Source organism: Hemitrygon akajei, chromosome 2 (genome assembly GCF_048418815.1).
Source record: "Hemitrygon akajei chromosome 2, sHemAka1.3, whole genome shotgun sequence".
Taxonomy (NCBI): Eukaryota; Metazoa; Chordata; class Chondrichthyes; order Myliobatiformes; family Dasyatidae; genus Hemitrygon; species Hemitrygon akajei.
In genome coordinates, this window is record NC_133125.1 from 8585511 (window position 1) to 8873868 (window position 288358).

Here is a 288358-nt window from a genome sequence, read left to right on the forward strand (position 1 = left end):
TACTCAGCATGGCTTTTTCAAAGGCAGGTTGTGCCTTACGAGCCTGATTGAATTTTTTGAGGATGAGGTACCAAGGCTTATTGAGAAAGTAAGGAGGCATGGGATCCAAGGGGGCATTGGTTTGTGGATCCAGAACTGGCTTGCCCACAGAAGGCAAAGAGTGGTTGTAGATGAGTCATATTCTGCATGGAGGCCGGTGACCAATGGAGTGCCTCAGGGATCTGTTCTGGGACCCCCTACTCCTTGTGGTTTTCATAAATGGCCTTGGTTGAGGAAGTGGAGGAATGGGTTAGTAAATTTGCCGATGGCACAAAGGTTGGGTGTGTTGTGGATAGTGTGGAGGGCTGTCAGAGGTTACAACGGGACATTGATAGGATGCAAAACTGGGCTGAGAAGTGGCAGATAGAGTCCAACCCAGATAAGAGTGAGGTGGTTCATTTTGGTAGGTCAAATATGATGGCAGAATATAGTATTAATGGTAAGACTTTTGGCAGTGTGGAGGATCAGAGGGATCTTGGGATCCGAGTCCATAGGACACTCAAAGCTGCTGCGCAGGTTGACACTATAGTTAAGAAGGCATATAGTGCATTAGCCTTCATCAATCCTGGGATTGAGTTTAAGAGCCGAGAGATAATGTTGCAGCTATAAGTTTAAGGATAAAGGGTAAGCCTTTTAGGACCGAGATGAGGAAAAACTTCTTCACACAGAGAGTGGTGAATCTGTGGAATTCTCTGCCACAGGAAACAGTTGAGGCCGGTTCATTGGCTATATTTAAGAGGAAGTTAGATATGGCCCTTGTGGCTAAAGGGATCAGGGGGTATGGAGAGAAAGCAGGTACAGGGTTCTGAGTTGGATGATCAGCCATGATCATACTGAATGGCGGTGCAGGTTCGAAGGGCCGAATGGCCTATTCCTGCACCTATTTTCTATGTCTATGTTTCTATGTATATAGGACCCTTGTCAGATCCCACTTGGAATACTGTGCTCAATTCTGGTCGCCTCACTATCGGAAGGATGTGGGAACCATAGAAAGGGTGCAGAGGAGATTTACAAGTATGTTGCCTGGATTGGGGAGCATGCCTTATGAGAATAGGTTGAGTGAACTCGGCCTTTTCTCCTTAGAGCGACGGAGGTGACTTAATAGTGGTGTATAAACCCATCAGCACCTTTACTTCCTGAGAAAGCTGAAGAAATTTGGCCTGTCCCCTGAAACCCTCGCTAATTTTTATAGATGAACAGTAGAAAGCATTCTTCTAGGGTGCATCACAACCTGGTATGGAAGTTGTCCTGTCCAAGACCGGGAGAAGCTGCAGAAGATCGTGAATATAGCCCAGCACATCACACAAGCCAATCTTCCATCCTTGGACTCACTTTACACCGCACGCTGTTGGAGCAGTGCTGCCAGGATAATCAAGGACTTGACCCACCCAGCCAACACGCTTTTTGTCCCTCTTCCCTCTGGGAGAAGGTTCAGGAGCACGAAGACTCGTACGGCCAGATTTGGGAACAGCTTCTTTCCAACTGTGATAAGACTGCTGAACGGATCCTGACCCGGTTCTGGGCCGTACCTTCCAAATATCCGGACCTGACTTGCACTACCTTACTTTCCCTTTTCTATTTTCTAATTATGATTTATAATTTAAATTTTTATTATATTTACTTTGATTTGTACTTCAGGGAGCGCGAAACACAGAATCAAATATCGCTGTGATGATTGTACGCTCTAGTATCAATTGTTTGATGACAATAAAGTAAAGTAAGATAATGAGAGGCATTGATCATGTGGATAGTCAGAGGCTTTTTCTCAGGGCTGAAATGGTTGGCCCGAGAGGACATAGTTTTAAGGTGCTTGGAAGTAGGTACAGAGGGGATGCCAGGGGTACGTTTTTTACACAGAGAGCGGTGCGTTCGTGGAATGGGCTGCCAGGGGCGGTGGTGGAGGCAGAAATGATAGGGTCTTTTAAGAGACTCCTGGATGGCTACGTGGAGCTTAGAAGAATAGAGGGTTATGGGTAAAGCCTAGATAGTTCTAAGATAGGGATATGTTCGGCACAGATTCCTGGGCCGAAAGACTTGTATTGTGCTGAATGTTTTCTATGTTTCTATGTTTTTAGGAGATGATTTTTAGAGCAGTTTGTTGTTGAGTCTACCAGGGGATCAGCTGTACTAGATTGGGTGGTATGTAATGAACAAGAGGTGATTAGGGAGCTTAAGGTAAAATAACTATTAGGAGGCAATGATCACAATATAATTGAGTTTAACTTCAAATTTGATAGGGAGAAAGTAAAGTCTGATGTAGCAGTGTTTCAGTGGAGTAAAGGAAACTAAATTGTATGAGAGAGGAGTTGGCCAAAATGAATTGGAAGGAGCTACTGGCAGTGATGACAGCAGAGCAGCAATGGCTTGACTTCCCGGGAAGAATGAGAAAGGTGCAGGATAGCTATGTTCCAAAAATGAAGAAATGCTCAAATGGCAAAATAGTATAACTATGGCTGACAAGGGAAGTCAAAGCTAATATAAAAGCAAAAGGGAGCGCATACAACAACACAAAAAGTAGTGGTAAGACAGAGGATTGGGAAGCTTTTAAAAACCTACAGAGAGCAACTAAAAGAATCATGAGCAGGGAAAAGATGAAATAAGAAAGCAAGCTAGCAAACAATATCACAGTATGTTACTCTGGATTGCCAGCACCTGCAGAATCTCTTGTGCTGGGAAATAGAAACCAAAGGGATGCATTACACAAATCATTACAGTTGATAGGGCTGAAAATATAAGAAATATAGAACCTTTGAGACCATTATAACTCATCACTTCAATCCTACTTGGTGTATTGTTCCCTATTCTTAGGGAATTGCTGTTGAAGTGGCAGAGAGGAGAATTACACTAGCAAATACTAATCTCATATATTTAGAGACAAAATAGCTGTATTGTTATCTCAAATGAGGAGTTAAAAAGAGGTGCTCAAAATTGTGATGAATTTTAAGTAAAGATGAAATAAGAAAGCAAGCTAGCAAACAATATCAAAGTAGATAGTAAAAGCATTTTCAAGTTTGCAAAAAATACAAGGGAGATAAGAGTGGATATAGGACCATTAGAAAATGAGGCTAGAGAAATAATAGAGGAGGACAAGAAGATGGCAGATGAACTAAATTAATATTTTGCATTAGTCTTCACTGTGGAAGGCTCTAGAAGTGTGTCAGGTGTTGAGGGATGTGAGGGAAGAGAAATGAGTGCAGTTACTATTACAAGTGAGAAGGTGCTCAAAAAGCTGAAAGACCCAAGGGTACATAAGTCACCCTGACCAGATAAATCGCACCCTAGGGTTCTGAAAGAGGTAGCGGTAGAGATTGTGGAGGCATTAGTAATGATCTTTCAAAACTCATTGGACCCTGGCATGGTGCCAGAGGACTGGAAAATTGCAAATGTCACTCCACTCCTTAAGAAAGGAGGAAGACAGCAAAGGAAATTATAGACCAGTTAGCCTGACCTCAGTGGCTGGGAAGATGTTGGAGTCAGTTGTTAAGGATGAGGTTATGGAGTACCTAACCTCCAAGAGGATACAGTGGATGTTGTATATTTGGACTTTGAGAAGGCCTTTGACAAGGTGCCACACATGAGGCTGCTTTCCAAGTTAAGAGCCCATGGTATTACAGGAAAGCTATTGGTTAGAACAATAGCTGATGGTAGAAGGCAGTGTGTGGGAATAAAAGGACCCCTTTCTGGTTGGCTGCCAGTGACTAGTGGTGTTCCGCAGGGTGTCGGTGTGGGACCGCTTCTTTTTATGCTGTTTATCAATGATTTAGATGATGGAATCGATGGCTTTGTTGCCAAGTTTGCAGATGATATGAAGATTGGTGGAGGGGAAGGGAGTGTTGAAGAAACATGTTGGCTGCAGAAGGACTTAGATAGATTAGGAGAATGGGGAAGTAAGTGGCAAATGAAATACAATGTTGGAAAATGCATGGTTGTGCACTTTGCTAGAAGAAATAAATGTGCAGACTATATTCTAAATAGGTTTCAATAGGCACATTTAATGTCAGAGAAATGTATACAATATACATCCTGAAATTCTTTTTTTTTTTGCAAACATCCATGAAAACAGAGGAGTGCCCCAAAGAATAAATGACAGTTAAATGTTAGAACCCCAAAACTCCCCCAACTCCCCCCTCCCACGCACAAGCAGCAGCAAGACAATCATCCTCCCACCCCCCCCCACCCCACCGAGCACTCAAGTACACAGCAAAGCGTCAATAAAGACACAGACTTGCAGTACCCCAAAGACGACTCGTTCACCCGGCAATTCCACGTACCACAGGCTCTCTCTCTCCCTAATAAGGGAAAAAGAGGTGTCCCCATTTCACAATGAGAAGGGAGACATTTCAAAACAACTCACTGATTTATCGTGTTGAAAGTCTGTTGCATCACTTTTTCTGAGCTCCGTGCCCAAAGAACTCGGGTCTCCGGGCACACACACGAGCACCAGCTCGCTGCTTACAATCTTCCGTCTCCCACGACGCATCAGGCGGCACTGACCTCCAGTCTGCCTGCCTCCAGAGCCGTGAAAATCTAGTACCCTGAAGGTGCACTAGTCCTCCAGGCTGCGTCCTTGGCATATTGAAAAGCAGCTGGTCATGAGACCCTGAGAGAGGGTTCCATTTCCACAAAGAACCAGGTTAGGGTCTTCAAAAGAACCCTGAGAAGAGAAAAAAGAGATATTAAAGATAGAAATAGAGCTGTTTCCCAAGATGCAAGCAAAGGAGTCGCCATTAGGCGCCATCATCCTCCTAAACTCTGCCCTATTGCAGGTAGAGTCGGTGGTGAGGAAGGCAAATGCAATGTTAGCATTCATTTCAAGATGTCTCGAATACAAGAGCAGGGATGTGATGCTGAGACTTTATAAGGCACTGGTGAGGTCTCACCTCGAGTATTGTGAACAGTTTTGGGCTTCTCATCTAAGAAAAGATGTGCTGGCATTGGAGTGGGTTCAGAGGAAGTTCACAAGGATGATTCTCAGAATAAAAAGGTTATCATACGAGGAACATTTGATGGCTTTGTGTCTGTCCTCGCTGGAATTTATTAGGATGAAGTGGGATCTCATTGAAACCTTTCAAAAGTTGAAAGACCAGGACAGAGGAAATGTGAAAAGGATGTTTCCCATGGTGGGGGAGTCTAGGATAGGAGGGCACAGCCTTACGATAGAGGGGTGTCCATCTAAAACAGAGATGCAGAGGAATTGCTTTAGCCAGAGGGTGTCGGGGCTGGAGGCAAAGGCCGGGCCGGTGTTCAACTCACTGCTCCAGGAGGTGTACTCGTCTCTGTACAGAACTCAAACGCTGCGGTTGAGGGCAGCGTTGATGGTGGAGGAAGATAAGCCCCTTTCTTTGAAGAAGCAGGGCACCTCCTTCATTTTGGAATGAAAAGCCTCATCCTAAGAGCAGATCTGGTGGAGCTGGAGGAATTAAGAGAAGGGGATGGTATTTTTACAGGTAACAGGGTGGGAGGAGGTATAGTCTAAATAACTGTGAGAGCCCCTGGGTTTTTAATAGATGTCAGTAGATAAGCTGTCTCCAGAGTCAGAGAGAAAGGGGAGGGAGGTGTCGGAAATGGACCAGGTAAATTTGAGGGCAGGGTGGAAGTTGGAGGCAAAGTGGATGAAGTTGATTAGTTCCACATCGGTGCAGGAAGCAGCACCAATACAGTCATCGATGTAGCAAAGGAAAAATGGGGGGGGGGGGGCTGCGGCCACCAGTGTAGGCTTGGAACATGGACTGTTCTACGTGGCCGACAAATGGGCAGGTATAGCTGGGACCCATATGAGTGCCCGTGGCTACACCTTTTGTTTGGAGGGAGTGGGAGGAGACAAAAGAGAAATTATTATGAGTGAGGACCTTGGTAAACGTCTATAGATGTGTGGTAGAAAGTGTGATGACTGGTTGCATTACAGCCTGTATGGGCAATGCCTTTGAGTGGAAAAACCTACAAAAGGAGGTGGATTTGGCTCAGTACATCACAGGTAAAGCCTTCCCAAACATTGAGCACATCCACATGAAATGTTGTCGTAGAAAAGCAGCATCCATCATCAAAGATCCTCACCACCCAGGCTACGCGCTTTTCTCACTGCTGCCCCCAGGTAGAAGGTACAGGAGCTTCAGGACTCGCACCACAGGTTCAAGAACAGTTATTACCCTTCAACCATCAGGCTCTTGAACAAAAGGGGATAGTTACACTCATTAAAGGACTCTTATATTGTTATTTCAGGCATGTTATTTATTGCTATTTATTTATATCTGCATTTTCATGGTTTACAGTTCCTATGTTTACATTTCACAGTTACTGTTCCATAGATTTGCTAAGTATGCCCACAGGAAAAAGAATCTCAGGGTTGTATCTGGTGACATGTATGTACTCTGATATAAACTTGACTTTGACTTTGACCTGATTTTCCCAATCTACCTGCATATTGAAATTCCTCATGATTATCGCAGCATGGGCATTTTGACATGCCTTTTCTATCTCCCAATGTCACTTGTAGCCCACATCCTGGCAACTGTTCTGAGGCCTGTATATAACTCCTATCAGGCTCTTTTTACCCTTGTAGTTACTTAACTCTACTCACAAGGATACTACATCTTCTGATCCTATGTCACCTTTTTCTAAGGATTTGATTTAATTTTTTATCAAAAGAGCTACTCACCCATTCTGTCTACTTGCCTTTCCTTTCAATACAATGTGTATCCTTGGATGTTAATCTTCCAATTATGATCTTCTTTCAGCCATGACTTAGTGATGTCCAAAATGTCATACCTACCAATTTCTAAATGTGTGACAAGATCATCTACCTTATTCTGTATATTACGCGCAATCAAACATAACACCTTCAGTCCTGTATTCATCACCCTTTTCGATTTTGGCCCCCTGTTACACTTTAACCTATCCCACTGACAGTTTTGTGCGGTGTCATGAATAGGATAGGATCGTTGAGCACTCTAAATTGTGTTGACAGGACAAACAGCGAAAGAAAAACAAGTTTACATTTGTTAGATTACTGAAAGAGACATTTGCAACCTCAGCGAACACTGAATTCTGCCCTCGGAATTTTCTACATGAACTGATTTTTGACGGCTAACAATCATGATAAAAATATCTGCTGAATCGTTTATGAAATTTTAAAGTAAATTTATTATCAAAGTATATTTATGTAACCATGTATGTACAACCCCGAGATTCATTTCCTTGCAGGCATTAACAGTAAATGCAAGTAACACAATAGAACCAACAGAACAGGCAAATAACTAATGTGCAAAAGAAAACACTGTTCAAATACAAAAAGAAAGGAAAAAATAATAAATAAATAAATAAATAGATAGATAGATAAACAAATAAATAAATAGTTAGAAAGATAGATAAATACATTGAAGAGCCTGGTAAAAGAAGACTAAGATTATAAAAAACAGCGTCCTGTGATGTAGTCCAGTCCCAGACCATTAAGAGATTTAAATACGAGTAAGAAAACTTTACAATTAATCCTAAAAGATACAGGAAGCCAATGCAGAGTAGTTATGATGGGAGTGATATGTTCCCTCATCCTGGTTTTTGGTTAAAAGTCTAGCAGTTGTGTTCTGAATGTGTTGCAGTTTGTCAATAGATTACTTTGGATCTCTTCCTGAGATTCCTATGTGATACAATAAAATGAGAGGCAGTTTTCTCTGTCACTCCTCTAATAGCTTGATTGAAGTCCTCTGTGGTTTAGAGATTGCTGGGTTTCTACTGTAGACTGTGCACTGCATCAGCACAGGGAACACTTCAGCACTGAGACACAAGACAGTATAAAGTGCAATGGTGAAAAACTGAAGTGTTTGGATTCAGATCCTTGTTTTAATTTCCCCTCCCCTGGCTCTTCCTTGCTGAGCACTTGCTCTGGACCTGTGAGACCCTGAACAGCCATGACTACGGTGTCTTATTGACTGTTACACATTCAGTGTAGCAGTCAAATCCTCATGCGTACACTAAAAGTTTTGTCTAATGCTCCAAGCAGTTGGCTGTTTATTCCATATTGCAAGGGACTGCCAGGCGCAAGCTTGGGGTGAATTTTGTTTTCCTTTCTGCAAACACAAAATTAATTAATTTATTCTTTCTATGACATAGGAGCAGAATTAGGCCATTTCGCCCATCAAGTCAGCTCTGCCATTCCATCCTAGCTGATTTGTTATCCCTCGGGAATGAGATAGGTGTTGAAAAGGTGAGGAGAGGGGAAAGAGTTATAAGAGAACCAGAATGGGGAATTGGAAAATGAGAAAATGGAGAAGGGGAGAAATAATCAGAAGTTAGAAAGATCAGTGTTGATGCCATCAGGTTGGAGGCTTCTTCTCATTTGAGCTAAAGAGCTCCCAGTGGAGCATAGGCCATTGTTAAACTCTTGTCTCCATCCTCCAGGTTAGAGGCTACCCAGGTGAAGTATGTGTTCCCTCTCCAACCTGAAAGTGGCCTCATCATGGCAGCAGAAGAGGCCATGAGTTATTTTATTTACTTTCTTATTTATGGAGAGGAACAGGTCCTCTGGCCCTTCAAGCTACGTCTCTCAGCAATCCCCCTAATTTAATCCGAGCCTAATTATGGGACAATTTACAATGATAAATTAATATACTAACCAGTACGTCTTTGGAATATGGAAGGAAACTGGAGCACTCAGAAAAAACTTACGTGGGTCTCGGGCAGGACGTACAAACTCCTTACAGGTAGCGGTGGGAATTGAACCTGGGTCATTGGTACTGTAAAGTGTCGCGCTAATCACTACACTACCATGTTGCTCCTTGATTTATGCATCAAGGTTATGAATGATGTATGAGTTAGGTATCAGGGATAATGTGAAGGTAATTTTATTGTGTTCAATTCTGGTCACCTCATTATAGGAAGGATGTGGAAGCTATGGAGAGGGTGCAGAGGAGATTTACCAGGATGTTGCCTGGTTTGGAGAACAAGTCATATGAAGCAAGGTTAGCAGAGCTGGGACTTCTCTCTTTGGAGCGTAGAAGAATGAGCGGGGACTTGATAGAGGTCTACAAGATTATGAGAGGCATAGATAGGGTGGATAGTCAGTACCTGTTTCCCAGGGCACAAATAGCAAACACCAGAGGGCATATGTACAAAATTAAGGGAGGGAAGATTAGGGGAGACATCAGGGGTAAGTTTTTTACACAGAGGGTTGTGAATGCCTGGAATGACTTGCCAGGGATGGTGGTAGAGGCTAAAACATTAGGGGTATTTAAGAACCTCTTGGACAGGCACATGGATAAAAGAAAAATAGAGGGTTATGGGGTAGTGTGGGTTTAGTACTTTTTTCTTAAGGATTCTCTGGGTCGGCACAACATGGAGGGCTGAAGGGCCTGTACTGTGCTGTAGTGTTCTATGGTTTTATGGTACCGAGTTTATGCTTTGGTGAAGGTTTGCAAAGCATGCTCAGAATAATTAAACCTCTAAGTCAACTGAGGGCAACTTACTTAACTTCCTGCCTGTTACACCATTGGCATTTAGGGCAACAATGAAGGTCCTCCATCACTACAGATGTAGAAGGATTCTTCATTGCTATTTCTGTAACAATTTTTTTACCATAAGACCATAACACGAAGAAGCAGAATTAGGCCATTTGGTCAATTGAATCTGCTCCACCATTCAGTCATGGCTGATCTTTTTTTCCCTCTGCCCCACTCACTGGCCTTCTCCCGGTAATCTTTGACGCCGTGTCCAATCAAGAACCTATCAATCTCTGCCTTAAATACACCCAACGACCTGGCTTCCACAGCTGCACGTGGTAATAAATTCCACTAATTCAACACACTCTGGCTAAAGAAATTTCTCAGCATCTCTGTTTTAAATGGATGCGCCTCTATCCTCAGGCTGTGCCCTCTTGTCCTAGAAACCTCCCCCCCCCCCCCCCCCCACCGGCCCACCATGGGAAACATCCTTTTCACATCTACGCTGCCTAGGCTTTTCAACATTCAAAAGGTTTCAATGAGATCCCACCTCAACCTTCCAAATTCCAGTGAGTACAGACCCAGAGCCATCAAACATTCCTCATATGATAACCCTTTCATTCCCAGAATCATGCTTCCTTGTAAACCTCCTCTGAACCTTCACCAATGACAGCACATCTTTTCTTAGATGAGGAGCCCAGAACTGTTCACAATACTCAAGGTGAGGCCTCACCAATAGCTTGTAAAGCTTCAGCATCATATCCCTGCTCTTTTACTCTAGACCTCTTGAAGTGAATGCTAACATTGCATTTGCCTTCCTCACCATGACTCAACCTGCAAGTTAACTTTTAGGGTGCTCTGTACAAGGCCTCCCAATCTTCGTATCATCTATGGCAACAAAGCCATCTATTTCATCATCTAATTCATTGATATACAGTAAAAAAAAGAAGTGGTCCCTACAGAACATCACTAGTCACTGGCAGCCAACCAGAGAAGGATCATTTTATTCAAACTCACTGCCTCCTACCTCGTTAACTCGACACACAAGGTTTCAACATCTTCTGATCCTATGTCACAACTTTCTACTGATTTGATGCCGTTCTTTACCAGCAGAGCCACGCCATCTCCTCTGCCTTGCCTTCCTTACCCTCCAATACAACGTGTAACTTTGGACTTTCAGCTCCCAACTACAACCATCCTTCAGTCACGATTCAGTGATGGCCACATCATACCTGACCATCTGTAATAGTGCAATAAGACCTTATTTCTTCCGTGCATTGACATATAACGCTCTGAGTACTGTATTTCTGATTCTGCATCCCTAATGCACCGATACTAAACCTAGAGACTGTAATTTTGTCCCATCATCTGCCCCCCTCCTTCCTGACAGGCAGACTGCAAGCTATCTTTGCCTTTTTACCATCTGTCTTATCCTGAATGCCTTCACTCCAGTTCCCACCCTCCCCCTACCCCACCCCCAACACCTCAAACAAACCTGCTCACGAGAATATTGGTCCCCCTCGGGTTCAAGTGTAACCCATCACTTTTGTACAGGTCATACCTTCCCCAGAAGAGATCCTGATGATCCAGGAACCTGAAGCCCTCTCCCCTTCTCAGCCTGTGTCTGCCCTCACTGGCACAGGAAACAAACCAGAAATTATGGTCCAGGAGGTCCTGCTTCTCTGCTTTCTGCCTAGCTCTCTAAATTCTCTCTTCAGCACCTCTTTGCTTTTCCTTCCTATATCATTGGTACCAATATGTACCAAGACATCTGGCTACTCTTCTTCCCCCTCCAAAATGCTGTGGACATGATCCCAGATGTCCCTGACCCTGGCACCTGGGAGGTAACATACCTTCCGGGTGTCCCATTCACATCCACAGAATCTCCCATGTGTTCCTTTGACTAGTGAGTCCCATATCACCACCCCTCCCCTCTTCTCCCTCTTTACCTTCTGCACTATGGATCCACATTCAGTTCCACTCCACTGGGAGGTCATCCCCCACAAAAGTATCCAAAATGCTTTACTTATTATTGAAGGGAATGGCCACAGGGTGGTCTGCGCTAACTGCCTATTCACATTTCCATTTCTCCTGACAGTCAGCTAGTTACTCACCTCCAGCTACTTAAGGATGACTTCTTCCCTGTAACTCTGATTGATTATCTCTTCACACTCCCGTCCAAGTCGAAGGTCATCCAGCTGCTGCTCCAGATCCCTCACACGGTCTTCAAGGAGCTGCAGCTGGATGCACTTCATGCAAATGTAGTTCTCTGGGCGATTCTTGCTCTCCCAGGACTCCAACATCTGGCATGAAGAACACACAATGGCCATTTACAACACTAGATACAGTAAAAGAAAAAGAAAGGGAATCTTAGCAGAAAGTTACCCAGAGCCAACACCTCTTTCAAGCCGAAGCCTCCTTTGAGCCAAAGCCTGACACTCCTACTCTCCCCTCTGGCCTACTCCCAACAATGGCCGCCCCACTTGTCTCTTCTTTATTCTTATTTAAATCACTGTGCTCTGCTCCCGCTGCTGTTTGAGCTGCCAAAATGAGTCCAAACACCCACAAAGATCTCCTTTTAAACAAGCGTTGCCAACCTGCGTAAAGCCTCATTGCTGTGCTCTGGTCCCACTGCTGACTGGGCTGCTGGAATGAGCCCAACATTGACCAGTCAATGTTGCTAGCCCTGAGGTGAACCCCTGAAACTGGAGGACTGGTGGACCACTCTTTTTCTGGCCTCTACCCTTTGATCTGTTTGGCGTGAGTGACCTTACCAAGAGCCAAAGCATAAAGCCCGACTAGCCAGCATTGCTCTCTGGGTCATTAAGGCGTGCAAGGCTCCAAAACGCAACAAGGCTGTGGTTCTGCTGGAGGAACTGTATGCAACAGGAGCACATAAAACACAAACTAGGTTCTGTGACAGATACTTAGAATAATCTTCTCTGAAGCACTACAGTCATACAAAATGAGAAAAAGTGATCTGCCTAGAAGTGTGACAAATTCTCATGATTAATCCCTTCAAGATTATCTACTAATGCCAGTTCGTAGCAGCTTCTCTATCTTCCAAATGAATCGTTATCTGAAACTCTGCAGTTGATGCCTATGACTCATAAACCAAAAGAGCTCTCAGCTGTCAGAAACATTGCCAAAAATAGAATGACATCCAAGTGTAGCAGAGCTGCATATCAAAATTTAGTTCTTTACAGGAGACAGGTTCCAAGTTTCTGATGCCCATTTTCAAAAGCTCGTAAGAATTTATAAAATAGTTGGTAAAATACCCTTTGAGTTTGTTAATTGGAGAAGATTGATCTAATTATTTATGATTATGTAGCATCTTCCATATGTTTAAATGTCTGTAGGCATATATCTTATTAATCCAGCTCAATCATCAGTAAAACTCTCTCCACCATGGAGCATATCAACACAGAGCACTGTCACAGAAAAGCAGCATCATCCGCCTGTACCACCGTTGAGGTCTTGGTTGGATTGTTCTTTGTCAGGGACCTCACCCTCGGCCTTACCGCCATGGGTGGCCCTACCTATAGCTCCAGACGGCATCACTCTCGGGATCTCAGGACCAAACAACTTTCTCCACCACGACAAGATGACCCTATTGCAGCTTGCAGCGTTAGAGTTCGGAGTTCAATTTCAACGTCCTCTGAAAGGAGTTTGTATGTCCTCCCTGTAGAGTCCTGTTAATTAGTCATTGCAAATTGTCCCATGATTAGGCTAGGGTTAAATTGGGGGTTGCTGGGCAGCGTGGTTCAAAGTGCCGGAAGGGCCTATTTCACTGTATATCTCAAAATATTTAAAAAAAAGAAAATCACGTGAATTTAGGACGGTGATATTCCCATGTGTTGGTTAACCACATCCTTCTGATTCCTGGAGGATTTGGTGGGTGTAGCCAAAAATGACTCAGAAGAATTCATGGAATGCTAGAAAGATGCAACAGGTCAGGCAGCCTCCAGGGCAAGAGGACAGTTAATGTTCTGGGGTGCAGAGCACACGGCCTGACAAATTATATTGGGCCTGAAACAGTAACTTCCCCTTTCCACAGAAGCTGCCTGGCCTACTGACAGCTTCAGCACTTTTTGTTTTAAAGATTTTGATATTCACTTCATTTTGGGTTTTTTTTTATTTGTGCTGGACTAACATGAGGGAGTAATACTTAACATCACATTGAGTAACTTTTGTTGGACCTGACTCTGGAAGCTTTTTTGTTCTGCGTTAAGTGAATAAGTGTTTTTTCATTGATTGACTTGGTACTGCAGTATTGAAGAAGTATTTCCTAATTGGTTAATTTTTATCTATAAAATTGAATGGATTTTTTCCTTATCTCTGAGTATAGAATAGCTAAACACAAAGCAGTGCTGTGTTTATTCTTAGCTTTCCCTGTCACTCTCTGTTCAGTTTTGTTCTCTTCTGCCACTTCTTAATAACCATTGTGAAACAACAAGTTTTGTGCCTTGCTCCTGACTTCTAAAAGAACCTTGGATCAAAAACATCACAATGCTACTCTTTATTACTTCATCAATTTTACTTTGAACGTTAACATTAAATTCTGAAAATGTCATCATCTGGGAGGGGAGGAGGTACAGAAGCCTAAAGAAACACCCTATGTTCTAGAAACAGCTTCTTCTCATCTGCCCCCAGATTTCTCCTAGTTTGCTCCCCTTATTGTAACTTACTCTAATATTTATGTATTGCACAGTACCGCTGCTGCAAAATAACAAATTTCACAATATGCAGTACTGTGCAAAATTCGTAGGCACAAATGTATAGCTCAGGTGCCTAAGACTTTTGCACAGTAATGTAGTAATTTTACATATTGCATGCCACACAAAAAAAAATTCATGACATATGTGAGTGATGATAAACCTGATTCTGATATGGGTCTCTATTGTGGGCTGAGAGTGGGAAGGGGGCAGGGAGAGGGGAATCATGGTTGGGAAAAGAACAAAGAAGAGGGGAGGGAGCAGGAAGCACCAGAAAGACATTCTGTAATGATCAATAAACCAGTTGTTTGGAGACAAATTACATTGCCTGGTGTCAAAGGAACCCTACCACTGGCACTCCTCTGCCACCTGTCCCACACCCCTCCCGCGGTGCACCGCCCTCGTCATCCCCAACATCCTTTGCTCCCTCCAGATTTACAAACTCGTTCTCCCTTCCATGTTGACAAATACAGTCCGAGGCCCCTAGCTTTACATATGTGTCTAAATCTCTTGCACAGTACTGTATATTAGTGATATTCTACCTGATTTTGATAATGTCCACCTTTACTAAGAACATTTCCACAGCTTTTCCATTGTGTGTTATGACCAGAAGATATAGGAGCAGAATTAGGCCGCTTGGCCCATTGAATCCACTCCACCATTTCATTATGGCTGATCCATTATTCCTCTCAGCTCCAGTCTCTTGCCTTCTCTCTGTATCCCTTCATGCCCTGGTCAATCAAGAGTCTATCAACCTCCGCCATAAATATTCATAAAACCTTAGCCTTCACAGCTGCCTGTGGCAACAAAGTCCGCAGATACACCACTTTCTGGTAATGAAATTCCTCCTCATCTCTGTTCTAAAAGGACATCCCTCTATTCTGAGGTAGTGTCTTCCAGTCCTAAACTTCCCCACCATAGGAAACATCCTTTCCACATCCACTCTATCAAGATCTTTCACCATTCAATAGGTTTCAGTCACCCCACCCCCCATTCTTCTGAATTCTGGTGAATATAGGCCCAGAGCCATCAAACGGTCTTCATATGACAAGCCATTATATCCTGGAATCGTTTTTATGAACATCCTTTGAACCCTCTCCAGTGTCAGCAGATTCTTTCTAAGATAAGGAGCCTGAATCAGCTCACAATACTCCGAGTGAGGCCTCACCAGTGCTTTATAAAGTCTCAATATTACATCCTTGCTTTTATATTCTGGTCATTTTGAAATGAATGCTAACATCACATTTGCCTTCCTCACCACAGACTCAACATGCAAATTAGCCTTTAGGGAATCCTACACAAGGACTCCCACGTACCTTGGCACTTCTTATTTTTGAATATTCTTTCTATTTAGAAAATAGTCTACTCTTTAATTTCTTCATTTCACGAGGTCTGGAATGTAAGAACAGGGATGTGATGCTGAGGCTTTATAAAGCACTGTTGGGACCTCACCTCGAGTATTGTGAACAGTCTTGAGCACAATATTTAAGAAAAGATATTGGAGAGGGTTCAGAAGAGTTTTGTAATGATGATTCCGTGAGTAAAAGGGTTATTATATGATTATACATTTGACGGCTCTTGGCTCTATATTCGCTGGAATTTAGAAGGATGAGGGGGGATCTCATTGAAACCTTTCGAATGTTGAAAGGCCTAGACAGAGTAGGTGTGGAAAGGATGTTTCCCATGGTGGGGGAGTCTAGGACAAGAGGGCAGAGCCTCTGGATACAGGGGCATCTATCTAAAACAGAGATGTAGAGAAATTTCTTTGGCCAGAAGTAGTTAATTTTTGGAGATGTTACCACAGGCAGCTTCTTGATTGGCCACGGTGTCATAGGTTACGGGGAGAAGGCCGAGGAGTGGGGCTGAGCAGGGGAAAAAAGGATCAGCCATGACTGAATGGTGGAGCAGACTCAATGGGCCAAATGGCTTAATTCTGCTTCTATGTCTTATGTTCTTCTGGCCTTATTCTACCGGTGCATGACCATGCACTTACCGATACTACGGCTGCTTTACCCATTCTCCTAATCTGTCGAATCCTTCTGTAGCCTCTCTACTTCCTCAAAACTACCTTCCCCTCCACCTATCTTCATATCATCTGCAAACTTTGCAACAAAGTTTGTTCTCTGGTAGATATGATTTTGTAAATTTTGACTGTTTACCTTTTGCTATTTTAGCTGATTTTTTTGTGTTTGATTTTCGATACACTTAATAAACACCCTAGCACTATAGTGCTAAGCGACTCCAGCCATCTTTTTCTTTCAGTCAAAACCCACGTACTTGACAAGAAAAAGTACAGAAAGGTGGGTGTGTGGGCCCGGGGGTGGTGTTAGAGACAGATACATTAGAGACATTTAAAAAACTTAGATTGGCATACGAATGATAGAAAAATAGAAGTCTATGGGGAAGAGAAGGGTTAGATTGAGTTTAGAGTAGGTTAAAAGGTAGCACAAGATCATGGGTCGATGAGCCTGTACTCTGTTGTACTGTTCTATGTTTTATATGCTAGAAAAAAAGGGAAAGTGAGAAGTCAAAGTCAAAAGTTGAATTCAAAGTAAATTTATTATTAAAGTACATACATGTCACAATATACAACCCATTTCCTTGTGGGCATTCACAGAAAGTACAAGAAACATATCGAATCAATGAAAGACTGCACACAACAGAATGGATAACCAACTAATGTGCAAAAGACAACTGTGAAAATACAAAAAAAAAAGAAATAATACTGTAATAATAATAAAAAAAACAATAAATATTGAGAACATGAGATGAAGAATCTTTGAAAGTGAGTCCATAACTTGTGGGAACAGTTCAATAATTGGGTGTTTGAAGTTAAGTGAAGTTATCCCCACTGGTTCAAGAGACTGATGGTTGAGGGCTAATAATTGCTCCTGAACCTGGTGGTGTGGCTCCTATTAAGATAACATTATGAAGATAAAGTGAATTCAAGTTTCAATGTAAGTTAATTTAAGTTAAGAATTTGCCATATATTGCACTAACAACTATGATTTTTTTGTTGTAAATTGGCATCTTTAATGGCAGGTATTGTCACATTCAGCCAATTCCTAATAAGAAAGGAGATCAAGGATCAAGAAGATAATGCCAGGTGACCAGCAGGTTTCAAGGATTTGCAGGTCATGGCAATTCTCTATCTCCTAAATAAGATATCCAATTTGCGCAAATAAACCTTATTATCATTCCTTCATCACTAAGGTTAGGTCAATGTGCTCAGCCGAACAGAAGTAACAGATCTTGGTCACTTCCGCAATAATCAAGTGCATATTAACATGCCCCAAATAAACCCCGTATGAATCATAGCATTATTGGAAGTCATTCAACATAACTTTCTTTGCCCTTCCTTTGACTTCATTTTTTGAAGTTTTTGCCTTCAAATCCTCTCCCTTTGCTGCTGTTTATGTTACGCAGGCCCAGCATGAGCAAGAACAAGACACCATTTTTTGTTCAAAGGTTACAAACTTGGTTTTCACTCTATAACTTCTAATACATTTCCAAATTTCTGCTGCCTCAATTTTCTTTTTGTGTCTGGCTCTGAAAGGCGCAGTTCTAACATACCTGCAGGTAAATGATAGACTTTTCAGAAGAGAAAATCTGTAGATGCTGGAAATCCAAGCAACACACACAAAATGGTGGGGGAGGTCAGAAGGCCAGCCAGCATTTATTGAAAAGGGTAAACAGTTGAATTTCAGGCCAAGACCCTTCACCAGGGCTCATCAGGAAGCATCATCTTTTCCATAGATGTTGCCTGGCCTGCTAGGTTCCTCCAGCAATTTGTGATAGACCCTTCAGTTTTTCTTTTGTGTGTGGGCCACACTAATTGCTTACACTAGAATCCATTTCAGAAGAGGGCCATCAATTGGGGATTGCAGATGGGTTGATACAATATACTTAGTGTTGTTATACTATTGGAAACCTAGAGGTGAAGGCTGCATTATTGATGGTGTTCCCAAAAAGGCCTTGATCTTTACCAACTATTCTTCATAATGTCATAATTAATATTTAGTTATTTATTTAAAGTTAGCTAATCTGATATATTAGGTATTTGCTTTAGGTATAAGTCCTTCCAGGAGAGGCAACCTTCACCTGTGAATCTGTTGGGGCCAGCTACTGTATTTGGTACTCCTGAAGCGGCCTCCTCTAAATTGGTGAAGCCCACTGTAAATTGGAAGACCATTTTGTTGAGCACCTCTGCTCCATCCACCATGAACGGAATTTCCCGCTGGCCAAATATTTTAATTCCTAACCTCATCCCATCTCGACGTGTCAGTCCATGGGTTCCTCTTTTGCCATGACGAGGCCATTCTCAGGATGGAGGAGCAACACTTAATATTCCGTCTGGATATCCTCCAACCTGTTGGCATGAACATCAGCTCTTCCTTCGGGTAAAAAAAATTCCCACCCCTCCCTCTTCAGCTATTCTCCGCTCTGGTCTCTTACCTTTTCACCTCATCTGCCTATTACCTCTGCCTAGTGCCCCTCCTTCTTCCCTTTCTCCTATGATCCATTCTCCTCTTCTATCAGATTCCTTCTACTGCAATCTTTTACCTTTCCCACCTACCTGGCTTCACCTATCATTTTCTAGTTAGTCCTACATCCCCTCCCTCCCCCCTTTTTATTCTGGTATCTTCCTCCTTCCCTAGGAGGGGTCCCTACCTGAAACATCAACTATTTATTCACCTCCATAGATGCTACCTGACCTGCTGAGTTCCTTCAGTATTTTGTGTGAGTTTCTCTGGATTTTCAGCATCTGCAGAATCTCTTGTGTTTATGATATTGTCATCAATTTATTTGTTTAGGTAGACAGGTTGGCTCTGTTAGGTATATTTAAAGCAGAGGTTAATAGTTTCTTGATTATCAGGGCATCAAAGGTTACAGGGCAAAGGCAGGGCAATAAGATTGAGAGGGATAATAAAATAACCTTGATGGAATGGGGGTGTGAACTCAGTTGGTCAAACGGCCTAATTCTGCTCTTATGGTTTATGGTCTTATGGCTCTGTACACACTCATTGCCCTACAAAACCAACGTTGATATTAGAACAGAAAATAACATCATAGGCATAATTTTCATCGTGAACAGTAGTCATTTATTTATTTATTTGCAGGCCCAGTGAGCTCGTGCCTCCCAATTACACCCATCTGAGCAATTTACCTACTAACTCATACATCTTTGGAATGTGGGAGGAAATCCACACAGTAATGGGTAGAACGTGCAAACTCCTTACAGATAGTGATGGGATTTCAGCTTGGGTTGCTGGCAGTGTAAAAGCATTACACTAACTGCTACACGGTTGTGCTGGCCCAGTTTAATGCATTTAGGTGTCATCCCTTTATGGACTGTTACAGTGCACATTGGTGTGGCAAGTTATTGTACGAACAACTTGTTTGTTTGTGCTCCTCATTTCTATGTGTATCAATCTGTCCATTTTACAGTTCACTAGAGGTGAGGAACTAATTGAGGACACACACTGTACAATTGAGACCAAAGATCTCGGAGTAAACACAGTGAAAGGAAACCCTGTTGAAGCTGCTTCGCCTGAATTGTGCACTCCATACCTCAGTTATAAACATCACAGCTCAGCTTCTATCATTCATAGTGAAGTGAAGAAAGAGGTGAAACTTTACAGTTAAAATTAGAAACATTACAAAAAGTTACTCATCAATTAAAAGATGATTGGAAAGCCAGAATGTATTTAAAGCACCTTGTACTATCACATATGGATACAGTCCAATATTGTGACATCATTGCATACAATCCATGATTTGACATGTAGAAGCTGCTTCACAACATTTAAGCTCAAGAAAAAAGATTGAGTATTCCAAAGGCCAAACATAAATTATCACTCCAACCCTGGGAAGTTATAGAACATTACAACTTCAAAACAGGCCCTTCAGCCCATCTATGCCTAACTGTTAAGGTGCCTCGTCCAATTGATCTGCACCCTGACCACATCCCTCCATACTCATCCCATCCATTCTCTTGCATTTCTTATACTCCTCAAAAACCTCACTTCTTCCTTCCTGCCTATACCTGCTATGTACCTCCCACTTTGTCTTAATCACTCTTGAAAATCAAACATTCACGAACATGTTATGTTTGCCTTTTATTTCTGACAGGAGCATACAAACTTGTGTGGTTATTCGACAGTTACGTTGCAGCAGTTGAAGTGAGCCTGATAGAGGTACCCGCATGGTGTGTTGCCTCCCAGATGCCCAGGTGCCAGGATGTCTCGGATCGGGTGCAGAGTATTTTGAAGGAAGAGGGTGAACAGCCAGAAGTCTTAGTACATGTTGGTACCAATCACATAGGTAAAAAAAGGAAGGAGGTCCTGAAGAGAGAATTCAGGGAGTTGGGTAGGAAGCTGAAAAGCAGCACCTCCAGGGTAGTAATCTCAGGATTGCTGCCTGTGCCACGAGCTAACGAGTGCAAGAATAGCATGATCAGGCATATTAATGTGTGGCTGAGAGACTGGTGTAGGGGGCAGGGCTTCGGGTTCCTGGATCATTGGGGCTTCTTCTGGGGGAGGTACAACCTGTACGAAAAGGACGGGTTACACCTGAACCCAAAGGGGTTCAATATCCTAGCAGGCAGGTTTAATGGAGTTGTTCAGGAAGGTTTAAACTAATTTGGCAGGGGGATGGGAACTGGAACGATAGGGCTGAGGAAGGGGAAAACAGAAATAAATCAAAGATAGTGTGCAACAGAGATGATAGAAAGGACAGGCAGAAGATGAGGCATAATCACAGCAAGTCGGATGAGTTACAGGGCAATAGAGGCGTGGTGCAGTTAAAACAGAAAGCAACAAATACTGGACTGAAGATGTTATATTTGAATGCACGCAGCTTAAGAAATAAAATGGATGATCTTGAAATTCAGCTACAGATTGGCAAGTATGATGTTGTGACCATCTCTGAAACTTGGCTAACGAATGGCTATCATTGGGAGCAGAACGTCCAAGGATTTACGGTGTATTGGAAAGATAGGCTAGAAGGCAGAGGGGGTGGTGTGGCCCTATCTATAAGAAATAATATTAAATCATTAGAAAGGGATGATATAGGATCGGAAGGTGTAGAGTTTTTAAGGGTTGAGTTAAGGAGAAAAGGTAAAAGGACCCTGATGGCAGTTGTATACAGGCCTCCAAACAGCAGCCGGACTGTGGATTACAAATTACAGCAGGAGATAGAAAAGGCGTATCAGAAGGGCAATGTCATGATAATTGTTGGGGGTTTTAACATGAAAGTAGATTGGGAAATCCAGGCCAGTACTGGGCCTCAAGAGAGAGAATTTGTCGAATGTCTAAAGGATGGCTTTTTAGAACAGCTTGTTGTTGAGCCCACTAGGGGTTCGGCTGTGCTGGATTGGGTGTTGTTCAATGCTTCTGAGGTGATAAGAGAGCTTAAGTTTGAGGAACCCTTAGGGAACAGTGATCACAATATGATCGAGTTCACTTTGAAACTTGAGAAGGAGAAACTAAATTCCAATGTGTCAATGTTTCAGTGGAATGAAGGAAATTACAATTGCATAAGAGTGGAACTTGCTAAGGTTCACTTGAAAGGGACACTGGAAAGGGAGGACAGCAGAGCAGCAATGGCTGGAGCTTCTGCGAAAAATGAGGGAAGTGCAAGACAGATATATTCCAAATAAGAAGAAATTTTCAATTGGAAGAAGGATACTACTGTAGCTGACAAGTGAAGTCAGAGCCAAAGTAAAAGCAAAAGAGATGGCCTACAAGGAAGCCAAAGCCAGTGGGAAGATAGAGGATTGGGAAGCTTTTAAAAACTTGCAGAAGGAAACTAAGAAGGTCCTTAGGAAGGAAAAGATGAATTATGAAAGGAAGCTGGCAACTAACATCAAAGAAGATACTAAAAGCTTTTTGAAGTATATAAAGAGTAAATGAGAGTTGAGGGTAGATATAGGACCAATAGAAAATGACACTAGAGATATTGTAATGAGAGAAGCAGAGATGGAAGAGGAACTGAATGTGTATTTTGCATCAGTCTTCACAGTGGAAGACATCTGCAGTATACCAGATATTCAAGAGTGCAGGGAAGTGAAGTGTGTGCAGTGAAAATTACAACTGAGAAGGTGCTCAGGAAACTTAATGGTCTGAGGGTGGATAAATCTCCTGGACCTGATGGAGTGCACCCTTGGGTTCTGAAGGAAGTAGCTGGAGAGATTGTGGAGGCATTAACAATGATCTTTCAAGAATTGATAGATTCTAGCTCTGTACCAGATGACTGAAAAATTGCAAATGTTAGTCTGCTAATTAAAAAGGGTGGGAGGCAGCAGAAAGGAAACTATAGACCTGTTAGCCTGACATTAGATTTGGGAAGTTATTAGAATAGATAGATAGATAGATACTTTATTCATCCCCATGGGGAAATTCAACTTTTTTCCAATGTCCCATACACTTGTTGTAGCAAAACTAATTACATACAATACTTAACTCAGTAAAAAAAAATATGATATGCATCTAAATCACCATTACGGAGTATCTGGAGGCACATGACAGGATAAGCCAAAGCTAGCATGGTTTCCTCAAAGGAAAATCCTTCTGGACTAACCTACTGCAATTTTTTGAGGAAATTAAAAGTAGGGTAGACAAAGGAGATGTAGTAGATATGGTGTACTTGGATTTTCAGAAGGTATTTGATAAAGTGTCGTACATGAGGCTGCTTAGAAAGATAAAAGCCCATGGAATTACAGGAGAGTTACTAGCATGGGTGGAGCATTGTCTGATCAGCAGAAAACAGAGAGTGGGAATAAAGGGATCCTATTCTGGCTGACTGCCGTTTACCAGTGCAGTTCCACAGGGGTATGTGTTTGGACCACAGCTTTTTATGCTGTATGTCATTGATTTGGACTCTGGGATTAATGGATTTGTGGCTAAATTTGCCGATGATACAAAGATAGGTGGAGGAGCAGATAGTGTTGAGGAAACAGAGAACCTGCAGAGAGACTTAGATGGTTTAGGGGAATCGGCAAAGAAGTGGCAAATGAAATATAATGTTGGAAAGTGTATGGTCATGCACTTTGGTGGAAGAAATAAATGGGCAGACTATTATTTAGATGGGGAGAGAAATCAAAATGCAGAGTTGCAAAAGGACTTGGGAGTCGTTGTGCAGCATACCCTAAAGGTTAACCTCCAGGTTGAGTCGGTGGTGAAGAAGGCTAATGCAATGTTGGCATTCATTTCTAGAGGTGTAGAATATAAGAGCAGGGATGTGATATTGAGGCTTTATAATCCACTTATGAGCCCACACTTAGAGTATTGTGTGCAGTTTTGGGGTCTTTGTTTTAGAAAGGATATACTGACATTGGAAAGGGTTCAGAGAAGATTCACAAGAATGATACCAGGAATGAAAGGGTTATCATATGAGGAATGTCTGGCAGCTCTTGGGCTGTATTCCCTGGAGTTCAGAAGAGTGACCTAAGCTCAGGGTTGTAAATATCACCAATATTTATATGGTGAAGTTGGTCAGTATTGATGGCATTCATTTTACCAGCCAATGCTGTGAAAACGCTTTAGACACATATATATATATAGCTAGGATGCCTAAGGCTTTTGCACAGTACTGTGTTTGTCAATGAGAGCCGAAGAGCAAATTTGTAGATTTGGTGGGAGCAAAGGATGTTTGGAATGGTGAGGGTGGAGCACCACAGCAAGGGTGTGGGACAGGTGGCAGAGAAGGAGTGCTGGGGTAGGGGTAATGGTGGCACAGATGCAGACACACCCAGCCCTGAGACACTAGGCAAGGTCATTTGATTCCAAACGATTGGTATTATTGACCATTACAGAACGTCTCTCCAGTGCTTCTCACTCCTTCCCCTCTCCCCTGCCCCTTCCCACTCTCAGTCCACAATAAAGACCCATACCAGAATCAGGTTCACTATCACTCAGAAATATCATGCAATTTGTTTCATTTTGCCGACACGCATACACACATGCATACACTCAGTGGCCACTTGACTTGGAATCTTCCATACCTAATAAAGTGTCAACTGAGGGTAGGCTCGTGGTTTTCTGCTGTTCTAATCCACTTTGAGGCTCATTCAGAGAAGCTCTTCTGCAGACCACTGTTGTATTGGGTGGCCCACTGTTGTAATGGGTGGCTATCTGATTTACTGTACCTTCAGGTCATATAGAAACCGTCTGGTCGTTCTCCTCTGAGCTCTCTCTTTAACAAGGCTTTTCCCCCACAGAACTGCCACTCACTGGTTTCACACCATTCTCTGTAAAATTCCTAGAGAGTATTATGTGTGAAAATGCCAGGAAATCAGCAGCTTCTGAGATACTCAAACCACCCCATCTGGCACCACTGGCACCAACTATCATTCCACAGCCATAGTCACTTAGATAACATTACTTCCCCATTCTGTTAACAACGGAACCTCTTGACCATGTCTACATGCCTTTATGTATTCAGTTGCTGCCAGATGATTGGCTGATTAGATATTTGCATTAATGGTTGGGTGTTCAGGTGTGCCTAATAAAGTGGCCATTGCACATGTGCTCTTTTGGCATTACCACTTCATTCCTAACTGGTCCATCCCTTATCTTAAGACTGATTCCTGGTTCTAGACTTCTAAACTAGAGATATTCTCCTCACATCTTTGTATACTTGAGTGGTTACCTCATGTTTTTCTAAACTCTGCAAAATAGAGACGTAAACTGCTTATTTGCTCTTCATGACAGGCCAGCTATCCCAGGCACCCGTTGCTATACAAATGTCATGGTGGGCGCTGACAGTCGGCTGAACTCAGGTGCGGAGGAATGGCAGATTCCCATGTAAAGACTGAAACAAACATTTATTCATAGGAAATCCAACAGAATATCGATGGCTTGACCAAGCAATACCACGACACAAATCATTCTCAGAACACAAGGTCCCCACGGTAATCGCTAATTGGGAGTCCCAATCAAATGATAGTTGTACACAGAAAACCCAAGCCAGTCAAAATAGACTTGCAAGATCAAACAGAAAACACAAGTGTCATTAAGTTTGTGGATAACACAGCCGTGGTTGGTCTTATCAAGAGTGATAACAAGGCAGCATATAAAGAGGAAGTGGAGTGGCTGGTGGATTGGTGTGAGAAGAACAATCTAAACCTGAACATGGATAAGATAAAGGAAATCATTGTAGACTTTAGGAAGGTGCTGACAAACCATCCCGCATATGCAAGTTCATCGATCCTCCACAGAGAGAGTTAAGTGCACCAAGTCCCTGCAAGGTCACATCACGGATTACCTCAACTGGTCCCTTAATATCATCTCCCTGAACAAGAAGTCACAGCAATGCCTCACTTCCTAAGAAGACTGAGGCAAGCAAGGCTCCCATCCCCCATCTTTACTGTGTTTTACAGGAGCACCACTGAGAGCATCCTGACAAGTTGCATCTCCATCTGGTATAGGAGCAGTTGAGCATCAGACCGGAATTCCCTACAAGGGACTGTGAGAACGGCCGAGAGGATCATAGGTGTCTCCCTACCACCCATCGGGGACATTTATCAGGAGTGCTGTGTACACAGGGCCCTTAGTATTATCAAGGATCCCACCCATCCATCCAGCATCCTCTTTGACTTTCTACCATCAGGCAGGAGACTCCGATGCATAAAAACAAGAACGGTCAGGATGAGAAACAGTTTCTTCCCCCAGGCCAATCAGCTAATGAACTCCCAGCCACATCATTTTCAAGGTATCACTGGTTAATTTGTTCTGTACCTTACAATATTTAGTATTAATGCACCTTAGTTTATTATTTATGTGTGATCCATCTATAGATTCTATCCTTACCTTCATAAGTTATTGTGTGCTATGTGTACTACTGTGCTTTACCCTGGTTTGAAGAAACATTGTCTTGTTTCTATATACATTGTGTGGATATTAACATTTCATGTATGTAATTAAATGACAACAAATTTCACTTAACTTGAACAAGTGCTTAATGACTCTAGATAAAACAACGATAACAAATATAGGTGCACAGGCCACAGGGCTCATGATACCACGCTGTTACACATCCAGGCAGCAAGCTTGCCCTGGTGCACTGGTAAACTTGGAATGTAATTCCTTTAGTAGAAGGGGCTTAGTCAGGGTGGAATTTGTTAAGTGTATCAAAATGGGTATTTGAGACGATATAGAAAGAACTCTTCTAGTGTATTCAAATAGTTCAAATTAACATCAGAGAATGTATGCAGCATACAACCTGAAATTCTTATTATTTGTACACATCCACAGTCAGAACCGCAAAGGCCCCCCCACCCCTCCCGTGCACAAGCAGCAGCAGAAGTATCGACCCTCCTATCTCCCTCCCACCACTTGCACCAGCAATAGCACCAACCCCCAACCCCCAGCATGCAAGCAATAGCAAAAGCCCCCAAACAGACCTTGACCTAGAATCCATTAGAAAACTATAGTCCAGAACCCAACACTTCAGTGTCTCAGACAAGCTCTCTTTCACCAGCGAGGGAGAGAGAGGTTGAACCAATTTTACAATCATCCTCGTTGCTTCTCCGAGTCCCCGGCTCCGGGACTGACAGGCTCTCACTCACCATCAACAGAGAGCAAGGATCACTCGAGCACAGAGGCCTTCTTCTGGCTGCAGCACACAAGGCCTGCTGCCCCGATGCTTCGGCCTCCCACGACACTTCATTTGGCGGCATTGGCGAGGAACTGGGTCATCCACAACATGGCGGCACCCCAAAGGAACGCATCTTCTAGGCCACACCTAGAGATATTGAAACGCCAGGCCGCACGGTGAAAGCCCACCACTCGCAGAGAACCATAGTTTGAGTTGCAGCTATAGATCACGAACTCCGACAGGATCCCAGCCACCTTGAAAAGAAAAGAAAAGCATGAGAGAAAAGCAATCAATCAAATTAGTTAGACTGGATTTTCCTTGCACAAAGCCACGCAGATTATCCAAGATCACCCCCTTAACTTCAGAAATGTACATAAACATGAATTGAATTGAATTGACTTTATTACTTACATCCTTCATATACATGAGGAGTAAAAATCTTTATGTTATGTCTCCGTTCAAATGTGTTATGTGCAATTATAGTACATAATTTATAATAAATATTATGTACAACAGGGTAGTCAATATAACATAGAAATATAGTTGCGTCAGCATGAATTCATCATTCTGATGTTCTGCTGGAAGAAGCTGTCCCAGAGCCTGTTGGTCCTGGCTTTTATGCTGCGGTACCATTTCCCAGATGGTAGCAGCTGGAACAGTTTGTGGTTGTGGTGACTCGGGTCCCCAGTGATCCTTCGGGCACTTTTTACACACCTGTCTTTATGAATGAAAACACAAAATGCTGGCAGAACTCAGCAGACCAGACAGCATCTATGGGAGGAGGTAGTGACGATGTTTCGGGCCAAAACCCTTCATCAGGAGTGAAGTAACATGGGATAGTGGAGAGGGGATAAGAAGTGGGGGGAGGGATGAAGTAGAGAGCTGGGAAGTGATAGGCTAGAGAGAAATGGGCTGGGGGATGGTGGAGAATTACGGGAAATAAAAGAGAAAGAAAGGTAGGGCTGGGGGGAGATTATAGTGAGGGGGGAAAAAGAGAGAGAAAGAGAACCAGACTAAAATAATAGATAGGGATGGGGTAAGGGGGGGTTGCAGGGGTATCAACGGAGGTCTGTGAGTTGGATGTTCATGCCGGCAGGCAGGAGGCTACCTAGGTATTGCTCCATTGACCTGCGTGTGGCCTCATCTTGACGGTAGAGGCGGCCATGGACAGACATGTCGGAGTGCGAGTGGTCTGTGGAATTGAAGTGTGTGGCCACAGGGAAATCCCACCACTGCTGGAGCACCAAGCGCTGGTGTTCGGCGAAACGGTCTCCCAATCTGCGGCGGGTCTCCCCAATGTATAAATGACCACATCGGGATACAGTATATCACTGCCAGTTGACTAGCAGGTGAAGTGGTGCCTCACCTGAAAGGACTGTCTGGGGCCTGGGATGGTGGTGAGGGAAGAAGTGTGGGGGCAGGTGTGTATCCGGTGCTCCCAACGTGGCCATTTATACATTGGGGAGACCCGCCGCAGACTGGGAGACCGTTTCGCCGAACACCGGCGCTCAGTCCTCCAGCAGTGGCGGGATCTCCCTGTGGCCACACACTTCAATTCCACAGACCACTCCCACTCCGACATGTCTGTCCATGGCCTCCTCTACCGTCAAGATGAGGCCACACGCAGGTCGATGGAGCAATACCTAGGTAGCCTCCTACCTGCCGGCATGAACATCCAACTCACTGACCTCCGTTGATACCCCTGCCCCCCCTTACCCCCATCCATATCTATTATTTTAGTCTGGTTCTCTTTCTCTCTCTTTTTTCCCTCCTCACTATAATCTTCCCCCAGCCCTATTTTTCTTTCTCTTTTATTTCCCATAATTCTCCGCCTTTCCCCTAGCCCATTTCCCTCCAGCCTATCACTTCCCAGCTCTCTACTTCATCCCTCCCCCCATTTCCTATCCCCCCCTTGACCATCCCATGTTACTTCACTCCTGATGAAGGGTTTTGACCTGAAACGTTGTCACTACCTCCTCCTATAGATGCTGTCTGGCCTGCTGAGTTCTGCCAGCATTTTGTGTTTTTATTTATTTCCAGCATCTGCAGGTTCACTCGTGTGTCCTTGTAAATGTCCTGAATAGTGGGAAGTTCACGTCTACAGATCCACTGGGCTGTCTGCACCATTCTCTGCAGAGTCCTGCGATTGAGGAAAGTATGGTTCCCATACCAGGCAGCGATGCAGCCCGTCAGGATGCTCTTAATTGTGCCCCTGTAGAAAGTTTTTAGGATTTGGGGGCCCACACCAAACTTCCTTAACTGTCTGAAGTGAAAGAGGTGCTGTTTTGCTTTCTTCACCACACAGCCGGTATGTACAGACCACATGAGATCCTCGGTGGTGTTTATGCCGAGGAACTTAAAGCTGTTCACCCTCTCAACCCCAAATCCACTGATGTCAACAGGGGTTAACCTGTCTCCATTCCTCCTGTAGTCCACAATCAGCTCTTTTGTTTTGCAACATTGAGGAATGCTGGAAATTCAGACCTTCAATATCCACTGTCATTCAAGGTTCCCTAATCTTGCTGTCTTTGCCTTTCACCCTTACTGAAACATGTTGGCCCTGAACTCTGTTTTATAGGACTCTGACTATCAGTTGTTGTTTATCAGTACATATCTACTCCCAATTTACTTTTGCAAGGTTCTCTCATACACCATTGAAATCAGCTTCTCCTCTGTTTAAGACCTTAACTTGAGGACCAACCTTTATCCCTTTCCATAAGTTCCTTAAAAATTTACAGCTATATAATCACTGTTTGCAATATATTGTTCCCATTTCTACCATCTCACCAGTTCTATTTTTAAGATAAGGTTAAATAGGCTAGTGTCCATGATAGAGTTGGCCGAGCACACAACTTTCTACAGCTTTTTCTAATCCTGTGCAGTAAAGATTACCTGCTGTGTGGACTGTAATAAAACATTTGATGATATATCATAGAGTAGGCTGGTCCAGATGGTTAAGGCACATATAATTCAGGGCAAGTTAACTAAATGAGTTAGTGATATTATTCAGAAAGATGCTTTTCGAACTGGCAATCTGTGACCAGTGGTGTACCACAAGAATTATACTGACACCCTTGTTTATGATGTTTAGATGTCATTGCAGGAGCTGTAATTAATGAGTTTACAGATGATAAAGTTGAAAGTTGTTGATGCTGTGAGGGTGCGGAAAGTTGTCAAGAATCAAGAATTGGAGATCAGCTTTATTTGCTGTATGCATATACATGTATTAGGAATTTGATGTGGTACATTGGTGCATCATGCAACAATATTCATCAAGCATAACTCTGCCACAGATGATGTGAAAAGAGGAGAACTGGGCATTGGGCTAGCAAGCCCATCCTGTAAAAACCCAGTGCTGCAGAAGTGGCAAAAGAAGCTCCAAAGACCTCTTCCTTTCATCCTGGGAGAGGAAGGATACACCACAGGTGAGCAACACCTGGAGACAATGTGAAAGACTGGTCCAGATCAAAGGTCTCTGGTGAGCTACGGTTGGAGGCCTATGCCCTAGTCAGGATGATGGGTTTAAGAAGAAGAAGAATTCAGCAAATATAAAGAATAAAGAATTATCTAAAAATAATTTTTTAATAAAAAAGCTGATAGTTAGAGATGTAATGATGGATATAGAATAAAACCTGCATAAATAGATAAAGAACATTATGAAAAGTGGTTTAAAGTGTGTACAGTGCAATGCGGTGATGGGAGTAATTGATAGAGGGGGGTGCGGGGCCAACCAGAATGTTTGATCCTATTAACTGCCTGGAAGAAGGAACTTTTAAGATAGTGTTAGGTTTTGTTTTAATAGCCCTGTAGTGTTTCTGGAAGGGAACCTTTGGAAAAGAAAGTTTGCAGGTTGGGTAGAGTCCACAATTTTTCCTGCCTGCTTCTTTGTTCTGGTCACGTACAACTCTACAAGGTCGGGCAAAGCATTCACAGACTGAATTTAATCGTGACAAGTGTGAAGTGATGTATTTTGGGTAATCGGGCAGGACATGCTCAGTAACTAGGAGATGCAGAGAAGATTAATCAGGATGTCACCTGGGTTGAAGAGGATAGTTATTGAAGAGAAGGATAGGGTGTGTCTGAATTCTATGGTGCAAAAAAGTCTGGTGGGGAGTGACCTGATAGAAGTGTATAAATTCACATCATCATTATGTGCCATGCAGTATAATGCAGGTGATCATGATCTTTTGACCATGACTGTTCTTTTGGTAAATTCTACAGAAGTGGTTTGCCATTGCCACCTTCTGGGCAGTGTCTTTACAATATGAGTGACCTCAAGCCATTATCAATACTTCAGCGACTGTCTGCTCGCATCAGTGGTTGCATAGCCAGTACTTGTGATGTGCACCAGCTGCTCATACAGCCACTCACCACCTTATCCTGTGGCTTCACATGACCCTGAAGCAGGTGTTACACCTTTCCCAAGGGTGATCTGCAGGCTAGCGGGGATGCAGTGCCTTACATCTTCCCCTCCACCCCAGTCCACTTGAACAATGAATTTATGAAACAGGGTCTGATTAGATCTGAACTGAACTCCCAAGTTCTTGAGTACAGTAAATCAGAATCAGAATCACTGACCTAGGTCCTGAAACTTACATATTGAGATACAGGCGGGGTCAGGCCCTTCCGGCCCTTCCGGCTGCGCCGCCCAGCAATGCACATATTTAACTCTTGCCTAATCCGGGGACAAGTTACAATTTACAATGAACCTACCGTCTGGCCCGTCTTCCTGCACTTTGTGGGGTGTGTTTTTAAAGTTTTATACAGGCATACAGGCTCGTTTCCCCTTTGGCTTTGTTATTCCAGATCTTATATTTTTAATTTCCCGGTTGTTCTACATATTTGCTGCCAATACTTGGAAAATCAGAGGCTCTTGCAAAAATGTAAACATTCCCCGGAACTTTGAGAGAATGTCAAGCTGTTCGAACTATATCAGAGCCTGCATTAATTTCTTGCCACAGATCGGCGAACTTCATATAAAAGATTTTATACAATCCACTTAAAATTCGCTATTTGATTTTCAATTGGTATAGCATTTAACACTCAACTCTTGCGATTTCTTAGCAGGGGTCCCGAACCTTTTTGTGGACCCCTACCATTAACCGAAGGGTCCGCGGACCCCAGATGGGAATCCTTTCTGGCATCTTCCTTTCCAGCCCTGAGGAAGGGTCTCGGCCCGAATCGTCGACTGTTTATTATTCTGCAAAGATGCTGCCTGACCAGCTGAGTTCCTCCAGCATTGTGTGCGCGTGTTGCAATTTCCATTCTTTTTTTTTGTGATTAACTGTAACTAGAGTTTGCCTTTCATTGATACCTTTCATTTACCATATATCGGGGCTAGGGCAATTGTGTTAGGATTGTTATTAAGATATCGGGGTCGTGCTAATGTTTCGATTATTTTTTACTGTTTTCAGTGGTAATAGAGATGCTGGGCATCTCTTTGGAGATAAGTTTAAATTTGATATTTAATTGATATTTAATTTATATTTAACTCTTTTTTCTATATACTCGGTTAATCATTAAACAAACAGAGAAGATATATTAAAATAAATTCAGGATGTAAAACTACTCTTGGAATTCAAATATATGTCCTTAATGTCTTTTGCTCGATGTCGGAGTTCTCTGAAGTTAGTCAAACTGTTCACCGTCCGGTCCTTTCCCCAAGCTGCCGCTAGGGATCGCTGAATATATAAACTGTACTTAATGCATATCACTCCAATCTTCCCCGTCAATTTACAGTATCACCACCCCCTGCTCTCAAAAATAAATTCTCTAGGAATAATTGTTGCTTTATCCATTTCAGTAATAACGGTAAGAATTAATTTGAGTTCTTGAAGCAAATCTTCCACTGTGACAGAAGGATTGTGTTTCCATTGGAAATCTTACTGTTCCCGTTCACTCTGGGGCACAAAAGGTAAATGCATTAGTTCTGGCTTGTTTTAACCCGCCATTTCCACGCTCTGATTTCTGGTACAAAATTTAGTCAAACTATGAATGATGACCGCCTCAAATCTTAATGCACTGATTATTTAAATTCTGAGACAGCTAACGCTTTGCCGAAGTATCCGACTGTGAAAAAAGACACGAATCCGGTCAAATCAAATTAACGGTCGCCGCAGCCCCGTGTATTAATTTTACCTTAGTCAACTAAATTTTAAAAACGGTTCAGTGAATTGATAAATGTTTGTTTAGAATAAACATTTATGAAAACTTTTGTTCCGTTTTTTTTGCTTGATAAAGTTTGAGAAACTTTGAGTGAACACGTGAGATTCTGCAACCGCTGGAAATTCAGAACACACACGAAATGCAGAGGAGAAACACTCCAGGTCAGGCAGCGTCTGTGGAGGAGAATAAAGACTCGAGATTTCCGGCCGAGACCCTCTCACTCTTTCACCATTCCTGAAGAAGAGTCTCGGTTTGAAACATTGACCGTTCATTCACTTCCATAGATGCCGCCTAACCTGCTGAGTTCCTCCAGCATTTTGTGTGTGAAGCGTTGAGTGAGTCTGGAACGCGCGTTCTTATATCGGCTCAGTAAATAGTTTTATTCATATCCATTATGCCCAATTTTTTATATAGAAAAGCCGAGGCGAGTTCAATAGAATTATGACAGCCTATCCTTTGGACTGTTCCCTCTTATTGTTCATCCACATAAAGACAATACCTTACAGCAAGACCTCTGCACTGCATCGAGATTTGAGTCAATGTGCGTCACCAAACACTTGACGTAAAGGTCATTCTAATTATGTAACATTTCCAAAACAAGCAATTATATTTCAGAGATAATTATTCATTTTCAGTGTCATAAATCGCATATTTTGCGAAGTAACCACGCACGAAATATTGGAGGAACTCAGAAGGCCAGGCAGCATCTATGGGAAGGAGTCACAGAGTCAAAAAACACGGAGACTCGCCAGTGTTATCGTTAACGTTTCGAGCTGAGACCCTTCATCAGGATTCGGCCCGAAACGTTGACTCGTGATTCCGTTCCATGGATGCTGCCTGACCTGCTGATTTCCTCCCGCATTTTGTGCGTGTTACTCCGGATTTCCAGCTCTTGTGTTTATCATTGCAGATTACGAAAATTGTTCTGTCAATAATTGGTACTTAATCGGCTGAGCACTCAATGTTTACATTGATATTTCTTGTTTATTCTCTCGCGAATGCATTTATAATCTAAACTGGACATACTCTACAATTCACTGTTCTATTTTACCTCCCGTCTTTATCACAAATGTAGAACGACAAACCCTGCAACTTGTGGTCTTGGTAATGTTTATTTAATTATTTATTCCTTTTATTTGAACTGTTTGTCAGTCTTGTTTGTGTGTAGATTTCCATTGATTTGATCATGTTTCTCTCTTCTGCTTTGAATGTCCGCTAGAAAGTGAATCTCAGGGTTATATATGGCGACATAAATATACTTTTTGATAATAAATTTACTTTGAACTTTGAACTTTGAAATTCTTTCAACTGTGTTTTGTTATGATAGTTGTTTTCCAATCAAATATTTATCGCAGCTATTCTTCCAAGTCCAATTATGCTTGCCTAAATGTATAATTAATTATATTTCTTTTGACTCCGCTTTTTTTAAACTGCTGAAGCTCTTACTTGTTTCGTTCCTCGTTTTCAGAAACCACCTCAGAGTAACGAAGACTCAAAGTGTTGTAATCTAACTACTATTTTGTTTATCCTGTGGATCTTCTTTACATTTTTGGCGATATTTTCCATTTAAAAATCATACATTAACTAAAATTAATCCTTTCCGATGTAAATCCTTTGTAATCCGATTTTTAGCTTCCGTGGCCTTTGTACATCAGACGTTCAAGAAGCCGGTGTACAAAATGAAATTGTCCCGATGGGTAGGTTATGTCACAAATGTAATCGTTTAGACCATCTTTAAAACTGTAAACTTAAGGAAATTTCGCTAGCTGTGGAAATATTACGCATTCTAAGATTTGGGATTAGTGAACTGTCTTTAAACATATGTTGAAAATTATAAATGCCGGGTTGTATTTCGATAAGTCGTCCCGCGGCGTACACTGTCACAGTTTGTTATTTTGCCTACATATTCGATGTTCATTTGACTTTAATTTTTCTATTCACTGCCGATCATATTCAAAACTCCAGAGAGCAGGATAATATACAAGCTCACTATCTCCCGGCAAGATTATAACATAAGAGTTTTGGACGATTGGAAAAGCGTCAACTGCGTCACGTTCAATCTGATTAACGGGGGAAAAAACAGTTTCTTTAAGCTTAGTAACGCGTATCTTCTTGTATCCTCAATGTCAACATTTATTCCTTTCTATTGGTACATCTGTGAGTGTTGAAGGTGACCATGAACTTGTTATTTATTTTTCTCTGGAGAATGATGTAAAATTATGTTTTATTTTACAACTCCCCAAAGTAATTTGGATGTAGAAACTTTCAAATAGGAGATCAAACTAGTCAAGCATCAATAGTTGTGATAATTTGTACATATATATTTAAGTCTTGCAAGAAAGTTAGCGTCTTAAGAAGTTCCCTTGAAAAAGAACATGAAGCTGAAATCACCGCGATACCGTAAAATTACAATCATATTTACAAACGAGTGACGGCATAACGAATAATGTAGTCTTGCAACTTAGGCTGGCTGTCTGAGAACATCATCTTTCGTCGGGGGTACCCTTTTGCATTTACGGGAATAATCAAAATACTGCATCTGAAAGTGTCAAAATCAACACTCCAAAATGCGAGAATAACGTGGAAGGTTTCACTGTAACTATATTCGACGTAACAGTCTCATTAGCAATCATTTCTATTTGGGAAAGCAAATAAGTAATTAATTCTGTCCAATTGTTTAAAACATCAAAAGAGCAAAGACTAAGCACCTTTACGTTAGATTAAACTTATAAAATACCGTGGAGGCATACGTTTTAATAATATAATAATGTTTTGTTGCTTCACTTTAGAAAAGTGCTTGGTTGTTAGAACTTAAAAGATTGGAGAGCCGAAGAGCAGAATATAGGAGCGTCCTTTTAGAACGGAGATGAGGAGGAATTTCTTTAGCCGGCGAATGGTGAATCTGTGGAATTTGTCGCCAGAAGAGGCTGTGGAGACCAAGTCATTGGGTATATTTGATAAATTCTTGATTGGTCAGGGCATGGAAGAATACGGAGAGAAAGTAGGAGATTGGGGCTGATAGGGAAATAATGAAATGGGAAAAACTCGATGGGCCAAATGGACTAATTCTGCTCCTATATCTTATAGTCTTATGGTCTTAGAGACTTGTAAAATTATCAGTAAGGTCAATGAACCTTTTAATGCCTAACTCAAACATTAATAACGAATTCCTACAATTTGGGATGCATTTACAAAATGTGAAGTATTCTGCGTATTTCCTCCAGTACGCTTTGACACAAACATGCGTATTTTATACGACCAATACATGTAATTTTGATTGCTTAGCGATCGATGTTTATACTGTTTAAGGCTGGAAGCAAATTTATTTCACAGTTCAAAGTAAGTTTGTTATCAAGGTACATATATGTCACCATATACAGCCCTGAAATTAATTTTCTTGTGAACATTCACAGTAAATACGAGAAACACATTAGTATCAATGAAATACCGCACACAGCAGGACGGACAAGCAACCAAGGCGCAACTGATTTCTGTTTAGGTTATCAGCATTTGCGAGCAAACAACTAGAAGATTAGAAACCTATTATTAATTCCTCGCGCGGCACATTTCCTACAACTATTCTTTTAATAAATGGATGATATAAATAACGTTTATTTGTGAAAGGGATCATGTGTCATTATAGGAACATTATACATAGCATTTTCTTCGAAATAATTTCATCTATGTGCTCCGGGACTATATTAACTCTGTGTGTGTGTGGGGGGGGGGGGGGGCTGAAGGTCGCGGTGGTGGCATTTTGTAAATTTTGCAAAACGTTTAATGATGGTATTGTGTTCCTTGACCTCCGCGACATTTTATTAATATAAATCGCCTAGATTTTTATGATTACTCGAAATACCTCAAACCAATCACTTGGCCCATCTTATTTTGACAAGAGTCTGTTTGACCCCAGATATTTATTATATATTTATGAGACAATTAAGCTATAACTCATCGTAAAGCTACAGAGTAACAATTAACAGTAAATATACATATGCAAGAGTTAGGGCACGAGACCTGTCCTTCAAATACAGATGGATTTCAAACTCACCATCGTGTCTTCATTTAAAACACAGGTAGAATTTTACATATTTCATTCCGGGAAGCACCTGGACATCTGGTACAGGTCTTATCGAAAGCAATTCTGAAATGACCTAACATTTAAAACAAGCTTCCGGTCACTTACTTTACAACATTTGCATTCTAAGTTTGAACATATATATAAAAAAATCTCGGGGGGGGGGAGCAGATGCATGAATCTATAATCTCTTTTGCTGTATGTGTGCGCGTGTACAGTATATATATTATTGTATATCGTATATATATTATTGTAATTTATAGATTTTTAAATTATGCACTGCTGCAGCAAAACAATAAATTGTCACGATATACGCCAGTGATATTAAACCTGGTTCTGATTCTGATTCTGTTTATTTAATCTCATCTTGAACCCGTGCTACTGATCTGCAGCATAAAAGTTCACCGTTTTGTAGCTATCCGGCACTTGAACGGCAGAGAACGTGCAGAATAGTCCAAATGCTCACGGTCACTAAAACTCTGACCACCCAAATTACATTACGTTCATAATTTCACGTGCGGCATCGCATAAATTACACAGGTCCGTGGTAGCTGAATTAAGAAAGGCTTTTTTGTGCAGAGAGTGTGGGAAGGTGGGTGGGGTTGGTCGAATCCTTTGCAACTTCCCAATGTTGAAGAGGAGAGTAAATTGCGCCAAAAAATTCCATTAGTTTTACCGCCGTTTAGATCATTCGCATCATTACAAAGTCTTAATAGCAAAAGGGGGTTTTTCAAACAGCCTATTGTGTTTGAGACCCGTTGGTCAACTTTCGGGTGTGCCCAGAATAACCAAAGAGTGGCCAACGTCACGTTTTAGCGACTTGCCCATGGAAGCCTCTTTTGGCTAACGTACAAAATATTTGCCTTTGACTCTGCAGAGATATGGTCCCAGACAGGGTACCAGACAGAATTCTCGGCACTTTCAGTGTCCAGAGACTGAGGGTAGAGCTCAGGGACCGCTTGGTACTGAACAGTAAGTAAGTAAACGGACTGATGCTCGACGCTTTTTTTCCATCCAATCCGACATGAGTATTTGCTATGCAGTAACACTGGCGAACTGATTAAATCATTACACAATATCGGCCGAACTTCTGATTTGGAAATCTTGATTCTACACATAAAACAATGAAAGCATATTTAGTAAATAGAGCATAAACTCAACTGTTATTTAACAAGTTCTATAAGGAAAATGCAAACTCGATAGGTTAGAACTTGATTTAATGCGTCTTTTACAGTAACTCTTGCTTTTTAAATAGGTAGTTATCAATGGTATGCAAGTTCGTCTTTCTTAGAGCAGCTGTTGTGTTTTTCACTTCCATGCGTGTGAGTTATAAATGCATTTTTTCTGCTAAATCAAATGTACTTCTAATAGAAGGTTGAAACTTTCTCAAGAAACTGAGGTTTTATGATGCTAGCTAAAATTGCAAAAACGTGTAAATTGTATTCACGTAGGGTGTACTAGGATTAGTAACTTTTCAAGCTATGGTAACTAATTTAATAAAGCCTGCAATTGTTGGTTCGGTTTTAAATAGTACTTAAAATATGCTTATTGTAGAACGTGAAACAACGGTAGTTACATCAACTGAAGAAAATGCGTATTTGTAAATTATATTTCTTATATATAATGTTGCGTTTATCTTTAATGAATATAGTCCCCTCCCAAAAACATTAAATATTGATAAATTGAAGAACTGTGCAGCGAAGTACTTTTCTATGATGTTTAACTTATTTTGAACATAATTAGTCGTGCATTATATACCATACGATGGTAAAAGTAATATTTAAACTTGACAGAACCTATTTCTCTCTTTGAGAGTAACACATACACAATGTTGGGTGTACTCTGCAGGTCAGGCAGCATCTATGGAAGGGAATAAGCTGTCAACGTTTCTCGCCGAGTCCCTTCATAGAGTCTCGGTAAAAGGTCTCAGCCCGAAATGTCGACTGTTTATTCTCTCCACAGATGCTGCTTGACCTGCTGAGTTCCTCTAGCATTTTGTGTGTGTTACTCTGGATTTCCAGCATCTACATAATCTCTTCTATTCCCTCTTTGAGACCGTTTGGCAAATCATATTTTCTTCATTCTCATTCTATAGTGTAGTTAAGCCTAACTATGCAGTTATTTAAAATTAGTTTGCAATAGAAAAATTAATAGAAGCTCAATAAGTAGATTATTGTTTTGTACGCAATATTTATATTTATATACATTGAAAGCATATGTTCCTTTCAATATAATCCACGTGTACAAAACAAGTCTCAAGACTGAAATATTAATACTGTACTTTACTGCACCGTGCATCTAAATTCGGCCATGTTGAGTTCTGTGAAATATTTTGTATCCAATCATAATCTATGATGGTTAAGCTGGAATAGAAATGTTATGGATTCTTATATTGCAATGAAAATAAGCCTCCTGGCTATCTTATGTCGACCAATAAGTAGTTCGGTGAATATTTGCTGCAGTTTAATGTGTCAATGTGTTTCTGACTCCTTCCCTTAATGTCGCCTTTCATTGCCTCGTAATAATTCCATCAGCCCTATACAGGCAATTACGAAATTACAAAGGGAAATTTATCGAAAATATTATTTTGGCACCGTTTAGGAAATTAACGGTTCATAAAATGCGGTTCCTAACAATGATCCAGAATACATTATTACACATAATTACTCCAGAAGGAAAGAAGAACTGCATTACAGCACAACGTGGTAGTAATCTAACGTAAGGCATCTCATCTTACTGTGAGCCGTGACTTCCTGAATGAATTACGCAAGTTATCGATACTGTTAAAGATATGTTGATTCATTCCAAATATATGAACAATCAACATAGGTTTTCAAAGAAGTTGAACAAGAGCCTCGTGTTTTGCTCCGGCCTACCATTAATAAGTGGAAGCTTAATTGTATTTAATAGACTGATATTCTCCTTTCAATAGTCAAAGTCTGAATTGTTTATCGTCATAAGTTATCGTTTTCTATTGTGCTGTTTTATGATTTTACAAACTATTTGCAAAACATCCCTGTACTGTACTATAATTGGCTTTTGCAAACCTAGAATGAAAATGCAGCCAGTAGATGGCGCCATTCGACTACTTGCGACTCCTACAAATGCTATCAAGGTGATACCAGTATTTCATGTTGCTATGCAGGATTTTTCTCTCTCTCTGGTTATGCACTCACTTAAATTGGGTTCCACTGCAGTCCTTATCTTTTTTTTTACTGAATACAAATATATTTTCTAAAATGACTGCCATATTTAGTCCAATGCAAATTAAAGAAAAACAACACCTGAAATATTTGTTCATGAACACGTTGATGCACATCATCTTTCTCCACACCATTTCTCAAATACTGTATTAATCAATATTACTTCCGATGGCCTTTCTCTGTGCTGTCTCAACAATAAAATTCCACGTAATAGTTCGTTCAAATCTACTTTAAAATAGAATGCGTAAATATTATTTAGTATGTTATGACGTTCATTATAACAGGTCAAAAATATCAACGATTCAATCACGTTTTAGAGGATTTCCATTGGCTTTAAATTTATCTTTGGGTTATTAAACTCATCACATGAAGAAAGGTCAACAATAAAATAAAGAAATATATCAATGTCACTGTTTAATAATTAAAATTTTGATTCATTTTGATCTGTTGGAATATTGTCAAGTTTAGAAGGATCTTATACTACTGGTTAAACCTGTAAGATTCTAGGCAGGAATATGTAGCACTATGTTCTAAGGTATTGCATCTTGAAGAAATGTATAGCATCATATCGACAATGTGCCACTGAATTAAATAGCACCAGTTTTGTGTAAATACGGCTCGCGGAAAACTTTTGTTCCCTAAAGAATCTAACGATTGGACAGCTTTCCTTAAAATAATGTCGATTCTTACATATGTAGTTCATTGGTAACTTTCTCCTTGTCAATACCGTACATTACAAACGCCCTTACCGCACTTTTTAATTGTTTTATCATCGTGTTGAATGTGAACCCAAACAACATACTTGCATATTAGCATCAGTTTAATTCTCAGGGTCAGAGGGAGTATTAATATTTCGCTGCATCAATTTACAAAAACAGAAAGATCGTGTGTTAAATTAGATTTAAATATAAACTGCGTTCTAGTTGGTAGGCATCATCCAAAACGGTGCCAATTTACATCATTGTAACCTCCAATTTAACCTGTTGTACTGGTTTGCTGCAGTTTTTAATATTGTACTCAAAATAAGGGTATCCCCAACTCCAGGAACTAGTGACCAAAAGCGCAATAAGTAAATAAGCCCTACAGCTAAATTAAACAAAATTAAAGCCATTTAAAGTATGTGCAAACTTATTAAAAAATTCTATATGCATACGAGCCAATCATATTGTTCATTGCTAACATTACGGCGCTTCTAATATGCACTAAAGCAGCATTAGTATTAAAGTTCGAAACCCGATTGTTTAAAATGTCTGCATAAAATTCACAATCTGTCCATATTTTTACAGAAAAGAAATTCTCTGTTTTGTTTTCATGAAGAGTTAACAACATTTTTCAAATAAATAATGTCATGCTGTCGGTGAGATGGGAGCAATTTCATTGCTTTGTACGAAGAGTCGACATTGGGACTCAAGTTATTATTTGCAGTCATGTCTACAGAATGAACATAAAACATGAGCCAAGTCTAATAATTTACAAAGGAATATAATTTGACGATTTTATTCAAATGATCTATCATCAAATCTATATATAAAAAAATCTAAAAAATATTTTACAGTGTTCAAACTTTTGTGTGTCAAATTAGATATTCTCATAAACTCAAGGCTGAGGGGTTATACACAGTTAGCCACAACAAGAAAGTTTGAAATCAGATACTAAATTAAGAATGTATAGAAATGCATCCAAATCAATGCAAAAATATACAATAAATTACTGAGTTGTAATGAAATATTAATATCCAAGGACATTTACTATCTGAATAAATCCAATCCAAAATATAAAGTAGCGAATTTCATAATGTTCTCTGTTATAATATATGTCACTTGGGATGCACACCATCAGCGCAATTTTATCTCATCGCATCACCGACAAACAGTCCAACAACGGATCGGCAAAATAAGATACAACACCGCAATTGAATGCTCGGACAAATTAAACTGTGCAATGGGTATGATGAATGTACAGACGGGAATGAGCATTTATATAAATCGTTTTAATATATCGTAGTTAGAAATCCACTAAAACATCATGTTGCGTACTCGATTGGAGTTCTTTTTTTGAATATACAATATACAAGGCAGCAAAAAATCTGCATGTGTGCAGGGAACACTGCAACTATTTTTCTGCACAGGTGCAATATCTACACGATTCCGGTCATTTCTAAAAATGCAAGGTTTAAAATCATGCAAATTACTGTAATAATAAATGTTACAAACATTGCATAACAAATATGAAATCCATTTAGGCTATTATATGTTAATTATTTTTAAATGAGTCACTTTTAAAGTTCTATTTTAAAAGGACATTGAATATATAAGAATTGTGCGGCTGCTACGGTGAGTAATGAGTTAATATTTACGAAGCACAATTGCAACGGCGTATAAATTATATTATCCCAGAAAAAAATAAGGATGGCTATCCTATATCCTGAGGATTTTTATAAGTGCGAGAAAATACTATTTAATTAAATGTGCGACTACAAATATGAAATAGTTACTCTCAACAGGGAAAACCTTGATCTCTGTCATCTGAGTATAACAAGAAGGGTGCGATAGTCGGACATATTGTTGATTATAAAATGAAGCTCATTGAATATTCAAGATGCTATTAGTATTTTAAGTATTTAATTGTACGGACATTTGCGCGAAGTGGAAAGAAAATAACCTTGGCACATCCAAAGAATGGAAATTGAAAATGTAGTCATTAAAATTAAGGCATGGTACTTTGAAGTGCGTAACGCCAATGATTGTGCCAAAACAATAACTAGATTTGTTTTTTTTTCCCCCATTATGTACGTTTAGTTAAAAAGTTGACTTATTCCATTGGAAATAACTCAGTAATACTACATGATAATATACATTCATATTTCTGAAAGGCTTTGAATGCAATGCTGAAATCATACATATTCATACAGGATTCCAACGCGTTAATTATAACGTAACGCTAGAACAAAATTTCTATTTAAGTCCGAAGGAAGTTTATATTAATGTAGGTTTTAGGGTTTAAAAGGGGAACAATGATATATTGGAGTTTTCATGTAGGAACAAACGCTCTCGGTCTATAGGTTCAGTATAATAAAAAGGTTATCCAACACTTACAGAGATATACATATTAAAAATAACACACACGTTACAGCCAACAGCAGAGGCGATGGCGCACCACCGGCGTTATTACGCATGGATATTTCTCCAGTGTCCTTATTTTTAAAAAAAATCCCTCACGCTCTATTCTCGCAGTCTTCTTAAAGCACAAAAATTAAAGACTAAAGCATAAATTAGGGAGACGCATTCAATTCAATGGCTGTCAGACAATAAGCTGGCGATTTGCATATTTTTCTTGTTGCTAATAATTTCATTTTAAATGTAAGCATACGTGCACTTAACGTGACGTAGGCAAACGTGACCTCGCCGATACACCAGCGTGCACGGGGGTGTGTGGGGAGTTGGGGGGGGGGGGATTGCAGATGCCTGGAAAATCCTTCAGAGAAACGTCTCCAAGTTATTTCTCTGGCTTCGTTCCCTTTGTATCTGTGTATTAGAAATAACTGGGGAAAAATACAGAAGAAAATGCCAGCCTTTTTAGTAGGGGGAAAATGTCCGCTTGGCGAAGGCGGAGAGAGAGAGAAAATGTTCCCACCACGGGAGAAGCAAAGTCAAAACACACGAGCGAATGGCTGGCGGTGGCGGGAACATCTGAGATATCTTTTATTAGCCGATTGTGGATGGCGAGCCAACAGCGGCAGAACCGGCCCTTCCATTCTCTGGAATCTTGTTCATTATTCCGCATTTGATTTGTTTTCCTGAGCAGGAAGAGGGGTGGGGGAGCAGGGGGGAGAGAGAATATTAATAATAATACTACTAATAAAGTATCAAGTCAGGAGTTTGAAGGGGAGGAAAAAAAAGACAGCCCCAATGAAAGGTCTCAGCCCGAAAAATCGACTGTTTATTCCTCTCCATAGATGCTGCCTGACCTGCCGAGTTCCTCCAGAATTTTGTGTTTGCTGCTGCAGATGGTTTATTTTGGTTAGTTGGATTTTTCTCGCTCTCTCTCTCTCTGCCGATCACGAGGAGCAAAGAGAGCCGGGGAAGGAGAGATTCGGAGCAGCCAACAGTAAATAAAGAAATATAAGTAAACATAAGATCCAAAACCAGCAGCCACCAAAACAAAAAAAAACTAACAAAAGCGATTGGAGAGCGTCAAGTGCGAACCCGGAGCTTCTTGGCTCGTCACAACATCCGATGGACAACGGTCAATGTCTGGGAGTGTGAGAAAGACGGAGAGACAGAAAGCGTTCGGTGAAAGGCGGGAGAGAAAGTTCGGCAATTAAAGTCTAAGAATGGAGCGTAAACACGTGAACTACCCGACGGGCCTGTTAAATCCCACATTCTAATACATGCAAACACGAAAATATGTTTCCTGAAAGACAAAATACAGGAGACTTTCTTGTCAGCATTCGGTTCTATTCAAATGTTGTTGTGTCTGTCGGACGGTCTGTGATTGCTGAGGGGTCGGGGGTTGTTGGCGGTAGCGAAGTACATTGTTCCACCAAATGAGAAGAGAGGGCACTGCCTATTCTGGGAATGGCCCTTCTACACATACAAAAAAAATCAGATCATGCAAGGACTGAACAATAGGGCTTCAGTTCATCAGCGACAAAAGAAAAGGGGGAGTTATTTGATTTTCAGACCACGTACCCGCCGGAGGGGCTGGACAATCTTTACCCACCCCCCCCCCCCAGAAAAAAAACTTGCACACAGTACCGTCACTTTTTTTTTACTTCTTGGGTTTGTGAGAGCAAAATGTTACGGGGGAAAGTTATTTTTCTTTATAGGTTGGAAGATGTCCTCTCTGTTCTAGTGCCCTTTGAGTCAGAATAATGTTGTGGAAATAAGCAGCTTCTTTGAATAAAGGTGACGAGGAATGGCATTCGTCGCTTCTGGACCCACGAAGAAGTCAAAACTTGTCAAGAGGAGCCTTCAGCTGCGGGGTTTTGTGCATCAAGATCTCAGAAATGAACCTACCTTGAGGTTTATATTCCAGCGCCCTGTAAGTATATAAATCTCTTTATATCTTGTAATACAACAATACAATTCGAGTCATTGGGAATTCTGGCGTTAAGTTAATAGCAATAACTTATTTATAGAAGACTTTTCATACAGACGATGTCGTTCAAGGTGCTTCACAGCGGGACAAAGTGCAAACATGAAAATAAAATTACAAAATAAAAATAAACATGAAAATAAAAGACAAAAAAGATGTTAGTGCAAGCAAGGTTTGAAAAGGTTTGAGCTGGCGCTTAAAAGTGTCGTTTAACAGTTTAAAAGTTGAACTGTTTTTAACGGAAATCAATAGCTTTGTTTCTTTTAATGATTTAGTCAACTGCATATTAATTACTTTTTGAGGTAAATCATCAATATACTGTAATAACGTTAGGGATTTTGACGGTTAGAAGTAAAAGGCGAGTTTCGACTGCCAATTAGAAAATCCCCAGTGGTAATGTAAAGTGGTTGTATTTTCGAGTAACATTTGGAATAATTAAATAGCTAAATCCTCAACTTGTGGTGTTAATCATTGAGAGTAATGTGCAACCTAGAAATAGAAGGCTGTCTGTTGAAATTGTTATGGTAATTTTTTGTATGGCTTTGAACTTGATGTTGGCTGTTTACATTACTCGATGGCAGGAGGAAATACTGATTTCAGTTTAACTCTTTACAAACGGTTCTGGGCATATAATATCGACGTTGCGTTTCTCACACGTTCATGACTTCATCAGATATGTATTTTGGTCAGATATGTGACCTCCATTCACCAGGCTCCACAATCTTGTTCTATACCTATGTTTCCGTCTCGATCTACTGTGTCTCGCGCTATTTTATCTGTGGATCTGGCTCCAGTTTATTAGGTTGGATAGGGCCACTGTATATAGCCGATGGCGCGGCTGTTTTAATTACGACTTAAAAATATTTCATGCTAATCTGTTACCAGGACTCTAGTAATTTATGAAGTCGCTGGAGTTGTTACTGTTGAAGATCACTGCTGGGCGAGTACAGGGATAAGGCAGTTTGCAGTTCCCGTTACGATGCAGCAGTGCTATTTTATTTTGCACACCAGAAGTCAAAAATCATAATAGAACTATGGTTCTCTGTCGGGTATCCCAACATGCTTGTACAATGATATTTTATGTGAGGTGATAATAACTCCAGCTACTATTTGGTGTTGACCTGATGTCGCTCTCAATAGTTTGTTTGTGTTATTCCCATTGTTGCTGAGATGTTTATTCATCGTTAAATTTGTCACGTTCTGTTTCAGAGAGAGATAGAGAGAGGGGGGGAGAGAGAGAGAGAGAAAGGGAGGGGAAAGGAGAGGGGAGGAGAGGGGAGGGATAGAAAGAGAGAGGGGAGAGAGAGAGAGAGAGAGAGAGAGAGAGAGAGAGAGAGAGAGAGAGAGAGAGAGAGAGAGAGAGAGAGAGAGAGAGAGAGACGCAGTTTACGTTGGCCGTGTTGATTTGAATCTCATGTCCATGGTCAGAGGCACTTAGTGAGGCTTCAGACTCGACAACGAGGGTAGCGTTTTATAGTGACCAACTTTTCGTTGGAAATCCAGAGATAGGGCCTGCATTCGCATTTTCAAAACTGTGGTGACCTCAGTATGTACAATATTGTCTCTCCTCTAAGTATATTAACGCTGATGGAAGTCATCACGTCCATTACTTACACTGTAGTTTAATAGTGATTTCACCAGTGCGAACCCAATAGAACAGATGCGGAACTCTAATGCTAATATTTGAAGTTTTTAATAAGCGCAGAGGGTGGAAAACATTTAGGGAACACACCTCATAAAATAGAAGATTAGGATTAATTCATATCAGGTTCTAGAGCTGGGTTCTCTTCAGCTGAAACGTCTGTTTTTAAAAATCGTTTGAATGTCGAGGTTACAAATGTGACTAGCTTAGCCTTCAAAACCCATTTCAGAACTGGCTATGCAAGCCTTGGTGGAGCACAGCTATTTAAATTAAAACAGTGCTCACCAATAAGATTTAAAAATTGTCTGCTGATTGCAAATTCCCGCCATAATATATAAATGAATATTCATGACTTTATTACACATCAGTGTTAAACGATCAAGGAGGGATTTAGTATGGTGGAATTATTTATTTTTCAAACCTCTCCCATGCCATAAATATGTTTTCGAAAAACTAAACGTCAGTGTGATGTGGTGTTCAGCACTTCATTGCGGGTTTCAGGCATGTGAGCATTATTGACATTTTAGTTGGGGACCATAAACTAATCTCTTTAATTCGTGATATTTTTCAGGTAAACAGTAAAGCGGATGCATGTTCTGAAACATAATACCCAAGAAAACGGTAAAACGCATATTCTGCATTTCCTGTGTAACAGTGGATATGATTTGTGTATAATGCTAGCCCAAAAAATATAGATAATGATGTAGTGTTCTTTCTGTGTGAAATAGGATGAACAATCGTGCCGTTCCTTTCAAATGCACATGTTGTAATGTTAAAGAAAAAGGGTTCTAATATCAATCTGGATTATCCCCCACAATTTATGGCAAGTGAAGATATATAAAAATCAAAGTTGAATGTAATGGAGATTAGCAAATAATGTAAGTCAAGTGGTAGAGAAAGCCGCCTACAGATTCTATAAATAAATGGCCTTTAGCAGACAAAATGCCCGTTATTAGCAGCAAGATCTCGAGTTGGTGGTCTGCGGTTTACTCACAGTTTAACACCCATCTCCAAAGAAATAGGTGATCCCCAGAATGACTCAGTACTGTTAGCTTTAATTAACGTCCATTTATCTAAAGGGAAATTAGGGCGGCAGCACGTCGTATGTAGGTCCGTGTATTTATAGCAATGCATCACATTAATCTCACGTGCACACGTAACACTCACAGGCAATTATAAAATCCGAATATTAGCGTGTAGGCGTTGCAATATTTTTAGATCACGAGGGCACTTCAGATCCATGCCACACAATGTCGCCAGATCCACCTAGAGACCTATAGGAAGATGGCTCGGTGGTATGACAATCACCTGCATACTATAGCATTGACACTTTGCAATATAAAACCTGACTCAACAAAAAAGATGTGATTAAACGCACATTTAATTTGTGTTTTCAAAGTGAGTATTCATTGTACGTATGTCGATAAATCATGTTTTGGGCAATCGATATCCATATCGCAAATTCCATTGTGATTTATTTGCCTTAGAATACCTGCACCTGTTTGATCATATACGATATTATGGTTGAATATGAGTTCCCACATTTGTAGCTATCTATCGATGATCATCATCCAGTTTAGATACCGAATTGCATGGAGGGACTTGTGAGCATTGCTTTAACAAGGGTGCCTTTACCAACCTTAAGGTAAAACTAACCAACATTCCGATGTTTACAGGTTCCTCTTTGCACTTAAACCCTTAATTCAATTATGAAAAACTGGCGAAAGTAAGCATTTAATAAAGTGATCTTAATCCTTCTTTATTGTGCCAAATGCGTATATTGAGTAAAATGGGTGGCAAAATAAGATTGGCAGGTTTGAAATTGGTAACTTTACTAATGAAACACGAGTGTATAATCGTCACGTTATCTACCGCCTCTTGCCATGCCTTTAATAATTATCCCTATTAAAGCACACCGCTGCTTGTGAAAGGCAAACTCTGTGACAGCTGGTCTTTACTTCTGCAATCATTTTTGGCAGCTAGTACATTTTAGTGACGTCAGCTCTAAAGGACTTTCTCTTGTAAATGGCACAGTTAACCGGTTATGTATACATCTTGTGAAATTGCTGCTTCGCGTCCATATAATGTGAATAGCACATACCTATCCGGAACAAGCTCGGGTGACTGAGTGGCCTAGTCGAGTCACCCAGCTCCTGTGCTAACTGGACTTTGTAGTTAAATCTATGTTCAATTGATTCCTGTTATGCATTGCATTTTGCAGTACATATTTTGCTGAATTTTGATTCACAAAAGATAACATTGACAGAGAATGCAATGTACTGATCGTCTGCATTGATCGTAATGTCCAGACACCTATCACGGATTTAACACAGTATTATAAGTTTCAAGTGAGACCTTAAGGTGACAACTATATGAACAGTCATTTGCTCCTTTACGCTTAAACTGAATGTGTTCACCTGTTTATTTTAAGAAGATGTACTGATAACTGTCGATGTTACCGAGAATTTATTGCAATGTCTTCTGCTCTGGACTATTTGTATTTTGAAATAATATGCAACATTTTGGAAAGAGAATTGGAGCTGTTATATTTACATTCGGCAATAATCCCTCTACGATGGGAAAGATTGAACGTATCGCGAAAGATTCCCATCAATCTGTTCGCTCTTCAGTCTTCTATGCCTTACATGCATTGCAATAATTGGACACATTGTCATTCGCTTAAGAGAATAGTTAAGCAAAGGAAAGGATATGTCAAAATGGATTGAGATGGTTCTCCTCATCAGATCTTAAAACCAATGGAAAATGTCTTGGTATTTGGGGATACTGTATTAACCATCTCTGTTAATTTTTGACTGTTACATTTTATCGTGACACTTCATGAAAACGACGCGTTTGATGTAAAATGCCCTCGCTGAATTATCTGATTACTGAACAACATTATTTTAAAATTCAAAATGGACCTATCTCTGAGCTGTGGCGGGCTTGTGCCATTTAAAGCCTTTCGTTTGTTTTACACCAATTCCCACATTTTTTTATAGAACTGAAACAGATGCTGGCCCATTTCTGACTACTCCAGGCGTTTAATATATTCATTTTATGAACGATGCTCTCTCATTCTTACTTTGCTTCGTATTTTGATATCATAATCATAGTGGGCATCTCGAGAAGTAATATAATAAAATTAGGGTCTGGCCACTGGAAAATTAACACCATTGAATCACATGGCTCTACACTGGTGATACTGCCTTCTCCACCGTCATAATACTAGATTCTAAATGATAATCAGAAAGAGCAGCGATTTAAGCGTTTTTGTAGCTTTGCTTTACACTTAAAAGGAAAAGAAACTTGTGCACAGTGTCTATCATTGAAAACCGTGTATGTAACAGATATCTGAATCAATAATCCTAAATGAAGAGGTATTTCCACGGATACTATTTTAGCAACTTTATCACATATTTTGCAATAATCCTTACAATATTTAATGTATGCATTTTTTATTTATACGTGATTCATCTGTAGATTTTATTCTTACCTTCATAAGTCATTCTGTGTTACGTGTGCTATGTGTACTATACTGAGCTTTACACTTTTCGAAGAAACGTTGTCTCGTTTCTGTATACATTATATGCTTATATACGTTATATATATGTATATAGTTAAATGACAATAAACTTGATAATAACTATTTAAAAAGGGGTAGTTTAGTTTATTAGAAGAAAAGTCATTGTTTTGTAATTTTAATTACGTTTTAACATCAGAATCTGTTGTTGCATTAATACAAATGATGCAGCTCCGTTCTGGTTAAATAGACAGGCGTAATTCGATTCCACGTTAGTTATCTGACTTGGAGGAAACTCACTTGGTGAACGATAACAACTAATCGACAAATCTGGGGGATGTTGTCGTACATATAGCAGTGAAAGGGGACGTTGCGTCCAATCAGCTATTAAAGGTAGCCTTAGAGATCATATCTCTCGGTGCTCAGGCAAACCAGGGCGATTCAGCTAATACTATGGCTGCACAAAATAACAAGGCCAACAGCACAGAATGGGAATGTTAGCTCATTTTCTCCTGTAAGTGCAATGTGACGTAAATAGGTATTTCTTAAAACAGTGAACTAAACGTAGAGCCAATTATTATTTCCTAACTCTAGATTCTGAATATCGAATCCTGTTTTACACCTCTTTGAAAACAACGCGATCCTTGGTTGTCTAAAGGAAAGCGTCATTTTAAGCAGACGGTTCCAGTTTGTTTAATAACCTTTTCAGGACCCGTTCTACTGGACTGTGAAACAAAATGACACGACTCGTAATGCAGATTTTAAACAATACTTTACTACAGGTACTGTGGACCACGATAACAGAATAACGCATTCGAAGGACAGCTTGATACGTAGCTCTCAGGCATTTTGTTTAACTTTTCACCTCCGTTCTCATTCCACGCTGACTTTTATCAAGTAGATTTTAATTGAAAATTCCCGGTATCAGCCAGCGTTTGACTATGAAGGGAAGCGATTTTTTTTTAAAATCACACAGCAGAGCGAAATGTTTGCGTGTTTATACGTGGACTCGCTGCGTAGAGAGCGCAATTCTCCAGTTTCCCGAATAGCAAGGCCTGATTTTTTAAGCAATTGTAAAATGTCACGCAGCAACAATGCAAGGGAACAGAAATTCAAGGAAAATGCACGTTACCCAGATCAGAGATGCTTTAATCTGTCCAAAGAGAGAAACAGTCCTCCAGAACTAGGATTGTCCACACATTTTTTTCAGGAACGAAAGCAATAGGGCCGCGGCAGTTTTGGGTCTGTCGACAAAATAAAGGTGTTGGGGTTAGGTGGGGGGAGGAGGAGGTGGGGGTTGGAATCGGAGTCCCTTTGTTTCCGGCGGGAGCTGACGGCTGATCAGCCATGCATATCAATAAACGTGTACTTGAAATTTCTCATGACATCATCATTACCTTGGTCTCCCGCGGTCCAGGACCTTTGACCTCGCCGGGTTGGTCCAGATTTCGGCACCGCAATCCCAATGATGGCCCTGATCCGTCTTCAGATCCCTAGTAGCGGCAGCAATGGTGCGGCGGCATCTGCCTTTCCAGCTCTCCAGCGTTGATGGGGGACCGTTTTCCTAAATATACTGTGTATATATGTATATATATATATTTATTTATAATCAACCTGCCACCGCTGCCATTAAAAAACAGATACGATCCGGCAACAACTGGGGCGATCGCATTCTGCTTGCTTAACCGTTATATCAGTTTCCATTGCGATTAGGCAAAAAGAGAGAGAAAAATATTTACGCTATGTGGGCTGCGTTGGATAGTGCAGTTGGTTCAACGTCTTCTTACAGCCATTGTGAGAAGGAAACGATTTACAATGCAAATAGAGGCCTGTGGAGGGATGGATGTACCTCACACTCTAACTCTGAACAGATCATATCGAGACTATTGCGCCGACGGGGCGGCTTTTTCCCCCTCATGGTATTAAAACCAGGAGCCTGCAGTGCTAATGTTGAATATTAAGTTCCGCGGAAGTTGGGCAAAAACTTCGAGGTTCGATGCACCCTGTCAGTGCTGGTGCACACGGATGCACGTCTCTGGGCCAAGAAGTAATCTAAGGAGCATAACGTGAATGTGAACATGGCGAAATCTGTTTCAGAATACAGGTCTGCGGGTGTAAAAGGCGCCAAGGAAACGCAAGGATTAAGGAAGTTAGTTGTTATCTTTGGTTATCTAGCTGTATGAGTGTATTTGCCCGTCATAAAGCTAGATAACCGAAAGTAAAACCTGCTTCCAGGGTCTTCGAGAAGCTTCGAGGACGCAGAGGGAAAGCCACATGATGGAAATGTACAGAAAAAAAAAGTATACGCCGAAACTAAACTCTAACAAAGTTGAACAGAAGGGATGCCTGCAGAATTCATTCTGAAAACGTGCTTAATAAAGGTATCACTGGCGATTCTGTCAGACGCAAAGTGTCGGTGGTTGTAACTTAACTATAACACAGAAGTTGAGTAATATGTTTTACGCTTGCTCGGATCATTTTGCCCCGATTAGCTCTGCTTAACTTTTGCAAAAAAAAAATTGAAAACATATCGCAATTTTGTAGCTGAAATATTAAACTGTGCTAGAGAAAGTAGCTATTGATGGTACGATTGAAAAATTACTTCTGAGCAATTTACGTGGCTGTTTCACAATATGTATGTCGGCGGGGGAGGGGTTAATTTAATTGGGAAAGTGAATGTGATAAAAATGTTTTAAATTAGTAAAACATAACAGGTCTCAAGGGGACTTTTGGTATCACCGCTCGGAAAATATCAGCGAGAGATTTTTTTTTATAAATGGAGAATGCGACAGAAGTTTAAAGAAACATCTACGAGTTGGCGTTTAAAGTCACATGTCTTCTCCCCCTCCCCTCAAAAAAAGAAAGGAGAATACGCGTTAATGTGCACGCTAAAAAACAGTGTTTGCGTAAATAAACCGATCTGCCTATAGGCGATTGAATAGAGGAGACGCGGATTTCAATAGCACGATGCGAGACTGATGGTTATTTTTTTAATTCAAGATGCTTTGCGCTTCATGCGCGGTTTCCTTGAGGAAGGCAATGAACCAGAAAGGCATTGTGGAGACGATATCGCCTCCCTTCATGTCAAAACTGTAAAAAAAAAGTCTTACTCTGGGTCTAGCTTTGGAAATGAAAGTGACATTAAACGAAGAAGTCAAAAGCACGTCGAGCAGATCGCTAGCCACGTGGACACCTTTTTCTCTCTTTTTTAAGGATGATCGGATAAATCTAGGAAACTGCACTGGCATCCCGAACTGAAATAATTAGAACGTGTGCAGACGTGAAAGGGTCGGGTGGGAGGAGAGAAGTCTGAAGCTTGCGCCTAATTGCTTCCGTTAAACGGAGCTGAGTAGATGTGAACGGCTGGCCGCTCGGTTTCCCACGCTCGGGGGGCAAGCCGCAATGTCGTGCCCGGGCGCTGTCGATGAGAGGCAGCTGGGATAGGGTGGGGGGGGGGGGGGAGCGAGAAACTGTCAAGTACAGCCCTCTATCTCTAAAACAAATGTGATGGCATTTCCCACCCACATCCGTCTGTGCACTCCCTCCTGGGATCACTGCATGTGCTGCTCCCTAGAAGTTAAGAGAGTAATCTTCCCTGGTGGACAATAGTTTCGCTGAATAACGAGCCATTATACCCCAACAGGGAAACCGGGTTTGGGGAACTTGGAAGCTATGAACCTTGCTGTCGTCTTTTATGTTCTCAAATCCCAATAGATGTTGTTTAGTCGGAAGCCGTCTGGCACACGCCTGCTGAACTTTTATTACTGTAATGACCATCCATGCCTACTTGCTTGTTTACTTAGACGCATTGTTTGGGACAAACAACGTTTGCATTGTAAAAGTGTAAACGAGTTTGCTGTTTACTGTAGATTCAGTTGGTGTCGTAGTCACTAACTGCTGTTTATCTAAAGCCTTTGTTTGTTTTAAGATAATTTACATTACAAAGTGCACGGTTACTTCCTTTGAAAGTAAAGGGACGCTGTCTAAAACATGAGTCCAAATTGGGATTATACCACGAAATAATAATATATTGAATTCTGATGTTAGGATAAAACAGGGATTTTTTTTCAATGCATCAATTCGCTTAAAGAACGCACACTGTTGATCAAATACTATTTATTTTCTTTTGCATGATGAGTTTTAAAGTTTTTTTTTGATCCATATGTAATGACCTCACCGTTTTGTTAACTCAAGAGTTTGGACTAAGAATCAATGCTCCTCAACTATTGATAACGATGGGGATATTTATGCATAAGATTATTTAAATTTATTATAAACCAGTGCGTTGTGGATATAATTTCTATAACAGTATTTCAAAATGTCCTTAAAGAGCGGACCATCAGAATAAATCTGAACAAGTGCGGTGTTTGGTACTGCATGCTAAAGTACAATCTGCAAATACGTATGTCAATGCCCAGAGAAAACAAGTTGGAGGGAGTTTGAAGACTGCGTGATTGTGCATGTTAACTTGTGGGAACCAGGGGTTCTTTATTGTGGCAAAGGAGCGGCAGATTGCAGTGCAAGGCCAATGTTAAAAAGGCAGCTGAATTTAACACCATCTGGAAGAAAAGGTCCCTTCACCACTTTCTCACACCGTCAGACAAAACTAGTGTCTCTTGTTCCGAGCCCTTGTCTAAGCGCCCATACAATACCGAGTCATTATACTTTGGCTGAGAGAAAATTTGAGAACACAATATGGGTAACCATTGAATGACCACATCTCATTGTATCCGCTTAAGTCGATTGAAATCTACGTCTAGTGCTATGAATGGCGGCATTGTTTCCCTACTGGGTCAGTACTAAATGTCAACGCAGTGCTAGCGAGAAAAAAATGCAGTCTGAAAATATCTGCTCAACTTTTAGTTTTGGTATTTTCCCAAATTATCACCAGAAGAATTAAATTTTCAGGGCTTTGGAAAATCTGACGGTGGGTGGGGGTTGAGGGGTGCTATATTGAAACTGGAATATAAAGTTAGTGCTCACTGCTTGTCTGTTTGCTGTTGTTTTATGTTTTGCCTTGAAAGACAATTTTAGTCTCTGTAATGAGGGCGTTTTATATCATATGTCACACCAGTGTCACCTAGTTAAGTAGTCTGTTTTTAGAACAGAATTTAAGTATGTTGAAATATTGCATCTGCGCTTTTTAATTACATGAGCCTTTTGATAAAGATATAAACCTCTCCCGCGTACGTCCAATGCCTCTTCGTAGTTGCAAACATGTAGAGAGTGTGAGGGGAAGTTAAAGTATCTACTTGAGGTTCCATAAAATCGTACCTAATTCAAGGAACTCGATGAGTTTACCAGGCTAGATTTGCCTCAGGCCAATGTAGTGGGAGGATTCTCATAAAAGGTTCCTTATTGTTCATTAAAGAAGCAATTGTAGCTGCCCTTCGGAAACGAGGTGCCAATCTCACATAGGGGAAGATGGGTTTGATATGTGGGGGCACATTGGGCGTTCTTTTATTTATTTTTATCTTTGTATTTATTGAGATACAGTGTAGGCCTTTCCAGCCGTTCGAACCGTGCTGTCCAGCAATCCCCGATTAAATCCTAGACTAATCACTGAATATTTTACAATGGCCAATTAACCTACTAACCCGTATGCCTTTGGTCTGTGGGAGGAACCAGAGCACCCGGAGGAAACCCAGAGGTCATGGGGATAACGTACAAACTCCTTACAGGCAGCGCAGGGAACTCTAACTAGCTCTAGTTCCCGACGCAGCCTGTAACTCCTTGGACTGGAACTAGTAGTTAAACCAGAATCGGGGATAATGGTTTCGAATGCTGTGTCAAAGTCAAACTACCACACTGTGCATTTAATTCAATGAATTGGCAAACGTGGCGGTTTAAGGAAAATATATTTTTATATCCCCATTTGTTATTGTAATGTTGGATGCTCGGCAGCCAGTTTGTGCGCAGCCAAGTCCCCCGGACTGCAAATGATCAGGAGCTTTTGAAGGATTTCCTGTCACCCCTACTGGGCATAGGCTGCCCGACAGCAGCTCTCCAGAATCCTCTGTCCTGGGTCAGTCTTTCAAGTTGACCCCAGGTGTAGCCCATCCTTCCTCTCTCAGGGATGAGGACTTTGGAGCTCCTGTTGCTCAGGGTTTTACGGGATGGGGTCACTTGTCCCATGCCTCAGTGTGCTCCGTTCGCAACCAGGCTTTGAGGCCGTCCATGGTAAAGTCACGGTGCGTTATGAGAGTCAAAATATTAGCCATGGAACCCAAGTTTCCGACTTATCCCAGTTTACAGTTTACAACTATAGGGACTTAAAGGTCCAGTTGAGAAAGTGGAAGTACTGTCTCGGCTATAGACTTGCCATTGACAGTGCAACCGACAGTATACTTATTCCTTTTTTTATTTATTTAGAGATACCGCACCTTCGGCCCAACGAGCCGTGCCCCCCAGCACCCACCTATTTAACCCTAGCCAAATCACGGGAAAATTTAGAATAACAAATTAACCTACTAACCAGTCTGCGGGAGGAAACCGGAACACCCGGAGGAAACCCAGACGGGCACGGAGAGAATGTGCAAACTTGGTACAGACGGCCCTGGAATTGAAATCCAAACTCCGCCGCCCTGAGCTGGTATAACGTTGCGGTCACACCTACTGTACCAGAACAGGAATTCAGCAGGTCAGGCAGCATAAGTTCAAAGTTTCATGTAAATTTATTATCAAAGTACCTCTGTGAAACTATATGCTACCGTCAGATTAACTTTCTTGATAGCACTTTTGTGCTGTTCCCAGGACAAAACCTCTGAAATGAATTTTAAGAGGCTTTAAAGGTTCTCCGTCTCCGATCCCTGAATGAGGACCAGCTCATGGATCTCTGGTTTCCTCCTGTAAAAATGGTCTTTATGAAAGATATGGAGGGGCTGATCTTGACTGATCAATTCTCCTCCATAGGTGCTGCTAGGCCTGGTAATTTACCACCAGCGTTTTGTGGGTGTTGCTCAAGATTTCCAGCACCTGCAGAATCTCTTACGTCAACATTTTCTTTCTGATGATTCAACGGGCACCCCCTTGACTTGGAAGCTTTCGCGCTACCATTTCAAAGCTAAAAGTGGTAAACCGAGGGGATTCTGCATATTCTGTAAATCCGGAGTAGCACACACACATAAAATGCTGGAGGAACTCAGCGGGTCAGGGAGCATCTATGGAGGGGAATAAAGAGTGGACCATTTCGGCCGGGATCCATCATCTGCACTGGAAAGGAAGGGGGGAGGACGTTAGACTAAGAAGATGGGGGGGGGGGAGTGAAAGGTGTGTAAAATGGAAGATGATAGATGAGACCAAGTGAGGGGGAAGGTGGGTGGGAGGTGAAAAGTACTTGGGTGGAATAGTTAAAAGGCTGAAGAAAAAAGGTGATACGAGAGTGGACCACTGGATAAAGGGAAGCAAGAGGTGATGGGCAGGTGAGAAACAGAGAAGCGTTGAGATGAAAACCAGAATGAGGAATGGAAAAAGAGAGGGTGGGGTTGCTTTGTTTTGGAGAGAGAAATTACGGAAAGTGAGAGAACTCGTTGTTCGTGTGGGAGGTTACCCAGACTGAGTAAGAGGAGTCTAGGAATCAACACAACTGAATGGGGTAGGAGCTGGAATTGGAAGCACTAGCGCTGCCTATTCAAAGTTTAAAGCAAAAATTATTATCAGAGCATGTATATGTTACCATACACTACCTTGGGATTCGATTTCTTGCAATAACAATTATAAGCAAAGACTGACAACCAATCAATATGCAAAAGAAGACAAATTGTGCAAATAAAATAATACTAAGAGCATACTTCCTGTCAGAAATCAATGGATTCAGTAGTGGAGTGGGGTAAACCAAGTAAAAAAAAAACAGGGTCATACTTTCCACAAACTATTATTATTATTTGGGGGAAAACGTTTATATTTTGACAAAACATGATTTTTTTGATCGAAATTCTAGTTCTTTGGGATCTTGCAATCTAAATTCCATAGCTAGGTACTTCTGTTGAGTTTTGCTCCTTTCTTTTGGATTTCTTAGAAGTAAAATGCAGCAGATACGAATTGAAATGTTGGAAATAATTATCAGTCCAGGTAGCAACTGTGTAGGGACGAACAGGGATAAAACCTCTGTTGGAAGCTGATCAGGTCGAAATGTCACTGACCCGAATCACTAAATCAAAGTAGAAAGCTTGGTAAATGCTCAGCAGGTCAGGCAGCTTCTGAGAAGGGAGAAATAGAGTTAATCATTCAGTCACTGCCATTCTCCAGAGCCTTGTCTTTCTCTCCGCAGATGCTGAACATTATTTACGATATGCAAACGTATAGCTTTGCCTTGTGTGTTCTGTACAACAGCACAGAGCCTCGTTTTCTGTTATTAAAAGCAAGAATAACATCAACGCGACTAAATTAATTGGCGAATTGGTTTATTATTGTGACATGTACAGTGAAAAGCTTACGTTGGATACAGTTCAATTCATTACACGGTGTGCTGAGGTCGTAACAATTAAGGTAAAACAATAACAATGCAGAATAAAGTGTTAAAGAGAAAGTGCAGTGCAGGCAGGCAATAAGATTCAAGGCCATAACGAGATTGTGAGTCGAGAATGCATTGATTTTTTCCGCGGGAGATTTTTTACTTGATGTTTTAATTTAGGTTGAAGTAAATAGGCTAGACTCCTGCCTTCATTCGCCGACCTTGGATTTGAACTTGTTTGGCTGCAGTCGGCAGGCGGAGGGAGTGTGGGTGTGCGGGGGACGAGTGCCCGGCGCCGCGGCTCTTTCACTGCCCCGCTGATGCCCAGGCTGCCGATCCGCTCCGCTGAATCAGCCCCGCTCGCTCGTGCCCCGGACGCGGGAACACCCGTCCGTCGCCGCTCATTGGCTGTTTCCCCTAGCGACGGCCCTAGCGCGTGTGTCTCTCCCCCCCCACACACACACACCCACTCCACCCCCGCTGCAGCTCCAGCTCCGTCCTCTCCTGCAAGTGACGAGGAATGATTCTTGCAAACCAGTCGATCGCTCCTCACATTTGCCATCTTTTTGCTAACGTTGTCCCAATTAGTTCCAATGCTAAAATTGCACTGTATTTACTCGACATAGTGTTTATACTGCGAATTGAATGAATAACACATCCACTTTGAATGATAAGCATCTGACTGGAAGCGGAAATCTGTTGATCCTCTCTGAACTGCAAAGTTTTAAAATATGAAATCAGAACTTCAGTGAAATATATTGCAGTATTTTCTCAGGAAAGGGTTGAAGCTTTTGACATCCATTTGGACAAAAGAGCAGCAATGGGAAATCAAGTTTAAACTTAATATACATAAAATACACCCAGACGTATTAATCCCATAAAACGTAGTCCCTCCAGCATCTGTAAAACAAAAGTTAATTCGCCCTTCCGAACTAATACCTAAAAACCACTTGAATATCTCATGTGAATCTTTGAGCATCTTCCAGAGTCTAGAGCGAATTAAATGGATGTCATCCTGCAGCAGAGCAGCGATACTTTATTAACTGGTTTGTCACTGAATTCTTAGAGACAGAAAAAAATGTGCAGCCCGAATAATTTATGGCCAGGGGAACTGAACTTGCGAACTCACTGCGAGTGGTCGGTGGGTGAAAGCATTGGTGGTGTCTACCCGAATTGAAACAGTCGGGTTTATGCGAAATAAAAAAACTCTTGCGCTTGCTTCTTGCGAGAGAAACTAATGGTAAGGCATATTGTGCTTCTTCGGTGTGGCTGTGAAAAAGAAATATGAATGTGTATTTGATCAAGAACCCAACGTAGCATAATAAACGTTTATTAAAAAGGAAGCGTTTTATTTTCGTTTTCAGACGAAACTTTCCAAAAATTCCTTACCTATTGAGTTCGCCAAGCTTATACAGTGTTTCCATAATTCAAAGTTTGGTTTCACTCTTCTATGATTTTGTTTATAAAGCGACCGATCAGATTTAATTTTGAATAGAAATACAAAATCAAACAACACAATATTGTACTTGAGAATTTCCGATTAACAGACAATTCAAATATCAGTACAAAAGCCTGTTTTAAACCTGTTATCTTTTGTTTAGCTGCACCGCCGAATAATACCGTACTGAAAACAAAACGCATGCATAGTACGTAATAACGTCCCGCACTCTAATAACTTCTAATACTTTTGCCTGAATTTTATACTAAATTTAACTTCAACAGATTCGGAGATGAGGAAGAAATTATTTTTCTCAACATATCGGGTCAGATATTTAATGGCATGCTACCCAGTTTTATAGCAGATTAATTTGGCATTGTACTTGAATGGTGCCCGCCTATAACAAACTCTTGTTTTCTTAGATAGTAGATGCATAATATTTACATTTTTATAGTTTCAATACAGTACATAACAGGGGTTACCAATCTTTTTTATGCCATAGACCCCTACCATTAACCAAGGGGTCCATGGACCCCAAGTTGGTAACCCCTGGCCTAGAAACGAACCAAAAATTGTCACTTAAAAACTTCATAAAGTAAGAACTAACATTCTACACGGTTCTAACATTTTTCATTAACATCTAACAAAGAATCTTCTAACATTTGTAGGACAGCAAACATTAAAAATGTGTTTGAATTATAACTTTTGTCCTCATGTGCTTTGCCTATGGTTGGTGATTGGTTGAGTATCCTGCACTAATAATATAGCATCAAGGTAACTGACTTCACCTTGACACGTGAAGGCTTGTTCATTGTGTACAAAAACATAATATAGTGGAATACTCTCCATTCAACTGGATGAGTGCATCTTCAACCACAGGCAAGACATCTTACACCATCCAGGAAAGAGCAGTTTACTTGAATATTCTCCACTTTAAAATCACACCCTCCATCCTCTTTTGCAGTTTCTGTTTCTGTAAGATACATTGCAGCTTCTTACAGAATCACCCCCTCCCCAATCTCACTTCCTAAATGTTCAACCCTTGTCTCCAAGAAGGTTAATGGCAACAGGTACAGGGCTACTTTGCAGCTTGCTGTCCCCATTAAACAATGCACACGCCTAACTTGGAAATGTATTGCTTTACCCTGATTGTCATGTGCTCTAATGCTTGAACTCCCTAACAATCGGCATTGTGAGTGTACGCTTTCACTAGAAAGTCTGATTCACCTTCAAGTCCAGGGAGAAATTAGGGTGGGCGATACGTGCTGCTCATGCCATACCACCACATAAAAAATGAATTTTAAAAATTGTTCTATTCTTTACTATTCTAAACATTGGTTTAATCTTCAGTGTATGGAATACCCAAATATTTCTAACTGAAAAATAAACAGCCACCTACTGTTAAATTTATTTTATGTTTTCTAATTGCAATAAATGTTGCTGAAAATAAGCATTTGGAATATGAGATTTCTGAGACTAAAACGTCAGTTTCCTTACTTACATAAGCCCATTACCCCTACGGGGGGGGGGGGGGGGGGAATAGGCCGGTGACAGTAGCTCACCACAGTCCTCTGTCCTGGGCCAGTCTTTCAAGTCATCCCCAGGTATAGCCCATTGAAGATCCTTCCTCTCCCAGGGATGATTTCCCTGGATTCTGTTGGCATTTCTATAACACTGGATTTTTAAGGGATGGGACTGCGAGCCCCATGCCCAACCCTCCTCCTTTTGTATCCAGGCTTGGGACAACCCATGTATTGTTGAGAAAGTTAGTAGATCAAAAATAAACACAGAGAAAATAAATGGTTTAATTATGACTGCACACTCTATTTTCAAGTCTAAAAATAGTACACAAACCCAAATTAAGATGATCTAGCCATCATGGTGGATATTTGTTTACTATTATGTTTGTTTTAAAATCTGATCAGTTGGATTTTGCTTGATTTTCTAGTTCTGGAGAAACTCAGGCAATCAACCAGTGTGCAAAAGACAACAAACTGTGCAAATACAAAAAGAAATAAATAATAATAATAATAATAATAATAATAATAATAATAATAATAATAATAATAATAATAATAATAATAATAATAAATAAGTAATAAACATCAGATTTAATTTAATTTTTTGATTCAATTACCTTATTGAAATGAAGGAAGTTGAATAATGTGTGAACTTTATCTATGCTGACTTTTAAATGAATCTTTAGTAAATTTAATTTTAATTATGATAGATTTTTTCAAATTATGCATTATAGGTGAAACAGAAATTTGTCTTTCTTATGATTCTACTCCCTTTATACAAGTTTACCGGTCAAAGAAACAACAAACATTGAATAAAATACATGCACATACACAGTAGAATCAGTACACTATGATGGTCTAGTTGTTGCTAATATCAGTTTTCTGGGTGCAAATTGGCTGTTATATTTAAAACATCTTATTGACCATAAGTAGCTTGGGACATTCTACAATGGGATGATGCAGGCATAGAAATTGCACATCTTTATTTTTCCTTGAGAGGTAGGGTGACACTGTAGCCTAGCGGTTGGCACAATGCTTTACAGCACCAGCTATAAGATCGGGGTTCATTTCCCGCTGCTGTCTGGAAGGAGTTTGTATGTTCTCACATGCTTCCTTCAGATGCTCCAGTTTCCTCCCATATTCCAAAGACATATGGGTTAGGGTTAGGGCATGCTATGCTGGCAACACTTGTGCAGTGTCCGTCAGCACAATCTCTGTTGATTTGATTTGATGCTTACAACACATTTCACACTATGTTTTGATGTTTTTGTGTTACATAAAGCTGATCTTTAGCTTTATAAATTAATATTCAATCAGAAAAATGGGCAGTTTCATGTAGTAAAATTCATTTACTTAATTCACTAGGAGGTATTTTGGGACATAATTAAGTTTCAAGCTAAGTAAATGTGGTGAAGAATCATGAATATTTTTGAAACAGTAAATACTTAAGAATTACAGACCCTGTCAAAATTCAGAGATTGTAACACAAAATCTATGTGGAATTCTTAGTTAGATCAGATCATTTTTATTGCTGTTGTTTGAGGAATGACAACTGACTAAGCCACTAATAGACCTCCTCATTCTCCAATGACACCATGCTTTTCACATCCATCCATCTCTGGGGTGGCCTCAGAATCAGAATCAGGTTTAATATCACCAGCGTTAGTCGTGGAATTTGTTGACTTTGTGGCAGCAGTACAATGCAATACATAATAATAGAAATAATAGAAAAAATGTGAATTGTAGTAAAAAAATATATAGAAGCTGTCTTACATCTGACCCAAAAGCTGACACCTTTGGCTCCGTCATTACCCTGATTAAATTTTGGCTGATGTCAAGGATAATTACAATTTTCTCCAAATAATTTTGCAATTGCTTTTAGATTTCCAATACAAAATTCAGTTTAGGTTCTTTGGGTTTGTTGCAGATCGTGTATTTCAGAAGCCAGTTGATAATTTCTGGGCATTGTGGGCGTGGTTTGTGTGGCTACACTTGCAGGCTGCCCTCAGGTGTGATGGTTGTTAAAGCAAACAATATATTTCACAGTATATTTTGAATGTACATGTGACAAATAAACTTGAATCTTGAATCTAAATGTTACTGCTTAACATATTTTACTTCTTTTGCTGTATGGTAACCTATATTTCAGGTTAATACCATACTTTGACTTTAATGCCATATTAAACATGTAGTAAAAATAATGTAAATCTGCTAATGGTAAATAAGATAACATCTTGTTTAAGGTGTTACTATTGACAATTGAGAGAAACATTGTTTCATTACCCTTAACATGCCAACCAATTGGACACCAGCTTAGATATGGGCTTCAAAAAGCACTTAAACAAAGTTTGCCTAATAAATAAATTACAGTAATTGTATTTCAAATATCATTCAAATTCTTAAGTCTAAAGGGTTTAAGGAATATACTACACATAAATTATTTATCAAGACTAATTCAAAATAGCTGTTGGTTGACGATATGCAAACTTCTAAATTATTTTTAAATTTTTTGTATTGATCACAGCAAATGTGTATCTATGTCTATGTGTAAACATGACATATGGTATTACCAACTCCTAATAAAGTCATGAAATTAATAATCATTTTATTTAGATCATCCAAGTGGTTATAGTAGAATTCTTAAACTTTTCCTTATTCTTATTGTTAAGCAGTTAGTTATAATGAAAATTTTAAAAAAACATGATATTGTTCAATGAGCTGGCTGGAGTTAATAATGTGATTTTAAATTTATAGAAGTATGAAAAAATATTATATTTTGGTCACATTGTCACCAAACACCATATCAAAAGCTTTAGTTAAATATGAAAAAATATGTGACTGTAGCCAAAGAATTGTTAAACACAATCAAATAAATCTTGTTCAGGATAATGGAAACAGGAATGTAAAGGAGCTGGAATAGAAATTTAAAAAGATATGCTTCATCATAATCTAAAATGCTCTTTTTACAAGCATTTCCGAATAAGGCTAATTATTTTATAAAATGAGGCCCACAGACACTTGCCCAGAGAATCATGCAAATGTTATATTTTCATAATGGATGTACATTAAATGAAAAAAGGTGCAAAATTGTCTTTTTTTATTGTAAACTAAGTAGTCCTGAAGAAAATTATAAAATAGAAAATACTGCTATAAAATCTGCAGTGGGCAATTTTAGTTGTCTGAGGATGATGCTAATTTGATTTATCATCTTATGTAAATGACAAAGCTTATGGTTAAAATGTGCATGTTATATGAGTCAATAGAAATTCATAACATCTTTCTTTGTTGAAATTAAAGGTTAATTAGAAAGCAATATGCATGTTTCTGTATGCTAATAATATTAGGAAAGAGTTGTATTAATCTATTGTCGAGTACAGGTCTTCTTGTGTTGCCACCATTTTATGACAATAGCTATGGTGAACAAAACGATCGACTTAAAATGTCCGCTTTTTCACATTCCTGAATTGCGTGTGCCAATAAACAATAAGCATGCATAGCCTTGAATATCAATTATTTAATTAGCACCTTTCCTAGGCATGTATTGCTTGTGATACATTTACGATCAGTGATAATTGTCATCCACATTTTATACTGTATCCTCACTGCAAAAAAAAACAGTTTTTAAAAATTGCATGAATGCATGTACTTATTTTTATTTCTCTTACATATTCTTAATTTTGTTTTAGGTATACAAGGAATCATAAAATCTGTTCAGTTTAAAATATTTTTCAAATAAAGTCGAAGCATTTCATTTTATTCAAACATAAACTCACATACTTGTTTTATAGCAAATATTTCTATTTTATGTTATCCATGAGGAATTTATCAACTTATTTAACATTACAGCTTAAACACATTAGTAATTCTCCAGAACATAAATTGGTTCATATATATTATAATTGCTTGAACTCATTTGATGTGCTCAAACCTGCTATTTATTTTGGCTGCCATTTCTATGTTCTTCTGACATTTTTAATATATGTTATATCAACCTATAATATCTACTTTCTAAAAATGATTGGATAATTACCAGGAATTCACACCTACATACAATGGTTTAGTTCTATCTACAAAAATCCAAATATACGTATATATCTATAAATATTAAACTTAATTGTAAGATAACTGTTGCCTATCTTGACAATGAATTACAAACCATATTGTAAAGATGTTTAACCTTCAGCACATTTGAGAAAGCCAAATATATGCACATTTTAGATTTATGATTGTGTAAACATCATGAGACAAACTGTTTAAATATGTAAAATGTCACAAAGTTTAGGGATGTAACAATTTTAATGTCTATCAGAGATTAAAAGGGATGTTTTTAAGGTAAATGTATTTGAGTTTATTATAAATAGTTGTAAAGGTGCATAGTTAGCAGTTATTCAACAAAAGGGATGAACTGGTAAAAAATAAGTATTTGCTCAATTTTAATTCTTCCCCTAAAACAGGAACTGAAGGGTAGCTATTTATAAAACAACCAGATTACTTATACTCCAGTGTCCAGTCTGGAGTAACAGTCATTCTCTTTAAACTTCTTTTTCATGTTGGCCCAAGTTTACACTTAATTACAAGTAAAATGATAAAAGTATCATATCAAATTTTTGTTTATAATTATAAGAAATATGTATAGCTTATCATATAACTTATGATTATGTTACATGATAAATAACAAGATTTTTATAGTTTAATAAAATAAAATATTTAGTTTCTGATTGCATGGCAGTTTTAAAAATTAATAATAAATAATTATTTTTGATCATTTTTACCCAGGTTTTGGTTCAGCAATTGTTTATAATCCTTAATCATGTTGTAAAACAATGATGATGAAATTATTAAGCAGAAAGTAAGAATATCTTGCCCTTGCATTGTTCTTTAACATTCCCTCTTGGAGTGTCCAAACCACTTTGTAGGCAATGAATTACTTTTGAAATGCCTTCTTTGTTTAGTAAAGGATATATGAGCAGCATTGTATTTCTGAGATGCATTACCAAATGTTCACACTTATTGATGGGGAGTAGGTAAACTTGGGAAGGATTAATTCATAATTCATTTATGTTTGTCCCATGAAGCTAATAATGTGATTTCTGTTGAAATGATGTGCTCACTATAATTTTAAGTTGGAAATTCCAAGGAAGACCCAACTTGAGGCCACATAATGAGTTACAGGGAAAGGCCAGGTCTTTATTCCTTGGAACACAGGATGATAAGGGGTTGCCATCTCGAAATGTTTCAAATAACGAGAAGCAGAGATAAAGTGGGTGGCAGCCATCTTTCTCTCAGGGAAGGAGTCCAAAACTCGAGGACATTGGTTTAGGGTGAGGGAGGAAAGATTTAAAAAGGACTTGAGAGGCAACATTTTCATCCAGAGAGAGGATGGATAAGGATTAGCTTTATTTGTCACATGTAAAGATAACAATAACAATAATAATAACTTTGTTTATATAGCATTTATCATACATTAAGATTCAGGCTCAAAGTGCTTTACACGGATTATAAAAATGAATCACTATAGTCATAAAAAAAGATACAAAATTTTCTGTATTTCCTGCAATTTGTAAGGAGAGAGAGAGCGAGCCTGGGGTATGTCGAATGCCGGGTGAACAACATAGTCTTTGGAGTACTGCAGATCTGTGTCTTTCCTTTTGCTTTGCTCGTGCTTGAGGGCTCGATGGCTGGTGCCAATGCTTTTTTTTGCTGGTGGGGGGAAGGGGGGGAGATTGTTGCTCACTGCCACTTACGTATGGGAGGGAGGGGAGCTGAGGGGGGGGGACTTTGGTGTTCTAGCATTTAACTGTCATTCATTCTTTGGGGAACTCCTCTGTTTTTGTGGATGGTTGCAAAGAAAAAGCATCTCAGGATGTATATTGTATACATTTCTCTGACATTAAATGTACTTTTGAAACCTTTGAAATTAAAAATCATAAGCAAAGACAAACATTATGTCGAATAAAATGTAATCAGGCATACCAATTATATAAATTTAATCAAGATTAACAGGTATTAAGCAATCCTATAAGTAGGTCAAATTAAAAAAGTAGGGTTTTAGAAGTGTTTTAAAATGTTCCATTAGCTTGGCGTATTTCAGTTGGTAGAGTATTTTGAAACATACGGTGAAATGTGCCATTTGCATCACAAATCTGCTGGAGGCAGCCTGCAGGTGTCTCCACGTTTCCAGCGCCAACAGCATGCCACAACTCACTAAACCTAACCCGTCCATTTTTGGTATGTGGAGGAAGCTGAATCACGCAAGGAAACCCACACAGTCACAGGGAGAACACAGGAACTCCTTATAGACAACGGCGGGAGTTGAACCTGAAACACTGATCGCTGGTGCTGTAAAGAGTCGCACTAACCATTACACTACCATCCACATGTGGAAAGAGCTTTCAGAAGAAGTAATTGAGGTATTATCTAAGAAACACTTGGACAGGGATGTGACAGGGTGGGGCTTAGAAGGATAAGGGCCGAGTGCAAGAAATTGGGACTAGCTGGGTGGAGATCATGTTCAGCATGGATTGGTTGAGCTGAATGGCCTGTATCCTTGCTATATTGCTCTATATCTTTCTATATTTCAGAAGCTGATACAGAGAAATATTAGTGTATCAAATCAGTGGACGTTGAAAAATGCAAACTAGATTTTAAACACTTCTGGATTGATGAACTGACTGCCCAGCACTTCATTGAAAGTCAGTGTTTTTTTTTAACTTTCTTGTTCCTGTGCTGTGGGTAAATCAGCAAGGCAACGTTTGTTGCCAATTTTCTTTCGTTATTGAGATGCAGAGCAGAATAGGCCCTTCCGGGCCTTTGAGCCACGCCATTCGCCAATCCCCCCGATCGCAGCCCAATCATGGGACAATTTACAATGACCAATTAACCTCACAACCGGGGGGAGGGGGGGGCGGGGATCTTTGGATAGTGGGAAGAGAAAGGAGCTTCTGGAGGAAACCCACATGGTCACATGGAGAACATGCAAACTCCTTACAGGCAGCAACAAGAATTGAATGCAGGCTGCCTGTACTGTAAACCGTAGTGGTAACCACTATGCTACCATGACACTCAATTAATTGGCTGCTCTGCAAGGCTAGCGTTGTGCCATTTCCATGAACTGGGACCTGGAGTATGTTTGGTCATAGGATTGGGGGCAGGTTGGAGGCTAGTGAATACTAGTGTGTGGCTGGTTTTAATTGAGTTATTCTGGGTGAGGTGCACAGTGTGGGAGTGGGGACAGAGAAGGATGATTGTGAGTAGCTAAAGTACTCTCATTCAGCACGGCAATAATAAAACCTAAATATCCCAGCAGGACATAGTTTTCTTCTGGCAATGGAGGAAACATATCGTGTAGCATACACACAGTACTGGAGGAACTCAGCAGGCCAGGCAGCATTGATGGAAGTGAACAAACAGTCGATGTTTTGAGCCAAAATCCCTCCCCAGGATTTCCAGCATCTGCAGAATCTCTTGTCTTCAGCATACAGTACAATCTATGATATCACTAGCTGCATGATTCATTCCAGGTAAATGTTAGAAGCAGTGAATTGTGTCTGGGGCGATTTCCCGTTGGGCACTGGAAATTTTCACCAGTGAGAGTTAACTTGTCTAGTATGAGGTGGCATAACTTTACGGTGTTTGGAGGAAATAACAGGGAGATGTCAGAGAGTGGTGAGTGCCCTGCTGGGGTGGTGGTTGGGGCTGATACATTAGGGGCATTTAGATCGGCCCAGGGATAATAGAGAAATGGAGGGTTATGTAGGACAGAAGGATTAGATTGACCAGAGTGGGGTAAAGGGCAACACAACATCATGGGCTGAAGGGCCTTTACTGTGCTGTAATGTTCTATGTTCTACACCTGGATTTCAACTGAGAGCTTTATTAATAAGCACCGTGGATCCATCTACACTTCTGTGCCTATTCTTGGAATTTTTGGATCTGATTTGACTTTTGTCTGAGGTAGAAATGGCTGGTATGAGGGGGCATAATTTTAAGGTGATTAGAGAAACATATGGAGGGGTAATCTTTTTAGATCGAGAGTGGTGGATCTGTGGAATGCAATGCAGACAGTGGTGGTAGAGGCAAATACACAAGAAACAAGACTCTTAGGTAGATGTCAGAAAAATGGAAAGCTATGTAGGAGGGAAAGGTTAAATTGATGGTGGAGAAAATTAAAGGATCGGCACAACATTGTGGGCTGAAGGGCCTGCGCTGTGCTGTACTATTCTATGCAGCCACTCTAAAAGTGTCATGTTTCACTCCACGAAAAAGTAATTTTTAATTGTGTATCACAGTGACAAAACTGTGTCATGCAATTAAATTTCTGGCAATATATTCCCACAGGGTCTATCCTCTTCTGAAACTACTGATTGACACCGTTTTCTTACAGGCAGGGAGTTCCAGGTCATTCACTTAATAGAATCATTTGGATGCTGCCCAAGAACTAGAACTCAGTATGCCGGGAATGATGTCAGTTCAAGCTGTAGTTAAGGGTTGTTTCATGATATTGTTGGTAGTGCCTGAAAAATAAGTAGAAATAAATTAAACAGTGAATCACCTCGACTAGATTTACACACACACTCCCACCCCCTATCCCCTTCTATGTCTCTTGAATCAATACAAATCATTATAATAGAGGTAACTAGAATAACCTCATGCACCCAGTGGCAATCTGCATATACCGTAATCTGTTCAAAAGAGTCAAGTGAATAGCCTATCAGGGTCTTATCTGTCAGGAAACATTTCAAATATTGAAAGGTCTAGATAGAGTGGGCTTGGTTTCCAATAGTGGCAGAGTCTAGGACCTCTTAATATAAGGACATCCCTTTAGAACTGGGATGAGGAGAAATTTATTTAGCCAGAGGGTAATAAATATGTGGATTTCAATGTCACCAGTGACTGTGGAGCCCAAGACATTAGGTTGAAAGTTCAAAGTTGAAAGTAAATTTTTAATCAAAGTACATATATGTCACTATCTAGAAACCTGAGATTAATTTTCTTGTGGCTATACTCAATAAATCCATAATAGCCATAGCTGAATCAATGAAAGACCACATCAACTGGGGTATTCAACCAATATGGAAAAGACAACAAACTGCCCAAATACAAAATAAACTAATAATAATAATAATAATAATAATAATAATAATAATAATAATAATAATAATAATAAGCAATACATATTGAGAACATCAGAAGTAGTGTCCTTGAAAAGAGTCCATAGGTTGTAGGAACTTTTCTGTGATGAGGCAAGTGAAGCTGAGTGAAGTTATCCCCTTTGGTTCAAGAGCCTGATGGTTGAGGGGTAACAACTGTTCCTGAACCTGGTGGTGTGAGTCCTGAGGCTCCTTAAATCAGAGGTTGATAGGCTCTTGATTAGTCAGGGTGTCAAAGTTTATGGGGAGAAGGCAGGAGAGTGGAGTTGAGAGGGATAGCATATGAGCCATGATCGAATGACGGAGGAGATTTGATGGGCTGAATGACCTAATGATGCTCCTATGTCTGATGGTCTCATTCTGCCTGAGTTCCTCCAGCATTAAGTGTGTTACTCCACATTCCAGCATCTGTAGCCCCCCTGTCTCTTCAGTTTTTACTTGTTCTTCTGGACAGGCATCTGGGGAGGAGGTCTATCAGGTAGAGAGCTGGGACTAGCGGAAGGATGTATGCGAGGAGTGGGTTGACCAGACTATGTTTCTAACCTTCTTTCCTATTGTAGGGTTGGTAAGGACCATACTGGTCTGACTCTGTTCTCAACAATTCATTCAAAAGGTGATGGCAAATCATTCAATATCTGGGAAAGCTAAACTGAGTTAGCTTTGGTTGAAAACTCATCAAAGGAACTGGTTAAGAGGTAAAAAATGTAGATTTAAGCTGGAGAGAGGGTAGGGAAAGGGATGGATAGGATAAAGCCACCCACTAACTCATCCCTCCATGCCCCACACAAACACTACTTTGTTCATTTCCTTTCAGTCGCCTTATGCACAGATACTCTTATCCCTAGCATTACTTTATGGGCATACGATCAAGCAATATATATAAGCTATCTTATGCATTTATATTTATTATACTTTAAAATTATTGACTTCTTTATCTTATTGTGTTTTTTTTGTGCTGCTTGGAATCTGGAGTAACAATTGTTTCATCTCCTTTACACTTGTGTACTGGAAATGACATTAAACAATCTTGAATATATCTGACAAGACAAGGCCAAGGTTGCCTTGAGGATAAGTTGTTGATGAAGTTGTCTGATTGATACAGAATGAAGAGGTTCGAGAGATGGAACACCAAAAAAAAAGAATGTAAAAACTATGACATGCAGTGTGTATGAGGTGCCAGTGGAAAGTGAACAATTGAGCAACAATACCCAGGACCCTAGGCACAGGAGCAGAATTAGTATTTGGCATGTGGATACTGCAAAACTGTTGCTAACTTAGCCCATAGTTCCCTTTAAGTTATAGACTGATTAGACCATGAGACCCGAAGACTTAGGCTATTCGACCCTTTGTGTCTGTTTCACCATTCCAGCATAGCTGAATCATTAACCCCCTCAAGCCCATCCTTCTGTCTTCTCCTCATTACCTTTGACGTTCTTACTGATCAAGAACTTGTCAACCTCTGTTTTAAATATACCCAATGCCTTGGCTCCAAAGTCGCCTGTGGTAATGGATTCACCACCCTATGGCTAAAAGAAATTCCTCCTCATCCCTGTTCCTAAGGGACATCCTTCGAGTCTGAGACTGTGCCCTCTGGGCAAAGTCAAAGCCAAAGTAAATTTTTTATCAAAGTACATATATTTTACCATATCCTACCTTGAGATTCATCTCCTTGCAGGCATTTACAGGGAAGTAAAGAAATACAACAGAATCTATGATAAACTATCTTTAAACAAAGAATGTCAAACAACCAATATACAAAACATGATGAATTGTGCAAATAAAAACATAAATCATGCTGAGAAAGCGTTGTTCAGTACTTGAAAATGAGTCTGTAGATTGTGGAATCAGATCAGTGTTGAGATGAGTGAAGTTATCCACACCAGTTCAGGAGCCTGATCATTGTACGGTAACAACTGTTCCTGAATTGGGTATTGTGGGGCCTAAAGCCCCTGTGCTTCCTTCCTGATGGTAACAGCAAGAAGAGAGCATGGTCTGTTGGGTGACTCTCCCTTCCGTGTCCATTCTACCTTACCCTTTCAACATTCAGAAGATTTCAATGGACAGTGTAGAAAATAACTGCCCAGTTCCAAACAAACAGAGAAAGAAGTTTGCCCAGCTTATTGAATTTGATATCATGTCCAAGAGGAGGCAAATCCCAGAGGGAAGTTGAGTTGCTGCTCCTCAGCATAATGTTGTGCCTTGTTTTAACAATGCTGAAGTCTTCAGGCAGAGTGGGCAGAGAGAAGAGAGAGGGAAAGAGGGGAGAGTGCAATCACAAAGCACAGAAGCACCTCTACTTCCTTAGGATTCTCCGGAGATTCTGCATGGCATCTAAAACTTAGACAAGCTTCCATTGACGTGTGGTGGTGAGTGTACTGACTGGCTGCATCACGGCCAGGTGTGGAAACACCAATGCCCTTGAACAGAAAATCCTACTAAATGTAGCAGATGTGGCCCAGTCCATCACAGGTAAAGCCCTCCCAACCATTGAGCACATCTACATGAAATGCTGTCACAGGAAAGTAGCATCCATCATCAGGGTCTCCCACCACCCAGGACATGCTCTCTCCTTGCTGTTGCCATCTGGAAGAAGGTACAGGAGCCTCAGGACTCACATCATGTTCAGGAACAGTTATTGCCCCTCAACCTTCAGGCTCTTGAACTTCACTCAACTTCACTTGCGCCATCATTGAAATGTTCCCACAAACCTTGGACTCACTTTCAATGACTCTTTATCTTGTGTTCTCGATTTTTATTGCTTACATAGGTAAATCATTGTTTCTTCCTTTTGCATCTACAGTTTGTTGACTTCTGCAGTCTGGTTGAATGCCTTAGTCGGATGGTCTTTCATTGACTCTGTTATAGTCATTATTTTATAGATTTTTTGAGTATGCTCACAAGAAAATGAATCACAGTGTTGTGTATGGTGATATATATGTACTTTGATAATAAAATTTACTTTGACCTTTGAGAGTGGGGGAAGGAGGTGGGAGAGAGAGAGGAAGGGATATGGTGAATTCAAATGACAGGTAACTGTAAATGGGAAAAACTGCCACAAAGAGGGGGAGGAACTCAGCTAGTGAAACAGCATCTATGGAGAGGAATAAAGATTCTTTATTGAGATTTAATGTAGTTCCTCTGATTACGCAGTCAGCCAAACTGCACTTAGCTTCTCTGGTGCAGTGGAGACCACATTGTCAGGCCCAGGTCTGGTACACTAGAGTGGAGAATTGCAAGCGATCATTGCTTCATCTGGACAGGATTGTTTGTGTTCCTGGATGGTGGAAAGGGGACAGGAATTGCACCTCCCACAGTTGTATATGGAAATTATTTTAAAATTTTATTTTCATTGCAATACAGCGCAGAACTGGCGCTTCCGGCCCTTCGAGCTGCTCAGCGATCCTCCAACTTAATTGTATCCTAATCACCAGACAATGCATAATAACCAGTTAACCTACCAATCTGTGGACTGTGGGAGGAAACTGGAACACCCGGAGGAAACACACACATCCACGGGGAGAACGTGCAAACTCCTTACAGGTTGCGGCAGGAATTGAACCGTAAATCTCAGTGCTAACCATTATGCCACTGTGTGTGCACGAAAGGGCTTGGCAAATGGGGATGGAAAGAAAGGCAAAGGGACTGGCCCTTTTGGAATGTTGGAAGTAGAAAAGGGGGAAGATATTTATTTTATTTATTGAGATACGGCATGGAAAAGGGCCTGCTGACCTTTCAAGCCATGCTACCTAGCTATCCCCTGATTTAATCCTAGCCTAATCATGGGACAATATACAATGGCCAACTAACCTACCAACCGGTATGATTTTGGACTGTGGGAAGAAACAGGAGCACCTGGAGGAAACCAATGTGAATCTCATAAAAGTTGACCCAAGTGGCAAAAGTCTCTGTTCTTACCAATCTTGTCAACAATCATCTGAAACCGCTTGTCTTCCCATTCACATATCTGAAGATCTGGTCGGCACCATCCTTGGGCCTCACTTACTCCTCATCTTCAGAGTCAGAATCAGAATCAGGTTTATTGTCACCGAATATATTGTTGAATTTGCCGTTTTGTGGCAGAAGTAAATTGCAATACATAAAATACACGACAAATTTCAATAAGAAATACATATTCTAAAATAAGTGGTGAAAGAAATAGAAGAAAAATTGTGATATTTTGTGGGTTAATAGACCGTTCAGAAATCTGACGGTGGAGGGGCAAAAGCTGTTCCTGAAACAGTGATTGTGCGTCTTCAGTCTCCTGTACCTCCCCGCTGATGGTAGTAATGAGACGAGGGTGATGGGGTCCTTAATGATGGAAGCGTTCATTTTGAGACATTGGGTTTTAAAGGTTTTCTCAGTGCTGGGGTGGCTCGTGCCCACGATGGAGCTGGCTGAGGTTACAATCCTCTGCAACCTTTTACCATCATGTGCCGTGTCCCCTCCATACCAGTCAATAATGTAATATATTAGCGCTGATGACACCCATGTCCGTTTCACCACTGATATTTTGTAAATAACACTATTCTTTGCATTTCTGGTTAGATGCTAACTGCATTGGTCACCAAGACCAAGGAGATGGTGGTGGACTTTAGGAGATCTAGGCCTCATATGGAGCCAGTGATCATTAATGGAGAATGTGTGGAGCAGGTTAAGACCTACAAGTATCTGGGAGTACAGTTAGACGAGAAGCTAGACTGGACTGCCAACACAGATGCCTTGTGCAGGAAGGCACAGAGTCGACTGTACTTCCTTAGAAGGTTGGCGTCATTCAATGTTTGTAGTGAGATGCTGAAGATGTTCTATAGGTCAGTTGTGGAGAGCGCCCTCTTCTTTGTGGTGGCGTGTTGGGGAGGCAGCATTAAGAAGAGGGACGCCTCACGTCTTAATAAGCTGGTAAGGAAGGCGGGCTCTGCCGTGGGCAAAGTACTGGAGAGTATAACATCGGTAGCAGAGCGAAGGGCGCTGAGTAGGCTACGGTCAATTATGGAAAACCCTGAACATCCTCTACATAGCACCATCCAGAGGCAGAGAAGCAGTTTCAGCGACAGGTTGCTATCGATGCAATGCTCCTCAGACAGGATGAAGAGATCAATACTCCCCAATGCCATTCGGCTTTACAATTCAACCGCCAGGAGTAAGATATGTTAAAGTGCCGGGGTTAGGACTCAATGTATTTAAGTAAACTACTTAAGAACTTTTTAAAAGCTATTATTAATGCTTTTTGAGAGGGTGATTTTAGATGCATATCATATTTTTACTGAGTTAAGTATTGTATGTAATTAGTTTTGCTACAATAAGTGTATGGGACATTGGAAAAAAATGTTGAATTTCCCCATGGGGATGAATAAAGTATCTATCTATCTATCTATCATTTCATTGGCTTTGTATCTGTACTCGGTACAATGACAATAAAGTTAAATCTAATCTAATCTAAATTTCCATTCTTTCGAAAGGATGATTGACTGACATACAAGCAAACATAAGTGGAAATTCCTTCAGGTCAATGCACTCAGAGGCTACTTTATTAGGTACACCTGCTCATTAATGGAACTATTATATGCAACCAGCCAATCTTGTAGCAACATAAAAGCATGGAGACATTGTTCAGAGGTGCAGACCAAGCAGTAACATGGGGAAGAAATGAGTTCTGCACGACTTTAACCATGGAATGATTGTTGGTGCCTGATGGGATGGTTTGAGTATCTCAGAAACTGCTGATCTCCTGGGATTTTCACACACAACAGGCTCTAAAATTCACAGAGAATGGTGCGAAAATCAAAAAAGGAATATCAGTGATTGGCAGTTCTGTGGATGAAAATGCCTTGTTTATGAGAAAATTCAGAGGAGAATAGCTTGTTTGAGTTAGTGGTATGCAGACGAGCATCTCTGAACACCTACATGTTAAACTTTGAAACGGATATGGGCTTTAGCAGCAGAAAACCATGAACATATGCTCAGTAGCCACAGGAGGTGCCTAGTAAATTAGCCATTGAGTGTATTGGGTTGATTAAAGCCTATTGTGTTCAATATCTCAAATAACAAAATCTAGCCACCAACTTCACCTTTCTCCCTATCATCTGTATAAAATAGACCAGTAGACCTTTTGACCACATTTCTGCATGAGCCGTTAAGATAATCTATTTCTGTAATGTTTCCTGACTTTATAGATGCTTCATCTCTTTGGCTGTTGAACCATCACGCATGCCTTTGTTACCTCTCATCTTCATTACTCCGATGAACTTTTAACTGGCCTCCATCATTCGAGTCTCTGCAAATGTGAGGTCATTCAAAACTCTGCTGCCTTTGTCCTAACTCTCACCAAGATATATTCACTGCTACCATCAGGGAGGAGGTACAGAAGCCTCAAAACACACATTCAACATTTTAGGAACAGTTTTTTTTCCCTCTGCCTTCAGATATCTGAATGGACAATGAACCCTTATAGTTATCTCACTATTATTAGTTTTCGTTTTGAACTAGTTACGTAATTTAATTTATAAATATATACTATATATATATATATATATATATATATATAGAGAGAGAGAGAGAGAGAGAGAGAGAGAGAGAGAGAGAGAGATGGATTTGTATTTCTTATTGTAATTTATAGTTTTTAATTATGTATTGCAATGTTCTGTTGCTACAAAACAACAAATTTCATGATTTATGCCAGTGATATTAAATCTGATTCTGATTGTGATTCATCACTGAGTTGGCTAATCTACATTGTTTCCCAGTTAAGGAACAAATTACTGATTAGCTTTATTTGTCACAGGTATGTTGAAGCATTGACATATACAGTGAAATGTGTTGTTTGCATCGTGGGTGTGCTGGAGGCAGCACACAAGTGTCACCATGCTTCCAACACCAACGAAGCATCCCCACAACTTACTAACCCTAAAACGTACATCTTTGGACTGTAGGAGGAAACTAGAGCACTTGGAGGAAAGCTACATGGCCATGGGGAGAATGCACAAAATTACTGACAGCGGCAGAATTGAACGCGGGTCGCTGGCACTGTGTAGTGTTGCGCTGTTACACTACTGTGCCACACATTTTCTGCTCTTATCCTTCCTAGATGGTCACGAGTTTAGAAGGTGCTGTCTAAGCAGTCTGGGTGACTTGCTGCAGTGCTTCCTGTAGATAGGATACACAGCCGCTACTGTGTGTTGATGGGTGGAATGACTGAATGGTTGTGGGTGGGAAACCCATACCCTGCATGGTGTTGAACTTCTTAACGGTTGTTGAAGCTGCGCTGATATCGGCAGGAGGAGAGTATTCCATCACACTTGGGGATGTTAGACTTCGGAGAGTCAGTGGGGAGTTACCATAGAATTCCTCACCTCCGACTTGCTCTCATAGCCACACTAATTCATTTCTGGGCAAAGGATATTGAAAGCATCAAGGATTAAAGACCCAGCATCAACTTTATTTGTAGATACATTTACATGTGCAGTACTGTGCAAAAGTCTGAGATACCCGAGATTATTTCATATGGTTTCAGATAGTATGGCCTTCACAGGCTCTGATCTCAACATCATCAAGGCTGTCTGGGATTACCTGGGGAGATAGAAGCAAGTGAGACAGCCAAAGTTTGCAAAAGAACTGTGGCAAATTCTCCAAGATGCTTGGAAAAACCTACCATCCAATTTTATTATAAAACTGCATTGCAGTGTACCTAAGAGAATTGATGAGTTTTAAAGACAAAGAGTGGTCACACCAAATATTATTTTGATTTTGTTTTTTTTGTTTTCTGATCTTTATAGTAATTTTTTTGATAGAGATTAGAAGTTAAAGTACAAATATGGAATAAAATGTGTATCATACATAAGTTGCAGCATGTATTTACAATGTTAACAGCATTATAAACGGTGGTTTAAAGTGTTTACGGTGCAGTGCAGCGATGGAGGTAATAGACAGAGGGGGGTGGGGATGGCGAACTAGAATAGTTGATCAGAATGCTTAACAAGGGCAAAATGGGCCAAAAGGCCTGTTTCTGCACTGTAGTGCTCTGTGACCCAAAGACATTTGACAATTACTTTCATTCCATGTTTTCTATTTCTTGATCATTTTGCAAATGGGAACAATTTCCTTCCTTCTACTCTGCTGTGCTCTGAACAAATTAACATCACTGTCATATCCCCTTTTACACTTCTCTAATCTGTTGTTCTCTGGATTATATTTGACCCACTTAGTCTGGGTTTTGATTTAGAGCGGATAACCCGGCTCAATCCATCACTAAACTGTTCTCACAACCTATGGACTGGAATCACTTTCAAAGACTTCATCTCATGTTCTGGATATTTATTGCTTCTTCTTCTTCTTCTTCTTCTTCTTCTTCTTCTTCTTCTTCTTCTTCTTCTTCTTCTTCTTCTTCTTCTTCTTATTATTATTATTATTATTTCCTTTTTCTTTGTATTTGCACAGTTTGTTGTCCCTTGCACACTGGTTGTTTGTCTATCCTGATGGGTGTGGTCTTTCATTGATTCCATTATGTTTCATGGATTTATTGAGTGTGCCCACATGAAAATGAATCTCAGTGTTGTATATGGTGACATATAGAGTATGTACTTTGATAACAAATTTATCTTAAACTTTGAACTTTGAACTTCCCTGATTCAAGTCCACCAATGGCATCATCCTAAATAAACTAGAAACTTCTTTAGTTGGAGGTCCATTATCTCAGCAACAGGATATCTGTGTAGGAGTTCCTCAGGGCAATGCCTGAGGCCAAAACTTTTTCAGCTATTTCATCATGGTCCTTCCTTCTCTCGTAAGGTCAGAAATAGAGATACTCACTGATGATGGTAGTATGTTCAGCACTATTTACAGCTCCTCAGATAATGAGGCAACTCATAACCAAATGCAACAAGACTAGGACAATACTTGGACCTGGAGATTGTAAAACAACATGACCTTTAAGTCCTCCCTTGAAACTAATTGGCGATACTTCTCTCTTGTATACAAAGGGCCGAAAGCATTGTTGATCCCTTCCACCTATCCCACAATCTCTTTGACCCAATACCATCAAGAAGGAGATACAAGAGCTTTAGGGCTAGAACTGCAGACTGGGTAAGAGCTTCTCCCCCCAGGCTGAGGGACTAATGGCCGCAGTAGCGTCGTGGGTAGCGGAATGCTATTACAGCTTGGGCCATTTGAGCATGGAGCTGAGTCCCAGCATCCTCTGTGAGTCGTCTCTGTATGCTCGCCCCCGTGGAGTGCGTGGAATTTGCTCCAGGCCCTTTAGTTTCCCCCCTCAGTCCAAAGGCATACCAGGTAGGTTAATTGCTCATTGTAAGTTGTCCTGTGATAAGGTTATGGTTAAATCAGGGTTGTTGGGTGGTGTGGTTCAAAGGATCAGAAGGACCTATTCTGTGCTGCTCTCTCTAAATAAATAGATAGATAGATAGATAGATAGATAGATAGATAGATAGATAGATAGATAGATAGATAGATAGATAGATAGATAGATAGATAGATAGATAGATAGATACTTTATTCATCCCCATGGGGAAATTCAACATTTTTTCCAACGTCCCATACACTTGTTGTAGCAAAAACTAATTACATACAATACTTAACTCAGTAAAAATATGATATGCATCTAAATCACTCTCTCAAAAAGCATTAATAATAGCTTTTAAAAAGTTCTTAAGTAGTTTACTTAAATACATTGAGTCCTAACCCCGGCACTTTAACATATCTTACTCCTGGCGGTTGAATTGTAAAGCCTAATGGCATTGGGGAGTATTGATCTCTTCATCCTGTCTGAGGAGCATTGCATCGATAGCAACCTGTCGCTGAAACTGCTTCTCTGTCTCTGGATGGTGCTATGTAGAGGATGTTCAGGGTTTTCCATAATTGACCGTAGCCTACTCAGCGCCCTTCGCTCAGCTACCGATGTTATACTCTCCAGTACTTTGCCCACGACAGAGCCCGCCTTCCTTACCAGCTTATTAAGACGTGAGGCATCCCTCTTCTTAATGCTGCCTCCCCAACACGCCACCACAAAAAGAGGGCGCTCTCCACAACTGACCTATAGAACATCTTCAGCATCTCAGACATTGAATGACGCCAACCTTCTAAGGAAGTACAGTCGACTCTGTGCCTTCCTGCACAAGGCATCTGTGTTGGCAGTCCAGTCTAGCTTCTCGTCTAACTGTACTCCCAGATACTTGTAGGTCTTAACCTGCTCCACACATTCTCCATTAATGATCACTGGCTCCATATGAGGCCTAGATCTCCTAAAGTCCACCACCATCTCCTTGGTCTTGGTGATATTGAGACGCAGGTAGTTTGAGTTGCACCATATCACAAAGTCCTGTATCAGTTTCCTATACTCCTCCTCCTGTCCATTCCTGACACACCCCACTATGGCCGTGTCGTCAGCGAACTTCTGCACATGGCAGGACTCCGCATTATATTGGAAGTCTGATGTGTACAGGGTGAACAGGACCGGAGAGAGCACGGTCCCCTGCGGCGCTCCTGTGCTGCTGACCACCGTGTCAGACCTACAGTCTCCCAACCGCACATACTGAGGTCTATCTGTCAAGTAGTCCACTATCCAATCCACCATGTGAGAGTCTACTCCCATCTCCGTTAGTTTGTGCCTTAAGATCTTGGGCTGGATGGTGTTAAAGGCACTAGAGAAGTCAAGGAATGTAATCCTCACAGCACAACTGACCCCATCTAGGTGAGAGAGTGATTTGTGCAGCAAATACGTGATAGCATCCTCCACTCCCACCTTCTCCTTATACGCAAACTGAAGAGGATCCTGGGCGTGCCTGGTTTGTGGCCTCAGATTCTGTATTATCAGCCGCTCCAATGAATAATGATTAATCAATGAATACCCTGCCTCCATGAAGGTCTCGTCACTAGGACGGCAAGTTGTTTACTGTTTACATGTGCTGTGCAGTCCACATGCATTTTAAATTATACTTTATAAAATTTCATAAAATTACTACAGTACTGTGTAAAAGTCATAAGCACCTCAGTTTTATATATATGTGCATAAGACTTTTGCACAGTACTGTATGAAATCGATATATTTCTTCATTATTCACTACAGAAGATGAGAATACTGAAGTTTTAGGAAATGATGATGAAATCGAGGTCCTGAATGTTTTAAAAATTGCTGAAGAGTTGGTACTAGCGCAGCTATCAAGTTTGAATTGAATTCACCCTGATGAGGGAAGTAAGGCGAGAAATGGCAGAGGTCCTCAGTATAAGCATCCAAACCTTTATAGATTCATGTGATTAAAGATTGGAAAATTGCCCATACTTTAAACAGAGCAGAAGCCACACAGACGGAATATGAGGTGTTGCTGCTCCAACCAGTGAGTGGCCTCATCGTGGCAGTAGATGAGGTCATGGACTGACAAGGTAGAATGGGAAATAGAGTTAAAATGGGTGGCCACCAGGAAATCCCACCTGTTATGCAGATAAGATGAAAGTGCTCCAGTCTGCATCAGGTCTCAGTGAGGGAGAGGAGGCCGCACCAGGAAATACAGTGGTAGATGTTGATGGGAAGGATGAAAAGAGGCAGAATGAGAGGTACGATTCTAACGGAACAGCAATTTGGAGTCATATGCGGATAATCCATGGAATGAGGTAAAGCTGAATGGAAAAGTGGATAAAAATTCCATGAGATCCTCTTCATTTGAGGTTTGGGGTGTAAGAGTAAGATAAACATGTTGAACCTTATAATACACTAGTTATCCACATTTGGAATATTATTTCCAGGTTTGGATACCATAGTTTAGAAGATAGTTTAAGACTTTAGAGAGAATGTAGAAGGCATTTATTCAGGTTATTTGAGGGCTGAGCAAATTTACTTATGTGGGTAGAGTGGAGAATTTGAGATTTTTCTCCTTGAGTTAGTGCAGGTTACAAGAAGTTGGAGCACCATGAGAGCACGGTGATTAGCCTAACTCTATTACAGCGTGGGCATTGGAGAGTTCAGAGTTCAATTCCAATGCTGTCTGTAAGGAACTTGCACATCCCTCCCCGTGAATGTGAGGATTTCCTCCGGATGCTCCACTTTGCTCCCACATTCCAAAGACGTACCAGTTAGTAGGCTAATTGGTCATTGTAAATTGTCCTGAGATTAGGTGGGTTGCTGGGCGGTGTGTCTCATTGGACCTGAAGGGCCAGTTCTGCACTGTATCCCTAAATAAAAAAAATAAAAAAATAAACAATCAGATGATGATTATATTTAGTAATGTTATGGGTATAGCAGAAGAAAAGGAAACAAGTTGTTCCCAGTTGCAAGTGATCAAGAAATAGAAATCATGGAATGAAAGTGATAGTCAAATGTCATAGAGTCATAGAGCATTTCAGCACAGAAACAGGCCCTTTGGCCCATCTTGTCCATGCTAAGCGATTATTCTGCCTTGTTCCATTGACCTGCACCTGGACGATAGCCCTTCATACTCTTCCCATCCATGTACTTATCTAAACTTCTCTTAAATGCTGAAATTCCATTCTGCATCCATCAGTTCAGCTGGCAGCTCGTTCCACCCTCTCACAACCACACACTGAAATGTGTTATTTTTTTTGATATAATTGCAAGTTATTAGTATTGTGCTATATAACCTAAAACATACAAAGATTTTATTTTCCACAGTGGTTCTGTAATTTAGTCTGATTGTTGAAAGTATTCCCAGTGATATAGTAATATTAAAGCTCCATGTGGTCATAAATTCAAACTGGTGTAATGCAAAGTTTAGTTTTCTGAGCAAAGTATAAATTAATTTTCAGGGCATTGTTTAATTATTAAGTAAAATAAAGTTGTATATAATTAAAAATTTCAAGTTTACATGAACTTTTTGAAGTGTCAAGTATATATCTGTCACTGAACGTAATAGAAAAATGAAAGTTATATCCATAGGTACAATGGTTCATTTGCATCAAAGATATTAATCAAAGTTTTTATTGGTAGCACAATTATAATAGTAAAATTATATACTCTTAAACTGAATAATGTTATCTCATAGCATGGAAATTCAGCACATATAGTAAATAAGATATTGGTAATGTTATATAACATCTTGACCTTGAGTTTATATGGGAGTTATTCTAACTTCTCACGATAGCTGTATGATGTTCCCCTGTTGATGGTGTAAATTGAAGGATTTGGACAATAAACTCTGAAGATGGGCATATCACTGCTTTGCTCTCTTTTTTAGGATTTAGATGCTGCCTTGAACTTCATGTTTTATATGTATACAACATTATGAGGGTTTTAGACAGGCTAAATGCAAGCAGGCTTTTTTCCACAGAGGTAGGGTGGGACTATAACTAGAGATCATTGGTTAAGGGTAAAAGGTGAAAAGTTTAAGGGAAACATGTGGGGTCACTGCTTTGCACAAAGGGCCCTGAGAGTGTGGAATGAGCTGCCAGCACAAATGGTGCACGTGAGCTCGATTTCAACATTTAAGAGAAGAGCCGATGGTTACATGGATGGTAGGGGTATGGAGGACTATGGTTCTGGTGCAGATCAATGTGAGTAGGCAGTTTAAATAGTTTACAACAGACTAGATGGGCCAAAGGGCCTGTTTCTCTGCTGCACTTTTCCATGACTCAATGTAACACACCAACTTGCCATTGAAAAAAATAGAATCTCTTTCATCTTTGCTCTGTCACGGAGTCAGTGACACTTAGACTATAAACAAATATATATATATAGCTTGTGTGCCTAAGACTTCTGCAAAATACTGTATTTGTTAATGTGGAGTGGAGAGTGAGTTTGTAAGTCTGGTGGGAGCAAAAGATGTTGGGAAAGGTGAGGGTGCAGTGCAGCAGGAGGGGTGTGGGACAGTGGGCAGAGGAGGACTATCAGGAGCAGGGGGTGGGGTAGGTGGGAGTGGCATGGGTGCAGACCAGGCAAGGTTATTTGATTCCAAACAATTGGTTTATTGATCATTACAGAGTGTTTCTCTGGTGCTTCCTGCTCCCTCCCCTCTCCCTTCCCCCTTTTCCATCTGTGATTTCCCTCTTCTTGCCCCCTTCCCACTCTCAGTCCACAACAGAGACCCATGTCAGGTTTATCATCACTCACGTATGCCATGAAATTTGTTTTTTTTATCGCTGCGGCAGTACAGTGCAACACATAAAGTTATTACACATCATAATCCAAATGAATTCAGTTTCGTAGTTATTGCACATCTATGTTATCTCAGAGACTCTGAGATAGGTGCATGAAAACTGGAGGGCAATGCGGGAGGGAAGAGTTAGAGTGATCTTAGAGTAAGTTAAATAGTTTTAGATACACACACACACACATGTGTGTGTGTGTGTGTGTGTGCCCAAGACTTTTGCTCACTACTGCAAAGCCATGGACATGGAACATAGAACAGTAATGCAAGCCTCTTCAGCCCGGAGTGCTGTACTTACCATTTAACTTACTCTCAGATCACTCTCACTCTTCCCTCACTCATAGCCCTCCACTTTTCAAGTGCCTGTCTCAGGGTCTCTTAAATAACAGTAACTACGATACAGAATTCATTTGGATTATGATGTGTAGAAATTATCTGACCAGATGAGCCAAACCCAACATTGGGCAGCTGGTATTTTTCACATATAGCATGATAAAGTGAAATATATGAACAATTTTTTCTCTTGCTTATTCCCAAATCTTTTCTATTTCACAATTCATAGAACATTGATGGAATGATGGATCAGACTCGATGGGCCAAATGGCTTAATGCTGCTCCTATGTCTGATGGTCTTATTTATAAATTAAGAAAAGCAGTATTCATAAGGGGAAATCCACTGTGCACTTAGCTTCAGTACATGAAATACCTTTCATTACTATTCTGTATCCCATTAGTGTGCCAAGTCCTTATTTGTGTTCTGGCAGTCTTTGCTCTATTGCCCACAGTTTTGAACATAAGCCTGTTGCAGATGGCATATTATCAAATGCCATTTGGAAAACCTCAAATACCATATTTCTCTCATCAACACTCACTGTTATTGTTTCAAAAATATCTCACAAGTTAATTAGAGATAATTTGCCCTTATCAAATCCATGCTGGCTTTTGCTAATCCATCCACACTTATCCAATTCAGTACTTGATTGTTGTCTCTGTTCCCACTCTGGAAGTTAAACTGACTGATTTGTATTTACTGTCTTTATCTCTACACACTTTATTGCTATGTTTGGAGCACTGCCACAAGAAAGTAGCATCATTCATCAGGGATCACCACCAGGCCATGGTCTCTTCTCACTGCTGTCATCAGGAAAGGGGTACAGGAGCCTTAGGTCCCACATCTCCAGGTTCAGGAACAGTTATTACCCTTCAACCATCAGGGTCCTGATAACTTCACTCACCCCAACACTGACCTGACTCCACAACCTATAGATTCACTTTCAAGGCCTCTACAACTCATGTTCTCAGTATCATTTATTTATTTACCATTTTTTTGTATTTTCACAATTTGTCTTCTTTTTCAGTTGTTTTTTTTGTCTGTCTTTGTGTATATATATTTCATTGATTCTATTTTGTTTCTTTGTACCTACTGTGAATGCCTGCAAGAACATGAATCTCAGGATAGTATATGGTGACATATATATACTTGGATCATAAATTTACTTTGAACTTCAAGCTTCAAGATCAAAGATGGAACATCTGTAATTGACTTTTCTTGGGCATCACCCTTCAATCTAAAAATGCTTGAAATACCATAGACATAATGGATGACATTTCAATGCAAGAAGCCTTTCTTGTGCCTTTTATCTATCAACAATTCAGATGTGCAGTGTCTCAACTACCTTTATTCTTTGCTAAGATTCCAGCAAAAATAACTCCTTTGAGATGAAGATTGATTAAAACACTAACTTTACAGTCTAGCAATGCCATCCATATCCAAAATAAATCCTACAAAAAATAACGGATACAGCCCAGTCCATAGGGCTAAATCCCTCCCCACCATTGAGCACATCTGCACAGAGCAATGTCTCAGAAAAGCAGCAACCATCGACAAGGACCCATACCACCAGGTCCAGGATCAGTTATTACCCCTCAACCTTCATCAGGCTCTTGGACCAGAGAGAATAACTTCACTTAAATTCACTCGCTCCACTTCTGAACTGTTCCCACAACCCATGGGCTCACTTTGAAGGACTCTCCATCTCATGTTTTCAGTACTTATTCCTTGTTTATTGCTTGATTGATTGATTGATTCATTCATTCATTCACTCATTAACTTTTTAGAGTCCATGGAAGTGAGTTTGTAGGATTTGGGAACAATTCAGTGATGGGGAAAGTGAAGTTGAGTTATCTCCTCTGGTTCAAGAGCATGATGGTTGAGGGGTAATAACTGTTGCTGAGCAGCACAACACTGGAATGGACCCTTGAGCCCAGCCGTGTATGCCAGTCTTGTTGCCCATCAACACTAATCACATTTTCTGTGTATACAGTTGAATCCCTTGCCTACTTAAGTGGATACTTCCCCTGTATAATCAAGGTCTTCTCTTATCTTTAAAACATCTTGTCTATTAGGTTGCATCTCAGACATTTGCTGTTTTTTAGTTGGTATTCAAGTTGTAAGGATGGTTTTGCGGACAGAGAGGGTCGTTAGGGCAACACACACAATTTGATGGAGGAACTCATCAAGTCAGGCAGCATTTATGGAGAGGAATAAAGAGTTCACATTTCAGATGAATACCCTTCACCAGGATATTCGTGGGTCAGGTTAGGGTTTAGGGACAGGGGTTTGGGGGAAATTAGAGGACAAGCTGGAGTGTGTGGGTGGGTGGAACAAGGCTTGTTTTGCTGTTGTTGTTTTGTCACTTGTTGGGATCTGATTTGTATTGTTCTGTGGAGCATTGTGGGCATGCTCTGTTTGTGCTAGAATGCATGGTGACACTTACAGATATCCTCCCAGCACATCCTTAGATGTGCTGGTTGTTAATGGAAACAATACATTTCACTGTATGTTCCAGTCAGGTCAGGCCAAGTGCTAGGTTATGCTCATTCAGCCATGCACGTGTATACTGCTAAATGAAACAATGTTTCTCTGGATCAAGGTGCACAACATAGTACGTATAACTCATAAACACACACACAACATATAAAGTAATAATGCCATAAATAACAAATAATAAAATATATTCCACTAGATTGCCATGTTCTTGATATTTATTGCTTGTTTATTATTATTGTTTTGTTCTTTTTGTATTTGCACATTGGTTGTCTGTTCTGTTGTGTGTGGACTTACATTGATTCAGTTGTGTTTCTTGTATTTTCCTGTGAATGCTCAGGAGAAAATGAATTTCAGGGTTTATATTGTGACATACAAGTACTTTGATAATAAGTTACATTGAACTTTGATTTAGCATAAGGTGTACATGCGATAAATAAATCTGAATTTTAATATTATTAAAATTTCTCCTTAATTTGGGTGATTCAGGGAGTACTGACTCTAGTTTACCCATCTTCCTCCCTCATGGCAATGTTACCATATTGTCGATGAAGCATCTCCAAAGGCTTGTGTTGTTCAATTAGAGTTTTGTCTTCCAGTTTGCCCAGATTATATCTGCTCCCACCCATTAAAATTAGGCTTTCTCCAATGGTATATTTTTACTTTGGAGTAGTCTATACTCTATAGCCACTTCAATAGTTATTTTCAGTAACTAATAAAATGGCCACTGAGTGTATGTTTGTGGTCTTCTGCTACCGTAGCCCATCCACTTCAAGGTTCGACATGTTGTGCATTCAGAGATGATCTCCTGTATACCACTGCTGTAACGTGTTACTGTTGCCTTCCTGACAGTTCAAACCAGCCTGGCCATTCTCCTCGGACCTCTCTCATTAACCAAAATGTTTTCACACACAGAACTGCTGCTCATTGGATGTTTTTTTGATTTTTCACACCATTCTCTGTAAACTCTAGAGACTGTAGTGTGTGAAAATTCCAGGAGGTCAGCAGTTTCTGAGATAGTGAAACTACCCCGTCTGGCATCAACAATCATTCCTTGGTCAAAGTCACTTAGAGAATAATTTATTCCCCATTCTGATGAACAACAACTGAACCTCTTGATCTTGCCTGCATGCTTTTACTCATTGACTTCCTGCCACATGATTGGCTGACTTTATATTTGCATTAATGAGCAGGTGTACTGAATAAAGTGGCCACTGAGTGTATGTCCTTTGAGGTTGAGTCCATTCAACCTCGCCCTGAACAGACCCAATGCCCCACAAATGTGAAGTCCTCCATTCTGCACTCCCTGCATCCCCAGTCAGATATTTCTCTCATGGGGACTTGATCCTTAGCAACAGAGAAGATATTTTCAATAGTGGACAGTCAAGGGCCGGGGTTCCCAACCTATGGTTCATGGACACCTTGCTTAATGGTATTGGTCCACAGGGAACAGCTCAGAACAGAGACGAGGAGGAATTTCTTTATCCAGATAGTCATGAATCTGTGGAAATGATTCCCATGGACAGCTTTAGAGGCCAAATCAAGTGGTATATTTAAAGCAAATTGTGGATTGGTTCTTGATTAGTAAGAGTATCAAAGGTTACAGGGAGAAGGCAGGAGAATGAGGCTGAGAGGGATAATATATCAGCCACGATTGAATGGAAGAACAAATTCAATGGGCTGAATTGCCTAATTCTGCTCCTATGTCTTATGGTGTCCGATGGCTATCTCCAGAGCAGGAGTAGAGGATCAGGAGAAAGAGGAGAAGAGGAAGGAAAGGGAAGCAGAACGGAGAATGTCACTGATGTTATCGCTGAGCTTTTACCTCAGTATCAGCAAGCAAAATCCTAAATCTTCCATTCATCAGAAATTCATATCTTCCTTTCCTTCCATTGCATACTGTCACATTATGTTTGAACATAGCGTCAGAATAGTAGTGTGATAACTTAGGTCGAGTGTGATGTTCTCCCAGGGGGTTATTCCTTTAACGGAGAATGCCTGTACATGACTTTGTTTAACATGGGGAGGTTGCTGCACAGGGAGCCACCGCAAAGTGCTTGAGAGCTCGGGGTCAGGGTTCGGTAGCATGGAGTGCAAGATGACCGGGGACCCTTCACTGCTGCAGCCTTCCTCCACTTCACTGCCATTGTGATGTTTCACAGCTCTGCCTTGGAGGACTTGCTCTTTCACTGGTACCTCCCCCTTGACCTAGCCACAGGGCTGTCCCTACCAGGAGTTAAGCTCCAGATGGCATTGCTCTTGGGATCTCAGGAGCTCACAGGTCTCTCCACCATGACAAGGTGATGATCGTTGGAGAACACCGGATAGAAAAGTAACCAGAGACCCAATATTCTGAAGCAGGTTAGAGTTTTTGCTTTGGGTGGCATGGTAGATTACTGTTTAGCATCTCACTTTGATTTGAGATTGGAGTTTGATTCCTGCTGCTGCATTTAAGGAGTTTGTACGTTCTCCCCGTGATCCTGTGGGTTTCCTCTGGGTGCTCTGGTTTCATCCCACATTTCAAAGAAGTATGGTTAGGGTTAGTGAGCGGAGGGCACACTATGGTGGTGACAGAAATGTGGTGACAATTGCAGCCTGTCCTGTACAATACTCACTGATTTCAATTGATGCAAATAACACACTTCACTGTCTGTTTCAAAGTTCAGTATTCAAAATATGAAGTAAACTTATTATCAAAGTACATATATGTCACCATTTACTACCCTGAGCAACGCACACAAAATGCTGGAGGAACTCAGCAGGTTAGGCAGCTTTTATGGAAAAGGGTAAACAGTCAAAGTATTGGGCCTGATCATAATGAAAAGGCTTAGGCCTGAAATGTCGTTGTTTAAGCTTTTCCATAGTTGCTGCCCAATGTGCTGAGTTCCTCCAGTATTTTGTGTGTGTTCTGGATTTTCAGCATTTGCAGATTTTCTCAGCTTTTTGCTACCCTGAGAGTCATTTTCTTGTGGTTATTCACAGTAAATACAAGAAACACAATAGAATCAATGATGGACCACATCCAACAGGATGTGCAAAAGACAACATACTGCGCAAATCCAAAGAGAGAATAAGCAATAGACATCAGGAGCATGAGATGGAGAACTAGTCTATTCATCTTTTTAGCTGAATACATTATTACTAATCTTGTAGGGTAACCATGTTGAATACCTGTTCACCTAACATGATTTTTTGGAAAATTACAAGATATAGATATACCAATTATTTATATTTATTTAGAAATCCAGTGTGAAATAGGCCCTTTTAGCCCTTTGAACCATGGTGCCAGCAATCCACCTATTTAACACTAGCCTGATCATGAGACAATTTACAATGACCAAATAACCTACTAATCAGAGGACCCAGAGGAAACCCACTCTTTCCTTGGGGAGAACATAAAAACTCCTTAGGGAGGATGCTGAGATTGAACTTTGAACTCCACTGCCCTAAGCTGTAATGGCATTGTGCTAACTGCTATGCTAACACCAGGAAAGTTTACAATTAATTTATTATTATTGGGTAGATAAGTCCCGATGATCCTGAACGTCAATGAATTGTTCTCTGTGCACACTTCTGGGAGTAACTTGATCAAGATCTCTGTAAGAGACTCTTAGCTATCGGAACCCAAAGGCAAATTATTGAACTAGCCCAGAAATATGCTGAATGGGAGTGGAGTGCTGAGGGTTAAAGGAGGACTAAGACAGCAGAGTAGTGTAGTGGTTAGTGTGACACTACTACAGCACTAGCAACCCACGTTCAATTCAGTAAGGAGTTTTTCATTGTGTTAGAGTTACACAGGGCAACAGGCCCTCTGTCCCATTGAGCCTGGAGTTACACAGGGCAACAGGCCCTCTGTCGTAGTGAGCCTGGAGTTACAGAGGGCAACAGGTCCTCTGTCGCAGTGAGCCTGGAGTTACAGAGGGCAAAAGGCCCTCTGTCCCAGTGAGCCTGGAGTTACACAGGGCAACAGGCCCTCTGTCGTAGTGAGCCTGGAGTTACAGAGGGCAACAGGCTCTCTGTCGCAGTGAGCCTGGAGTTACAGAGGGCAACAGGCTCTCTGTCGCAGTGAGCCTGGAGTTACAGAGGGCAACAGGCTCTCTGTCGCAGTGAGCCTGGAGTTACAGAGGGCAACAGGCTCTCTGTCGCAGTGAGCCTGGAGTTACAGAGGGCAACAGGCTCTCTGCCGCAGTGAGCCTGGAATTACAGAGGGCAACAGGTCCTCTGTCGCAGTGAGCCTGGAGTTACAGAGGGCAACAGGCCCTCTGTCGCAGTGAGCCTGGAGTTACAGAGGGCAACAGGCTCTCTGTCGCAGTGAGCCTGGAGTTACAGAGGGCAACAGGCTCTCTGTCGCAGTGAGCCTGGAGTTACAGAGGGTAACAGGCCCTCTGTCGCAGTGAGCCTGGAGTTACACAGGGCAACAGGCCCTCTGTCCCAGTGAGCCTGGAGTTACACAGGGCAACAGGCCCTCTGTCCCATTGAGCCTGGAGTTACACAGGGCAACAGGCCCTCTGTCCCATTGAGCCTGGAGTTACACAGGGCAACAGGCCCTCTGTCCCAGTGAGCCTGGAGTTACACAGGGCAACAGGCCCTCTGTCGCAGTGAGCCTGGAGTTACACAGGGCAACAGGCCCTCTGTCCCATTGAGCCTGGAGTTACACAGGGCAACAGGCCCTCTGTCCCATTGAGCCTGGAGTTACACAGGGCAACAGGCCCTCTGTCCCATTGAGCCTGGAGTTACACAGGGCATCAGGCCCTCTGTCCCATTGTGCCTGGAGTTACACAGGGCAACAGGCCCTCTGTCCCAGTGAGCCTGGAGTTACTCAGGGCAACAGGCCCTCTGTCCCAGTGACAGACATCCCATTCTGCAAAAACTCATTTCAGGGAGGTAGCACCACCACCCCTGCAACCCCTTAACCCCCCACCTCGGGTCAACCTCCAAGTGTGTATATAATACTCTGTTTAGTGATTTTCTCTAATCTGTAAACCAAGTTGGGTATATGCAGAAAATGTAGAAAATGTGACATTAAAATATGTACTTATATTATCATGGAGTCGTTTTTTATTCTATTACAACCTTAAGCAAATACAGGGAGTTTGGCCTCATCATGTAGGACGTCAAAAGAGTAGCTCCTTAGCAGCTAGCCAGCTAGTTTAAATAATGTTAGCTATGCTAATGAATGAATGACACCTGTTAAACTCACCTCAACATGTCTTTTACATTTTAACCCACCATGGGCAATAGAAAAGTCACTGTTGTAAACAGTGCAGCGGGCAACACTGTCATTATTTTTGAGGTCGACTGTAAAGCCCGCCCACAGAGAAAACTGATAGGTCTACTTAGCATGAAGAGAGACCAATCAGGATGCTCCCTCTCACTCTCGCTCTTCCTCTCCCTCTCAAAAAAATCAATTTCCGGGATATTGTATATAACTCGCGGGCATCAGGGAGCCGCTATGAATATGCGGGAGACTCTCGGAACTTCCAAGAGAGGTGGGATGTCTGCAGTGAGCCTGGAGTTACACAGGACAACAGGCCCTCTGTCCCAGTGGGCCTGGAGTTACACAGGACAACAGGCCCTCTGTCCCAGTGGGCCTGGAGTTATTCAGGGCAACAGGCCCTCTGTCCCAGTGAGCCTGTGCCGTTACCAATTACACCCATGTGCCCAATTAACTCACTCACATATATGGGAGGAAACCAGAGCACGAGGAAGAAACCCAGACAGTCACCGGGAGAGCATACACACTCCTCCCAGACAGCGGTGGGAATTTATCCTGGGTTGCTGGCATGGTAATAGTGTCACGCTTACCGCTATGCTATTGTTCTGCCCATTGTCCCTGTGACCGCATGGCTTTCCTCCCACGTTCCAAAGGCGTATTGGTTAGGGTTGGTACGTTGTGGACATGCTATATTCGTGCTGAAAATGTAGTGACTCTTGTGGCTGCCCCCAGTACGTCCTCAGGCTGTGTTGGCCATTAATACAAACAGCGCATTTCACTGTATGTTTTGATGCTTTAATGAACATGTGACAAATAAAGCTAATATTTAATCTTTTAATCTTTAAAAATCACAAATTTGAAAGAATTTGAGTGATACCGTGTCAGAATGGGGTTCAATTCCTGCCACTGTCTGTGAGGAGTTTGTATGTTCTCCTGTGACCACATGGATTTCCTCCAAGTGCTCCAGTTTACTCCCACATTCCAAAGACATATGGGTTAGTAGGTTAATTGGTCACATGGATGTAATTGGGCAGCATTGCCTCATTGGCCTGGAATGGCCTGTTACCCTGCTGTATCTCGAATGAAATAAAAATAAAATTCATGTTATTTTAGTTGATGGGGCTTCAAACTAGACATTCACATTTGATTATGGCAGAAAACAGGAAATATTCAGAATCAGCTCATAAAAACTATTAGATTGACTGAGTTGAAAAATGCATGCCATTTGGATTTTAGTGTGGACATTTGTAAAGGCATCCAATCAGCAGCTACATAAGATGGAGCAGATTATCTCCCGAGGTATTTTACGCAATCGATAAGTGACTGGAGTAGAATTTTCATGCAAACCCAAGTTTGAGTCGGAGTCTGCAGAAGGCCTGTCTGGTGATTAAAGGACTGTATTTGCGTGAGTAGGAGGGAGGAAGGGGCTTGTTTGGCTGTTGTTTTGTTGCTTGTTGTGTTCTGCATTGTTCTGCCATACATTGTGGACATGCTATATTGGGCACCAGAAGGTGTGGTGACACTTGTGGGCTGCCCCCAGCATATCCTTGGGAGTGTTAATTTTCTAATGCAAATGATGCATTTCACTGGTTGTTTTGCCAGTGGTTGTTTATACATAATGAATAAACTTTAATCTTCAGTCTTCTGGTATTCTGCTGCTATCTGGTCAGTTGCAGTTTGTGGTTATCTGAAAGGAAAAAAGATATCCATTTAGTCTCGTGTTGAGAAGAAGACCATAAGACATAGAAGCAGAATTAGGCCATTCAGCCCATCGGGTCTGCTCCACCTTTCCAGCATGACTGATCTTGAATCCCATTCAACCCCCGCATACAGCTGCCTTCCCACCACATCATTTGATGCCACAACAAATCAGGACGCTATCAACTTCTGCTTTAAATATACCCACAGGCTTGGCCTCCATCACAGTCTGTGGCAGAGCATTCCACAGAATCACTACTCTCGGCTAAAAAATATTCCTCCTTACCTCTGCCCTAAAAGGTTGTCCTTCAGTTTTGAGGCTGTGCCCTCTAGTTCTGGATACCCCCACCATAAGAAACATCCCTTCCACATCCACCCATTTTAGTCCTTTCAACATTTGGTAAATTTCAAAGAGATCCCCCCCCACCCCACGTTCTTCTAAATTCCAGTGCATACAAGCCCAAAGCTGCCAAATGTTCCTCATATGTTAACCCCTTCATTCCCAGAATAATCCTCATGAACTTCCTCTGGAGTCTCTCTAATGACAACATATTCTTTCTGAGATATGGGGCCCAAAACTGTTGATAATACTCCAAGTGTGGCCTGATTAGTGTCTCACAAAGACTCAGCATTATCTGCTTGCTTTTATATTCTATTCCCCTTGAAATGACTGCCAACATTGCATTTGCCTTTTTTACCACAGACTGAACCTGTAAATTAACCTTCTGCGACTCCTGCACGAGGACTCCAAAGTCCTTTTGCACTTCTGATGTTTGAATTTTCTGCCCATTTAGATAATAGTCTGCACTTTCGTTCCTTTTACCAAAATGCTTTATCATACATTTCACAACACTATATTCCATTTGCCACTTTTTGCCCTTTCTTCCAATTTGTCCAGGTCTGTCTGCAATTGCATTGCTTCCTCAGCACTACTCAGTGACTTATCCATCTGAAGACTTGCTCCTGCTCCCTGACACTCACGGATCACTGGCACATTGCTAGTGTCTTACATAGTGAAGATTGATGCAAAGTACTCATTAAGTTCATCTGCCATTTCTTTGTCCCCCATTACCACCTCACCAGTATTATTTTCCAGTGGTCCAATATCAAATCTCACTTCCCTTCTACTCTTTGTATAACTGAAAATACTTCTGGCATCCTTCTTTATATTATTGCCATATTTGCCCTCATATTTAGTCTTTTCTCTTTGAGCTTTTTTAGTTGCCTTTTGTTGGATTTTAAAACTGTCCCAATCTTCCAACTTCCCACTCACTTTTGCTACTTTATATGCCCTTTCCTTAGCTTTTACACAGTCCTTAACTTCCCATGTCAGCTATGGTTGCCTACCCCTGCCATTTGAGAACTTCTTCTTCTGTGGGACTTATCTATCCTGCACTTTGTGAATTATTCCCAGAAACTTCAGCCACCTCTGCTCTGCTGTCATCCCCTCCAGTGTCCTCCTCCAGTCCACCTGGGCAAGCTCCTCTCTCATGCCTCTGTAATTAACTTTATTCCATTGTGATACTGATATGTCACTTGTGCTTCTCCCTCTCAAACTGCAGTATGAATTCAATCATATTATGATCACTGCCTCTGAAGGATTCCTTTACATTAAGCTCCCTAATAAGATCTAGGTTATTACACAACACCCAACAAGTGCTACACCTGCCCTTACACTTCCTCCCTCACCACCATTCAGGGCCCCAGACAGTCCTTCCAGGTGAGGTGACACTTCACCTGTGAGTCAGCTGGTGTGGTATACTGCATCCGGTGCTCCCGGTGTGGCCTTTTATATATTGGCGAGACCCGACACAGACTGGGAGACCATTTCGTGGAACACCTACGCTCGGTCCGCCAGAAAAAGCAGGATCTCCCAGTGGCCACACATTTTAATTCCACGTCCCATTCCCATTCTGATATGTCTATCCATGGCCTCCTCTATTGTCAAAATGAATCCAAACTCAGGTTGGAGGAACAACACCTTATATACGGGCTGGGTAGCCTCCAACCTGATGGCATGAACATTGACTTCTCTAAATTCCGTTAATGCCCCTCCTCCCCTTCTTACCCTATCCCTGACATATTTAGTTGTTTGCCTGTTCTCCATCTCCCTCTGGTGCTCCCCCCCCCCTTCTTTCTCCCGAGGCCTCCCGTCCCATGATCCTTTCCCTTCTCCAGCTCTGTATCACTTTCGCCAATCACCTTTCCAGCTCTTAGCTTCATCCCACCCCCTCCGGTCTTCTCCTATCATTTCGCATTTCCCCCTCCCCCAACTACTTTCAAATCTCTTACTATCTTTCCTTTTGGTTAGTCCTGACAAAGGGTCTTGGCCCGAAACGTCGACAGCACTTCTCCCTATAGATGCTGCCTAGCCTGCTGTGTTCTACCAGCATTTTGTGTGTGTTGCTGTTTGAATTTCCAGCATCTGCAGATTTCCTCGTGTTTACCCAATCTAAGATAGCCTTTCCCCGAGTAGGCTCAAGCACAAGCTGCTCTGAAATTCCATGTCATAGGCATTCAAAAAATTCCCTCCCTTGCGATCTGACACCAAAGTGATTTTCCCAAATCCCCTTGCATATTGAAGTCCCCTATTATAATTGTGACATTGGCCTTATTACATGTCCTTTCCAGTTCCCCTTGCAATTTAAACCCCACATCTTGGCTACTATTTGGGGCCTATATATGATTCCCATAATGGATTTTTTTTTACCCTTGCAGTTTCTTAACACTCACAAAGATTCAACTGTCTCTGACCCAATGTCATCTCTTACTAAGACGTAATTCCATCTCTTACCACACCACCCCCTAGGCCTTCCTGCCTGTCCTTTTGATACAAAGTATGTCCTTTGATGTTTATCTCCCAACTATGACCTTCTTTCAGCCATGACCCTGAGATTGTCATACTGACCATTCTCTAATTGCATCATGAGTTTGTCCACCTTTTTGTGAATGCAATGCGCATTTAACTACAGCACCTTCAGTCCTGCATTCTTCACTCTTTTGAATTTTGCCTCTGTGGTACATCTCAACTCTGTTCATGATCTGCATTTGTACCCAATCATTGGTTTGTCTTTCTTTCCATTCATGTTATATCCATCATCTACTTGTAAATCTGCTGGCTCATCCTCAGCTCCATCATACTGGTTCTCATCCCCCTGCCATATTAGTTTAAACCACTCCCAACAGCTCTAGCAAACCTACCTGCAAGAATATTGGTCCCTCTCGGATTCAAGTACAACCCAGCACCTTTGGTACAGGTCATTTCTGCTCCAGAAGATGTCCAAATGATCCAGAAATTTGAATCCCTGACCCTTACTCCAATTCTTCAGCCACACATTTATCTGCCACCTCATTCTATTCCTGTCCTCACTGTCACATGGCACTGGCAGCAATCCCAAGATTATTACCCTTGAGCTCCTGCTTCTCAGCTTCCTTCCAAACTCCCCGTATTCTGTTTTCAGGATGTATTCTCTTTTTCTTCCGACGTCATTGGTACCAGTATGTACCATGATTACTGACTGCTCACCCTCCCTTTTCAAGATATTGTGGATGCGTTCAGTAACATCGTGGACCCTGGCATCTGGGAGGCAAACTTCCATCCGTGTTTCTATTTTGCGTCTTCAGAATCGCTTGTCTGTCCCTCTAACTATAGAGTCCCCTGTTACTACTGACATCGTCTTCAGTTCCCTACCCTTCTGAGTCACAGGACCAGACTCAGTGCCAGAGGCATGGCCGCTGTTGCTTCCCCCCCTGGTAGGTCATCCCCCTCAACAGTACTGAAAATGGAAAACTTATTGTTGAGGGAGAAAGCCACTGGGGTGCTCTCCACTACCTGACATTCTCCCTTCCCTCTCCTGACAGTCACCCATTTGTCTGTTTCCTGTAGCCTTGGAGTGACTACTCCCTGTAACTTCTGTCTATCACTGCTTTACTTTCCCTAACAAGCTGAAGGTCATTGAACTGCCTCTCCAGATCCTTAGGCCTCTAAGGAGCTGCATCTCCATGCACCTGATACAGAAGTGGCCGTCGGGGAGGCTGGAGAAGGATGAAATAAGATCAGAATCAGAATCAGAATCAGATTTATTATCACCGACATGTGACATGAAATTCGTAAACTTAGCAGCAGTTCAATGAAATACATAATATAGAATAAAAAAATAAGTAAGTAAATCTTATTCAGTATACTTTATACAGTATACGTATATTGAATAGATTAAAAATTGTGCAAAAAGCAGAAATACTATATATTTTAAAAAAATTTCCAAGGGTTCAATGTCCATTTAGGAATCGGATGACAGAGGGGAAGAAGCTGTTCCTGAATCGCTGACTGTGTGCCTTCAGGCTTCTGTACCTCCTACCTGATGGTAACAGTGAGTAACGGGCATGCCCTGGGTGCTGGATGTTTCCATCATTTCTGGCATGTAAATGAGAAGAAATTCTGCAAGGATATGAAAGAAGGAATAGAGCTTTCTTAACAGACAAGGGGATCTGCCATCAATATTTTCAAGCCTGTTGCTAGCTAAGCCCATAGATCCTTCCAATTTGCCATGCAAACTGATAAGAAGGTGTATAGTGTTGACCTTCACTAGTTGGGGATTGAGTTCAAGAGCCACAAGGCAATGTTGCAGCTCTTTAAAATTCTGGTTAAACAACTCTTGAAATATTATGTTCACTTTAGGTCACCTCCTTATAAAAAGAATGTGGAAGCTTTATTGAGGCTGCCGAGGAGATTTACCAGAACACTGCCTGGATTAGAGAACGTGTTTTATGAGGATAGGTTGAGTGAGCTGGGACTTCTCTCTTCAGAGCAAAGGAAGACAAGAGGTGCCATGACAGAGATATATAAGATGATAAGAGGCAAAGCTAGAGTGGACACCAATCACTTTTTTCCCAAGGTGACAATGGGTAATAGTAGAGAACATACTTTTAACATGACTGGAATCAGTGTAGGGGGGATATCAGAGGTAAGGTTTTTACAGAGAGTGTTGGATGCATGGAAATTGCTGCCAGGGATGGAGATTGAGGTAGATACACTTGGGGCATTTCAGAGACTCTCAAATAGAGGCATGGATGATAGAAAAAAGGAGGGCTGAATTGAAGGGTCCTGCACTTAAAGTAGGTTCAATAGTTCGGCACAACATCGATGGCTGAAGGGCCTGTACTGTGTTCTATTGTTCTATGTTCTAACCACAGATTCAGTAAGCACTGATACCTTACTGGCTAGCACTTTGTTCCTCATCAATAATCAATACGCCTGCAATGGATGACCATATGTTAGCTACTGTTAGCTGTAATTATGGACCACCTGGGTTTACTAGAGCTGGGAAGGGTGTGAGTAGATGTTTGTTACAAGCTGCTTGCTTTATTTGGTACTATTGTTTAGAGGTTAATGTTGTAAGGGAAAGTATAGCAAGGGCAGTAAGGAGAAGGTAGGGATGTAGATTGTTCTAATGTGGTAAAAGAGAATGGCAGACAAAGCCTAGAATTAGAGATATGGAATGCAGCAGAGATGATGTCCAAGGTTCAGGAGTTTCATTAATTATGTTCTAGCATGCATCCATTGTTGTAATTGAAAACTGGATTTATTGTTAGTTCTGTGGATAATCATTTGATTCTGTAATTGGGATCTAGTCTGTTACTTAGTTAAGTATTCCTGTAGCCGCCATTCTGTTTTTAAAGCACAGTTTTACTAGTAATCTCATCAACCGAGAATGTAAAAGTTTGACCAAATTCATACTCAGGTAGGTCAGCACTGACTAGTCTCCTGGTGAGGATCAGTTTTTAATACATCGCCTGTTATTTTGCACACAAACTCTGTGTGATCTTTCAGTTTTCTCCTACAGTTAGCACTGTGTGCAAACTGCAAAGAACAGGGCTGTCAGGTATTCAGCTGTTGTCCGGACAACGCATCTGCATTGTCCTAAAAGATCACAAAACCCATACTGACCCACTTAGCTCTCTGTTTTGCAGAAACACGTGGTCCACACTTAATGTTTCTACTTTAGGAGAATACTTACTGTTACCATGGAAGATTGCTATTTAAGCATGTGTCTAGGGTGACGATGGGGTGTGTTGAGTTGAGCATTGTCAGACAATTATGACACAGAAGGAGTCCATTTAATCCATTGTCCTTATTGGGCAAAAACATAGTGTTATACATCACTATAAGGCATAGGAGCAGAATTAGGCCATTCAGCCCATTGGGCCAATTCCACCATTCCATCATGGCTGATTTTTTATCCCATTCTCCTGCCTTCTCCCTGTAACCTTTGAAACCTTTACTCATCAAGAAACCATCAGGCTCTGCTTTAAATATATCCGATGACTTGGCCTCCACAGCTATCCATGGCAATGGCTTCCATAGATTCAGCACCTTCTAGTTAAAGAAGTTCTTCTTCATCTCTGCTCTAAAGGTCCTTCTTTTATCAAAGTGTGTTCGCTAGTCCTCGATTCTCCCAAATTTGGAACCATCCCCTCTATGTCCACTCTATCTTTCAATTGCCCCAATAAACAATACTCAGCCTGTCACTTAGACTACTGTTGTTCCAAGTTCATTTCAAATGTAATGCTGGTTTCTGCATCCACCATCCTGCCAGGAAATAGAGGACTAAGCCTCTACTTACTTTGATTTTTTTTTAAAACTCAGTTCCTGCCTATCCTTACACGGATTAACTTAAGTCTAAGAATTCCACATTCGACAACATTCTATTTTGGTCCTCTTATAACTTTGTAAACCTCAATTAGATCGGTTAACGACTATAATTTTCAATCCTTGACCATTTCCTTGTAAATTTCTTCTGCACTTTCTATAGTGATGTCAAATCCTCACTGTAGTCTGAAGGTGAGATCCGTACACAGTGATCCAGTTGCAACCTAATCAGAGTTAATTCAATTTAAGTTGATTTGGTATCATTTAAATGTTCAGATCGTTACAGGCCCTTCTGGCCCAATGAGCCCGTGCCATCCAGTTACACCCATGTGACCAATTAATCTCCATCCAGGAGTCTCTTAAAAGACCCTATGGTTTCCACTGCCGGCAGCCCATTCCACACACTCACCACTCTCTACGTAAAAAAACCTTTACATGTGGGAGGAAGCTGAAGCACTCAAAGTAAACTTACCCCGTCATGTGGAGAATGATCACTCCCTTCACAACTTCATTGACCATTTGTCCCTCCCCACTGATCTCCCTCCTGGCACTTATCCTTGTAAGCTGAACAAGTGCTACACCTGCCCCTACACGTCCTCCCTCAGCACCATTCAGGGCCCCAGACTGTCCTTCCAGGTGAGGCGACACTTCACCTGTGAGTCTGTTGGGATTATCTACTGTATCTAATGCTCCTGGTGTGGCCTGCTGTATATTGGCGAGACCTGATGTAGATTGATACTGTTTTGCCAAGCACCTAAGCTCTGTCCACCAGAAAAAGTGGGATCTCTCAGTGGCCATCCATTTTAATTCCACTTCCCATTCCCATTCTTGCATGTCAGTCTTTTACTGTCACAATGAGGCCATACTCAAGTTGGAGAAACCTTATACTCTGTCTGGGTAGCCTCCAACCTAATGGCATGAACATCGATTTCTTGAACTTCTGGTAATGACCCCCGCTCACCATTCGCCATCTGCTGATGCTGTAATAGTGTTATGTTAACTGCTGTGCTACTGTCAGGGGTAAGTTTTTTACGCAGAGAGTGGTGAGTGCATGGAATGGGCTGCCGGCGGTGGTAGTGGAGGCAGAAACGATAGGGTCTTTTAAGAGATTCCTGGATGGCTATATGGAGCTTATGAAAATAAATGGCTATGGGTAAAGCCTAGGTAGTTCTAAGGTAGGGATATGTTCGGCACAGCTTTGTGGGCCAAATGGCCTGTATTGTGCTGTATGTTTTCTATGTTACTGTGCCACTCTGTAGATTAGTACAGTTCTAGAATAAGTTCATAAGATCATAAGGCATAGAAGCAGAATTAGGCCAATCAACCCATTGAGTCTGCTCCACCATTCCATTCAACATCCAAGATCTTCTAGTCTCATCTCACATTCTCTCAACCTCAGCCATCTGTATTGCTGCCCTCTTGCATGAGGACAGATGCAGACTAGAAGTTACATCTAGAACAATATTTGTCACCTATCTCAAAACATACGATACCATTTTGGTCTCCAGTAGGACCATCTCTTTCAACTAGGTATGGAAACCCATTCCCTGAGGAATGCTAGTGGAGCCTATGCAGGTTTAAAGAAAAAAGTTTTTGAAGACCATGACCTACTAGTCCAAACAAAATTTTTGGTCTGTGGAGCAGTTGTCCTTCCTACAGTTCTGTATGGAACTGAATCGCGGACTTCCTACAGCAGACACCTGCAAGTCAGGAAACAATACCACCAAAGATCCTTATGAAAGAGTTTGAGGATCAGCTGATAGGCCAACTTGAGTAGCATCTCCACCATGATAAAGCAACACCATAGGTTGATCATGCTTTCCAAACGCTAACTCATGTCTGCCCAAACAGATCCTTTACTCACATTTGAAGGGACATCAGTGAGCCGCTGGTGGGCAAAGGGAATGTTTCAAAGAATTATTTCCGACATCAAAATCAGCTTGAAGAAATTCAACATTCAACATTACATGTAAAAACTAGGCATACATTACCCCATAAGACCCTAAGATACAGGAACAGAAGTAGGCTATTTATCCCATCAGTTCTGCTCCGGCTTTTCATCATGGCTGATCCAATTGCTTCCTTGCTTACCTATCGCTCCATTAAAAGAAATAATTAATTGAAAAAGGATTTAGTGCTTTTCCAGCATAGATGACGAATACACAATTCCTGGGCTTCCAGCCGGGTATAAATATCAATTTTAACCGGCGTTTTGATGACAAGCTCTGGCATCTTTATCAGGGATGATGCCTGGGTATATCTAGTCTGATGATATATACATATACACCCGTCATCTGTCCCTCCTAATTGGCTAGTTCTCATCCAATCAGGTTTCCCGTCCCACCTTGTCTACAACTGAATTCCAGTTCTTACTTAAAATGAGACCTTTGTTAAAATTCTTTTTCTCTAGTTTTATTTCAATTTCTTCCTTCACCAAGTGCCCCCAAAAGCCATAGGCATGGCACAGTGGTTTTGTACTGTTGAAGTCAATCCTACGGCCATTACGAATGCGATGTTCTGCTGCCGATGATTTCTTCAGGTAACCAAAACGGATGTACCTCCTGTGCTCCTTGATGCACGTTTCCACCATGCATGCTGTCTGGCTGATATACGCTGCTCAGCATTCACAGGGAATCCAGTAAACACCTGCCGACCTGAGTCCCAGGTCATCTTTGACCTGCATAAGCTGTAATTGGGAATTCCTTATGGGTTTGTGGATGGCATTAATCTCGTATTTCTTCAGGATCCTGGTGATCCTTTCAGAAACCGTGGAAATACCAGGAAGACAGGTGGTAGCAATGAGTTCCTCCTCGTTGTTAGGTTTCCTGGTTTTTCCTGTATTTTTCCTGTATTTTTGCACGATGTTCCTACAGAATAGCTTCAAGGGGAAGGAAATCAATTGGGCTCTTAAAAGGGCCAGTGGAAAATTAATTAATTTATTTATCTAGCGATCTATCTTTTGTATTTGCTCAGTATGGTAGCTTTTGCATATTGTATTTTTGTCCATCCTATTGGGTGTTGTTTTTCATTGATTCTATTGTATTCTTGGATTTATCATGAGTGCCCACAAGAAAATGAATCTCAGGATATTATATGGTGACACTTGTGTACTTTGATAATAAATTTACTTTGAACTTTGGATATTATTTTCAGAAAAATATATTCCTTTAAGGTGCAAGAACCAAAAAGAAATGTGGTCCCTCCACGTTTGACAGGAGAAATTAAGAATAGCATTAAATTTATGGAAGAAGTTCAGAATCTTGCCAGAAATAGCAGTTGGCCGGGGGCCAGGGAACATGTTCAGAACTAAGCAAAGGAGGACAGAGGAATTGATCAAAAAGAAAGGTGGGATATGAGAATGCACTGGTAAAAAACTGCTAGAGCTTCTGGAGGTGTATGAAAAGGAGCACCTTAGTGTCGGAAATTTTGTTTCCTTACGGACAAAGACAGGGGAATTTCTAATGGAGATTAATTAAAATGGCAGCAAAATTAAGCAACTACATTGTGTCTGCTTTATGGCATAGTAGAGAGGCTGATCAATACCTCCATTCACTAACTCCACCTCTGCTTTATTATTTCCTGTCAGTCACCATATGTACAGCCTAGTGACACTTTATGGATATAAAATCAATCTATGTATATAAGCTATCTTATGTATTTATATTTATTGTGTATTTATATTATCTTGTGTTCTTTATCTCTTGTGTTTTTTTGTGCTGCATCAATTATTTCATTCTCCTTCACATTTGTGCACAGGAAATGACTTTCAACAGTCTTGAATCTTGAGTCTTTAATAAAGCCAGAAATACCAGAGAACCAGGGTCGGGGGAGAATGCAAAAGTGAACAGAGTAAGAATGGCTAAATAAACATACTAAAGAAGTTGGTTGACTTGAAGGCCAATAAATATCAAAGAACCAATAATCTACATTCAACGTTTTAAGGCAGGTGACAAAAAGGCTAGTGAACAGCCTGAGTGTCATCTTTCAAATTTCTATATATTCTGCAATTACTTCCACGGATGAAATGGAGAAACTCTGACCCCACTGTTTAAAATGAGAAAAGGCATATTTAAACTACACCAAGGGCACCACGGTATCGTAGCAGTTAGTGCAACACTATTACAGCTCGAGGCATTCTGGATTCAGAGTTCAATTCCAGCACCATCTGTAAGGAGTTTATACATTTTCCCCATGACCACATGGATTTCCTTCGGGTGCTCTGGTGCTCTCCCACATTCCAAAGGCATGTCAGTCCATAGGTTAATTGGTCATTGTCAATCGCCCTGTAATTATGCCAGGGTTAAATCGGTGGGTTGCTGGCAGGTGCAGCTCGTTGGGCCAGAATGGCCGGTTCTGCACTGTATCTCTAAATAAAAAAAAACTTTAAAAAACTGAAAATGCTGGAAATGTTCACCAGGTCAGGCAGCATCTGTGGAAGTGGAAAACAGTTAATGTTTAAGGTTGGAAATCCTTAAACAGACCAGGAAAAGAGAGAGTTAAAGGTAGTTTAAAGTTGCAGGGAAGCTGGTAGGAAGGTAAATGAGACAAAGAGTATATCCATAACAGAATAGGACCAGGTGAGATAGGTGAATGACAGTTAGAAGCCAAGTGTTTGCAATGTGTGCATTAATAGTACTTAAGTAAGTTAAACAATCACATTAATCATCAATATTTAACAGAGACTGTTACAACAAAATCAAGAACAAACTTTGACAGATTATTCCGTACTGGGTTGGGGCTGGATCGTCCTGTCACTGCTGCTCTCCTGTGCTCGCTCAGTGGAAGACGAGTTGGATTGGCTTTGTCATAGCACTTGAGCAACATGAGGAACAGCCTTGACTCTTCTTGCAGAAACGATCTTTCAGGTCAACACCAATGCACCATCAATCTGCAGGCCATGACGTTCAGGGACATGCACTCTGTTATTGTTATTATTTTTTGTAACTACATGTTTTTCCATTCCCATAATTATATGTGCTGTGTGCTGTGTGTGACTGTGCTTCTTACCTTGGCTCCAGAGGAATGGTCTTTCATTTGGCTGTGTTCCTGTATATGGTTGAGTAACAATTAAACATCAACTTGAACTTGAACCTTTATTCAGGATTTTTTATTCTTTCAAGGGGTGTGGAATTCCTAGGCTGAGCCAACATTTAATTAACATTTGCAGGTGACACGGTCACTGAGAGAGTCCAGGGGAGGTTCACGAGAATGATTCCAGGAATGAAAGGGTTAACATATGAGGGGCATTTGGGGAATCTCATTGAAACCTACCAAATGTTGAAAGACATAGGGTGGATGTGGAGAGGATGTTTCCTATGGTGGGGATACACAGAACTAGAGGACACAGCCTCAAAATTGAGGGGTGACCTTTTAGAACAGACGTAAGGAGGAATATTTTTTAGCCAGAGAGTAGTGAATCTGTGGAATGCTCTGCCATAGACTGTGGTGGAGGTCAAGTCCATGGGTATATTTAAGGCGGAAGTTGATAGTTTCCTGATTGGTCAGGGCATCAAAGAAAATGGCGAGAAGGCAGGTGTATGGGATTGAGTGGGTTCCGGGATCAGCCATGACGGAGTAGCGGTGCAGATTCGATGGGCTGAATAGCCTGATTCTGCTCCTATGTCTTATGGCAGTGTAGCAGTCAGTGTAACGGTATTGCAGTGCCAGTGACCAGGGTTCAACTCCCGCACCAGTTTATGAGGAGTATGTGCATTTTCCCCATAATCACAAGGGTTTTCTCTGGGTGCTCCAGTTTCCTCTCGCATTCCAAAGACCTGCAAGTTAGAAGGTTAATTGGTCACATGGATTGGACAGTGTCAGCTTGTTGGGTTGGAAGGGCGTTACTGTGCTGTATCTCTAAATAAAAAATAAATAAATAAATTGCTCATTCCTAGTTGCCCTCAAGAAGTGGTGAGTAATTTTCTTGAGGTGTTGTTGTGAGTCTAGGTGTTAGGAAAGCAATTGTTGGATGCTCCCTGGTGATGGTAAATGAGAAGTGATAGACTCCCAGTTCAGGATGGTGTGTGAACTGGAATCCCAATCACTGATATACGTCGTAAAATTTGCCGTTTAGGTGGGGGTGGGGCAGTACATTGCAATACATAGAATGAAATATAAAGTACAACAAGAAATATATGTACATACACAAAATTAAAGAAGTGCAAAAGGAGAGCAGTTACTGAGTTCATAGTCCATTCAAAAATATGATGGTAGAGGGGAAGAAACTGTCCCTAACATGTTGAGGGCATGTCTCCAGGCTCCTGTACCTCCTCTCTGACGCTAGCAATGAAGAGTGCATGTCCTGAATGATGAGAACCTTTAGTGACGAATGCTGACTTTTTGAGGCATGGCCTTTTGAAACTATTCTCAATGGTGGGGAAACTAGTGTCCATGATGGAGCTGGCAGAGTTTACCACACCCCGCAGCTTTTTCCTGTGTAGTGGCCCCTCCATACCAGCTGGTGATGCAACCAGTTAGAATGCTGTCTACAAATTTGCAAGAGTCTTTCATGACATACCGAATCTCCTCAACTCCTTATAGCAGCAGGCATATTTTCTTCGTAATCGCACGGCATGGAAGATAACTTCCAGGTGGTGGTGGTGTTCTCATACAGAACATTTGCAGGCCTTGTCCTTCCAGCTGGTAGAGCTTGTAGGATGGTGTCCCAGGAGTCCTGGGGAGTTGCTGCAGTGCTTACTGTCGGTGGCTGATGCATCTGTGCAGAAACTCACTGTAAATTTAGGACTTGCTGTGGAATCCACATCTGATCTCATGCCAGGTAGACTGTGGCACAGTTGTAGTCCATATTCAGTGAAAGTGATTGTTCAGTTATGGGCACCATGATGGCGTAGCACTTAACGTGACACTATTTCAGTTCAGGGCATTTTGGAGCTCAGAATTCAATTCCAGCATCCTCTGTAAGCAAGTCTGTACGTTCCTTCCCCTGAGTACATGGGTGCTTCTGTTTCCTTCCACTGTCCAAAGATGTACCGTTTAATAGGTTAATTGGTAATTGTAAATTAGCATGTGATTAGACTAGGGTTAAATCAGTGGGTTGCTGGGCGGTGAGGCTCATTGGGCCGGAAGGACCTGTTTTGCGGTGTATCTCTAAATAAATAAAAAATAACTAAAACAGGATTCATAGCTTGGAGACAAAAGGGGGAAAAGCTTTTTAGAATGCATTTTGTTTTGTTTCATGTTCTAATTATTTCCTAATAGTGTCTCATTCTTTATTTTGAAGTTCTTAAAATGTATAATTCCCTATTTTGAAGTTCTTAAAATGTATAATTTCTAATTTTGAATTAAGCAATCTTAATGATCTCTATAAAATTCTGAACAACAGGATGGAAACTCTTTCAACTATGGTAATGAGTGGAAATTCCAATCTTAACCAATCTGTGGTCATTTCATTCAGAACCTTAATGGTTGAATAAGCTCATCCCTCTGTATCAGGGTTTCCCACCCTTTTTATGTCATGGACCCCAGGTTGGGAACTCCAGCATTATATCAAAGGACCAAATAGTATGCTTTACAAGTTACCTCACAATGCAAGGTTCATTTATTTTTGACAAGTATATAACAAGTCAGGCAGGCACTCTCAATAGACAATAGACAGTAGGTGCAGGAGTAGGCCATTCGGCCCTTCTAGCCAGCACCGCTGACTGCTGACTTCCATTCTGTGTTTATTGTTACAATTTGTAACAGTTTTGTAACTTGAAACACTGACAATGTAGGAAACTCTAAAATGTTTCAAGGTAAACGTTGTGGTACATTTATTAATTAGAAAATTTATGGATTATATTCATTAACACATAATTAATTACAGGCTATTTCATAATTATATTAACATAGATTTCTAAATTATATTAGAATAATTTCAAAATTGTATTAATATTATAAGAAAGAAAATTCAGCTGCGTGGCGACAAGGCTATGTGCGTGGAACATTTCCATTATGGCATGGCAGTGCGCCCACACAGCTTAACCAACAGTGGGTGAAACCAAAAGGGTATCTCTGATAATAGACAATAGACAGTAGGTGCAGGAGTAGGCCATTTGGCCCTTCTAGCCAGCACCACCATTCACTGTGATCATGGCTGATCATACACAATCAGTACCCCGTTCCTGCCCTCTCCCCATATCCCTTGACCCCGCTATCTATAAGAGCTCTATCTAACTCGCTCTTGAATGCATCCAGAGACTTGGTCTCCACTGCCTTCTGGGGCAGAGCATTCCACATATCCACCACTCTCTGGGTGAAAAAGTTTTTCCGCATCTCTGTTCTAAATGGCCTACCCTTTATTCTTAAACTTTGGCCTCTAGTTCTGGACTCACCCATCAGCGGGAACATGCTTCCTGCCTCCAGTGTGTCCAATCCCTTAATAATCTTATATGTTTCAATCAGATCCCCTCTCATCCTTCTAAATTCCAGTGTATACAAGCCCAGTTGCTCCAATCTTTCAACATATGACAGTCCCGCCATTCCGGGAATTAACCTTGTGAACCTACACTGCACTCCCTCAATAGCAAGAATGTCCTTCCTCAAATTTGGAGACCAAAACTGCACACAATACTCCAGGTGGGGTCTCACCAGGGCCCTGTACAGCTGCAGAAGGACCTCTTTACTCCTATACTCAATTCCTCTTGTTATAAAAGCCAGCATACCATTAGCTTTCTTCACTGCCTGCTGTACCTGCATGCTTGCTTTCATTGACTGATGTACAAGAACACCTAGATCTCGTTGTACTTCCCCTTTTCCTAACTTGACTCCATTTAGATAGTAATCTGCCTTCCTGTTCTTGCCACCAAAGTGGATAACCTCACATTTATCCACATTAAACTGCATCTGCTATACATTTGCCCACTCACCCAACCTGTCCAAGTCACCCTGCATTCTCATAACATCCTCCTGACATTTCACACTGCCACCCAGCTTTGTGTCATCAGCAAATTTGCTAATGTTACTTTTAATCCCTTCATCTAAATCATTAATGTATATTGTAAACTGCTGCGGTCCCAGCACCGAACCTTGCGGTATCCCACTGGTCACAGCCTGCCATTCCGAAAGGGACCCGTTAATCACTACTCTTTGCTTCCTGTCAGCCAGCCAATTTTCAATCCATGTCAGTACTCTGCCCCCAATACCATGTGCCCTAATTTTGCCCACTAATCTCCTATGTGGGACTTTATCAAAAGCTTTCTGGAAGTCCAGGTACACTACATCCACTGGCTCTCCCTTGTCCATTTTCATAGTTACATCCTCAAAAAACTCCAGAAGATTAGTCAAGCATGATTTTCCCTTCATAAATCCATGCTGACTTGGACTGATCCTTCTACTGCTATCCAAATGTGTCGTAATTTCCTCTTTTATAATTGACTCCAGCATCTTTCTCACCACTGACGTCAGGCTAACCGGTCTATAATTCCCTGTTTTCTCTCTCCCTCCTTTCTTGAAAAGAGGGACAACATTAGCCACCCTCCAATTAGCAGGAACTGTTCCTGAATCTGTAGAACATTGGAAAATGATTACCAATGCGTCCACGATTTCTAGAGCCACCTCTTTAAGTACCCTGGGATGCAGACTATCTGTTCCCAGGGACTTATCAGCCTTCAGACTCAACAGTCTATCCAACACCATTTCTTGCCTAATATAAATTTCCTTCAATTCATCCTTTACCTTAGTTCCTTTGGCTGCTATTATATCTGGGAGATTGTTTGTGTCTTCCCTAGTGAAGACAGATCCAAAGTACCTGTTCAACTCATCTGCCATTTCCTTGTTCCCCATAATAAATTCACCCATTTCTGTCTTCAATGGCCCAATTTTGGTCTTAACTATTTTTTTGCTATTCACATACCTAAAGAAGCTTTTACTATCCTCCTTTATATTCTTGGCTAGTTTACTTTCGTACCTCATTTTTATCTTGGCGTATTGCCTTTTTTGTTATCTTCTGTTGCTCTTTGAAAGCTTCCCAGTCCTCCGGTTTCCCACTCATCTTTGCTATGTTATACTTCTCTTTTATTTTTATACTGCCCTTTACTTCCCTTGTCAGGCACGGCTGCCCCTTACTCCCCTTAGGATCTTTCTTCCTCTTTGGAATGAACCGATCCTGCACCTTTTGCGTTATTCCCAGAAATACCTGCCATTGTTGTTCCACTGTCTTCCCTGCAAGGGTATTGTTCCATTGAACTTTGGCCAGCTCCTCCCTCATAGCTCCATAGTTCCCTTTGTTCAACTGTAATACTGACACATCCGATTTTCCCTTCTCCTTCTCAAATTGTAGGTTAAAACATATCATATTATGGTCACCACCTCCTAATGGATCCTTTACCTCGAGGTCCCTGATGAAATCTGGTTCATTGCACAACACTAAATCTAGAATTGCCTTCTCCCTGGTAGGCTCCAGTACAAGCTGTTCTAAGAATCCATCTCGGAGGCACTCCACAAACTCCCTTTCTTGGGGTCCAGTACCATTCTGATTCTCCCAGTCTACTTGCATGTTGAAATCCCCCATGACAACTGTATCATTACCTTTGCGACATGCCAATTTTAACTCTTCATTCAACTTAGACCCTACATCCAGACTGCTGTTTGGGGGCCTGTAGATAACTCCCATTAGGGTCTTATCTCTCTAAAGAATATTGATAATGGTTGGGGGGTTACTCATCTGGTAAAGTAACTGCCCAGAAGAAGGCAATGGCAAACCTCTTCTGTAGAAGAATTTGCCAGGAACAATCATAGTCAAAGTCCATGGTCACCTATGTCATACAACACGACACATAATAATGATGATGGCATTGAAACATACAGTGAAATGTGCCATTTGTGTTAACAACCAACACAACCTTAGAATGCGCTGGGGGCAGCTTGCAAGTGTATTTTCACCATTGACATATTGACGTCAATGGAGGAAAGACCAATGTATATAAATTCATAATTTTAACTGAATGTGAATAGATGTGGAATATAATCCCCACATCACCAATAATGTCTCCTGAAAGTTGATTGACACAATTGACACAATGGATCAGCCCATGATTGAATGGCAGAGCAGACTCGATGGGCCGAATAGCCTACTTCTGCTCCTATATCTTATGCTCTAATTGAAATATGGCATTACAAACCAATAGCTTTGATGTTATCCACTACAATCTCTTACAATATAAAATACTTCTTCAGCATGATCAGAATCAGAATCAGAATCCACTGAAGAATATGGAATTCACTTAAGCAATGACATGAAATCTGCTAACAACACACACACAAAATGTTGGTGGAACACAGCAGGCCAGGCAGCATCTATAAGGAGAAGAACTGTCGACGTTTCGGGCCGAGACCCTTTGTGAAATCTGCTAGTATGTTTAATTTAAAGCAGCGCATACAAAATGCTGGAGGAACTCAACAGGTCAGGCAGCATCTACGGAGAGGAATAAACAATTGAAATTTTGGGCCAAGACCCTTCATCAAGTCTGGAAGATGGGGGGAGGGGGAGGGGGACCAGCGAGAAGTTGAGAGGTGAGGCTAGGTGGGCACAATTTCCTGGCAGCCATCTATTTTACTTCCTATCCCCATTCCTGTTCTGACATGTTAGTCCTCTTTTGCAGATGAGGAGGACACGACTGATATGTCAGAAATGGAAGAGAGATTGGAATTAAAATGATCCTGGTGTGGCTGCTGTGAACCAGATCATAAACACGAGAGATTCTGCAGATGCTGGAAATCCAGAGTAAGACACACAAAATGCTGGAGAAACTCAGCCGGCCAGGCAGCATCCATGGAAATGAATAAACAGTCGATGTTTTGGGCTGTGACCCTTCATCAGAACTGGAAAGGAAGGGGAAAGAAGCCAATATGTTTAATTTTGTGTTTTAAGTGCAATTTAAATGCTGAGTAATAGAAGCCATCTACTTCATAATGTCAACACCCACACCCTGCTCTGTTGCAGTTTACTGTTTATTCTGTCCAGACTAGTTCAAACTATTCCAAAGCTTCTCTCATTTCAGCCTGGTTTTGTACCTGAGTTTGGTAGAATAAAGTGTGAAATGTTCTTCTAGCATTTTGTCTGGATTTCCAGTATCTGTTAAGTCTCTTCAAGGTGTGCCTACCCTGAAGAAGTGTAAGCCTTCTCTTTAATGGGAATTCAGTGAGACACTCTCTCACTGTCCCCCCCCCCCCAACCCCCCACACCCGCTGTGATCTCCACTCAGCTATCACCTTCTAGCTTGTACTCCGCCTTTGCTTTCTGGTTTCTACCCCCTTCCTTTCCAGTTCCAATGAAGGGGTTTGTCCTGAAACGTTGACTCTTTATTCCTGCTACCTGACCTGCTGAGTTCCTCTAGCAGTTTATGTGTGTTACTCTGGATTCCCAGCAAATTCAGAATCTCTTGTGCTTATACTTTGCTGCTCCACTGCGAAGCCATTTCGAGGAATGCATAATTTGAAGGTGTTTAAATCTTCTTTTCAATGGGAATTCAGTGAGACCCCCTCTCATTGACTCCCCCCTTCCCCCGAGATCTTTGCTCACCTATCACACTCTATCTTGTACTCCTTTCCTCCTCTCCCCTTTTTATTCTGCATTCAGCCCCCTTCCTTTCCAGTCCTGATGAAGACTCTCAGCCCAAAATGTTGTCTCTTTATTCCTGTCCATTGAAGCTGCCTGGCCTGCTGAGTTCCTCCAGCATTTTGTGTGTGTTACTCTGTATTTCCAGCATTTGCAGGATTTCTTGTATTTGTGCTGTTGCATTGGTTATGCAGTGATTCAGAATTGAAATTACATCATGGAAAATTATAAAATTAAGTACAATAAATTCCTTTTCCTGAAAACAGTTCTCCGAGATACAGCAGTTAACCACCCACGAGTGTCAAAAAAGGTGGCATCCATCATTAAAGACTCCCATCACCCAGGACATGCCTTCTTCTCATTGCTACCATCAAGAAGGAGGTACAGGAGCCTGAAGACACACACTCAACATTTCAGGAACAGGTTCTTCCTCTTTGCCATTAGATTTCTGAATTGAAAATGAATCCATGAACACTACCTCACTATCTCTTTTTCCACTACTTGTCTAAGTGGTTCAGTTTATGATCAGAGAATGTATACAATACACAACCTGAAATAATTGTCTTCGCAGACATCCTCGAGAAACAGACAAACCCCAAAAGTATGAATGACAGAAAAACATTAGAACCCCAGCACCCCCTCCCCTCCCCCCGCCTATTTCAGCAAAAAGCATCATCACCCACCACCCACAAAGCCCCCAAAGATCATTATCTGACCATGATTACCTATTGTTTACCAGACAGTTTGACATGCCACAGACTCCCTCACCTCTCACTAACAAGGGACAGAGAGATGTCATCCATTTCACAGCGAAAGGGGACGCCACAAACTGTCACTGTTATGACTTTACAGTCCGCTCCATCACTTTTTATTCGGAGATTCTCTGACTCAAGAATCAGTAAAAAACTCTCCCCACCACCGAGAGAAAGAGAGAGAGGGAGCGATCGTTTGAGCAAACAGGCTTCCATCCCCATTATCCACCATCGCGAAATCCTGATATTCTTTCTCCCACAAGCCCTCAGTCTAAATATTTATTGGGTAGTGGATGGAGATACTTATTTAATTCACATATATATATATATATATATATATCATAATTTATAGTTATTTTCATTGTTATCTGTTGTACTGTGCTGCTACTGAAAACAACACATTTCAAGGTATATATCAGTGACATGAAACCTGATTCTGAGCTCCTTGTGCGTATTTCACCATTCAGTTTGATTGTGCTTAATCTTTATCTCAACAACATACTTGGCTTCGTATTCTGCAATGGCCTCACTTAAGCAAAAATGCAGTCTTAGTTTTCAATTTTTCAGTGGACTTGATGTCAACAAACATTTGGGAAGAGGGCTCCATTTTCCCAGATCAATTGGAATGCAAAGAAATTTGGAGTTACATCTCTACCTAATTTTGTTAAGATGACATAATTCAAACCTAGTGGCTATAAAACTCTAGAAGAAATCGCGCTGCACCTGAATTCTTCCTCCTGTTCCCTTGATATTTCACCTACAACCTTTTTATAAAAATGTTTTCAGTTGCATGGCACCAGACATTCTGTAAATAGTCAACACTTCTCTTTTCTATCAGGCTGTTTCCCAAAAGCCCTGAAAACTGCCATTATTAAAAAAGAACAACCTCGATACCTCAGTAATTAATAACTCCAGGCCTTTATCAAACCTGCCACGATTAAGTTAAATCATTGAAAGGATAGTTTATCAGCAACTTAATGGCTCTTTTGGCACTAAGCAACTGTCTGGATGTTTTCCAGTCTGGATTTTGACAACACCACAGCACTGAGACTGTTCTGGTCAAGAACAGTCATTTAAACAACCTCCGCTCAAACCATGATGATGATAACATTTCAGTTTTGATTTTACTGGATCTTGGTGCTGCTTTTGACACAGTTGACCATGGCATATTACTGGCCAGACTGGAAAGCTGGGTGGGACTTTCCGGGACAGTCCTAAAGTGGTTTAAATCGTATTTTGTATCGATTGGTAGCTGTGTGTGTGTGACCAAACAGAAGTAACATGCCTCAAGGGTTCATACTAGAGCCTCTTCAGTTTAACATATACATGCTCTTAACTAGCATAGTAGGCAACAAAATATCTTAATTATGAGGGGACACTCAGATTTATGTAATAGTATCTTCAAGTGACTGTGGTCCCATACAATCACTAAAAACTGTATCGAATAAATCACTGATCAGGTGAGCCAAAATTTCCTCCAGTTAAACAAAGAGAAAACTGAAATAATTGTTTTTGGTGCCAAGAAAGAACAATTAAAAGTCAGAGCTCACTTAGAATCCCTATCTTTACACCCCACCTGGCACCAACAATCATTCCACAGTCAAAGTCATTTAGATCACATTGCTTCCACATTCTGATGTTTGGTCTGAACAGCAGTTGAACCTCTTGACCATGACTGCATATGTTTATGCATTGAGTTGCTGCCACATGATTGGCTGATTAGATATTTACATTAACAAGCAGACGTATATGTATACCTAATAAAGTGGCCATCGAGTGTATCTCATAGTTCCCAGTCCAAAAGAATTAGTTTCTCTCCAGCTATGCAGTCAAATCTTTTCACTAGTTTAGTCCATAATTAGATCACCCATTCATCTACAGTGCTCTATAGTCTGTACAACATGTCCTTGTACCATTTCCCTAATAACTTTTGTCATTAATGGTGATACTTTGCTACCCATCTTCTAAAGCCAACATCTCTTTGCCAAGGTGGGACATCTATAATGAATCAGAATCAGGATCAGGTACAAGATCACTGGTATATGTCATGAAATTTGTTGTTTTGCAGCAGCACTGCATTGCAATGCACAATAATAAAAAACGACGTTGGTTGGCTGTCGTTTCTGGCGGTGATGTAAACGTGTGCGGAAGGAGCTTTATACTGAAAAAGCTGTTGCACTGGGGTAGTTCCATTCTCTCAACCTCAAAAATCTTGGTCCAATGGTACAGAAAATCATCATGACTGGAGACTTCCTTGGCTGCAGTAGATAGCCAAGAATCCTTGTGTCTCTTCGCTCTCCACCAAGTGTTTCACCACCTCCTTCTTGGCCATTGGATCTCGGGGGGGGGGGGCACGGGAAGACCATCATCAGAGGTGCTACCCCCCCCCCAGCCTAACACACCCTAATAAAAAACTGTAAACCATTATGTGATATGTTGTATGACATGAACAATCATGGCAAATTTTTCTGCATGTGTGGTGTAGTGCAAAAAAAGAGAATGAAGTTAGTAGGGTAGTGTTCATGGATTCATTGTCCATTCAGAAATCCGATGGCAAAGGGGAAGGAGCTATTCCAGAATCATTGAGTGTGTGGCTTCAGGCTGCTGTATCTCCTCCTTGAGGGTACCAATGAGAAGAGGGCATTTCCTGGGTGATAGGGGTTCTTAATGATGATGCTGCCATGCAATGATGCAGATGTCATCCTTTATGAATTTTAAGCACCTGGGCTAAAATCCCCTTTCTTTTTACTTCAAGGTTATTGAGATGAAAGCTGCAGTTCTTTTAACCATTAAAGTGTTTGTTCATCTTCCCTGGTCTTTATCGTTTCCAAGGGATATATGCAAATATGCACATGGAGTCCTAAATCTCCCCTGTTTTGCATAATTCCAAGGTTTTCATCATTTCTCTATGCTCAAAATGTGTGGGCACATAGTTGCTACATTGAAAGTTCAAAGGTCAAAGTAAAATTATTAGCGAAGTACTTATACATCACCATATACCACCCAGAGATTCAATTTCTTTACTGGAAGTACAAGAGAATCAGTGAAAAAATTAACTACACGCAAACAATTAATGCACAAGCTATGCAAACACAAACAAACAAACAATAAATAACACAGAGAACATGAGTTGTAGAGTCCTTGAAAGTGAGTCCATAGGTTGTAGAATCAGTTCAGAGTTGAGATGAGTGAAGTTATTTAGAGTGGTTCAGGAGCCTGATGATTGAGGGGTAATAACTGTTCCTGAACTTGGTGGTGTGGGACGTCATGCACCTGTACCCTCTTCCCAATGGCAGTTGCGAGACGAGAGCATGAGTGGATAGTGGAGAACCTTGATGGTAGATACTGCTTTCTTGTGGCTCCTTCTAGGTATGCTCAATGGTGGAGAGGGATTTTTCCTGTGAAGGACTGGGCTGTATTCATTATCTTTGGTAGGCTTTTCCATTCTTGGGCATTAGTGGTGCAACCATTCTGGATTCTCTCCACCATGGTTCTACAGAAGTTTGTCAAACTTTTAGATTACGTGCCGAATCTTTGCAAGTCTCTAAGGGAGTACAGGTGCTGCCATGCCTTCTTTGACATGGCACTTACTTACTGGTCCCTGGATGTATCCAGTGAAATGATAACACCAAGGAATTTAAAGTTACTGACCTTCTCTACCTCTGATCCCCTACTTCACACGCAGCATAGGCCCTTCCACTCCTTCAAGCTATGCCGCCCAGCAACCCTAATTTAACCCTAGCCTAATCACAGGACAATTTACAATGACCAATTAATCTACCAACTGGTAGGTCTTTGGACCTTGGAGGAAACCAGAGCACCTGGAGAAAGCCCATGGATTCCAGGGCGAGGACGTATAAACTCCTTCCAGTGTACACCAGGGTTGAACTCTGATCACCGACGCCCCAAGCTGCAATAGTGTCGTGCTAACTATTACATCACTGTGGTTCCCTACTTATGTGTGCAATCTGTCAAGAATCTTTTGACTGTACAAGACAAAGCACTTGTGTGTGACTGACTTTATGATGTGCTCACCTGTAGTAGTCAAAGGAAATCATTCAGCATTAAAAATAATTTTCTTCTCAGGAAATATTAAGCAAAAACTAAAAGAAATGCACTCAGCTTATGAGAACCCACTACAACTAGACAGAGGAAGCCTTAAACCATAAGACATAGGACAGAATTAGGTAATTTGGCCCATCAAGTCTGCTTCGCCATTCCGTCATGGCTGATTTATTATCCCTTTGATCTTTGACTCCCTTTCTAATCAAAAACTATCAACCATTTGTTTAGATATAGTCCATGACTTGACCTCCACAGCAGCTGGCATCTACATCATTCGTTCCTCTCCACAGCCCCTCAACGCCCAGCATACCCATGCATCGTGTCTTTTGTTGTACAATGTAATTTAGATGATTGTTTTTATAGTTATATTTATTGAGGTTTTTAAACTTATTGTGTTTTTTTATGCCAGCAATGAATTCCACAGATTCACCACCCACTGGCTAAAGAAATTTCTGCTCATCTCTGTAATAAAGGGGCACCCCTCTAGTCTAAGATTGTGCCTTCTCCTTATAGGTCCCTTTTAGTTGATTGATTCAGATCTAAGTGCAGACCACACTTCTTTGTATGACAAGATAATTGACTATATTGCCACCAGGAATCTTAATATTATTCTATAAAGGGATATTTTTTGGGATACAATGCCTTGTTTCTGAGGAGAATAGATAGAATGAATTATAAAACTTAAAAGAAAGATTTAAACATTGTCCTGCCTATGGGTCTTGGCCCGAAACGTTGACTGTACTTTTTTCCATAGATGCTGCCTGGCCTGCTGAGTTCCTCCAGTGTTTTGTCTGTGTTGCTCAGACTTCCAGCATCTGCAGATTTTCTCTTGCTTTTGAACATTGAAGATTTGCTTTACTTGTCACATGTACACTACTGTGCAAAAATCTTAGGCACATATACTGTATATACCTAGGGTGCCCAAGACTTTTGCACAGTACTGCAGTAATTTTATGTATTGCATTGTACTGTTGCTTCAAAATAAAAGCAAATTTAATGACATATGTGAGTGATGATAAACCTGATTCTGGTATTTGTTTCTATTGTAGACTGAAAGTGGGAAGGGGCGGGGCTGGGAATCATGGTTGATAAAAAGGGGAGGGAGCAGGAAGCACCAGGGAGACATTCTGTAATGATCAATAAACCAATTGTTTGGAATCAAATGACCTTGCCTGCTGTGTCTGCACCTGAGCCACCACCCCACCCGACACTCCTTCTCTGCCACCTGTCCCACACCCCTCCCCATTCCCGACATCCTTTCAAAGTTAAAAGTTCAAAGTAAATTTCATTATCAAAATTCGCATACAACCCTGGGATTGATTTTTTTGTGGGCATACTCAGCAAATCTACAGAATAGTATCTATAAAAGGATTAATGAAAGATCAACCAGAGTGCAGATGATAACTGTGCAAATGCAAATATAAATAAATAGCAATAAATTATGAGAACATGAAATAATGAGATCAAAAGTCCTTAAAGTGAGATCATTGGTTATAGCAAAATTTCAATGAGTGTAATTATCCCCTTTTATTCAAGAACCTGATGGTTGAGGGGTAGTAACTGTTCTTGAACCTGGTGGTGCGAGTCCTGAGGCTCTTGTACCTTCTACCTGATGGCGGCAGTGAGAAAAGAGCCTGGCCTGTGTGGTGGGGACCCCTGATGATGGATGCTGCTTTCCTCCGACAGTGCTTCAGGTAGATGTGCTCAATGGTTGGGAGGGCTTTACCTGTAATTGACTAGGAGTAGTCGATCTTACTTTTGTAAGATTTTCTGTTCAAAGGGATTGGTGTTTCCATACCAGGCTGCAATGCAGCCAGTGAATATACTCTCCACTGCAAATCTACAGAAGTTTGTCAAAGGTTTAGATGTCATGCCAAATCTCTGCAGACTCCTGAGGAAGTAAAGGCACAGCCATGCTTTCTTTGTAATTGTTCTTATGTGTAGGGTGCAGGATAGGTCCTCTGAAATAGTTACACCCAGGAATTTAAAGTTGCTGACCCTCTCCACCTCTAATCCTCTGATGAGGACGAGTCCATGGATGTCTGGTTTCCCTCTCCTGAATCTATAAGCAGTTTGTTGGTCTTGCTGATATTGAATGAGAGGTTGTTGTTATGACACAAGTCAGCCAAATTTTCAATCTCTCTCCTGTATGCTGATTCATCACCACCTTTAATTTGGCACTCAACAGATTTATAAACCCGCTCTCCGCTCCACGCTGACTAGTACAGTACTGTGCATAAACCCTGGGCACCCTGACTGTATGTGCCGAAGTCTTTTGCACAGTGTGGTACATTGAAACCTCAAAACATACAGTGAAATGCATTATTTGCATGAACAACCAGTCCAGTCCAAGGATGTGTTGGGGGCAGCGCGTAGGTGTCACCATGCTTCCAGTGCTGGCATAGCTTGCTCATAACTTATGAACCTTTATCAATGTGTATGTCTTTGGAGTGGGGGAGGAAATCACATTCTGGCATCGGAGAGGGTCCAGAGAAGGTTCACAAGAATTATCCCAGGTATAAATGGGTTAACTTATGGCTCTAGGCTTGTACCCACTGAAGTTTAGAAAAATAAGAGGGATTCTTATTGAAACCTATCAAATATTGAAAGGCCTGAATAGAGTGGATATGCAGAGAATGTTTCCTATAGTGGGGGAGTTTAGGACAAGAGGATGTAGCCTCAGATGGCACTCTTGGACCAGAGTAGGAAGGAATTTCAGAAGTTGGTGAGTCTGTAGAATTCATTGCCACAGATGGCTCTGAAGGCCAAGGCATTTGGTATATTTAAAGCAGAGGTTGAAATGTTCTTGATTAATCAGGGTGTCAAAGGTTATGGGGAGTAGGTAGGTGAATGGTGTTGAAAGGGATAAAAAAAAATCAGCTATGATAGAATGGTGGAGCAGACTTGATGGGCTGAAAGGTCTTATGGAAACTGGAGCACCCACTCTCCCACTTTTGCCTTTGACATGGAAAACTAATGCATTAACAGTATGTATTTTGGTTTTGACCTTTCTCAGTCTCATGCTTTGAAATGCTTCCATGAAAGTTTTATATTATTTCTGTAAACTTATTTTTTACAATAGGAAGATTATTAAGTCCAACCAACATAATTTTTCAAAATACTTTTCTGATATTAGGCTGCAATTTTCAAACTGATTTTATGCATATTACATTCTGTAGATTTAAGTTATTTCTATAAAATTTTATCTATTAACTTGTAGAGTTTTAGAAACATACATGTTCCTTATGTTGTTATAGCTGGGTACAGTAGTGGGGATAAGCTCCCATTACCTATTAAATGCTCCCGATGGCGTGCATCTTAAATAGCCTCTGACAACCAAGTCTAGCTCCTGGCTTTCACGTGTGGCTTAGCTACTAAGCACGACAGAACTGTTTCTTCTTTCAGGAGAGGGGGAAATGGTGGGTTACTGGCATCTTAAAACCAGTTGCTTTGGGAAGATGTAGCTCAACAGCTGTGGTTGACAACTTATCTAAGAGAAGGAAAGCTCTGACCTCCACTGCCTTGCAGCAATACCCACTCATGGAAGGGCTTTGGGAGTAAATTCAGAGGAAAAATCCAGAGCTGGAGTCTCTAAGGTTGAGTTCAACATTGACTGGCAACTTCTGTGATGCTGCTGTGCCAAACTGTATCAGTCTCTGCCGCTCCTTTGGGCTACATGGGCAACAGCTTGCTCTCCATATCATACTGCCCTGGTTTGCATACTGGCCTGCGTATCATGTAGACAGCTGGGACCAACATCCATGGTTGACCTCAACCAACAGATGACCTCAAGGATCATACAGCACAGAAAATGACCCTTTGTACCGATCTTGTGGTCTTTATCAATGCTAAATCCATCTACCTGTATTAACTCCACATTCCTCTATAGCCTTTCATGTCTAATGATCTGTCCAAGTATCTTTTAAGCATTGTGAAAGTTGCTCTTTTCATATAACCACCGCCTCTTGTGGTAAAATATACCCTTTCGGTCGCCTTTAAATTTTCTGTAAGACAACAGAGCAGAATTGTCAGAGAGCCAGAATTGTCAGGTTGTCAGAGGCTATTTGTACGAGAGCCGACCAGGGACAAGGCTATTCTGGATTTAGTGTTGTGTAATGAACAGGATTTGATAAGCGATCTTGAAGTAAAGGAGCCATTAGGAGGTAGTGACCATAATATGATAAGTTTTTATCTGCAATTTGAGAGGGATAAGGGCAGATCGGAGGTGTCAGTGTTGCAGTTGAACAAAGGAGATTGTGGAGCCATGAGGGAGGAGCTGGCCAAAGTTAAATGGACTGATATCCTAGCAGAAAAGACAGTGGAACAGCAATGGCAGGTACTCTTGGGAATAATGCACAAGGTGCAAAATCACTTCATCCCCCAGAGAAGGAAGGATTCAAAGGGGGGAAAGGGGCCACAGTGGTTGACAAAGGAAGTCAGAGATTGCATAGCATTAAAAAAAAAGAAGTATGACAGAGCTAAGTTGAGTGGGAAGACAGATGATTGGGGAATTTTTAAGGAACAACAGAACTTAACTAAAAAGGCAATACGGGGAGAAAAAATGAGGTACGAACGCAAGCTAGCCAGGAACATAAAGGAGGATAGCAAAAGCTTTTTTAGGTATGTGAAGAGAAAGAAGATAGTTCAGAACAACAATGTTGGGCCCTTGAAGAATGAATTGGGTGAAATTGTTATGGGAAACAGAGAAATGGCAGAAGAATTTAATAACTGCTTTAGATCTGTCTTCACTAGGGAAGACACAAGCAATCTCCCAGATGTATTGATGGGCCAAGGACATAGGGTAACAGAGGAACTGAAACAGATTGACATTAGGAAGGAAACAGTGATGAGTAGACTAATGGGACTGAAGGCTAACAAGTCCCCAGGTCCAGATGGTCTGCATCCTAGGGTACTAAAGGAGGTGGCTCTGGAAATTGCAGATGCATTGGTAATCATTTTCCAATGTTCCTTAGATTCAGGATCATTTCCTGAGGATTGGAGAATGGCTAATGTTATACCACTTTTTAAGAAAGGAGGGAGGGAGAAAACAGAGAACTATTGCACTGTGAGCCTAACATCAGTAGTGGGGAAGATGCTAGAGTCCATTATTAAAGATGAAATAGTGGCATATCTAGATAGCAGTGACAGGATTGGGCCGAGCCAGCATGGATTTACCAAGGGCAAATCATGCTTGACTAATCTATTAGAGTTTTTCGAGGATGTAACCAGGAAGTTAGACAAGGGAGATCCAGTGGATGTAGTGTACCTCGATTTTCAGAAGGCATTTGATAAGGTCCCACATAGGAGATTGGTGGGTAAAATCAGAGCTCATGGCATTGGGGGGAAGATATTGACATGGATAGAAAACTGGTTGACAGATAGAAAGCAAAGGGTAGCGGTGAATGGGTGTTTCTGGGAATGGCAGGTGGTGACTAGTGGGGTGCCACAGGGCTTGGTATTGGGACCACAGCTGTTTACGATTTACATCAACGATTTAGATGAAGGCATTGAGAATAACATCAGCAAGTTTGCTGATGATACTAAGCTGGGTGGCAGTGTGACATGTGATGAGGATGTTAGGAGAATTCAGGGAGACTTGGATAGGCTGGGTGAGTGGGCAGATGCTTGACAGATGACGTTTAATGTGAATAAGTGTGAGGTTATCCACTTTGGGAGCAAGAACAGAAAGACAGACTATTATCTGAATGGTGTAGAGTTAGGTAAGGGAGAAATACAAAGAAATCTAGGAGTCCTTGTTCATCAGTCACTGAAGGTGAAAGAGCAAGTGCAGCAGGCAGTGAAGAAGGCTAATGGAATGTTGGCCTTTATTACAAAGGGAATTGAGTACAAGAGCAAGGAAATCATTTTGCATTTGTACAGGGCCTTGGTGAGACCACACCTGGAGTATTGTGTACAGTTTTGGTCTCCAGGGTTAAGGAAGGACATCCTGGCTGTAGAGGAAGTGCAGCGTAATCCCAGGTTAATTCCTGGGATGTCCGGACTGTCTTACGCAGAGAGGTTAGAGAGACTGGGTTTGTACACGCTGGAATTAAGGAGATTGAGAGGGGATCTGATTGCAACATGTAAGATTATTAAGGGATTGGACAAGATAGAGGCAGGAAATATGTTCCAAATGCTGGGAGAGTCCAGTACCAGAGGGCATGGTTTAAGAATAAGGGGTAGGTCATTTAGGAAGGAGTTAAGGAAAAACTTCTTCTCCCAGAGAGTTGTGGAGGTGTGAAATGCACTGCCTCAGAAGGCAGTGGAGGCCAATTCTCTGGATGCTTTCAAGAAGGAGCTAGATAGGTATCTTATGGATAGGGGAATCAAGGATATGGGGACAAGGCAGGAACCGGGTATTGATAGTAGATGATCAGCCATGATCTCAGAATGGCAGTGCAGGCTCGAAGGGCCGAATGGTCTACTTCTGCACCTATTGTCTATTGTCTAATTAGGCTCTGCCCTTCCATCGTGGCTGTTTTATTATCCTCCCTCAATTCCATTCTCCCACCTTCTCCCCATAATCTTTAATGCCCTTACTAATCAAGAAGCTATAAACTTCCACTTTAAATATACCCCAAACGTCTGTGGTAATAAATTCCATCAGTTACTTTCTCACGAGATCACATTTGGACATGTTGAAGAAACGTCCAAATTGAATCATGACGTTGGTTGAATAGGTTGAAAAATTTCTTTACTTGTTCTTATAATCAAAAGTAATTCAGGCATAGGTAAAGCAGTCATTTTCCAAGATAACCAGTTTTTCATTTTAGATATTGGTGGAATAATTTTATTTATTTAGAGATATAGCGCTAAATAGATCCTTCCAGCCCTTTGAGCCCTGCCACCCAACAATTTAACCCTAGAGTAATCATGGGACAACTTACAATGACCAATTAACCTACCGACCTCTATGCCTTTGGACTGTGGGAGGAAACCGGAGCACCTGGAGGAAACCCATGCAGTCATGGGGAGAACATGCATGTAGCAGTGGGAGATGAACCCAGGACTCCTGCACTGTAAGGAGTTGTGCTAACCACTGCGCTACTGAAGACCACTTCTGTAAGAAGGGACGCGAAATAATACAGAGGATAATTTTATTTTTTTTAAAAATAACATGTTTCGAATTTGACAATTTGTCCAAAGTAACAATTATTTCATTTTCCTTTACACTTGTGTACTGGAAATGACATTAAACAATCTGAAATGATGTCTCTGTGACGGTTTTGTCCAACCAGTTTCCTCCTGTGGATGCAGGGTGAGGCAAAGCAACTAATATTTGTTTATACAGTCAATGTTTCGGGCCAAGACCCTTCATCAGACAGATGGACTCCTGATGAAGTGACTCAGCCTGAAGCATCGAGTGTTTATTCCTCTCCATAAATGCAGCCTGACCTGCTGAGTTCCTCCAGCAATATGTGTATGCTGCTCTGGATTTCCAGCATCTGCAGAATCTCTTGTGTGTAGCATTTGTTTGTTCAGTCATTTCCCCATGTCCTTGCACAGGAGGTGTTAATTTAAACAATGTCTCCTCTCTTCTCCATCATATAATTTGGCCTTGCCCCTGTCTCATCCTGCCTTTGGTGGTACAAGGATAGTGTTAATCAGATTAATTGTACAATACTTCATCAAATATTCTACAATGGCTTTCAGAGACATTCAGATTTAATTACAAAGGTTCTTGCAAGCCCTTCTTTCTTTCCTAGCACAGTAAACTCTAATGTGCACAATGTTATCACTCACTCAATATTGAACTCTCTCCACAACATATAGACTCACTTTCAACGACTCTACAACTCATATTCTCAGCATTATTTATTTACTGTTAATTCATTATTATTTTTAGTTTTCTTTTGCATTTGCACAGTTTTCTATTTCACACTGCGTTCTTGTCAGTCTTTGAAGTTTTTTGCATTATTGTATTTTGTTCTATTGAGAATTTCCACAAGATAAAGAATCTCAGGTTAGTAAATGGTCACAAAATTATTTTGATAATAAATTTTCTTTAAACTTTCAACTTTCAAAGTGCAGCTATACCCAAGGTCATATAACAATCACTTCGGTTTCTACACTTAACCTTTGGGTTTAACAATTAGTTTTGCTCATTCTTACTTCTATTTATTCCCATCCACACCTCTCTCTCTCCTATGGATCCACAACTTTCCAGTATCTCAGGTGTCATTCATTTCTTGTCTACTGAACATTCCCAGTTTCCTTCCCTGCTCAACTTGAATCCAAGAGTTCAAATGTCAGCACCTTTAAGGTTGGAAATTCTTTCCCAGAATTACTCAGTGCTTGTCCCATGCTTTTTCCATCAGTCCAAATAACTCTGCTGGAGTTAATTCTTTTCAGACTGTGCATTTTTGGATGCTTTATTATCTTAAGTTGAGACATAAATATAAACTTTTTTTGTAAGTTCCAGACAAAAAAAAAATCACCAAGTAGCAACACACAAAATGCTGGAGGACTCTGCAGGTTAGGCAGCATTTTTGGAGGGGAATAAACAGTTGATGCTTTGGGCTGAGACCCTTCATCAGTACTGGAAATGAGGGAGACAAAAGGTCTAGAGAAGTTTATCAGCATAAGTGTCTTTTAAACACTTCTTCTGGTAAACTGGGCAGTACAAAAATATAACACTATTACAGCACTGCTGACCCGGATTCAAATCTGCTGCTGTCTGTAAGGGGTTTGCATGTTCTCCCCATGACCGGATGTGTTTCCTCCAGCTGCTCTACTTTCCTCCCAAAGATGTTCGGGTGAGAAGGCTAATTAGTGAAACGGGAGCATATGGGCAATGTGGCCTCATTGGGCTGTAAAGGCCTGTTACCGTGCTGGATCACTAAATCAATAAATAAAAGTTACTTCTATTTATTGATAATGTTCCCTTTTAATATATTGCCTGCATTTTACACCATGGTTAATGTGTCATCACAAAGTCACCAGCGTGAATAACTTTGCTCACCTCAACTCTGAACCGATACCACTATGGACTCACTTTCAAGGAACCGTAAGGAGTGGAAAGGAAGGGGGAAGAAGCCAGAAACTATCAATAAACTGTTCTGTGATATAATGTTGCAATTAATTATATTTTTTAATTATTACTTTATTCACAAAATTTTCACATATACGATCAAGAAGGTCATTATTACAATATAATTTGATGGGCATACTATCAATTTTCCTTCATCTACATGCCTAAGCATAGCAGTTAGCCTAGTACTATTACAGTGCCAGCAACCTGGGTCCAATTCTGCAGCTGTCTGCATGGAGTTTGTAATCTATAACTATGAGGGTTTGTACGTTCTCTCTGTGACTGTGAGTGTTTCCACTGGGTGCTCCAGTTTCCTCCCACATTCCAAAGACATATGCATTAGGGTTAGGGAGTTGTGGGCATGCCATGTTGGCACTGGAGGCATGGCAACACTTGTGGGCTGGGCATTTCACTTTATCTGTTGGTGTACGTGTGACAAGTAAAGCTTATCTTACATTTTCTGGCACTTGAGTAGACGGGCCAGAGTTCAAAATTGATCATCTTGTGTTCTGCCACTGTTTTGGAATGAAGAGCAAGAGCTCTCACACCAGGCCTTCTTGGCAAGCATCCAAACTAGAGGCAGATGCATAACAGCCTCATCCCCAAAGGCTGCCTTGAGCAAAGTGTGCAGTGACCATGACGATACTACTGGACATGTAGGACCTTGCCGGTGGTGGGTGTATGGAGTAGAGGAATTCTTCTCATTGCCCAGCCAATTAAAGGCCTAGTGCTTGTGTGAACATTCCTGAGATGAAGCAGTCGGCAAAATGACTTTGTTAGTTTGCTCAGGGAACCATTTCACAGAATCCATCATCTTTTTCTCTCATAAGGCCTTGAGGATGTTCCATTCAGATCGCTGCCTGGTTTACTAATGGCTACATCTGTCCACAGGGAAGCATGCTATGGCTGAAAGTGTGGAAAGGAATATATTACAGCAAATTTCACGTCAGTCCCTTTATTTTTGCAATCATATAATCACACAAACACAGAATTGTTACAGCACAGAAAGGGGCCACTTGGCCCATCAAGTTCATACTAGCTTTGTACCAAAATGATACCAGAGACAGATAGATCCTCGGCAGGTCATATTTGAATGGGTTAATTAGTGTCACATGTCATGAGTTACAGTGAAAAGCTTCCTGTTCTTACAGATCGAATCATTGCACAGTGCATTGAGGTAAAACAACAACAGAATGCAGAATGAAGTGCAACAGCTACATAGAAGGGGCAGTGCAGATAGACAATAAAGATCATAATGAGGCAGATTGTGAGGTCAAGAATCCACCTTATCATACTAGTAGTCTTATAATGGCTGGATAGAATCCGTTCTTGGTACACGAGTCACAGTTTTTGTATCTTCTGTCCAAAGGGACTGGGGAGAAGAGGGATTTTTCCAAGGTGGATGAGGTCTTATGGAGTCTTGATGAAGGGTCTCAGCCCAAATCGTCGACTGTTTACTCTTTTCCATAGACGCTACCTGGCCTGCTGATTTCCTCCAGCATTTTGTGTGTGTTGCCTGGGGTCTCAATCTACTTCGTTATCGCCTTGCTTATGGCATTGTTTGCCTGCACACTCTGGCTGTGTAACAGAAACACCTTATTCAGCATAGTTTTACCTTGTGCCATCTCAATGTGGCGTTGTGATGAAGTGATTAGCATAAACAGTATACTGTTTAAGACAGGTTTTCCACTGTATCTCAGTACATATGATGGTAATAACTAATTTATCAATATACTATCACTGTACCTGAAGCCAATTTTAATGGCTGCAGCTACCATTATATTTTGAACCCTCTCAGTCCTCTCTCCCTTTCCTTTCTCCATTCTGGTTCCTCTCTTCATCTTAACTGTCCATCACCTCCCTGTGGTGTTCCTCCTCTTACCCTTTGCCCACTGTCCTCTCCAATTAGATTCCTTCTTCAGCCCTTTACCTCTTCCACCCATCATCTTCCAGATTCTTACTTCAACAGCCCCTCCTTCCTCCTCACCTGATATCACCAGTCACCTGCCAGCTTGTATTCATTCCTCTCCCCCACCTTCTTTTCTGGCTTCTTTCACCTTTCATTCCTGTTCTGATGAAAGGTCTTGGGTTGAAACCGTAAGAGATAAGATACGGGAGTAGAATTAGGCTATTTAGTCCATTGCGTCTGCTCCACCATTTCATCACAGCTGATCCAATTTTCTTCTCAGCCCCAATCTCCTGCCTTCTCCATATGTCCCTTCATGCCCTGACCAATTAAGAATCTATTAACTTCTGCCTTAAATATACATAAAAACTTGGTCTCCATAGCTGCCTGTGGCAAAGTATTCCACAGATTCACCACTCTCTGGCTGAAGAAATTCTTCCTCATCTGCATTTTCAAAGGACTCACCTCTATTCTTTGGCTGTGTCCTTTGGTCTTAGACCCTCCCACCATAGGAAACATCCTCTCCGCATCAACTCCCTCAAGGCCTTTCACCATTTGATAGGTTTCAATGAAGTTATCCCTCAGTCTTCTGAATTCTAGTGAATACACACCCTAAGCCATCAAACAGTGTTCATACGACAAGCCATTCAATCCTGGAATCATTTTCATGAACCTCTTTTGAACCCTCTCCAGTTTCTGCAAACTCTTCTAAGATTATGGGCCCAAACCTGCTCACAATTCTCCAAGTGAGGCCTCACCAGTTCCTTATAAAGTCTCAACACTACATCCTTGATTTCATATTCTAGTCCTCTTGAAATGAATGCTAACATTGCCTTTGCCTTCCTCAGCACAGACTCAACCTGCAAATTGACCTTTGGGAAATCCTGCACAAGGACTCCTAAGTCCCTTTACATCTTAGTTTTTTGTATTTTCTCTCCATTTAGAAAATAGTCAACCCATCTGGTCCAGGTGACTTATCTACCTTCAGATCTTTCATTTTCCCAGGAAGCTTTTGTCTAGTTATGGTAACTTCACACACTTCATGCCTCCTGATACCTGGAACTTCCTCCATACCGCTAGTGTCTTCCACAATGAAGGTTGATGCAAGATACTTACTCAGTTTTTCTGCTGTTTCATTCTTCCCCACTACTACCTTTCCGACATTATTTTCCAGTGGTCCGATATCCATTTCTATGTACCTGAAAAAAAATTGATACCCTCTTTAATACTATTGGCTTGCTTACTTTCGTATTCCATCTTTACCTTCTTAATGACTTTTTTAGTTGCCTACTGTTAGTTTTTAAAGGCTTCCCAATCCTCTAACTTCCCACTAATTTTTGCTCTATCAAATGCTCTCTCTCTGGCTTTTATGTTGGCTTTGACCTTTCTTGTTAGCCACAGTTGTATCGTCTTTCCCTTAGAATACTTGTCCCTCTTTGGGATGTATATGTCCTGTGCCTTCAGAATTGCTTCTATAAATTCCAGCCAATGCAACTCTGCTATCATCCCTGTCAGTGTTCTTTTCTAGGCAACTCTTCTCTCAAGGCTCTGTAATTCTCTTTAGTCCATTGTAATCCTGATACAACTGGCTTTAGCTTCTCCTTCTTAAATCATGGTCACTTTCCACTTAGGTTTCTTTTACCTTAAGCTCTCTAACCAATTCTTGTTCATTGCACAACACCCAATGCAGAATAGCTGAACTTCTGGTGGGCTCATCAGAAAGCCATCTTGTAAGCACTCTGGAAATTACCCCTTCTATAATTCAGCACCAATGAGATTGCTGTTGACTGTTTATTCCTCTCCATAGATGCTGCGTGACTTGCTGAGTTCCTCAAACTTTTTGTGCTGTTTGCTCAAAATTTCCAGCTCCGGCAGAATCTCTTGTGTTTAAGCTTTGAACCATAGTTCAAAGTAAATGTATGATCTAAGTATGTATATGTCATCATATACTGCTCTGAAATTCATTTTCTTGCAGGCATTCACAGTAGAACAAAGAAGTACAATCAATTCAATGAAAAACTATTCACCAAGAATCAATGTGCAAAAGAAAACACACTGTGCATGTACAAAATAAAAAGAGAAAGAAAGAATACTGAGACATAACTTGTAGAGTTCTTGAAAGTTAGTCCTTAGGTTGTGGGATCAGTTCAATGTGATGGCGAGTGAAGGGTCCACACTTTGGTTCGGGAGTCTGACACCAACAATCACTCCATGGTGAAAGTCAATTCAATCACAGTCCTTCCCCATACTGATGTTTGGTCTGAGCAACAACTAAACCTCTTGACCATGTCTGCATGCTTCTATGCATTGAGCTACAGCCATATGATTGACTAATTAGGTATCTGCATTAACAAGTAGGCATTATATAGAGGTGTACTTAATAAAGTGGTCACGGAGTGACTCAGTGAATTGTGACGTTTGCTTCAATTGCCAACACAGTATGAAGATAAGTTTGCAAGTGTTACTGTGTCTCTGGTGCCAACATAGCATGCCCACAACTTACTAATGCTCTGGAATGCCAAGTTGCTTTTTATTGTCATTTCGACCAGAACTGCTGTAACAGTACACAGTAAAAATGAGACAACGTTTTTCAGGACCATGGTGCTACATGAACAATACAAAAACTACACTGAACTACGTAAACCAACACAAAAACTACACTAGACTACAGACCTACCCAAGACTGCATTAAGTACACAGAACAGTGCAGGCATTACAATAATTAATAAACAAGACAATAGGCACAGCAGAGGGCAGTAGGTTGGTAGTCTGATGGCTTGGGGGAAAATCTGTTACATAAATAAACAGTTGAATGGCAGCGTCCGGGATTCCGCCCGTTTCTGTACTCCCGCCAAGTATTTCGTTGCCACAGATGTAGTCCAGTTTAATGTCCATTGGAGAGCAGAACGGACGGGAGAGCCGGCCGGCTGGGGCTTGCTTTTTCCTGGCACGGACCCCTGCCCGAATGTGGGAGGAAACCCATGTAGTTACTGTGAGAACGTACAAACATTGGGAATTGAACGCCAATCACTGACACTGTAAAGTATTATGCTGGTTGCTACGCTACTATGCCGCGAGTTAGAGAGAAGAATAATTAAAAAGTTTAATTTGAATCAGAGTCAGGTTTACTATCACTACCATATACCACAATATTTGTTGTTTTCTGGCAGCAGTAGAGTGCAGTACATCACATCCACTATAAATTATAATAAGAAATATATAAATTGTGCAAAAATCAGAGACAGAAATCTGATGTCAGTGGGGAAGAAGCTGTTCCTAAAATATTGAGTTGGTGTCTGAGGAGCTGGATAGTGGGGGTCCTTCATCATAGATGCCCTTCCTGAGTCATCGCCTTTTGAAGATGTCCTCGATGGTGGGGAGGCTAGTGCCCATGATGGAGCTGGCTGAGTTTACAGCTTTTTTTCTGATCCTGTGGACTGGCCCCAATTAGTACATGCAAATTATTAAAAAGTGTAAGATTAACATAAATGCATTGAAGTGATCTTAATCAGCATGCCATCTTACTAAAATCCATTTCTAATTGTTCATTTCAGCACAGAAGATACCTAGTATCTCTTTATGGCAAGAATGAGAGAACTACTGCACTTATTCCTGGAATTTAAACAGTATGAGGTCTGCTCTGGCAATCTAAGGTAACAGTGCTGAAAGGAAGAAATATGATGTGATGTATGTCCAGCTGAGTGTATGTTGACAGTATTGGTCTGAGCAAAGTTCTACATGCCTGAAGCCAAAGGAAGCAGCAGAATGGATAAAACTGGATGTGCAAACATAGAGGGGGGGCAGAGTAAATAAACTTGTATCTTCATAGGGGGTTGAAGCAAAGAAAGTCGACAAAAATCCAAAACATCCCCCCGACCTCCTTTGAGTCCCTAGGATAATGTTTACAGACACATTGTATTAAAATAGCTCATCGATTGCTGATCCATTATAATTGACAAGGTAGTGACAGTATGTCACCAGGATTCCTGATGCAGAGATATTATTGTAGATCATTTCGAAGAGGCCCAGCAAAAAGTCTGGGGCAACGCACAAAATATTGCTGGAGGATCTCAGCTGGTCAGGCAGCTGCTATAACATAAATGGAGCAAAACTGGATAAAAAATATCAACTATTATAAAACCATAAGACCATAAGATATAGGAGCAGAATTAGAACATTTGGCCCATAGAGGCTGCTCTGCCATTTCATCATTGCGGATCCATTTCCCTTTCAGTCCCAATCTCCTGCCTTCTTCCCATAATCCCTACATGCCTTGACAAATCAAGATTGAGTTTGTGATGTTGTTGAACATCTGCAGCAAAGAAAATTATTATTTGAGATGCTAGGAGTTTCTGTAGGTCTCCAGCATTGTACGCATATCACATGTTCACATTTGTAGGATAACTTGGTCAAAGTTTCCTAGTTTAAAAACAAAAATGCTGGCAACCCTTGGAAGACCAGCTAGCATCTGCAACAAGAGAAGTAATTCCAATGTAAGGTCTTTATCTTGATATGCTATCTCTGTTTCTCTTTCTGCAGCTGCTGCCTGAACTACTGAGTGTTCCCAGCATTTTCTGTCCTTTACTTCAGACTTCCAGCATCTGCAGACTTATGATTTTCAGTTACCACACTGATGAGGGTGTGTGTGTGTGACAAATGGCCACTGGAAATGCGGAGAGCAAGTGGATTATGATGCCAAGCTTGATGTTGCAATATTGGAGCTGCCCAGTCCAGAACTAACTCCCATGCCAACTTCAGAAAGTCAGAACACCAGAATCAGGTTCATTATCTCTGGCATATGTCGTGAAATTTGTTGTTTTGCGGCAGCAGTATTGTGAAATACATAATAATAAAAATATAAAATCACAATAACAAGTATATATGTAATGGTGGAACAAGGGCAAAACATTGAGGAAATGTTCATGGGTTCAATGACCATTCAAAATCTGATGGTGGAGGGGAAGAAGCATTAAGTGTGCTTTCTTAGGCTCCTGTACCTTCTCCCTGATAATAGTAATAAGAAGAGGGCATGTTCTGAATTGTGAGGTTCTTTAATGATGGATGCCACTTTTTTGAGACACTGCCTTTTGAAGATGTCCTCGATGGTGGGGAGGATCGTGCTGGCTAAGTTTGCAACCCTCTGCATCTTTTACTGATCCTGTGCAGAGGCCACAGCATGCCAGGAGGCGATGCAACTGGATAAAATGCTCTCCACCATACATCTATAGAAATTTGCAAATCTTTGGTGACGTACCAAATCTCCTCCATCTTGTATAGCCTCTGATGTGCCTTTTTCATAATTTCATCAACATGCTGGGCCCAAAATAGATCCTCTGAGACATTCACTCCCTTTCCACTGCTAACTCCTCAATGAGGACTTGTGTGTGTTCCCTTAATTTCCCTTTCCTGATGTCCATAATCAGTTCCTTGGCCTTACGGATGTTCAGTTCAAGGTTGTTGTGACACCACTCAACCAGTCAATCTATTTCACTCTTGTATACTCCCTCATCACTATCACACACATACTATGATAACTTAGAAAAAACTGCAGATTCTGGAAAAGTTAAGCAAAAATCAGAAAATGCTGGAAATACTCAGCTGGTCAAGCATCATCTGTGAAAAGTTCCATGCTAGGAGCCATTCCTCTTTCATTTGTTTTCATTCGATGTTTCCAAAGCCACATCCTTTGGTTGAATGACTACCAAAGGCTGCCGTAGTCACAAAGCACATCTCCTTTGAAGCAAGCAAAGAAACTAACTGCTGCTCGATACCCTGCTGGCGCATCCCACCAATCAGCAACAGGGACGATGCCCAGATCGATACAATGAGCAGCAGTGACACATTAACTTGCTACCTGTAATTCAGTGAGTTTGTTTCTGCCTGTTGCAACGTCAAAGCCTGTAACGTGACATAATGCACGCAAAGGTAATCATTATCTTATGTGGGTGTGTCAGATTTGAAGTCAATATGATGATCTTCATCATTGTATTAATTCTGCATGAAATGGAATCAAAGAACTGTAGTAAGTCAAAGCACATACAGATAACATTAGTCTATGTCACGTTCCCAACGTTATAATACTAGACAATTGAAATTTAAATTTTCAATAAACATATTCAAGGCATAACAAAGATTTCAGCAAAAAACTGAGATGTAGTAAGTTCATCCAAACTGAATTACTGATCCTGTTCATAATAATTCACACAGAACCTAGTATCATTTTAATTTACTCAATGTCAATATTATACACAACTGTAATACAATAACATGCTACACCTGCATGTTTTTAATAATTTATAATTTAAAACAAATTGTTTTGCACAAAAAAAGTTGTATCAGCAAATTAATGTCTTACAAAATTATATTTGTGGTTCATTGCTGTAATTAATTTGTTCCATTTTTGCATTGTGAGCTACAAAGCTAAAATGAAGTCTAGTGCTTCTTTTTATATCTAACAGTATAAAATACTGAATATTCTTATTCACTTTGTAATGTAGTTAATTGCTGACATACCTTTCCCCCCTACTCTTGCGCATATTCAAATTTAAATATTTGGTATTTCAGTGCTGATTTGCTCATTGAAGTGTCAATCATTTCAGATTCATGGGAGTAATATCCTTATGGCTTCTAATACAGTAATGAGAAATAGGTGCTTACGTAAAGTGAATGAAATATGATTATTACAGTGAACAAGTCAATACCCAATTGTTAATTGTTTCCACCAATGTTTTAGTGTGAAGTTAAGCCACACCCCACCTAGAACAAAGGTTATAACTAGGATGAATACATGCGAATGCTAAGTTATAAATCAGAACATTTTCATTTACAATTTTAAAATCACTTATTAAATGACCAGGAACGTAGTGCTGAAAACCTCATATAAACTGATGTGGGAAATATAATTTCCGTTAATCATTTGTGTTGACGATTTTCATTGTTATTTTAAACAAATCTCAGTCTGCCTTTGGTAGATCCTATGAATATAATGTATGGCATTGACTTGAATTGCAAATGCGCCTGACTGCAAAATCTTCCTTAATTAAATTCCCATAAATATGAGAAGCTACAACAAGAATTTTGACAGCTCTTTATACTTCCTAGTGATAGCAACCCCGCTGTTAATACATTCATGTCAAGATTTTAATGCACAATAAAGGAGAATTAACCAAAGATTGAATTACAGAAGGTGTAGCCGTCCTCTACTCTCATTCCCATTACATTTACAATCTATTTATCAAACAAAAAGCTCAGTCCAATTAAAACATAAATGTTGCATGTTAGTATTCATTTTGCTGGCTTTGAAGTTTTGGATCTATTGTTGGGTTGAATGGAAGTTAGTATGTAGATATGCGAAGGTTTTAAGAATTGTTTTTCAATTTGCAGGCAAAATTTAACAAATAATATTCTTCCCTAACAATTGAAAATAGTAATTCTGAAATTTGCCAAATAATCTGATTGGTTAAATAGGAGCTCCTGTTTTCTAATAAGGAGCAACATTTGCACGTGAAAGAGAAAGGTTGTGAAGATACAACAGAATACTGTAAACATAAAAAGACACCTCCTTCAGCCTGTCAAAACTTGGCCATTAATCATCTATAAAATATTCGCACAAAATGGCACCCTCCAAACCAATTAAAAATAAGTTTCAGTTAAAAATCAAAATTTAACGTGTAGGCCTTTATTATATGTGTGTAGCGAATAATCTAAACAATAGAGTTCCGTGGTTATGTTTCATTTCAAATAGAAAACTGTAATATGGAAATATGGAATGCATTATGGCGATATTTGCCTGTTAAAGCTTGATTTATCAAAAATCTTATTGAAGATTCCCACAGGAATATAGACATGACACCAATACAAAACACAGAAATGCAGTTGGATGTGAGATTTGCAATATGGGGAACTGTAAATAAATCCATGAATATTAAGTATACTTTACCAGTATATACTGTATATTTATTTAAAAAACACAAAATAGCAAGTTGTAAAATATAATAATATTAGAAAGAAATTTGGAGAAAAAGAAAAATGTGCATTTAGAAGAGTGATTCTTGGTTTGAAGATACTAGGGAACACAGTCCACATATTGTTAAGATTGTGCTTGATTAAGTACATCAAAAAGATCTATCAAAATTAGCCCAGTAATTTATGGACCATGCATCTCATTAACCCATAAATATTCTGCATTTCTCCCGAAGAGAGCCCAATGATTGAATTTTAGAGTTGTGCATAGAGGTGAAGCTATGATGATTTCATGTGTGTGTTCAGATAATGGGTTAAGTCCACAGTACATACAATGCAGAAAATGAATGCTAATGTTATTTGGTTCTTGGTATGGTCATAGTTTCTCTGCATCAAATGTCAAGTTAATTTACAGCATGCAATATATGATATGTTACCTCGGTTTGTGGTTTTGTCTGTAACGTATGCAGCTGCGATCAAGTTCAGGCAATGGGGGAGGGGCACAGAGAGAGCCCACAGCACATAATTCAGTGTCTGTAAATTGACTGCATCTATGACGGCAGTCTATGGGCCCTGGTGCTTATTTGCATGCTGCAGAATATAGGGGATTAAGCCGAAATGATTTTCATAGAGGATTTAGAACTGACATTTATTATTTGGTTCACAGACCTCCCAAAGGAAAGTTTGTTTTCTGTTGTAGATAAAATAAACTAGGATAGAGTATGCTTGATTTTCAGGTTTCTGCAAATAAGTGTTTATAATACGATGTTGGAATATTTTTATTCCTTTAGCCTGGGTTAACTTTCACCTTGCCGCTTAATCAGCTGACTGCAGTGACCAATTTTAATGAACTGTTTTCAGATCACCTAGTTATTGTGTTTACATGTTTCCTTAATTTTGTTGTTTGTTCCTTTTTTTAAATAAGCAAATAATTCTGCAGTACAAAAATCTTAAAAGTCTATGTGTATGTTTCACACTGTTCCTTTTTGCTTGTTCTGATTTACGTTGTGAATGTTAAAGATCAAAGTAATCACTTTTTAAAAATCCATTATTTATAGTTATAATATAATGATTCATTATAAGCACCATCTATGTAAAAGCAGATTTTAGCTCAATTCAAACTATTTACAATTTCTACAATATAAGTTTATTTTAAAGTTTATTATAACTAACATTTTCATTTCACACAAACATGGTAGCTGCAGAGAAGTAAATTTTAGGCTTATTGAGGATTGAATGTGTGTTTTGTATGATAAAATGGAAAGGGACAAAACTGATTTTATTGAAGCCATTAATGAAACATAGACACTGAAATTTGTTCCTGAGTCTTTGAGTTCTAAACTGGATATTAAAACTATCCACTTGTGCGGACTTGCATGTAAAACTGTGAAAAGTTTTGATAATTTTAGACAAACACTTTTCTCAATATATTTGATGATGTATATAAGTGTAAAAATATTATTGTACTTCTACTTGAATTGAAGGAATTTAAGTTCATGAACTTTTTTTATTCACAGTTTAAATTAAGTATTCCAACACTGAATTTTATATTAGTATGTTTCTCACTTATTAGGTCACTTTAAATTTAATCTCTCTAGGATATCTTCACTATATTCCTATCATGTAAAGTATGATTTCATTCATTCATTCATAGGAAGGTATGACAGCATTTTACATTTCCATGCAAAACTTGCCAAACTTTCCTTGGATATGGATGGAACATATTATATATTCTCAAAACACAATTTATGGATCTATCATGTGTCCTGATTTCTTTTGGTCTCTCAGCCTGAAATATAGAATCATTGTGGGTCATTTCACACACACACACACACACACACACACACACACACACACACACACACACACACACACACACACACACACACACACACACACACACACACACACACACACACACACACACACACACACACACACACACACACACACACGTTTAGTTATGGCTCTGTGCCTATACAAACAGGAGATACCAAAGAAAGATATGGAAAATATATAGAGTGGTAAAGGATAGAGGAGTCAGGAAGTGACTATTCTCCATTAAATACCACTTTCAATATTGGCAGTGTTAATGAGCAACTCTATTTAATTGGTACTTATAGTGAAATACTGTGCAAAGTTCTTTGTTTTATTCATAAAATTGAATCCCAAGATTATAGAGTAACAGTATTTAATTGTAATACTATATTGCATACATGAGCTATTTAATCATTCACAGATCACATTTTATAACCTATCTCTTTAAAAGAAAAGCTAAAATAAAATGTATTGGTTATAAAACTGGGACTTTCCTTGTAAATATTGAAACTACTTAGTAAAGAATAAAATGCAGTTTTAGTGTGAATTTAGTTTTTACTTGCAAAGTCCACAGCCTTTCACAGAATAAATTGAAATATTCCCATTAGATTTCCATTAGATTTCATTCAAGTTAAGAATTTAACCAGATAACCATTTTTCTGCCAGCTTTTTATATCATATTTTTCTTTAAGATATGTAAGAACATTTAATTCATGTCTGCATTACAAAATAAATGACTCCAGCTGACCTGTAGGCAATATACTTGTTAAGTGTAAACATATTAATTGAAAGTGTACTTTTTAGCTTTATCACAGATACTGGTTATTATATTATATTATTGGAACCTTTTACTGAAATATGTAGTCAAGCCTACTAATTAGCTTTATTTCAGTTATTGAAATCTATTAATATTAAATGATTGCAATATTAATAAAGTACGATGCTATTTGCATACATTGTCATTGGACATGGCCAGATCTGCATGGGGAAATGTTATTGTTACAGTACCCAGTTTATAGCTATGCCCTTTGTGTTGTGTGAGATGCTCAGCATTTCTACTTTCTATCACGCTGATGCATATCCTCGTTTATTATTATTCCATTATCATCATGTCTTCTCAGCAGGCCCCACTAATTATAATCGAAATATTCATGCCAGGATGGTCATTCTGTGATACTGAGGTTCGCCCAATTATGTAGGTGTGACCCTAGGACTTGAAAGTTGTAACGCAGCATCTGCTTTTAAAGCTGGTGTGATATTTTGTGGGAAATATAAATTTTATTTAATCCACACTACACTGTTAAATAGTACTTTTAACTGGAAGCCAGTGGAGGTTTAGGCACTCTATGTGCCTGGTATAAATCTTGTTCATTCAGGAGGAAGCTCCAAGCAGAATATTAACATGCAAGAAGACAGCAGATATTGTGTTCTTACTGAACTCAAGCACTGCTGAGAATAGGAGCAACACAAAATAAGTGTGGTGCTAATTATATTTTCAATAAATATACAATAATAAATAACTTTATTTCATTTCGCCAATTAGTCATATTTTAAAATAGTGAAAAGGGGCTCATGCTTGTGTCAGAGAATATGAGGATATAAAAATGAAGTGGTCTGCTGGTAGATAACAAATGTGCCATGAAATTGCATAAAATTTGTGGTGTGTAGCACCAGCGCAATGTACTCCAGAATACTCAACCCATTTGTAAATATGTCTTTATTATAAACCCACTAAAATTCTGGTTAATGATACTAGATTGTTCAGTACTGTACTGTGTTCCTGATTTTGAAAAGTTAGTACTCGAGATAGCTTCCTTTGGAATTATTAAGAAAGATAGCCTACTCCTCAAAACTGTTTAAAATCAGATATGGTATGTCATTTCCAAATTGACTTTTTTATTTACATTGCGATCTCTGATATCAGAATCAGAATCACAATCTGATTTAATATCACCTGCATATGCCATGAAATTTGTTAACTTTGCAGCGGCGAACAATGCAATACGTGATAAATATAGAAAAAGCTGAATTACAGTAAGTATAGATATGTATATTAAATTAAATTAAGTAGTGCAAAAACAGAAATAATAAAAAATCGTTGTGAGGTACTGCTAATGGGTTCAATGCCTATTTAGAAATCTGATGGCAGAGGGGAAGAAGCTATTCCTGAATCACTGAGTGCGTGCCTTCAGGCTCCTGTACCTCCTTCCTGATGGTAACAATGAGAAGAGGGCATGTCCTAGGTATAATATGTCTTATATTAGCCATTTCTAGTTGATTGTTGATAGGTTGATAATTATCAAGAATTCTTGTTAAAGAAATAACTTAAAAGCATGTTATGTTAGTTAGCAGAAATGGCAAACCTACCTCAATTCAAAGCCTGTGTGAGAGTGAAAATGTCTTTAAATATCAAATCAAAAATAATTGTCAAATTAATATGGAGGATTAATTCTAAAATATTGAAATAAAAATTGAGTATATTTTGGACATTTTTGTAATATTTTATGTGAGAATAGAAAGAATGAGAATGCTGCTGTTATTTAAATGCATGTTACTGTTCCACAAATGCCACCTCATAAAATTTACTGCATAATCATGCATATTCATATGCTATTTTGCATAATATTAGCAACTCATTTGAGAGGTGCAAAAATACATATTGTATATCTGACTTTGCAATTCTCAAACACAAAAGTGCAAAGAGACATAGTAAATATTCTAATTTTCTTTGGTTAACACCAAAGCAAAAATATTAGTCATATAAATAGTTCTTTAGGCAGGCTTTATAGTTATTGTATCTGTAGTAGATTCTGCTGCTATTGTGTATAATTACCAAGGCCAATTAGAACATTAGATATTTCAAGATATTTTTCCCCAGGATTTTGTTCACTGTAGTATTCCTGTTAGTATTTTTTGTTTTCTCACAGTATGGCAAGCATCTACAATATTTATTTTGCATACTGTAGATGAGATATACTAGAATCAACATCACTTTATCGCCGGTATGTGAAATATACCAGATTTGATTGTGGTTCCGTGCCAAGCGTAAAGCACAGGACAATAGAATTACAGACAACACAGTAGCAACAAACAATTTGCAAGACAATAGTGCAAACAGCAAATATATATATATATATATATATTGTGTAGGTAATAGCTTTGCAAGAAGATAAAGCCTAAATACAAGACACCCAAACTCTGATTCAATGGTTCTTTGTATTGGAACACAAGCCGTGTTAATAAGCAGCTCGAGAAGTAATTACCAATGGAGTTTGGGCAGGACAAATGCTTGGGTAAACAGCAATTGTTTCTAACACAAGATTCCAAACAGAAGCAACAATACCAGCATTGTCCACTACCTCTCATTAGGAGGACTGAGGCACAAGGGCCGAGTGCTCAGAGGCGGGTGGGAACCAAACAGGCAAGACTCTGTGCTGAGCAAGTATCCCATGATCCCATTACAACAAGCTTTGGCTTTTGGCATCAGCAGTGCCAGCTGCATTGGGAGAAGCCAAGCTTGTCATAGCATTTCCACGTCAAAACCTTGTAATACAGAGGCAAAGGCATGGTTCGAGCTTAACGAAAAGAAAAATAACAAAAGCATCCATTAGGATTTGCTTGTGGAAAGAACTGTTCATTGGTACAGTGAGCAACCTTAAACCAAATCCTCCTAAATAGTTTTATACACATCAGTGCTTAGTTTTGCAAAAATGAAATGTATTTTAATCAAATTTTTGCAATTTCTGCTGTAGATTTTGTGACAACTGTGATCTTTGTAATAATGAATTCATTTTCATTACAATTTCTTTAACTCTATTCGTAAAATAAATCAATTGATTTCTTAGATTGTTTCATTTCTTGCTCAGTATCAGCCTCGGTAACATTTGACTACACCATGAATTAATATTATCTTTTTTTTTATCTGTGATTTATTGGTAAATTAACTAAGCACTTTCAGGCTATAACATTCAAGTACAAATAGGTCTGTTAACATTAATGTATCTGACCCCACCCACTTCTCACAGAATTCCTCCTGACTACAGACGACAAAGAACCAATAAGGAAGCGAAACAACCAATGAAATATGTCAGGGGCATAAATTATATTGTTCCATTGTTGTTTAAACAGTGGATTACAGACAATGTGGCCCAGTTTTATTTACAGTACTATATAGAGTTTCTCAATTCAAGTAACCACCGTCACCCAATTAAGACACAGAAGACAGGTCAATTATTATATGGAAGACAAGGCATCATTAGTGAGGCACCCCTAGAAAGATTCAAATTCTTTAATGTCATTTCCAGTACACAAGTGTAAAGTAGAACAAAATAATTGTCACACCGGATCTGATGCAGCACCAAAAAACGCACAATAAGATAAAGAATGCAATAATTAAAAAATGGACAATTATATATAAATACATGAGATAGCTTTTATACATTGGTTGTATCTATGAGGAACTTTTGAAAATTACTACACACATCCTAGCTGAATGAAATCTGTTGAAGTTGCTGAATATTCTCTCTTATACTGCATATTTTTAAATTGATCAAAGTATGGACAAAAAGGCAATCGGTACAATATAATTTCATTTCAATGCAAACTTTAGTCAGTACCATGTGAAGGTATTATCAACGATGAGCTTTTTAAACATAAACCAAAAAGCCAGTGTATTTGTGTCAAAGAAAGAAACTGATATGTTCAGATGTTCTCAGACGGTCTAACAAAATGACAAATTAATTGAAAATGACTTTGCAGTTAAAATACGGAGACAGTTGCTTTTTTCTTAAAAAAAGAGATATATAAATTAGTTTGAGCTTATCTAAGTGCATCAGGTTTATCACAGAATAGTTTCCGTACCAGCAGGAGTTTAGGCAGAAGAAGCGTTCATTTCCTTTATGCGATCTGATCTGCATAAGATGATGTCCATGACTGCTCAAACACTGTGAGAATTCAATCATAAATATATTACAACCACAAGAATTCTAGTTTTATCTTTTAACATCTTATTAGTTATGCAAGTGGTTACTAAATTTAAAAACACTCTGCATGTACCTTGGATTTAAAACTGTATGGACAGATTATTTGCAAATTATACTCAAAATTTACATTTTTAAAAATAATTTGACACAATAGCCCAGTTTGATTTGAACAGATAATACATGATTTTTTAAAAAATATCACATGCAATATTTCTTATTAACTGTCATATAAAATCTTTAGTGATAAAGGTAGAATGAGGAATCTATACAGAACAGATAATGCATTTGTGGAACAATAAAATTCTTTTGTTTTGTTCATTTTGAAATATACCATTGTAAACAATTAAACACATCTACTTTAAAATATAAGTAAGAATTGCTGCTAAAGATAGAATTTAGTCCACAATAAATCTGTTTGTTGATCTACAAAAATATGTTACAAAAGGTATGTCAAAAGCATACCCTGTTTTATTTACGCTAATTTGTTCTGACAATAAAGTTAATGTTTTGTGTAGCATTTTAGAAAGAACAGTGACCGAACACAGATAATATACTGGAATACTTATATAAAAAATTATCCAAGTTCTTAATTGGCCATTTTCTTCCCCAATGTATTTTGGATCTAAATGTCTCTATCTTGGTAATGTTATAGTTTGAGTTAGCAGAGGATGAATGGTAGTTGACCCTGACCTCGAACAATACTGTCCACAAAGACTTAGTGGTGCCTTCTTAGAGAACTTTCCCATTCCAATATGACTTTAGGAATGGTGCCATCTGCAAGGGATCTATGGTATCCTGGATAGTGAAGTCACCAAGCAGATGGAATAGGCTTTCAGAATGAACAAATCTCATGCCTCACAGGCCAAGAGCAAAAAGCACTAACTGTAATTATACTTTATGTCATCTACAATAAGTAGAATTACTATCAGACATATATATAGAAGTAGAAGTTGTCAAGTATTATTTGAATAGATTTTAAAATAATAACATTTATATTTTTCTACATAATATGGATTGTGGAGAAATAGCTTTTTAGATAAGCCCAAGGAGATTGTTCAGCAGCAATTATGGTTTGATGCACTCTTGAAAACTCTTCATTCAACAAAATTTAATGTTTGTTTTACACAAAGATGTGTACAAATGATTGATTTCAATGGCCACTTTATTAGGTACACCTGTACATTCTTGTTAATGCAAATATCTAATCAGCCATCAGCAACTCAATGCAGAAAACCATAAAGGCTTGGTCACGAGGTTCAGTTGTTCTGACCAAACATCAGAATGGGAAAGAAATGTGATCAAAGTGACTTTGACTGTGGAATGATAGTTGGTGCCAGACAGGGTGGTTTGAGTATCCCAGAAACTGCTGATCTGCTGTGGTTTTCACACACAGCAGTCTCTAGAGTTTACAGAGAATGGTGTGAGAAACAAAAAAAAAATCCAGTTCTGTGGGTGAAATCTTGTTAAGGAGAGAGGTCAGAGGAGAATGGCCAGACTGGTTCAAGCTGTCAGGAAGGTGTCAGTAACTTAAATAGCCTCACATCACAACAGTGGTGTGCAGAAGAGCATCTCTGAATGCACAAGTCAAACTTGGAAGTAGATGTTCTACAGCAGCAGTAATCCAGTTTATTAAACACAGGAAATACCTAAGATCATGGACTTTGTGTTGATTGTAGCTTGCAGTAGTTCAACCTCTTGACAGGCAGCATAACATTATTATCACCTTTTGAGCTCCCATCTTTGCTGCTCCTAAGTAGTCACCAATATTTGCCATCAGTTTCACTGCACAGTAAAGGCAGTGAGTGCTGATATTTTCAGTCATTACACCACCAAATTGTTGGCCAATAGTTTTAATCATGAGTGAGTAGACTTGATTTAGTGAACATTGAAATTTACCCAAATGGTTCATGGGCTGTTTGTCCCACTCCCATCAGGGAGGAGGCTACATAACATCCACACCAAGACAACCAGACTCAAAAACAGTGACTTTCCCCAAGCAGTGAGGCTGATCAACACCTCCACTCACTAACTCCACCACTACTTTATTATTTCCTGTCAGTCACCTTACATACAGCCTAGTATCACTTTATGGACACACAATCAATCTATCTACCTTATGTTTATTTATTTATTTATTTATTTGTTTGTTTGTTTGTTTATTGTGTTTGCTTTTAATTGTATTCTTTATCTTCTGTGATTTTTTTTTGCACTGCACCAGATCCACAGTAAAAATTATTTTGTTCTCCTTTACTCTTGTGTACAGAAATAACATTAAAAAATCCTGAATCAGATTATTTCCTGTACATTGACATATGTATCACTTTTAAAGTTTAATGAAGTAAAGTCCTCATGGAGCTATTACATCTTTGCCCAACTGCACAGGGGAATGACCATTGCTATCAGTTATATACATATCACCATTTATTTATTGGAATTTCTTAATTCCGAAAATTTAGGGAGCACAGTCAGCACAAGACCTACTATGGTTCATGGACGTCCAAGGCCATCTTTCCAGGATGTCCAACAGGGGTAATAATTGTAGATTTGCTAATATCAAGCACATTCTGAGAAAAAATAAAAAATGCTAACTTATAACCTAAATTTTGTTGGATTTTGGATAAGTCTATTATCCAAAAATACTTCTACCCCAGAAATTTAAACAATAATGTGTTACATTGGGGAACACCTCAAATAGTTTCACATGCATGTTTACTTTTGTTCAAAAGTGCAGCTTTATTCTCCAGCATTTTAGAGCATTGCAAAAGAAGAGCTATGTACTGCTAATTTATTGTGCGTAATACCACATTGAATCCATGCAAAATTATGTCATTGAGTTATCATTTTAAATGAAAGGTTAACATTTGTCAACAAGTCTTGGCATAAAAAATGCTGGAGGTTCTCAGCAGTGGAGGAAACATCCAAAACATAAGTGGAGCAAAACTAGCTAAATAAAATAATCAAATATTTGGGATGTTATGTTGAAGTGGTATAAGACATGGGTGAGCCCTAATGTGGAATATTGTATGCAGTTTTGGTCACCTAGCTACAGGAAAGATGTAAATAAGATTGAAGGAGTACAGAGAACATTTTCAAGGACGTTGCTGAGTGTGGAAGACCTAAGTTATATGGTAAGATTGAACAGGTTATGACTTTATTCCTTAGAATGTAGAAGACTGAGGGGAGATTTGATAGAGGTATATGAAATTATGAGAAGTATAGATAGCGTAAATGCAAGCAGGCTTTTTCCACTAAGGTTAGATGGGACCACAACTAGAGGTCATGGGTTAAGAGTGGAAGGTGAAAATTTGAAGGAGAACATGAGGGGAAACTTCTTCACTTGTGAGAGTGTGGAACGAGCTTCCAGCACAAGTGATGCATGTGAGCTCGATTTCAAAGTTTAAGAGAAGTTTGGGTATGTACATAGATGGTAGGGGTATGGAGGGTTATGGTCTTGGTGCAGGTCAATGGGACTAGGCATTTTAAATGGTTTGGCACAGACTAGATGGGCAAAGGCTCTGTTCTGTATGACTCTATTAATTGGGACGCTAGGAGTTTCTGTAGGGCTCCAGCGTTGTACATGTGACACATGTTCACATTTGTAGGCAAATTTGTTCACTGTATTTTATTTTAAAATACAGTATGGGAGCGGCACAGTAGCGGAGCAGTTAGCACAATGCTTTACAGTGCCAGTGACCCGGGGTCAATTCCTGTTGCTATTTGTAAGGAGTTGATACATTCTCCCCGTGACTGTGTGGGTTTCCTCCCATAGTCCAAAGACGTGTTGCTTAATAGGTTAATTGATCATTGTAAGTTGTCCCCGGTTAGGTCAGGGTTAAATAGGTGTGTACTGGGCAGCATGGCTCAAAGGGCCAGAAGGATCTATTCCACACTCTATCTCAATAAATAAATAAGTCACGATTTTTTTAATCATTATAATTATTGAATAATTAACTAAACATAATAAACCGTTGTCTGTCAATTCAAAGATAGTGGGGATTGTGGTATATATTACTTTTTATTTTCTCATTGTGAATGTATGTTTTTTTCTGACATCATAACCACGGGTGCTATTTGTACTATTTGCAGTGTGCTGTGTGCTGTTGGTAACGTCTTGCACCTTGGCCCTGGAGGAACTCTGTTTCATTTGGCTTTATTCGTGTGTGGTTGAGTGAAAATTAAACTTGAACTTGATCAAAACTACAAATGCATTGTGCACACCTGGATTTTTTTGGAGAGCTTTATTGACCAGTTGCCTTTATCCCAGTGTAGAAAGAGGCTTTGAATGGACATTGTTCTGAGGGATAAGACAGATGAAATGGAGCAGGTATCAGCAGGGGATTTGTAGGGAACAACAATCGTACAATTAAAAGGTTTTGAATAGTCTTGGAAAAGGATGTAGACCACTTAAAGGAGATGGGAATTACAAAGGAAGGACTGTGTAAACTGGAATCAGCAATTGGCATTGGACAATAAACAAAAACTTTATGACAACTTTATGATGTTTCTTCCCCAAGACAGTTTATCTGATCAACTATTCTGATTAACCCCACCCCCTCTATCTATGATCCCCATCACTGCACTGCATTGTAAACACTTTAAACTACTGTTCATATCTGTTTTCATTGTAAGCACATGCTGATATTTATACACATTTAATTCCATATTTGAACTTTAAACTCCAGCTTTATTTTTATATAATTCTTTATGCTTTGTAATGGTTGAAAGTTGTCAATTTTTGTTGCATGTTGTACCAACACACCACAGCACATTGCTAATACTATAAATGTACACGGTGAATAAAGCTTATCATTGGAAAACTGTAGTACAGGATGTCCTTTCTCGGGGGAGACAGGTAGGGAAAGTCACAATCAGATTTCTTTGGATAGACACATACTGAAGGTATGAGATTTAGGAAAAAGCCAAGAATGAAAAAATATCTATTGATGAGGCAGCAGACAAATACTTAGCATAATGTTTACTGAGGATGAAATTGCTGCTGGAGTTGCCGCAAAGAAAGATGTGGTTAAAATGTTAGACAGAAAGACAAAGAGATCCATCCACACAGGTAGTGACACAACCCATGTTCCAGATTCAAGTTCGACATTGATTAATGTCATTTCCTGTACACAAGTGTAAAGGAGAACAAAATAATTGTCACTCCAGGTCCGATACAACACAAAAATTAAAAAAAAAACAATAATAATAAAAAACAGAATATATATAATATATAAGATAGCTTATATACATTGATTGTATGTACATAAAATGACTCTAGGCTGTACATAAGGTGACTGACAGGAAATAAAGTAGTGGGTGGAGGTGTTGATCAGCCTTACTGCTTGGGGGAAGTAACGGTTTTGAGTCTGGTGGTCTTGGTGTGGATACCACATAGCCTCCTCTTGAATGGGAATAGGACAGGCAGTGTGGATGGAGTCCTTCATGATAATACTGGCCCTTCTCTGGGGCTTATATTCTCTGTATATGAGTAAAATAAGAAAGGAAAGCAGGGAGACATTGACCATTACTCTCTAAGCATCCACAATTATAGGATGGTGTCTGAGGAGGAAAGGATTAAACATGGTACACACCTGATCAAAGAATGGTGTGTGGATAGACCCAACTGCAGATAATCTGTTTAAACTCAGTAGTGAGGAACATTTTAGAAATCAAAATCAGAGATAACTCTAGCATTTTCTGGATTTCTTAAGAAAAGCCAAAATGAGTTTGATAGCTAACTTGAGTACTCTGATGAGATTGTAGAGGTGGTCAGGGAGAGAACATGTGGTTAATGTGATGTATGTGGTTTGGTAAACTGGTAGATTAAAGGCCTGTCAAGGGATAGAAAGGGCAAGAGCAGCACAGAGAGACAACTGACCAAGGACAGAGTTGTAAACTCAGCCAGCTCCTTCGTGGGCACTAGCCCCCCAGGATTGAGGACACCTTTGAAAGTTGATGCCACAAAAATGCAGCATCCATCATTAAGGATGCCCATCATCCATGGCATGCTGTCTTCTCATTGCTTCCATCAGAGGAGAGGTACGCTGGCCTGAAGACACACACACAATGTTTACCTTATCCACCTATCACCTCCCAACTTCTCACTTCATCCCCCCTCCGTCACCCGTCTGGTCTCACCAATCACCCGCCCCAACACCACCTTCTTATTCTGCCTTCTTTTGCCCTTTATTGTCGGTCCTTACAAAAGGTCTCGGCCTGAGACATCATTTGTTCATTCCCCTCCATAGATGCTGCCTGCCCTGCTGAGTTCCTCCAGCGTTTTGTGTGTGAGTCTAATGAACAATGAGGAGGGTTTGTATTTACTTGAAGAAGATATAGGCAGATCTCACCATCCCCAACGTTCTTTGCTCCTGCCAGATTTACAAATTTGCCCTCCATTCCACATTGACAAATTTGGTTCTATTCAAAATAAGTCGTGCAAAAAGAAAGCAAAATAGTGAGGCAGTGTTCATGGGTTCACGGACTGTTCAGAAATCCGTTAGCGGAGGGGAAGAAGCGTATCCTTAAGCACTGAGTGTTTGTGCATATCAGACAATAAACAGGTCACAGAGTTCAAGAGGAAGGAATTCATCATGACTTTATAAACCTTGGTTCAGCCACACTTGGATTATTATGTCCAAAGCTCAAAGTTCAAAGTAAAGTTTATCATCAGAGTAGATAATTTTCACAACATACAACCCTGAGATTCTTTTTCCTGCGGGCATACTTAGCAAATCTACAGAACAGTAACTGTAAACCGCATCAATGAACAACAAACTGTGCAAATGCAAATATGATTAAATAGCAATAAATAAACACCACTAGAAGAATCCAAAAGTTCCTAGCAATTGAGAAATGAGTGCACTTGTCTATGCCTATATCTCAGGTCTTACCAGCTTGAGCTAATAATATTAAATTACAATAATATAAATACATAAATTAGTTTTTACACATAGGTTGATCTTTGTTCAAGAGCCTGATGGTTGAGGGGTAGTAACTGTTCTTGAACCTGGTGGTGTGAGTCCTGAGGCTCTTGTACATTCTACCTGATGGCAGCAGTGAGAAAAGAGTGTGGCCTGGGTGGTGAGGATCTTTGATGATGGATGCTGCTTTTCTACGACAACATTTCATGTAGATGTGCTCAATGGTTGGGAGAGCTTTATCCATGACATACTGTGCCAATTCGACCACCTTTTGTAGGATTCCCTGTTTAAAGGGATTGGTGTTCCCATACCAGGCTGTAATGCAGCCAGTCAATACACTTTCCACCACACATCTATAGATGTGTCAAGGTTTGTCCAGGATGGGGAATCACAACTTGGGGAAAAAAGTGAAGAGGACTTAGAGGGTGTTCAGTAGGTTTGCAAAGCTTGTTCCAGCAAGGAGGGGCTCTAGGTATATGGACAGACAGAGGAAGCTGCCAGTGTTCTACTGAGATCAGAGAAGGTCTGATAGGGGGCTTCGCAAACATGAAAGATTTAGACACAATAGATAGAAACTATTTTCATTAGGAGAATGTTAAGAACCTGAGGACATTCAACCACAAGTTACGTGAAAAAAACTTTTAAAGTGGCAAGTGGTTAGAGAGGCCATGCTTTCTTCCCGCTGCTGCAATCTGGAAGGAGTTATAGGAGTCTTAGGTTCCACACCACCACATTCAGGAATAGCTATTGCCCTTCAACCATCAGGCTCCTGAACCAGAGTGGATAACTTCACTCACCTCAACACTGATCTGATTCTACAACCTATGGACTGAGTTTCAAGGATTCTACAATTCATGATCTCAGTATGTATGTATATATTTACTTACTGTTCAGAATCAGAATCAGGTTTAATATCACTGGCATATGTTGTGAAATTTGCAGCAGTAGTACAAAGCAATACATAACAATACAAGCTGTAAATTACACTTAGAAGTATATATACATATATATAAAACGTTAAATCAAAAAGTAGTGCTAAAGGAGAGAAAAAAATGTGAGATAGTGTTCATGGGGTCAATGTCCATTCAGAAATCAAGCGATGGCACAGGGGAGAAGCTGTTCCTGAATTATTTGTCTATGTATTTATCTATTTATCTCTCAATTTACCTATTTTTAAACTTAATTTACACATCTTGCCTTCTTTTGCCCATTGAATGTTTGTCAGTCATTGTTTCTGTATGGTTTTTCATTGATTCTATTGTATTTCTTTGTTCTACTGTGAATGCCTGCAAGAAAATGGATGTCAGAGTTGTATATGGTGACATATATGTAGTTTAATAGTAAATTTACTTTGAACTTCTGTACTTTGAACTTTATAAAGGTAGTGGAAACCGCATTATTCATGATACTTAAAGGAAGTTAGGTTTAAAGTCAACAATTTGCAGAACTATGTGGAAGGATGAACGCAGGGGACACCTTGGATTGCTCTCCCATGGTCAATGGGCCAAACATTCTCCTTTTGTATTACAACTTCTGTGATAACACAGTTTTTTTTATTTTGCACAGTAATAGGTCCAATTACACCCATGTGACTAATTAACCTATTAACCCCTACATTTTGGGAATATGGGAGGAAACCAGAGCACCTGGAGTGAACACAGGGAGAACATACAAACTCCTTACAGACCGTGGCAAAATTGAACTGGGTTGCTGGTGCTGGAATTGTGTTATGTTAGCCACTACACTCTCGTGTCATCCTAATTTATTATACAGGACAGATAAGTGTTGAAATTTGCTTCGCTGTTTTGTATTGTTAAATATGAGTGCAGCGGTTCTCTTATGAAGGGCAATCATAACTTTAGTTGTGAACATGGAATGGAAGCCGAAGGTAATGAAGTGAACGGCCCCATGTTTGAGAAGAAAGAAGCAATCAGCTGGGCAAGAGAACAGTAGCAGGAGAAATCAGAAAAAATAGATTATTATGTAATGAAAGAAATTGTGCTCATTTACTGCACTGCAGCAGACAGGAATCCTCGACAGCAGGTAGTCAAAGATGCTCAATGTGTCACAGGCACCACTCTACCCATCATCAAGGACATATGTACATAGAAAGGTCCCGGAAAATATACATATGCAGGAAGGTGCCAATAACATCGTAAAGGAACCCATCCATCCTGCTCATAAACTGTTTGCCCCACTCCCATTGGGGAGAAGGCTACATAACATCCACACCTGGGCCACCAAATTCAATAACAGTTAATTCCGCAAGCAGTAAGGCTGATCAACACCTCCATCTCTACTTTATTATTTCCCATCAGTCACCTTATGTACAGACACTCCTGTGCCTAGCATCACTTTATGGACATAAAATCAATCTATGTATATAAGCTAATTTATGTATTTATATTGTTGTGATTTATTATTATTATTCACTTTTTTCTTAGCTCAGGCTGTTAAAACCTGAGGTACAGGCATAGACAAGTACATTTATTTCTCAATAGCTAGGAACTATTGGACTCTTCTGGTGGTGTTTAGTATTGTGGCTTTCTGAAGACTTACATAAATATTGTTGTGTAGCCCTAATTGTTTAATGCTATTGTGTCGTGACTTTGTGATGATACCAGTTGTAGATATCACTATTGTGACAGTGTATACCTGTTCATGTTCCACAGTCTTTCAATTTCCTCTTTTAATTCAGCATATTTCTAGTGTTTTTCACTTATTGATTTCTGTAAGTTATGTGTGTTTGCAATTTATAGTAATAATTATTATTATTTTAGAAATTTACTTTTCCTCAGATCAAGCTGGTAAAATCCGAGGTATGGACATAGCCACGCACACTCATTTTTCAGTTGCTATGAACTATCGGACTATTCTAGTAGTGTTTAGTATTGTGGCTTTCTGTAGATTTACATAGATACTGCTGATTGTGTTCTTTACCTTTGTGTTTATTTCGTGCTGTATCAGATCCAGAAATTATTTCATTCTCCTTTATACTTGTGTTCAGAAAATGACATTAAACAATCTTGAATCTTGAATCTAATATTTCTAATATTATTTCCATAATTAGTGCATAAAGCAGCTGGTTGAAATGGAAACAGAAATGTTACCCTAAGTGTCCGGAAATATTAGAACAAAAGGTTAGCATAATAATAGTGGGAAGTTCCTGCACATACTGTTTGGAAATTTATTGCTAATGTTCACCCCATTTATTTTAAAGTTTGATAGTAAATTTATTAATAAAGTACATATATGTCACCACATACTACCTTGAGATTTATTTTCTTGCAGGCATTAACAGAAAAATAAAGAAATAGATTAAAATTTATATAAACAACAAAGACTGACAAACAACCAATGTGCAAAAGAAGGCAAATCATGCAAATAATTTAAAAATAAATAATACTGAGAAAATAAAATGTAGAGTCTTTGAAAGTGAGTCTATTTGCTTATCTGTTGATATTTGTCGCGATATAATTTTAATCTTCCTTTGGTAGATCACTTACGTCACATTTTTTCGATGTGTAATAATACAGACTGCGTTGAAAGATGTGCAAAACATGAAGGACATCATAACCGTCAAATCTTATCTTCACCATCATCATTATCATCATCATCACCATTATGTGCCGTGTCATAAGATGTGAGCGATCATGGTCTATGACGATTGGTTTTTGGCAAATTTTTCCACAGAAATGGTTTGAAATTACCTTCTTCTGGGCAGTGTCTTTACATATGATACCTCAATACCTGCGCTGTCAGCCTGAGAGCTGTGACTGTATGTGTGTATCTTCTGGGTGGACTAGTTTCCTCCTACTTTTCTATGCTGCTAGCACAGTTCCAAATGGATTTAGTGTTGGCAAATGTTAAACCTGCTTCGGACATACAAAGAATAGAATTAGAATCAGATTTAATATTATTGATGCTTATTGTGAAATTTTTTGTTTTGTGCCAGCAGTACAGTGAAATACATTAAAATACTATAAATTACAAGAAGAGGTGCAAAAGGAGAGCAAAAATAGTGTAGCAGTGTTCATGTGTTCAGAAATCTGATTGGAAATAGAAAGGCTAGAGGCAAAAGGTCTAAAGAGACAAGGGTGCCCATGAATATGAATCTATAAGATGTTACAGAACAGGTAAGAAAATGATCAAAAGGGCTGATGGAAAACTGCACCATATTCCAACACATAGAATCTGGTCAATAAAAATAATGACCAGCTAGAAGTAATGCCAGAATAACGTGAGCATTTCTGGTCATATTTTATTCCCCTTGGAGAGAAAGTGTAGTGCTAGGATTTTGAGAACTATGGGTAAATTGCATGATAGCATAGTGGTTAGGGCAGGGGATCCCAACTTTTTTTATGCTGTTGACCCCTATCATTAACTAAGGGGACTGTGGACCCCTGGGTTAGGGAAACACAACTACTGTGCCAACGATCTCCAATTGTGGTTCAGTTCCCGCCATTGTCTATAAGTGGTTTGTCCATTCTTCCTGGGACTACATGGGTTTCCTCTGACATGCTCCGGTTTCCTGCCACATTCCAAAAATGTACAGGTTAGGATTAGTAAGTGGTGAGCTTGCTATGTTGGCACTGGAAAAGCATGTGACATTTGTGTGCTACCCTTCCCCCCACCACCCCCCATTCCAGGCCATGTTCAGACTGTGGTAGTTGTTTTGATGTTTCGATATACATGTGACAAATCAAGCTTATCTTTATATCTTTATCTTTGCCTGATATGTCAAGACATTAAAATCGGCTGGTAGATCATAGGAACATTTTGGTGGTAGACTCTAGGAATGGGTGGAGGTGGATGCTTCAGCTGTGATGTTAGGAAATTCAGCTACACCAAGAAATTGGTAGAAACTTGAAGCAACACACATAAAAGGCTGGAGGAACTCGGCAGGTCAGGCAGCATCTGTAGAAAGGAATAATCAGTCAGGCACAAACATCTCGGCCCATTGACTGTTTGTTCATTCCCATGGATGCTGCCTCAGCTGTTCCTCCAGCATTTTGTGTATGTTGCTTTGGATTTCCAACACCTGCAGAATCTCTTCTGTTAGTGGTAGAAACTTGGGATGCTTTGTGTAATTTCCAGATTTTGGAAGGTTAGTTGTTTTATATATTGCACTCTACTACCGCCACAAAACTGCAAATTTCATGACATGTCAGTGATAATAAATCTGATTCTGAATTTTTTTTAACCAAAGAGTTAAGGGACTTAGAGAAAAGGCACTTTGAGGACATGGATCAGCTGTGTTCTCTTTGATTGATACAAGGGGATTAATTTATTTATTTGTGCTCATTGTTTTTTGCATAGATACAGAGGAAAATAAGCCACATTGACCAGAGAGGATAACCAAACTTTTGGTCAAGAAGATAAGTTTGAAGAAGTATCTTCTGACAGGAGGAGAAAATGAGGAAGTTAAGCAAGGGACTTCCTAAGTGCAGGATTAGGGTTCGTGTTAGGCAAAATAAAACAATGTATTATTGTAAGGCAAAATTACAGACCGTTATTTTCAAAACTAATTTCTTGCTAATAAGCATCTAGGTCTTGCTTCCATTCTTCCGAGATACTTACTAGGAGTGCTGCAGGAGAATTAAGGGTTATGCGGAAAAGGCAAGTAGGTGGAGATGAGTCTATGGTCAGATCAGCCACGATCTTATTGAATGGTGGAACAGGCTCGACGGGCCAGATGGTCTATTCCTCCTCCTGTTTCTTATGTTTTTATATGCAGGAACCTTAGCATTGTTAGTGATCCCTCCATACGTCCAACAATCTCTTTGACCCCTACTATCAGGCAGGAGGTGTTGTAGCATTAGGCCGTTAGGATGGGAAACAGTTTCTTCCCCCAGGCCGCAGGATTACTGAACTCCTGCCATCACCCAGGTCTCATCATGGGTGAAGTTCCAGTTGAATTACACTGTTTACTTTTCGACTTGTGTCATGTGCATCTTATTACTTGTTAATTTATTTGTGGTAATAGTACATTATGTTGTCAGGCCTGCCCAACTAACAGGAGTCACCTGGTACTAGTTTCCAACTCATCACCTGCAGCCTATTTAAACCCAGCTCTCATCCACAATTCTGATTCAGTGATCGAACCAGCCAGCCTCAACCAGTTGCTCTGAGCCTTCTGTTACTTTGTCACCCTGTTGAGTTAAGTATCCATTCTCTCTTGTTTTGTGACCCCCCTCAAGGCCTGTTATTTTGCAGTTTATTTGTAAAATGATCACTCACTGCTGAATTGTCTCTGCATATGGATGAAGCCTCCTGCATTTCCTGACATGCGATGTGTGTGCATTATATGTAGTGATTTGTGCACCATGTTCTGGAGGTACGTCGTTTTGTTTGGTGGTATACATGTGTGTGGTTAAATGACAATAAACTTGAATTTGAATTGACTTGACTTGATTTATAGTATCAAGAGTTGTATTGGGCATTATAGGCAGAATGAACTTGACATCAATGAAAATATACAGTATCGTTAACTTATCTATTTACTTATTATTTCTTTTCTTTTTGCATTTACATATCAACTAGTTGTCCATCCTTTTGGGTATGGTATTTCACTGATTCTATTTGTTTCTTGTATTTACTGAGATTGCCCACAAGAAAATGAAAGTTAAGATTGAGAATTCTGACATATATCTGTTTTGATAACAAATTTATTTTGAACTTTCTTAATAAGACCTTAAAACATAAGGGCAGAACCAGGCCATTTGGCCCATCAAATGTTTTCCATCATTCGATTGTGACTGATTTATTTTCTTTCTCAACCCCATTCTCCTGCCTTTCCAGCCCCCATTCCTCCATAACCTTCCTTGCCCTTACTAATCAAGAATCTGTCAACTTCCACTTTAAATATACCCAATGACTTGGCCTCCACACCCATCTACGACAATGAATTTCAGGTTTGCCGCCCTCTGGTTAAAGAAATTCCTCTTCATCTCTGATCTAAAGGGACATCCTTGAATTCGGAAGCAGTGCCCTCAGGTCCTAGACTCTCTTATTATTGGAAACATCCTTTCAATTTCTATTCCATCTGGGCTTTTCAATATTCAGTAGGTATACAAGCATAATGACTGATTTCCGCTACCAGAAAGTGATGAAGAAACCAGATTCAAAGATCAACTAACTTTTTGAACAGCCTATATTCTATAGTGCCAATTACATAAATTTTGAGAAAGGAAAAACTATCTTGTTTTCTATGAGAACAAGGAATGCCAATGAATATGTGGAACACAGTTGAATTGTATCTTGTATTAGTTTAAAGCCAGTACTGTTTCATGGCATTAGTTTGCATCAAGCCGTACTATAATATAAAATTTTGAATACATTTTATCTTCCTTTAATAAACTATACATTGGGGCATAGTTGAATGTCACCAATTGGATATAATGCCATTTAAGTTATTTTATATGTTCTTAAGTCAAGTCAAGTCACTTTTTATTGTCATTTTGACCATAACTGCCAGTACAGTACACAGTAAAAACAAGACAACGTTCTTCAGGACCATAGTGCTACATGAAACAGTACAAAAAAACTACACTGAACTACGTGAAAACAACACAGAAATAAAAACTACACTAAACTACAGACCTACCCAGGACTGCATAAAGTGCACAAAGCAGTGCAGGCATTACAGTAAATAATAAACAAGACAATAGGCACAATAGAGGGCAGTAAGTTGGTGTCAGTCCAGGTTCTGGGTATTGGGTATTAAGCTATTGTGCATATCAGTTGGTAATAATGAAAACGAATATGGGATGAAATTGTGATTTTAAGTCACAAAGTCCAATAAATGACATCATGTTAACATAATGAATAATCACAGCTACTAACAAAAAAATAAAATGTCACTTTTGCTGACTGAGCATACTTTGCTTACTGGGCCCAACATATTGACACGATTGCAAGCAAGGTATTCCAGTGGTTATATTTCATTAAGAGTTTGAGGAGATTTGGATGTTTCTAAATTTCTACAGATATATTATGAGGAGTATTCTGACAGGTTACAACGTTTTATGATATGGAGGGGTGACTACACAGGATCAGAAGAAGCTGCAGAGGCTTGTAAATTCTGCCAGCTCCATCATGGGCACCAGCTTCCCACCAGCAAGGACACTTTAAAAAGTTGATGTCTCAAGAAGGTGGCATCGTCATTGAGGATTTCGCCACCCAGGACATGCCCTCTTCTCATGACTACCATCGGAGAGGAGGTACAGGAGACTGAAGGCCTACCTGTTTCAGAAACAGCTACTTCCCTTTGTCATCATTTTTCTGAATGGTCCATGAACCTGTGAAAACTACCTCACAGTTTTGCTCTCCCTTTGCTCTATATATTTTTAGATAAGCTTATTGTAACATGTAGTGATCCCTTTTGGTATTGGCACTGTACTGCTGCTGCAAAACAACATATTTCACAATGTACGACAGAGATAATAAATCTAATTCTGATTCTGAGATAAAGTCACTTTATATTTTCATCTGTTCATCTTAAAGAGTTTGCCTTAGACCCTTGTTAAAATTGTGTACATTTCACCAGAAGTAAATGGATAAAATTAAAGTTCAGAATCTAGCTCTGCCCTCTGCTGTGGGCTGAGAGAATCCAATCGTCAATGCTTCTTCAATTGGCTTTCTACTGCGGAACGTGCAGATGTTCAGTCCATCTTGTGCTGCCACATTTTAATGAGATATTTTATCTGAATTTGGCAAATATTTAAGTAACATATGGTACTGTTAAGGTGTTTTGTAGCTCTGTATTTAACTTATCAGTAAATACAACACATATAAACAATCATATTCTTACTGGCTCTTTATTATGCACATTTCAAAGAAAATATCTAATCAAGGAATGAAATGTGGTGTAATAGTGATGATTACTTTTCTAGATGTTTAATAATTCTTTACTTGAAAGGTAGTGGTACTGGCTGCAGTATACATGCCCATTATTTGAAAGCAAGCAGGGAAAGGTCTCGAGCAGAGCATGTCCTCTTATTGCACAGCACCACAGTTACCTGTCACCAAAAACACTCATGTGAAGCTTCATACACAACACAATAGATTCCTGTCTTCTTTAAAGCTGCAGTTGTTTTGCTTTTTTTGATCTTATTTGGAAAAAATAAGTGCATCGTGGTAGAAAATGATTCAGTAACAGGTTCTGCCTCTTTGCCATATGATTTCTAACTGGACATCGAATGCATTAACACCACCTCACCACTTTTTTAATTTAACTTTATTGTTTGTATATATATATAAAAAAAATAACTAACTCGCAGTATTTTATTATTATGTGTCCCATTGTACTGCTTTCACAAGAAAACAACAAACTTCATGACATACAGTACGTCAGTGATATTAACCTCAAACACAAGAAAATCTGTAGATGCTGGAAATCCAGAGCAACACACACAAAATGCTGGAGGAACTCAGCAGACCAGGCAGCATCAATGGAAAAGAATACAGTCAACATCTCAGGCCGAGACCCTTCATCACGTCTCGTCCCTCATCACGTCCCTTCACCACGTCTCGACTGTTTACTCTCTTCCATAGAAGCTGCCTAGCCTGCTGAGTTCTTCCAGAATTTTGTGTGCATGGTCTCTGTGATTTTAAACCCAATTCTGATTCTGTTTCTGCAGCAGTCAGTGCAATCGTTTTTTGTTGCCAGTGATTACCAATTGGGTTTGATTTCCACCATTGTCTGCAAGTAGTTAATTGATTCTCCCTGTAACCACATGCTCAGGTTTCCTGACACATTCCAAAGACATGCTGGTTAGAAAGTTGTGGACGTGCTACATTGGTGGAGGAGGGGCAGTGACACTTGTGGGCTGCGCTGACTCCGGCACATTCCGACCGTACTGGTTGTTGCTGTAGAAATAATGCATGTTTCAATGTAGACGTGACAAATAAAGCTTTTAACTTTTGTCTGCTGCTTAGATAGTTTTCAATGGTGATTTAAAAAAATTAAAATCTTAAGATAATTTTCTGTTCACGTTATTTGATTACAGGAAGATTCTGATTTGGGCACTTTGTGTTTGGCACTTGGATGCTAGGAGGGAGATGCTGAGATATGAGAAGGATGTTGGAAGTCCATCAGTAGCAGATGTCTTTAATGTTAGTAGAGTTACAGGAATGATGAAAATTTTTATTGTTCAAAGTCATCCTGATGTTCATCTGTCAGAGTATACACTCAATGGCCACTTCATTAGGTACACCTGTACATCCGCTCGTTAATGCAAATTTCTAATCAACCAATCATGCGGCAGCAACTCAATGCATAAAAGCATGCAGACATCAAGTCAAGTCAAGTCAACTTTTATTGTCATTTCCACCATAACTGCTCGTACAGTGCATAGTAAAAATGAGACAATGTTTTTCAGGACCATGGTGTTACATGACACAGTACAAAAACTAGATTGAACTACGTAATAAAAAAAAACACAGAGAAAGCTACACTAGACTACAGACCTACACTGGACTGCACAAAGTGCACAACATCAGGATGGAGAAGAAATATAATCCAAATGATTGTTAGTGCCAGACGGGGAGGTTTGAGTGTCTCAGAAATGACTAATCTTCTGGGATTTTCACCCACAACAGTCTCTCGAGTTTACAGAGAACAGTACAGAAAAACATTCCAGTTCTGTGGGTGGAAACACCTTGTTAATGAGAGAGGTCAGAGGAGACTGACCAGACTGGCTCACGCTCTCAGGAAGGTGACAGTGACTCCATTAACCACACACTACAACAGTGGTGTGCAGAAGAGCATTTCTGAATCCACAGCACTTTGAACCTTGAAGTGGATGGGCTAGAGCAGCAGAAGACCCTGAGCATACACAACATCGGATACTTTACTAAGTACAAAAAGTATCTAATAAAGTGGCCACTGATTGTATAACATCCATGAGTCCTTCCTGCAAGGACACATTTTATATCACCTTCTGAGTGGGATTCATTGGATGCCATTATATTTCAGTTGTGTGGACTCTGATGCATAAGGAACATCATATTGCTGGAATTGTCTAGTATTTATTCACATTATGCCATCCTCCTGTTACTTAAGCACAGGAACTTTGGAAAAGCATCAAGTGTAATTTAACTGAAATAAGAATAAAGGAGCAAAAGTGTATTCATTGATACGTGGAAAATGCATCTGAAATGCCATCATTAACTAGTAATGACTTCATACTCAGACAACCCTGCAGTTTGAACACACAAAATAAACTACATTGACAGACGAAGGAGAAAAAGAAAATTTATCTCCTCCCTGGTTTCTTTAGGGGCCTAGCAAAGTCAAATTGCTCAGAAATGATATAGGACTATGCAATGAAAAGAAATAAAATGCAAGCCTAGGTCAGGGTACCAATTGTGATTAGCTCCATTGTTGGAGATGCTTTGAGCTTCATTGGCCCCAGATAAAACAGCACTAATGAATCTATCTGGGCTTGGCTGAATTCTGTATTGAAGGCACGTTTTTTGGGGTATTGTGGTATACCATAAATATATAATACATTTGTGTACAGTTGCATTCACAAGACTAACTTTTGCTATTTTTCCCACAAATGTCTTCTGATCTTTATGTAGCAGGAGGGAAAACAGAAAATAGTGGTTTCTGAAAACAGATTACAACAAGCAGCGAGGAAAATTTAGTTCAAGTTAAAACAACTAGAGCTATCCAAATGTTTTGTAATTGAGATTGAATTAATGCTTTGATGTGACACTTCATCTTTCTAAAGAAAACTTGCTACTGAAATGTTAATCTGCTTTCTGTTTTCTTTCAGTCCTAGTGAATACTTTTGAACATTATTAGAAGCAAAGCAATATGAAGCTTATTTATAGAAACGTTTTCTGTCTCTAAAACTATCTCTTTGTAATATGTTTCTTTGATCATACCTAATTAAATCCTTAATTAAGTTAACTTTCCTTTGTTAAATACTGCAGAAAGTACATAGTACATTTATGAGACTGTATGTTTATGTTTTCAATAAAACACCTAGAAACATGATAATAATATAATAATAATACTGTGAGTCATTGCTTTTTAGAATTTGAAAATGTACTTAAACAGCTGTATTTAAATAGAATTGGATTTTACACTTATCTAAGCTAATACTTTTGGAATAAAACTTGAAAACTACACCAGCAAACTCGCTCTGAATGTCTGCTGTTTAGTTATCTCTGACATTTAGCTGAAGAGACATTTTCTGTGAAATCTGTAAGAAAATCCTGTGGGCAGTGCAGAAGCAAACAGAGACTCATGCAATCACGTCTGACAGGTCACAACTTTCTCCCCCCGCGCCCTTCCCCCAATCCATCAAACATTAATATACCAAATGATTCAATTTCTCATCTATCTCTTTATTCATTTTAAACTTCTTAATATTCCACTAAATATCTCCAAATAAAGCCACAGAAAAGCATAGGAATACAACTAGGTAAATCAACTTGAATTTGAAATCCACTGTGGCATATTAAGTGGCACAGCCTCATTGTAGGAAGGGGTGACCCTGCGGCTTCTTGCAGTTTGAAGCTAATTGTTTTGGTCAGGATGGGAACGTCTGGAGGACCATTGCAGTGTCCCACCAGCATAGCTGCAGTAACTGAGCTGGTCTGCAGAGAATGAACTTACTTTGTACAAACACAGCATGCTCACACACCACCTATTCTGCTCTCAAAACTGTCATGCATAACAACTTTATTGTGCTAAATTGAACTTGAAAGCATCCAAAGGCGATGAGAAGGAGAGGCTATGAGAAAAGTGTGCTGTCAGTGCTGGCAAAGTCTGACCTGGAAAGAAGATGCTGAGACAGGAGAATAAAAGACCAAGCCCCATGAACACAATATATTGTTTCATTTTAAAGTATGATTCCCATACAAGAAAATGTGATGTAAATTTATTTAAATGGATTCTGTGGCTCCAAAGTTTGCCAGTCAGTCTTGCTTAACTTTCCCAGCTTCCTGATTCGTTGCTTACAGTGGGAATATAATGACATATAGTCATCATTGTAACAGCTTCTTTGCAGGGGCACAATAATGATTAATAGGCAGCAACAAATTTTCACATGGACTTTGAGGCACAGCGGCACTAAGCATACCAAGCTCTCCCAAATCCCCTTTTCTGTTCCAATCAAAAGTTCTTCCCTTGTACCTTGCAGTTATGAACAAAGCCCTTCGTTATTCCAATCAGCTTCCCTTAATTCAGAGCAGACCTCTTTTTCTGATTAATTCATGTGCTCCTTTTTCCCTTTCACTCCTTTTCACTCTGTGACAATTCTTTATTTTTATATACATTTGTTCCCAGGATTACTAAGTAGTTCCTTAGAAGCCCTTCAAACAGTGGACTGTAAACGGCTATAGAAGAGAAGGTTGTAAATGGAATTTAAAAAAAAACACAATTTTTCTCTCTCCTTTGACCAACACCAAGTTGTAAGAAGGGTAGCAGAGCAGCTACCCTGACAGGCATAAATCTGGGCTAGTCCTGAGTATGCAGAGTTACAACAATAGCTCGGCTCTTTTCATTGTATCACAGCTGGTTCCCATGAGAGACTAACCGAGAACAGAGATCAGTTTTCCTGACGAGATGTTTATTCACTTTATAATGGCAGTCACTTCTAAATGTAAGGGATTCACATTAAGTTTGATGCGTATGACATATATTCATAATAGATCCCGCACTACAGTACAAAAAAAAGTAAAAAGTCCGAGCACAGAGAGGGAAGTCTTCAAAGATCCTTCATTTTAACCCTTGTAACAGAAGTGTAACAAAATATCTGTACCTAATGTCTTTGTACATGTAATTTTATACTATTGTCCAACAATAATTCACTGGTATTGAGCATACATCTGCGGCTTACATATTCTCTTATCAGTTTATCAGGCCCACTACAAATGTTGAGCACAGATGAAGTTTGCATAATTTAAAGATAAAGCTTTTTAATGTGATTACACAGGAAACTCTATACAATATTAAGTAGTCACCCGAGGGACTGATAGACGATGAATGTTTGAAACAGGTGGCTATTTAATGTGTGTACAATCCTTGTACAGCTGAGCTCGACTTCAGGTGAGCTGGTGCAGTGAAGTGTTGCTTTAAATGGACATCGGAAGTTTCATACCAGTATATTATAAACACTAAAGATTCTGAAGATACTGGAAAACCATTTCCCATTCTGACTCCCCTTTTACCCCTTCACTTCTCCTCACCTGCCCCTCACCTCCCGCGTGCCTTTCCTCCTTCCCTTTCTCCCATGGTTCACTCTTTTCTCCTATCAGATTCCTTCCTCTCCAGCCCTTCACCTTTTCCACCTATCACCTTCCAGCTTCTTACTTCTGTCACCCTGCCCACCCACCTGTCCACCTTCCCCTCCCCCCACCTTCTTATTCTGGCATCTCTTCCTTCTTTTCCAGTCCTGAGGAAGGGTCTCCACCCAAAACATTAACTGTTTATTCCCCTCCGTAGACCTGCTGAATTCCTTCAGTATTTTGTGTGTGTTGCTCCAGCATCTTCAGACTTTCTGACATTGTTGAGGGGGTTAAATGTTTAATTTCAGCTACTGCCCCATTTTCCTTTCTGATGCAGTCCAGCAAGATTCACAACAGTGGTTTATCATAAGCCAGAAAAATGTTAAAAACTATTTCCCATTGTTGCTGCCTGACCTCCAGCATTTCAGAAACAGAATCAGGTTTAGTATCACCGGCATATGTCATCATATCTGTTAACTTTGCAGCAGCAGTACAATGCAATACATGATAAATATAGAAAAAATCTGAATTACAGTATGTATATATTAAATAGTTAAATTAAGATAAGTAGTGCTAAAACAGAAATTTAAAAAAATAGTGAGGTAGTGTTCATGGGTTCAATGTCCATTCAGAAATCAAATGGCAGAGGGGAAGAAGCTGTTCCTGAATCACTGAGTGGGTGCCTTCAGGCTCCTGTACCTCCGCCCTGATGGTAGCAATGAGAAGAGGGTAGCGGTGGTCCTTAATGACGGATGCTACCTTTTTGAAGTACCGTACCTTGAAGATGTCTTGGATACTATGGAGGCTAGTACCCATGATGGAGCTGACTAAATTTACAACTCTCTGCAGCTTACGTTGATCCTATCAATTACCACGCCTCCCTGCCCCTCCCATACCAAACGGTGATGCAGCCAGTCAGAATGCTCTCTATGGTACATCTGTAGATGTTTTTGAGTCTTTTAGGTGGCTAACCAAATCTCCTCTAACTCCAAATGAAATATAGCCACCGCCTTGCCTTCTTTATATTTTGTTTGTGTTGTTCTGGATTTCCACATCTGCAGCATCTCTTGTATTTAGTTTAGACTTATTGCAATTTCTCTCCTAACTTTCTTTATGGCTAAATTTGTTACCTTCTGAAGCGTTGGAAAAATCATGATTGGAATTAGCCCATACACGTAATGTCTGACGTAGACAGCATGCCAACCCCACACAGTCAGATAATTAACATCATAGCAGTCTGCAGCTAATGCTAGCCATGTTGCTGTGTGTCTGCACTTCTCCGCAGGAGGTCCCAAAATTGTGAGAAGCTAAGACCACTTAAAACTAGCTTGTGTTATTAAAGCCGGCCCACGACTCTTAGAGGTGTTGAGTGGCTGGAGCAGGTGGTGGGTTTCTGTTAAAGTGTCCCTGCTGAAAAGCAGATGTCTCAGCTATTGTTTTTTTCAACTGAGATTTGGGGAGGATAATTGCTTTTGGTACACCATTGGCATTCTGCCAGGGACTGAGGAAGAAAGGGAGAGAAATTCTCAAAAAAATGCCGGGTTCCTCAAGCATTTTGTTTGTTACTGCTGATGAAGGGTCTTAGTCCGAAATGTTGACACTTTCCATAATACTGCCTGACCTGCATTGGTCCCTCAATCATTTTGTGCGTGGTGAAGGGTCTCAGCCCCAATCATTGACTGTTTATTCCCCTCCATAGATGCTGCCTGACCTGTTGAGTTCTTCCAGCATTTTGTACGTGATGCTCTTGAAAAGAATATACCTGAAAAACTGTGTGACACTTTGGTCTTGCTACCCAAGGATAGATACACCATACATGCAATAGCAGGAGCGCAATGAAGATTAACCAGACTGATTCCTAGAATGTCTTATGAGGGCTGATTAGGCAAACTAGGCCAATATTCTAGGCTAGTAGAAGACTGAGAAATTGCTCGGGACTTTCAGCAACTGCAGGATCTCTTGTGTTTCTATTCTTAACATGATTCTGTATAACTGCAGTAAGACATCTTTCCTTTTGTACTCTGATTCGCTTGTCAGAAAAGACATGAGTCCATTTGCCTTCCTAAATGATAGAGATATACAAAGCTGAGGGGTATAGATAGGGTAAATGCAGCAGGCTCTTTCCAGTGAGGTTGGGTGGGACTACTAGTAGAGATAATGGGTTAAGGGTGAAATGTGAGAAGTTTAAGGGGATCATAAGGGGAAGCTTCTTCACTCAGAGGGAGGTGAGAGTGTGGAATGAGCTGCCAGCACAAGTGGTGGATGTGAGCCTGATTTCAGCATTTAAGAGAAATGCCACTAGGGATATGGAGGGCTACGGTCATAGTGCAGGTTGATGGGATTAGGCAGTTTTAAATGGTTCAACATGGACTAGATGGACCAAAAGGCCTGTTTTTTTGCTGTACTTTTCTATGACTCTGTGACTCTGAATGCTTGCTACATCAGTCCAATTGTATTTCATGATTCAAGTGAAACAACTGAACATCTCTCTATTTTGAATGGTCTGTAGCGTATCAGTTAGCAAAATGCATTACAGCACCAGCGACCTGACTGTAAAGGGTTTGTGCTTTCTCCGCCTAACTGCATAAGTTTCCTCCAGGTGCTCTGGTTTCCTCCCACATTCCAAAGACATACTTGTAACGGTTAGTAAGTTGCGGGTAGGCTATGTTGGCGCCAGAAGTATGGCGACTCTCGCGGGTTGCTCGCAGCACATCCTTGGACTGTGTTGTGTGTTGATGCAAATGACCCATTTCACTGCATGTTTCAATTCGTGTGACAAATAAAGCTAACCTCTCTTTCTGCCTTTGAGAGGAATGTGGAAGCTTCAGAGAAGATGCAGAGGAGATTTACCAAGATAGTGCTAGGGTTAGAAAACATGTTTTATGAAGATAGGTAAAGCCATCTCGGGCTTTTCTCTTTGGAGCAAAAGAAGATGAGAGTTCACTTGATAAAGGTGTACAAGATAATAAGAGGCATAGAATGGTACGGAGCATTTTTCCCTCATGACGGAATGGCTAATACAAGGGGCATAACTTTAAGGTGTTGTGAAGAATGCATGGGAGTGGGGCAATATCAGAGAGTGGTAGTTGCATCTACTATGGGTAGTGGTAGAGGCAGATATATTTGAGAGACATTTAGGATGAAAGAAAAATGGAGGGCTATGTGGGAGGGAAAGGGTTAGATTGATCTTGGTGTTGGTTAAAATATTGGTATAACATCAGGGGCCAAAAGGTCTGGACTGTTAATGTTCTATAATTATAACAAGCGTTTAACTTTCAAAAAAAGAAAACCACTCTTCACATCAAAACTCCATGTCTAACTAGCCAACAGACCTTGCCCAAAAAGCTGTAATGATTTTGGAGAGAGGGGTAAATGTTAGTTTCACCTCCTACCCCATTTTTGTTACTAGTGCAGTCAATTGAATGCTCAGTCCAGAAAGATTCACTACCACAGTTTCTCACAGCCTGCTATGGAAACACCAATTTCTTTGAATGGAAAATCCTATAAAAGGTAGTGCATTCAGCCCAATACTTCAGTAAGGTCCTCCCAATCATTGAGCACATTTACACGGAACACTGCTGTTAAAAAGCAGCATCCATCATCAGAGATCCTCACCACACAGGCCATGCTCTTTTCTCACTGCTGCCATCAGGTAGAAGGCACAAGAGCCTCAGGACTCACCTCCACCAGGTTCAATAGCAGTTACTAACCTACAACCATCAGGCTGTTGAACAAAAGGGGACAACTACAGTACTCTCACTTGCCCATCCATTGAGATATTCTCACAACTAATGAACTCACTTTAAGGACTCTTCGTCTTGTTATCTCATGTTCTCGTTATTTATTACTATTTATTTATATTTGTATTTACATAATTTGCTGTCTTCGGCACTCTGGTTGGCATTTCATTGATCCTGTTACAGTTACTATTCTATATTCGCTGAGTATGCCTGCAGAACAATGAATCTCAAGGTTGTATATGGTGACATATGTGTAATATGATAATAGACTTTACTTCGAACTTTGAAAAATGTTGAAACCTGACGTCAACAACATGATTGTGTCCCTACATACGCACTCAGTTACACGTGCACATACACAACAAAAATACAGAGAAATATGCCCAATCTGAGACACATATATTAATAACCACACACAGACAGATACAAATATATGCACAAGCAAAGATGTAAATCTCTATACACAAGCATAGCATGACATTTTAGAGTAACACACAAAAAAATCTGGAGGTATTCAGCAGGTCAGTCTGCACCGATGGAAAGGAGTTGACACTGCAGGCTGCCACCCTTCATCAACTCTTTATGAAAGTCGAGCCGGAATTCTCAAAACCAGGATGCACTGGAAGGATGTCGAGGCTTTGGGGAGGGTGCAGAAGGGGTTTGCCAGGATGCTGCCTGGATTAGAGAGCACGTGCTATAATGAGAGGTTCTACCAACTTGGGTTGTTTTCTCTGGAGTGCTGGAGGGGATTAGTTAAGTTGCCATTTGATTACTAATTTAATAGGTTCAGCACAATATTGTGGGCTGAAGGGCCTGTTATGTGCTGTACTGTTCTATGTTCTATGCTAAAGGCACTGAAGGAAATAGGATCCTTTCTCCCATTTTAGCTGAGGCAAACTGGCCATGATCCAATAAGTCAATAGTAGAGACCAGAATCAGAATCAGGTTTAACATCACTGGTATATGTCATGACACAGTACAATACTGGATGACCACTTTAACAATAGCCAGCAGGACTGTTGGTTAGGACACGTTGCAAAGGATGCACGTGAGGGCCAAATGGTGACCAGCACTTTTCGTTAATACAAATGACGAAACTCATTGCAGCTGTTGTAGTTCAGAGTTAACATGCAGTATGTAAATTGAGAAATTTCTTTGCAATAGCTGCAGAAAAATTACACTGAATAATGGTGCAAAGTGTTTTATTAGTATTTAGGATGTGGTAAAATCATAAGTGTGTCTTTTATTTTATCATGAATTACTAAAAGCAACTTTGATATTCACTGAGTGGCCGCTTTATTAGGTACACCAGCTCATTAATGCAAATTTCTAATCAGCCAGTCATGTGGCAGCAACTCAATGCATAAAAGCATGCGGACATGGTCAAGAAATTCAGTTGTTGTTCAGGCCAGACATCAGAATGGGGAAGAAATGTGATCTCAGTGACTTTGACTGTGGAATGATTGTTGGTGGTTTGAGTGTCTCTGAAGCTCCTGGGACTTTCACATGCAGCAGGCTCTGAAGTTTACAGAGAATGATTCAAGAATCAAAAAGCATCCAGTGAGTTGAGTGGCAGTTCTGTGGGAGAAAATGCCTTGTTAATGAGGGATGTCAGAGGAGAATGGCCAGACTGGTTCAAGCTGACAGGAAGATGGCAGTGACTCAGATAACCATGTGTTACAACAGTGGTGTGCAGAAAAGCATCTCTGAATGCGCAGCATGTCAAACCTTGAATTGGGTGGGCTACAGCGGGAGAAGAATACATGGGGTTCCTCTCCTGTACCTAATAAAGTGGCCACTAAGTGTATTTCTCCATAAAGCAGTTATTATTTTACAATTTATTACACATGAAATGTCAATTATGTATACAATGAATTACATAAATGTATGATTAGTTAATATATGTAACACAGTTAGTGGCTGGTTGAAAGATATATGCAATTAAGTTTTACATATTCCTTAATTTCAAAAGTTCCATTTAGAATAAAGTTAACAATGTCTTATTATAAGAAAAATATTTAAATAAGAAAATTAAGTTATCATTTTGGTCATGAGATGAACTACTATCTCATTTGCTATTGCTCTTCCGATATTGAGGCTGGTAGGATGTTTATCTCTGTATGGCACAGCAAGTCACAACATGCTGAATTCTGTTGCTTATAATATAAAGTGTAATTTTATCATCAGAAAGCAATGTGTAACACTGAGCGTAACATCTGTATCTGCACAAACTACACAGGACTTAGTCAAACTAAGTAGCAAGAAGAGGAGTGTAGCTATGAGATATTTTCATGCCTCTGCTTAAAAATTTATCAGTTTTCTGTTAGGGATCAAGGTGTTGGAGGCTGTTGATTGTTTGCAGAGAATTAAGTTATAAAGAGTTTTTTGCAGGGAGAAATATTCTGAATGGTAGAGCATTACACACAAAATGCTGGAGGAACTCAGCAGGTCAGGCTGCCTCTAAGGAAATGAATAAACAGTCAACATTTCAAGCCTAGACCTTTCATCAGGACTGGAAAGGAAGGGAAAAGATGCCATAATAAAATGGTGAGGGGAAGATAAGGAGGACAAGCTAGAAAGTGATAGGTGAATCCAGGTGAGTGGGGAGAGGAATGATGTGAGAAGCTGGGAGGTGATGGGTGGAAAAGGCAAAGGACTGGAGAAGGAATCTGATAGGAGAGGAGAATGGACCATGGGAGAAAGGAAATGAGGAGGAGCACCTGAGGGAGATGATAGGCAAGTGAGGAGAAGAGGTAAGAGGCCAACATGGGGAATAGAAAAAGAGAAAAAGGAGAGGGAAGAAATTCTAAAAGTTGTTCATGCCATCAGTTTGGAGGCTGCCCAGACAGAATGGTAGGATTTCTTCATCATAAGACCATAAAACCATGAGATATAGGAGTAGAATTAGGCCATTTGGCCCACCGAGTCTGCTCCGCCATTTCATCATGTCTGATCCAATTTTCCTCTGAGCCCCATTCTTCTGCCTTCTCCCTGTATCCCCTCATGCCCTGACCAATCAAGAATTTTCCTGGGTTTTAAAAGTTTGTTCTGGCACCAAAGCAGACTTTCTGGTTCATGTTGCTGCAGTGTTAAATTACCCTATTTATTATTGTTTCACGTGCCTCATTGCTAAATGTCAGCACTTCATGGAAAATTTATACAAACTACAGCCTTAAATAATTTGCTTTTCCAACTGAGAATGTGATTTGCAGAATGTGTGAAACCTCTATTAAGTTCAAAGTAAATTTCAAAGTAAATGTATTATAAGTACATCTATGTCACCATATAAAACCCTGAGATTCATTTTCTTGTGGGCATACTCAGTAAATACAAGAAACACAGTAGAATCAATGAAAGACTGCAGCCAGCAGGATGGACAAACAATCAAACTGCAAACGATAACAAACTGTGTGATTACAAAAAGAAAGAGAAAAAAGAAAATAATAACAGTAATAATAATAATAAAATAGTAACAAATAAGCAATAAATATAGAGAACATGAGAAGAAGTTTCCTTAAAAATGTGTACATAGGTTGTGTGAACAATTCAGTGATGTGATGAGTGAAGTTGAGTGAAATTATCCCCTCTGGTTCACGGGCCTGATGGTTGAGGGGTAATAACTGTTCCTGAACTGTGTGGGGGTCCTTGATGATTGATGCTGCTTTCCTGTGACAGCGCTCCATGTAGATGTGGTCAGTGGAGGGAAGAGCTTTATCCATGATGGGCTGGGCTGCATCCAATATTTTTTGTAGGATTTCCATTCAAGGACATTGATGTTTCCATATCAGGCCATGATGCAACCAGTCAAAGTACTATCCACCACACCTATAGAAGTTTGTCAAAGCTTTAGTTGTCATGCTGAATCTTTGCAAACTTCGAAGGAAGTAGAAAACTGCCGTGCTTTCTTTATAATTGCACTTCTGGGCCCAGGCCAGATCCTCTGAAGTTATAACACCGAGGAATTTCAATTTGCTGACCCTCTCCACCTCTGATCCTCTATTGAAGACTGGCTCATGGACATCTGATTCCTGCTTCATGAAGACCCATGTGGTCTGAAGACAATATGCAGCTCCTTGCTGAATTTAAGAGAGAGGTTGTTGTTGTGTCCACTCAGCCAGATTTTCAATCTCCCTCCTAAATGCTGATTCATCACAAACTTTGATTTGGCATATGACTCTGGTGTCATCAGCAAACTTAAATATGGCATTGGAGCTGTGCTTAGCCCCAATGTCATAAGTAAGTCGAGCAGGGGGCTAAGCACACAGCCTGGTGGTCCACCTGTACTGATGGTGATTGAGGAGGAGATGTTGTTACCAACCTGAACTGACTGGGGTCTGCATGTGAGGAAATTGAGGATCAAATTGCACGAGGAGGTATTGAGGCCAAGGATTTGAAGCTTATTGATTAGTTTTGAGGGGATGATGGCGTTGAATGCCGAGCTGTAGTCGATAAAGAGCACCCTGATGTATGCACCTTTGCTGTCCAGATGTTCCAAGGTTGAGTGAAAAGCCAATGAAATGGCATCTGCTGCTGATCTGTTGTGATGGTAGGCAAATTGGAATGGAATGGATCCAAGTCACTTCTCAGGCAGGTGCTGATATGTTTCATCACCAACGTCTCAAAGTACAGAACTTCAACACTACGGATGTAAGTGCTACTGGATGACAGTCACTGAGGCAGGTCAGCATGTTCTTCCTCGGCACCGGTAGAACTGACGCCAGCTTGAAGCAGGAGGGTGCCTCAGACTGATGAGGTGAGAGGTTAAAGGTATCAGTGAACATTCCACTCAGTTGATTAGCACAGGTCTTTGGTTCTCAGTACTCGATCTGGACTGGATGCTTTCCGTGGGTTCACCCTACTTCCAGACTGATGTTCTCACATCACCTCAGTCTGAAATCACAGGGTCGTCGAGAGCTGTGGGAGTTCATGAAGGTTCCTCCTTGATCATTTATTTATTTATTGAGATACAGAGCGGAATCAGCCTTCCAGCCCTTTGAGCTGTGCTGCACAGCAATCCCCCCCTCCAATCTAATCCTAATCACAGGGCAATTTACAATGACCGATTACCCTACTAACCAACACGCCTTTGGACTGTGGGAGGAAACCAGAGCACCCGGAGGAAACCCATGTGGTCACAGAAAGAATGTATGAGCCCCTTACAGGCAGCGGCAGAAATTGAACCTGGGTTGCTAGAACTGTAAAACGTTGTACTAACCACTATACTCCTGTGCTGCCCTGTTTTGATGGATGTTATTATGTTATTGGTTCTGGCTTTATTAATTTATCAATTAATGCCTTACCATGATTGCTAGCATTGATTTTAAGAAATCAAATCAAACATATATTAACTAAGTACAAATCTATTTTTTTCATCCTTACTCATTTGTGAATTAGATTTCTCATCCCTGAGTTAGTAAATACTTGCCAATAATCTTCAGAGGATCTGCAGAATTAATCTGAGTTAAGTCAGAATGATAATCAATATCAAAGTCAGGTACCAAAGCCATGCGTGAAAGTTATCAGTTTTATTTCAAACAACAGAATAAATTGATTAAAAAAAAAGGTTACCTGCATTTCAGTTTTGGGATGAGGTTTTGCAGATGATACAAAGATAGATGGAGGAGTAGGTAATGTTGAGGAAGCAGTGAGTCTGCAGGAAGGACTTAGACTGACTGGGAGAATGGGCAAAGAAGTAGCAGATAAATGCTGTGTAGGAAATTGTATGGTCACGCATTTTGGTAGAAGGAAAAAAGGAGTAGATTATTTTCCAAATGGGGAGCAAATTCAGAAATCAGAAGTGCAAAAGGACTTGGGAGTCCTTGTGCAGGTTTCCCCAAGGGTTACCTTGCAAGTTGAGCCGATGGTAAAGAAAGCAAATGGAATATTTGCATTCATTTTGAGAGGACTAGAGTATACAAGCAATGATGTAATGCTAAGGTTTTAAGTATATTTAAAGCAGAGGTGAATAGGTTCTTGATTAATAAGGGTATCTAAGTTTATGTGGAGCAGGCGGGAGAATTGGATTGAAAGGAATAATAAATCAGACATGATGGAATGGCAGAGCAGACTCGATGGGCTGCATGGTCTAATTACGTCTAATTCAGGAGATACAGTTTTATGCTGCACAAAGATATACCAGCTTTCTGAATTATCCTGTAAAGTTCAAAGTCACTGCAGTTCAAATCAGACCATGCAATGTTACTATAGGACAATGATAGCATTCCATTGTGGGAGCCCAGTGTTTGTGGAAACACAGCATCAATATAATTTTAGCAATAAACTTAATAATGTTGGATGAATTATGGACAACAGCTGTCAGCACATTTTAAACTGTTGCGTATTTAATATTTCAGTAATATTTGAATGATATTATAAATATGCTGTTTGATTAAGCTTTCTTTATTGTTTACATAATTCATTACAAGTTTTATGTAAAAGTACGTGGATGCCACACGTCATCACACTGCTATGTAATAAGTGTGTGGCTTGCAAAATGTAAAAATAGAACCAAGAGTAGGCACATATTCCAGGATCCGTGTTTTTCTTTCAACAAGTTTTATGTCTTGGAGTTCAAAAATGTAATAATAATATAAACTGTTTATTTCTTTCCTCAGCAGCTGTATCACTATTGTTTTGCCCCTCAGTAAAATCAGTTAGTTCAGCAAAAAGTTTAACTCTTTGCTAATTGGTTCAGGTTTATCGCCAAAATTTTGAGGACTAGCATTGCATTTTTAACAGGACTTAAAATTACTCTTCTTTATAGCATAGTCTGAAGTTTTCAATGGTTGGTATCGGTTTAGATGCTGCCTATTTTCTCATTATCCTGTATGTAAATATTTAAGTTCTGGTAGTCAAAACATGAACAAAGAAAGAAGAGAGATCATAAAACAACAAATAGAATAATAACATTAGCAATTAAATTAATAATGACAAATAATTTCAAATAGTTACATAATATTAGAAATAGAATATCCAATCCTTCAAGATAAGACATGGCTGTCATGCTTATATTTGCTTAACAAGGATTTTTGCTGTGAAATTGAAAAGCAGTGTAATGTATTATTGAGTTCTAGTTTACATAAAATTTCTATTAGTAATCACGAATTGCATATTTTTAGCATATAACTTGCTAGACATATGCAGTAAATGCTGGAGGGACTCAGGAGGTTAGTCAAATGCTGATGAAAGGTCTCGGCCTGAAATTTCGACTCTATTCCTCTCCATAGATGCTGCCTGACCTGCTGAGTTCCTCCAGCATTTTATGCATATCACTCTTGATTTCTAGGATCTACAGAATCTCTAGTGTTTAGGAGTGCGCAGATTCAGTGCAATCGTATCTACACTCAGATTTGATACCATGTGTTTTGAAGCCACAGGAATCTCAATATACAACATTTAAAACACTCCACATACCAAGCAAATTGATTTATTTAAAAGCCTTCCTGATCATTTAACGTTTGTAAATGAATGAATGAAGAAAGATCAAAAGGTTGTTTTTGAATGAAGTAAAACCCAATTATATTGCCCGAAAGTTCAGGTTCAAGTTTATTGTCTCTGCACATATATACAACACAATAAAACAATGTTCTTCTGAACCACGGTGCACCCACAAAACATATATCACACACGAAATATTACTGCAAATGAGTTAATAGAAGTAATCCACAATGATCTGCTCAGGTAAAGCAGACAGAAAACACTCAACAGTATAGTAAACAGCTTGCAGCTTGCTTTCCCAGATGCAAGACCTCGATGGTAGCAGCATATTAATTTGTCTCACAGTCTGAGTGAAGAAGCTGTCACCCAGTCTGGCATTTCTAGTCCTGATGCTTCTGCACCTCTTTCCTGATGGGAGTGGGTCAAAGCGGTTATGGAGAAAAGCGACGATATGGACTTTTAACATCGTAAACCAGTAGGTTGCTGTTAAGTCTCCCGCTCGCTGTGAAAATGGGTGGCACCTCCCTCTTCCTTGCCAGGGAGAGAGACAACCTGTGGGTTGTTGAATTTCGGGTGAAATGTGAAGCCTTTGAGGTGACTTTGGTTTGTGTCTTTGCTATTGCTTAGCTCACGCTTGTGCTCGGTAGAGGGTGCGCTTTGTTTTGCCGGTGGGGGTAGGGGGGATTGCTGCTTGCCACCACCTACGAGCGGGAGGGAAGGAGCTGAGGGGTGTACTTTGGGGTTCACATGTTTAACTGTCGTTCATTCTTTGGGGCACTTCTCTGTTTTTGTGGATGTTTGCGAAGAAAAAGCATTTCAGGATGTATATTGTATACATTTCTCTGACATTAAGTTTGACCTTTGAACCTTTGACCTTTGGATTGGGTGGTAGGGATCCTCAGGAATGTTTCAGGCCATTTGTATACAACTCTCTCAGTAAATGTCACAAATATGGCAGAAGGAAACCCCAATGATCCTCACTGTAATTTTTACTTTCCACTGTAGGGTCTGATGCCTTGCAGCTGATGAAAATAATGCTAAAGAAGTCAAGGGGTCTTTATTTGTTTGAAAAATGAAGCCGTGGTGGTCCTGCAGTTCTAGGGTAGTAGAACGTAGAGTAAGGACTAAACTGTCCAAAGAGAGAGAAAGTGGATGGGAAGGGATGCTGAGGCCAGAGAGATCTGTTCTGCTAAAGATCTTTATTACTACCCTATAACTATCAGTCTCCTGAACCAGCTGGTAACTTAACTCACCACAACTCTGAATTGATTCCACAACCTACAAACTCTCTTTCAAGGACTCGCCAACTCATGCCCATTTATTTACTTAGAAACGTAGAACATAGAAAACCTACAGCGCAACACAGGCCCTTTGGCCCTCAAAGTTGTGCCAAACATGCCCCTACCTTAGAAATTACTAGGCTTACCCATAGCCCTCTATTTTTCAAAGCTCCATGTACCTATCCAAAAGTCTCCTAAGAGACCCTATCGTATCCGCCTCCACCACCGTTGCTGGCAGCCCATTCCACCCACTCACCACTCCCTGAGTAAAAAACTTACCCCTGACATCTCCTCTGTACCTACTCCCCAGCACCTTAAACCTGTGCCCTCTTGTAGCAACCATTTCAGCCCTGGGAAAAAGCCTCTGACTATCCACACGATCAATGCCTCAGCCTTTGACTATCCACACGATCAATGCCTCAGCCTCTGACTATCCACACGATCAATGCCTCAGCCTCTGACTATCCACACGATCAATGCCTTATTTGTGTTTCTTTTTGTATTTGCTCAGTTCATCTTCTTCAGCACATTGCTTGTTTGTCAGTCTTTGTGTGTAGTTTTTCAATGATTCTATTGTATTTCTCTGTCCGCTGTGAATGCTTGCAAGAAAATGAATCTCAAGGTAATATATGATGGCATACATGTACTTTAATAACAAATTTACTTGGAACCTTGAACTCTGAATTTTAAGATCAGATCAATCTGGTGCCCTTGATAAGCTGTGTAAGTAAGGGTGTGTTTCTCCATGGAAGTGATATGTCTGAACTGTTCCACCTGTTGCATTTAAATGTTAGGTCTTAAGTGGCTTTTAAGATTTTGCCTTCACAACTTTTCAGCATAATATTGCCCCTTTTCAGAACATCATACTGTAAGTGATAGTGGGTACATTGAACACCCTACCAGGGGTGCTGTTAGAAACAGGGTAGAGACAGGTAATACTAAAGGGCATTTAAGACACTCTTACGCACATGGTTGATTGAGAAATGGAATGCTACATTAGAGGGAAGGGTTGGATGATCTTAGAGTAGGTTAAAAGGTTGGAAAAACAATGCTATCATGTTCTGCGTTCCATGTTTGGAAAAGCACCGAGGATTCTGCAGAGTGGTCAAAGGTTGATTAGCATGGCAATGCATGCCATTCCCTTTGTATGCAAACTGTGTGAGCAAATAAGGCATTGCTGAGTTAGAACAATTCATTATTTCACAGTGTATCTACCAGCTTTTCCCACCATATCCCTGCCAGAACAATATGTGGTTGCTGGGGATGAGGGCTGTCCTGTCAACCTGGTATCTGACTCCTTGTTGGATCCAACTGTTTAATTCTTAGATTAGACTGTTTAATTGTGATTTAATTTTCAGTTTAACAGTTAATTATCTACTTGTATTTTAAGCAGTTCTTAAATGTCTTTTACAGTTTAGTATACCTCTAGTGGCTGGCTACACAAAGTATAATTCTGGAATTCTAAATCCTGGAAGCTTCCTTGTTCTGCATTAAGTGAATGAGCATTTCTTGATTGGTTAATTTGGAACTACAGTATGGAATAAGTACCTTCTAATTATAAATAAGTCTACACTGGCTAGGCATTGCTCTTGATCCTGGTGTAATCTCCACATTTGCAGTGTGTAAAGTCAAGTGCTTCTGTTTTGGTTGGTCTCCAGAAAGAAAGAGATCTAGTGAAGTCCTACATTCTGGTGCTCAGACAAAGACGCCTTTTATGCAATTTACAATATTTCTTTATTTACACTGTTTGTCTTTTTTGCAAATTGGTTGTTTGCCAATCTATGTTTATAACTGGACTTTCATAAATCCTAAGGCAATTATTTTGTTTGCTGTAAATGCCCACAAGCAAATGAATCTCAGGGTTTTATGTCACAAACTAGAGTAAATCTGCAGATGCTGGAAATCCGAACAACACACAAAAAGTGCTAAAGGAACTCAGCAGGCCAGGCAGCATCTATGGAAAAGAGTATAGTTAACACTTTGGCCTGAAACATCGACTATACTTTTTTCCATAGATGCTGCCTGGCCAGCATTTTGTGTGTGTTGCTCAGGGTTGTATATGGTACGTAACATGTACATACTTTGATAATAAATTTACTTTGATTTTGATTTTGATCACTTTGCCCCATGATCAGGACTCTGGGTATTTTAAGCACGGTGTAGAGGGAATATTGGAGTTGACATGTCACTCGTCTACTGGAAAACAATGGTTTCCTGGTGCTGTCACTTGGCTCATGTAGAAGAGCCATCTGCTCATTCTGAGATTAACTGTGATTTGATAGTACTTTCAATGGCTCTGCAACTCATTCAAAGATTCAATGTGGATTTATTAGCAAGGTATGTATACAGAATACAAATCTGAGATTCGTCCTCCCACAGGCAGCCACGAAACAAAGAAACACCATGTCACTCAAAGTGACATCAAACACCCAACACGCAGAGAAAAGAACACAGTGCGCAATGGCAAAAAGAGAGCGAACAACACAGAGAATATCAAACGTCAAGACAGGAGTCCAGAGGTTTTCAGTTTAGTTCAGTTCAGAGTTATGCCCCTAGCCCACAGCAGAGCCATTTTTCACTGGAGCGCCCCAGTCCGCATCAGCTGTCCTGATCAACCCCCTCACAAAACTGCAAAAAAAGAGTAACCAGATTCCAGAAACACATGCAACATGAACCTCAAATTCCCCCAGAATGAGTATACAGCTCAGGTTCTCAGCGTTACGTGTTTTTTCCCGTGCATAATATGCCTTCTTTTGCACACTGTTCTTTGCCAGTGTTTGTTTATGTATAGTTTTTTCATAAATTCTATTGTATTTCCTTATTTTTGTGTCAATGCCCGCAAGAAAATGGACCTCAAGATACATATACAGTACTTAGGTAGTAAATTGGCCTTGACTTTGACATTGGATGGCCAGGAGCACGGACTAGAATGTAGATGAAGCACGCCTGGGAATGGTACCCGGTGTGCGGGCAGAGAGATGGGGGCAGGAATGGAGACAGAGTTCAAGATTTTAAGAGGTTTATGATTAGCTTTATTTCTCACATGCATATCAAAACATTGAAACATGCATCAAGGACCAACACAGTCTGAATATGTGCTTAGGAAACCTGCATGTGTCACCACACCAGGCACCAACGTAACCTGCCCACGACTTACTAACCCTAACCCGTACATCTTTAGAGTGTGGGAGGAAAGCAGAGCACCCAGAGGAAGCCCACACAGTTACGGGGAGAATGTAAGAACCACTTACACACAGCGGCAGGGATTGAACCCGGCGTGCTGGCACTGTGATAGCGAGCGAAACGCTATAGTACCATGTCCCCCATTTAGAACACAGAATAGTGCAGCACAGTACGACCCCTTCAGCCCATGAAGTTGTGCTGATCTATACAAGCCTATTCCATGATCAACCTAACCCTTCTGTAATGAAGAGCACTCAATACATGTACTCCTTACACACGTGCATTCATACACACACACACACACACACAGACATTTCCTTGTCATTGTGCTGAGTGTAGGCACTTCAATGTCTTCCTCGGTATATTCTCATAATTAACCCACCGTTACACCCCCCACTCCACCTCCACACACACACACACACACGCACGCACACACTCACACACACTCACTCACACACACACACACACGCACACGCACACGCACACGCACACGCACACGCACACGCACACACACACACACACACACACACTCACACACACACACACACACACACACACACACACACACACACACAAATGCATTCAGAGTCAGGCATCAAAGCTTAGTTTCATTTCGTTCTTTATTTGTATTTGACTAAGTGTGCGATTCTGTTGAACATCCTGCTGTTTCACGCTTTCATTTTTCTGTTGTCACATGGCGTCCGCTGGGTCCTAAGCCAAGCTGATGTGCTTCGGTTGGTTTTATGGTGCTTTTCCTGCCATAAAATGGTGGAATATTCCATTTCTTTAGTAATGGAGATGTGTAAATATGTACAGGCTTTTGTATACTGTACTTAATGTAGATACTTCTGTTTATTTGTACTTTTAAGTTAACTTTGTTGGTAATTGAAGGTGGTCTGTCCTAGTGCCTACAAAAGGAGCTCATTGCCCTCAGTAGGGGAGAGAGAGATAGGGGCTGTGAGGAGTTCACACCGGACAAGAATATACACGCAGCTATTATTGTGTTTTCTTGTAGGTATCATTTTTGAAAATATTGGATTTTTCACTACTTCAACTAATTTTCAGTAATTTTCGTAAGTTTGATTTTTGACACAGCTTTCCCTAAAGTGCTAAGCAACTCTAGCCATTTTTTTCTTTGGTAAAATTAAAGGTCATGGCTGATGCTTTTAACACCTACCCTCCCACACAGCCCTAACTCTCTTTTTTCTTTCATCTATGTAAGAGTCTCTTAAATGTCCCGATAGTATCAGCCTCCACCATCACACCTGGCCGTGCATTCCAGGCACCCTCAACTCTCTGTGTAAAAAAAACTACATCTACCATCCCCTCCTAAAATTTCTTCCACTTACCTGCAAAGTAAAGTATTTAGAATTAAAAAGTCACGTGCAAATAAACTTCTTAAGAGTAATAAAAGTTACAGGGAAATGGACAAACTCAGAAGAACATTTTGGGTGCACAACTTGCCAGTGTGCAAATATAAATAGACCTAGTCTATTTAGTCTATCATGTGGTTCTCACAAGGTAGGCTTTTTATTTTACCCAAAGAAACCCTGCTCTCACCCCTTCTTGGCCACAGACCACTCATATTCAGTGTCTCAAATTTGCTAATCCCATGTCTGAACTTATCTCTACCATCTGCAAAGTGCAAAGTGCCCACTGCTCTACTCTCTCTACACATAACAGAGTGGCTAAGCACAGTTCAAATGCTGTCTATAAATTCGCTGTGAGCAACTGTTGTTGGCAGAATCCCAGATGATGTCAAGGAAGTGTACAGGCGTGAAGTAGATTGGCTGGTTGAGTGGTGTTACAACTGCCTTGCACTAAACATCAGCATGACCAAGGAATTGATTGCGGCCTTCAAGATGAGGAAATCAATAAAACACAAACCAGTTCCCATCAAGGGCTCAGAGTGGAAAGGGAGAGCAGTTACAAGTTTCTGGCTAAGGTCCATGTAGACAATATCTACTGCCTTGCCTCATCAATCATCTTCAATAAAACTCAAATCAAATATTTGAGATACTATTTCCCATGCAGAAAGCCATGATGACTATTGCTTATCAGACCCTATACCTAATCCCTAATCAAGCTGCACATAGATCCTTTCTCTCAGAATCCTTTCAGTAATTTTGCACCTGATATTATTCTTGCCAGCCTGTAGTCCCCAGTCTTGTTATTGCAGCATTTCTTCAATAAAGGCATAGAATTAACAGCCCTTAAGATTTCCAGTATCTCACCTATGTCTAAGGAAGACACAGAAATCTCTGAAGGAGTCCCTAAAATTTCTTCCCTTGCTTCCCAAAATGTCCTAGGATACTCTTGGTCAGGCCTTAATAATTTATTCAACTTTACACATCTCAACACATCCGGAACCTGCTCTTTTGAAATATCTGCATGTTTCAGGATCTTATTGTCCCTTCTTTGAGTCTCTAGTTTCCATGTTGTGCTCCACAGTAAATACAGATGAGAATGTTTGGTTGTCCGTCGGATCCAATGATGGCAGTTGAAACCTGCCTTTAAGAGAGTTTTGAAATGGAAAAGCCATTGCACTGGGGCAACTCCACTCTCTTGACCTCAAAAGCATGAGTCCAGTGGTCATCACAATTGGAATCTTCCTTTATTGTCGTGGACAACCATGACTTCTTCTGTGCCTTGTTATGTTCTTTGCTCTGCATGGAGTTTTGCAGAACTACCTTTTTGGCTGTTGGTTCTTACTGTAGATCTCATCAGCCCAGTCTGCCAGAGCTGATTTTGCATGCTAAGCATTTCCCATCTACCAGAGTATGAGGCCCACTGGTTACCCTTGCCTGGTTTAGCCCACTCGCTAAAGTGGTCTAAACAGCTAAATGAAGCCGTAGGTGAGAGCTGATAAAGTATTAATTTAAAAGTCATCCATCTTCTGTTGCTCAACACATTGATTCTTAGAGAGCCTGCGCTCTCCCTAGTTACTCTTTTGCTCTGAATATGCAAATAGAATCCCTTAGGATTCTCCTTTACCTCATCTGCCAAGGATAGCTCATATCCTGTTTTTGCTCTCCTGATTTCCTTCTTGTATGTACTTCTACATCCCTTCTACTCCCCAAGAGATTTGCTTGGTCCCAGCTGTTTATTTAGTTTTTCACTTAAAGATAGAGCACGGAATAGGCCCTTCCGGACCTTTTGAGCTGTGCTGCTCCATCAACAACCACAATTTAACCCTAGTCTAATCACAGGACAATTTACATTGACCAATTAACCAACCCGGGAGACCTTTAGTATGTGAGAGGAAATCGGAGTACTTAGGAAAACCCATGCATTCCACAGGGAGGATGAACAGTCTCCTTACCGAGGTTGTTGGAATTGTACTCGAAATTCTGATGTCCTGATCTGTAATAGTGTTTTGCTGACCATGACGCTACCATAGCCCCATTGTTATATCTGACAATTCTGTATACCTCTTTTATAAAATATCTTGTCCATATTTGAACTTCTACCTTAATCTCATGGGATTGTTCCTATCTTTACTTCACACTGCATAAGATGTTAAAAATACTGAAAATAAGCACATTCCTTTCTGGTTTGCTGACGGATGAAGTTCTCAGTGTAACCAGCTGCTCTGGCAGTTTGATGACACCATGGCTCTGGAAATCACAGGACTCTTCGATACCAAGAAATAGAAGTTCATGCTACAAAAGTTGTTATATTGTTATGGTCAGCAGAAAATACATTCACTTTATCACTCTCAGCAAAATCCTGAACTGCATTAAGCATTTTCACTCCTCCGCTCACAGCTAAAGAATCATCACTGGAATCATGAACTTAAGGCTAAAATACTGTTCTACAGCATGGTACAGTAGTGTAGCTGTTAATACAATCACTTTGTGGCACCAATGATCACCAATCAGGGACCAGTTCCCACTGCTGTCTGTAAGAAGTTTATACATCCTTCCCGTGACCACGTGGGTTTCCCTTGGGTGCTCCAGTTCTCACCCGTGTTCCAAAAGACATACAGTTAAGGATAGGGCTGGTAAGTCGTGGGTATGCTATATTGCCGTCGAGAGTGTAGCGACACTTGAGGGCTGTCCCCAGCATAATCCTGGGACTGTGTTGGTCATTGATGCAAAATGACACATTTCACTGTACGATTGATGCTTTGATAGACATGCAGCAAATAAAGCTGATCTTTAACTTTACTGTTATTGTGCTGAAGGCTAAAAGGCCAAGTCACTTTCCAATCTTGAAATGAATAGTCAGGGCCTACAAAGGTCAAACTGGTGCTCTATAAAACCATGAGAGATAGGAGCAGAATTAGTTTATTCAGCCCGTCTGCCTTTCCATTATGGCTGATTTATAATCTTCCTCAACCCAAAGCTCCTGTCTTCTCCCCGTAACTTTTGACATCCTTTGTTCTATCCTCGATTTTTATTTAGAGATATTGCCTTCCAGCCCCTTCAGCTGTGTTGCCAGCAACACTAGCCTAATCACAGGGCAATTGACCATGGCTAATTAACCTACTAATTGGTACATCTTTGGATTGTGGGTGGAAACTGGAGCACTCAGAGAAAACCCATGCTCTCTGTTTTCAAAATCCCTAATTATAAAATAAACACAAGCTCAAAGTTCATGCACCAACTTAAGAGCTTGCTGAAGGATCTATGATGATGGGAATGTACTCATCCATTATTGGCAGCTCAGAGGCACATAGCACTTCAGTATTAATTTTCATTCTTCAGTTGGTTAACTTCTGGAGTGTGGTGTGGATGAAACACATGATTGTTAGATAGATTAAGTAATACTTCTTGACCAGAAGTAAAATATAAGCTCATTGTATCCATCCTTGAACTATATGAAGGAACAAAATTTCATGTAACTTTATAGGTATGTATGGTTGAATTTTTATAAACCTCTTGAACTTATACGTGCAACTAGACCAAATGATCCCAAACTCGATGGCCTAGTATGCACCGAGTTAGCTGATCTTAGCAAACCGAATTGACATCCCTGAACATGTTTCTTTAAGACCATAACACACAGCAGCAGAATTAGACCTTTCAAGTTTGCTCCAAAGTTCAAAGTTGAAAGTACATTTATTAGCAAAATAAGTATACTAAATTCAATATTGAGATTTGTTTCCTTACAGGCAGCCCCAAAACAAAGAAATCCAAAAGAACCCATTAAAAAGGCCATCAAACACTCAATGTGCAGAAAAAAACGAAGCATACAAACAATAAATCTAAACAAATAGCATTCAGAATTGAAGTTCACAAAAGTGCACACACAAACACCATTCTTTTGTTGTTGATTTATTATCCTTCTCAACCCCAGTCTCTTGCCTTCTCCCCATAACAAGCAACACCCTTATTAATCATGAACCCATTAACCTCCACTTTAAATATACCAAATGACTTGGCCTCCACAGCTGTCTGTGGCAATGAATTCCTCAAACTCAATACCCGATGGTTAAAGGAATTCCTCCTCTTTGCAGTTCTAAATGGATGCCCATCTTCTCTGAGGTTGTATCCTCCGGTCCGAGACTCCCCCACCATCGGAAACAACCCCTTCATGTCCACTCTATCCAGGCCTTTTAATATTTGATAGGAAGTTCCTTCAGGCTAGGAATGAGAAAATTCAACTAATTTATTGAAAATGGCATCTGTATGAACACCACCAGACAATGGAGCATGATAACCATCACAGTAGATATCCTAACAGCACTTAGTGTTCTTCCAAGGGAACCACAACCTTGTCATGGTTTGGAGGTTTGTGTATCTCAGTGATCCTGTTGGCTGGAGTCAGGGCTTTATGCTTTGTAGGATCACCCATGCCAAATAGATCAAAGGGTAGAGAACAGACTAAGAGTTGTCCAGCGGTCCTCCAGGTTTGGGGGTTCAGCTCAGGGCTGTCAACCCTGACTGCTAAAACAAAATTCTTACGGAAACAGCAATGAAGAATCCTTCTACACCTGAATGCGATGGTATTCCTGAGTCTCCACCCGGGACTTGCATGACTGACAGTAGTGAAAACCACAAGGAAACTATTGACATAATGAAGGAAGCCCTTAACATCACCAGAGGTGGAGGACCTTCATTGCTGTCTTAAACCCCAGCGACGTAACAGGCAGTAAGGGAAGAAGTTTGTGTTGCAGTCCGATCACAAAGGATAAGTTCTTGGGACCACACATCCATAAAATAATCTTTATTAGTCCAACACATTCAGAAGAGAAGAAGATTAAAATAAGAGAAGAGATGCATAATTTTTTGTCGTAAGTTTGCTATTTTACCAATATTTTATGCATAAATAAGCTTACTGAACTTGTGAGCATATCACATTAATCAGAAAAATGCTCATCTGAGCTGCTGATTGACACCAGTACTCCAAGATTTTTTTAAATCAATAAAACTTGAGAGAAATAAAGATAGCAATTATATTTGTTGTATGGAATAAAGTCTTTTTCTATGTGCATTTAGAATAATTAATTTGATTGAGCACAGATCCAGCATACGCAGTTTATGTTACAAAATTCAGACAATGTTAAATAATATTTTAGATTTTTTTTGTGTGTATCAAGCTCAATCTTTGCCAAAGGGATAGATCTCCACCTTTTCACTTCTAACAACAATGTTCTTTTATTACAGCACTGAAATAGCAAACTCTCAATTGTAAAGTATGAGTTTACCATCAGAGATGCAAAATCAGTCCAGCATTGCAGAAAAAAATGTTTTAACTGTTTACCACCATCATCGAATATCCCATGTCAAAACTGAAAAATATTTACCACTTGAATTTTATCAGCTCTAAATAATACTGAAAAATTCTCAGCACAGGTGCATGTCAAATTCAAAAATGTTAGAAAAAGGAAACTGCGTAATGAAGAGCCCTGATGAAGGGTTTCAGTCTGAATACTTGACTTTATTTCTCTCCATAAGACCATAAGACCTGGGAGCAGAATTAGGCCATTTGGCCCATTGAATCCTCTGCACCATTCCATCATGTTTGATTTAGAGTCATAGAGGGCACAGGTTTAAGGTGCTTGGAAGTAGGTACAGAGGAGATGTCAGGGGTACGTTTTTTACGCAGAGAGTGGTGGGTGAGTGGAATAGGCTGCCAGCAATGGTGGTGGAGGCGGATACGATAGGGTCTTTTAAGGGACTCCTGGATAGGTACATGGAACTCAGAAAAATGGAGGGCTATGGGTAACCCTAGGTAATTTCTAAAGTAGGTACATGTTCGGCACAGCATTGTGGGCCAAAGGGCCTGTATTGTGCTGTAGGTTTTCTGTGTTTCTATGTTTCTAGAAGTACAGCTTAGAAACAGGCCCTTCAACCCATCTAGTCAATGCTGAACCATTTAAACTGCCTACTCCCACTGACCTGCACTTGGACTATCACCCTCCATACCCCTCCCATCCATGTACCTATCCAAACTTCCCTTAAACGTGGAAATCGAGCTCGCATGTACCACTTGAGCTGGCAGCTCATCCCACACACTCATTACCCTCTGAGTGAAGAAGTTTCCTCTCGTGTTCCCTAAAATATTTCACCTTTCGCCCTTAATGCATTACCTCTGGTTGTAGTCCCACCCAACCTCAGTGGAAAAAGCCTACTTGTATATACCCTATCTATACCTCTCATAATTTTCTATGTCTCTATCAAATCTTTTACATCCCAAGTTCATAAACCCTCTCAATCCCATTATCCTGCCTTTTCCCTGTAACCATTGATGCCCGGACTCACCAAAAAAACAGCTCAACCTCCACTTTAAATATACCCAAATACTTGGCCTCCACAGCCATCTGTGGCAATGAATTCCACAGATTCACCACCCTCTGGTTAAAGAGATTCCTCCCCATTTCTGTTATAAGGGGCTCATAGCATCCTCCTAGCTTCTCCATAGATACAGCATGAATAGCTGAGTTCCTCCAGCATTTTACAGTTGTTACCCAGGATTTCCTGCATCTGTAGAATCTCTTGTAGTTATAATAAAGAGTTGCACCTTTTAAAATAAAATAATAGAATTAATAGTAGAAATAATGTAAAATGATAGAGTTCATTGGATTTATGGATTTATGGATTTGTGGAATTAAAGAAATTCACGTCACAGTGTTTTTGGATCCAGTATATCTCGAGCAGCCTAAAAGCTTCTTTAAGTTAACCTCACCTCCCAGCCCTCGATCCAGCGCTTCAGGGCTATGGCTCATTAATCTGTTAACCAGATAAGTAGTGAGAGCCTCTGCCTCGACCATCCTTTCAGCCTTTGAGTTTCAGACCCCCCACTACACGATGAGTGAAAAAGATTTTCCACACCTCTGCTCTAATCCTTCTCCCAATTGTGCTTTGACAGTCATGGGCCACAGATTGACAGGAATCAGTAATCATGTTGGTTATCTGAAATAGCTGAATTCAATGTTGAGTATTGGGTAGCTGGTCTGATTCTGATAGGGTTTATACAGTGACTGGTAGGGCACTGACTAATGAATACCCTGTCACCACTGAGGTCTCGTCACCAGGACAGTGAGCTGTTTATTGTTTACCTGTGCTGTGCATGACATGCATTTTAAATTATATTTTATTAACTTAGTTATGGTAAAGTTTTTTTTATGTGCTGCGTGTGATATACGTTTTTGGTGCACCATGCCCTCGAGGAACATTGTTTCATTTGGTCGTGTATTCAGATGACAATAAACCGGAATGAACGCGCGTTGTGGAACAGGGGCACCTGGGAGTACAAGCGTACAGTGGGCAGCGTGGTGAAGGAGGTCTTTCGCATTCTGACCTTCATCAGTCAGGACATCAAGTCTGGTAGCAGGGATACAAACAAAATGCTTTGGACTTCAACAGGTCAGGCAGGATCTATGGAGAGGAATAAACAGTTGATATTTCTGACCGTGACCTTTCATTGGGACCAGCAAATTTGCGTCATTAGTGACAGTGACAATAAACTAATTTTAATTCAGCTGTAACATCAGTCATAAAATGGTGTAATATTCATATTTTCTTATTTAGGAAATGTATAAACTATGATATCAATTATGTTGCAGTAAGAATGGGTGTTGCTTAAGTTGATAATTTGTGAAACAGGAAGAGAGGTGAGTGGCTATAACGATTAAGAAGAAAAGAGACAATGTATATTATGTCTATTTGCTCAAAGTAATATTCCAGTAAGCCATCAGAGATGCCAGTCAGAAAATAGAAAATACATCTGATTTAAACTTTGATGCCTGGGCCTGTTATGCAGTTGCATTTTCCTAGACCTCTGTGGTAATCATCTTCATTTTAGAATCATAGAGTAATATGGGATGGACAGAGCCTTCAGTGCAATTAGTACATACTAATAATGATATCCACCCTGATTTCCCAGCCCATGACATTCTAAACCACTCCCTCCTTAAACCTATCCAAGTGCTTTTTAAATGATGCTGTTCTACTGTCTCAACCATTTCCACTGGCAGCTCATTCTATGTTCAAAGGTTCGAAGTTTCATTTATTATCAAAGTAAACAACTGTGAAATTCTTCTCCAGATAGTCACAAAACCAAGAATGAAAAGAACAGCAGCACAGTCATCAACCTTAAATCCCCCCTCCCCACACAAAAAAATGAATAAAAACAGAACAGGCACATCGACCCCCAAATTCCCCTCCCCTGCATGAGAAAGATGGGTTGAGGAAACACAGAATATAAAAAAACCGATAAGATTGAAGAAGTCTATAGTCCAAGTCAATAACCAGAATGCAGAAAACAGGGTAACATTCCCTCTTCCACCCATCAGGAGCACTGCAAACGCAGCAAGTTTATCATTGTCAGTGATCTCTCCCATCTGTCCAACAATCTCTTAGATCTCCTACCATAAGGTTAGGAGGAGCCATAGCATTAGGACAAGAACTGTTAGGATGGGAAACCGCCCCTTCCCCCAGGACATGAGACTACTGAACTCTTTCTGACCACCCAGCTCTCATCACGTATGAAGGGCCAGTAGTATCATGCAGTTTCTTTTTAACTTTTGTGGCAAATGCACCTTATTACTTGTTAATTTATTCGATGTAATGTTACATTATGTGTTGTGTGTGAGTTATACATGTGTACTGTGCACTTTGGTTCTGAGGAACATTGTTTCATTTAGCAGTATACATGTAGAAAATTGAATGACAATGAACTAGAATTTGATCTGGGCCCTCTATCCCATGGAAAAGACTGTTCCATCCCCCTTATCTAGGCTTCTCATTATTATAAACATTTCTATGAGGTCACCCCTCTTTCTCCTACATTCCAAGGAATTAAGATATATCCTGGAAAACCTCTCCTTATATCCTAGGCTCTTGAGACCTGGTAACATTCTTGTAAATCTTTTCTGCACACTTTCCAGTTTAACTATATCCTTTCCATAATGGGTGACTAAGATTGTGATGAACTGCTTTGAAAGGTTGGTAATGAAACATATCAACTCTTCCCTGAGAAGCAACTTGGATCTGCTAAATTTGCCTACTGGCACAACAGGTTGTCCTCAACCATCAGGCTCTTGGAGCAGAGGGGATAACCTCACTCAACTTCACTCGTCCCATCACTGACCTGTTACCACAACCTATGGACTCACTTTCAAGGACTCTTTATCTCATCTTCTAAATATTTATTGCTTATTTATTATTATTATAATTATTACTACTTTTCCTTTCTTTTTCTTTTTGTACGTGTGCAGTTTGCTGCATTTGCACATTGGTTGTTTGCCTGTCCTGTTGGGAACTGTATATCATTGATTCCATTGTGTTTCTTGTATTTACTGTGATTGCCCACAAGAAAAAGAATCTCAGCGATGTATATGATGACATATAATTACTTTGATAATAAAGTTATTTTGAACTTTGAGATCAGTCCTTAGTACTACAAGTCTGCCAATGAGTTAACATCATTTTCTTGTCCAATATCAGTCATAAACTGAAGCGAGCTGTTTATTTATTGTGATATAGCACAGAATAGGCCATTCAGGCTCTTCAAGCCATGGCAGCCAGCAACCCCTGATTTAACCCTAGCCTAATCGTGGGATAATTTACAATAACCAGTTAACCTACCAACTGGTGCATCTTTGGACAGGGGGTAGAAACCAGAGCACCTGGAGGAAACCCACACGTGTTCACGGGGAGAGCGTGCAGACTCAGAATCAGAATCAGGTTTAATATCACCCACATATATCATGAAATTTGGTAACTTTGCCGCAGCAACACAATGCAATACACAATAATAAAGAAAAATAAAGAGTAGGCCATCAGGCTCGATGGGCCAGATGGCCTACTCCTGCTCCTATTTCTTATGTTCTTACATTTAAAACTGAATTACAATTGCAATTATATATGCTAAATAGTTAAATTAAATAAGAAGTGCAAAAACAGAAATAAAGAAGTAGTGAGGTAGTGTTCATGGGTTCAATATCCATTCAGAAATCCGATGGCAGAGGGAAAGAAGCAGTTCCTGAATCATTGAGTACGTGCCTTCAGGCTTCTGTACCTCTTTCCTGATTAATAGTGGTGGGAATTGAACCCAGGTCACAGGTATAATAAAGCATCGTACTAACCACTATGCTACCGTGCCTGCTGAAGTCCTGAAGAATGTTTAATGATAATTCTTTGAGCAAGCAGAATAGACCAAGGATAATTGGTTGATGTTGTGCACTTGGATTTTCAGAAGGCCTTTGACAAGGTGCCACACATGAGGCTGCTTAACAAGCTACAAGCCCATGGTATTACAGGAAATATTCTAGCATGGTTAAAGCAATGGCTGAATGATGTAAGGTATAGAGTGGGAATAAAGGGATTTTCTTCTGGGTGGCTGCCAGTGACTAGTGGTCTGTATTGGAACCAATCCTTTTTAAGCAAAATGTCAATAATTTGGATGATGGAATTGATGGCTTTGTTGCAAAGTTTGCAGATGATATGAAGATAGGTGGAAGGGCAGGTAGTTTTGAGGAAGTAGAGAGGCTACAGAAGGACTTAGATGAGAAGAATGAGGAAAGAAAGCAATGAAATACAGTGTTGGAAAGTGTATGGTTGATGCACCATCAATAACTCTCGGAGACGTGAGGCGAGAGATAGGCTTTTATTAGCTGGAAGAGAGCACTGTCAGCAGCAAGAGACCATCACACAACATCCTGGAGACTGAGGGAGGAGCAGTGTCTCCAATCGCCTTTATACCGGGGTCTGTGGGAGGAGCCACAGGAGCAGTCAGCTGGGGTGGGGAGGGGTGTGTCCAGACAGGTATATGTAGTTCACCACAATGGTCATGCATTTTGGTAGAAGAAATGAAAGGGTTTACTACTTTCTAAATGGAGAGAAAATACAAAACAAAAACTGACAGGTTGAGTCGATGGTGAGGAAGGCAAATGCAATGTTAGCATTCATTTCAAGAGGACTAGAATGGTTTGGGCTCCTTATCTTAGAAATGATGTGCTGCAACTGGAGAGGGTTCAAAGATGGCTCTCAAAAATGATTCCAGGATTAAATGGCTTTGTCATATGAAGAGTGTCTGATGGCTCTGGGCCTGTATCCACTAGAGTTCAGAAGAATGAGGGGTGACCTCATTGAAACCTTTCAGATGGTAAAAAGCCCTAATAGAGTGGATGTGGAGAGGATGTTTCCTATAGTAGGAAAGTATAAGACCAGAGGACACAGCCTCAGAATAGAGTGGAGTCCATTCAGAAGGGAGATGAGGAAGAATTTCTTTAACCATAGACTGGTGAATCAGTGAAATGCTTAGCCACAGGTAGTAGCTGTGGAGGCCAAGTCTTTATGTATATTTCAGGCAGATGTTGATAGATTCTTGAATAGTCAGGGCACGAAGGGATAAGGGGAGAAGGCAGGAGATTGGGCTGAGAGGAAAATTGGATCAGCCTTGTTGAAATGGCAGAGCAGACTCAATGGACCAAATGGCCAAATTCTGCTCCAATATCTTATGGTCCTATGGTCTTGTTTCTAACCCAGCAAGATAGATTACCTCATCTTCTACAACTTCGCCTTTGTTTGTCCAATTTCAGCATATCTCTGCTTTAATTATCATTTCTGCCTTCGATCCTGGCCCATTGATTGCCTTATGTGCCTGCTACCCTTCATTCTTCCTTAAAAAGTTAATCTCATTCAAAGTAATTCTACCCATAAGCTAACTACACCAAGCCTGCTCTCTAACGCAATAAACTGCAGGATATTGAGTTGTGTTTGAGGAGCAAAAGATCCTTGGAGCATACTTTCACAGTGTATACCTCGAAGAATAGGTCAATAAGATGGCTGTAACGACATTCAGCATGCTTTTCCCTTTTACTCAAGGCATAAATTATAAGAGCAAAACCACTAAAATAAGCCTATATTACTAGTTAGGCCACAGCTTGATTACTACATGCAGTTCTAGCCACCACATTACAGGAAAGATGTGATTATAGTGGAGAGAGTGCAAAGTCGACTTCAGAGGATGTTGTAAGGATGTTAAAATTATAGCTGTGAGGAGGAAAGGTAAAGTTGTTTTCATTGGGTGAGGCAAGGCTGAAAGGAGACATAATTGAGGTTTGCAAGATTATGAGGGGCCAACATGGAGTATTTATGAATGACCTGTTCCAAGACAGAGAGTGCAACATAACAGGCAGAAATTTGAAACAATTCCGAGCAGATTAGTTGGAACGTTTTTCATCATGAGTGCTATGGCTGTCTGTAACAACAACGCTGCACCCAGCTTCAAGACCACTGTTCCCTCTAAACCGCGCAGATGCAGGCACGCAGTAACTGAAATGCTTCCACACACGTAGCCCTTGTTGCCATAAAACTGGAGTTTTATTTTATATATAATGTCAATATAAATTTGAAATTATGCTGATATAATTTTGTTATTTATTTTAATATAACAGTGAATACCCTGTAATTAATTGTGTGTTAGTGAATATAATCCATAAATTTTCTAAATAATAAACGTACCTCAACCTTTACTTTGAAACATTTTAGCGCTTCAATGTATTTATATTGTCAGTTTGTTAAGTTGCATCACTGTTACAAGTTGTAACAATAAGAAATCTGGTTACATCACCTTCTGGTATGGGGGGAGACACTACACAGGATTGGAAAAAACTGCAGTAAGTTGTTAACTCGGCTAACTCCATCGTGAGTACTAACATCCCCACCATCAAAAGGTGATGCCTCAAAAAGACGGCATCTGTCATTAAGGACCCCCATCACCCAGGACATGCCGTCTTTTTGTTGCTACCATCAGGGAAGGAGGTACAGAAGCCTGAAAACACACACTCAATGTTTCAGGAATAACTGTTTCCCCTATGCCATCAGATTTCTGAATGGACAATGAATGCATGTACATCACCTCGGTGTTTTCTTTTTCTTTTTTTGCTCTTTTTGAGCTACTTATTTTGAATATATATATTGCTGATTGTAATTTATAATTTTTCACTATATGCTGCATTGCACCGCTGCCACAAAATGACATATTTCATGATATATGCCAATGACGTTAAACCTGATTCTGATAACAGGTTTCTGAAAGGGGGCTGGTGACAGAAATCATTGTCATATTTAACCATATGTACATGAATAACCAGAATTTGAATGGCTGTCCATGCAGTGCAGGAAGGTAAGATCAGAATTGGTAGGTCTTTAGGAACGTCTTACACCTAACACTTTGACTGAGAGTTAAATAAAATCATAAAATGCTGAAAATACCAGTCAGAACATAGAAATCTACAGCACATTACAGGCCCTTCAGCCCACAACATTGTGCCGACCATATAACCAACTCTAGGAACTGCCTAGGATTTCCCTGCCACATAGCCCTCTATTTTTCTAAGTTCCATGTACCCATCTTAGAGTCTCTTAAAAGACCCTATTGTATCCGCTATTGTAACACGCTAGAGGACAAAGATATTTCAGTCTATGATGTTTCATCCAGCTCCAGTTCTCAATAAAGGCCATTGATCTGGAATGTTAGCCCTCTTTCTTACCTCATGGACACTGCCTGACCTGCTGAGTGTTCCATCATTTTCTCTTTCCATTTCATATTTCCACTGTCTGCTGTTTTTGCTTTTCTTTGACTGAGTATTTGGGTAAAATTAGTCTTTGACTCCATTGTCTCCATTCATTTCCGTGAAAGACTTGCGATATTCCTTGCTAAAAGTGTACTATAAATATGCTATTTAATTGGAGACTGCAATGCTCTGGTCTGGTGGCTACTATGGCAAACAGCTAAATACTACAGAGACTTTTAAGGTCTTAATGGATATGACAAGACAGCTAAACTGAAATCATCCAACTTTCTCATATTTTTAGAGCTGCAAGAACTGGTATCTTGTAGGCCAGTGATTTTATTATAGTATGGTGCACAATTCTGAAAGAACTCAGAAGGCCAGGCAGCATCTATGGAGGGGAATAAACTGTCAATGTTTCAGGCCGAGACCCTTCATCAGGACTGGAGAAGAAGGGGGAAGAGGCCAGAATAAGCAGGTGGGTAGATGAAGGAGAGGCGATGAAGAGAGAAGCTGAAAGGTGAAAGGTGGAAGAGGTAAAGGGCTAAAGAAGAAGAAATCTGATGGGAAAGGAGGGTGGACAAAGGAGGAGGTACACCAAAGGGGGATGATAGGTAATTGTGGAGAAGTGAAGAGGTAAGAGGGGGAGTAAGAATGGGGAATGGAAAAAGAGCGAAGCGGGGAGGGGGGGTGGGAGAAATTATCAGAAGATGGAAAAATAAATATCCATGCCATCAGGTTGGAGGCTACCCAGACCGAGTACGAGGTGTTACTCCTATAACCTGAGACTGGCATCATCATGTCAGTCGAGGAGGCCATGGATCAACATGTTGGAATGGGAATGGGGATTGGAATTAGAATGGTTGGCCAGCAGGTATTCCCCACTGTTGCAGGCAGAACAAAGGTTCTCTACAAATCAGTCCCCCAAACTTTGTCACTAATGTATTGGGAACACCTGATAAAGTACATGATCCTGACAGAGTCACAGCTGAGGTGTTGCCTCACCTCCTCCCTCACCACCGTTCAGCTGAGGCAAAAATTCACCTGCAAGTTTGTCGGGAAGTGGAGGGGGAACCACTTAAACTGCCTATTCCCATCGACCTGCACTGGGACCATACCCTCCATACCCCTACCATCTATGTACACATCCAAACTTCTCTTAAACTTATAAAATGAATTTGCATGCACCACTTGTGCTGGCAGCTGGTTCTACACTCTCACCACTCTCTGAGTGAAGAAGGTTCCCCTCATGCTCCCCCATAAACTTTTCACCTTTCACCCTTAACCCATGATATCTAGTTGTAGTCTCACCAAACTCAATGCAAAAAGCCTGCTAGCATTTATCCAATCTATACCCCTCATTATTTTGTCAACCTCTATCAAATCTCCTCTCAACCTTCTATGCTCCAAGGAATAAAGTCCCAACCTATTCAATCTTTCCTTATAACTCAGGTCCTCCAGTCTCTGTACTCTTTCAATCTTATTTACATCTAGATGTCCAAAACTGCATACAATCCTCCAAATCAGTCCTCAGAAAGCAGAAGATTCTTCTCAGTCTTCTCTCCCAGTTCTAGTTCTGTATGTTGTTACCTTTACCAAACATTCTCTATCTTCTCTGCTTCTCCGCAACTTGTTTTAAGTAACTTTACCTAATTCAGAAAGATCATCAGTCTGAAATGTTAACCTGCTGAGGATTTTTCAGTATTTACAAAGTTTTGCTCTTTTTTCCTCAGTAAACTGCTTATAAAGTGTGAAATAAATGTATAATATTTTCTTTACACAGTTTGTCTACTTTTGCACGTCAGTTGTTTGTCAGCATTTGTTGGTTTATGTATAACTTTTCATAAGTTCTTCTGTATTTCTTTTTTTCTCTGTAAATACCTACAAGAAAATGAATCTCAAGGGTGGCATAGTAGCATAGTGGCTAGTGCAATCATTTTACGTTGCCAGTGATCACTGACTGAGGTTCAATTCCACCACTGTCTGTAAGTAGTCTATACGTTCTCCCTCTGATTGCACGGGTTTCCTCCAGGTGCTCCAGTTTCCTCCCACTTTCGAAAGATATACAGGTTAGGGTTAGAACATTATCTCACTACTTTTGCTCAATTCATTTAATTTATACAGAGGGAGATAGAGATATCTTTCTTACATAATTTATAGTGCATTTAATGTATTGCTCCCACAAAGCAACAAATTCCATGACATATGACAACAATAATAAACGTGACTCTGGTTCTGAGCTGATCTGGCAAATATATACATAGCTTGATAGTAAATTCACTTTGATCTTGGTCACCTGTAGACTGTAGAAGGAAGTAGGATTTACCACTGAAAGGGAACCAAACAGTTAAATTGTGTTCACTTTGTTTAATGGGAGCATATGCCTTCTTTCAGTCTTCGACCTGTACTTTATCATAGGTAAAAATGCCTCCTTGGCTGGTTTCCATTCAGTGCTCGCCTCAATATAGCCCTTTGTCAGCATGTAACCAGATGCAAGTCTAAAATACTTGCTCTTTTCTTTCCAAAAGAATACTTGCTCTGCATAAAGATAAACTTGGCTCAGGACACAGGCTGGTCCTTCCTCTTAGGAGCAAGAAACATGGTAAGAGTATCTGATATAGAGATTCATATTAAAGATCATGGACATGTCCAAGTTTAATATCTTCAATTGCATCAACTGAAATCCTATGCCACACCGTGCTGACAAGTAAAGTTCTTAATTACTTGTATGAATTTGCGTAGAGCTAATTGTACAATTCAGTTAAACTTATCTGAAGACACAAGCCTCTTGGCTAGTGCTGCTGAAATTGCTATAATATACTGGAGCAAGCTTCATGAGCAATGTTCATAAGTTCAAATCTGTTGTAAATTAACTTTACTACAGTTAATGCAATTTATACAAATCAAGAGGAAACGGGAAAATCCATCATTTAGTCCAGTTTGGAGGGAAATTGGACATTAAATGATATTGATGACAGGACGAATAGTACAAGCTTTATTACGGGCAGTGTTGTTGGAACACAATAGTGGTTCTGTTGCATTTTTATAATGGTGACAATGTCTAGTCTCCTGGCAGATAACTGCAATACAGTACAGCTTTTATGTACTTCTAGTAGTGTGCAAGAAACAGGGGCCATTCATTGTGCAATGCAGCATTTACAGACACAGCACAAAAAAATGTTCCTGTTTGTGCCTTGTATGATCAGCATAGTCCACAAGCATTTTTGAATTGCTAGAAATGGAAACTTGAACAGTTTTTTTCTGATTCTGTGTAAATAATTGCTTTTTTTGTACTCATTCATAATGTTTTCATTGGTGCAATGGGGAAATAAAATATCAAGCAGCTCTTTCTGCTTTTATCACATTTCTATAGAAAGACAATGAGCGGGTAATTGAGATAAATGCCAGCGGGTTATTTTCTGCCTCTGGAGTTTTGAAAAGGAGGAGGCAATGGAATAGGTTACAGTTATTGGAAGAACAATCCCATCCTCTTTTTACACACCCACACTCAGTGGCCAATTTATTAGGTACCTGTACCTAATAATCTGGCCACTGAGTGTATGTTCATGGTTTTCTGCTGCTGTAGCCCATCCACTTCAAGGTTCAATGCGTTATTTGTTCAGAGATGCTGTTGCAGCGTGTGGTTCTCTGAGTTACTGTCACCTTACTGTCAGCTTGAACCAGTCTGACCATTCTCCTCTGACCTCCCTCATTAACAAGGCATTCTCACCCACAGAACAGCCACTCACTGAATATTTTTGGTTTTTTTGCACCATCGCTGTAAAATCTAGAGATAGTCGTGTGTGGAAAATCCCAGGAGATCAGCGGTTTCTGAGATTCTCAAACCACCCGTCCGGCACCAACAAACATTCCACCATCAAAGCCACTTAGATCACATTTCTTCCCCGTTCTGATGTTTGGTCTGAACAACAACTGAACCTCTTGACCATGCCTGCATGCTTTTATGTATTGAGTTGCTGCCACGTGATCGGAAGATTAGATATTTGCATTAACAAGCAGGTGTACAGGTTTACCTAATAAAACAGCCATTGAGTGTGTGTTACAGTTATTGGAAGACAAACCCCATATTATTTTTACATAAATTTCACATTCAGATTATTATTCCATCTGACTATACAGGTCATACTAATCATGTTGGTGTGAATGACAATATTTTCTATCATTAATGAATTTTCTGTATTTGAATGTACAATAAAAGTATATTTAAATTTATGTTTGTTACATGGGTCACCAGAAATTCTGATGCAATACAACATTTAAGCCACATATGAAACCAACAAATCAATAGTTACCTCTGCTAGTACTGGTTTATTATTGTCACATATGCGAAGATACAGTAAACAGCTTATCTGGCATACTGTCCATACAGATTAGATATTTACACAGTGCATTGAACTCGAATCAGGTAAAATGGTGGCATACACTCAGTGGCCACTTTATTAGGTACCCCTGTACACCTGCTCATTAATGCAAATTTCTTAATCAACCAATCATGTGGCAACACCTCAATGCATAAGAGCATGCAGACATGGTCAAAAGGTTCAGTTGTTGTTCAGGCCAAACAATAGAATGGGGAAGAAATGTGATCTAATTGACTTTGACCATGGAATGATTGCTGGTGCCAGACAGGGTGATCTAAGTATCTCAGAAACTGCTGATCTCCTGGGATTTTCACATACAACAGTCTCTTGAGTTTGCAGAGAGTGGTGCAAAAAAAAACATCCAGTGAGCAGCAGTTCTATGGATAAAAACAGCTTTTTAATGGGAGAGATCAGCAGGGGATGGTTCAGAGACCAGGAATAGGGGAGAGGTCAGACTGGTTCAAGCTGACAGGAAGATGATAGAAATTCAGATAACTATGCATTACAGCAGTGGTGTGCAGAAGACTACCTCTGAACACACAACACTTTGAAATGAATGAGCTCCGAAACCAGAAGAGCACGAGCATGTGCTCGGTGGCCTTTTCATTACGTACAGGAGGCACCGAATAAAGAGGCCGCCAAGAGTATTTTCATGATACAAGCCATCAAAGATTCTAATGCACCACCACACTTGACTAATATATGAAAGCAGCAAGTCAGAAGTTACTCACATTGATATTGGTTTATTATTGTCAAATGTACCAAGGTACAGTGAGCAGCTTGTTTTACATACTGTTCATACAAATCAAAGCATTACATAGTGCATTGATTTAGAACCAGGTCAGAGTATAACAAGTAACAAAATACACATCAGATATTTCCTAGCACTTGTTTTGGTGTTGCATTTTAGTTCATAGAGTCTTAGAGCTCTACCGCACAGAAACAGGCCCTTTGGCCCATCTAGTCCATGCCGATCTGTTATTCTCCCTGAGATCTGGCTGCCAAGATATGGAAAATAGTCAGTATTTTCTGTCTTGCAATGGACCTTTATGTGGAGAATTGTGCACCATGAGCAGATTGTGGATGTTTAATGTAAGGCCTATCCTTCAGTCTGCCACAGAATCAGGTTTAATATCATTGGCAGATGTCGTGAAATTTGTTATTTGCAGCAGTAATACTATACATTATAATAAAAACTATAAATTACTAAATGAAGTATATATAAATAAGAAAAAGTAAGTTGTGCCAAAAGGGAGGGGAAAATAGTGAGGCAGTGTTCATGTGTCCATTACCCATTCAGAAATCTGATGGTGGAAGGGAAGAAGCTGTTCTTGAAACGTTGAGAGTGTGTCTTCACCCTCCTGTAGCTCCTCCGTGATCAATGAGAAGAGGGCATGTCCTGGGCGATGAGCTTCTTGATATTGGATGCTGTCTTTTTGAGACACCACCTTTTGAAGCTGTGGAGCTCAATCTCTGCACATGAACATAATTCAATGACTCAGGTTGGGATGATCTTGTTTCTGGAGTCCAGATGACAAAGGCTAATAAATTCCCATTCAAGGATCAAGGATCAACGTTTTCCATCATATACATTTACATGGCTGTAGGGTGTTGGTGCAATAGGCAACAAAAACAACAACATTCAACAAAGAATAAAGAATAAAGAATTATAACAACAACATAAAAAAAGTTAAAGCCTAAAGTCTGTTCCGAGCCTTATAGGCTCATCGGGCCAGTGCTTATGCCGGTTTCCGTGGCGTGAAGTGACTGAGAGTACGAGACTCCCCCCCACCCCCAGATAGGACGTCAGTCTATTGCGAGGTTAACCCCCAGCATTTTGCTGGTACCCATTTTCATCTGGGTGGACTGGAGCAATGTGTGGTTAAGTGCCTTGCTCAGGGACACAACACGTTGCCTCGGCTGGGGCTCGAACTCACAACCTTCAGATCACTAGTCCAACGCCTTAACCATTTGGCCATGTGCCACACATAACAACAACATTCAACAAGAGAAAAGAATAAAGAATTATGTAATAATTCACTCACAGCTGAGCTCAATAACTTTTATGCTGGTTTTCACTGTCAAAACATAGATGCAATTTCTCAAACTCCCACAGCCTCAGATGAGCCCGTGATTTCAGTCTCTGAGGCTGTCAAGAGAACGTCGTTCAGGAAGGCGAGTCCACAGAAAGCCCAGGTGGGGTACTAGGCTGAGTACTGAAAACTTGTGCTATGCAACTTGCTGGAGTGTTCACTGATATGTTTAACCTGTCACTCCACGGTCTGAGATACCCACCTGTCTCAAGCAGATCTCAGTTATACCTGTGTTGAAGAAGTTGTAACCTGCCTCAATGACTATTGTCCAGTAGCAATCAGATCCCCAGGTAGGGATTGTTTCGAGAGGTGGGTGATGAAGCACGTCAGCTCCTGCCTGAGGAGTGACTTGGATCTGCTCCAATTTGGCCACCGGCACAACACATCCACAGCAGATGTCATTTCATTGGGTCTTCACTCAACATGGAAACATCTGGGCGGTGAAGATGCATACGTCAGGATGACAGCTCTGCATTCAGTGCTATCATCCCCTCAAAACTAATCAATAAGCTTCTCACCTTGGTCTCAATAACTCCTTGTGCAAGAGGATTCTCACCTTCCTCACTTGCAGACCCCAGTCATTTCGATTAGCAACAACATCTCCTCCACAATCTCCATCAGCACAGGTGCACCACCAGGGTGTGTGCTTAGCCCCCTGCTCTGCTTGCTTTATACTTATTACTGTGAGGCTAAGCACAATTCCCTTGCCATATTTAAGTTTACTGACAGTACTACTGAATCAAAGGTAGTGATGAATCAGCATATAAGAGGGAGATTGAGAATCTGGCTAAGTGGTGCTATAACAGCAACCTCTCCCTCAATGTCAGCAAAACCAAATACCTGATTATGGACAGCAGGAGGAGGAAATTGGAGGTCAATGAGCCAGTCTTTATCAGGGATCAGAGGTGGAGAGGGTTTAAATTCCCCAGTGTTATCATTTCAGATGATCTTTCCTGAGTCCAGCACATAATTGCCGATACAAAGAAGGCTCAGCAGCACCTCTACTTTCTTAGAAGTTTGTGCAGATATGGCAGGTACTCTAAGACTTTGACCAAATTATCAATGTGAGGTGGAGAGTATCATGCCTGGTTGCACCACAGCCTGGTACGGGAACATCAATGTCCTCGAATGGAACAACCTACAAAAAGTGCCGGAAACAGCCCATTCAATCATAAGTACTGCATTCCCCTCCACTGAGCATATTTGCAGGAAACAATGTCGCAGGAAAGCAGCCCCCATCATCCAGGGCCCCCACCATCCAGGCCAAGTTCTCTTCTCACTGCTGCAATCAGAAAGAAGGTAGAGGAGCCTCAAGTATCACATGACCAGGTTCAGGAACAGTTAATACCCCTCAGCATAAGGTTCTTTAACCAGAGGGGATAGCTCCACTCACCCCAACACTGAACTGTTCCTACTACTTATGGACTCACTCTTAAGACCTCCGCAACTCCTGTTCTCGATTTTTATTGTTTATTTTTTATTACTATTTTTATTTTTTCTCCACTCAAGCTGGTAAAACCTAAGGTATGGGAATAGCCAAGCACACTCATTTCTCAACGGTTAGGAACTTTCAGACTATTCTAGTGGTGTTTAGTATTGTGGCTTTCTGGAGATTTACATAAATATTGCTGTCTAGGTCTAATTGTTTAATACTATTGTGCAGTGACTTTGGGATGATACCATTTGTGGATATTACTATTGGAACAATGTATATCCTGTTCATATTCTATAGTCTTTCAATTTCCTCTTTTAGTTCAGCATATTTCTGGTGTTTTTCACATTGATTTCTGGAAGTTATGTGTGTTTGGTATGAATGTATTTACTAAGTAAGCTGTTCTTGCTTGTTTATCCTGTAATATTATATCCAGATGGTTATTATGGATTGTCCTTTCTGTAATAACAGATTGGTTGTAATGTAATTTGTGGGAATCTGACTCTAAAACTGGATCAGGCTTGTATTTATGGTAAGGTGTGGTTTCTTTTGTGAGTTTGTACTTTAAAGCAAGATTTTGGTGAATGGTGTTTGCCACTTGATTGTGCCTGTGTAAGTAATCAGATTGAGTTAAACTGCTGCAGCGTCATATAATTTCTGGTTTCTCTTGGCAATTTCTTCATTTATCTTGAATTTGTTGATCTTTTCTTATGCATTTTTGATACTTTTTTGTGTTAACCACCCAGTCTTGTATTGACACAAGGAAACCCTCTGTTTCTGGGAAGATGTCTTCAACTCTGAGCCAGGCGTTAGAATTAAAACAGATCTGTCATTGCAGATGGGACAACTGTTTGGATATAACAATACAGGATAAACAAGCAAGAACAACTTACTTAATAAATAACATTATTATCTTCATCATTATTATGATTTTTCCTTTTTTTTGTATTTGCATAGTTCGTTGCCTTTTGCACATTGGTTGCTTGTCCATTTTTGTCACATTTGGTTCTTCATTGATTCTAGGGTTTTTCTTTGTACTAACTGTAAATGCCCTTTGTATAATGAATCCCATGATTTTACATGGTGACATATACGTACTTCGATATTACATTTACTTTCAACTTTGAAATTTGAGTTAGAGGTTAAAGTATAGATATGGGAAAATATATGTATCAATACCAGGATGTATTTACAATGTAAACAGCTTTATATTAAAAAAAAATTTAAAATGTTTTACAGTGCAGTTCTTCCTGGAGAAGTGTCCTGGACAGTGTCCTTGTTTATCCTGTATTATTATATCCGGACAGTTATTAAGGATTGTCCTATCTAGAGAAGATGAATTTTACCATTCATCCTGTGGATTAGCTCCACTCCAGTGAGAAGCTTACAACAAGTGAGATGTTGTATTTCAGCAATGAAAATTTCATGATGGTTCTTGCATAGACAAATTAGGATAAGTGAAGACTATGTGCTTATAAACCATAACAAAAATCAATGGAAAGGACCTCAATATAGGGTTCTTCTGCTACTGGAGAATGAGGGGCCACATTGGGTGAGGAAGACCCTCAATTATTGTAGCAGTGAATCATGTCAGAAGGCCACATAAGTGGTAGCAGACCTACTGATGTGTAGGAACATAATAGAACAGTAGAGAAAGCATTGACTATGAATGTAAAGAATGAAAAGGCATTGGACAATTTATTCCTGTAAATTTTTTTTATTTTGAATAAAGTTTATTTTGTTTAAAAAAAAGAAAGATCATTTTTATCCCAATTGTTTTGAGTTACTCACCATAAGGAACCATAATCTTTAGCTATGGCACTACAGGGTTCCCAACCTTTTTTATGCCATGCACCAATACCAGTAAGCAAGGTGTCCAGGTTGACAGCCTCTGCAGTAACGAGATTAGCGGATGCCTGACCATCTCCTTAATGGCAAAATTAACAAAGTTTGAATGAAAGAATTGGGAAGAAGACAGAAAATCTAAAAGAAATGTAAAAAAGAGAAATAAAAAAGAGTAACATTGCAAGGTCAAAGAGTTCCAGCAGCATGCACAAAGAGCGATCTTGGGTAATCTAAGAGAGGAGATGCTTTATTAGAAACCAATGCTGGAATATAAAAGAGCCCCTTCTTTTGAATGGTTCAGGCTTTCTATAAAGTGCAAAAAATGGCTTTTTATCTCCCAGTTAGCTGTTTTAACACTGTTCAGCAATCTTTTCTCTGCAGTTTCTTTGGTGTAAAATAACATTGTACATCAATCTCTCTAATGCTGTTTCTGAAAGATGTACAAAGATAAAGAACTTCAGTTGTAAAGGTGACAGAACAGGGATTGTCAGATTTCCCTGTATAATTGCAATTTTGGTTTCAACACAGTATTCCTTACTAATATCCTCCTACAGTTGACAACATGATGCCCAGCAGGTGTGGGGTTTGCAGTCAGCACTTAAAGGCACACACCACAAATAGCTATGAAATCTATTCTTGGTTGAGGAACCAAGGACTTATCTCTGGAGCGAAGTTGACTTGATAGAAGCATACAAGATAATAAGGGGCATAAATCGAGTAGACAGCCAGAGATATTTTGCCAGGATCGAAATGGCTAATTTGACGGACCACACTTGGAATATTGAGCTAAGTTGCAGTTGCCTCATTATAGGAAGGACGTAGAAGCTTTAGAGAAAGTGTTTAGAAGAAAGTATAGGGTGGGATGTTGGAGATAGATTTCTTACAGAATACAGGGATAATGGCAGGGTTCTTGGCAGTGTGGAGCAGCAGAGGGAATTGGGGCTCATGTCCATAGATCCCCCAAAGTTGTTGTGCAAATTGATAAATTGATTAAGAAGACGTATGGTGTATTGGTGGAGGCAGACACATTAGAACCTCTTAGATAGGCATGTGAATGATAGAAAAGTGGAGGGCTATGTAGGAGGAATTGGTTAGATTGATCTTAAAAGATGTTAAAATATTGGCGCAACTTTGTGGGCTGAAGGGCCTGTATTGTGTTGTAATATTTTATATCCTATATTCTATATGTTGTTTCTGCATGAATGTATACACAGATGATTGACAGGAGTGAGAATACACTTCTAGAGAGTCAACCAGATGTGAACAATGCCCCAAGGAGGCACTGTTTGGGAAAAGAGCCAGACAGATTGGCTGGAACATCAGACAGGTTCTCCTAATGTAAGGTTGCCCAGGTCTCTGCAGCGTATGAATGCCTGAGCTTCAGGAAAACCTGCAGTGCAGAGAGGAGCCAATGCTTGCTCCCTTGCTCCTATGAGCTAAAGTGTATGTAAAACAAGTATAGAACTTAGTTCAGTTTCCCACTGTAGCAGTAAGCAGAACACTTTGAGATGTGGTGCACAGGAAACCTCAATGAAGGCATAGAATGTATTTGCAACTCAATACAGGGGTAATGGCTGGGTTCTTGGAGGAGCAGAGAGAATTGGGGTTCATGTCCATTGATCCCCCAAAGTTGTTGCACAAGTTGATTAAGAAGGAATATGGTTTATTGACCTTTATTAGTCAGAGGATTGCGTTCAAGAGCCATGAGCTAATATTAAAAAACTATAGATCTCTGGTAAGACCACACCTGGAATGTTGTATTCAGTTCCTGTTGCCTTATTATAGGAAGGATGTAGAAGCTTTAGAGAGGGTGCAGAGGAAATTTATCAGAATGCTGCCTGGATTAAAGAGCAGGTCTTACGAGGATAGGTTGAGCGAGTTTGGGATTTTCTCTTTGGAGAGAAGGATAAAAGGTGATTTGAGAGAGATGTACAAGAAGATAAGATCAAGTGGATAGCCAGAGACTTTATCCCAGGGTGAAAATGGCTAATACAAGGGAACTTAATGTTAAGGTGATTGGAGGAAAGTATAGGGGGTTGTCAGAGGCAAGCTTTTTTACATAGAGAGTGATGGGTGCACGGAACACCCTGCCAGGGGTGGTGGTAGAGGCAGATACATTCGGGATATTTAAAAGAACTCTTAAATAGGTGCATAGGTGATAGATAAATGGAGGGCTAATTCAAGCTTCGAACGACGTTATTTTCCTACCTCCTCCATTCTAGTGAAGGCTCTTCAAGCAAAAGGGTTGACACTGCTTCCCTTTCCATAGCTGCTGCCTGACCCATTGAGTATCTGCAGTATTTTTGGTGATAATAAAGAGTGAGTGAAACCTGATTCTTCTGTATATAAATCAAAATTGTTTCTCAGACCAGTGGAGTTGAAAATCCGGCAAGAGGTTTTTTTTTTGTGTTGTGTTGCGATGGAGTCATTTATGTCAGTACCCTGGTAGAGAAATGCAAACCTGTCAAAAGGCAAGAGGAAATAGATTTTCCAAAAATTGCTAACTCAGTCAGAAATATGTATAAAATTGCTCTACTGCAATTTTTGCATTTTTCAATTACATTGAACCATTTTTTTTGAGTTATGTGAGCTAATTCAATGTCTCAGTTGTTTGGCATTTTCAAACACTGAGGTATTGACCAATGCCTCCTCTCGGGTAGTGATGAGGTTACTCTCAGGGTGGAGGAGCAACACCTCATGTTCCATCTGGGTAGTTTCCAATCTGATGATATAAACATTGATAACTCAGCAGTAATCCTTTTCTCTTCTTCTATTCCCTATTCTGGCCTTTTGCCTCTTCTCGTCACTTGCCTATCACCTTTCCCCAGCCGTCCGATGCCCCACCTCCTTCCCTTCCTTCTATGGTCCACTCTCCCTTCCTATCAGATTCCTGCTTCTCCATCCCTTTACCTTTCCTACCCATCTAGCTTCACCTATCACCTTCCAGTTATTCCCCCCCCCCCACCTTTTTATCATGGCATCTTCCCACTTCCTTTCCAATCCCAATGAAGTGTCTTGGCCTGAAACATCAACTGTTTGTTCATCTCCATAGATGCTGCCTGATCTCCTGAGTTCTTAAACTTTCGGTTTAAGGTGGCGCTACTGAAGTTGTACGACAGCTTACCGGTAGTTCAGAAGGCAAGAAATATGACTAAAATCATTACTAATAACAACTTTTCTGAAGTAAATTGTAGTCAACTGTCACTGCAAACAATGAAGGAACAAGGGGGTGTGAAGGATGGGCTGTGCGGGTGCATCGCAAAGCCAAAGCGCAACATGTGCGAGACACGGTCGCAAACGAGTTAACGAGTTGGTATCCCTGTGGCTATTGAAGTGAATGATTTGGAAAGGAGTCGAGGAGTTTTGATCGCTCCAAGCACCCGGCCGATTTGGTGAGACAGAGAACGGCTTCGGGCTGTGCGGCTCGGATGCGTCGCTGCACCGGGGCCCAGATCCAGAGCGAGATGTTATCCGGATCCCAGAGCGAGGTGTTACCCGGATCCCAGAGCGAGGTGTTACCCAGATCCCAGAGCGAGGTGTTATCCGGATCCCAGAGTGAGGTGTTACCCAGATCCCCGAGCGAGGTGTTACCCGGATCCCAGAGCAAGGTGTTACCTGGATCCCAGAGCGAGGTGTTACCCAGATCCCAGAGCGAGGTGTTACCCTGATCCCAGAGTGAGGTGTTACCCGGATCCCAGAGCGAGGTGTTACCCGGATCCCAGAGCGAGGTGTTATCCGGATCCCAGAGTGAGGTGTTATCTGGATCCCAGAGCGAGGTGTTACCCGGATCCCAGAGCGAGGTGTTAACCGGATCCCAGAGCGAGGTGTTACCCGGATCCCAGAGCGAGGTGTTACCCGGAACGAGAGCGAGGTGTTACCCGGATCCCAGAGCGAGGTGTTATCCGGATCCCAGAGTGAGGTGTTACCCGGATCCCAGAGCGAGGTGTTACCCGGATCCCAGAGTGAGGTGTTACCCGGATCCCAGAGCGAGGTGTTATCCGGATCCCAGAGCGAGGTGTTAACCGGATCCCAGAGCGAGGTGTTATCCGGATCCCAGAGTGAGGTGTTATCCAGATCCCAGAGTGAGGTGTTACCCGGATCTCAGAGCGAGGCGTTACCCGGAACGAGAGCAAGGTGTTATCTGGATCCCAGAACGAGGCATTTCCCGAATCCCAGAGTGAGGTGTTACCCGGATCTCAGTGCGAGGTGTTACCCGGATCCCAGAGCGAGGAATTACCCAGATCCCAGAGCGAGGTGTTACCCGGATCCCCGAGCAAGGTGTTACCCGGATCCCAGAGCGAGGAATTACCCAGATCCCAGAGCGAGGTGTTATCTGGATCCCAGAACGAGGCATTTCCCGGATCCCAGAGTGAGGTGTTACCCGGATCCCAGAGCGAGGAATTACCCGGATCCCAGAGTGAGGTGTTACCCGGATCCCAGAGCGAGGTGTTACCCGGATCCCAGAGTGAGGTGTTACCCGGATCCCAGAGCGAGGTGTTATCCGGATCCCAGAGCGAGGTGTTATCCGGATCCCAGAGCGAGGTGTTACCCGGAACGAGAGCGAGGTGTTACCCGGATCCCAGAGCGAGGTGTTACCCGGATCCCAGAGCGAGGTGTTATCCGGATCCCAGAGCGAGGTGTTAACCGGATCCCAGAGCGAGGTGTTACCCAGATCCCAGAGCGAGGTGTTAACCGGATCCCAGAGCGAGGTGTTACCCGGAACGAGAGCGAGGTGTTACCTGGATCCCAGAGCGAGGTGTTACCCAGATCCCAGAGCGAGGTGTTACCCAGATCCCAGAGCGAGGTGTTAACCGGATCTCAGAGCGAGGTGTTACCCGGAACGAGAGCGAGGTGTTACCTGGATCCCAGAGCGAGGTGTTACCCAGATCCCAGAGCGAGGTGTTACCCAGATCCCAGAGCGAGGTGTTAACCGGATCCCAGAGCGAGGTGTTATCCGGATCCCAGAGCGAGGTGTTAACCGGATCCCAGAGCGAGGTGTTACCCGGATCCCAGAGCGAGGAATTACCCAGATCCCCAAGCGAGGTGTTATCCGGATCCCCGAGCGAGGTGTTACCCAGATCCCAGAGCGAGGTGTTACCCTGATCCCAGAGCGAGGTGTTACCCAGATCCCAGAGTGAGGTGTTACCCAGATCCCAGAGCGAGGTGTTACCCGGATCCCAGAGCGAGGTGTTATCCGGATCCCAGAGCAAGGTGTTATCCAGATCCCAGAGCGAGGTGTTATCTGGTGCCTCGACAACTAAAACACTGGCCTAGATAGACCAGTGAGCCTGAGTGACAGGAACAGAGACAAGGGTCGGGCTGATTTCACTTGCTCTGCCACAATTTTCATTCCTCTCTCTGGTGGGTGTTGTCTCTGTGAGTTTTGCGGCGTTTTTGCCTACTAGTATGATGTACTGAGATCCAGAAATGGGCCTACTAACCTGTCTGCTCTGGAGAGTGGATCTGAGGACTTACTCTGGTTTGGAATGCAGTCGTTTGCGTCTGTTGTTTGCGTGCTGTGTGCATTGTTTTTCTTATTTCTCTGTGCAGTGGTTATAGTCTCATTTTTAAATTGGGTTCTTCGGGTTTCTTGCTTTGTGGCTGCCTGTAAGCAAAACAAATCTCAAGGTTGTATAATTTATACATTCTTTGATAATAAAAGTACTTGAATCGTGCATCTTGAATCTTCTTACAACATTTAGTATGTATTGTTCTGTAGCCCATCAACTTCAAGGTTCGACATGTTCGGCATTCAGAGATGCTTTTCTGCACATCGCTGTTGTAATGTGTGGTTATTTGAGTTACTCCTGCCTTCCTGTCAGCTTGAACTAGTCTGGCCAGTCTCCTCTGATCTCCCTCATTACCAAGGCTTTTCCACCATCAGATCTTCCCTTCCCCGGGTGTTTGCTTTTATTTGTATGCACCATTCTCTGTAAACATTGGAGACTGATATGTGTGAAAATCCCGGGAGATCCACAGTTTCGGAGATACTCAAACCACCCTCTCTGGCACTAACAAGCATTCCACGATCAAAGTCACTCTCAAAGCATATCTACCTCATTCTGATGTTTTGTGTGATCAACAACTGAACCTCTTGACCATAACTGCATGCTTTTATGCATTGAATTGCTGCCACATGATTGGTTGATTAGATATTTGCATTAAAGAGCAGGTGTACTTAATAAAGTGGCCACTGAGTGGATGTTTACTAATGTAGAGAAGCACGCTGTCAGCTGCGATTATTCTTATGATTTGTGTATAGCAGTAATGTGTTCACTTGGGTCGAGTATGGTGTTCTCTGTATGGGATTGTCTATTGATGGGGTCTCAGGTGGCTGCAGAGGCCAGTCTAGTTTCTGCTGCAGTGTGGCCATGAGGAAGAGGTGGCTGTGGTTAGTGGTTGGGTCTTTTGGTTGTCCAGTCTCTCCTTTCACAGCTGCCGTTTGTTCTCTGCAGCATGTAGTGCAAATCCCTCTTGAACGGATTTCCTCCAGGTGTATCTTTTGAGTGCAATGAATTCCCAGGTTTGAAGTGTAATGTCGAATTTCTTCAGGCTGATTTTAAAGCGTTTCCTTTGCCCACCAGAGGATTGGTGACCTTCCTTCATCTGGGAGAAGAGGATCTATTTAGGGAGATGCGAGTTAGACATCTGGATGACATGATCTATCCATTGGAGTTGGTTTTGCTTTATTGTGGTGGAGACGATGTTCATGTTAGCCTCTCTAGTAGACTTGTATTGGTGTGCTTGTCCTTCCAGCTGATCTTCAAAATCTTTAGCAAGGCTCGTTGGTGGCATTGTTCCAGGGCTTTTAAGTGTCTACTCCAGGTGGTCCATGATTCAGCTCCATACAGTAATGACGACTGCTCTGTAGACCAAAGGTCTTGTTTGGACCTGGAGGTGGTTCTCATTCAGAACAGCAATGCTCCAGGCATACAAATCTATTGAGTGCAATGTCTTTCCAGTGTTTGGAACTGGGAATAGAGCCAGAAGCATCCAGTTTCAAACAGTCCAAAAGTTTTCTGGTATGTTTATAATCTACCAGATTAATTGAACATTTATTTCTGTCAACACAGTGACAAGACATTTTACAGTGTGCTCAAGCAGTGTGAGTCATTTTCCTTTAAGGATCAACTTTATTCACCACATACATTTCCACGCATGGCGAATTTGATGTGGTGTGTTGGTGTAACATGAAACAAAAATGGAACATACAACAATTATAAAGAATAAAGAATTACATAAAAACATAGTTAGACATGGAAGTGTGCATATGGAATAAAGTGTATAGAAATGCATAAATACCACTGTAAATTGACAAAGTAAGAATTGAGTTAAACTATTGACAATGCAAAAATGACAGAATTACACCACCTTTCAAATCAATCACTGCAGAATTCTTTCAAAAGAAACATGAGTGTCCTAGTTATCAGGTGTAATGTTATTATAAAGGTTCACTAGAAATGTTTCATCTATTTTAGAAGAGGCATTAATTAGCCTGCATCAAATAGATGATTTTGAATCTCCAATGAAGAATTCCAAATGATGTGCTGAATTTGAATGTCAGTATTCCACAGCATAATTTAAGCCATTGTGTTTTCAAGATTTTTTTTTAAAAATGGTATTTTAGTTTGATAAACCAAAATGCATGTAGCCTACTTTTGGATGAAGCAAATTGTCAGCTGAACAGCCTCCAATTATACATATATATTTTTTGCTCTTTTGAAGTAATTGATCTGAAACAAATTAGATTCTGTCAATTGTCTATGCTCACCCTCTACACTAATCTGGGCCAGATATGCAGGCAGAGTTTAAGGAAGTGACACCTTGTGCGTCAAGGAGACAGCTGACAAGGTCCAGCAAGGCCTCAATAGTGAGTAAGTCTTAGGAAGAAACAGGAGAAAATCTGCAGTTGCTGGAAATTCAGAAGAACAGACACAAAATGCTGGAGGAATTCAGCAGGTGAGGCACCTTCTATGGAGGGGAACAAACAGTCGATGTTTTGGGCTGAGACCCCTCATCAGGACTGGGAAGGAAGGGAGCAGAAGACCGAATAAGAAGGTGAAAGGAAGAGGTGGTAAATTGGATTAGAGGGGAAGGAGTAGTAAAGGGAGTAGAGGAAGAGTGAGGTAGTAAATTGGATTCAACATTGGCTTTGTGGGAGAAGCCAGAGAGTAGTAGTAGATGGTTGCCTCTCTGACTGGAGATCTGTGACTAGTGGTGTGTCACAGGGCTCAGTGCTGAGTCTGTCATTGTTAATTATCCAGATTGTTGATATAGATGATGGTAAACTACATCAACAAATCTGCAGATGACAGCAAGACTGGGGCTGTGAGGAAGGTTATAAAAGCTTGCAGTGGGTTCTGAACCAGCTGGAGGAATGCACCGAACAATGACAGATGGAATTTAATGCAGACAAGTGCAAGGTCCTTCACTTTGGGAGGACCATCCAGGGTAGGATTTATACAACGAGCAGCAGCACACTGAGGAGTGTGGTAGAACAGAGGATGTTCTCAAGTCCAGAAATGCAGTAACTATAATTCCAGAAGCATATAGTAAATACAAATAAGAATGTCTAAAGGTTGGAGAATGTCATAAAACGTAAGACCATAAGCCAAGTCAAGTTTATTGTCATTTAACTATATACATGTATACATTGTGTAGAACCATATAATGTTTAAAGAAAAGATGAAAGTATCTTTGTTTTATATATACATACAGACCTTCTGGCCAGGTCTTGATCTCTCTGTGAACTGGTTTGACTTCTTTAAGCAGTGATCCGTATGCAAAGATTAGAAATCACTATGTGGTTGGAGTATCCAAGGTGAAGGTGGGGGACAGCGTCAGCTCCAGGAATGCTAGTATAGACCAGGTCTAATATATTCCTTCCTCCGTTTGTGAAGTTGACGTGCTGGTGGAGCTTCGGCAGGACTGCTTTTAAATTGGGATGATTGAAGACGCCAGCAACAATGACGACACTCTGGGGGTGAGTGCCTTTGAGGTCAGAATTAGTGCTGCAGAGCTCCTGCAGTGTTTCCACAGCCAAAGGGGTTGTTTTAGTGCTGTAGTGTTCTCTAACTCTGTGACTATGACAAGCATTTGTGGATGCCTCAGAGTTAAAATTCTCCTTTGTAGTAAAACTTCTCAACACTCCACTGGCACCAGGATATATGAGGAGCATTTGATGGCTCAGGGTCTGTACTCACTGGAATTCAGAACAATCAGGGATGACCTGATTGACACCTATCAAATGGTGAAAGGCCTCGATAGACTGGATATGGAGAGGAATTTTCCTTTGGTAGGAGAGTCTAACTCCAGAGGATACAGCCTCAGAATAGAGGGGCGTCCGTTTAGAACAGAGATGAGGAGGAATTTCTTTAGCCAGAGAGTAGTGAATCCGTGGAATTCATTGTCACAGGTGGCTGTAGAGGCCAAGTCATTTGGTGTATTTAAGGCAGAGGTTGATATTGTTAGACAGGTCATGAAGGGATACAGGGAGAAGACAGAAGATTGAGACTGAAAGAGAAGCTGGATCAGCCATGATGGAATGGTGGAGCAGACTCAGTGGGCCAAATGGCCTAATGGTGCTTCTATACCTTATGGTCTTATATATACAGGAAGGTGCCAATAACATAAAGGAACCCTCCCATCCTGCTCATAGACTGCTTATCCCACTCCCATCAGGGAGGAGGCCATGTAGCATTCAAACCAGGGCCACTGGACTCAAAAACTTTCCCCAAGCAGTAAGGCTGATCAATACAGTACCCAAAAATACAACTGCAGATGCTGTAGATCAAAGAATGCGTACACAACGCTGGAAGAACTCAGCAGGTCAGGCAGCGTCCGTGAGAAAAGAGTAGCCAACGTTTTGGGCCAAGGCCCTTCATCAGGAATGGGGCAAGGGTCTCGGCCCGAAACATTGGCTACTCTTTTCTCACGGATGCTGCCTGACCTGCTGAGTTCTTCCAGCGTTGTGTACGTATTCTTCAATACAGTACCTCCACCCACTAACACCACCACTACTTTATTATTTCCTATCAGTCACCTTATGTACATACAATCAATCTATGCATTTAAGCTGTCTGATGTATTTATATTTATTGTGTTTTTAATCTTCTTATTATTATGCTCTTTATCGTTTGTGTACTTCTATGCTGCATTGGGGTCTCGGCCCAAAACGTCGACAGCACTTCTCCCTATAGATGCTGCCTGGCCTGCTGTGTTCCACCAGCATTTTGTGCGTGTTGTTTGAATTTCCAGCATCTGCAGAATTCCTCGTGTTTGCGACAATTATTTTGTTCTCTTTGCACTTGTGTACAGAAAATGACATTAAACAATCTTGATATGCTTCTATGACCTTGACTTTCTCAATCTCTTTGATGTCACCTTTTCTCTCAAGCCTTTGCTTCCTGCGAAATACCTTCTCATCCGTATATGACCTTTTTCATGCTTCAGCCTTTTTGTGGCTCTGTCCTCAGCAGCCTAGGGCCATCACTTCGATTCTGTAATCGGCTGTGCACGACTTTCTGCAGCACTTTAAGATGTTAAATTAATATCCTTGAAGAAACACACACTTCTGGGATCATGAACACAAATAATTTCACTATCAACCATGCATAAAAGCATAATAATTTCTTGATATTTTAAAACCGTTTTCTTTGTGTGCATTATACATGCAGTGGCCAGTTTATTAGGAACACCTGTACATCTGCTTGTTAATGTAAATATCTAATTAGCCAATATTGTGGCAGCAGCTCAATGCATAAAAGCATGCAGACATGACCAGGAGGTTCAGTTGTTGTTCAGATGAAAGTTCAAAATAAATGTTATTATCAAGGTACATATATGTCACCATATACAACCTTGAGATTCATTTTCCTGTGGGTATAGTCAGCAAATGTACAGAATAGTGATTCTGTCAGCGTCAATGGGAGATCAACCAGAGAGCAGGAAACAACAACCTGTGCAAATGTAGATATAAATAAACAGCAACAAAATGAAACCCTGAGATAATGAGATAAAGAGACTTAAAGTGAGATTGTTAGTTGTAGCAAACACGAGGAAATCTGCAGATGCTGGAAATTCAAACAACACACACAAACTGCTGGTGGAACACAGCAGGCCAGGCAGCACCTATAGGAAGAAGCACTGTCTACGTCTCGGCCCAAAACGTCGACAGTGCTTCTCCCTATAGATGCTGCCAGGCCTGCTGTGTTCCACCAGCATTTTGTGTGTGTTGTTAGTTGTAGGAACATTTCAATGATGGGGCGACTGAATATAGTTATTCCCTTTTATTCAAGAGCCTGATGGTGGAGGGGTAGTCACTGTTCTTGAACCTGGTGATGCGAGTCCTGAGATTCTCGTGCCTTCTACCTGATGACAGCAGCATGAAAGGAGGATGACCTGGGTGGTTGAGATCTCTGATGCTGGACGCACTTTTGTACAATGGTATTTCATGTAGATATGCTAGGATATAGAGAAACATAGAAAACCTACAGCACAATGCAGGCCCTTTGGCCCACAAAGTTGTGCCGAACTTGTCCCTACCTTAGAAATTACTAGGGTTACCCATAGCCCTCTATTTTTCTATGCTTAATGTTTGGGAGGGCTTTACCAGTGATCAGATATCAGAATGGGGAAGAAATTCAGAATTGACTAAGGAATGATTGTGGTATCAGACAGTATCTCAGAAAATGCTGATCTCCTGGGATTTTCAAACAGAACAGTCTCCAGAGTTTACAGAGAATGGTGCAAAAAAACAAAAAAACATCCAGTGAGCAGCAGTTCTGAGAGTAAAAATGCACTGTGAATGAGAGAGGTCAGTGGACAGTGGCCAGACTGGGTCAAGCTGACAGGAAGGTGACAGTAACTCAAGTAACTATGCGTTACAACAGTGGTGTGCTGAACAGCATCTCTGAGCACACAACACGTGAAACTTTGAAGGGGATGGGCTACAGCAGCTGGAGATCACAAGCCAACTCTCAGTAGCCAATTTATTACATACCTAATAGTGTGGCCATTGATTGTATACAGTAATATTCACAACATAAAGAAACTACTTTGGAATTTCATTTTTCCAAAAATTGAGGCAGTTTGACAATGTGACATCCTATGCCAGGCTGAGGGTAATAAGATCCAGATAGTTGTCATTGATGTATATTTAGCTGGAGGCAAAGTATAGTCATAGCTTTTGAAATATTTTGGAGCACGTCATGTGGAGTTATTCTCCAGGAGACACTTTTTAGGTGATCACTAAAAATTGATACTTCTTCAAATTGGTTCACTCACGCTTAAAAAAAATGCTGCAGTTCTTGTACCTTGTGGTACTTCAGAGCAACACAGACAAAGTCAGCAGGTCAGGCAGCATCTATGGAAAGGAATAAATAGTTGATGTTTCAGGCCAAGACCTTGATTGGGACTGAAAAGGAAGGGTGAAGAAGCCAGAATAAGTACAAGCTAGTGAATCAGGTTCGTAAAGAGAGCTTTTGGCACATTTACCTTCATAAATCAAAGTATTGAATACAGTAGTTGGGATGTTATGTTGCAGTTGCATAAGACATAGGTGAGGCCAAATTTGGAATACTGTGTGCAGTTCTGGTCACCCACCAGTTCTTGTGTGGAAAGATACCAATAAGATTGAAGAAGTACAGAGAACTCTACTCTATCATGGAGTCTCTTTGACCCACTCCTGTCAGGAAGGAGGTACAGAAGCATCAGGACTAGGTCTGCCAGACTGGGTAACAGCTTCTTCCCTTATGCTGTGAGATTAATGAATACCCTGTCACCACCAAAGTCTCATCACTAAAACAATGAGCTGCTTACTGTACTGTTTATTGTTTACGGTTTACCTGTGCTGTGCATGATGTGCATGTTGAATTATATTTTATTAACTTATTTATGGTAACATTTTGCTTTATGTGCTGTGTGTGATATATGTTTTGTGGGTGCACCGTGGTCTGGGGAACATTGTTTCATCTGGTTGTATATATATACAGTCAAGATGATAATAAACTTGAACTTGAGAGAATTTACAAGGATGTTGCCAGAACTTGACTGAGTTATAGGGAAAGATTGAATAGGTTAGGATTTTAGATTCTAGAGTGCAGAAGAATGAGGGGAGTTTTCATAGAGATACACAAAATAGCAAGCTGGCTTTTTCCACTGAGGTTGGCTGAGAGTGGAATTAAAGGCCACAGATGAAGAATGAAAAGTGAAGTGTTTAAGGATTCTTAAGGGGGAACCTCATCACCCAAATGTTGGTGTGAGTGTTGAATGAGCTGCCAGTGGAAGTGGTGGGTTTGATTGTGACATTTAAGAGAAGTTTGGATAGATACATGGTCCAGGTGTGAGTCCTAGACATTATTAACTGTGACATCTTGGCTTGATGAACTGTTGACTTCTGCCTTATCTTTATTACTAGCACTTACAATCCATTTCAATAATAAACTCATTGTGACCAACCTCATCAATATGATCAGTTATATCTCATGCTGCAATCATTTGGCCAACAAGTCAATACTGACCTTGGCTCCATTCAAACAAGCAGCATCTGGTGAAGAGAAATAAAACTAACATTTCATTTTCTGATTAAGAGTCTTCAAACCACAACTATAATTCTTTTCCACTTTCCATAGATACTACTTGGTCTACTGAGTATTTTTAGCATTTTCTATTTTATTTCAGATTTCCAACATCCCTTTTTTCTGATTTTCCAAACAAGTATTAATTTTGGGTAATTGTACTCCACTGCCAATACCCCATTCCTCTGCGTCATTTTTGCTTGTTACTCTCAATTTATTTCATTACTTCGACTGTTCTCATTTCCTCTCCTCAGTTAGTTACAGGGATACAGAACCTAGCGTCTGCTTTTGTTGTTGCTAGCAGTTTTCAAACTGCAAGAAATATCCTGGGCATCCCATCACCTGCAACTTTAATTCTCTGTCACTAACCTGTCTTCTTCAACCTCTCGGTTCCAATGAAATCCAAACTAAATTCAAGAAGTAGCACTTAATTTTCCAACTTGGAACATTGTAATCTTGAGGTCTTAAGTTTGAATTAAGTAATTTCAAACAATCAGAGACATGGGTGGCAAAGTAGCGGAGTGAGGACTACACAGTAACATAATGGTTAACACATTGCTTTACAGCGCCAGTAATTACCGATGAGTTCAAATCCCACTGCTGCCCATAACGAATTTGTACATTCTTCCCATGACCATGTGGGTTTTCTCCAGATGCTCTGGTTTCTTCCCATATTTCAAAAGATGTGCAGTTCGAGTCAGTAAGTAGTGGGCATGCATGTTGGTGCTGGAGACATGAAGACATTTGAGGGCTGCACCAGCTCAGTCCTCACTGATTTGATTTCTTGCAAATGACACATTTCACTGTATGGTTCAATGTATGTGACACAGAAAGAGCTAATCATTATCCGATTCTTCAGAGATTTTAGTCTTTTACTCACATTTCCAGCGTTGCTGTCTGTTATCTTTCCTATTCAAGTATTCAATACTTCACTTCTCTGCTACTAAGTCCTAATCCAAGCACACCTTCTCCATCATTCAATCTTCCCCAGCTCCCACCCTATCACATAGCTTATGTTCTTTCTGAACCCTCCCTCTCTCTCTGCAACTAAAACACATGAAATTAGGTTATTCACAATTTTAATGAAAAATCAATTACCTTTACAGACAGCATTGGAAATCGAACCTCAATCAGTAATCACTAGCGCTTTAAAGTGCTACTGTCTGTGCTACTGTCTGCCCTGTACTACCTCAATCAGGAAGAAGGCACAGGAGCCCCAAGACTCACACCACCAGGTTCATGAAAAATTATTACTCCTCAGTCATCAGACTCTCACAACAGAGGATGTAAATTCACTCAACTTCACTTGCTCCATCGTGGAAATGTTCCCACAACATATGGACTCACTTTCAAGGACTCTTCATTTCATGTGTTCAAGATTTATTGCTCATTTAGTTATTATTATTATTTCCTTCTTGCTTATATTACAATTTGTTGTCTTTTGCACACTGGTCGAATGCCCAAGTTGGAGTGGCCTTTCATTGATTCTATTGTAGTTATTATTCTATTATAGATTTATTGAGTATGTCTGCAAGAAAATAAATCTCAAGGTTGTATATGGTGACATATGTGTACTTTGGTAATGAATTTACTTTAAACTTTGAAGTACTTTCTTGCAGACACTAATAGGGAAAAAGGAAATGAATACAATGTTTTTCTTCATCCATATTCCATCATTTTCTGTGGGTACTAAGAGTCTAACTTTGTGAAGAACTTGGCTATAGCTGATTCTACCTGAAGTTCGTGAGACATGTGTAATGCATTATGCTACTGGCAGACTGACATTCACTTTGTAGTTGTTTCATAATCTAACTGTGTGGGCAGCCTGCCAGTCCTCCTCAGAATCTAACGTTCCTTCAGTCAATATTCCTATCCTGTAAAAAGTACGGGCCAACCTGCTCAACCTTCATCCCAGGAATCAACGGAGTCGCACTTTCATTTAAAACAGTGCAGTATAGAGATGGCACAGTGGCACACAGATTAGCATGTCTCGTTTTACGGTGTCAGTGATCACTGATCAAGGTTCAGTTCCTGCTGTTGTTTGTAAGCTTGTTTTTATGCTCTTACCGTGACCATGTGTGTTTCCTCTGGGTGATCCGGTTTCCCCCCACATCCCAAAGACGAGTGGTTAGTATTAGTTGTGGGCATGCATGCTGTGTTGATGCCAGAAGCATGACAACACTTGCGGGCTGCCCCCAGCACATCCTCAGGCCGTGTTGGTCATTGATGTAAATGATGTATTTCACTGTATGTATCGATATTTTCCATACCGATCAAATCATTACACAGTACATTGAAATGGTACGTTAAAATAATTACAGAATGCAGAATAAAGCATGACAGCATCAGAGAAAGCAGAGAGCAGGTAGGCATTAACGGGATATAGTCTGATATTAACAGTTCACTTTATTGTTCCAGGTAATCCATCCGACAGTCTGATAACAGTGGGATAGAATCGAGCCTGATGGATTGTGGTTTCAGGCTTTTGTACCTTACGCCCAGTGGGAGAGGGGACAAGACACAGAAGGTACTGCCTGTACCTAATAAAATGGCCACTGAGTGTATGTTCATGGTCTTCTGCTACTGCAGCCCATCCGCTTCAAGGCTCAACATGTTGTGTGTTCAGAGATGCTCTTCTGCACACACTGTTGTAACGTGTGGTTATTTGAGTTTACTGTCACCTTCCTGTCACCTTGAACCAGTCTGGCCATTTTCATCTGACCTCCCTCATTAACAAGGTGCTTTCGCCCACAGAACTGCCACTCACTGGATTCTCTTTTGTTTTTTTTCTGTATCATTCTCTGTGAACGCTATCGAGGCCTTTCAACATTTGATAAGTTTCCAGTGAGTACAGGCCCAGAGCCATGAAATGCTCCTCATACGATAAGCCTTTCAGCCCTGGAGTTACTTTCGTGAATCTCCTTTGAATCTGCTCTAATATCAGCACATCCTTTCTTAGATGAGGAGTCCAAAACTGCTCACAATTCTCCAAGTGAGCCCTCACCAAAGCTCAACATTACATCCTTGTTTTTATAATTAAATCCTCTCAAAATGATTGCTAACATTGCATTGGCCTTCCTCACCATCGATTGAACTTGCAAGTTAACCTTTAGGAAATCCTACACGAGAAATCCCAAGTCTCTTTGCTCCTCAGATTTTTGAATTTTCTCTCCATTTAGAAAATAGTTCACACTTTTTATTTATTCTAACAAAGTGCATGACCATACACTTAGTGACACTGTATTCCAGTTGCCACTTCTTTGCCCATTTTCCTAACCTGGCTAAATCTTTCTGTAGCCCGTCTGCTTCCTCAATACTACCTGCCCCTCCATCAGTCTTTATACTGTCTGCAAACTTGGCCAGAAACGATAAATTCCGCCATCCAAACCAAACTGTACACAACAATTCTCATTTGTCTATCCTGCTTGTTGTTTCTTCAAAGAATTCCAATACATTTGTCAAGCAAGAGTTATCTAAAGGAAATCATGCTGACATCGTCCTATTTTATCATCTGCCTCCTCGTACCCCAAAACCATATTCTTAACAATCAACTCCAGCATCTTCTCAGGCACTGAGGTCAGACTAACTGGCCTGTAATTTCCTTTTTTGCTGCCTGTCTCCCTTCATGAAGAGTGGAGTGATATTTGCAATTTTCCATTCCTTCAGAACCATACCAGAATACCCTGCTTCTTGAAAGATCATTACTAATGCCTCCACTATATCTTTTTTCCCCTCTTCGCATTTCTTCCCCATTCTGGTATTTAGCCTAAACAACAACTGAACCTCTTGACCATGTCTGCATGCTTTTATGTGTTGAGTTGCTGCCACATGGTTGGCTGATTAGATAATTGCCTTAATGAGCTGGTGTACAGGTATACCAAATAAACTGGTCACTGAGTGTATTTGTGAGAATTGAGGTGGTAGGTGAGGAGGTATTAAGATGCAAAAAGATCAAAGTGGAAGACCTTGAATTAATTTCAAGTTAATTCAGGGCAGAGAAAAATTCAGCAACTGCTATGGTTAAATTTGGAGGAGGACAAAGCAAATTGGGAGAGTTAGGTTTAAGAACAGAAAGATTGATATAGTACTGAGTTTGTGAGTTGCTTGCTTGAGGCTGAGTAGACTGAAGCAGTGGCTGGGGAGAGTTGCAGTTGGCAGCAAGAGCATAAATTCTATGTTACATAATGAAGATTATTTATTATTATTTTCCTATGATTTGCTTGAGGAAGTTAAGCCTCTCAAAGAGTTTAGCAGCACAACATAAGGTGAGGGTTCAGAAATGGACTGAAAGAGAAATGTAACAGTTTCTATTTATCAGGAGCACTCCATACACACAGTATTGTGTTGTACACCTCGGCCTGTAAGAAAGCTGCTTTTTTGGTGATATGCATGTGTACGGCTGAATGACAATAACATTGAACTTGCACTTAAAGTTATCCCATTGGAGGTTGTCTTCATGGATTCTATGTACCTGGAGCCAGAAAGAGAGATGGACAGGGAAGTGGAAATAGGAAACTCCCAAATATGGATTGTCTTCAAATCCCAAGCAACACACACAAAATGATGGAGGAACTCAGCAGATCTCAGCCCAAAATGTTGACTATTTACTCTTCTCCAAGGATACTTCCTAACCTGCTGAGCCCCTCCAACATTTTGCATGTGTTCTGGACTTCCAGCTTCTGCAGACTTTGATTTGATGCCTTAAAATCCTATTAGAATTTGTTCCCAAATTTCTCAAAATATTTCCCAGCTGGCTCAAAGAAAGATTAGCTTTATTTGTCACATTTTCATCGAAACATGCAGTGAAAAGCAGCATAGGTTGTGCTAGGCAGCCCACAAGTGTCAACAAGCTTCTGATGCCGTAATAGCATTCCTACTACTCACTAACCATAACCGAATGTGCTTGGAGTGTGGGTGGAAAATGGAGCATCTGGAGGAAACCCATGTTTTCCGGTGAAGAACATACAAACTGCTTACAGACAGCATGTCACGGTAGTTGTTTGTCAATTTGAACAATTCCCACCCATTCCTAAATAATATCTCCTGCAGGATCACAACCTACTTCCATGTCTACCAATGCTATTGCTGAGGACAATCTCATGCATTGCAAAGCAAACTAGATAAAAATAACCCCAGAGAATCTCAAGACATGATAGGACAGAGGTAAGAAAGCCATTACAATTTTGATTGAAGAGCTATGGAATTTTTTAACCAGAGGGTGGTAAATCTGTGGAATTCATCGTCATAGGTGGCTGTGGAGGCCATTTCTGGGTATGCATATTTAAAGCAGAGGTTGATAGGTTCTTGATTAATGAAGGTTTCAAAGTGATAGGTAAAACCAAGTGGGTGGAGGATGGAGGAAGAAGTGAAAATCTGGGAGGTAATAAGTGGTAAAGGCAAAGGGCTGAAGAAGAAGAAATATGATAGGAGAACAGAGTGGCCCATGGAAGGAAGGGAAGCAGGAGAGAAAGCAGAGGGAGGTGATAGGCACACAAGGAGAAGAGGTAAGAGGCCAGAATGGAGAAATGAAGAGAAAGAAAGAGGGAGGGGTGGGAAAATTACCAGAAGTTGGAGAAATCAATGTTCCTGCCGCCTAATTGGAGGCTACCCAGATGGAATACTTTTCCTCTCCCCCCCCCCCCCCCCCACACTCATCTAGCTCCAACTATTTTCTTCCAGCTGGTCCTCCTTCTCCTTCCCCCTCCACCTTCTTATTCTGCCTTCTTACCTCTTCCTTTCCAGTCCTGATGAAGGGTCTCGGCCTGAAATGTTGACTATCTAGTTATTTCCATAAATGATGCCTGAGTCCCGCCAACATGTTGAGTGTGTTGCTCTGGACTTCCACCATCTGCAGGTTCTTCTCAGTTATAGATTATGACACAACAATTTGTCCAAAACAATCTATCTTAACCTTTAACTTGCTGAGAAGTAAATCCCACTAATCACAGTTGCATGCCCTATATAACCATATAACATATAACAATTACAGCATGGAAACAGGCCATCTCGGCCCTTCTAGTCCATGCCGAACGCTTACTTGCACCTAGTCCCACCGACCTGCACTCAGCCCATAACCCTCCATTCCTTTCCAGTCCATATACCTATCCAATTTTTTTTTAAATGACAAAATCAAACCTGCCTCTACCACTTCTACTGGAAGCTCGTTCCACACAGCTACCACTCTCTGAGTAAAGAAGTTCCTCCTCTTGTTACACCTATCCACATCAACTCTATCTATCCCCCTTGTAATTTTAAATACCTCTATCAAGTCCCCCCTCATCCTTCTATGCTTCAAAGAATAAAGACCTAACTTGTTCAACCTTTCCCTGTAAAAGTGCCCTGCACTCACTTTTATTCTCTTGTTCTTCATACAGATCAAATTTAAATGTTATAGTTTCCGTATCAACCACCAGTCAACCTAGAAATAAAACCTGGTACCTTACAACTTTTTTGTCTACACAGGCTTCTTAAGATCCTTCAGTTAAGGATCAGTTTTGGGGCCTCTGCTGTCTTAGAACCATAGAACCATAGAATACTACAGCACAGTACAGACCCTTCAGCCCTTCATGTTGTGCCAACCCGTATAATCCTTAAAAAAAAGTACTAAACTCACACTACCCCATAACCCTTCATTTTTCTTTCATCCATGTGCCTGTCCAAGAGGCTCTTAAATACCCCTGATGTTTTAGCCTCCACCACCATCCCTGGCAAGTCATTCCAGGCACTCACAACCCTCTGTATATAAAACTTACCCCCGATATCTCCCCTAAACTTCCCTCCCTTAATTTTGTACATATGCCCTCTGGTGTTTGCTATTGGTGCCCTGGGAAACAGGTACTGACTATCCACCCTATCTACACCTCTCATAATCTTGTAGACCTCTATCAAGTCCCCTCTCATTCTTTTATGCTCCAAAAAGAAATGTCCCAGCTCTGCTAACCTTACTTCATATGACTTGTTCTCCAAACCAGGTGACATCCTGGTAAATCTCCTCTGCACCCTCTCCATAGCTTCCACATCCTTCCTATACTCTTCTCATGTATGTTAATGATTTGGATAAGCACATAACAAATATTCTGGAGAGAGTCCAGAAAGGACAACGAGACTCATCCCAGGTCTGCAGGGTATGAGTTATGAAGAAAGATTGAAAGAATTCAATATTGTAGCCTAAGTAGATGTAGAATGAGAGGAGACTTGATAGAAGTGTTCAAAATCAGTAAAGGGTACAAGTAATTTGGATGCCAGCTGTTACTTCAAAATTAATCCATCATTAAGGACATCGGGTCATAGGTGGAGAATAGTTAAGGGGAAATTTCAGACTAACAACAGGAAGCATTTCTTTACACAGTGAGTTGTGGACACGTGGAACAAACTACCTAGTTGTGTAGTTGAGAGTAGAAACTTAAAGACTTTCAAATCCAAACTCGATAGTTACTTCAACACACTATGTGATTAGAATTTGGCAAGATTTGTTGGCCTGAATGGCCTGTTCTTGTAAAAAGCACCTTCTAAATGTTCAAAAGTGTTTCAAAAGACCCATAAGATTATAATAGGAGAATAGGAGCAGAATTAGGCCATTCACCCCATCTCTGCCATTCCATCATGACTGATTGATTTTCCCTCTCAACTCGATTCTCCTGCCTTCTCCCTGTAACTTTTGACACCCTCAGTAATCAGGAACCTATCAACCTTTGCTTTAAATATACTCAATGAATTGACTCCATCTGTGGCAATGAATTTCACAGATTCACCGCCCTCTGGTTAAAAAAACTCTTTCTCATTCCGGTTCTAGAAGCACCCACTACTGAAAAAATCTTCTCCAATGCCACTGAGTCATGAATTAGCAAAGATTTCACTGAGTTTTCATTTTGAGTAGGCTCGCAAATGTGCTGTATAGGACAGGTTTCACACCTTGCTGTTTTTACTCTGCACATCACCACTGAATGAAGAAACCCCAGATCTGTTTTACACACTGGCTTTGGTCCATAGGACTATCAAGCAGATCCATATAAGGCTGGAATTGTGGTGACACTTGTGGCCTGACCCCAACACATACAATCCTAGCTCCTATCATGGGGTTTCATTTCAAAATAACCCAAAACCTAGGCCTTTAGCAATACATTTTATCATTGCCCTCAGATTTTGACTGCACTGTGCTGAGCAGTACAGGTCCTCCGTACAGCCCTTCCAGCCCAATGAGCTGCACCAACCAGTAACCCCCGCCCCCCCCCCACATTTAACCCTAGAGGGACAATTTACAATGACCAACTAATCTACCAACTGGTACGTCTTTGGACTGTGGGAGGGAACCGGAGCATCTGGAGATAATCCACATGGTCACGGGAAGAACGTACAAAGTCATTGCTGATGGCGCTGGATTTGAACTCTGAACTCCGAAGCACTGAACTGTTATAGCTTTGCGTCGACCACTGCGCTATTGTGGCACCCCAAACAAGAAACTTATTTTATCACAGGCTCATAATTTTATGCATCTCGGCTATCCCCCCACCTCAGGGTTATAAATTTGTGCCACTCAGGGACAGGCCCTTCATCCAACCATGCCTATACTGCCCCTTTTGCCATTCACTTCCATGAGGATCATATCCCTCTATTCCCATCTAAGTGCTGTTGGATCTCTGCTTAATTTCTGATCCAGGAATCAAGAATGATGAGTAGTCTTAATTCTAAGATTTCAGTTTATCTTAGAGCACAAACATATGAAAATGATGCAAACGAAATAAAGAGCTGAGAAATGATGCTCAGGGTTCAATGTTAAGGGTGTAAGACAAAAGAATAAGGATGGTATTTCTGAGAAATCTATCACTTTTATAGATCAGGTGAGAGAAATTCCTTAGGAATGAATTAGTTAATAGGCTACATAATTGAAACAATGACATCACGTGGGTAATGTGCTGATACTTAGCCAATGAAAACTGAGAACAGTGATAAACCATTAGTTCAGCTGCTATACTGGTTTCTGCCCATGAGCACGAAAAATACGAGTTTGTTAAAAAGTACAGATCTTATAAAAAGTATTATTAAAAAAACAGTGGTTTCCATCGGTGTCTCTTAAATGTAGCAATTCGAGGTAGCAAATGTAGAGGTCCATGAGCTAGTTTGCATCAGAGGATTAGAGGTGAAGGATCAGAAACCTTAAGTTGCTCAGTGTTATCATTTCAGAGAACCTGTCTGGACCCAGCATGTAAGTGCAATTTCAAAGCAAGCACAGTTATGCCTCTACTTACTTTGGGGTTTGCAAAGATTCATTATGACATCTAAAACTTTGACAAACTTCTATAGATCTGTAGTGGAGAATATATTGACTGGCAGTATCACAGGTCAGTATGGAGACACCAATGCCCTTAAATGGAAAATCCTACACAAAGCAATGGATATGGCCCAGTCCATCATGAGTAAAGCCCTCTCAACCATTGAGCACATCGATATGAAATGGTGTTGCAGGAAAGCAGCATCCATCATCAGAGACCCCCACCACCTAGGACATGCTCTCTTTTCGCTGCTTCCATCAGGAAGAAGGTACAGAAGCCTCAGGACTCACAGCACCAGGTTCAGCAACAGTTACTATCCCTCAACCATCAGGCTTTTGAACCAAAATGGATAACTTCACTCAATCTCACTTGCCCCATCATTGAAATGTTCCCACAACCAATGGACTCACTTTCAAGGACTCTTCATCTCACGTTCTCAATTTTATAGCCTATTTATTTATTATTATTATTTCCTGCCTTTTGTATTTGCACAGTTTGTTGTTTTCTGCATTCTGGTTCAATGCCCAAGTTGGGCGGTCTTTCATCGATTCTTTCATGGTTATTATTCTATAGATTAATTGCGTATGCCCACAAGAAAATGAATCTCAGAGATGTATATGGTGACATATATGTACTTTGATAATAAATTTACCTTGAACTTTGAATTAAATCTGATTCCCCATTAGACCGTATGCTTTTGTCAAGTCACCATTCGGACTCCTTTGCTCCACGGGAAACAAGCCCTATCTCTTCCCGTAACTAAAGCCCTTCAATCCAAGCAACTTCCCAGTGAATCTTCTCTGGTACTTTCTCCACTGCAATCACATCCTTCCTATGGTGTAGCGACTTGGCTGTTTACAATGTCCCAAGTGTGGCCCAAATAGTGTTTTATCAAGTTGCAACTGAACACCCAGCTCTTGTAATCAGGAACTCGACCTATGAAGGCAAGAAAACCATATGCCTTGTTCGCCATCAAATTTAATTGTGCTGCCACTTGCAGTGTACTATGAAATTGGACCTCGTTATGTCTCTGGTCATCAATATTTCTGAGTGCTCGACTGTATACTGTATGCACCCTACCTGTATTTAAATTTGCAAAATGCATCATTCAAGATTCAAAATTGTTTATTGTCATTCTTCAGTGCACGAGTGTAAAAGAGAACAAAATGATTGTTACTCTGGCTCTGATGCAGCATAAAAGACACAATAAATATAAAAACAGTTATATGAAACACAAAACACAAGTAACTATTGAGCATAGCCGTAGAGACATAGACTTATACACATAGACTGTAAGTACATGAAGTTTCTGAACACAGGCCAACTCTGACAGGGAATGATTAATTGACAAAGTGACACTTGGCAAAAGGAACTCTTCTAGGGAGCAGCAGGACACGTGAAAACACAGTAGGATAGTGACTCTGTTCGTGTACAGATGAGGTGTGGAGTGTCAGTGTGAAGTGACAGTGAATGGGGGTTGAAGGGGGTGGTGAGGAACTGTGGAGAGGAGTGTGTCACTGTAGGGATGAGGTGTGGAGTGTCAGTGTGAAGTGACAGTGAATGGGGGATGGAGGGGGTGGGGAGGGACTGTGCAGAGGAGTGTGTCAGTGTAGGGATGAGGTGTGGAGTGTCAGTGTGAAATGACAGTGAATGGGGGATGGAGGGGTAGTGAGGGACTGTGCAGAGGAGTGTGTCAGTGTGAAGTGACAGTGAATGGGGATGAAGGGGGTGGGGAGGGACTGTGGAGATGAGTGTGTCAGTGTAGGGATGAGGTGTGGAGTGTCAGTGTGAAGTGACAATGAATGAAGGATGAAGAGTGTGGTGAGGGACTGTGGAGAGGAGTGTGTCAGTGTAGGGATGAGGTGTGGAGTGTCAGTGTGAAGTGATAGTGAATGGGGGATGGAGGAGGTAGTGAGGGACTGTGGAGGGGGTGGTGAGGGACTGTGGAGAGGAGTGTGTCAGTGTAGGGATGAGGTGAGGAGTGTCAGTGTGGAGTGACAGTGAATGGGGGATGGAGGGGGTGGTGAGGGACTGTGGAGAGGAGTGTGTCAGTGTAGGGATGAGGTGTGGAGTGACAGTGTGAAGTGACAGTGAATGAGGGATGAAGAGGGTGGTGAGGGACTGTGGAGAGGAGTGTGTCAGTGTAGGGATGAGGTGTGGAGTGTCAGTGTGAAGTGATAGTGAATGGGGGATGGAGGAGGTGGTGAGGGACTGTGGAGGGGGTGGTGAGGGACTGTGGAGAGGAGTGTGTCAGTGTAGGGATGAGGTGAGGAGTGTCAGTGTGGAGTGACAGTGAATGGGGGATGGAGGGGGTGGTGAGGGACTGTGGAGAGGAGTGTGTCAGTGTAGGGATGAGGTGTGGAGTGACAGTGAATGGGGATGAAGGGGGTGGTGAGGGACTGTGGAGAGGAGTGTGTCGGTGTAGGGATGAGGTGTGGAGTGTCAGTGTAGAGTGACAGTGAATGGGGATGAAGGGGGTGGTGAGGGACTGTGGAGAGGCGTGTGTCAGTGTAGGGATGAGGTGAGGAGTGTCAGTGTGGAGTGACAGTGAATGGGGGATGGAGGGGGTGGTGAGGGACTGTGGAGAGGAGTGTGTCAGTGTAGGGATGAGGTGTGGAGTGACAGTGAATGGGGATGAAGGGGGTGGTGAGGGACTGTGGAGAGGAGTGTGTCGGTGTAGGGATGAGGTGTGGAGTGTCAGTGTAGAGTGACAGTGAATGGGGGATGAAGGGGGTGGTGAGGGACTGTGGGGAGGTGTGTGTCAGTGTAGGGATGAAGTGGGGAATTTAAGTGTAAAGTGACAGTGAATGGGGGAAATGAAGTGTGCTGATCTCATTCTTATCGGATTAAATTGTATTTGTATGCTAGCCTCCCCAGCATCGAAGACATCTTCGGAAGGCGATGCCTCAAAAAGGCGGCATCCATCATTAAGGATCCCTATCACCCAGGACATGCCCTCTTCTCATTTCTACCATCGAGGAGGAAGTACAGGAGCCTGAAGACACACACTCAACATTTTAGGAACAGCTTCTTCCCCTCTGTCATCAGATTTCTAAATGGACATTGAACCCATGAACACTAGCACAGTATTTGTTCTCTTTTTGCACTACTTATTTAATTTAATATATATACTGAATGTATTTCTTATTGTTGTTTATAGTTTTTATTATTATGTATTGCACTGCACTGCTGCTGCAAAACAACAAATTTCACAACATATGCCTGTGATAGTAAACCTGACTCCAACCCTGATACTCTGCCCTAATGATCCACGTCCTGCAGGAGCTTTAGACAGCCTTCTTCACTCCGCTCAACATAGTATCATTACAAACTTACTAATCAAACCTACTACATTCACCTCCAAGTCATTAACACATATTACAAATAGCCGAGTTCCCAGCACTGATCCCTCAGGTACACCACTAGTCACAGACTTCCAATCAGAGAAAGATCCTTCTACCATTACCCACTGCCTCCTTTCACAGATCCAATTAGCCAGTTTGCCTTGGATCCCATGTGCCCTAACCTTCTGGATGAGCCCATCGTGAGGGACCTTGTCAAATGCCTCCCTGAAGTCCATATAGACAACATCTATTGCCTTGTTCTCATCAATCTCCTCGGTTAAAATTAGTGAAAGAAGATTCTCCTCCCACAAAACCATGCCGATTATCCCTAACCAGTCACTGCCTTTCCAAATAAACATAAATCCAATCCCTTGGAACCATCACATATAATTTCCCTTCTAATGATACAAGATTCATTGGCCTATCATTGCTTCTGTTCCAAACAACCCAGCCTTTCCAAATTTCAACACATAAAATTTTCAATATTTGGCAATGTTTTCATTAATCTCTTCTGTATCACTTTTAGGCTTTTGTATCTACTTTGTAATGTGGTGACTATTTATTGATTTAGAGATACAGCAGGGAATAGGCCCTTCTGCTCCTTCGAGTTGCACCACCTCGCAACCCTGGATAACCCCAGATTTAACCCAAACTTAATCATAGAACAATTTACATTGACAATGTTTTGTATTTAATATTTCAGCAATATTTGAGTAATACTGTAAATATATTCTTAGATTAAGCATTCTTGTTCATTTCAATAATTCAGGTTATATGTAAAATATGGGAATTGCCTATGTAATTTGTGTGCACCTTGCTTAAAGCAAACACCAAGTTAGACCCATATTCCCGGAAGCCCGTGTCTTCTTTTGAATTAGTTTAATGTCCTGAAGTCACAAAATATAACAACCAATTAGCAACACATACAAAATGCTGGAGGAACTCAGCAGGCCAGGCAGTATCTATGGAAAAGTTTAAACAGTCGTTATTTCAGGCCGAGACAAGTCATCCATCTTGCAGGTTTCATGGTGTTTGTGATAACACTCAATTCAGCTACTAACCAGTATGTTTGGATGGTGGGAAGAAACAGAGAAAAAAACCCAGAGAAAACCCACTCATTCCTCGGGGAGAACATATCAACTCCTTACAGAAGACGCTAGGATTGATCTCCAAACTCCACCACCTCAAGTAGTAATATTGTTGTGCTAACCGCTATGCTATCGTGGTGCCCCATACTGCACTATATGCAGTAATCCAATTACAGCCTGACTCAGATTATATACAGTACTGTGCAAATAAATGCCTTAGGTACATTGGTACTGTATTTGTCAACATGGTGCAGGGAATGAGTTTGTAAATCTGGTGAAAGCAAAGGATGTTGGGAATGGAGAAGGTGGAGTGGCATGGGAGCAGTGTGGGACAGTTGGCAGAGAAGGAGTGCCAGGGTCAGGGCACACCAGGCAAGGCAAGGTCATTTGATTCCAAACAATTGGCTTATTGATCATTACAGAATGTCTCTCTGGTGCTTCCCATTCTCTCCTCTCTCCCTTCCCCTTTTCCCAACCATGATTCCCCTCTCCCTGCCACCTTCCCACTCTCAGTCCACAATAGAAACCCGTGTCAGAATCAGGTTTATCATCACTGACATATGTCATGAAATTTGTTTTTTTTTTGTTGCAGCAGTACAGTGCAATATTATATATCTAAGACTTTTGCATAGTACTGCAGCACAGTGTTATATGCTAATGTTATCTAGAATAACCTTCCTGCTTTTATATATTTTATGTCTAAAAGAATAATGGACAGCTCAATTATCTGGAACATCACAATCAAGATTAAAACTTCCCAAATTCCGTATGTTCAAAATGCTAAATTGCGATTTTTATTTATTTATTGAGATACAACGCGGACTAGGCCCTTATGGCACTTTGAGCCGTGCTGCTGAGCAATCCCCTAATTTAACCCAGGCCTAATCATGGTGCAATTTACAATGACCAGTTAACCTACTAACCGGTAGGTCTTTGGACGATGGGAGGAAATCAGAGCACCAGGAGGAAACCCACGCAGTCACAGGGAAATCGTACAAACACCTTACAGAGAGCGGCAGAGCAATGTGATGCAGGAACCATGGTTGTGCCTTTACCTTCCTTAACTGGTGGGCAGAGATCGTTTGCAATGGCCCAACTTGGAAGGGCAAGTGTTAGCGCTCTGCTACCTTGCCTGCCTCGCCCCCCCACCCCCATTTGCAATGGTGCCATGATAACATAGCGGTTAGAATTACGCTATAAACGCGCAGCAACCCGGGTTCCGTTCCACCGCTGTCGGTAAGGAGTTCGTATGTTTTCCCCATGACTGTGTGCGTTCCCTCAGGAAGTTCCAGTTTCCTCCCACTGTCCAAAGACGTACGAGTTAGTGGGTTAATTGGTCACATGGGTGGTACGGGCTCATTGGGCTGGAAGGGGCTGTTACCGTGCTGTATCGCTAAATGAAAAAATACTTCAGTTCTAGTTCAGCTCAGTTAGTGCAGCACAGATCAGTGACTGAACTGGGACGACTCGGAACATATTGCTTGGTATCGTCCATTTCCTATAAACCATCTGGATACAAAAGGAGAATTCTAACCAAAACAAATGCCACCGTAATGACTTGGGCTTCAGCTGCTTCTGATTGTAGTGGAGTATTTAATGCTCTCTACTAATGACTTTAGATGTGGCTGCTAATAGGCTTTCTGAGGGTGACGGAGAACAAGCTTATATGTGCGTTCGAAGATAAAGCAAACACTACCAGTAGTAAATATCATTTGCATATCCTGCATAGCCTATTTATCTCTGCATGGTAACGAGATGCATCTGTCATACTGAATAAAAAATAATTTTGTTAAGTACATTGTTCAATATGTTACACTACATGTCTGGATGTTTTTCAAATAGAAATCTTGCATAAAAAATTGAAGCAATAAACTGAGACTTGTCTACTACGAGCAATTTATTGTGTTTGATGTAAAAAAAAAGCAACCTGTCTAAAAAGCACGAAGAGCGCCATGGAAATAGATTGCTAAAAACTGCTGGAAACTACAGCTAAATTAGCATACAAATAATCAAGTGACTTTCAGGAAGCACGGTGCCATGCGAAAATTGAGGGAAAGCCATTTGCTGGCACACATCAGATGCCACCGCCATTTTGTGAGGGCGAAAAGAAACGAGCAGAAACACTGCTGAGAGAATTATGAAAAGCTGTTCAATAGATTCCATGCACAACACTGCTGCTATTTACATCCCATGCTTATACGTACAGAACTATTTCTCACATACACTACATGTTTAATTTAGTCCCTGTGAGAGGCTCCCTGTGCAAAATCTCCAAACAGAATTGTCTGTACATTTACACTTTTGTTTAGGAAACTATTTCTTCAGAGATGCAAAGGAGACGGCATAAATGAAGATTTGTGGCTGTGTGGTTTAATATAAAAAATGTTAATAAGGAATACCGATCTGAAATTATGCTTCCATTGTCTGTTTGGCAAGGAACAGACCTTAGGGCAGAGGAATGTGCCAAATGACACAGTGAAGCACTGGATATGTTTGTATGAAAATCCAAAAACTCAATCTACCACACACTTGAAAGTCAGGTTTAGCCCACATGGTTGTCTTTTTCATGGCAGACTGAAATCATCAGTAACATCCACCTTTCCTGAAATAATTCTTTCCCACAAACATTAACTGGTTCCCTCCCTACTTAGTTTGCCCAGATAGCTGACAACTCTTTACCAATGTCCTTAAACAATTTCCCACGTTATTAAAAATTCTGAATACAGAGTCTTCAGCTTTCTCTCCCATGAGGTGCAGCTGTCACCGTACACCAGCGACATTATTATGTAAATCATTATGGACCGTTCCCTTTCATTGAATTAACCTTTTGCAGACTGAACTTGATTTGAAGCTGGAAACATGCTTAGAATGATAAGTGCAAAACTTTTGTTCTTAACATCAATGATTCAGTTTTAGGACAGTAAAGATTTCTTCAAAAAGTTCAAAAGTAAATTTATTATCAAAGTACGCATATGTCACCATCTACAACCCTGAAATTCATTTTCTTACAGGCATTCACAGTAGGTACAAAGAAACACAATAGAATCAGTGAAACACTACTCACAAAGGCAGACAAATAACTAATGTGCAGACACATTGTGAGAAGACAAATTGTTCAAATACAAAAAATAATATTAAGTCAATAAATAACTAAATTGATTTACTTATCTATTTATTTATTTGTTTGCTTATTTATCCATCTATCATTTACTTATTTAGTTACTTAGTTCTAAGTTAGTTATTGAAATACAGTACAGAATAAATAGGCCCTTCTATGTCTTCGATTTGCGCTGCCCTGCAATCCCCTGATTTAACTCCCGCCTAATCACGGGACAATTTACAAAGACCAATTAACCTACTGACCAGTCAGTCTGTAGACTGTGGGAGAAAACCAGAGCACCCAGAAGAAACCCATGTGATCAAGGGGAGAATGGTCGCCTGTACTGTAATGCATTGTGCTAACCACTATGCTACCGGTGAGAATGCCACTGCACCAAGTCGGTGAAAGTGAGCCTATAGCTTGACCCCGGTCCAGTAAGGGTTGAGATGAGTGAGGTTATCCACGCAGGTTCAAGAGCCTGATGGTTGAGAGGTAATAACCTGGAGGTGTAGGATCTGAGGCTCCTGTAACTTCTGCCTGATGGCAGCAGCAAGAAGAGAGCATGCTCTGGATAGTGGGGGTCCTTGATCATGGATATTGCTTTCTTGTGGCAGCACTTTGTGTAGATATGTTCTTGAATTCTGACATAGATTACTAATTATAGCCTATAATTACACTGACATTTCTAAATGAAAGTGTGTCCCTATAGCCTAAAATCACCTTTACACCTAAAAATTGATGACACACCTAACAATAAGTATAAACTGTTGAAAAATGATATTTAAGTGTATATATATTTGATTAGCTGTCATTACCTAATAACTTACATTTGACATTTCAATTAATAAATTAATAAACTCAGAAACGCAAATCGCTTCATTAACCCTTTTCCCACTAAAACTTGATAAATGTTTTTATTAATATAAATTACATCTTTTCTATTTGTGTCAATGAATACTATTAAAAATTAATATTATTTGAAGGACACCTTCAAAAGGCAATGCCTCAAAGAGGCAGCATCCATCATTAAGGATCCCCATCACCCAGAATGTGCCCTCTTCTCATTTGTACCATCAGGGAGGAGGTACAAGAGCCGGAAGACTCACACTCAATGTTTCAGCTACAGCTTCTTTCCCTTGGCCATCAGATTTCTAAATGAACAATGAACCCATGAACACTACCTCACTATTATTTCCCCTCTCTTTTTACACTACTTATTTATCTTTTTTTGGACTGTGCACATGTAAAAAAAGATCTGTAAAGTGAAGATGTTTTCAAAAATAATGAAATGAAAAGCTTCCAAATATCAAAAAATACTATAAAGAACAGTTATCAATAAAAAAGTTAAATCAAATCAATATTTGGTGTGACCACCCTTTGCTTTAAATCTGCCTCAATTCTCTTAAGTACATGGTCATAAGAAAATCGGCTGTACCAAGCATCTTGGAAAACTTGCTACAGTTCTTCTGCAGACTTCGGCTGTCTCGCTTACTTCTATCTCTCCAGGTAATCCCAGACAACCTCAAAGATGTTGCAATCAGGGCCTTGTGAAGGCCATACTATCTGAAACCTAAGACTTTTGCACAGTACTGCATTTCTGCCTGTAATTTATAGCTTTTTCATTAGTATGTAGTGCAATGTACTGCTGCCACAGAACAACTAAATTCACAACATATTCCAGTCATATAAAACCTGATTCTGATTCTGAATTCCTAAGGAATGTCAGCATGACTGAACTTCCGGCTTCACTGTTTTAATTGTCAGCATTGGGGCTAAAAGAAAGCAGAAGATATTAAAATTATTTCATGATATAGACAGATAATTATGAATAACAATGTTCATTTTCTACAAGTGAACTAAATTCTGAAGAAATAAAGACATGATTTCCTATTATCAGTTTTCTTTATATCACTGAATAGTAACAAAAAAGTCAATAACTTCATCTAAGATGAGAAACTTTATTCGCTTATTATGCACTTTGTTGTTCCTCAGTAAGTCATGAGACAATCTCTCGAGCCCTTCCAACATTGAGTAGCTTCCGCCTTGCTCTACAAGATAGTACAAGTTAAAATTCACAATAATACTGCAACTGAAATTTCAGTCTGATGTTGTGAAAGGGTTTTTGGCCTTGGATTTTAAATGTACCCATTGTAATCAGCTGGAATGGAACCAACAAATCTTCTGCCTGTTTGCCTACTTTGTAAAACTTCAGTTGTGCAGAGGGGGTGATGGAAAGTGAGTGGGCCAACATCTGGAGTGTGCGGGAGATAGGATGAGGTCAAAAGGCCACAGAATGAAAGTGATTCGCAAAAGAACTTGAGGCCCTCCATTAGTCAGGGAGGTCCATAGATACTCTGTTCTAGCTGTCTGGTAACATGCAGATGAGTGCAGTACAATATGAAGAGCAAGTTGTTGCCCATGCAGCAAGTTCCCCCCCTCCACACAGCTGATGAATTCAAAGGCACGTCAGAGACTGATACAGTTTGGCACCAGCAGCATCGTAGGAGTTCTCAGTCTCCCCAGTTCTGAGTTCTCAGTTGAACTCAATGTAGACTGCCTTAGGGACTTCAGCTCTGGAGTTTTCCTCAGGGTTTACTCCAGAAGCCCTCCCCATGAGTGGGTATAGCTGCAGTGGAAGTTTGAGATCAGAGTTTCCCTTCTCTTGGAAGAGCTGCCAACCATGGCTGATGCACCCCATCTGCCCGGAGCAACTGGTTTTCAGGCACCGGGGCCTTTTGCCCCTCCTCCTGTCAGTAGAAATGGTTATATCAGGCTCGGTAGCTAAGCCAGGAGCTGGAAGGTTTTTTGTATATCATATTTTTTACTGAGTTAAGTATTGTATGTAATTAGTTTTGCTACAACAAGTGTATGGGACATTGGAAAAAAGTTGAATTTCCCCATGGGGATGAATAAAGTATCTATCTATCTATCTATCTATCTATCTATCTATATCTGAGAGGCATGCAGTTGGGAGCATTTAATAGGTAGTGAGATTTTATTCTCAGTGCCATCCCCAGCTAGAACATTAAGGAACAAAGATTGAGAAAAAGAGAACTCAGTAATTGAACTAAAAAGTGGGACAAGGATACATCATTTTATTCAGTGACTATTTGGAACATGGAAGCACTAGGAGCAGACTGAATTGAGGCAAATTTAAATTTCAAAGGCATTCACAGTAGAACAAAGAAATACAATAGCATCAATGAAAAACTACACACACTGACAAACAACCAATGTGCGAACGAAGACATACTGTAAAAATACAAAAAAAAATGCAAATATATAATACTTGGAACATGAATTGTAAAGAGTCTTGAAAGAGAGTCCATAGGTTGTGGAATCAGAGGTTAACCACGCTAGTTCAGGAGCCCGTTGGTTGAATTGTTCCTGAACTTGTTGGTGTGGGACCTAAGGCTCTTGTCCACACACACAACAGCACACACAACTGCTGGAGGAATCACAAACAAGAGAAAACCTGTGGATGCTAGAAATCAAACTAATACACAGGAACTATAATAGATAAGAAAAGTAATGGAAAAATAGAAACAAAAAAGTAGTGAGGTAGTGTTCATGGGTTCAATGGCCATTCAGAATTTGGATGGCAGAGGGAAGAAGCTGGGCCTCAGTCATTAAGTGTATACCTTTAGGCTCCTGTACCTCCTTCCTGATGTCTTCATACTGATGTTCATGCCAAAAGTATATAAGGTATTGTTCCTCCACCCTGTAACTTAATCATGGTGTTCAAAAGAGAATGGGATTTATTCCTCAGAAGAGAAAGAAACAATCTGCAAAGTTATGGGGATAAGGTGGGGTAATGGGAATACTGAATTGCTGATGGAAAGAATAGTACGGACCAAATATTCTTGATCCATGCTGTAACCAATCTATGATTTATCACATGGTCAGTGATACACTGAGAAGTGAATGTTGCATTGGTACCTGTTTTTGGACAAAGGTGAAGTTGTTTACTGGAGAAAACAGATATTAAAATATAACTAAATAACAATGAAATATTCTCAATGACTTGGCCTCCACTTGGCAATGAATTCCACAGATTCACCACCCACTGACAAAAGAAATTCCTCCGCATCTCTGTACTAAAGGAACATCTTTCTATTCTGAAGTTGTGCTCTCTAGTCCTAGACTCTCCCACTTTTTGAAACATCCTCTCCACATCCACTCTATCTAGGCCTATCACCTAAAATAGCATTGAATTTCCAGAAATCAGACTATTCTCCCATTACTGCAAAACAAAAGAGAAAAATCAGTGATATATCAATGTTCAAAAAAAAAAATTCTTTGGAAAATCTTTAGTCAGTAGTCATGTCGCTTCGGGCAGATGGGACTTGTCAGTCACGATTAGCAGCTCATCTAGGAGAAGGAAAACTCTGACCTCAAACCCCGGCTGCCTTCCACTCATGGGGAAGGCTTCAGGAGTAAACTTACAGGAAAAGTCCAGAGCTGGAGTCCCTGAGGCAGTCCTACATTGAGTTTGCACTGACTGGCAACCCTTGCTATGCTGCTGGTGCCAAAATGTATTGGTCTCTGCAATTCCTTTGATAGATCAGCTGTGTGGCAACAGCTTGCTCTCCATATCATACTGCTCTGGCTTGCGTATCACATAGAGAGCTTGGACACAATATCCATAGTTGACCCCGAACAATGGAAGGCCCCAATTCATGGAAACAGTGAGATGGATTGGTTAACATTATAGAGGGAACGTATCATGAGACTGACAAGTTAGGTGATCAATAAAAAGTAAGAAAGGTAGTAGAATATTATTCGTTATTCAAACGAGAGGACGTGATTTGAGAGTTAGGGGGCAAAAGTTTAAGGGAAACACGAGGGGGTATTTCTTTACTCAGAGAGTGATAGCTGTGTGGAATGAGCTTCCTGTAGAAGTAGTAGAGGCCAGTTCAGTTGTGTCATTTAAGGTAAAATTGGATAGGTATATGGACAGGAAAGGAGTGGAGGGTTATGGGCTGAGTGTGGGTAGGTGGGACTAGGTGAGATTAAGAGTTCGGCACGGACTAGGAGGGCCGAGATGGCCTGTTTCTGTGCTGTGATTGTTATATGATTATGATTATACATGACTTAGTATATTTAATCTTCCTAAGATATGGCTACTCAAAGTTGACATTACTATGCTGATCTAAAAGATACATATTAACAAGGTAATAAGATCCAGGCCCTTGAAATAGACAGGCCTGTGGCACTGTAGTGAAGTTGTCCACCATCTGCCAGCTAATGTCTACCCTCTTGTCTCCTACAAACATTCAACGCCTTATCTCACATCTGGAGTCCAATTACTTGGGCAAAAGGCCAGGGGGTTGCCAGTCCATGTGAAAAGTAACATCATAAACGTTGGTACTTTAGGATGGGATACAATGGACCCTACTGCTAGAAAAAAACTTTCCTGCATGCTCAATTTTTCAATGCTGCTAACTATTGCATTTAATCTGAGAAAATATTTGAGAAATTTATTTCTATATTCTTAAAGAGGGATGGTAGGCAAACAGCAAAGGTTCCTGGCTCAAAGGTCAATGTCAATTGTAAACATTGTACCCTCTAAGCAGTGTGGGTGCGTGGCCACGGAGTAACCAAAATGCTCCTCTGCACGTTGCCTTTCTTCCCCTGCAGCTGGCATTTGAACATTTAAACATTTAAAGTGCTGTACAGTGTAAAAGTTTCCTGCTCAGACTAATGGCTGGTCTATGCAGCTGTAAAAAAAATTAGAGGGAACACTTATTTTATGATTAAAATAAAATACATTTTAGCTGGTAATACAAAATGGGACCTGATTAAAAATGGTTTTGCAGGTACCTAAATTTTGGTTGTCTGGTTTACAAAAACATTAACCTCTTTCCTTAAATAAAGGTACAGCATATTGGAAGCACCCAGCAGTGTCCTGCAACCTAACCATTAACCTTGTTTACTGATGTTATTTGAGCCGCAAAGTGCGCCCCGTATTTTGAGTTTTTACTCCAGATTTTCAGCATCCGCAGTTTTTGTTTCAACCAATTCCCTGTTTTGCCACAAAGTGACAGAGGATATCTTACATTTGGATTTCTTGATAAAAAGAAATGCTCAAGGGAAAAGACGAGTGAGAAAGCCTCATCTCACTCCAGTCCCAGATACTGTACCTTTAGTGACCGATCAGAAGATCTGACAGAAGCCGGCTTTACATGTAATGGCAATTGTTGGGAAGGGACAAAGTGCAAAGAGATATTAACCAAAAGGCATATATATGGAATGGGAGCACCAGAGAGGCACACAGAAAATGCTGGAGGAAATCAGCAGGTCAGGCAGTATCTATGGAAATGAATAATCAGTTGGTGTTTCAGGCTGATGCCCTTCATCAACACTGGAAAGGAAGGGGGAAGATGCTAGAATAAAGCGAGGGGGAGGGAGGGGATGGAAGACAGCAAGCTGAAAGGTGATAGGTGAAACCAGATCGTGGGGGAGGGGTAGATGAAGTCAGCTGGGAGACGACCGGTGAAAAAGGCAAAGGTCCGGAGAAGAAGGGATCTGATAGGAGAGGAGGGCAAAGCAAGGAAGGAGGAGGAGCACTGGTGTAGGAGATAGGCAGGTGAGGAGAAGATGTAGGAGGTCAGAGTAGGGAATAGAAGAGGGAAGGAGAAATTGATGTTCATGCTATCAGGTTGGAGGCTACCCAGATGGACTATGAGGAGTTGTTCCAACAAACTGAAAGCAACCTCATCATGTCAGTGTTCTATGACTCTGTTTCAGAATAAGAATCAGACAAGTTTAATATCATTTTCAAATATCAAAATGTCATGAAATTTGCAGCAGCAGTACAGTGCAGTATATTAAGAACTGTAAGTTATAATAAGTAAAAATTAAACTAAATAAATAGTGTAAAAAAAGAGCAAAAACAGTGAATATTGGTTCATTGTCCATTCAGAAATCTGATGGTGGAGGGAACTAAGAGTTCTGCATTGACATAGATGGGAAGAATGGCCTGTATCTATGCGGTAGCTCTCTATGACTCTATGTGTACGATTACTGATTTAAACAGATAGTGTCACTCAGATTTGGTCACTTCCCAATCAAATTTTGAAATACCACCCATGCATATTCTGTCTTCCTCTTTTAATTAACTTCTGACTGCAGGACATAATCATTGCAGAACTACAGCTGCATTAAGACAGATAAATTCATTCAGCTGAAAAATCTCGAAGAGATTTTATCAAAGAGCCTCGTTTTAAATTAATCAACTCAAACGTGCTTTCCACCGCTTGGTAAAGAAAGTTCTGAACTGAACGTGGCAATGCTGGAAGGTCTCCAGCCAGTTTCTCCATCCTGATTTCGACAAGTCGGCCGATGTTGAGAGCATCCTTCAGATACAGAGTGGAGCACATCAGCCATGGTCCCTTCTTCTCTGCAGGCTGGAAAAAAATTGGGTTTGGCCTACCTGGTACTGTCCAAAATAAACCACACTGTATACTTACTCTCCTGTTCTACTCTCTTTATATTTATGAGAGGTTAAGTACAGCTCTAATGCCATATTAAAGATTGCTGTAACTGGCTGGATCAAAGGTGGTAACAAATCAGCAAATAGGTGGAAGATTGAAAATTTGGCTGAATGGCGCCACAACAACAACATCTCACTCAACATTCACAAAACCAGCGAGCTGATTTGACTTCAGTGGGAAGAAACCTGAATCCATGAGCCATTTCTCATCAGTAGATTGGAGGTGGAGAGGGTCAGTGGCTTTAAATTCCTTGGTGTCATTATTTCAGAAGATCTGTCCTGGATCCAGCACGTTTACGTCATTACAAAGAAGGAATGGCGCACCTCTACTTTCTTAGAAGTTTGCACTGATTCAGCATGTCATCTAAAACTTCGATAAACTTCTACAGATGTGCAAAGGAGAGTATCCTAACATCACAGCCTAGTATGGAAACAGAAGTGCACAATTAAGGAAAGGTATGGATACACGGTCGAATAAAATGTGTATTAATATATAAATACCAACATATCTTTACAATGTAAACAGCACTATAAAAAGTGGTTTAAAATATTTACTTTATAGTGCAATGAATTGGGCAAAAGATGGGGGGAGCGAACAATTAAATAAACTTGGAATTTAAAAGAAATTGTAACGAAAAACATCTTATCCCTCTCTCTTGGATCCTCCATTCACCTGGAAACTCTCTCCCCCATCTTTTTATGCTGATATATCCCCTCATTCTCTCCAGTCCTTGTTGACCTGGAACATCCTCTGTCCATTTCCCACCACAGATGCTCCCTGACCCGTTGAGTTCCTCCAGCAATTTGTGTGTTGGTCAAGATTTCCAGCATCTGCATTCTCCATTTCCAAAGAATAGCTAGTTACAACTGGATTGTTATAAAATCCTATTTTGTTTTACTATTGTGTAACAAATAGTGGTTCATTCCACGGAGATGTAACACTGAGCATCATAGGAAGTCATTCCTACCTGTGGCCATCAAATTTTACAACTCCTCCCTCGGAGTGTCAGACACCCTGAGCCAAAAGGCTGGTCCTGGACTTATTTCCACTTAGCATGATTAAGTTATTATTTAATTATTTATGGTTTTATATTGCTATATTTCTTCATTATTCTTGTTTGGTGCGGCTGTAATGAAACCCAATTTCCCTTGGGATCAATAAAGTATGTCTGTCTGTCTGTCTGTTAGCGTGACACTATCACAGCTCGGGGTGTCAGAGTTCGGATTTCAATTCCAAGGTCCTTTATAAGGATCTGTATGTCCTCCTCATTTAATGCGTGGGGTTTCACCAGGTGCTCTTGTTTCCTCTCACAGTCCAAAGACATACTGGTTAGTAGGTTAATTAGTCATTGTAAATTGTCCCTTAATTAGGCGAGGAATAAATTGGGAGTTGCTGGGTGCCATGGCTTGAAATGCCAGAAAGGCCTGTTCCATGCCGTACCAGTAAATAAATAAATCAGACAGGATTATTTAATATGAAGCATACTGATAAGTTTTGTAACTTCAAAGCATTAAATTAATTCAATGGAAGATGTGAGAGTCCGAAATTTGAATCTAACTTCATCTTTACTTTTAGTGAGCTGATGACGTATGCAATTAGCATATTTTTACATGTAATCCATAATTATTTAGATGAATAAGAATGCTTAATTAACCAATTTATATATAAGATTACTAAAATATTATTGAAATATTAAATACATAACACCTATAAATGCTCCCCAAATAATCCTGATTTGAATCTATGTACAATGTGCAAATATTTATAGTGTGCCAGGAATTGTTTTGAAAGCATTAAAGAGAATGGTTATCTCTTCTTATCACACGTACATTGAAACATACCAGTGAATTGTGTCGTTTTACTTCTATAACCAACACTGTCTAAGGATGTTCTGGGGACAGCCCGCAAGTGTGTCCATGCTTCTGGAGCTAACACATAGTAACATGCCTACAACTTTCTAGCACTTTGGAACGCAGGAGAAAACTGAAGCTCCTAGAGGAAACCCACACAATAACGATGAGACCATACAAACAGCAATAGAAATAGCAGCGGGAATTAAACCCCACGTTTCCAATCACCGGTGCTGTAAAGGGTTAATAAATCAGCCATGATACAATGATGGAGTATAGTCGATGGGCCTAAAGGCCTAATATTGCTACTTCTGTATGTCTTATGGTCGTATGGTCTTATAATTATTTCTGATTGAATATGTAAAATCCTGAATTTGTCAGCACTTATACTGTTTCTTCTGCTTGGACAGAATCAACTTGAATCTGCAATCCTAATTGAGTGACTTTTTTAAAAATTCTTGCTCCATTAATCAAAATAAGAAAGAAAATTAGTGACTTATATACAAAATAATTACATTTCTACCATCATCAAATGTATAATCTGCTATCTGAGTTGCTGATGTGATTTTCCTACATTCCTTCAATTGTTAACAATCCGCTGGGGTGGCACGGTGTCGTGGTGAGCCCAACGACTCACAGCGCCAGCTGTAGGATTCCCTTTGTTGTCTGTAAGGAGTTTGTATGTTCTCCCCATGACTGCGTGGGTTTCCTCTGGGTGCTCCAGTTCCCTCCCACATTCCAAAGGCGTAGAGATTAGGATCTGTGAGTTGTCGATATACCGTGCTGGCACCGGAAGCATGGCGACACTACGGGCTGCCCCAGCATCCTCATTGGTTTGATTTGACACAGATGACATATTTCGCTGTACGTTTCCATAAATGTAACAAATAAAGCTAATCTCTATTGATGTGGATTTAATATTTCAGTGATATTTGAGTAATCTTATAAATATGTTACTGATTAAGCATTCCTCGTATTATGTAAAAAGAAGTGAACTGCATATGTCATGCATATGTCAAGAAGATTTGGACAAGGGAAGCACAGGAGCACCTACAGGACTACTTTGAGTCAGTATACTGGATTGTATTCATGGATTCATCTTCAAACCTGGATGAGTAGGCTGCAGTTGTTACCGACTTCATTAAAACCTGTGTGGATGAGTGTGTGCCTACAAAGACTTACTGTACATTCACAAACCAAAAGCCATGGATGAACCAGGAAGTATATCGTTTCCTGAAGGCTAAATCTCTGGCATTCAAGTCTGATGACCCAGGCCTGTACCAGAAAACCAGGTATGATTTGCAGAGGGCTATTTCAAGGGTGAAGAGACAATTTCAAAGGAGGTTGGAGGCATCATCGGATGCACAGCAACTCTGGCAGGGTTTGCAAGACATCACTTCCCACAAAGCAAAACCCAATAGCATGAATGGCTGCGATGCTTCACTACCAGATGAACTCAATGCCTTCTATGCCCACTTTGAAAGGGAGAATACAACTACAGCTGTGAAGATCCCTACTACACCTGATGACCCTGTGATCTCTGCCTCAGAGGCCGATGTTAGGCTTCCTTTAAAGAGAGTGAACCCTCGCAAGGCGTAAGGTCCCAATGGAGTACATGATAAGGCTCTGAAAACTTATGCCAATGAACTAGTGTGAGTATTCAAGGACATTTTCAATCTGTCACTGCAACGAGTGGAAGTTCCCACTTGCTTCAAAAAGGCAACAATCATACCAGTGCCTAAGAAGAATAACGTGGGCTGCGTTAATGACTATTGCCTGGTAGCACTCACATCGACAGTGATGAAATGCTTTGAGAGGTTGGTCACGACTAACCTGAACTCCTGCCTCAGCAAGGACCTGGACCCATTGCAGTTTGCCTATCGTTACAATAGGTCAATGGCAGAGGCAATCTCAATGGCTCTCCACACGGCTTTAGACCATCTGGACAACACAAACACTTACATCAGGACGCTGTACATCATCTATAGCTCAGCATTTAATACCATCATTCCCACAATCCTGATTGAGAAGTTGCAGAATCTGGGCCTCTGTACCTCCCTCTGCAATTGGATCCTCAACTTCCTAAACTGAAGATGACAATCTGTGCAGATTGTTGATAACGTATCCTCCTCGCTGACGGTCAACACTGGTGCACCTCAGGGGTGTGTGCTTAGCCCACTGCTCTACTCTCTATATACACATGACTCTGTGGTTAGGCATAGCACAAAATATAAATTATAGCTATAAATTCGCAGAAGATACAACCATTGTTGGTAGAATCTCAGGTGGTGACGAGCAGACGTACTGGAGTGAGATATGCCAACTAGTAGAGTGGTGCTGCTGGGACTCAACGTCAGAAAGATGAAAGAGCTGGATTGTGAACTTCAGGAAGGGTAAGACGAAGGAACACATACCAATCCTCATAGAGGGATCAGAAGTGGAGAGAGTGTGCAGCTTCAAGTTCCTGGGTGTGAAGATCTCTAAGGATCTAACCTGGTCCCAACATATCAATGCAGTCATAAAGAAGGCAAGACAGCTGCTATCCTTCATTAGGAGTTTGAAGAGATTTGGTATGTCAACAAATACACTCCAAAGCTTCTATAGTTGTATAGAGTATTCTGACAGGCTGCATCACTGTCTAGTATGGTGCGGGGGCTACTGCACAGGACCAAAAGAAGCTGCAGAGGGTTGTAAATCTAGTCAGCTCCATCTTGGGCACTAGCCTACAAAGTACCCAGGACATCTTCAGGGAGCGATGTCTCAGAAAGGCAGTGTCAATTATTAGGGACCTCCAGCACCCAGGGCATGTCCTTTTCTCACTGTTACCATCAGGTAGGAGGTACAGAAGCCTGAAGGCACACACTCAGTGATTCAGGAACAGCTTCTACCCCTCCGCCATCCGATTCCTAAATGGACATTGAACTCTTGGTCACCACCTCACTTTTTTTTTAATATACAGTGTTTCTGTTTTTTGCAGGTTTTTAAAATCTATTCAATATACGTATACTGTAATTTATCTATTTATCTATCTATCTATCTATCTATCTATCTATTTATTTATTTATTTATTTATTTATTTTTCTCTTCTATATTATGTATTACATTGAACTGCTGCTGCTAAGTTAACAAATTTCACATCACATGCCGGTGATAATAAACCTGATTCTGATTCTGACTCTGCCACGTAATCCGTGCACGCCTTGCTCAAAGTAAAGAACAAGCTGAGCCTTCCATCTTTTGTCTCTTGTGTTTTCCTTCAAATTCATTTAATATCTTGTAGTTACAAAACGTAACATCTATCTCTACTAATTGTCTTGAAATCTTATAAAAGATCACAGGCCTTTATTGCCAGTGTTTGAATATCACATCATAAAACACAAAGAGTTTAGGATATTGCTACATCTAGACTAGAGAAAAATGTTAAAATTTATATTAAGATTCAAGATTGTTTACTGCCATTCTTCAGTACACGAGTGTAAAGGAGAATGAAATGATTGTTACTCCAGATCTGATGCAGCATAAAAAATACAATAAGCATAAAGGACAGAATAAAAACAAAATAATCAGAATCTGAATTGAGTTTAATGTCACTGGCACAAACATAAAAATAAAAGGAATATACAATTAACTGATAGATGCATAGATGGGTTTATTTGTCACATGTACATTGAAACATACAGTGAGATGCATCGTTGGCATCAACAATTAACACAGACAGAGGAATGTGCTGGGGTGAGTCCGCTAGTGTGGCCAACACTTCCAGCACCAACGTAGCATGCCCACAACTCACTAAACCTAACCCATACGTCTTTGGAATGTGGGAGGAAATAAGAGCACCTGGAGGATACAGAGGATGACAGGGAGAATGTGCAAACTCCTTCCAGACAGTGACAGGAATTATCCTCCAATCGGTGATGATTGGCACTGTAAGAAGTTGTTCTCACCGCTATGTCACCATGTTGTCCTTGCTGTGCCATGCTGGGCTGAGGTAACATATGAGAAGTTTATTTACCAAGGATAAGATGCTACTGAAGTCTCAACCAAAAATGTGGATGCCTCAAAAAGGCACGAAGGACACCCATCACCCAGGACATACCTTCTTCTCATTGCTATAATTTGGAAGTACAGGAGCCTGAAGACACACACTCAATGTTTTAGGAACAGCTTCATGAATACTACCGCATGCTATATTTTGTGACTTCAAAACATTGAGCTAATTCAAAGGAAGACAGGGGAGTCTGTGAGTGCGGGTCTAACCTCGTGTTTCCTTTAAGCGAGGTGCGCACATATCAATGTATCGCATGGTGCGTGATGATGTATGCAATTCACGTATTTATACATACAACCTATAATGAATTATTTAAAGAAACAAAAATGCTTAATCAAACAACATATTTACAATATTACTCAAATACTCCTGAACTATTAAATATACACCACCTACTTTTTCTCTTTCTTTTGCTCTCTGTTTGCACTATGTATTTCATTTAAATTATATATATATTGGTGTAATAGCTGGGGGGTGTAGTGAGGATAAGCTCCCACTGCCTATTAAATGCTCCCAAAAGCGTGCATCTCAAATAGTCTCTGACAACCAAGTCCAGCTCCTGGCCTTCATGTGTGGCTTAGTACTAAGCCTGGCGGAACTGTTTCTGCTGTCAGGAGAAGGAGCAAAGATAGGTAACTGGTGCCTTAAAACCAGCCGCTTCGGGCAGATGGGGCTTGTCAGCCGTGGTTGGCAGCTCATCTAGGAGAGGGAAAACTCTGATCCCAGACCTCCGCTGCTTGCAGCTATAACTACTCATGGGGAAGTCTTTGGGAGTAAACCCTGAGGAAAAATCAGAAGCTGGAGTCCCTAAGGCTGTCTTATGTTGAGTTCAATGCTAACTAACAATTCCTCTGACACTGCTGGTGTCAAACTGTGTCAGTCTCTGCCATTCCATTGGATTCATCAGGTGCATGGGGAGGGGAGCCTGCTACATGGGCAACAGCTTGTTCTCCATATTGTACTGCTCTGGCATGCCTATCATGCACAGCACCCATGGTCGACTCCAACCAATGGAAGGCCTTATATTAATATTTCTTATTGTGATTTATAGTTTTTTTATTATGTATTGCTGTGGCAAAACAGCATATTTTGATAGGTCCTCTGAAATAGTTAGTTGCTGACCCTGTCCACCTCTGATCCCCCAGGGAGAACTAGCTCATGGACCTCTGCTTTTCTCCTTTCTGAAGTCAATAATCAGCTCCTTGGTCTTTCTGCTATTGAGTAAGAGGTGTTGCTGTGGCACCACTCAGACAAATTTTCAATCTCCCTCATGTACGCTAATTCATTTCCAGCTTTGACATGGCCTCCAACAGTGGGATTGTCAGCATACCTAAATACGACATTGGAGATGTGTTTAACCTCATATATAGTGCAATTATAAAGAAAGCACAACAGCGCCTCTATTTTATTAGGAGTTTGAGAAGATTGGCATGACATCTAAAACTTTGACAAACTTCTATAGATGTGCATCACAAGGAATTATGGATCTATATTCCTTCGGTTCTACCACACTCCATATAAGTCCTATCCTGGTTTGTCTTCCCAAAGTGCAACACCTCCCACTTGTCAGAATTAAATTCCATCTACCATTTTTCAGCCCATATTTTCCAACTGGTCCTTATCCTGTTGCAAACTTTGATCATCTTCCTCACTGTCCACTACAACCTCAATACTGGTGCCATCCACAAATTTGCTGATCCAGTTTACCACATTATCATCCAGATCTTTGATATAGATGACAAACAACAATAGACCCAGGTTCACAGAATGATCCTGGGAATGAAAGGGTTAACACACGAGGAGTGTCTGATGGCTCTGGAGTTGTACTCACTGGACTTTAGAAGAATGAAGGGGATCTCATTGAAGCCTACTGAATATTGAAAGGCCCCAGATAATGTGGATGTGGAGAGGATAATTCCAATAGTGGGAGAGTCCGGGACCAGAGGGCACAACATCAGAATAGAAGGACATACTTTTATAAGAGAGATGAGGAGGAATTTCTTTAGCCAGACGGTGGGGAATCTGTGGAATTCATTGCCACAGATAGCTGTGGAGGCCAAGTCATCGGTTATAATTAAAGTGGAGATTGATAGGTTCCTGATCAGTCAGGGTGTCAAAGATTACAGGAGAATGGGGTTGAGAGGAATAATGAACCAGCCTTTGATGAAATGGCAGAACAGACTCGATTTGCCAATTAACCTAATACTGCTCCTACGTATTATAGTCTCATTAATTAGTTGGTAGTAAGATTAGAAGGGAAATTACCCCTTATCCAGATGTTTCTGCAACTCAATGCCCGAAAGACTGGAACCCGTCAATGTATTTAAACATTATTCAAATACCTACACGCAGGTCTGTGACTTACAGAGCCACCAGCCTAGAGCTGGAAGATGCCATTAAGAAGGATAGTTCTGGGACAAATGATCAGCTTTATTTACAATGTATACTTACATGTATTAGGAATTTAGAACTTAAGACCAAAAGACATAGGAGCAGAATTAGGCCTTTCAGCCCATCTAGTCTGCTCTGCCATTCCAACAATGCTGATGCATTTTCCTCTCAGCCCCAATCTCCTGCCTTCTCCCCATAACCTTTGATGCCCTGAATATTCAATGATCCTCCACCTTAAATATACCCAATGACTTGGCCTCCGCAGCTACTCATAGCAATGAAATCCATACCTCTGGCCAAAGAAATTCCTCCTCATCTCTGTCCTAAATAGACATCCCTCTATTTTGGGGTTGTGCCCTTTGGTCCTAGACTGGCCCACAAAGGATACATCTTCTCCATATCCACTCTAACTAGGCCTTTCATAGAAAATAGAAACATAGAAAATAGGTGCAGGAGTAGGCCATTTGGCCCTTCGAGCCTGCACCACCATTCAGTATGATCATGGCTGATCATCCAACTCAAAACCCTGTACCTGCTTTCTCTCCATACCTCCTGATCCCTTTAGCCACAAGGGCCATATCTAACTTCCTCTTAAATATAGCCAATGAACCAGTCTCGACTGTTTCCTGTGGCAGAGAATTCCACAGATTCACCACTCTCTGTGTGAAGAAGTTTTTCCTCATCTCGGTCCTAAAAGGCTTCCCCTTTATCCTTAAACTGTGACCCCTCGTTCTGGACTTCCCCAACATCGGAAACAATCTTCCTGCATCTAGCCTGTCCAATCCCTTTAGAATTTTATACGTTTCAATAAGATCCCCCCTCAATCTTCTAAATTTCAGTGAGTATAAGCCTAGTCGATCCAGTCTTTCTTCATATGAAAGTCCTGCCATCCCAGGAATCAATCTGGTGAACCTTCTCTGTACTCCCTCTATGACAAGAATGTCTTTCCTCAGATTAGGGGACCAAAACTGCACACAATATTCTAGGTGCCGTCTCACCAAGGCCTTGTACAACTGCAGTAGAACCTCCCTGCTCCTGTACTCAAATCCTTTTGCTATGAATGCCAACATACCATTTGCCTTTTTCACCACCTGCTGTACCTGCATGCCCACCTTCAATGACTGGTGTACAATGACACCCAGGTCTCATTGCATCTCCCCTTTTCCTAATCGGCCACCGTTCAGATAATAATCTGTTTTCCTGTTCTTGCAACCAAAGTGGATAACCTCACATTTATCCACATTAAATTGCATCTGCCATGAATTTGCCCACTCACCTAACCTATCCAAGTCACCCTGCATCCTCTTAGCATCCTCCTCACAGCTAACACCGCCGCCCAGCTTCGTGTCATCCGCAAACTTGGAGATGCTGCATTTAATTCCCGCGTCTAAATCATTAATATATATTGTAAACAACTGGGGTCCCAGCACTGAGCCTTGCGGTACCCCACTGGTCACTTTCAATATTTGATAGGCTTCAATGAGAAACCCCCTCATTCTTCTAGTCCAGCAAGTACAGTTCCTGAACAATCAAACCCTCCTCATACTTTAACACTTTCAGCAAGACAAAGGAGCTGATTATTGACTTCAGGAGGAGGAAATCAGAGACCCAGGAGCCCAACATCATCGGGGAATTGGAGGTGGTGAGGAGCAGCAACTTCAAATTCCTCAGTGTTATCATTTCAGATGATCTGTCTTGGGCTCAGCACATGTGCAATTATAAAGAAAGCATGGCAGCACCTCTACTTCCTTAGAAATTTGTGAAGATTTGATACGACAGGTAAAACTTTGACAAACTTCTATAGATGTGTGGTGGAGAATACATTGACTGGTTGCATTGTGGCCTGGTTTGGAAACACCAATGCCCTTGGATGGAAAATCCTACAAGAAAGTATTGAATACAGCCAGATGATCATGAGTGAAGCCCTCTCTACCACTGAGCACATCTACATGGATCACTGTTGCAGGAATGCAGCATCAAAGACCCTGGCCATCCAAGCCATGCTGTCTTCTCTCTGTTGCCATCAGGGAGCAGGTACATGGGGCCTCAAGACCCACACCACCAGGTTCAGGGACAGTTATTATCCCTCAACCATCAGGCTCTTGAACCAAAGTGAATAACTCAACTTCACTCGCCCCATCACTGGACTATTCCAACAACCTATGGACTCACTTTCAAGGAGTCTTCGTCTCATGTTCTAGATATTTATTGTTTTTTTCTCATTTGTATTTGCACAGTTTGGTGTCTTCTGCACTTTAGTTGTTTGTCCATCCTGTTGGGTGCAGTCTTTTGATTGATTCAATTGTGTTTCTTGGATTTACTGTGTATGCCGGCAAGAAAATGAATCGCAGGGTTGTACATGGTGACATATATACTTTGAAATTTGAACTTTAATTCCCGGAATTATTCTCGTTAACCACCTTTGGACCTTCTTCAATGCCAATGCACCTTTTCTTAGATAAGGGGTCCAAATCTACATTCATAAAAACACAAAATGCTGGCAGAACTCAGCAGGCCAGACAGCATCTATGGGAGGAGGTAGTGACGATGTTTCGGGCCGAAACCCTTCATCAGGAGGGTTACATTGCAGTGGCTCACCACTATCTTCTCAAGGGATGTTAGAGATAGGCAATAAACTTATTTTATCACCCTCCTGATGAAGGGTTTCGGCCCAAAACATCGTCACTACCTCCTCCCATAGATGCTGTCTGGCCTGCTGAGTTCTGCCAGCATTTTGTGTTTTTATTTATTTCCAGCATCTGCAGATTCACTCGTGTTGCTTCCAAATCTACATTCACTTGGGTCTTGTAAAACTTTCCCTGGATAACTTTTATTATCTAACCTGTATTTCATCACTTCTTTCTGAATGACAATATTGGCATTGTGCCCTGCTACTATACAGGCAGAGACAAGGCATTCATTAATAACTCTGTCCATATCGACCCTCTTCCCCAGTAGAATATCTTCTTATTCTATCATAGACCCTATACTTTTAAGTTTGTTTTTTCTTTTATAGACTTCTAGAACATCTGCTACTTGCTGGCACATTTTTATGTCCTCTCTTTAGGTTTGATAAACACAAGGAAGAGAAAATCTGCAGATGGTGGAAATCCAAGCAACAGATACGAAATGCTGGAGGAGCTCAGCAGGTCAGGCAGCATCTATGGAAAAAAAATGGTCTCAGCCCAAAATGTTGACTGTACTTTGTCCATAGATACTGCCTGCCTGCTGAATTCCTCCAGCATTTTGTGTGTGTTGTTTAGGTTTGAAATTTGCTTTTTAACTCTTCTCCCTACCATTTCTATTTTCTTTGATGACTATAGTCCAAAGCTTCCCAACCTTTTTCATGTCGTATCCCACCCAATAGCCAAGTGGTCTGTGGACCCCAGGTTGGGAACATCTGATACAGTCCAATCCTGATGAAGGGTCTCGGCCTGAAATGTTGACTGTTGTTCCCCACCATAGATGCTGCCCGTGATGCAGCTGGCTGAGTCACCAACCCTCGGCAACCTCTCGCAATCCTGTGCTTTGGAGTCTCTGTACCAGAAAGTGATGCAACCTGTCAGAATCCTCTCCACGGTACATCTGTAGAAATTTGCAAGACTCTTTATTGACATAGAAAATCTCCTCAGACTCAGAATGAAATAGAGCCACAAGTGCACTTTCTTTGTGACTGCATCACTGCATCGGGCTCAGACCCTTTGAGATAGGCCCAACAAGCTGATACATTGCAGTGGCTCACCACTATCTTCTCAAGGGATGTTAGAGATGGGCAATAAACTTATTTTATTTTTAGTTATTTTATTTCAAGATACCGCACAGAATAGACCCTTCTGGCCCAACTGGCAATGCTGCCCAGCAACCCCCGACTTAATCTTAGCCTAATCACGGGACAATTTACAATGACCAATTAACCTACTAACCGGTACGTCTTCAGACTGTGGAAGGAAACTGGAGCACCCAGAGGAAACCCATGCATTCCACAGGGAGGATGTACAAACTCCTTACCGAGGATGCTGGGACTGAACTCCAAACACTGGTAACCCGAGCTGTCGCAGCATCGCACAAATGTTGGCCTCACGGGCAGCACCCAGCTCCCAAAAATGAATGTTTTAAAAATGGGCATTGAATTTTTGTCCCTCTTTTCAGTTCTACCGACCTCAGTGAGAGCCTAGCACTGGGACACAGTGGCATAGCAGTTAGGGCAATATTTAGAGTGCCAACCATCACGCACCAGGGTTCAATCCCTGCTGCTGCTTGCAAGGAGCTTATAGAGTACATTCTCCCCATGACCACACGGGTTTCCTCCAGGTGCTCTGGTGTCCTCCCACATTCCAAATACATATGGGTTAGGGCTAGTAAGTGATGGGTATGCTATGTTGGAGCTGGAAACATGGCAATACTAACAGGTGGTTGCCAATATACTTTCAGACTGTGTTGGTCTTTGATACAGATGATGCATTCCACAGTACGCTTCAATGTTTCAATGTACATGTGACCAATAAATCTTTAATATGTTGTTGAAACAGGTCACTGAAGCTCAATTTCTATCCCTAAGATACTTGAAGGTTGTAGAACTTGAATCAGATACAAGCCTTATTCTCGAGGCTTCAGCACAAAATAAATGCAGATTTCTCAATACTATCAGATGAGCTTTATTTAACATCCAAGCACCTGATCAATACGAACTCCTCAACTAAACTAATAAAAACAAATTAGTTGGTCATTTATCTCATTTTGCTAGTGGGAGCCATCAGTACAATAATTTTTAATGAGTTTCCCATGAAAGCTGTAACTTACTTTGTTGGCTAGAACCTGACCACCTAAAAAGCAGCTAGATGTACCAGTTTTATTTATTTATTTATTGGCTCATCTTTTCAGAGGTTTAGTGACTCTCCTGCAGACTTCAAATGAATTTTCATGCACTTCTACATTTTAAAATGTTAAAATATTGGTGCAAGCTGAAAGCTGAAATAACTACTATATTTTTTAGCACACCAAATGCATTAGTATATATTGTATACCATACACGGGATATTATGGTATATAAAGCATTCAGAAAAATGAGGCAGGATCATATTAAAAACTATCAAATATTGAAAGGCATAGATAGAGTGGATGTGGAGAGGATGTTTCCTATAGTGGGGGACTCTAGGACCAGAGGGCACAACCTCAGGATAGAAGGATGTCCACTTAGAACAGAGATGAGGGGGAGTTTCTTTAGCCAGAGGGTGGTGAATCTGTGGAATTCATTGCCTCAGATGTCTGTGGAGGCCAAGTCATTGGGTATATTTAAGGCGGAGGTTGATAAGTTTTGATTATTAAGGGCATCAAAGGTTAAAGGGAGAAGCCAGGTGAATGGGATTGAGTTTGCACAGTTTATTTACAATTCCTGATGTGTACAGTACAGTATATAGTTTACAGTTACTCTCCTATAGATTTGCTAAGTATTCTTGCAAAAAAAGAATCTCAGGATTGTAGTGGTGACATGTATGTTCTCTGATAATAGATTTTATTTTGAACTTTGAACTTTGAGAGGGATAATAAATCAGCCTTGATAGAATGGCAGAGCAGCCTTGATGGGCCAAATGGCCTAATCCTTCTCCTATGTCTCTTGATTTTAGGGTCTAATATACATGTATTAAAGTCTATAAAGTTATAAAAGACTAATTGTTTCAGTCAATGTATTCGACATGGAGTTTTGGACATGTATAGACCTCTTTTATATAACTTTGAAAATTAGGACACTTATCGTTACACTTCTTATATGAATCAGTAAATCTGTTTTTAAATTACATCAATGAAACACATATCCCCAGAACCTCTGTTCAAAAGAATCTGAATGTATTTTGTGTGTGAGTAAATCATAAGCACATGGTTAACTTTGTAAGAATCATGCTGTTTGCAAATTTGTCTGTGCGTAGCTATGGATATGGCGCATAGGACTTGCAACAATTGATGCCATCCTTCTTACAGTGCCAGTCTGGAAAGTCGCCAGCTGAAATTGGGCCACTTTTCCTGATTTAGACAAGTCATTAATCACTGAGAGGTCCACAATTTCTCACCACTCCATTTGCTGCAGCTGATCTATTAAAAGTATCACTCAGTCATCGACACTTCCACAGTCTACTGAAGAACATTCTGGAAGCTGCTGCACATAGTATATATTAAATATACCATACATACTTAATTTGATATTTTTGTGTGTGTGTGTGTGTTTCAAAGACTCCAAATCAGAATCAGGTTTAATATCACTCACATATGTTGTCAAAATTTGTTGTTTTGCAGTAGCAGTACATTGGAATACATTATAATAAAAACTGTAAATTAGAGTTATATATATATATATCTATATATATGTATGTTTAAATTAAATAAGTAGTGCAAAAAAAGGAAAAATGTAGTGCGGTAGTGTTCATGGGTTCAATGCCCATTCAGAAATTGGATGTCAGAGGGAAAGAAGTTGTCCCTGAATCACTGAGTGTATGCCTTTATGCTCTCGTACCTTCTCCCTGATGCTAACATTGATAAGAGGACATGTCCTGGGTGATAGGGCTCCTTAAGGGTGGATGCTGCCTTTTTGGGGCATTGCTCCTTGAAGATGCCCTGGATGCTGGGGAGGCCAGTGCCTATCATGGAGCCAGTTGAGTTTACCACTTCCTACAGCTTACTTCGATCCTTTGCAGTACCTTCACCCCATACCAGATGGTGATGCAGCCAGTTAGAGTGCTCTCCGTGGTGCATCTGTAGACATTTGTGGGAGTCTTTGGTGACATACCAAATCTCCTCAAACTCCTAATGAAATGCCACTGTCATGCCTTCTCTGTGACTTCACTCCATGTTAGGAGGGCTTTACCTGCCTCAGTGGTGAGGAGGATGTAGTAATGGACTGAGCTGATAAGTAGTGTCCAAACAGAACGAATAATTAGAATGATCTGACTGCAGATACCTAAGTCATTAAAGCTATGAAATGCAAACAAAGAACTGAGGTTAATTTTTGGATAGGAATAAGAAGTATTTAATCATAGTCAATTTATGCAGTATCGTCTTCAGTTAATACCAGGAGTGCTGTGAAGAATCCAGGTCTCCATATGATCAAAAAATATATAGTTGGAAAAAAAATACTTTTAAGATCTAGTAAGAAAAGATGAGATCAGAAAGCTGCAAATATCAGAAAAGACTGAGCAAACTATGGGATTATTTTTAAAAGGTCTGAAATGTGATTGAAGCATGATTTTAGGATGAAAACAAAGAGAAGATATTTCTCATCTTCTCTCTGGGCACATTGTACCCTTCAAGACTTAACAATGAATTGGCTAACTTTAGATATCATGCTCTTTCTTCCTATTCATGTCAGAACTATTTCTGCAAGCCATTCTTCCATACTTTACCTATTGTACAGAAGCACGTTAACCATAAATTACCCAATCAAAGTAGATTATGTAGTTTGTTCACTCTATCAATTGGAGAAGGAGAAGGGAAAATCGGATGTGTCAGTATTACAGTTGAACAAAGGGAACTATGGAGCTATGAGGGAGCAGCTGGTCAAAGTTCAATGGAACAATACCCTAGCAGGGAAGACAGTGGAACAAAAATGGCAGGTATTTCCGGGAATAATGCAGAAGGTGCAGGATCGGTTCATTCCAAAGAGGAAGAAAGATCCTAAGGGGAGTAAGGGGCGGCCGTGGCTGACGTGGGAAGTAAAGGGCAGTATAAAAATAAAAGAGAAGTATAACATAGCAAAGATGAGCGGGAAACCGGAGGACTGGGAAGCTTTTAAAGAGCAACAGAAGATAACAAAAAAGGCAATACGCCAAGAAAATATGAGGTACGAAGGTAAGCTAGCCAAGAATATAAAGGAGGATAGTAAAAGCTTCTTTAGGTATGTGAATAGCAAAAAATAGTTAAGACCAAAATTGGGCCATTGAAGACAGAAACGGGTGAATTTATTATGGGGAACAAGGAATTGGCAGATGAGTTGAACAGGTACTTTGGATCTGTCTTCACTAGGGAAGACACAAACAATCTCCCAGATATAATAGTGGCCAAAGGAACTAGGGTAAAGGATGAACTGAAGGAAATTTATATTAGGCAAGAAACGGTGTTGGATAGACTGTTGAGTCTGAAGGCTGATAAGTCCCTGGGACCTGATGGTCTGCATCCCAGGGTACTTAAAGAGGTGGCTCTAGAAATCGTGGACGCGTTGGTAATCATTTTCCAATGTTCTATAGATTCAGGAACAGTTCCTGCTGATTGGAGGGTGGCTAATGTTATCCCACTTTTCAAGAAAGGAGGGAGAGAGAAAACAGGGAATTATAGACCGGTTAGCCTGACGTCAGTGGTGGGAAAGATGCTGGAGTCAATTATAAAAGAGGAAATTACAACACATTTGGATAGCAGTAGAAGGATCAGTCTGAGTCAGCATGGATTTATGAAGGGAAAATCATGCTTGACTAATCTTCTGGAGTTTTTTGAGGATGTAACTATGAAAATGGACAAGGGAGAGCCAGTGGATGTAGTGTACCTGGACTTCCAGAAAGCTTTTGATAAAGTCCCAAATAGGAGATTAGTGGGCAAAATTAGGGCACATAATATTGGGGGCAGAGTACTGACATGGATTGAAAATTGGCTGGCTGACAGGAAACAAAGAGTAGTGATTAACAGGTCCCTTTCGGAATGGCAGGTTGTGACCAGTGGGGTACCGCAAGGTTCGGTGCTGGGACCACAGCTGTTTACAATATACATTAATGATTTAGATGAAGGGATTAAAAGCAACATTAGCAAATTTGCTGATGACACAAAGCTGGGTGGCAGTGTGAAATGTCAGGAGGATGTTATGAGAATGCAGGGTGACTTGGACAGGTTGGGTGAGTGGGCAAATATATGGCAGATGCAGTTTAATGTGGATAAATGTGAGGTTACCCACTTTGGTGGCAAGAACAGGAAGGCAGATTACTATCTAAATAGAGTCAAGTTAGGAAAAAGGGAAGTACAACGAGACCTAGGTGTTCTTGTACATCAGTCAATGAAAGCAAGCATGCAGGTACAGTAGGCAGTGAAGAAAGCTAATGGCATGCTGGCTTTTATAACAAGAGGAATTGAGTATAGGAGTAAAGAGATCCTTCTGCAGCTGTACAGGGCCCTGGTGAGACCCCACCTGGAGTATTGTGTTCAGCTTTCGTCTCCAAATTTGAGGAAGGACATTCTTGCTATTGAGGGAGTGCAGCGTAGGTTCACAAGGTTAATTCCCGGAATAGCGGGACTGTCATATGTTGAAAGATTGGAGCGACTGGGCTTGTATACACTGGAATTTAGAAGGATGAGAGTGGATCTGATTGAAACATATAAGATTATTAAGGGATTGGACACACTGGAGGCAGGAACATGTTCTCGCTGATGGGTGAGTTCAGAACTAGAGGCCACAATTTAAGAATAAGGGGTAGGCCATTTAGAACAGAGATGTGGAAAAACTTTTTCACCCAGAGAGTGGTGGATATGTGGAATGGTCTGCCACAGAAGGCAGTGGAGGCCAAGTCTCCGGATGCATTCAAGAGAGAGTTAGATAGAGCTCTTATAGATAGCGGGGTCAAGGGATATGGGGAGAGGGCAGGAACGGGGTACTGATTGTGTATGATCAGCCATGATCACAGTGAATGGCAGTGCTGGCTAGAAGGGCTGAATGGCCTACTCCTGCACCTACTGTCTATTGTCTATTATCAGAGATACCCCTTTGGTTTCACCCACTGTTGGTTAAGCTGTGTGGGCGCACGGCCATGCCATAATGGAAATGTTCCACGCACATAGCCTTGTCGCCACGCAGCTGAATTTTCTTTCTTATAATGTTAATACAATTTTGAAATTATGCCAATATAATTTTGAAATTATTCTAATATAATTTGGAAATCTATGTTAATATAATTATGAAATAGCCTGTAATTAATTATGTGTTAATGAATATAGTCCATAAATTTTCTAACTAATAAATGTACCACAACGTTTACCTTGAAACATTTTAGAGTTTCCTACATTGTCAGTGTTTCAAGTTACAAAACTGCTACAAATTGTAACAATAAACACAGAATGGAAGTCATTGTTAATAAACTGCCAGCCTGCATTAATCATTTCTCCTTCCATAGATGCTGCCCGATCTGCTTAGCTTTCCCAACATTTTCTACCTTCTGCTTCTCTTTTTAAATCTTTTTTCTTTTGTACCTTGATTGGTTGTCAGTCTTTGTCAGTGTATCTCTTGTAGATTCTATTATATTTCTTTATTTTTATTGTGCATGACTGCAAGAAAATTAATTCCAAGGTAGTATATGGTGATATATATGTACGTTGATAATAAATTTACATTGATCTTTGAACCTTAATCTTTATCCTACAGATGTCCATCTTGCTGAGCAGGTCCCACCACCTTATCAATAATAGTTCATTACACAGGTCAAAGTCAAAGTCAAGTTTATAGTCATGTGCATAAGTCCATGTGTGCACAAGTGCAATGAAAAACTTACTTGCAGCCACATTACAGGCACACAGCAATTTATAAGCAACATTCACATGAAGAATATAAATTACACTAAAACTTAGAACAATTTTACAATATTATAATTTTATAATTTGAACAAAATATTTTTAGCGTAAAATTATCAATTTTGGTTTTAGGGTTGACAAACTGTAATGATTAGGGTTTTGCCGGTTGGCTCCAGAATTGAATGTTTGAAGGAAAGTAACTCTTCCTGTAACTGGTGGTTTGGGACTAGTAGCTTTTATGAGTCACTAATAAGGCAATTTTATTCATTCTATCATAGACAAGCAGAGAAGCCATTGTTGGAGTGGACCAGTATTAGAGTGAGAGGCTTTGGTTCAACAGGTTTCAGCGAGATGAGGCCTGAGCAAAACCAGGCAGAGGTTCCAAGTAAGTTTTAAGTTTTTTTTTCTCCCTTTCTTTGTCTATTAGTGCATAGCTAGTGCACTGAGACTGGGCCCAGAGTTCTTTGTGTGAAATGCGGAAACTCTGGGAGACCTCCAGTCTCCCTGATAACTACATCTGCATGAAGTGCATTGAGCCTCAGCTCCTTCAAGACTGTAATAAGGAACTGAAGTTGCAGCTTGATAACTTCAGCTCATACGGGAGGCTGAGGAGGTGATAGGAGCTACAGGGAGGTAGTCACTTGGGTGACTGTCAAGAGAGGGAAAGGGGATAGGCAGCCAATGCAGAGTAACCCTATGGCTATTCCCCTCAATAATATTTATACTGCTTTGTATACAGTTGTGGGGAGATGACCTACCAGGGGGAAGCTGCAGCATCTGGGTCTCTGGCACTGACTCTGTGTTTCAGAAGGAAAGGCAAGGAGAAAAAGAGTGTAATATTGACAGGGGATTCCATGATTAAAAGAGCAAACAGGGGATTCTGTGGATGTGAAACAGATGCCTGGACACTATTCTGCCTCCCAGGTACCAGCATCAGGGGTATTTCAGAATGGATCCACAACATTCAAAAGGGGGAAGGGGAACAGCCAAACGTTGTGATACATCTTGGTACCAACAACATAGGTAGGTAGAAAGCTGAAAAGCAGGAATCTAAGGTAGTAATTTCTGGATTGCTGCCTGTGCCATGTGCTAGTGAGGGTAAGAAAAGGATAACTTGGCAGATGAATACATGGCTGAGGAATTGGTGCAGAGGGTAGAGTTTCTGGATCTCTTCTGGGGAAGGTATAATCTGTACAAAATTGATGGGTTACAAGTGAACCCAGGGGGTTCAATCTCCTTGCAAGCAGGTTTGCTAGGGCTGTTGGGGAGATTTTAAACTAATTTGGCAGGGGGATGGGAATCAGAGTGAGAGGCCTGAGGATGGGATAGATGCAAGAGGAAGGACAGGGAGATGATAGGGCAGCACATACAACATGCTGGAGGAAATCAACAGGTCAGGAAACATCTATGGGAATGAATAAACTGTCGACGTTTTGGGCCGAGACCCTTCATCGGGACTGGAAAAAGCATCTACAACCCCACTGGCCTCCATGTCCAGAACATAAATCTCCATAACTTCCGCCATCTCCAACGGGATCCCACCAACAAGAACATCTTTCCTTCCCCTCCACTTTATGCCTTCCACAGGGATCACTTCCTATTCGACTCCCTTGTCCACTTGCCCCTCCTCACTGATCTCCCTCCTGAGGAACAATGCTATACCTGCCCCTACACTGCCTCCCTCACTTCCACATAGGGGCCTAAACAGTGAGGTGAGTTGACACATCACCTGTGAGTCTTTAGGGGTCATCTACTGTATCCGGTGCTCCTGGTGTGGCCTTCTGTATATCAGTGAGACACAATGTAGATTGGGAGACCGCTTCACCGAGCACCTACGCTCCATCCGCCAGAAAAAGCAGGATCTCCTGGTGGCCACCCATTTTAAATCCACCTCCTATTCCCATTCCAACATGTCAGTCCATGGCCTCCTCTACTGCTGTGATGAGACCACACTCAGGTTGGAGGAGCAACACATATTCCATCAGCAAAGCCTTCAACCTGACGGCATGAACATCAAGTGAACTTCCGCTGATTGCCAACCTCCCCCCCCAACTTCACCATTCCCCCACTCCTGTTTCCCTCTCTCACCTTATCTCCTTACGTACCCAAAACCTCCCTCTGGTGCTCCTCCCCCTTCCTTTCCTTCCATGCTTTTCTACCCTCTCCGTCTTTCACCAATCAACTTCTACACGTATAACAGAAGTCAGGAGGAGTTCCTTTATCTAGAGGATGGTGAAACTGTGGAATTTATTGCCACAGACAGCTGTGGAGAGCCAATCACTGAATATATTTGAAGCGGCGGTTGTTAGGTTCTTGATTAATCAAGGCATCAAAGGTTGTGGTGAGAAGGCAAGAAAATGGGACTTAATCAATTACCTGTGATCGAATAGTGCAAAAGAGTCGATAGACTGATTTGCCTAATTCTGCTCCGATGTCTTATACAAACATAGAAACATAGAAATCTACAGCACATTACAAGCTCTTTGGCCCGCAATGTTGTGCCGACCATGTAACATACTCTAGAAACTGCCTAGAATTTCCCTACCACACAGCCCTTTATTTTTCTAAGCTCCATGTACCTATCTAAGAGTCTTTTAAAGGACCCTATTATATCCGCCTCTACCACCTTCACTGGCAATGCATTCCATGCACCCGCAACTCTCTGAGTGAAAAACTTACCCCAATATCCCCCTTGTATCTACTTCCAAGCACCTTAAAACTGTGCCCCCTCATGTTAGCCATTTCAGCCCTGGGAAAAAGCCTCTGACTATCCACACGATCAATGCCTCTCATCATCTTATACACCTCTATCAGGTCACCTCTCATTCTCTGTCACTCTAAGGAGAAAAGGCCAAGTTCACTCAACTTATTCTCATAAGGCATGCTCTCCAATCCAGGCAACATCCTTGTAAATCTCCTCTGCACCTAAATCTGTTCATTATATTTATTATAATGAACAAACAGTTTTTTTTTTGTGGCCATAATAGCTAACGCCATGGGTCTATGAGTCCTCTGGAAAATTCGGAATCCCAGAGGTTTCCTCTTTTAGGGTTGGAGGACTGTTGCGTGTCTGAATGAGTGGATGGGAAGGAAGGAAGGGTCCTGTTTTGCAGCTGCTGTTGTTGTTGCTGTGTGTGACTAAACGTACTGTGTTCTGCAGCTTGGTCCAGCTTGGCTCTGCTGGACTCTGTGGACGTGCTATGTTGGCGCCAGAATGTGTGGCGACACGTGCGGGCTGCGCCCAGCACGTTCCTGTGTTGTGTTGGTTGTTAATGCAAGTGTCATATTTCGCTGTGTGTTTTGATGTACATGTGATAAATAAATGAATCTGAAACTGGGAGGGCAAATGATATGGTATTCTTTATAATGGACTAAGACTGAGAAGACATATTTCAATTGTGAAGGGCCTGTTGAGACCACGCCTAGGGTATTGTATGCAGCTTTGGTCTTCCTACCTAATGTAAGAAAGAATGTATTTGTCATAGAGTTCAAAGTTCAAAGTACATATGCTGCCTTCTTGAGGCATCTCCTTTTGAAGATGTCCTCGATGCTGGGGGTGCTAGTGTCCGTGATGGAGCTGGTTGAGTTTACAACTTTCTGCCGCTTTTTCCGACCCTGTGTAGTGGTCCCTCTATTCCAGACACTGATGCAACCAGTTAGAATGCTATCCATGGTACACCTGTAAAACTCTGTGGGAGTCTTTGTCGACATACCAACTCTCCTCAATCCCCTAATGAAACTGATATGCTGTCGTGCCTTCTTTGTAATTACATCAGTATGTTGGGCCCAGGATAGATCCTCGGAGATGTTGACATCCAGGGACTTGAAACTGCTCACCCTTTTCATTGCTGATCTCTCGATGAGGACTGGCGTGTGTTCCCCAACTTTCTCTTCCTGAAGTCCACAATCAATTCCCTGTTCTTACTGACATTCAGTGCAAGGTTGGCTCCAGAAGGAAAATTAAAATGATATTTCATGGGCCCTCCATTCCTTCTGACCCGCTTCAGCTTGACCAGTGAGCTCACTGGCAAAAGGAGTGCCTGAGGTCCCACGACATCACTGGTCTGCAGGTTGAACAGGTAAGGAAGGACAGTGGCATCGTCAGACAGGAAACAGAGAATTTTAACCACAGTCTCAATGAGGCCATTAGGATAAAAATCTTCCTTACTGCTACCTTTCCCCTGACCTGCCCAGCAAAAGGACAGTGTTGTGCTTCTGAACTGAATTTATTTAAATCTTACATCCATCCCACAATGTGAGGGAGTAAAAATCTTTGTGTTATGACTCAGTCACAATGTACACTCATGAATTCATTTTTCTAATGGCTTGTAGAAAGAAGCTGCCCCATAGCCTGTTTGTCCTGGCTTTAATGCTGCGGTAGTATTTGCCAGACGGAAGCAGCTGAAACAGTTTATAGTTGGGGTGACTGGGGTCCTCAATGATCTTCCAGACCTTCTTTCTGCACCTGCTGCTGTAGATACCCTCACCGGAGGGAAGTGTGCATCCACCAATGTGCTGGGCTGTACGTACCACTCTCTGCAGTGTCCAGCAAGCATGGTTAGTGCAGTTCCCATATCGAGCAGTGATACAGCCAATCAGGATGCTTTCAATTGTGCCCCGTTAGAAGGTCTTGAGGATTTGGGGGTTCATGCCAAACTTCTTCAGTCGCCTGAGGTGGAAGAGATGTTGTTGTGCTTCTTTTGCCACAAGGCCGGTGTGTACAGTCCCGGTGAGATCTTCGGTGATGTGTATGCTGAGGAACTTGAAACTACTCACCCTCTCAACTGCAGTTCCATTGATGATGATCGGGGCGAGCCTGTCCCTGTTCCTCCTGTAATCCACAATCAGCTCTTTTGCTTATTGGACATTGAGGAAGAGGTTGTTATCTTGGCACCATTGTGTCTGTTTTGAAGTTATATAATTTCTCAGGATGTAACAAAACATTTTACAGCATTAAAATACCTTGGAAGATTTGTTGCAGTTATATTGTGATATACACTGTGGGCATCCTGGGTACAGCAAGTTTATAAACATCTTTGTGGCTGTAATCCAATAAATTTTTTTTAGTAATCTTGGTAGAGAAATAAATATTTCATCCACTCCCTGATAGTTCTACAAAATAGAAGCATAGATGTTTCACATAAGGTCAAACAAGGCCGAGCTGTAACATCTCATCTGAAAGTCTTGCTGCAGTAAGCATTGAAATGGGAGGAATGATCTCAAGTCTCTAGAGAAGAACTTGAATCTACAACTTTCTAACACAACAGAAGGAGCTGCAGTCAGCATGTTCGGGAAATTATTTCATTTTTCATATTTCAGTTGGAAGTTTGGAGATCACAACCGGAAGGCTGAGCCCTGTAAACTGAGTCTGGAGGCCAGGAGGCCTGTCCTGGAATCAGAAGCCTGTCCTGGATTTGGAGGCCTGTCCTGGATTTGGAGGCCTGTGGTGGAATCAGAAGCCTGTTCTGGAGTTGGAGGCCTGTCTTAGAGTCAGACACCTATCCTGAAGTTGGTGGTCTGTCCTGGAGTCAGAAGCCTGCCCTGGAGTCAGAATCCTGTCCTGGAGTCGGAGGCCTGTCTAGATTTGGAGGCCTACCCTTGAGTGTGTGGGTGGATGGGAAGGAGAGTGGGAGGGCGAAAAGCGGCTTGTTTTGCTTTTGTTCTTTGTAGTGTTCTATGCTGATTTGCTTTGCACTGTAGGGAAGTTATGTTGGTGCCAGAAAGTGTGGTGACACTTTTGGACATCCCTAGATTGTGTCAGTAGTTAACACAAACAACACATTTCACTGAATGTTTTGATGTACATGTGATAAATAAATCTTGATGTGACTTAAAAAAGATACAGATCACAAGCTCAAAGCAAGAGGGTTGCATGCACATTCGAATAGTTTTGATTTCACTCATCCCGCTGTTCTTCAATTAGATATTCAGTGGACATTACATACTAATGATGTTCATTTTAATAAAAGCATTTAACTAAAATTATGGTGGCATTTCTGACTGAAGAGATTGTGATACTATTAGCATTATATCAGCGACTATGTCACAATCAGAGTATTTCATATGCAAATGAGTGCCAATAAAGTGGAAGGGAAAGGACCAAGGATATTACTATAATTTCAAACAGTTATGTCTCCAGAATTGAAAAGGTCTGCAGGATTATGTCCCACTGGAATGATATTGAGTATGTTTTCTGTGTTTTTCCCTATTCGTATTCGTATTTATTCCCATTGGGTTAACGCTTGTTAAAACAGCTGACAAAGAAAGTGCATTTAAAGAACAATAAGCAACTCGATGCGAGGTGGAATTTCTAGGCCTCAGACAATATTAGTGTTTATTTACTTCTCTAATATGAATTGAGTGAATCAGCATGAGACCTTTCTTTTTAGCAATACATTTAATTCATTGATTTTATTGTATTCCTCTGTTCTATTGTGAATGACTGCAAGAAAAATAACATGTACATACTCACTTAATTACATAAGCCAAACACCCCTACTGAGGTACAAGCCACCAGCAGCGGTTCACCAGAGTCCTCTGTCCTGGGCCAGTCTTTCAAGCCCATCTAGACCAGGGGTTGCCAAACATTTTCATGCCCTAGACCTCTGCCAGTAACCAATGAGTCCATGGACCCCAGGCTGGGAAACCTTAATCTAGATGAAGATCTTTCTTCCCCCAGGGATGAGGTCCTTGGGCTTCTGTGGGCATTTCTGTAGCTCTTGGTCTTTATGAGATGGGGTTGCTAGCCCCATGTTGAACCCTCCTCCTTTCTCAGCTGGGCTTGTTGGAGTTAACTTATATATAAGTTGATTATTTGCAGGTTGACTTTGTGGTACAAAGTTAGGAGTCATTTCAAGAGGACTACAATATAAAAGCAAAGATGTAAGTTTGACGCTTTATAAAACACTGGTGAGGTCTCACCTGGAGTGTTATGAGCAGTTTTGGGTCCCTTATCTTAGAAAGGATGTGCTGAAACTGGAGAGGGTTCAAAGGAGGTTCAGGAAAATGATTCCAGGATTGAATGGCTTGTCATATGAAGAGTGTTTGATGGCTCTGGGCCTGTATTCACTAGAATTCAGAAGAATGAGGGGTGACCTCATTGAAACCTATCCAATGGTAAAAGGTCTTGATAGAGTGGATGTGAAGAAAATGTTTCCTTTGGTGGGAGAGTCTAGGGGACACAGCCACACAATAGAGGGGCATCCTTTTAGAATGGAGATGAGGAGGAATTTCTTTAGCCAGAGAGTGGTGAATCTGTGGAATTCTTTGCCACAGGAAGCTGTGGAGGCCAAATCTTTATGTATATTTAAGGCAGAGATTGATAGATTCTTGATTGGTCAGTACACAAAGGGATATGGGGAGAAGGTAAGAGATTGGGACTGAGAGGAATAATAGAAACATATAAACATAGAATGCCTACAGCACAATACAGGCCCTCGGCCCAAAAAGCTGTGCCAAAAATGTCCTTACCTTAGAAATTACCTAGGTTACCCATGCCCTCTATTTTTCTAAGCTCCATGTATCTATCTAGGAGTCTCTTAAAAGATCCTATTGTATCTGTCTCCACTACCGTCACTGGAAGCCCATTCCACGCACTCACCACTCTCTGTGTAAAAAACTTACCCCGACCTGAATAATGGATCATGGAATAGTGGAACAGACTCGATGGGCCAAACGACCTAATTCTGCTCCTATATCTTGAGGTCTTATGGTCTTTTATTAAGTTTACTTTCAACTTTGAACTTTGAAGTTTGAACCGATTCTAATTAGATGGCAGTACAGCCTATAGTTGTGTCTGCATTTCTATCCCTCCCCCCTTTGCTTTGATCTTCTCTGAGTTACAGACATAAAGTAAGTGCAAAAGTCAAACTCTACTTCTATCACATGGTATTTTGCATTTATACCAGGGATAGGGCAACACATTAGCATAGTAGTTGCATTAATTACATTATATTAATGCTTCATTAATGCTTCACAACACCAGTGACCCGGGTTCAATTCCGCAACTGTCTGTAAGGTGTTTGTACGTTCTCCCCATGACAGCGTGGGTGTCCTCATGGTGCTCCGGTTTCCTGCCACATTCCAAAGGCGTACCGGTTAGGTTCAGTAATAAATGGGCATGCTCTGTTGGTGCCAGGAGCGTTGGAACACCTGTGGTCTACCGACAGCACAATGCTCAGACTGGGTGGGTCACTGACCCAAATGATGCATTTCACCGTGTGTTTCGATGTTTCAAAGTACATGTGACAAATAAACAAAGCTAAGGTAAACCTTGGGAATTGCTTCATGTGGTGCAGTCCTTTAATAAATAGAAACCCTCCATTGATCAGGGTCGACCATGGACGTTGCTATCTGCAGTCTGTTGATTTGCATGCCAGGGCAGTATGATAAGGAGGGCAAGCTGTTGCCCTTGTAGCAGACTCCCCCTTTCCACACAGCTGCTGAATCCAAAGGAATGGCAGAGACTGAAACTCTTTGGCATCAGCAGTGTCGCTGGAGTTGCCAGTCAACACTGAACTCAATGTATCACTGCCTTAGTGAATCAAGCTCCAGATTTTTCCTTGGAGTTGTTCTGTGGGGGCGCCCCTTATTCTGATTGTTGGAAGTCGCTTCTGTTGTGATTGGTTTGTTTAGAAACTGCAGCTACTTTTCCCATTGGATAGCTGCCTGGTGTCCGGTTTCAAATATCCTGGCTGTATAGAATAGCATGTGGAAGGGGCTTGCTCTCTCTCTCTTCCTTTGTTTAAGGCAAGGATGCATGTGATGATTGGGAAGGTATGCACTGCGCACACTTTTAACTCTACGTTTGTTGAGTGTGCATATTGTTGCGTCTGTGCACAACTACATATCGATTAAAGAAAAGCATGTCCACGAGAGACGGCTTTAAATGGTGCGCAGTGAGTGAGGGAGAGTAATACGCACGCATAGACAACAGATCAATACGTAGTGCTGGGGGGAGGGGGAGTCATTGCTCTAAAGAAAATAGATCTATAGTTTACACTTCCTCCCCCTTCAGATTAATGTAACATAAAACTGTATGTGTACAAAACATTCAAGTTCCCTTTCATAAACCCATGTTCCAAATAAGCATGCTTTCACAATAACAGTCCATAACTAACTTCACAGTTCTAAAGGTTCAGGGTTTGGGTGGCGCTCTGTTTCTTTCAGGTTAGCACCTCTGTACCTGTGGTGTGGCATCAGGCTTGGTAGGTGTCCTGTCTAAGACAGTGTTCTTGGTTTTCGGTACAGCATTGCTGTCAGTGACATCATCACTGAGGGATAAGTTCAGTGATTGTAATGTGCTCGTCTTGTTGGATGCTGTCAACTCAGGTGTGTTCTTCAATTGAGCATCAAGTATCTGGTCCACATGACATCTCCATGTCTGATCTCCAAGATCCACTGTGTACATTGGTAGTCCAGCTCTTGCAGCTATCTCCTGGGTGTCACGGTAATCTTGCGTGAGGACTTCCTGTCCAATTTCAAAGCTCCTTGCTGATTCACTTGGCAAATGGCTGAACTGTTCATTCTGCACTTCCCTCTGTAGATCTTGTTTCAGGAGGTTTATGCGAGATCTCAGATTCCCGCTCATGAACAGCATTGCAGGTGTTTGATTTGTTGTCGCATGAACAGAGTTCTGATACACAAAAAGTAAGTTGTCCACCTTGTACTGTACAGAAATATCCTGCTTTTCCATTGCTTTAATGCATTTCTTGAAGGTTTGGATAAACCTTAAAGCAAACCCATTTGTTGCTGGTTGGTGAGGGGCTGACTTGAAATGTCTGATGCCATTTTTCTTCATGAACATTCGGAATTCTTTGGACTTGTATTGTGGTCCATTGTCACTCACAATTTGTTCTTGGAATCCATTTCTGGTGAAGATAGTCCTCAGAGTGGAGACAGTCTATGCTGAGGTGGTTGACTTCATTGGTATAACCTCCAGCCACTTTGAAGGAGCATACACATCAAGCAGGAATATAAAGTCCATGAATGGCCCAGCAAAGTCAATATTTACTCTTTGCCATTTCTTCGTCTCACATTACTACATCACCAGCCTCATTTTCCAGTGGTCCAATATCAACTCTGTCCTCCCTTTTTACACTTTATACATAGAAAAGCTTTTGGTATTCTGCTTTATATTATTGGCAGTTTACTCTCATATTTCATCTTTTCCCTTCTTAGGGCTTATTTAGTTGCCTTTTGTTGGATTTTAAAAGCTTCCCAATCTTCCAACTTCCCACTCATTTTTGCTACATTATATTCCCTTTCTTTGGCTTTTACACAGTCCTTAACTTCCTTTGTTGGCCATGGTTGCCGATCCCTGCAATTTGAGAACTTCTTCTTCTGTAAGACACATCTATCCTGTGCTTTGTGAACTATTCCCAGAAATTTCAGCCACCTCTGCTCTGCTGTCATCCCTGCCAGTATCCTCCTCCAATCCACCTGGGCAAGCTCCCCTCTCATGCCCTTGTAATTCTCTTCATTGCATTGCAATGTGGATACATGTGACTTTTGCTTTACTCTCAAATTGCAGTATGAATTCGATCATATTATGATCACTGCCTCCTGAGCGTGCCTTTTCCTTCAGCTCCCAAATAATAACTGGATTATTACACAACACCCAATCTAAGATAGTCTTTCCCCAAGTAGGCTCAAGCACAATCTTCTAGAAAGATATCTGGCAGGCATTTAACAAATTCCCTCTCTTGAGATCTGACACCAACATGATTTTCCCAATCTCCTTGCATATTGAAGTTCCCCATTACAATTGTGTCATTACCCTAATTACATGCCTTTTCCAGATCCCTTTGCAATTTCAGCCCCACTTCTTGGCCACTATTTGGAGGCCGATATACAATTCTTATAATGGTATTTTTACCTTTGCATTTTTTTAACTCCAACCACAAAGGTTCAATATTCTCTGACCCCATGTCACCTCTTTCTAAAGATGTAATTCTATCTCTTACCAACAGAAACACACAACCACATATGCCTTCCTGCCAGTCCTTTCAATATAAAGTATATCCTTTGATGTTAAGCTCCCAATTATGTCTTTCTGTCAGCCACGACTCAGTGATGCCCACGTCATACCAAACAATCTTTAATTGTGCCACAAGTTCATCCAAATGCTACATGCATTTAAATACAGCACCTTCAGTCCAGCGTTCTTCACCCTTTTAAATTTTGCCTCCATAGTACAATTTAACTCTTTGCATGGTCTGCATTTGTACCCAGTACCCTTGTCTGAGTGCTTTGACTATACATGTCACATAAAAGCCTGTTCCTTAGTGCATTAGAAAGTCCATCTCTAAAGTCACAGTACTGGGAAAGTTTGCACAGTTCTGCAATGTATTCGGAAATGTTTTCATCTTTTGATTGGTTCCTTTTGTAAAATCTAAATCTCTCAGCAGCTGCCAGAGGTTTAGGGCTCAAGTGATTTTGTAAAATTGTAACAGTTTCATCAAACGTCTTGCTTGCTGCCTTTTCAGGGGTTACTTAGTTGTGTGAGAGACTGTACTTTCTTGCAACCATTAAGCAAAGAAGTTTAGAGGCTTTATTTTGCTCCTTCACATTGTTCACGTTACAATACAGTTCAGCCCTCTCAATATACAGCTCCCAGCCTCCATTAGCGCTATCGAATTTATCACTTTCCTGATTGAAGCCATCGCCACATTATTTTCAATGGAAGTTCAGTACATCTTTCACTTTTACTATGCTTTCTCATGCTGTTTAACTCTTACCGTTTCATCTTGTAATTGTCAGTCAGTTTGTGATATTTTCTGACATTCAGGACCCCATCCTTGTCACCAATTTGTTGCGCCTGTGCACAACTACATATTGATTTAATAAAAGCATGGATGTGGGAGATGGCTTAAACTGGTGTATTCACACTGCAGCGAGCAAGAGAGGGCAATGCACATGTGTGGACAACAGATCAATATGTAGTGCTAAATGAGAGAGGATTGTCGCTCCAAAGGAAATAGATCCATACATTACACATTTGTTTGGTGAATATTCAGCTTTGTAGTGTCCGTCACTTGGAGAACATGAATATTTGGTTGAATTTTTACTGTTTGAAAATAAATAATTAATATACCTATTCAAAGTCAGTGCATTTCATGGCAGACCTGCGAACCTGATTGAACCTTACAGGGTTTACACTCAAAGCCTTTCTCATGAATGGGTGGAGCTTCAAGGCAGCAAAGGTTTGAGACCAGAGTTCTCCTTCTCCTAAATAAGCTGACAACCATAACTGATGAACCCCATCTGCCTGAAAAGACTGTTTTTAAAGCACCAATAGCACCAAAGTAACCTGCCTTTGCCCCTTCTCCTATCAGTTGAAATGGTTTCGCCAGACTTAGTGGCTAAGCCACATGTGAAATCCAACAGTTCAACTTGGCTGTTAGAGGCTATTTGAGACATGCACCATCAGGTAGTGGGAATTGATTCCTACTATCACTCCCAACTGACCTTGAGAAACTTGTAGTTCAAAGACTTCAAAGGTTCGTTTATTATCAATATACACAACCCTGGAATTCATCTTCTCCAGATAGCCATGAAGCCAAGAAAGAAACAATAGCACCACATTCATCAACCCCAAATTACACCCTCCCTTGCACAAAAAAATGGACAAAAATGAAACAGGAACATCGATCCCCAAACCTCCCTTCCCCACAAAACAATGGAAAAAAAACACAGAATATAACAGACTATAAGACTGAAAAAAGTCCATAGTCCTGAGCCCAAATCCAATTCCACATCCATATCCAAAACAAAGAAAACCTCCGTAATGTTCTCCCAGCCCAGTGGTAGGCCACACAGTCTCCCCTCTTCAGCAGCAGTGTGATCCTACCAGTGATCAAAAGGAAGACGGCCATCATTCACCCTCCTTACTCACCTCAACGTTTCAATCTCCCTCATCACTTTAATTGGCAAAATGGAGTCAAATATTGGCTCATTCAACCCCCCCCCCCCCCCCACCACTGCAGCCATGAGGCTTGTGCTCGTTGCATCCTAGAATCCTCTCAGAGATTGAAAAATGCTGGGTCATCCAAACAACCTCAAGACGTAAAACAAGTGAAATGAATAGTTTTGTGTTCTGTCTAGAAGATGTCAACCAAAGGACTCAAGCACCGTCATTTTTGATAAAATCATTGAACACTTCCTTTGCAGAGCGGTAGATTTCAAGGGGATATACTAGTCGTAGTGCAAACACTCAAGTCGAGTATGATATTCTCCTGAGGGATTGTCTATTGATGGGTCATCACCTGTCTGTAGAGGCCAGTCTGGGCACAATCCTGCCTTGCTGATCACCACAAGGATTAATCCAGGATGTTAGGGTGGAGTATGTCTGTGTGTGACTTTGTTTAAGGTGGGGAAGGTGATGCATGGGCAGCCACCACACGATCCATGACAGATCAGGGTCAGGGCCCGATGGCATGGAATGCAAGATGACTAGGGAACCTTCACTGCTGCAGGATCCCACTTCCCCAATTAACTTATCAATGACTAATTAACTTATCCGATATGTCTTTGGAGTGTGGGAGGAAACTGTAGCACCCAGAGAAAACTCGCACATTCCACAGGGAAGACATACAAATGTCCTGCAGAGGACATCAGGATTGAACTCCAAAGTCCGGTGCCCCATGCTACCATGGTGCCCACTCCACCGTCGAGGTCCTGTGCAGATCGCTCTCTGTCTGGAACCTCCTCCTTCACCTTACCGCCATGAGTGACCCAACCAGGAGTCAAGCACCATGTGCATAAAAAACTCCAGACAGCAGTGCTCGCTGGATCTCAGGATCTCACAAGCTTCTCCACCACAAGGTGACGACCCTCAAGGAAGAAGAAGAACAGATGGCTGGTGAAGTGGCTAAATGCAAAGTGGTAAAAGTTCAGTGCAGTGAGGTACAAGAAAAGACTATTAAGATATGAAGAGTATAATTTTAAAGAGATGTGTGAGTAGGGAATTCTGAGTATAAGTATGTTAAAATCTTTGAAGGTAACACGACAGGTTGAGAAAGTGATTTACAAAGCACTGATCCAGGGTTTTATATATAGCAGCATAATAACAAGATTTAACCTGTATAAAACACCAGTTTGGACACATTGATGTATTGAGACAAATTCTGGTCACACCACTACAGAAAGACTGTGGAGGCCCCAGAGAGAGTGTGGATTTAGTAGAATGGCTCTCCTGATGAGGGAATTCAGGTTTTTTATTCCCACTTCTATAGACTAGAAAAGCTGAGATTGTTCTCTTTGAAGTAAAGTAGGTTAAGAGGAAATCTCCCTTGGGTCTTCACATCCTTTCTGAAATGCAATGACTAGAATTTGTTCCAAGTGATTGCTAATTCTGTCTCTGGTTATTGTTTCTAGAACTTTACCTCACATCCTGGTAATGTAACAGCATAACACTGTGCAGCACCAGTAACCTGTCATGTGGGGGTTACTTTGCTTGTTGGTCAAAAGCTGCTTCTATCGTGCTGGTCATCGATTGGCCTGTTTGAAGGATGCAGCAGCTCTTTCCCATTGTTTGCCTTGTGCATCACGGCACTGGCATCTGGTTTCAGGCAACTCAGGGGTGTAATAAATGCACGTGCAGGAGGCTCGGTCTCTTTCCCTTTGACTCCAGGGCTGCTTCACACTCATATAGCAACTAGTGCTGAGGAACCATTGGGAAAGTTTGTTCCAGGCTCTCACTCTTAGCTAAGTATCTGCTTGTTGAATATTTAATTTTGTAGTTTACGTAGTTTAGGGAGACTTAGATGACTGGTCAATAAATAAATCATGTACTTATTCATAGTCAGTGCCTTCTCCACTCACCAAACCCGTGAACCTACTTCCACGTTACACAGTCACGGATCGGGGTTCAATTCCCGCCACTGTCTGTAGGAACCTTATACGTTCTTCCCCGACACCGTGGGTTTCCTCCAGGTTTTCCTGCTTCCTCCCACAATCCAAAGAAGTACGATTAGGTTTAGTGAGTTGTGGACATGCTATGTTGGCGCCAGAACCACGGCGGCACTTCTGGGCTGCCCCCAGCACAGTCTTTGCTGATTGGATTTGACACATTTCACTGTAAGCTTTGATCTTTCAATGACCATGTGACAACTAAAGCTAATCATAGAGCCGGTTGGGTTATAATGTCCAGGGGCTGAACACACGGAATGGAATAGATAAGTGCCTTTTTCAAGTCCTGCCACAAATTCTTAATTGGATTGAGGTCTGGGTAGTGACTTGGCCATTGCAGGACATTAACTTTGTTGTTTTTAAGCCATTCCTATGTAGCTTTGGCTTTATGCTTGAGGTCACTCTCTTGCTGGAAAACAAATTTTCCCCCAATTTGTAGCTCCCTTGCAAACTGCATCAGGCTTACCTCCAGGACTTCCCTGAATTTTGCTGCATTCATTTTACCCTCTACCTTCACAAGCCTTCCAGGGCCTGCTGTAGTGAAGCATCCCCACAGTGTGATGCAACCACCACCATGCTTCACGGTAGGGATGGTGTGAGGTGTTTGGCAGGTGGCCAAAGAGCTCAATTTTGGTTTCATCAGACCACAGAACCTTCTTCCAGCTGACTTCAGAGTCTCTTACATGCCTTCTGGCAAACTCTAGCCGAGACTTCATATGAGTTTTTTTTTCAACAGCGTCTTTCTCTTTGCCACCCTCCCATGAAGCTGCACCTGGTGAAGCACGCGACCAGCAGTTGTATGCGCAGTCTCTTCTATCTCAGCCACTGAAGCTTGATTTGTCATAGGTCTCTTGGTGGCCTCCCTTCTTGTATGGCCACTCAGATTTTAAGGATGCCTTCTCTAGGCAGATTTACAGCTGTGCCATATACTTTCCATTTCTTGATGATTGAATCGAATGTTCTCCAAGGAATATTCAGTAACTTGAAAATTTGCTTGTGTCCATCTCCTGACTTGTGCTTTTCAATAACCTTATCGTGGAGTTGCTTGGAGTGTTCTTTAGTCTTCATGGTGTAGTTTTTGCCAGGATACTGGCTCACCAGCAGATGACCTTCCAGATGCAGGTGTATTTTTACTACAATCAATTGAAACACCTTGACTGCACACAGATCTCCAAAAACAAATCTCCATTTAACTAATGATGTGATTTCTAAAGCCAATTGGCTGCACCATTGATAAAATTGGTGTGTCATATTAAACGGGGTGAATACTTATGGAATCAATTATTTTATGTTTTATATTTGTAATTAATCTAGATCACTTTTTAGCTTTTAAAAAAAAGCTAAATTAGATCTGTGATTCAACGCTGTAGAACAATAAAACATGAAAACTTCTGGGGGGGTAGGTGTGAATATTTTTATAGGCATTGTTGCTAGGGTGTCTAACACTTTTGCACAAGACTGTAGTAATTTCACATATTGCACTGTACTGCTGCCACAAAAAAAAAACTAATTTCATAACATAATTGAGTGATGATAAACCTGATTCTGATATGGACCTCATTATTGTTGGGAAAGGGGAAGAGAGAAGAGGAGGGAGAGGGAAGCACCAGAGAGATATTTTGTAATGATCAATAAACCAATTGTTTGGAATCAAATGACCTGACCAGGTGTCTCAGGGCTGGGTGTGTTTGGATCCACGCTAACCCCACCCCTAGCACTCCTTCTCTATCACCTGTCTCACGCCCCTCCTGCAGTGCTCAACCCTCACCATTCCCAACATTGTTTTGCAAACTTGCTCTCCACTCCACGTTGACATATATAGCGCAAAAGTCTTAGGCACCCGTGCTATCTATCTATCTATCTATCTATATATACATATATATATATATATATATATATATTTATATATATACCGAAGAATTTTGCAGAGAATGGTATCTTATTATAATTTGTAGTCATTTTATGTATATTTAAAACAACATATTTCACAACAAATGCCAGTGATATTAAACCTGATTCTGATTCCGATTCTGATCGTTATCATCTATTCCCTCAGCTAGGCCTTTGCCTTCATGAATAAATCAGCTTTTTTGGTCTTTCTATTTTTGTTGTCCATGTGATAATGCGATATTTCTATATTCTCCTTTATGATTGGTTTCTGATATTTATTATGCTCTTTTATATTGTAGTTGTATCAGGTGATGATGCCTAATTTGGAGTGTAGTGTGCAGTTCTGGTCATCTAAAGACAGAAATGATGTCAAGACTGAAAAAGAACTTGTTACAGAGCTGGAGCTGCAGCTCACTGACATTCAGCTTGTTAGGGAAAGTGAAGAGGTGATAGTCAAGAGTTTCAGGGAGGTAGTCACCCCCAGGATACAGGAAACAGACAAATGGGTGACTGTCAGGAGAGGGAAGGGAGAATGTCAGATAGTGGAGAGCACCCCAGTGGCCATTCCCCTCACAGTAAGTACTCCATTTTCAGTACTATTGCGGGAGGATAACCTACCTGAGGGAAGTCATAGTGGTCGTGCCTCTGGCACTGAGTCTGGCCCTGTGGCTCAGAAGGGTAGGGAACTGAAGAAGATGGCAGCAGTAATAGGGGACTCTACAGTTAGGGGGACAGATAGAAGATTCCGTGGATGTGAGAAAGAAACACGGATGGTAGTGACTCTCCCAGGTGCCAGGGTACAGGATATTTCTGAACGCGTCCACAATATCCTGAAAAGGGAGGGTGAGCAGCCAGAAGTCGTGATACATATTGGTAGCAGCGACATAGGTAGAAAAAGGGAGGTGGTCCTGAAAACAGAATACTGGGAGTTAAGGAAGGAAACTGAGAAGCAGGACCTCAAGGCTAGTAATCTCGGGTTTGCTGCCTGTGCCACACGACAGTGATGATAGGAATAGAATGAGGTGGCAGATAAATGCATGACTGAAGAATTGAAGCAGGGGGCAGGGATTCAGATTTCTGGGACCTCTTCTGGGGCAGCTGTGACCTGTACAAAAGGGACAGTTTGCACTTGAATCCAAGGGGAGGGCAATATTCTTGCAGGCAGGTTTACTAGAGCTGATGGGAGTGGTTTAAATTAATGTGACGGGGATGGGAACCAGTATGTGGAGCTGAGGACGAGCCAGCAGGTTTACAAGTAGATGATGGATGTAACATGAAGGAAAAGCCAATGGTTGAGTACAAGTGCAGAGAGAGCAAAGAGTTAAATTGTACCACAGAGGCAAAATTCAAAAGGGCAAAGAATGAAGGACTGAAGGTGCTGTAATTAAATGCACATAGCAGTTGGAATAAGGTGGGAAATTCGTGGTGCAATTAGAGATTAGTCAGTCCAGAAAAGTTTGATGAGGATGATTCCGGGAATGAAGTGGTTAACCTATAAGGAGTGTTTAGCAGCTTTATGCCTGTACTCACTGGAGATTAGAAGAATGCGTGGGATCTCATTGAAACCTACCAAATGTTGAAAGGACGAGATAGGGTGGATGTGGAGAGGATGTTTCCTATGGCGAGTGTATCCAGAACTAGAGGGTACAGCCTCAAAATTGAGGGGCAACCCTTTAGAACAGAGGTATGGAGGAATTTTTTAAGCCAAGAAGTGGTAAATCGGTGGAACACTCTGCCACAGACTGTGGTGGATGCCAAGTCCATGCGTATATTTAAGGCCAAAGTTGATTGTGTCCTGATCGGTGAGGACATCAAAGGATATGGCAAGAAGGCAGGTTATGTGGTTGAATAGGATCTGGGATCAGCCATGATGGAATGGCAGAGCAGACTCGATGGGCTGAATGGCCTAATTCTTCTCCCTTGTCTTATGGTCTTATAGAAAGCATACAGAGGACTCTTCTCTGTCAAAGACTCTCTTTGTCCTACTACCAACAGAGAAAATTTAAAAGGATGTTGCCAGAACTGGTGAACCTGAGTTTTAGGGAAAAATTATTCATTCCCTCGAGTATAAGAGAACAAGGAGGAGATTTGATAGAAGTATAAAAGATTATGAATGGTTTAGATAGGGTAAATGCAAGCAGGTTTTATTCGCTGAGGTTGGGTGAGACTAAAACTGAAGGTCATGGGTTAAAGGTGAAAGGTGAAATGTTTAAGGGAAACATGAGGAGGAACTTCTTCATTCAGAGGATGGAGAGAGGGTGGAACGTGCTTCCAGTAGATATGGCAGATATAGGTTCGATTTCAACATTTTAGAGAAGTTTGGATAAGTACATGGATGGGAGGGGTATGGAGGGCTATAGTATGTATGCCGGTCAAAGAGACTCGGCAGAATAACAATTCAGCACAGACAAGATGGGCTGAAGGGCCTGTTTCTGTGCTATGACTCTATGATTTCTTGACTCCCTTTGCCACTCTTAAATTCTTTTTCACTTCTTCCCCAAACATTTTGCGATAAGCCATGCGTGATCATCTTGCCACCTCTCAAGTGGTCTTTTGATGCTTTCTTTCAAACTATTTTTTCATTATCCAAGTACCTCTAGGTTTAACTTCGCTGCCTCTCCCCACCAAGGGAATATACCTATATATTGCTGAAACAACTTCATTTGTGAAGAGGATGTTTCCTTTGTTGGGGGAGTCCAAGACCAGAGGACACAGCTTCAGATTAAAGGGGCGTCTTTTCAGAATGGAGATAATGAGGAATTGCTTTAGCCAGAAAGTGATGGATCTGTGCAATTCATTACCAGACAACTGTGGAGGCAAAGTCATTGGGTATATTTAAGGCAGAGGTTGATAGATTCTTGATTGATCAGAGCATGAAGGCAGGAGATTGAGTCTGAGAGGAAAACTGGAGCAGCCATGATGAAATGGTGGAGCAGACCCAATGAGCCAAATGGTCTAATTCTGCTCCTATATCTCATGGTCTTATGGTATTCCCAGATCCCTTTGATCTACCGCACGTCTCAGTGCCCTAGCGCTCACCGTGTAAGTTCTGCCGTGGTTTGTCCTCACCTCACACATGTCTGAATTAAATCCCATCTGTCATTTTTCAGCCCATTTTTCCAGCTGCCTAAGTAAGTTGGAATGCGGAATTGAGCTCTAAGTGCTTAAGATAAGATTTTGCTGAGGTGTAATTGTATTACATGGCTTAGATAAATGTTTAAGAAGAGATTTCACTGATGTATAACCATATTACATGGGTTGGATAAAGTAACCTAAGAGATTACTTTTAATTATGGTCAAAAAGGGAGTATCATAGGATCTAAATTATCCAGATATATTTTTCACCATACAATCCCCGTTGCTGCTTGTGAGGAGTTTGTACGTTCTCCTCATGACCGTGTGGGTTTCCTCCGATGATCCGGTTTCCTCTCACAGTCCAAAGATCTTCCATTTGGTAGGTTAATTGGTCATTGTAAATTGTCCCTTGATTAGGCTAGGGTTAAATTGGGTGATTGCTGGACAGTGCATAGAGCCGGAAGGGCCTATTCCACATTGGATCTCAATAAATAAAAAGGAAGGATTTATATATTTAAGAAGTGATATTGGTATAATTTATCAAGCAAAGTAGACATCAGGGACTTTCAATCTGAGATCCCGAAGGCGTGACCTTCCTCTCATCCTTATTTAACTCTTTCGTTAATGTTGGACTGCAAATAAATGCTTGTTTCCCAATTGAGGGTGAATTTTTGTACACTGCTCGAGATTCTATTAAGATCACAGAGTCAAGTAGAGAGAGTAGAGGTAACATTTCTCTTACGACTTCCAAATGTAACAAAATTCCTAATCACCCACAGCACAACAATAGCGAAGCAGTGAGCGTGATGCTATTACAGCTCAGGGAGTTCCGGAGTTCCATTCTCCCCATGACCACGTGAATACCCTCCAGCTGCTCCACTTTCCTCCCACAGTCCAAAGGTGTACCAGTGAGAAGGTTAATTGGTCTTTGTAAGTTGTCCTGGTGATTAGGCCGGCGTTAAACAGTGGGGTTGCTGGGTGGTGTACTCGTTGGGTCAGAAAGTCCTGTTCCATACTATTTCTCTAAATTAAATAAAATAAATTAACCTATGTTTTATCTTTTTATCTAGTTGCTATTTATACATTTGAAAATTATAGCTTTAATTTGACCCGATACATCATAGGTAAAACATTGAGCACATCTACATGAAACATTGCCATAGAAAAGCAACATCCATCATCAGAGATCCTCACCACCCAGGCCATGCTCTTTTCTTACTGCTCCCATCAGGTAGAAGGTTCAGGTGCCTCAGGACTTGTACTGCCAGGTTCAAGAACAGTTACCAACCCTAACCATCAGGCTCGTTATTTATTGTTATTTGTTTATATCTGCATTTGCACAGTTTGCTTACCATTTACAGTTCCTGATGCTTACAGTTTGCTGTTTCTGTTCTATAGATTTGCTAAGTATGCCCGCAGGAAAATAATCTCAGGGTTGCGTGTGATGACATGTATGTGTTCTGATAATAAATTTTACTTTCAACTTCGAATTCATTAAGAAATTGCAAAAACTCTATATTTTCTTTACAGTTATATTGATATCCCAGGTTATGATAGCTTTGTCAGTCTGGTTGAGATTTAGATCCAAATTCAGATTCAGATTCAGGATCAGATTTCAGATTCAGATTCAGATTCAGGATCAGATTCAGATTTATTTATCCCATGTACATAAAAACAGTGAAATCCATTGTTTGCATTAACAACCAGCATAGCCAAGGGTGTGATGGGGGCAGCCCGCGAGTGTTGCCATACATTCCGGTGCCAACACAGCATGCCCACAATGACCCACTGAAGCAGCAATGACAACAATGAAACAGAACAAGTCTCTTTCTCATCCACCCAGACCAGCCTCCAGCTCCAGGACAGGCCACTTCCAGACCGGCATTCCTTGTACTTGGATTCTCAGACTCACAAATACCGGGTCTCCAACTTGAGTCTTCGCCTCTGAGCAAGTTTAAGATCAGCTTTAAACACTTAGAGGGTGTGCTAGTAAAGGCTGGGATGATTACTCCCACGGGTACCACGGCAGCGTAGGAGTCAGCGTAATGCTCTTACAACTCGAGGCGTCGGAGTTCTGAGTTCAAACCTGGCATCTCTGTAAGGGGTTTGTACATCCCTCTCCATGGATTGTGTGGGTTTTCTCCAGCTAATCTGATTTCCTCCCACCGTCCAAAGACGCACCAGTAGGTCAATTGGTCATTGTAAATTGTCCCATGATTAGATTAAGGTTAAATTGGGTCGTGGGAGGTCACAGGGTGGTGCAGCTCGAAGGGCTGGAAAGGACTATTCCACACTCTATTAATAAATTCTTCTTATGGAAGAATAGGAGATGAATTTAATTAACGTCTTTAGCAATGTTCTTGTACATACGGTAAATAAAAGCGAGGAACCTTAAAGGATGATGTTGTGAAGACCACTCGCAATTTTCCCCGCTATTTGTCGTGCACATCAGCTACCCTTCAGTGTAGTCGTTGTGATGTCAAAACATTTTGACAGATAAGTATGATTTTAAAATGTAAAAAATTCATAATGCTTGACCCATGAGATCAGGCATTCTGAATAGACATATTCTGTGTCTCAGTACTTCCAATTCTAATGCTCTGAGATATTTTAAAATATTTAAATCATCTTCAGTCAATGTGTTCCATTAGGATCGCGTATGGTTTCAAAACAAATAATTCTATAAACTGATATCTCAATAGATCAGGTGAAATAATGTGAAATAAAAGGAATACAGACAAGGATCTTTATGTCAAACACAAGAAAATCTGCAGATGCTGGAAATCCAAAGCCACACATAAAATACTGAAGGAACTTAATAGGTCAGGCAGCGTCTATGGAATAGAGTAAACAGTCGATGTTTCGGGTCAAGACCCTTCATCAGGACTGTATAAAGATCAGAGGAATCTTTATCTATCCAAAATATTTTGTCAGTACATGGAAGAGTACAACCAGAATATAAGACTGTAAAACCATAAGACGTAGGAGTCGAATTAGGCCATTCAGCCCCTCTAATCTGCCCCACCAACTTCCATCATAGCTGATTTATTTTTCCTCTCAATCCCATTCTCCTGCCTTCACCCCATAATCTTTACCAACCTATACTAATCAAAGACCTATCAACCGCTGTCTTAAATATATCAATGACTTGGCCTTCACAGCCGTCTGTGGCAATGAATTCCACAGTCTCGCCACTCTCTGGCTAAAGAAATTCCTCCTCACCTCTGTTCTAAAGGGACCATTGCTTCCTACCAGTGTCTCCATAGATGCTAGCTGAACTGCTGAGTTCCTCCAGCATTTTGTGTTTGCTGCTCGGGATTTATAGGAAACATCCCCTCCATGTCCTCCCTACCTAGGCCTTTCAATATTCAATAGGTTCCAATGAGATTCCACTACTCCGCCCCCCCCCCCCCACCCAGTCCTTCTAAACTCCAGCGAGTACAAGACCAGAGGCAACAAATCTTCCTCAGACATTAACACTTTGGTTCCAGAATCATTCTTGTGAACCTCCTCTGGACCCTCTCTAATGCCAGCACATCTTTCTTAGATAAGGTGCCCAAAACAGCTGACAATACTCCAAGTCCGATGAAGCCTCAACATTGCATCCTTACTTTTATATTCTAGTCTTCTCAAAATGAAAGCCAACATTGTATTTACCTTCCTCACCATCCACTCAACCTTCAAGCTGACATTTTGAGGATCCTGTGTGAGGATCCCTAAGTCTTTCCCCTCTGTTTTCTGAATTTTCTCCTTGTTTAGATTTTCTCCCTGCTTAGCAATAAACTACCCAGTAGAAATAGAATAACAACACACACAAAATGCTGGTAGAACACAGCAGGCTAGGCAGCATCTATAGGGAGCAGCGATGTCGACGTTTCGGGCCGAGACCCTTCGTCAGGACTAACCGAAAGGAAAGATAGTAAGAGATTTGAAAGTAGTGGGGGGAGGGGGAAATGTGAAATGATAGGAGAAGACTGGAGGGGGTGGGATGAAGCTAAGAGCTGGAAAGGTGATTGGCGAAAGTGATACAGAGCTGGAGAAGGGAAAGGATCATGGGACGGGAGGCCTCAGGAGAAAGAAAGGGGGAGGGAGCACCAGAGGGAGATGGAGAACAGGCAAACAACTAAATATGTCAGGGATGGGGTAAGAAGGGGAGGAGCGGCATTAACAGAAGTTAGAGAAGTCAATGTTCATGCCATCAGGTTGGAGGCTACCCAGCCGGTATATAAGGTGTTGTTCCTCCAACCTGAGTTTGGATTCATTTTGACAATAGAGGAGGCCATGGATAGACATATCAGAATGGGAATGGGACGTGGAATTAAAATGTGTGGTCACTGGGAGATCCTGCTTTTTCTGGTGGTCCGAGCATAGGTGTTCTGTGAAACGGTCTCCCAGTCTGCGTCGGGTCTCACCAATATATAAAAGGCCACACCAGCAGCACCGGATGCAGTATACCACACCAGCCGACTCACAGGTGAAGTGTCGCCTCACCTGGAAGGACTGTCTGGGGCCCTGAATGGTGGTGAGGGAGGAAGTGTAAGGGCAGGTGTAGCACTTGTTCCGTTTACAAGGATAAGTGCCAGGAGGGAGATCGGTGGGAAGGGATGGGGGGGATGAGTGGAATATCCTTCCTTAGAAATAGAATAAGGTGGATTTCTATCATATTTATTTTGGTTAACTTCAAAATATGGGCCAACTTATCATCAATATTCTTTTTTAAACAAGTGGTATGTAACGATATGTTGTCTCATCTTTATATTTTATGCTTTTATAATATTGTTTCCACTATCGTTCTCTTTACTCTACTAATAATTAATTTGCACTATCAATTATGTACCAAGTGTTTGTTCAACTGCATACTTACACTGCATGTTGCATTCAATAATACAGTAACCTTACATGGTTAAGCATGGCTAACATTTTGTTGTACTTGCTTTCAGAAATTCTGAGATTAAACCACAGTGGATTCTAAAACCAAGTTACACCTGGAGACAATGTGAAATTAGGTTAGAATTTTAGGATCATATTGACAGTACAATTAGAACAAAACCCAATGGACGTAGAAGAGTTCTTTTTCAGGTTAGTGACATTTTCATTCTAACATTTGACTGTATATCTATATATACCTAGTATGCAAGTGTACACACACACACACACACACACACACACACACACACACACACACACACACACACACACACACACACACACACACACACACACACACACACACACACACACACACACACACACACACACACACACACACACACACACACACACACACACCTTTGACCAAGGAATGATTGTTGGTGCTAGACAGAGTGGCTTCAGTAGCTCTGAAATTGTTGATCTCCTGAGATTTTCATGCATAACAGTCTCTAGAGTTTACAGAGAATGGTGTGAAAAACAAAAAAAAATCCAGTGAGCGGCAGTTCTGTGGGTGAAAATTCCTTTATAATGAGAGAGGTCAGAGGGGAATGGCCAGACTGGTTCAAACTGACAGGAAGCTGGTAATTCAAACAGCCAAGCATTACAACAGTGGTGTGCAGAAGAGCATCTTTGAATGCACAACACATTAAACCTTGAAGTGGATGGACAACAGCAGAAGAGACCACAAACGTACACTGAGTGGCCGCTGTTAGATACTATCTAATAAA

The 288358-nt window shown here is 40.8% G+C and overlaps 2 long non-coding RNA genes across 3 annotated transcripts; one reads left to right on the top strand and one right to left on the bottom strand.

Annotated features, from left to right (window-relative positions):
* Window positions 1-4278: 4278 nt before the first annotated feature.
* On the bottom strand, window positions 4279-43596 carry LOC140738943 (uncharacterized). The gene is made up of 3 exons (XR_012101483.1): window positions 43324-43596; window positions 26754-27036; window positions 4279-4693 (listed from the first exon to the last, which is right to left on the bottom strand). It is a non-coding gene; the product is annotated as an uncharacterized lncRNA (long non-coding RNA).
* A 107-nt stretch (window positions 43597-43703) lies between these two features.
* On the top strand, window positions 43704-235297 carry LOC140738932 (uncharacterized). 2 transcript variants are annotated; one of them, XR_012101482.1, is made up of 6 exons: window positions 43704-45271; window positions 47539-47588; window positions 133399-133497; window positions 134384-134624; window positions 222126-222234; window positions 231845-235297. It is a non-coding gene; the product is annotated as an uncharacterized lncRNA (long non-coding RNA). The 2 variants fall into 2 exon arrangements; XR_012101481.1 differs by lacking the exon at window positions 134384-134624 and having other exon boundaries at window positions 43716-45271.
* The last annotated feature ends 53061 nt before the right edge of the window (window positions 235298-288358 follow it).